Source organism: Centrocercus urophasianus, unplaced genomic scaffold (assembly GCF_019232065.1).
Source record: "Centrocercus urophasianus isolate 14NV4802_14NV808 unplaced genomic scaffold, USGS_Curo_1.0 seq_33, whole genome shotgun sequence".
Lineage (NCBI taxonomy): Eukaryota > Metazoa > Chordata > Aves > Galliformes > Phasianidae > Centrocercus > Centrocercus urophasianus.
In genome coordinates, this window is record NW_024884900.1 from 2,279,716 (window position 1) to 2,502,717 (window position 223,002).

The 223,002-nt window shown below is 42.8% G+C and overlaps 5 protein-coding genes across 16 annotated transcripts; 2 read left to right on the forward strand and 3 right to left on the reverse strand.

Moving 5' to 3' along the window:
* Nucleotides 1-1,096: 1,096 nt before the first annotated feature.
* TBX2 (T-box transcription factor 2) lies at nt 1,097-9,083 on the forward strand. Its single transcript, XM_042830355.1, has 7 exons — nt 1,097-1,551; nt 1,916-2,183; nt 4,051-4,197; nt 5,261-5,337; nt 5,416-5,585; nt 7,086-7,696; nt 8,426-9,083. The coding sequence occupies exons 1-7, from the start codon at nt 1,187-1,189 to the stop codon at nt 8,864-8,866; spliced, it is 2,079 nt and encodes a 692-aa protein (XP_042686289.1). The 5' UTR covers nt 1,097-1,186; the 3' UTR covers nt 8,867-9,083.
* Nucleotides 9,084-29,141: 20,058 nt separating this feature from the next.
* On the forward strand, nt 29,142-51,743 carry TBX4 (T-box transcription factor 4). Its single transcript, XM_042830474.1, has 8 exons — nt 29,142-29,297; nt 30,050-30,144; nt 39,277-39,396; nt 40,875-41,022; nt 47,956-48,108; nt 49,186-49,274; nt 49,692-49,933; nt 51,121-51,743. The coding sequence occupies exons 1-8, from the start codon at nt 29,142-29,144 to the stop codon at nt 51,741-51,743; spliced, it is 1,626 nt and encodes a 541-aa protein (XP_042686408.1).
* Nucleotides 47,557-157,264, reverse strand: BRIP1 (BRCA1 interacting helicase 1). 10 transcript variants are annotated; one of them, XM_042830464.1, is made up of 29 exons: nt 156,993-157,264; nt 155,514-155,637; nt 154,973-155,084; nt 154,246-154,440; nt 153,841-153,968; nt 153,273-153,401; nt 149,296-149,589; nt 148,468-148,689; nt 147,940-148,139; nt 144,835-144,967; nt 144,195-144,346; nt 143,369-143,540; nt 143,136-143,273; nt 142,582-142,743; nt 124,532-124,691; nt 123,716-123,837; nt 112,887-112,999; nt 110,572-110,654; nt 109,585-109,911; nt 107,995-108,816; nt 106,137-106,210; nt 105,314-105,392; nt 103,476-103,697; nt 102,067-102,224; nt 63,759-63,899; nt 56,219-56,424; nt 54,776-55,103; nt 50,942-53,186; nt 47,557-50,136 (listed from the first exon to the last, which is right to left on the reverse strand). In XM_042830464.1, exons 2-25 carry the CDS (start codon nt 155,604-155,606, stop codon nt 63,807-63,809), a joined length of 4,383 nt encoding a protein of 1,460 aa, XP_042686398.1. In that variant the 5' UTR covers nt 155,607-155,637; nt 156,993-157,264; the 3' UTR covers nt 47,557-50,136; nt 50,942-53,186; nt 54,776-55,103; nt 56,219-56,424; nt 63,759-63,806. The 10 variants fall into 10 exon arrangements, with proteins under 10 accessions (XP_042686398.1, XP_042686397.1, XP_042686400.1 ...); XM_042830463.1 differs by having other exon boundaries at nt 47,557-50,141; XM_042830465.1 differs by lacking the exon at nt 47,557-50,136 and having other exon boundaries at nt 50,181-51,039; nt 51,162-53,186.
* Nucleotides 157,265-157,339: 75 nt separating this feature from the next.
* Nucleotides 157,340-172,924, reverse strand: INTS2 (integrator complex subunit 2). Of its 3 annotated transcripts, XM_042830471.1 has the most exons (24): nt 172,591-172,924; nt 172,087-172,225; nt 171,357-171,459; nt 170,998-171,111; nt 170,242-170,372; nt 169,964-170,137; nt 169,237-169,463; nt 168,473-168,598; nt 168,290-168,361; nt 168,086-168,200; nt 167,621-167,689; nt 167,124-167,258; nt 166,769-166,945; nt 165,984-166,092; nt 165,796-165,900; nt 165,205-165,369; nt 164,791-164,992; nt 164,157-164,282; nt 162,486-162,675; nt 161,551-161,796; nt 160,554-160,661; nt 159,320-159,425; nt 158,967-159,143; nt 157,340-158,861 (listed from the first exon to the last, which is right to left on the reverse strand). In XM_042830471.1, exons 1-24 carry the CDS (start codon nt 172,881-172,883, stop codon nt 158,692-158,694), a joined length of 3,579 nt encoding a protein of 1,192 aa, XP_042686405.1. In that variant the 5' UTR covers nt 172,884-172,924; the 3' UTR covers nt 157,340-158,691. The 3 variants fall into 3 exon arrangements, with proteins under 3 accessions (XP_042686405.1, XP_042686406.1, XP_042686407.1); XM_042830473.1 differs by lacking the exons at nt 157,340-158,861; nt 158,967-159,143 and adding an exon at nt 160,284-160,340 and having other exon boundaries at nt 159,349-159,425; XM_042830472.1 differs by lacking the exons at nt 157,340-158,861; nt 158,967-159,143 and having other exon boundaries at nt 159,339-160,340.
* A 2,564-nt stretch (nt 172,925-175,488) lies between these two features.
* MED13 (mediator complex subunit 13) lies at nt 175,489-222,215 on the reverse strand. The gene is made up of 30 exons (XM_042830390.1): nt 222,108-222,215; nt 221,445-221,679; nt 212,704-212,872; nt 200,579-200,724; nt 199,304-199,501; nt 198,217-198,411; nt 197,494-197,656; nt 197,089-197,199; nt 195,394-196,092; nt 191,537-191,753; nt 190,547-190,631; nt 190,171-190,292; nt 188,979-189,069; nt 188,587-188,801; nt 188,035-188,231; nt 185,898-186,814; nt 184,470-184,637; nt 183,184-183,407; nt 182,445-182,634; nt 181,488-181,950; nt 181,007-181,226; nt 180,448-180,639; nt 180,069-180,292; nt 179,476-179,618; nt 179,103-179,261; nt 178,837-179,022; nt 178,490-178,638; nt 178,078-178,251; nt 177,538-177,638; nt 175,489-176,840 (listed from the first exon to the last, which is right to left on the reverse strand). The coding sequence occupies exons 1-30, from the start codon at nt 222,213-222,215 to the stop codon at nt 176,708-176,710; spliced, it is 6,594 nt and encodes a 2,197-aa protein (XP_042686324.1). The 3' UTR covers nt 175,489-176,707.
* Nucleotides 222,216-223,002: the final 787 nt, after the last annotated feature.

Genomic DNA, 223,002 nt, shown 5'->3' on the forward strand with positions numbered 1-223,002 from the left:
CCCCCCCGGACGCCCCCCGGCTCCGAGCGGCCCCGCTCTCCCCGCACCCCCGGTCTGGCCCCGGCTCCGCGCTGTCCCCGCACCGGCGGTGGCCGCTCCCCGGCCGCGGCGCAGCCAGGGCTGACCCGGTATGCGGAAAGGAGCCGGGGGTGGGATTTCGAGCACTTTTCTCTGTCATTGGTTAATATTTTATTCTGTTGACATGTTTTCTTACTGCCGATGCTTCCGACACCTTCTTCTTTTTTTTTTTTTTTTTTCCCCCCCCCTTTTTTTTTTTTTCCCTTCTTCCCGTCCTCCCTCCCTCCCCCCCCTCCCCTCCTCCCCGCGCCCGGAGCTTGGCCGGAGCTGTCAAAACCACGCCTATGCAGATCCACAATTGGTCTGAAACGCGTAAAATCAGCAATCAAGGGGGCTTGGCTCATTAGCGGGCGGATCAGAGCAGGAAGGACATGTGAGATAGTCACAGTTTTACAGAGATCACGACAAGATCCGACCGTTCCCCACTCCGGCTCCTCGAGCCATGAGCGGCGCTCGGCCGAACCGCGGAGCGCGCAGCGGTGCGGAGCCCTCCGGGGCGCAGTCGGAGCCCGCGGGGGTGTGAGCCGTACGGCCCGACCGCCGCTCCGCTCCGGCGCCGCTTCAGTGCCGGGAAGGATTTCTCCGGGAGGGTTTCGCCCCCGCTCGCTTCTCCCTTCGCCGCAACAACAACAACAAAAAAAGAAGGACGTACTCTCTGCCCTCCGCAGAACGGGAGTCCCAGGAGCCGGGAACTGCCTTTATTATTATTATTTTTTAATTCTGGTTTTAATTTTTTTTTTTAATTTTTTTTTTCCGCACATCTTATTCCGCTCTTTTTCACTTTTTTTTTTTTTTTTTTTTTTTTTTTTTTTTTTTTTTCCTCCCCTTGTGTGCGTCGTTGGGTTTGTGGGTGTTTTTTTGTTTTTGTTGTTTTTTTTTAATTAATTAATTTTTGTTGTCGATTTCCCTTCCTCTTCCAGTGCGAATTCGCTGGGCAGGAGAGAGGAGAAAAAATAAAATAAAACAAACGAGCCGAACCGCACACCTATTTTTTATTATTATTGCTGTTATTGTTGCTTTTTGGTTTTTTGCTTGTTTGTTTGTTTTCTTTTCTTTTTTTTTAACAAAAGGGAATCCCTCTTTTTCTCCTGGATTTGTGGATGCACCGATGAGAGATCCAGCCTTCCCAGGGACTGCCATGGCTTACCACCCCTTCCACGCTCCCCGGCCGGCCGACTTCCCCATGTCCGCTTTTCTCGCCGCCGCTCAGCCCTCCTTTTTCCCCGCTCTGGCTCTGCCCCCGGCGGCTCTGGCCAAGCCCATGCCGGACCCGGGGCTGGCCGGGGCGGCCGAGGCTGGGCTGCACGTCTCGGCTCTGGGCCACCACCACCAGGCAGCCCATCTGCGCTCCCTCAAGAGCCTGGAGCCCGAGGAGGAGGTGGAGGACGACCCCAAAGTGACGCTGGAAGCCAAAGAGCTTTGGGACCAATTCCACAAGCTGGGCACCGAGATGGTGATCACCAAATCCGGGAGGTAAGAACCGGGATTTTTTTAAACGTATTTCGCTCCCCCCCCAACCCCGCCTTCGTCCCCTCTCCCCATAATTATGCGCGATCCCAAATTAAATCTATGCGTACTCATTGAGTGCCGTCGTATTTATTTACATCCCTCTCTGCAGCCCCTCACTGCCAAATTTTCCCCGGCCCGGTTCCGGGAGGGGGACCCTAAAGAAGCGCAGTGAAAAAATGATTCGCGTTTTCCTCTCTGCCCCTTCATCCCGCAATGGGACACGGAGCTTTTGACCCAAGCGCTGGGCACCCCTCAGGCCGGGGCTGAGCCGGGGGGGGGCTGCGGCCGTCGAGGGTCGCTCCCTGCAGCGCTGCGCGTCTCTCCGCAGGAGGATGTTCCCCCCGTTCAAGGTGCGGGTGAGCGGCCTGGACAAGAAGGCCAAATACATTTTGCTCATGGATATAGTTGCGGCCGACGACTGCCGGTACAAATTCCACAACTCCCGCTGGATGGTGGCCGGAAAGGCCGACCCGGAGATGCCCAAACGCATGTACATCCACCCCGACAGCCCGGCCACCGGGGAGCAGTGGATGGCCAAACCCGTTGCCTTTCACAAACTCAAGCTCACCAACAACATCTCGGACAAACACGGCTTTGTAAGTGTGACCGCGAGGCAGGGCGGCCCGGGTCCTCCCGGGGGCAGCGGCCGGGATTTAGCGGCCCCCTCCCGGGCTCCGTCCCCGCTCCTCTCCGGAGGATAACGGGGCCGAGCCGGGGGAGGCCGGCCGGGGAGGCGGCGGGGGCAGCTCCGGTGGTGCGGCCGGGCTGTGGCAGTGTAACCGGGCAGGTACGGCCCGGGACTCCCTCGGTCCGGGTCGGGGCTGGAGGCGTCACCTGCGCGGGGTTTGCGCGGTGGGAGCTGAGCCAAAGGGGTTGGCTGCGGCCGCTCCATACCGGCTGTGCCTGGAAGGCTCCCGAACTCTTCTATTTCCTTATTGATCACATCTGCATCACCTTCCGGAGGGGAAAAAAAAAAAATAGAAAGAAACAAAGATTAAAATAACCCACCAAAGCAAAATAATAATAATAATAATAATAATTTTTAAAAGAGAGAGAGGGAGAAAAGGAAAGAAATGCAGCAATCGAAGCTAGTAGTCTTCAGAGGAGTGCAGAAAGAGGGACTACAACGCGATCCTGTGGGGAAAAATGCCAGCGGGCGTCGGGGTGAGCTGGGGGGCAATGGGGCCGAGCCCGGAGCTCAAATGGAGTCGGCGGCACCGAACCCTCGGAAGGGACCGTCGGGGTCAGCGGCCTGGGGAAACTTTTCTCTCTTTCTGATTTTTTCGTATGATTTAGAGAGGAAACGGTGTGTTAGATAAATCAAACACAGCACGGCTATTTAGAGGCAGCGAAGGGAATCGATAGAGAGGCTCGGAAATCTCTTTTTTTGTTATTATTATTTATTTGGTTCGTGGGGAAAAATAGGTTCGGTTCAGCGCTCGGTCCGACTCCCGCTGGAAAGCATTTCAGAGCCGTCCGAGCTGCGGGTGCAGGCAGTGCCCATCTGCTCAGAGTGGGAGGAGGTTTGGGTAAAGGACCGCGGCTCTGAGCGCCCGATCGAGGCGTTTGTGCACCATTTTCACGCTAAATCCCGCCTAGATGATATCGGTGTCCTGGAGACCCGACAGCCCATCAGCAGGTGATTATTGCCGGGGTTAAAAAAGGGGGATTATTATTATTATTATTATTTTATTGCCTTCTAAAACGAAATGAAGTGATAATTATTCGGCGGTTTCGGACAACATTCACAGCAGATTTCGCCCTTCCCCAACCGAAGCGGAGCGGGGAGAGCCGCGCTGCGGCCCGAACTCCGCACGTCGGGATTTATCGGTGCGTTTCTCAGAGGGAAACGCCGAGGGGACAGCGCTGGGAACGGCCCCGGGGACCGAGAACGGCGTTGATTTGTGTTAAATACGGGAAGGTTGCGTGGGGGTGGGAGAGGGGTTTGGATACCTGGACGGGAAAAACGTCCCACCGCTCCCGGCGCCGCTCAGCCGCGCGTTGCGTTGCGCGGAGCTCTGCGCTTCGTTTGGTTTTTGTTTTTTTGGTTTTTTTTTTTTTTTTTTTTGGTAGAGGATTTTTGGTAGAAGGGTTTTTTACTATTATTTTTTTTAAAGGGAAGAAAAAAAAAAAAAAGGACGGAAATATTAAAAGCGGCTGAAAATGCGTGGCAAATTCACCTGGCGTTGTCAGGGCGGTGATAAATCGGGGGGATCCTGGGCGCTGCTTTCTTGCTGTGCCTTCCCCCTGACCTCCTTCTCTGGGGGCAGATAGGGCCATGGCACCAACGAAAAAAGAGATCTCCCTCTCTGGCAGCTGCTGCTGTTCTCTCTTCGCTTTGAATCTGGTTGTTTCTTTTTATTTCATTTTATTGTTTTCTGAGGAGAAATGAAGGGTTTTGCAGGGAGGTGATGGCGGTGGGGCTGAACGCAGGCTCTGCTCTCTCTCCCCCCTCCACCACAGACCATTCTGAACTCCATGCACAAATACCAACCTCGCTTCCACATCGTGAGGGCCAACGACATCCTCAAGCTGCCCTACAGCACCTTCCGCACCTACGTGTTCCCCGAGACCGACTTCATCGCCGTCACCGCCTACCAGAACGACAAGGTAGGGCCGGCAGCACCCGACCCCAGCCCCTGTACCGACCCCCAGCCCCATGCACCAACCCGAGCTCCTGCACCCCCATCCCCTGCCCCTTTTTGGGTCTGTTTTCACGATGCTGCCCAACCCCAGTGGCTGCTGACATGGAACGTTTTGGGCAGAGAGGCAAAAAGGCAGCAACAGGAGAATGGTTGGAGCCCAGACCCTCAAAGCAGGCACTCTCCGTGTTACTGTTATTATTATTGCTGTAACCATTCCTAAAATTAATTTCCCCCTCAGTAGCACCTTCCTCTTGCAGGTGCCACGGAAGAGCCAAAAAATCAGAGCTAGAGAAGCCCATTTCAGTCACTTTCTGTGATTTAGCAATTGTCACCCATTGAGCCGTGGGGGGGCGCGGCCCCTCCGAGGGCTCCATGCCCGCATGTGTGCCTTAACCCAAAAGCTGACCCCCACCCCCCCCCCCCCCTTGGCTGCTGATGCTAATTGACAGCTCTGTCTGAGGGTCCTGGTGGGCTTGTTTCCCTCGTAAAGTTTATGACGAAGAGTCACAATCGATTAACGAGCACTCTGTCTGCCCGCCCGCCGCACGCTGCCTGCCGGTGGGCTCCGTCGGGCGGTCGGGGGCCCCGTCGGGCCGGGCCATGCATTTTTAAAGCGTCCCTCTCGGGGCCGTGTTTCAGAGCCATGCATTATTGAGCGTCCTAATGTCGCCGGCCCCAGCAGTCCGTCGCGGGGAGGGATAAGAATAGCTTTTAACCAGCGCGGCGCGGGCTCAGTCGCCATCTTCCCTCCGGGGGGCCGTGAAAAATAACTTCCTATCATTAAGACGCTATTAATAATTCAGGCGAAACCTCAGCATCATTTTTAATAAAGCATGTGCTGTGTTAAAGCGGGGACGCGGCACGTTTTGCAACGTGCGCCGTGCATCCCCGCCCGGCCGCGACCCCCCGACGGCCCCGAAGGGACGGATGGGCCTGAGGGCACTGCGGGGGCGGGCAGGGGGCGCCGGAGGGGGGGGGTGCGAGGAGAGCGGGCAAGGCGTCAGTCGCTTCTCTCCGCGTCCCCGCAGATCACGCAGCTGAAAATCGATAACAACCCCTTCGCCAAAGGCTTTCGGGACACGGGCAACGGCCGTCGGGAGAAGAGGTAAGGGCGGCCCCGCGCCCCGCTCCGCGCCCGCGGAGATCCTCGCGGAGGGCTGAGCCGCGTCTCCCCCTTGCGCAGGAAGCAGCTCTCGCTGCCGTCGCTGCGGATGTACGAGGAGCCCTGCAAACCCGACCGAGACGGCGGCGAATCGGACGCGTCCTCCTGCGAACCATCGGCTGTGCGCGACGCACTGCACTCCCCCGTGGGCCCCCTCCCCAGCCCCCTGCGCCTGAAGGCCAGCGGCAGAGGTAACGCTGCCCCACTCCCCCCTCATTGCTTCGCCCGCACCGTCGGGGCTGAGCCCAAACCGCGGCCCCACTCCCTGCCCTGACGGCTCCTGCATGGGGTGGGGAGGATCGGCTGGGAGCAGGGGCACAGCTCCCGAATTATCACCGTGTTCGGAGCGTTCTTGATGTCTGCTGTTAGTGGGGAGGGGATCAAAACACCTCCGCTGTTGCGGCGGCAGCCGGCAGCGTTTGCAGCGCTGGCAGGGAAAGGCAGTGGATGGGCACAGAGGGGATGAAGGGCTGCGAGGACGGGAACGGCCCCAGCAGATGCAAATGGCATTCATGGTTTGCAACATTTTCCTGTTTATACATCGATGTAAACAGGGAGCATTGGTGGGCAGGCCCTGTGCTGCGCAGCTGTCTGCCGTCGCTCTGCCTTTCATAGCCAGTGCAAGGCTCCCCTCCCCCCCAAAAAATTAATACATTTAAAAGGGCAAATAACACTGCAACACTCAGAGCCGGGCAATGAAAATAAGCCAGCAGTTCCCACGTTGTGGTTTTTTGATGCAGGACTTTGTTGCACAGCGCTGCCCATCCGTTGCTCTTTCAAGTTCCCACCATCCTGATTCCCTGCAAACCTTCGTCAAAACCGCAGCTCCTGCCCTGGGCTGAGCTGCTGGGAGGGTTTATGACACCCTTTCTTCTTTCAAAGGGTTCTCTGTAGGTTCTCCCTGGCCTCAATCCATCGGCACTGGGGTTTCGGTTGTGCTGGAGGGGCACCACGAGTCTCCCACCACCCCATGCCCATCGCCATCCCCTCACCTCAATTCCCCCTTCCTCTGAGAGCTCAAAGCCCTTCATTTACGTTAAGTTAAATTAAAATTCCCTGTTTCAAAGATGGCGGTGAATCTTTCCCCTAAATCTCCCTCCTTTGCCCGACCCAACCTGTGCATTCGGAGTGCATCCACAGAGCACAGCTGATCAGCCCAGCATAATTAAATCTATACAGAGCTACTCCTCAGCCCGCTGCCCCCATGCTCCCCATCTCTCACCCCACCACCCTCTTTGGGTTCACAGCTGATGGCAGCGATGCCGGCGCGCAGCTCAGGCCTCCTGCAAACGTGTTTTTCCTGTTTGGCAGAGCAATGGGGCTGCTGCTGTTAATCCCTGCGAGCCCCCATGATGACAGCGGCATGAGAACCCATTTGGTCCCTTCCAACTCCAATCATTCCACGATTCCATAATTTCTACTTTCTCATTTAGCAAAGTTCTCCTTTTAATTGCGATGGGGCTTTACCTCTGTCGGATTTCCCTAACTTGGGGACAATCAACTGCAGACTCTCTGATCTCTCCATCCCTTCACAGATGAGATACTACGATTCCATGAGTCTGTGATTTCCGCCTTCCCATTTAACCAAGCTCTCCTGCTAATAGTGACAGCGTTTTACCTCTGCCACATTTCCCCGTGGCGAGGTCTGTTGACCCTCTCGTTGGCTCTCTGACCTCTCCATCCCTTTGCAGAGGAGAAGCCGGGGGCTGACAGCGACGCGGAGGTGGAGAAGGTGCCCGAGGAGCGGCCAGCGGGCGGCAGCCCCGGTGGGGAGGACACATCACCCCGCGGCAGCCCACGGTGCACCGACGAGCGGGGCAAGGAGAGGCGCAGCCCAGAGAAAGCCAAGGATGGAGCATCCCAGGGGGACGGCCCCAGTGAGGGTCTGTTTGGAGCACGGGGCATGGAGAAGGACAAAGTGGAAGGGAGAAGGAAAGAGCCGGAGCAGGGCAAGAAGGACGCAGAGGGAGTCGGGCTGGGCAAGGAGGCCTTCGCCCCGCTGATGGTGCACACGGACAGCCCCCCGCACCTGAGCGCAGGGCACCTGCAGAGCCTCGCGCTCTCTGGGCTCCACGGGCAGCAGTTCTTCAGCCCGCTGGGTGCCGGGCAGCCACTCTTCATCCACCCAGGACAGTTTGCCATGGCCCCCGGGGCTTTCTCTGCTATGGGCATGGGACATTTGCTGGCCTCGGTGACCGGCGGCGGCAGCCTGGAGAACGGGGCCCTCTCGTCTGCCCCGGGCGCAGCGGGGACGGCCACCCCCTTCCCATTCCACCTCTCCCAGCACATGCTGGCTTCTCAGGTAAGTATCCACCCACAGCCCTATCTCCATCCCCACAGTGCTGGAGCCCTCCTGCATTTTTCCACAAAATGCCTGAAATCAGCCAAGCACATTGGGGCACAGACCCAGTGTTACTCCTGGTATGGGGGCAGACATGGAGTGGCCCCAGCGTGGCTCTCGTGGGGCCTTCCCCAGCCCATGGGGACAAACAGCGACACTTCTTGTGTTGTGACATGGGGAGGATGTGGGGGGATGCTTGGAATGGAGGTCCCAGAGCTGATTTGAGGAGGAATTCTGATTTATCTGTAGTTCCACCATGGGCAGGGCAGCGTGAAGAGCCCTGCCTGCTGATCCATCCAGCACCTCTCAAGATCCCCACCAGCCCCACAATACCAACACCTCTGTTGTGTCTCTGTGCCGAAATGCACGAAGATACCTTGAACTCACCTCCTTTCTTGATACGACCCGTCAATGGGTTTTAATGCAATCTGGGCTCAGTGATACCATGCAGCCAGGCATACCGAGCTCTCATAGGGACAAGGCCCCATTGCTGCCCTATAATGCTGTGCCTCCAGCAAGTCCCGGAGAGAGCCCCATGCCTGACAGCTTGTGCTCAGTTGGCCGATGGGGGTCCCCAGCCGTACCCACCCAGCAGCAGTGTCACCCCACGCTGTGTTCGCATTACTTCTCCTTTTCCACGGGGCAGGAACCACGCAGCTCTCACCTCTCCCATCTCTCCTCTCTCTGCAGGGAATCCCGATGCCCACTTTCGGCGGCCTCTTCCCCTACCCCTACACCTACATGGCAGCAGCAGCAGCAGCCGCCTCAGCCATGCCGGCCACCAGCGCAGCCGCTGCCGCCGGGCCGCTGTCCCGCAATCCCTTCCTGGGCAGCAGCCGCCCTCGCCTGCGCTTCAGCCCCTACCAGCTCCCTGTCAGCATCCCGCCCAGCACCAACCTGCTCACCACCGGCCTCCCCTCCAGCCTCAACCCCGGCTCTGAGAGCTCCAAGGCGGGCAGCAGCCGTGAGCCCAGCCCCATCCCCGACGCGCACAAAGCCCAGCGCCCCTCCGTCTCCCCCCCCAAAGGTTCCCTGAAGGAATCCCTCAACGAACTGCAGAACATCCAGAGACTGGTGAGCGGGCTGGAGAGCCAGCGGGAGCTGTCGCCCGGCAGGGAGTCCCCCAAGTGACCGACGGGGGGAGCAGGCAGCGCACCCACCTCCTCCCCCCCGGGGCTGAGAAGCACTGGTCTTTTGTACAGCACAGTATAAATATTTATTAAAGGTGGGGGCGGATGGGGAGGGGGCTCTCCGTATAGCCGCCCCCCACCCCGAGTGCCACCCCCCATCCCTGCTCCCTGCCTCGGGGCACGGGGCTGCCCTATTGTCGGACGGGGAGGGCGGTGGGGCTGAGAGCTCCGTGCAAAGGGCGGCGGTGGGAGGGGAGGGGGGGGGAAGGGAGGGGGGAAAAACTAAACACAAAGGAAAAGAAGAAGCGAAGCATGGAAAGGAGCTGCGCTGCCACCGCCACGCAGGGAGCGAGCGGCAGGGCAGGTATTTATGAAATAAATGGTAATTTGTGTAAATAAGCTATAAGGATCCCAGAATATGCAAATTGGTATTAATTTATTCAGAGTTGTACATTGGTGTGTACATAATATTTAGAGTTTAACTCTTCGCATTTAAGTTTTTCGTTGGTTTTTTTTTTTTTTTTTCATTTTACATGAACATATATATTGTAAATGAAAACTATTTAGCTCTTTGTGATTGAAGGAGATACTGGTTTCTTTAACTGTGTTTAAAATATTGTTTATCCCACCTGCTCTTCAGGACAATCAGTGCCACCGGTACCACAATGTTTGGAGTCGTTGGAACAAAGAGTTCAATTCTTTAATGGACTTTTGCAAGGAAATAATAATTATAATAATAAGAAATTGAATCCAAAATGTAGGAAAATGTCTCTCCAGAGCGGGGTATGCAGAATGCAGGAATAAACCTCAGGTTTTTATTTTTCACTCCAGAACAAAGCGAAACAACAACAATAAAAGAAGTATAATAAATCTAAATATCACAGGACTGTGCTCTATATTTGTTTTAAAATAAAAAGATACAATGATTTGAAACGTGCTGGTTGTTCGGGCGTCTCTCTGTTGGGTTCCCATGACTTCTCTCGCGTCTTTCAGTAAAAAAAAAATACCCGGAGCGCTGCCGGCTCCCGCCTGATTCATTCCTGGCGCTGCGGTTGGAGCACGACCAGAGCCGGACCGCCCCGTCGGGGCCGCCCCGTCCGCAGGTGCGCAGCGCTCGGTTCCTGCAGCTCCCCCGAGCTCCAGCGCGGCACCGCGGTCCCTACCCGCCCCGACGGCCGCCGCTGTTACCGACGGAAATCTCCGACGTGCGCACAAAGCGCTGGATGCGGCTCGGTGTTTCGGACCGTGCCCCCGCCGCAGGTGCGCAGCGCGGAGCTGCCGGTCCGCGGAAGGGCTGCGGGAGGGCATCGGCACCGCCGCGCAGTCGGGGATGGTTCCGCGGGTCTCCCCCCCCTCTCCCGGCCCCGGCGGCCCTTTTCCTCACCAATTACCCTTCTGCGGCGCCCGGGAAGATTTACGGCCCGCGGAGGGACACGGACTGCGCAGCGCCGTGCGCGGGGCTCCCTCTGGCGGTATCGCCGCGCTCCTCCCAGCCCGGCCCCGTCGGGGCGCTCCCCCCGGCGCTGCCCGGCTCATAACGGCGCTGCGGGGTGCCGGGGGGGGGGGGGGTCGGGGTGGAAGGAGGGGTTTGGGCCGGGCTCCCCGACGGCGGGAGAGGAGCGCTGCTCCCGGCTGAGCACCGCGGTTGTTTCTGCCAGGAGAGGGGTGGAGTGAGACAGAATGGGAACTGCTTCAACAAGGGGAGGGAAGGGGAGGCCCTAAAAGCGGGCTGGTGGGATTATTTCCGAATAAACCCAGCTCCCGAGGAGCATCTAACGAGCTCTAGCGGGGATGCACGTTGGGGTCGGGGTCTCGCTGTCCTGGGGGCAGTCTGCCTTGGGAGATACAGGGGTTTAAATGGATCAAATAGCATTTCACTGATTGGGGTGGGGACGGAATGCTCCCTGCAGAGGTGGTGACAGTGACCTGTGGGGATGGTCTGCAGCTCTACATGCAGGTGGGAGCAGAGTGTGCAGGAGTTGAGCTGCTCCAGGTGCCCACCATGGCCAAACCCAGGTGTGAGGAATCCACGTGGCTCACACTGCAATAGGGTTGTGCTGTGACGCAGAGGGTTTTCCTTGGTGCCAGCTGAGGTGCACACCAACACGCTGGCCTGGCACATCTTTGCCATGTCCCTTAGGCCCAGTGGCCAAACCCGGGCAGGAATTTGGGAATGGGATACAAACCCAGTATGGTGCTGCTGCCCTGTGTGTGTTATCCCAGCACCATCACACTCCTCAACGCATCAGATCCACATTGTGTGGCTGGAGGGGACACAGTGGCAGCACCCACAGTGCCGCCAAGTTGGGAGAAAAAGGGGGAACATCACTTTCGGTCACTGTCCTGTGGGGTTTATAGGATTTCACCACTTCCACGGGCCACTCCTGCAGCTCCATGCTTGGCACCGAGGGATTGCTCTGTCCCGATGCGGGGGGTGGGGGTGTATTTTTGTGCCATCCCGGCGCCCGCCAGCCGGGCGCGCAGCCCCTCGGCAGCCACAATGCGCAGTGCCCCCCACCACCCCCCCAGCTCCCAATTAGGCTCCGCTCGCTCCGCTGCGCGCACGGCCCCGCAGCCCCAATTACCCGCGGGGTCGCCGCTCTGTCTGCCGGCCCCGGTGGCGGGGAGAGGCACAAAGGGCAGCGCCGGAGCTTCCGTGAGATTCCACTGCGCGCCCTCAGCCCCAATTACCCGCGCAGGGCTCTGCGCACTCGCGCACCTGTGCTCGGGGCAGGGCGCGCCCCGACGGCAGTCCTCGGCCCCGCACCTGCGGCCGTGTGCGATATATGGGGCAGCACCCGGCATCGGCTCGCTCTGTGCTGCCGCTGTTTTTTTTTCTGGAGAAGGTCAGTACTGGCTGCTCGAGCCCCCTTTTTTCTCCTTCACCACTTCTTCCTCCGCTCTGCTCAGCCGCGACGTGGTGGGGGAGCGGGAAGCCTGGATTTGTACAGGGATGTTTGGCTGTGAGATGGGAGTGTGGGGGCTGTCTTTCGGGCTGTCTGTCCCCCTCTGTTCCCAGCGTTGCTTTGGTCAGTGCTGACATCTTCAGGAGTGGGGGGTTGGGGGGGGTGGGGGTTAGAAACGTTATTTATGAAAGAGCGCTGTTTATTTGGACCAAGAGCTTCCTACGAGCCGCAGGCACGAGTTGCACTGGCTTCACTGTAAGGATAGGGTGGGAAAGGGGAAAGGGGAGGCTGTCGGTTTATTCCCGTCGCCTGTATCAATGCGTGATGCTGGGAGAAAGCCGGGCCCGAAGCCCCGCGGCGCCCACCCGGCCCTTTCCCAGGACGGCCCGGAGCCGCGCATCCGACGGGGCGGGACGGGGCTGCCAGCACAAAGGTCGCACCGCTCCTCTCTGCGCGGCCATGGGCACCGCTAAGAGGCAGCGGGGTGGGAGCAGGAGGAAAAACACTTTTTTTTTTTTTTTTTTTTTTTTTTAAGTGGGGGGGAAAAAAGGGGAGGGACGGGGGAGGGGGAAAGGATAGGGATTTAGGGAAGAAAAGGTGGGTAAAAAGACTTTTTCCCACAGGTCCCGGCCGCCCCACGCCGCCGCCAGGTGGTGCCGTCGCTCCGCGCCGCGGGCAGATCAGAGGGGGAGGGCAGCTGGGTGGGACTTCCCCGACGGGGCGGACGGATGGACCGCGAGCGGCCGCGCTGCCCTCTTGCTGTGGGTTTGGCTGTGCCCATCCCGCCTTGGGGAGCAGGGAATGCTCGCTCCGAGGCAGTTAAGCGTGAGTGAGCAGCCAGAGGTGGGGCTGCTCTGCCTTCTGCACGCTGGATTTTATACCACCTGGAGTATTAAGGGATGAAGTCATGCAGAAGGGCTGTTTTTATTCCCCTTCGAATCGGCGTCGCTGTGAGCGGTGACATAAGCACAGGTACAGCTGTCCTTCAACTCCCATTGATTTCGGTAAATGGCCATTGCCTCCAGCCCTGGGCCTGGCATGCTCTGTAATTCTTAGGAAATGAGATCTAATTAAAATGAGACAGCGCTGTCAGGGGAGCACCTAATTGTCTTTGCAAAATGACCTTGTGGGGATGCTGGCTCCGTTCCCAGCAGAAAGGTGTTGTCGGTGCAAAATCCCATACAGCTGGGGGAATCAGTTAAAGACTTTTGGGAAATAAATCCCTGGGCTGAGAAGTAACGAGCTGCAGCACCACTCAGATCTGCAATCCGCCCGCTGCCCCTGGCCCAGGTGATGTCAGTGCTTGGGGACACCCCCCCCAGAATGGCTTTAAAAGAGAAATGGCACCCAGCAGGGATGGGTCAGGGTAAATACATGCAGGTGTCTCTCACTTCCCAGTCCTGTACCTTCCTGGTGCCTCAGAAGGAAATGAGGGTGGTTTGGCCATTAAAGCCTCCAAGTAACAGGGCTTGGCAATGGGACGAGCCTCCACGAGAGGGAGTGTTTGCAGGGATTTCCATCCTAGATGTGCATTCTTTTTCTAAATATCTCTTTTTGTTTCTTTTCCCCGTTGTTGTTTTCAGGCAGACCCACCCCTGCCCGCAGCTCTCTGAACCCATTTCCTTCTGATGGGGAGGGAAAAAACTGAGCAGAAATCTCAGCTTTCCAAAGCAAATAGCTGTGCTGCTGTCCTGTCATGTTGGTGACACACTGGGACACCCCACTCCTTTGTAGGGTGGTTATGTCCCTGTGTCCCACAATGAGGACATGGTCCTCCTTTTGGCCCTGTTGGTCCAACTGGTTAAGAAGTCTCTGGATTAAGGGCTCCTCTATTTTGGGGCTCCTCCAATGCTCCCAGAAAGGTGAAAGGATGGTGGTGATTGCTCCATCTCCAGCCCAAACTCCACGTTCTGTGGCTGCAGGAGCTCAGAGAGCTTTGTAGGAAAGATGTACAAAGGGGACCTCACCCCTTGCCCCATTCCTGGAGCCTCCACTGCCCTATCTGCAAATTGCAGAGCAGATTATCAGGCAGCAGTGGGGAGATTAGAGCCCTGTGGTCGTCTGTATCCCCCAGAGCTAGGACTGAGGCTGGACCAGACTGTTTGGCACCACGGGGCTGGGGCCAGGGTAACCTTTTCCTTTTCTGGGAGCTCCTTAAGGAGCACTCAGATTTGCAATTAAGGAGGAGGAAAAAAGAAAAGAGGAGGGAATGCACCATCACAGCCAGCTGAGTCCATCAGGGCTGAAAGGGAAGCCAGGCAGTGCACCAGCTGTGCCCCGTGGGCAGGAAAGGAGGCACTGGTGGGTCTGATCTTGGTGCTACAAATCCCCCATCAGAGAGAAGCCCACAAATTGAAGATTTGTGCCTTGTGAAGGAGCTGGATGCAGAAGGGCTGCTTTGTGGGTGCCCAACATAGTGTGTGTGGATGCAATGCTTGGTCTAGTGCCATGCAGGGAGTGATGCTTGTCACACCGGGATGATTTTGCAGAGGGTGCACCCAGGGAGAAATGACAGACACAGCTCTGCTCACTGGGTTCTTCTGGACAAAACGTCTGCCCACTGCTCCAAGCCCAACTTGATCTTGGGAGTGCAGATGAGCAGCAGCTTTGCTGGGCAGTCCAGTGCTGCAGGGCCCTGATGAGCCCCAATGGCTTAACGGGCTTAGGGAGGGGCTGCTCCTATAAACAATCACGTGCATTAGTGCAGATCTCATTAATCCCTGTCTCCTGCATTCCTAATGCCTGGGCATCCCCTGTGCCAGGAGTGCAGGGCCCTGAGGCTGCCATCCATGCAGGGCTGAGGTGTTTGGAGTCTCAGCTCCCAGAGCCACGTCCATTAAACTTAGCTGGAGCAGAACCCAATAGGTAAAAAGCCATCTGAGGTTCTCAGCTATTTTAAACCTGGTTTGCAGCTTTGCTTGCTCTGCTAGCAGGGAAGCAGCTAATGTTGCCCGTGGGCGCTCCTGCTCCTTAGTGCTGAGCTCTGTGGGAAGGGAATGTTTTTTCTTCTGTTAGTTCAGCAGCAGCAACCAGGCTTGGCATCCTGCACGTTGATTTGGGCAGGGAGCACCTCAGCATCTTCAGCCGGAAGCCCTCTGTAGCATCATCTTCAGGGAAAGGGCAGGCAGCAGATCTTGAGCAAGCAGCTCCCAGGGGAGTGAGGCTCTGGCAGAGCAGCCCGAGCTCAGCAGACTCAGAGCAGCAGCCTTGGCCCTGCAGCCACCCGTTGGATGAGCTTCCGGCTGCTTTTCATCTCTCTCTGAGTTTCAAAGCCATCCATCCCTTCCAGCTCCAGTGCTGCTGCCAGCCCCGGCACGGCTTCAAAGCGGGGCTGTGTGGGGTGGCTGGGGGGGACGGCGCCGGCAGGACGGGGGCTTCGGCCCCACAGGCTGGGTGCTGGCAGAAATGGGCCCCTGCACCTCCCTGTGCTGGGATACCATGGGGAGGAGGAAGGCTGTCCTCTGCCCTTGGCCTTGGGGTGGCGGTGGGTGCTGCTGGTGATGCTCCTGGTCCAAATCTCTCTTGTCCCTTGCTGAGGGATCAGCAGCAAACCTCAGGCTGGGACTCGCTGCCCATGCTGCTCCCTTACAGCTGGCTGTTTGCAGAACACTCGCTAGTGATGCTCTGCTTTCTCTGGGAGGTTTTTCTGGAAGCTCTTGCTGCAGCAAATCTGTTTGGAGAGCGCTTGCTGCCCGGTGGCAGAATGCATTCCTGAGATGGAAAACATGACATTTCGATGGAAAAGTAACTTTGTGCACTGTTTCTAATTTTAAAGCTCTGCCTTGGAATGCTACCATGGACTTTGAAATCAGAGCTGGCCCTCGTGCTTTCCAGGTTTTATCCACCTTTCCCATAGAATTTCAAATCGCTCCCCCTGTCTTCCTCGGTTGTTTTTTGTATCAATTACTTCCAAAGCACAGTTTTCCTTATCCCCTCCCTTCTTTTTTCAGCTCCTGCCTATCAGTACAATCGAGGCAGAACCTGGGAACCTGACAGAGAGCTGAACCTGGCTGCTGCCCCCTGGGCTGGCAATGAATGAATGACTGAAGCAATGAATGAATGAAGCCCCCTCCCAGCCTGGCTGCTCACTGAGATCAACTCTTGTGGGTGTATACTTTAAATCCACTTGTCTGCTCGTTTTATCCCCTTTGAATGGGGGAAATTAATGTAAGTGTGTTTATCTGAGCTGTGTTAAGGGAGAAATGCAGTGTTCCCTGTGTTTGGAGTGCTCCCAATTGGGCTCTTTGCAGCTGGGTGCTGCAGCAGGATGGAGCCAGCAGAGGGAATGCGAGAGCACTGATGCAACTCCATCGTGAGCCTCAGGAATGGCCACTGGGTGACTCCTATTATTATGATTATTCCTAAGTGTTGGTGATCCAGGCACATCAATGAGAGCAAGGAACAGCCATCAGTCTGGTAATGTTGGGGATGCTGCTATTGGAGAGGTGTCCCCATTTGGGAGCCCATCCCTGAGCACATCTGTCCCATGCTCGGTGCCATCGTGGTCCCCCCCAGCCACAGTGCCACTACACTGCACCTTGTGCAGAGCATCCCTGCCCTCCCTGTGCCACAGAGCACAGCATCTCTTTGGGGCTGAGAGCCCCCAGTACAGCTCAGCGACCACCAGTGTCACCAGTTTGGGACCCAGTGGGACCCATCACCAGGGGACGGTGGTGGCAGTGCTTCTTTCCTGGCCCAGTTCCTGATATCCCATCTCTGTGGATGTTTGGGACTATTCGCCCTGGCAGATGGTATCTCAGTGCTGTCCTTTTGGGTGACAAACAGGGCTGGTTAAACACAGTCATCCCTCAAACAGGTTTAAGTGGGTTTTGCTGTAAAATAAATTTATTTCAACAAAACCTTTTTTGATAAATTAAACCAGCACCGCTCTGTGTATAATTTCTATAAACAATCTTCCCCAGTGTTTACCTAACCTGGGCACACAGAAACTCTCGCACATTAAATATGAGATGGAAAAGGGCTATGAAAGCTTTACATGCATCTTTTCACATCAGTGTGCCATGAGGAAATGCTTGGCTGGTTTGGGGCTGCTGTTGGAGGAGCAGGATTTAATTCCTGGGGATGCTATGGGTGCGCAATGCCGTGCATCTACATCTCTGTGTTTGGAGGTTGCTGTGGTTTATTCCCTATAGCTCAGGTCTGTGGGTCACTTGTGGCTTTCCCCAGCTTTATTAGTGGGTTAATGGTGGAGGAGCATTGCTGTGCCCTGGGCTGCTGTTATATGATGGAGCAGTTCAGGCTGTGCTGGTTCAGTGCCAAGTAATTCAGGTTCTTCCCTTTGAACACCCAATGCAGAGCACTGCTTCAATGAGGACAGGTGCTTTCCTGGTGTTTTTCAGCATTGTTTCTAACATGCTGTGCTAGCAGAGATCACTTCTGGTGGACAACAGCGCATCTGTGGAGAAGCCAACTGCTCAACCTGGTTATCATTGAAGCCTCTTATAAAATACACACAACGATCGAGATGACAACCATGGTGGTAAACTGGGACTATATTGAAAACATGAAGTTTATTTTTTGTTTTTGTTTTTTCAGTTTATTGGTAATATAAAAAAAATATATTTTGGGATATTTTTCTGTCCCTGCTAAGAACAAAGAGAAGCTGATGTAGGGAGATCTGTAGTAGGACTGCTCCAAATTTTGGTGGCGTGTTTGTGGGATTGCAGAGAGCAAACAGACTGCATGGAGAGCACCAAGTGTGTGGATACAGCACAGGGAATGGGGCTGGGGGTACTGCTGGGTTGGGAGGGGGACAAAGAATGGGGCTTCACCCCCTGGTGCCAACCCAGGGCACAGAGGTTGACCCCAACCACTGCTGGTAAGTGTAAAAATATTAATAATGCCGCAGCGGGTCTCCAAGAATGGGAATTTACGGTGGTAGTCAAAGCCAATGTTTCGGATCAATGCAACATCCCTACTCAGAATGAAAAAATAAATTAAACGGACTGTCATGTGGAGGCTGTGTAACCAAATCAATCATATTTATGGCGTTTAATCAAAACTCGGTTTGGTTAAATGTATTCCATATGATGGCCGCGGGTTGCGGGATGCTCAACTCGAGGAAGCCACCATTGGCTTGCTGTTGAGCAGAGGGCTCAGCCCTGGGCTGTTGCCTTCAGACCAGGTGTTCATTTGCTGATGATGCTTGTGTGTGTGTGTGTGTGTGTGTGTACCCAGGGCAATGCTGATGGACTGCTCCTGTGGAAAAATGATGCTCGTTCTGCATCTTGAGGGTGGGATGCTGCCATGCACGGGTAGGTGTGAGGGGTCCAAACCTACACGAATCTCCCACTGCTAGCTGTGGTGTGGGCTGTGCTGTGCTCCCATCCTGGAAGGAGGATCCCATTGCTCCAACCTTTCCTTTCCTCCTGGAAGCTGGATATTGGAATTCCTCCTAGCTGCATACATAATGCACGACATTAATCTTCCCTTAAAGCGCGCTCCTTCCACAAAGCCCCTCTGTATTGATCCAACAAAGACAATTATATATTATAGGGGGGAGGAGGGAAAGAGCTGAAATATTTGAGATTGGCCCTCCGCTTGGATTTATGATGTGTCTGCCCCACAGTGTCTGCCTATTTTTTACTTTAAGCCTCCACGACAGGGGTCAAGTCTTCCTCCACATCCAGCACCGATGGGGCTGCATGGAACACTGCACCACAACACTGCTGTGCCAACAAGGTGTTGGGGTGGAGGTGTGCAATTGCCACCTGGGTACAGACCCCATGGCCAAACCCAATGGCAGTGTAGGGCATAAAGGTGGGTGCTCATCACTGCTCCCTCCAGAAAGCAGCCAGATAGAAGAGAAATCACTGCCATCCCATGTCCCAAAATCAAGATGTGATGTGGACAAGGTAACAGAGTTTGTGTGGAGAAGGAGAAAATAATGAATTACTGGGTCTGGCCGTTTGTAAACGCGTGTGAGATTAATGAGCAAAGTCTTCTCCATAACACAGAAGGCATGAAATCAATCCCGCACCAGGAGAATAATGAGGGAATCAATAGGATTATGAGGTTAAGGCTGGAGTAAACCTGAATGACAGCTGCAAAATAAATTTTATTTGGAGGACGTGGCTGGGGTTAAATGAAACATAATAAATAATGTAAAGCATTTAAGGGGTGGAGAAACGGCTCTGAGATGTAAGGAAGAACAGAAGGACCCACGGTTGCTAAACCTGTCCCGTTGCTATTTGCTGTGTGTGACAAAGCCCATGGCCCTGTGGGGCTGCCCTCATCCCTGAGCCACAATGGGAGCATAGTCGTGACAGTGGCACTGAATGGGGAAGTGATGGGTGTGTGGGAGGCACGGTGCCCATCTGCTGCTGTGGGTACATCACCTGTGTGTTGCAGGATTGTGACCCTGACCCATCATGTCCTCCTTGCTCTGGGATGCTGCTGGTGTCCAGAGAAGGTGATCCCGTGTAAAATAAATCAACAAATAAATCCCCATCAGTGACCGTGGGAAGGGCTACTGTAGAGGCTGAGCTCCCCATGACTGTGGGTTGGGGATGGGGTTCCAACTGGTGCATGGCCCAGGAGGGCTGTGGAGCTCAGCCCCCACACAGCAGATTGCTTTGGGTCAGGGTCTTCCAGTGAGAACGGAGCTGGACTTGCCTGTTGCATTGGTTTGCAGTGATTTGTCTTACATTGCTGATTTCTGCTTATGCTCCTCTCCAAAAAGCTCTGTTCTGCTGTTCCCCATGCTGAGATGTCAGAGGAACTCCCCAAGCATCCATCCACACTGGACATAAGGCAAATCCAGTAACGGACTGTGCGCAGCCCCGTGTGTCCACAGCCAGCTGTGCCCCAAGCCGCAGCCCCTCGAGGTGAGCAGGCTCCCATCTAGCCCAGCACCATGCAGACATGGGTGGGATGGAGCCCCAGCTCTGCTCTGGGCTGGGTTTTGGGCTGGGAATGGATAGGAATCTCCACTTGAAAATGTCATTTTCTTTTGGGGCCACGTCCCAGGTGGGACCGCGTGGATATAACCAAGTTCTGCCTTTTGCAAGTGGCCCCCCATGCTTCAGGCCACCTCTCCCACCTCCAGCTCACGTGGCTGTGTCAACTTTGTTGCCATCAGTGTGGGCCATGGGCACTCCATCACAATGCTATTTGCCACAGTCCCACCTGCAACTTCCATGAGACCTCTCTACCCCAGGAAGCAGGAAGATGCCTTTATACATCCCCTTTCAACTGCTCCTGCAAACTTCCTTTATGCTAAAGCGAAAAACGTATTAATTATTGGCATAAAGGAGGAGGAACCGCTGCTGCTCTGAGCAGCCTGGGGCTGCCCTTCACCATCTGGCACCTGTGGGGGCACAGCTGGGGCCAGCAATGCTGCTGAGCACCCCAATGCAGCCCGTGGCTCCTGAGTACCAAACAGGACTTGGTGAGTATCTCCTGCAAGTTTCAGTCCAGCATCCTCCTTCCCTCAGGAGAACAGCACTAGGAGGCTGTTTTGCAGGGTGTATTTTTTATTATTGTTATTATCTTCATTAATACTTTTGAAACATTGCACAGACACTCTCTGCCCCAAATCCCAGAGGTTGGTGGGGAGTGGGCCTCGCACCTGCAGCCAGCCTGTGCTGGTGGCTGCTGCCCTACAGTGCTGCTAGTGTTTCTTTCTGTCTTTATTTTGTGGAGCTGTTTTTGAACAGGGCGGCCAAGAGCGGGGATTTCATATAGTAAACAGAAAAGCTGTTCTGAAGTTATTTATTGGTTCTGTTTTCCAGCACGTGGACCTGCGTTGATTTATTTCGCAGCGTCTCTGGAGGCTTCTTCAAGGTTAAGATGTAGACATCGCATGTTAGGCTGGGCTGAATGCTGGCAGGAAAAGACATTTGGCTCTTCTAATTGGAAAAACACGCTGCTTTTATCACCCCGAGGCCAAGCCTCTACCACAGCCACACAGCACAGGGGAACACAGCGGCTCAGCCCTGGGTCCCCAGAAAGGAGCACCGTCCCCTCACTGCCCTCCAGGTGCCTTCCAGCCCACGTTTTGCTGATTGTGCCCATTTTGGGGGGCTCTCCCTAAGGCACGGCATGGCAGGAGGTGCTGGCTGGGCAGGGATGGGCCAGGTCCTCTTCCCTATGTCCCCATCCCCATCAGTTCCAGTGCTGGCAGGCTGGAGGTGGGGAGCCGCGGCAAGAAGGTGCGGGCTGAGGTTTAGAAATCATGATGTGTGAATTGAAATGGGAAGCAATGGATCTCGGGAATCACCGCAACTGCTACAAGGTGTTCCTGAAGCTGTCAGCAAGACATCTGCCCGCTTGCCGCGGCCGCCGGAGGACGGGGAGCGGAGGAGCGCTGGGAGCGTGGGGTCCTGCCGTGGGGCTGGGGTGACCCCAGTGGGGCAGCGGTGTGGTTTTGGGTTGAAAAAGGAGGAGAACGGCTCTTGGGAGGGCCCTGGAGCAAAGCCCTGGCTGCGGAGCTCGCTCCTCGTAACTCATCCCGGGGCGACCATGGGAGAGATGCCGCCAGTCCCAGCCCGCGATTTACTGCTCAGGGGGAAAAAACGCAGCCACTCTGTGAGTGTGCTCCAAACAGCTGCTGCTGCTGTCTTCCTCCATCCGGAGCTCAGCACTCACGCTGCCCATCGCAAGGTGGATGCAGTGGGGCATGGCTGAGGGCTCCAGGGCAGAAAGTCAGCCCTGATCCCATCCCGCTGCACATCCCAGCACCCTTGGGCTGTGAGTCCCGCTCCCAGACCACGTGGATCCATGCTGCACTTTGACTTCAGCCATGTGCACCTCCAAACGCCGAGAGGGCTCTGCATCCATCAGGAGCCAGAAATAACCCTGCCCTGTGATGCTGAAGAGACATGAACTGGGATTGACTGCAGGTCAGCTCTGTCGGTACACCCATCCCTGCCGTGTGCTCAGCACTGGTCACTGGGCTGTCAGCCACGCTGTGCTTCAGTTTCCCCACTGCTGCTGGCTGCCATGGGCCGCACGCTGAGTTTCGGTAAGTTCTGATTAAGAAAAGCAAAAGAAAAAAGTAAATCTTCTTCACAACGGGGTGCTGACATCCACCTGAGCCTGCAGAGGGGTGCACTGTGATTTCAGGGTTGGGGGTGCTGTCAGTGCCAGTCTGCACCCCCAGCCCTCCCTTTCACTCACAGCTCCAAACCAACCCAGGGAGCGCACGTGACCTTCGGTGCACAGCTTAAGGCTTTTAAAGCTCTGCTCTGATTCTTTTCATTCCCCACACATCCATCCCCTGCACCAGCCTCCTCATTTCTCTTTCCCTACCGTAAACTTATCCCCTTTCTAAAGTGCCTGGAGAAGATGCTGTGGATGAAATGTTACTTTAGCTTAATTTCCTATTCCTAACATATGCTTTAATTAATGTCATTTTCTTTGATTCGCTGCCAACATGCCAGCACAGCACTTCCTTCTTTTCCCAACCTTTACCATAACCCTGTGGCTAGGGAAGGGTGCTCACATGCGAAGCACTCACCAGTGTGTCTCAGTGAGGGTTCTTGCAGCTGAAGCTTCAGTGCAGAATAGTAAAGCAAGGGAATGGGGAAGGGATGCCCAGCTGCTGATTTCCCACTGCACTGATCACTGGGGACACGATGGGTGAGAACAGCACCTCCTGCCACCCTTTGTGGGCTGTAGAAACTCCATCCTATCCATTTATTTCAAGCACAGTGTGACTAAGAAGCCCCTTCCCCATCCATCTCGGTGTTCCCACTGCACAAAATGGAGCAGTATTCCCATCTGGCCAAGCTGCCTCAGCCACGTTGGTGTCCAGAGCCACAGATATGAAGGTGAGGCTGCATTTTTGGTGATCCTTTGTCCTCCGTTTTGCAGGAGCCAGCTGGGTCTCCCACTGCAGGCTGGGAATTGCTGTGGGCTCCCTGTGCCCCAGAGCAGCATTGAGGCATTGAGCCATTGCCCCTCCTCACCCCCAAACCTGGCACCCGCACACAGCAGGGCCTGAAATGGCCCTTTTCCAGACATCTCTGTAAGCAATGCCTTCAGTCTCTGCTTAATGACTCCCAGCCATCCTTCCTTCTTGCAGGAGCCAGCAGCACAGCAGGCAGGGCAGACCCCCAGCTCCTGCTCCCCCCATTCCAATCAGCAACTTTGGGGTCTCACAGCAAACCAAATCCCACCAGCAGCAAACCCCCTGCTTCCAGGCCTGGCCCTGGTTTGTTCTAATTTCCTTTCCCTACTGAGCCTCCTCCCAGGAATGGACGATGTCTTTAACAGCTCTCCCTGCTTTCTATGGCAAAAGCACCCCAGGCATTGCCCTGTCCCAGGGCTGAGGAGCAAAGTGCCCAATATGGAGATGAGAATTGATCTAGTGCTGCTGCAGCAGAGGGGCACAGTGCAGGGCCACAGCCATGTGGGGACTGGGATTGAACCTGGTGCAAGAAGCCCGGGAGGAAATCGCATCCCAGTGCCATGGGGCAGAAACCCAAAGCTGCCCCCAAACCCTTTCCCCGCAGCCCCCATCCTGCTGCCTTCCTTCCCAGTCCTCCTCCTCTCATCTTGCTTTCCTCCATTGCATCTCTGGTACCTCTTGCTCCATCTCTGGGCACTGCTTTCCCCTCACCCCTCCTCCATTCCCAATCCCTGAGCTCCAGCAAGTTTAGATTTGCCCCGGGGCGACGTAGGGAGGAATAGGGGCAGCACTGACCACTGTCCGTACTCCCAGTTTGGCTCAGTGTGAGTCGTATTGTTGGGATGTCCCTCCCATACCCAGGGCTGCTGGCAGCACCTGGCCCTGCTCCAGAGAGGAGGAAGAGGCAGAGGAGGAGGTTTCCCCATGGGCAGCACCGCTGTGCAAAAGGCTGAAAAGAGCTCTGGCCAGGAGTGAGGCCTCGCATGGAGGTGGTGGGTGTGAGGATGGCTGAGGATGCTTTTGCCTAAAGAGCAGCGGGGATGTGAAGGTGAACAGTGGGAGAATTGCTCCTGGAGTGTAGTTGTGCTGCCCAGGCACTGCCCTGCTCTGCCTGTGGGCACTGAGACCTGGCCCGTGCTGTGGTGAGTGCATCATTTAAATGTGGCCAACTGACCCCCAGGGTTTCAGGCGGTGCTGCAGAGCAGTGCTGGGGCTCAGCATGCATCCTTGCTCAGTGCCAGGGTGTGCACAGCAGTGGGCATGGCTCACACAATCTCTGCTCACCCTGCAGGGCAGGGATTGCCCATAGCAAAAAATGACCTCCATAGGAAAAATACAACAATCTCTATGGGCAGGACTCATTCTGAGCCCTCCATCCCAGCATGGTGATGCCCACAGTGCTCCCACAGCACTGCAAGGCAGCTCCCTGCTCCTGTGCAGGGCTTTGGGATAAAGGTCCCCTCTCCTCTTGCTTAGTGAGCGGTGCCTTCACGTTGCTGTCCCAAAGCTCCGGGCCCACTCAGCCCCGTGCTGCACTGCACAGAGCAGAACAAAGCCGTGCTGCCTCAAATTCCTCCAGCACCGGGCTGGGGGCTCTGCGCTGCTTTCATTTCCCAAAGCCAGCTTTGTGTTGTGCCCTGTTGGCCCACTCCCACGCTCCAGCACGGAATAGCTCGAAAGATTTTTTGTTTGTTTGTTTGTTTTCTATTTTAAAATAAAAAGAAAAGCGATTGCAAAGCAGAAAGGACCATTTTGGGGGTACATTTTGCAGTGAAATCAGAGCTCGGGCTGGGAACCAGCAGGGCAGCCTCCATGCAACGCTCTCCAGGCACTGATCCCTGCACCACTCCTTCCTACACCATCCCCACACTCATAGCAGAGACTTTTATTTTCGTACCCACACACACCAAGAAAAAAATGCACGACGGATTGGAAGTGATATTTTCTCTAAACGCTGCTTTAAAGAGTAAAAATCTGAAAGCGTAAATCCGAGCATCATGACACAACCCGGGCTCGGTTTAAAAACTACAAGGATTCTGCGATTGTTTTTTTTCGTTTGTGAAATAATTAAACCCTCACAAATATTCCGAGCAGATGAGTGTTCGTTCGCCGTTTAATCTCAGCGGTCGCACAACGAACTGAGATTCCGAAGGGGGCTGAGAGAGCTCGGCGCGATGGAGCTATCAAACATCCCCCAAAGATTTAAAGCAAAGCACACGTGGCTGCTCCTCTCGCTGCCCCACAGCCCGCAGCCATCGGGGCAGGACGGAGGACCGCAGCGCTCCGCCGTGTCCTTTAGCATTCGTTAAAACATCGACTCGATGGTCCGTAACAAAGCGCTGGAGCTGCGGGCGCACACAAAACAACTCCATCGGACGGTTCTGCGGTGCAAAAGCATCGCATTTAGAGCCGCTCAGCTTTCGGGCCCCTCTCATCGCACCTCTTTCAGGCAGATGCTGGAGATGGAAGCGCTGCTGCTTACCCCGCTTTCTGCCGTCGGTTCTGTCCGTTCCGATTTCGGGTTTCCCTTTCGGCCCGGAGCGCGATGCCCGGCCCGTGGCATCGGAGCCTGAGGGATGGAAGGGGGAAAGCAACGTGAGCCAGCAGCTCGCAGCGAGGTCTGTAAGTCCTTGTATGGCAGAAATAAACGTATTACACAGTTATTAGAAATTTGGCGCTGGCCCTGTTGAGAAGCCCGGCTCTGGCGCTCTGTAATTCCTCCCGAGAACAGAACTCAGCTGTTGCTCTCCGTACTCGCCGCGTTTTCACTGGCCAAATCCTGCCACTTTTTCTCAGCCCTCGGCCACTCAAACCCGCAGCAGCGGTGCGAACCGCTGCGTTCCCGCTGCAGCCTACAGCTCCGTGCCAAAGCGCACGGCCGCGGCTCCCCACCCCCCGTCGGGGCGGCCGTCGGGGCTGGCAGCTCCGCAAGGCTCATAGGATTTGGGGGTAAAAAGAAACAATAAAAGAGAGCCGCATCGGCAAGGGCTGCGCGGCGGGGCATCCCCGCAGGTAGCGCGCAGCCGCAGCCCTTTCAGGTTTTGTTTTGTTGGGGTTTTTTTTCTTCTTTTTTTTTCTTTTTTTTCTTTTTTTTTTTTCTTTTTCCCTGGCCGCGATTGTAATTATTAGAGAAAAAGCGACAGTGAGCTTTTATTAATCGCCGGTGTTCAGGGCCAAGGCATGAGCTCGGTGACAGTGATGAGTGGTGTGGAGAGCCGGTCCCTGGAAGCAGGGCTTATCCTCCCCCTTTGCCTGCTCCCTGGACTCGGCGATGATGAGCCACGAATAGAAGCCACCCTGCCGTCGGGGATCCGGCCGTTTATCTGCCGGGTGATGACAGTCGGGGTGTGTTGGAGCCTCGCCGTGGATTGCCGGAGCCTCTTGGAAGCACCGCGGATACGGGGTCGCTGAGGTGGTGGCAGCGGCCGCGGCCTCTCCCAGCCACGACGGCCCCGGCCCCGACGTGCGGTCGGAGAACAGCGGAGCCTGAGCGCTGTGCGCAGGTGGACGGGCACGGACGGCCCCGGCCCGAGAAAGGCCCGAAGCGGCCCCGCTTCTACAGACGGGGAGGGCCGGGGCTGGAGGGGAGGAGGGGGAGACTTCGGCTTTGTTTTAATCAAATAGTCCCCACTCGGGATCTCTCCCCCTTCCTCCCCCCAGCCGTTTTTGCTTGAGAGACAAAAACAGCGCTGAACGTAGGAAAGAGGAGGAAACGCCCGTGATTGCAGCTGCGGGAGGAAGGGGTGGAGGGAGGCAAAACCCAAACAAAGCCGAGCACCAGCACACAGCCGACACCGAAATCACATCACCGCGCAGCCGCTGACCCCGAGCAGAGCCACGAGCAGAGCCACGAGCCCGGCTCCGAGGTCCGGTACCCCTCGCCCGACCCCCCGGGCTCACGTCGGGGCTCGATCTCACCTGCCGTCAGCTCCGCGCCGCTGCCCCGCCTGCACGGCCCTCTCTGCCCGGCCCTGGTCTGTCTTTCTTTCTACTTTTTTTTTTTTTTTTTTTTTTTTTTTTTTTTTTCCTTTTTCTCTCTCTCTCTCTCTTTTTTTTTTTTTTTTTTTTTTCTCCTTTTTTTTTTTTTTTTTTTTTTCCCCTTTTTCCATATGAGTGGAGGAAAGGTTCATTAAGAGGTTGACCCCAGTTTACTTTTTATTCCCCTCCTGTTCCCAATTTTGGCACCACGTGACGGTGGGAGTGAGTTTGGGTTGAAATTCACTTTTAGGCGAAGAAAAAAAAAACATATTTAAAAAACTATAAAAAATAAAACTCCTGCCCTGGAAAGGCCCAGCAGCCCATTGAGCCTGGTTTGTGTAAGCGGCCTCCAGTTCCGGAGGGGCTATCGTGATATAGGAACACTGTGGGTTGTCACGACATGGGGTAGCACATCCCTATGGCTACGCGTTTTGGCTGCGGGTGGGTGTGAGGTGAGGGGTTGCTTTTGGTAACCACAACAGCAGAGAGATGCGATCCATTGAGTCACGACAGCCCTCGGTGGCTCTGTCTCTGCTCTCAGGGTTTCTCCTGGCAGTGGGAACCCCGAGAAGGCTGAGGGCAGAGGCTGTGGGGGCTCCAGCCCTGCGCTGTGTGGGACCTGCAGAGCATCCATGCCACAGCCGCGCTCACCTCGGGGCAGATCCGGAGGAGCGGCCAGGGCCGTGCAGCCCCTCCACAGCAGGGGGTCAGCTGGGGAAACCCGCACCCAAATTCTGTCCCAGTTCCCCCTCTCGGAGCGGCAGGGACGGTTCGTGGTGCAGCAGGGCCAGAGGTCTCACACACGACCCCCGACCCGTAGATTCTGTTCTACAGCCCCCGGCCCTCGTCCCTTCGCAGATAGGGAGCACCGGGCCCGCCGGGGTCTGGAGGGGGCTGCGGGGCTGTGGGTGCACCCTCCTTCCCTGCTGCCTCCTCGCAGCAAGACGCAGCCCGGGCGGCCACGCTCGCCGAAGGCCCCGTGCAGAGCTAAGGAGAGGCCTCTGGCCGAGCACGGTGCGCCGTGAGCCGGTGCCCGGTACCCAGGACCGGTGCCGAGCTCTGTGCCGGGGCCGTCGGACGGGAGCGGGGCCGGGGCGAGCGGAACGGGCCCGGCGGAGCGGGCCGGAGCTGCTCTGTGGGGACGTGATTGACAGCGGCAACGTCAGCAACAGGAGGGGAAGGGAAAAGGGAGGGGGGAGACAAAGAGGGAGGGAGTCGAAAGGCCCCAAACTGGATCTTTATGGAACATTTTTCGCGAAGATCAAGGGAAAGTGAATCCGCGCAGTGGGGGATGCCCCGCACGCCGCTGCCATCGGGGGCCGCCGCGCCTCGCCCGGCCTGAGCGCCCCGCGCAGCCCCGCGCTGCCCCGCGCTCCCTTCATGCCGCAGCCGCCCCGAGGCGAAGCCAGGAGCCCCCCGCTGCGCCCGCTGCCCCCCGGCCGGCAGTGTGAGTCCGGGGCTCGGCGGAGGGAGGGAGGCAGGGAACGGAGGGAGGGAGCGCGGTGCGGGTCAGCCCCGCACGGGTGGCAGTCCCGCAGCACACCGGGCCCGGCCTCTGTCCCCGCGGCCTGCGCCGGCTCTGTCCCCGGCTGCTGCCTCGGCTCCTGCCGCCCCGTCCGAGGGAAGCGGTGCAGAGCTCGGGCAGAGGGTACACACAGAGCAGCCGCTGCATACGGTACAGCTCGTGCAGATCCGAGCGTGCTGCGTGTCCCCTGCACGGCCCTGTGAAGCACCGCTGAGGCTGGAGCTGGAGCTCCGTGGTACTCAGCCCTTCATATGGAGGCGTGGGGCCGGCAGCGGAGCGGTCCGTCGGGGCTACGGCTCCGGGGGACGTCAGCCGGTGTCGGGGCGAGCACGGCAGAGGCTGGGAACCCGCAGCTCCCCGCGTCCGTCCGTCCCTCCGCGCAGTAAAAGTCGGGCTTGATGCGCGGCAGCCCCGGCGGAGCTGTCAGGCCTTATCTTTATTGGCTTTTCCCAGTCTCCTTCCAAGTTTAAGAGGGGCCCTTTTATCTCAAGCCCTGCACTCCGCCTGTTTACGCTGCCCGGCTCCGCCGCAGCGCTTTGCCTGCAGCCCCGAGCGCCGTCGCGGAGCCCCGACGGGACGGGGACAGAGGAGCGGCCGGGCCGAGCCGCTCTCCCCGGCGGGTATCGGCCTCGTACGGTGACAAAAAGCGGAGAGGGGAGGAGAAGTGAGGAAGGGTCGGGGCGGGGAGGCTGCGGTCACATCTAAACGGAGCTGCCCGGGCTTCGGGCTGGAGCACGGCCACGCGTGGGAGGCCCCCTGGGGAAGGCAGGCGGGCCCGGCCCGGCTCGGCCAGGCTCTACCGGGCACAGCGGCTTCCCCCGGGGCCCGGGGTGTCACGTCCCAGTCTGCCGAGCTCAGGCAGAGGGACCGCCGCCTAACGAAGCACCTAGGGGTCCGACCCCGCCGGTGGACGCGGCCGGGACGGGGGGCTCGATCTGGACGAAGCCCCCGGTGCTGCGAGCTAACGGTGCACCTCTCTTCACCCCCTAAGGAAATGCTCCAGGAGAAAAGCCTGTCTGAAACCGAGGAAGGGTTTCCAACAGCCCCCGCACCCGGCCATGCGGACTCCTCCGCGGGCTCCCCCGTCCTCGGCGTAGCCGGGGGCAGCAGCACTCCGCTCAGCAGCCCGCAGCTCCCCGACCCCGAGCAGGTACGCACGGAACGCGCCGTCGAGCAAACGGTTACTGCTGCCCGTCGTGTCCTGCCGGGCCGGGAAAGCCGCTTCTGCTCTCGGTGAGGTGCCGGAGCTTCCCTCGGCAGTGCATCTTTCCGGGCTGTGGGTCGAAGAATCGCGATGAAATCGCTATTTTCAATTATTATAATTTTTTTCCCCTTCGTTTATTTATTTTTTCCCCTGCAAGCATGCCGCTGCGCCCCTCGGTGCGGTCATTCTGCACCGACACCTCCCGAGCAGTGTCCGGCCCGGCGATGCCTTTCGGCGCCGGTTTTGATGTTGCTGCTTTTTTTTTTTGGTCTTTTACTTTGACAAAACTAAACCTGGGCCGTTTGCGGCTGCTCAGCCCCAATTCCGCGGAATCAGCCGAGCAGCGCCGTGCGGCCTCGCGGCGTCCCTACGGCCATTCCAGGCCCCTCGGGCGCCGTCGGGGTCCGCCTGTGCCGCCTGGGCACAGAAAGCCCTAAAGAAAAATAATAATAATAACAAAACAATTAAAAAGTCCGTTTGGCCGCAGTGCCCGGCCTGGATGTGAAGCTCTGCAATTCAAAGCGAGCTCCGTTTGTTGCTTTTATTTGTGGCAAAGGGAGGTGGAATTTTCGGGACCCTCTCCTGCCCTGCAGCTCTTCCCGTTGCTCCGGTGCCGTCGGACGGCCCTTCCCAGGGCGCTCCCTGGCCGCTCGTTGCTATTTCTCATTCTCTTTATTTTATTTCATTTTAATTTGCAGACGATAGAAAATATCAAAGTCTATCTCCACGAGAAGGAGCTATGGAAGAAGTTCCATGAAGCGGGCACCGAAATGATCATAACCAAAGCAGGCAGGTCAGTGGGCATCCCCGGGCTCTTTTGTTTCTGATCCGTACTAAATGTCCCCATCCTTCAGCCGCGAACCGAGCACCGCTGCGATGCTGCAGTCGGTGCCATTAACAGAAATACATGGTCATCGTCAGGGCGGATTTCAGGGCGATCGTTTTTTCTCTGCAAACTGTGCGTGTTGGAGCGGGGCGGCAGCGAGGAGTGGCTGCAGGGAAGCGTTGGGTGCGATTAATGCCCGTTCTCTTTGGTGCTGCTTCTTTTTTTTCTTATTATTTTTTATTTTTCCAAATTATCCTATCAATTAATTTTTTTTGAGGACTTTACCTGAATTGCGGCTCCACTTCTAGATATTTCCCCCCCCTCTCCCCCACTCTGCACAGCGGGATTTTTTGGCACCAAAATGGTGTGCAGGTTTAGGGTGTGCTTTTAGGCTCGAAACTGGAAGATTGAGAGCTAACGCTTCTCAGTCCAAAATCCAAGGGAACAAAATTCTGCGTTTCCTTAGAAGCGAACTGGGTCCGAATTGGGTCCGAATCACAACAGCTTCACTCGAGGCAGGCTCGGGGGAGGGAGGAGGGGGGTGCACAGGGCCCGTCCGTGCTCGGAGCGCTGCGGGGATGGCAGTGGGACACAAAGCACAGACAGCGTCCCCCCCCCCGATCCCCCCCACGAGCAGAACGCAACCGCTGTGAGCATTCGGCACCGAAATACTTTTCTTTCCAACAAAGCTGCGAGGTGCCGGGCAGCGGCAGAGAACCAACATTGCCGAAGTTGGGTGTTAAAATGAGTTTAATTCATTTCAACTCGTTGAAACTTCTATGGGAGCAGAGCTGGGGGTTGGAGTTGAGGGTAGGGGGGATGTTTCTCTTCTCCCGTTGCCCCCCAGCCCACGGCCCGCGTTCGGAGCTTCTCTCTGCCCCCGGGAGGAGGTGCCGGGCCGGAGCTGCTCCCTTGTGTCGCTCTTTCTTTTGTATACGAAACGATCTCTCAGGTAACTCTGCCCTTATCACGTTGTACGAAATCGTAGAGCTCGTTCTGTGGCTTCCGCTGATGGGAAGAGCCGGATCCGTTCTGATAGGGCCGCTACTTGAAGCAGCCAAGGCGGGGGGGATCAAGACCTCAAATATTTTACCCTTAATTTATAGAATCTGAGCGTGTCTGCTCGGGACGTGTAATATCTTTACCAAATTCTAGACCCTAAGCATCTCAAATGTGCATGTTATCTCTTTGTAAGACTTAACGTGGATTGTTTAAACAAATCCATATGGATAGGGCTCGGCCCCACATTCTTTGTCCGGAGAAGCTGGCAGTGCTCACACACCTTCCTCCAGAGATGGGGCGGCGGGGGGGGGGCACGGCAAATGGCAGCTGCGTGATGGGGCACCGTGCTGCTGGGCGACAAGCAGAGCGGCTTCTAAAATTCGGATCAGTGAAATAAATAGATGAATAGATGCAGTATTGGCAAGAAATTAATAATATAGATACATTAAAAAAAAAAAAAAAAGCGAAAAGAAACAACACCAAAAGAATTCTTTCGTGCTAAAATCCCCTGAATTCCCCGAAACGAAACGGGGATTTCAGTTCTTCTCCCTGCATCCAACTGAAAACAGTCTGAAAATGCGGGGCGAGGTTTTGTCGGCTCGGGCCGAGCAGCTCAAATCCCGCAGCCCCTTCCTTTCCCATCCCATCCCATCCCATCCCATCCCATCCCATCCGGCCCCGTCCGGTGCCGCTACCGGGATCAAAGCTGTCCCGAGTTGCGAATGGCGAAACGCAAACCGAGATTTGCAGCAGGTTTCATTCCTCCTTCCACGCAAGCCGTTTAATAACAAAAAGTGCCAATAACAAACCTCCCCTCGACCCAATTAAAAAAAATGAGGGTTGATGGAGAATTGTGTGTACTCGTATTTAGCACTGAGGTGGGAGGGGGGGGAGGGAAAGCGGCGGATTGCAGGCATTGATGGGGCCGCATCCCCTCCCAGCACACGCTGAGATGCTCTGCGGATGGGAGCCCGTATCGTGGGGCTGCTCAGCCCCAAGGGCACAAACGAAAAGGGATCGAATCCCAATTTTTAAAGTTTCAAGCCCTCGGAAAAGGAAAGAAAATGTGACTTTCGTGACAAGTTCGCTCCGTGGGGAGGAAACGCAAAGCTCAGCGGAAGCGCTAATTCCGCGGCCGCGGTGTAAAATGGGCTCTGTGTCTAAACAAGGCAAATCTCGATACCCCCGGGGGGGGGGGGCCGCGGGGCAGTCATCGGTTTCGTTCTTTGCGGCGCTCCGCAGAACGCGGCCACTATAAATTATGGGGAATTTAGGGCTGAGAATTACTTTGGGGGATTATTACTCCCTCTCAGGGCTGATCTGTAGGAGACATTAGGAAAGCGCAGCGAGCTCAGCGCTGCAATAGGAATCGCGTTGTTGCCAAGAAAGCGTGATTTATAAAGTGGAAACATCTTTAAAATGCGCTCGCTATCTTTTTAATGTTCGGCTGCTTCATTGTGGGAGGGAGGGGAAAAAAAAAAAAAAAGGGAGAGAGATTATTTTATATTAAAAGGATCATCAAAAGATAAAAAGTTTATGTTAGCAAAGTTCCCTGAACTCTGCATCCAACCGCGCCTCCTTCGGCCGTAAAACCCCGCACCTCTCGGGCCGCAGCTCCGAGCTCCGTACCTCAGCGTTCCGCCCCCGTTTTCCCCCCGTTTTCGCCCTAATTACGAATTCGATCTCGGGAGAATTTTCTCGTGCGGCTTTTTGGAGGATGAACGCGCTGCTCCGTGGGCAACCGCGGGTTGAGGGGGGGCCGGGAATGGCCGTGTCGGATCCCCAATCCCAGCCCCGACGGGGCGGCCGCTGCCGCTGCCCCGCGCCGTGCCGTGCGGGACCCCGCGCCCTCAGCCTCCCTCAACCCCGACGGGGCGGCCGCTGCCCCGGCTGCTGCGAGCACTCACCGGCCGTTCCCTTTGTTTCTATAGGATACGAATATCCCCAAATCCTCCCGAAAAAGAGTTTTCCAAGCTGTTGTGTTCAGACAAACGAACGAAATCGAGCTGGAAGGGGCTAAAGGGGACACTCGGGGTTGCGGCGTGCAGCGGAGCAGCGGGGTCCTCGCAGCAGCACAGTGCTAGGTGCGGGGCTTTGCAGGGGCTCGGCAGTGAGGGGACTGCTCCGGGTGTTTTGGTAGGGCTGTTCAGGGCAGGGAGCACACGGGGTATTTCGCTCTAACTCCTCTTTCCCAATGTGACTTCATTTAACTGAACAATTGCTGCTGTTGGTGGTGGTGTTGTTTTTTAACCTCGCGGCAAAACCCGCTGTGTCTCCTAATTCTGTGCTCGATCTCGCCTTCCAAGCGTTGTTTTTGCAGGAAGTGAATGTTCCCTTATGCACTCGGGGCTCTGCTTTCTGCCAACCTTCATTTAGCTTTGGCCATTCGCTGGGGTTTCCAGGTGCCAATTTCTGTAGCTCTGCAGTTTCTATCCAAATATTGCCAGGGACAAAGAGTTTGATGCAGCCTATGACAAATCTCTCGTAAACAGCAGCTGACCAAGAAGAAAAATAGGTCGTTCTTCTATAGCAGCACCACCTGCTCAGGGGTGGAAGCAGGAGATCATAGAATCGTTTGAGTGGGAAGGAGCCCTAAAAGGTCACTCAATCCAACTCCCCTACAGCGAATGGGGATGGAGGTGCTGCCCTGAGCTCTGGGGGTGTTACAGGGACAGCCTCAGCCCTACGGTAGCAGGTTCTGAGGGGCACGTGTAGGAAAATACCGTGCAGGAAAAAGAAAAAGAAAGAAAGAAAAAAAAAAGGACTCAATAAAGTGGTTTGCATGTGTGGAAAAGACGCCCCCCCCCCCCCCCCTTCAGATGTTCAGGTTTCATTTTAAAAGTGGCTCGTTTTAGTTTTAAAAAGAAAAAAAAAGATCTGTTCCTAATCAACTTTAGTAAACCAAAATAAAAGTAGTTTTTAGGACATCAAGGTCTGAAGAAGTAGAACTGCTTTGGCTGAGCTGGTGCAGCTTTCCTCTGCGAATAATCCCTTAAAAGTTACATTTTCCATGGCTCCGTAGGGCATGTGGATGCCCAGTTCTCATTACAATAAAGGGAAACTTTTGTCCAGAACCTTCTGAGGCAGCTACAAGAATCTCTCCTGAAGGTTTTTGATCCAAAAGCAGACCTTAATATCCGAGCTGAGCGCTGGAATGTGCGCCATCAACTTAAAACTTGGAAATAAAGCGGATATTTTAGGAATGTTTGAGCTGCTCAGCACAACATTTGGGGTCCTGGAATTACCCTCTTAGGGCAAAGTCCTGCTTGGGGGGGGAATGGAGATCACTGCCGTGCTGTTGGCTGAGCTGCTAACGATGTCGACAGCTTTGGCAAAGGGACGGAGCTCTGGCACGCCGGGCAGGGCAGGGATGGGATTTTATTTTTCATCCTGCAATCCTCGCCGTTGGGATCATGAAGCCTTGGGATGCTCAGAGCTACGCCCGTTCCCAAAGCCTTCCCCGGGTTGGCTGCGGGGTTTGGCCATGGACGGAGCAGGGATGAAGGTCCCAGCACCACCTCGGCACCCACGCAGGGGAGGACATGTTCCTCAGCCACGGCCGCAGCCCTGCAGCTAACCAAGTCCTCAAGTACGTGAGAAACAATGTTTTATTTAAAAATTGGATGCCAGAAAGAGAGAGAGAGGGAGAAAAAAAAAGAATAAAATAAAGCCTCGCCATCCCAAAATATAAAAATCCCTTAACTGTCTGACCTCCTCATCACTAGGTCATGGTCCTGCCACCAGATAAATCTCTCCTATCTGCCCATAGACTGAGAGTTCAATGTTGCTTGTGTTAGTGACAGTGAATTTGGGGCTGAAAAATGAACTACTGATGAGAACTCCTGTTGAACCTGTATTGTTTGTTATTCTGAGGCAAGGATCTGGCATGGGCTAATCCAGCACTTCAAAGTTAACTGCTCTTACTTTGTATACAGAGCGTCATAGCGGAGTGGCGTGGGTGATAAGAGAAATAAGGGACTGAGGTTAGGAGACACTGGGAAAATGGGACCCTGTTGGAAAACTCTTTGATCTCTTGAAAGTATTTTCTGAAAGCAAGAATCTATCAAAAAGGAAATGCCATTTAAAAGCCTAAAAGAAACAGCTGACATCCCCAAATTTGTTTTCATCTGCCCCGGAGAATATTATTTTTAAAGATGCGTGAAGTCAATGGAAGAAATATTTGTCAGAAGAAGGGAAATTAGGAAAAAGAGGAAAGTTCATCAGAATCAGAACGTGGTTCTTGGGGCCTCCACGCACCACTCCTTTCTCTCCTAACCATGAAGACGAGCAGTAACATCCATAGGAGGCAATTCTGATGGGGAATTTTAGGCCAACTTCACGGGGTTTTATGCGTGCAGTCTGCATTGGTGCTTTGGGAGCATGGCTGGAGGCATCTCTGCCCATTTCTGAGGCAGCCTTCAGCACATTGGCCGAGATGTTGAGTGATTTTTTTTGTTTTTCGGGTTGTTTTTCATGCCCCAATGCGCCCTGGGGGTCCCTTCCCAGATAGGGCTGTGCTGAAATGTCTGGGCACCCAATCCCTGCACTTTTCTTGCCCACCCCAAAACAAAGGACTGCAAAATCACCTCCTGTCCTTGAAAACCTTCATCCTGCTGGAAGTGCTGTTGGAAACAAGTCTTCACCTTCTGAACAGCTGAAGGACTTTGGCAGATTTATACCCCAAAGAGAAGGGAGCCTTGGCAGCATCAGTGCCAGCACAGGACACAGGGAGAGCTCCAGTGCCTGTGTTCCCATGTGCTTCAGAGGGCACTGACTCAGCCCTTGATCTGGGCTTCGCAGGGCTGCCATCCCCTGTTCCCTGTCCCCTCATCCCAGTGCTTTACACCGACCTGAAGTGAGACATGGGTCAGATGCCCGTGAGCCTGAAGGGAATTGCTGCCCCAAATAATGAAAGCAAATCTTTCCTCTTATTGCTCTGATCCAAATCCAACCAACCAATTACACATTAATTAAATTTTGTTTGAACATAATAGGAGCCTTGGCTCCGTGTCAGTAACTGTTGCATGGCTGAGGGGATTGGGTAGCAATAGAATAAATAAATAAACAAGAGATGCTTATTCTAACAGTTCATTTTAAAACAATTTGTGAATATCACATAGAGATAAAATGTGCCTAGCATAAACTTAGCTAAGCAGTGACTGCTTCATTATCAGAACAAATAATTCACCAGCACATCATCTTTGAAGCTTGGGAGGGCTCTGGAATCATGCTGCTTGTTTATTTTCCTGGCTTTTGCTGTTTTTGGTACATTTCATCTGCACCAGAGCTGTGCCAGAGCCCTGCCTGTGGGACACAGCAATGTCCCCATCCGTCCTGACGTCCAACAGGGGGGTTCAGGAGCCCCTCGAGGTGTGTTCTGCGTGGTTCCTTCTGCACTGGGAGGGGTAGGGGATGGGGAGAAGAGGCATTTAGACATGTCCAAAATTGGGGTCTTCCAACCCAGCTCTTGCTGGGTGCTTGTGCAAGGTCACGCCTGTGTTGGTCCTTCCAAAACAAGGGCATAAAGGGGAAAAAACTCAGCGTTTTGGGAAAGTGGTGGCATTCGCATATGCTGGGGGCTTTCTGCATGCTGGGCCATTACCTCCCAGGGCTTTGGATCCAAGCCGAAGGTGGACGGGCAATGGCTGAAGCTCTGCTTGATGTTGGATTCGCCCTTTGCTGCATCCCCAGCGCAGAACCCCACCGAGCTCCCCAGAAACCCCAAATTTACCATTTTCATAACCAATCTTGGCAGGATAGAGTGCAGCAAAGCACGCAGTGGAGCTCTTGGCCACTCTCAATGATCAAGTGAGCTATTGTCGGGGAAAGTTGGCCAACATGCCCCATCCTCTGCGAGAACGCCCATCCACAGGGGAGTTCCTGCCCGGAGCCACGAATTGGGCAGGCAGATGCTGGCTGTGTCCCAGCGCGCGCCGGGAGCCGCACGGAGCCACACGGTTCGGTGCTCCACGTCTTTTTATTCCTAAGCAAAGCTCTGTGACGGCTTTGAGTTGGACGCGGCGCTGCGCTTTGCCATGCCTCCCCACCAGCAACGCACAGCCCGTGTTTGTATCCCATTGCAAGGATGTATTTACTAAACCAGCCCCTGCCAAGGGGTTGAGAAATATGTTTTCATTAAGAAAATTAAACTGACAAGTCCCTGGACGGCGCGTTAGTTGCATATATATATATTTTTTAAAGGCCAAAACGCAGCAGCTAATAATAATGATGAAATGGTCACGAGCAGCCAAATTACTAAAACCTACCCCGTGTTTTCCTGGAAAAGAATGTGGGGAGTTGGCAAACGTGGCGGCGGCTGCTGACGGCTGAGCCCAACGCTACCAGCGCGAGATAGCGAGCGGCGCGCAAGTTAAGCAACACCTCCCATCAGATGCGGGTCCCCATTTGTTATCCTGAAAGAATTCCGGCTGTATATATTATAGTAGTACTTTGGCTCTTTGTATTTATTTTAGAGGGCTATACGAAAGAACATTATAAACTCAGGCATGTCCACGCTGTATGAACTCCATATGCTGAAGCTTAATTTTAAACGCCATTAAAAAAGCACTTAACATTTACAATATATCAGTCCGGCTACTTTAGCAGCTTGGATGTACGTCGGTAAATGAAATGATTGGGGAAAAGAAAGAAAATCAGAAGCTCAGTGTTGGAAAATCCGGGTACGACGCAGCCACCGTCGCATCGCATCGTTCCCTTTGCTGGTTTTTAATCCGTTCCTCCTCTTTTTGGTTTCATTTTTAAATGTAATTTTAAGGCTTTAACGCTTGGCATTCGGATCGGATTCCTCACACGATTTTTTTCGATGTGTGAATCGGGCTGTGTATTCACAAATTGAAATGTCCTACTGTATTTATACAGGTGCTTACCTGTATGAGGGCAAGGTTAAGAGGAGAGCAGAGTTTATGAATGAAAATCAAATACGGACATTGGTAAACCACCCCTTTTTAGTCCCGGCTAATTACATGGTAAACATCTGGAATTTATGCAGGGCATGTAAAAGAGTCGATTGAGATGATTTCAAACAGGGCCCATTTTGTTGCCTTCTCCTCACGCTGCTACAAAATGGTGCTGCTGGACCAAGGGAGTGGCAGGAGGGCCTCCAGTGAGCAGTGACATTAGGGCTTAATTGGAACAATCAATGATCCAAGCACGGAAACATTTTCATCTCCCCTCCCCTTGTGCTGATGGCAAGGAGACGTCACAGCCCGTTTGGCAGCTGCCTTGGCCAACTGATGGAAGAGCACAGTGAGCTGGTTCACTCCGTTGACTTGGTTGGTGTGTTTTGCTTTTTGACTGGGTGAGGAGGAGACTGCAGTGATGGAGCCAAGGGAACAGCGGCTCAGGGGATGTGAAGTGCTGTATGGGAACTGCAGAGTCATGGCCTGAACCATGATTGATCACCTGGGGAAAGGATCCGTCAGCCCTGGGAGCACAGGTGAAGGCAATTCAGCTGAGACTGAAAGGGTGGAGCCTGGCTGCACCTCTCTCAGACCCCATTTAAGGCTGATTGCCTCTAGGGAAGGATCTCTGGTTGGAGATCCCTCACTGTGGGGTCTTTTCTGCAAGCTGAGCTCTTCAGGGATGAGTGAGCACATTTGCTTTCCTGTAAAATTCCCTCCTACCTGCACTGCTCCCTTTGTAGTTATGTTTTTATATTGCCCTTCTGCTGTGCTAATCTTTCTGATTGTAGCAAGCACCTAGCTGTGCAAACGCCAGTGCTGGTGATTTCTGAAGGGCCAGAAATATTGGGTCACATATATATTGATCATGTATACTGATAAGATGCAGTATTAAATAGTATGGTTTGGTAAAGGTTTCTTAGATAAGTGAGATATATGCCCCTATCTTTAATAACAAGTGATTGTAGTGAAGCTCTCTGTTCCCATTCACAGCTCACACTTGGAGAAGGGCAATGCTCACTGTGGCAATGTGTAGGCAGCAGTTTGCTTTACAGCTCCTTTGTCCCAGCTTGGGTTCATCATATGCTGGTGATGGAGCTGCCCTCTGTGGCACTGCTCTGTGTTTCCATCTACTTTAGGCTGTTCCTTCATGTGCTAACCCTTTGCTTTTCCTAAGGAGGATGTTTCCCAGCTACAAGGTCAAAGTGACTGGAATGAATCCCAAGACCAAGTACATTCTGTTGATTGACATCGTCCCGGCCGATGACCACCGGTACAAATTCTGCGACAATAAATGGTAAGAGGACGTTCTCCTGTTTGCTTTCCTTTTATTATGAATTGTAGGTGGATGGATGGTTCCACTGCCCATGGGTGATGCTGGTGTCCTAGAGCTCTGGCACAGAGCAGTCATAGACCCAATGATCACCAGTGACTGAAAGTTAAAGCCAGAAAAATTTGAGTATTCTGGACAAGCCAATGGATTGCCTGCTGGTAGATGTGGATCATCCATCTCCAAAGGACAGGAGGTCGTATCAGAGGAGGTGCCACAGGTTGCTTGGCCTCGTGCAGGCGTGTGAGAGTGAGCCTGCAGCCTGTGCGTGCCAGGGGCTGTAAGCGGTGACCCACTGGTGCATTTTGGCCTTAAAATCATGAATCCATGGGAAATGAGAGAAGTTGTACACTTTTTCTTCTCTCCAGCAGCAATATTTTGCACTTGGGGATGAGCTATGTAACGTGGGGGAACAGCTCTCCCACCCACTGCCTCTTTCCTTCTCATTCAGTATTCTTCCACCAGAGTTTCTCCCTCTTCTGTAATTCCCTCCCTTTGCTGTGTCTTTGATAGTAAAGTTGCTTACCCCAGAGGCAGATGGAGTTTTGCTTTCTGACAAAGGGAGCGTGTTTTTTTCCCCTTTTGTTCCTCCCCAGAACAATGCCCAGCAGCCTCCCTCGCTGAGAATGGGCCGTGCTCATCTTTTCACCATGCAGCAGTAAGCAGAAAGTCAGGACAAGCCATGGAAAACTTCATACTCATTTCAATGGGAACAGCAACATCCTGTAAAACTGCAGTAATTCACTTGCACATTAGGGCTGCTCTAGATTTCAAAAATTTCTTTTCTACTCCCTTTTGTCCTGCAGTGCCTTTGGGTAAGAGGAGTAGATGGAGCACGCAGCCCACTTTGTGCTTTAACCATTAAGCCCTGGATGATGGATAGTTGTTAACTTTGTTTAATTTAGCTTTTGCCAGCCCTAGAGCTATTTCCCCTTTTCATTTTATTGCTGCTGGAAAGTCTCTGTTGTTTTTGGTCATAATGCCTTTATTGGTGTTTTATGAGAAGAGAACAATACACAGTAATGGGGGAGCTGCCACGAAGCCATGCATCGCAGTGAGGTTTCACATCCATGAATGCTGGTGGAGGGTTGGATATGTGGGAAAGGGGGGATGTGGGCGCAAAGGGGCAGCGCCCAGCCCCATCCCATGGGAACTGACACTGAGAAGTGTTTTCTGCTGGATGGTCTTGGAAGGCTTCATCCGTGGCCAGCCTTCTCCAAAGACCCAAGCAAGGTGTCCTCCTTGGCTAATGTCAACACAGTGACCCAAGGAGACGGTGGTTCAGCTCTGCCAGCTGTGACATTGGGACAAAGAGATCCCATGGGCAGCGGGAGCCTCTTGGAGACTCAGCACATGGCTGCACTGTGGTTTGCAAGGGGAGGTCAATGGCAATACTTTCTGTGGGACAGACAGACAGTGCTGCAATGTGATCACTGTGCTTGCAGGATGGTGGCTGGGAAGGCAGAGCCGGCCATGCCGGGCCGGCTGTATGTGCATCCTGACTCACCTGCCACTGGAGCGCACTGGATGAGGCAGCTCGTGTCCTTCCAGAAGCTGAAGCTCACCAACAACCACCTGGATCCCTTCGGGCATGTAAGAGCAAAGTTCTTCGAGGGCAATCCTTTGGGTTGGGCCCATAATGAGCGTGCTGGGTGGGATGCAGGGATGCTGAACAGGCTGTTGTATGGTTGTAGGGGTGCTGTGGGGTTTTCAGCCCAGCCATTGTTCCTGCAGCTTGCAGAAACAAGTTGCATGAAAGTGTTTTTCTCCAGGTTGGCTTTAGTGGCCCTGTAAAAGACAGTATTTCATTTGGAACATATTCATGTTTATGGTGAATGCAGAAGTGGGAGATGAACATTTATTGAGCTCAGTGTGTTAAACAACATACCCGATGTTTTCCACTGTCCTAGCTGAAAGTCACATAGAAACAAACCAACCTCAGTGACTGGAGAAAGGGAAACAGGGCCCAGGATTTTCTCCGTGCACACAGTTTTCTGTGAATTTCCCACTCCCAAAGCCATCTACACGTGTCCTGGTGCTGCTGCAGAGTGGCTGTGCCAGCCCTGCCCTGTCTGCTGACCCCAAAGGCTCCATGCTGATGTTATCAATCACAGCCACCCCCATCTTCCACTCATCTTTAAGGGTGAAAGCACCATGGCATGAAATGGGACCAGCCCTATGGAGTTGTGCAGGAGGAAGCAGAGCTGAGAGTTTTGTGCAGCCACCCTGTGCTGCTCACTGTGCAGTTTCCCTCCTGTGCTCCCGTTGCATTTTTCCCCTTGCTTAGCAGTGCAGCTTAATATATATTGCTATTTATGCTGTAAAATGCAAGCCATAAAACAGGATGTTTGGTGTGCCTGTGAAACAAACAGGATGTGTGGTGTTGCTTTTGCAACGCGAAATGGTTGCTTCTCCCAACTGTGTCATTACTTAACTGCAATTTTAACACCGCGTTTGAGTGGGAAAGAGCCTTTTCTCCTCCTTCTGGCAGCACTGTCTTCCTACAGAGCCTCACCATGACATCACCATGATGGAGCTCACTTTGCATGGGGTTCAGACACTTCTCTGGCAGCTCCTCTCGAGGCTGCTCAATGAGCGATTTGCTTTTGAACAACCTGGGCTCAGCACCTGTTCAGTGTGAAGGTTTCAGGGCTGGAAACACAGCGATCTGTGCTGCTGCTGCCCCCATCCCACTCCTGCACAGGGCCCTGCATTATGCTAAATCACAGCTTCTCCTTTCTAGGAATCCATCCCAGCCATCGCAACCCTTCTCTCGAAGCTGCCTAAAGCAAACAAGTGTGGAAAGCCGCATGGTTTGTTTGCTTCTCGCGCTCCAGCTCTGCTGGCTGCCTGTTTCCTTTTGTCACTGATTTCCTCCAACCCTCAAAACCCGCAGCTCCAGGCTGGGCTGGGGCAGCACTGCAGGGCATGGGCAGCAGCCCTTGTTCTATGAGCCGTGCCCTGCGTGGGTGCTGTGCATAATGGCACAGATCTGTGCAGTTTGTCAGGAAGGAATAGAATAGAAATTGTATTTTCGAGAAGAAATGAAGCACAGAGCGCTGTGATCTGCCTGCAAACTCCCACGGGTGAGCTGTAGGAGCAGAGGGAACGTGTGTCCTCATGCAGTGTCTGTGGGGTGGGGGATTTTCCAACCGTGAAGTGTTCCTTTCACATCAGGCTGAGGAATAGAATTGAGAATGGATTTAAGAAATCAACAGTCTGTGGGATGCTTGGCTTTGGAGGTCAGTCTGATGCTAAAGAGAGCACTGAGACACCAATGATCTGAGCAAAATCCTCATGCTCATGATTTGCAGAGCAATGTGTGCATGCTTAGAGCCTTGGGTGACTTTCTGGTGGGCACGGGGACGTGGAGGTATGGTGGCATCTCCTGCTTGCAGTGCTCCTGGGCACAGCATGAGCATTCCTCCTCCCTGGGGAAGCAGGCTGTGCCCTGCCACGTGCTATTGGAGCCCTCAGCTGTTTGAGCCATCCTTACATCACAGAAACAACTGCTTGCTGGAAGGGATGCAGGATGCTGGTGTCTGTCAGGGGTTAGCTCAGGGAAAAACTGAGCGAGTCGCAACAAATATTTCCTCAGTGATAAACACTGATGAATGGAATTCCACTTTCTCCAGAGGTTTCAAGTATGTAAACAACGAAGTGGAGGGTGCCTGTGAGATGGCCCTTATGGCCGGGGGTGCTCGTTGCAGGGACCTGAATTCCTTTGCTGTTGTCTTCCTGGTTGGGTTTTCCTTCACCTCTTGCTATGAGGTGCTGCAGGAGCTGCTCACAGTGGCAGCTCCCTGACAGAGAAATGACTACTTCTGGTTTTGCACACAGTGCTGAGCGGTGCAGCATTGGTGTGAACACAGAGCATTGAGGTTTGGTCTTTGGTGTTGGTGGGAGCCCCTCTGAGATGCAGCCCCTGCCCTGGCCTTTGCCCATCCCCTGGGCCAGCTGGGTTAGGGTGACTGCACTGCATGGCTATTTCTGGCAGGCTCATATTGGTTGGAAATTACGCTCTTTACAGAATGTATAAAAATATTCCTATGGAAAAACAGACAAGGAAACAGAGATTAGAAGTGGAGATCGGCACAGGTGGCAGCTGAGGTTGAGTTTCACCCCCCAGCACATTGCTGCTGCAACTGCCCTGCTCCCTGGGACCTCTGAGTCACTGCAGGGCTCTGTTCCTGCTGCCCATCACAGTGTTGGTTTGGTTTTGGAGATGTAATCTCCCAAGGCTTAAGGCTGCGGAGTGCTAGGGGTGATCTATCACTTCTGCTGACATTTCGAGTGATATTCTTGATTTTTCTTGGCCCCAAACATCTGTTTTCTGGCTTTGCTCTTCAATTTTGATGAGTTTTTGTTACTTCCCTCTCTCTCTCTCTCTCTCTCTCTCTCTCTCTCTCTCTCTCTCTCTCTCTCTCTCTCTTTTTTATTTTTGTATCCTTGGTTTTATTTGATTATCACTCGGTGTTTCCTTCTCATTTTTTTCTTTCAATTTCATCATCTTTCCCTTTGCTTGCCAGGAACACCCAGGCCATTTAGGTTCATGTCCTCTTAATCTTACAAAACCCCAAATTCAACTTAGGATTTGTCACTTTCTTGCTCCATGCTTGGTGACCAGGCCAGGTGTGTGCCTTGGGCCACCACCCACTGGCACAGTTGTGGTGACACTGGTGGCAACCAGTGCCTCCTTTCTCTATTCATTTAAAGCATTCAAAATGCAACCCTTTTGTGTAAGTTTGAAGTCAGTTTTCTGGGGACTGGCATGAAGAAGAGCTCAGTTAGGATACGCAAGAGATGGTATTGCCTTCCTTATAACCCATCGATTTTAGGTGGCATCCTCCAGTTGTGTTACGGTTGAACGGTGACATCCAGCAGAGATCTTTGTGCTGGTGGCTTTGTTCTGTTCCTAAACCAAGGAGCAGTGCTGTGCTGAGGTCATGGTGCACGTCTCCATGGTACAGTATTTGTTCCCCTCCCCAGCATCTCTGCGTCAAGAACTCAGGAAACACCACTGCCCATCTCAGTTGATGTTAGGCAACAAAGGACCAGGAAAGAAAGAAAGCAAAAAATATTGCAGCGTTGGCCCTTGTGTGGGGAACAATTTGTCTGAGCTCACATTGAATTTTTCCCAGGATTTTCCAGCATTCCCCTCTGCTCCCTGTTGTGCAGACTGCCAGGAGGTGCTTGGCATGGGGCGGCTCCTCCAGCACAGCCCTGGGTTCTGCTCCTACAGCAGCGTCCTGGGGCCAGATGGGAACATGGAGGGTTGGGGCAGGTGGTGATGGAGCTGTGGAGGTTGCACATAGCATTCGGTTGGGGCTGTTTGTGTTGTCATGGGTAGGGATGCGACCTGCCGGCGTGGGGCTGGGCGCTTCAGTCTAAAAAGAATAGAGTGAAGGAAGAAAGAAGCAGAAAAATGTACAAAAATGAGAGATTTTCTATTAGTTATGATGTGATCCCATGGGAGCAGCCATAAAATTATGTGGCTTTTTCGTAGACGTTTACTATTCAATATAAAAAAGGCAGTTGCCGTGGCAACCACTGCATCATATGATATTTGATACCTTGGAGAAACAGGGAGTGCTCTTAAATCAACTCCCCAAATTTCATATGGAAGTAAATACGTTTTACTGCTGATTTTTTGGGGATTGTGATGGGGCCGTGCCCAGCTCTGACCCTTCAGGCCATGTCCTGCAAAGTGGCAAACCCGGACCCAGGTTGAGATGCTGAGATGTTCGCAGTGTTTTTCCAAGTTGGCATTAAATGGAAGGAGCAAATGACACCATTTTTTGACATTTGCTCTTGAGTGGGGAGTGCCAAAAAAAGGGGAAAAAATGTTTAAAAAAAAAAAAAAAAAGGAGAGAAGAACTATATTACACTTGAAGTTCCAGTTGCCAACAGTGTGATCACCACAAAGGAGGCAGATGGGGGGGGTGGAAAATCCCATATCTGTGGGCCTGGACTTGGGGCCATCTGTGGCCATCAGTGGGGCACAAAGCAATGTCCATCTCAAATCTGAGTTCTGTGCTGCCGAGCTCTGTCCCATCAATTAAAATGCCTCTCATTTTTCAACACAATTCTTTAAGTTAATCTTTCCACTGATGTTCGTCACTGCAGTGGAATTTACATTTGTTTTGTGTATTTTTAGCCAACGACCGGTTTTCCACAGCAGCCTTTAAAAGTATTTATCCCAAATTATTGGCGTTCCAATCGCGCAGGCGCTGAGGTTTACAGCTGAGGCTGAGGAGGATTTTTTGAACGACTTTTCAGGGGCTTTGAGTGCACAGTGCTTAAACCAAGGGCAAGCAAGCAGGGGGTGTGTGTGTGTGTGTGCACTTCTTGCTTTCCAGAAAGTTGTTGGTGGGAATACAGGCAGTGGGCAGGTCAATTCAATGCTTGCTTCCTGCACCTGGGACAAAGTGCGGCGTATTTCACCCTGGGGCAAGGGGCAAAAGCACATTGCAGTTGATTAGATTAAGCTGTTTCGGTGTTTTCCCCCCATAGATATCAAGCAGCTCAAAGTGAACCCCTGGGAGGATTTGTAGCCATGGATGTAACCATGTGCATCTGTCAACAATCCTTCCAAAGGCTTCATCCAGTTTGTGTTGGTGCTGGAAAAGGCTCAAGCCAAGAAAAGGGTTTTTAAAGGAATCTTTATGCCCTCGAGGGTACTGTTATGAAAAGGAGGTAGGAAACAGGCTGCTCATCCACCCGCTGGAAATTTGAGGTTAAATGCCATTCACTTGTTCTGATTTGGAGCCACACGTTGCCTTGCCAGACCCGGGCAGCTGGGGACAGGAGGTGAGCAAAGCTCAGCACCCTTCAGCTTCTGCTCCAGACAACCCATATTTATCAACCCTTAATTATTGAAAATTGACGTGCCCTTTCTTATGAGCCTCAGCCTTCTGGCGTTGCTCATCTCGGCTGTTTTACGAGAGGCCGCCACATGAAAGCGCAGCAAAAGCTGCAACCCAAAACCTGAGCCGACCCTCTCAGCTCTACAGCCTGCGTATCAGCAGCCACAAAGTGCTTCGGAGACGTGATGCAAAGCTGATAAAATGCCAAAAATTCCTCATTCTCTCTCTTGGGGAGCAAGGAGGGCTGTCTGGAAAATGTCAACAATAAAAATTGTGTTTAAGTGGTATATATAATGCAGCCGGCTACTGTGGGCAGATCCGTGTGGCCGGATGGAGGGGCGTGGGGAGCACGAGCCCTGAGCAGTGCCTCCTGTCCAGCTGCAGTGCAGCACTGTGGCACTGTTCATGTCCAGCTGATTTTGAGGCAAACTTCTCTTTCTTATTATTTTTCATTTAAAATGGGCTAAATCCACACTTTGTGTGAACTAATGCAAACTGTGGTTTTGTCTGTCCGTGCATCCTTCTGTCCTTTCTGTGCATCAGTCCATCTGATTTTCCATCCGTCTGTCCATCCATCCATTTGTCCATTTACCCACCCATCCATTTGTCTGCCCATCCATCCATCCATTCATCCTTCTATTCATCCATCCATCCACATGTCCAATCCACCTGCCTGCACGCCCATCTCACCACCACCTCCTGCAGACTCAACCTGTGCAGCATTCCCTGTTGATTCCATTTCTCCATAGGGCTGAATGTGTCCTGTGGCTGCTCAGGGTGTTGGCCATGCTGGGGACAATCCAGTCCCAGGAACAGCTGGAAGATGGTTTGGGAGTGGGAAGAGGCTGAAGAGTGCTGTGTTGAGGAAACCAGAAGCAAATAATTTTTTCTTTGTCCAGAGAGAGGAATAGAGGCTTTTCTTAAAACCCATCCCACTCCTTAGAAGAAAATCCATTTCTTTAAACTACTTTGTCACATGTGGGCACAGCCATTCTTGTGGCAGAACAATGAGGCACCAGCCCCTGCGTGCCTTGGCAGAGCCCAGCACTGTGCCCTGCGTGCACTGTGGGGGCTGAATGCCCACTGCGTCCCACAGCCCCTCCTCACCATTCTCCAGCCACGTCTCACCTGCAGGGTTACCTGTGGGATCTGCTGCACGATCTGCAGAAAACCTTCTGGTTGAAGCTTTCTCTTAGCGGCCGATGAAAGAAAAACACAGACTTCTTTTTTTTCTTTTTTCCCCCTCTGTGGTTTCTGTGATATATATATATTTTTTTGCTTTTGCTGTTTTTCAGCTCCGTAAAGTATTTTATGGGGAAGCTTTATGGACCAGTCTGCTGGCGAATTATATGTATTTTGCAGCTTCAATGTGAGCTGAGAAAAAAATTTACGGCTTTGTTTCCACCCAGGCTGACTCTGTCCAATAGCAATAAGAAAAGGAGCGTTCAGCAGAAAAGCTCCAAGTTCAGCACAGCATCACTTGCCAGAGCAGCAGAGACCCACTCTGCTATGGGTTATACATGCTAAACAATGTTGTTTTCCCCTACAGTCTGAAAGCAAAGCTGAAGCATAGCGCTAGTGGGACCAAGCTGTCAAGTGGCCAAGACTTGCCATTTTTTACAAAATCGGATTGTTCACTTTAGCACCAATTGTTTTCCAGATTATCCTCAATTCAATGCACAAATACCAGCCACGGCTGCACATTGTGAAGGCAGATGAGAACAACGCTTTTGGCTCGAAGAACACGGCATTCTGCACCCACGTGTTTCCAGAGACGTCCTTTATCTCGGTGACCTCCTACCAGAACCACAAGGTACGGCACTTTGGGGTCCAAAGGGGCTCATTCTGGGCTGTGTGCTCCTATAGCTTTGCTTGGGGAGGGAACAGAACTGCTCAAAAAGCTGAGTTTCCATTGCAGCCCATTAACCTCGAAGCATGGCTGATGGGCCAGAGGATGTAGCTAAGGGGAAGAACGACAAGCGCTGGGCACCAACAGCCTGGCAAGGCCTGATTGTCCAGGAACTAATGAATTGGATAATAATAAACTCTAAGATGTCATTCAAAACAGTGAGCAAATCCAATAACGGCTGGGAAAAGCTTGCTCATAAATCTACAGCAAAAAGTAATTATAGCATGTGTGTTTAGCAAGGCACACAAGGAATGCAACCATAAAACCGAGCTAGGAGCCTGCGCTGTGGTTAGGAGGTGAAGGTAGGAGGGGGGCTCCAGGTGTTTGTGTTTTGTTGGGGGGGGGAACACAAAACACAAGGGCCTGGGGCTGTGCATTGGGTGTGTGGCACAGCGATGCACTGACTGCAGGGTTGGGTTTCTCCACATCTTTTCCATGCATTGGATCAGGGCAGCACTGGGTTGCGGTCCTATTTGAGGTGATCCCTGGGTGCCTCTTCCTCCTGAACAGATGGCTGTGTTTCCTTTGAGGCACACAGTCCTTGCAAGATTTTGCAATTAGCAAGCAGTTAAAAGGCTCAGAGTGGCAGCCTGGATGAGTGTGGTATGGTAAGACAGGGGAAAAAAAGGAACGTATTTAGGCACCAAAGTGAATCCTGTTTGAAAAGTTGTAGACATTGGTGTAAAATGACCAATTGCCCAAACGTGGTTAACCAAAAAGGCTCAAAAGCGCTTATTTAATACCTCCTTAAAATATCGAGGTCAATGGTGCCTTTCATCCCTGAGGTCCCCAAAGTGCTCCATAAACTTAATACTCCCACTGTCACTGCTGTGCATGGGCAGGGGCTGGTGGCTGAGCGCAGTGCAGGTGGTGGCAACATCTTCTTTTGAAGGAACCCACCGGGCACCAGAGGACTCAGCCCCTCCGCCCATCATCCCATCTGTTTTCACATGATTTCTGCTTGCTTTCCTTCTCTTAAAGATAACTCAGTTGAAAATTGAGAACAACCCCTTTGCGAAGGGATTCAGGGGAAGCGACGACAGCGACCTGCGCGTGGCACGGCTCCAAAGGTATGGTTGGAGGCTGGATGGGAGGGCTCTGGGTCAGCAGGCTGAATTTGGCTGCTGCACATAGCCATGTGGTGTCTGGCATGCACTGCTCAGCCCCTTTGCCCTTGTCTCACTGTCAATGTGCTGCACCTCTTTGAAGAAAACTGTTGAATACTGTGGGGCATCCAATTTTCTTGTATTTGAGGGCATTTCATGCCCTCCCTGCCTCCGACAAGCTCTTCCTGTAGCCGAGTGATGCATTTCGTGTGCTGTTGCAATGCTTGCCCACGCCCGGAGCATGGTGAGGGTTAGCTCATCGTGCTTGGCAAAGGCGTGGAGCCGTTGGATGGGGATGTGCTGGGGCAGCCAAACTCATATTTCATCCTCCTGGTCATGCTGATGCTGTCTAACCAGTAATATTTTTCTCGCCTTCTTCAGCAAAGAATACCCAGTGATTTCCAAAAGCATCATGAGGCAGAGGTTGGTGTCCAGCCATGGCCAGCTCTCCACCAAGCCAGATGTTAACCCGCTCCATGGCAGTCACCAGACCCTCCAACACTACCAGTACGAGAACGGTGCTCACATGCAGTTCGCAGCCTCAGATACTCAAGATCTGTCACTCAACACCTTCACAGCACAGAGAGATTCAGGGCTCTTCTATCACTGCCTGAAGAGAAGAGGTAACTCGAGTTTACACTGAAAAATACTGCAGCAAATAGGCCTAAGAGCACTGAAAGTTTACCCATAATCCCAGTTTGTTTTGGATGTGTCTCTTAGACCTTAATCTTCAAAGTGATCAAAGTGTTTTGGAGGGTCAGGGTTCACAAGCTGGATCTTTGGGCAGTTGTTAGTGGTTTTGTCCCATAGAGGGCAAATTGAGGCTCTGTGCTAAAAAAAAAAGCAAAACAAAACCAACAATCAGTACACATAATTTAAATGGAATGAAGCCACACTGAAAAATTATCACTTGATAAGTCATCCGAGTTAATACTTGCAGTGAGGAGGCCTTATCTATCCTGAAATGTCCTGATGTGGCCATTAGCATTAAGGAAATTGCCCTGAATGAGCACTTTGCAGGAGGAGCCATTGTAGTTATCCCAGTGCAAGCAGTGGGGCGGTGGAGGCCACGCATCCTTCTCCTTATCAGCTGGTCCTAACTTGAAGCGAGCTGTAGCTGCGTTGTCTTCCTTTTAGTCCAGATCAGATGAGATCATGGCATGTTTCAAGTTAGAAGGAAAATTATTCACGCAGCCAAATCCTTCTATTTGCATGTCTCATTGGCTGCTAATTTATTTAAGCTGTGAGAATCCTCTGATCATGGGCAAATGAGGAATTCAATACCACCAGAAATAAGGACTGTGAAGCAAATGTGTTCTTCTAGCAGATGTTTAATTTGCAGATGAGTTCATAAATGCAGCATTCTGCTAACGAGCTCCCGCATGTGAGGCTGAAAAGAAGAATGGGCAGCTGGGAAAGGTCTCCTTTATCTTGAGATATTTCTGCAGCTTTTGACATGAATATCTGGGAAATGTACAGTGATTTTGGTACTGACAGGAAGGAGGGCTGTGATAAGACCCTTTCAGAGACTTCTTGAGTTTGTCAGGAGTAGTGCTGCAGGAGTGCCACGGACCTCTGTTATCTGGATGAAGGTGAAGTAATCCCTGATGTGAGAATAGTCACTTACTTACCCTGATAAATGTCATCAGCGTGCTTGGGAGGATGATGGAATTACTCCAATATTTTGCAACACGACACCTTGTTGGTATTGCACGTTGTCTGAAATGGTCTGAAAAAGAGCACTGGTGGTGTAGCGGAACAATCCTGCGTTCTGAAGTCCCATCCCTGAGCTCTTTTTCTTTTCCCGCAGAAAGCGCGCGGCACCTGGACCTGCCCTGCAAGCGTTCCTACCTGGAGGCCTCCTCGTCAGTGGGTGATGATCACTACTTCCGCTCCCCACCACCCTACGAGCAGCAGATGCTGAGCCCGTCCTACTGCAGCGAGGTGGCCCCACGGGAAGCCTGCATGTACTCTGGGTCAGGGGCTGAGATCGCAGGCGTGCCGGCGGTGGATGACTTGCCGCCTCCGCCTCCCCCGCTGAGCTGCAATATGTGGACTTCAGTCGCACCTTACACCAGCTACAGTGTTCAGACAATGGAAACTGTGCCCTACCAGCCCTTTCCAGCCCATTTCACAGCCACCACCATGATGCCGCGGCTCCCGTCCATCGCGGGGCAGGGCTCACAGCCCCCGGGGAACAGCCACTTCAGTGTCTACAACCAGCTGGCCCAGTCTCAGGTTCGGGAGCGCGTCCCCCCATCGTCTTTCCCAAGGGAAAGAGTGCACCCGTCCGTGTGTGAGAGGAAGCCGCCTTCCCCACACCTCAACGCTGCCAATGAGTTCCTCTACTCCCAAAGCTTCTCCTTGTCGCGGGAGTCCTCGCTGCAGTACCATTCAGGAATGGGGACGGTGGAGAACTGGACGGACGGGTGACTCCGCGGGCCCAGCGGTGCCGCAGCTTGCGTTACTGCTCCGGGACGGTGCTAAGGCAGCGTTATACCTGTGGGTAACTTGCACTTGGGTGAGACGAGCATGCATTTCCCAGGGGCGCGTGCGTGCAGGGAGAGCCCATCTCGGGCACACTGAGAATTCCGACTCCTGGATCCATCAGCCTCTGACTCACTTCCGAATGAATTAATTCATTACCGATCTGATAGAAACCATCTTCTGGACTAACGAGTGAAGTCGTCTGTCATTCACTTTTGCCTGTAACAGTAAACGTCCATGAGCAAATTTTGGCTTTTTGGGAAAAACACGAGCTTCGTTTGTATGGTACTCGGTTGGCAACGTCACAGAACCCCCCAAACCAAAGAAGAAGCGATCCGTTGGGCTGTGTAGCTCCAGGACTGCTGTAGCAGCACGTGTTAGGCTCTGTCCACCTGCAGGAATTTCCTTTCCTCTGATGCCAGTGGTGAGGTGCCAGTCCAGACCTTCCCAGCACAGCAGAGAGGAGAAGCACCGGTGCTCAAATGTCCCTTCTTCCCCCATCGATCATGGCTGTGGGAGACTGAGAAGTGAAGAGTTATGCCCCGGGCCAAACAGCAAATTAATTGCAGCATTAGGAACATACCCAGTGTCTTCAGACTCTGTTGATCAAATCACACTTGCTTATTGCAATATATTTATGAAATTTAAGCTTAAAAGTCGCTAATACTTTCCAGAAAGGGTTTCTGTATTTGCTGGTCCTTCATTTCTTTTGCATTCAGCTGAAACGCGCTTTTTGTGCTATGGTTTTTTTTTTTTTTTTTTTTTTTTTTGCAGCTAGCTTGGGAAGAATTGTTTTCAGCATAAAGAAGGCATGGAGAAGCGGTCTTTAATTGTGGGGTGGGAGCAGAAGGAGTTCCCATTGCCTGTCACGCTTTACAGTGTACAACCATTTGTAAAGCAGGTAAAAATCTATGACCAGTGTAGAGGTTGCTACCACTGCTTACCGTGGAAATATCTTGAGCTGACTCTGTCCGTGCTGACTTTGCTTACAGAGTGCCCCCAGGAGGCACTGAGAATCGCTGAGCCGACTCATGTGGGAGGAAGCTGTGCTCCTTACTGAACAAATCTCTCTCTGATTTCACCTGAAAAGCCCTGCAGCAGGGACTGTGCCCTCCTCCGTGCTGCTGAGCGGTGGCGCTGGGAGCTTTTTCCACTAAAGAGCGCAGTACTGAAGCTTCAGTTGTGATCAGAGGGTTGGGTTTGTGCTTCCCACCCCTTGCTTCCCAACTGGGCGAAGGCAAAAGGCTGAAATACACACTTAGAAGTCAGGAGGCACTTCTGCATTTGGATGAATCCATTCCAACGAGGAGAGGCTGATGATGGAGGGCAGCTGCTCGCAGCGGGGCGGCCCTGAGGCCACCGTGGAGGGCACGCTCCCACCTGGACAACCTACACACATGCAGCAGACGGTGTGTGACTGGTGTGCATTTTGTAATCAGATTTTCAAAATCACTACAATTTTTGCATGCTGAATAGCTATTTATATACATATATATATATATTATATATATATAAAAATATATATATATATATCACAAATGCAGGCCACGTGTCCAATTCAGCTTTGCTTTTTACAAATGAAATACTTAATAAAAATGAATGTTGCAAGGTTTGTTTTTTTTTTTTTTGAAAGACATCTATTTAAGATTTTTTTTTTTTAATTACACACCTTCGATGTAAAAACTAAGGATTGGTTAGATAAAAACCATATATACTACAGATAAAATTTTATTAGAAACCACGATAGGTACAGGTGGTGTGGAATTTTCAACTGTTTGTTACATAGCATGGACGTTTTATTTTACATATCAGAACATAAAGTCATTTTACTACTATTAACTGTCTCTGGCTGCATTTCAATAACAAGCATAAAGCTGTTCCGTGGTGAATTACTGGATGCCTGCTCTGTCTTCTCCCTTCTTCTGTCCAATTACACCAATCCCACACTTTATCCAGATGCGCACTTGACTCTTTTTGGGATATTTTACCTGTTTCACAACTATGGCCAATAATAATAATGCCCTTTTCAAGGAGTAGTCACTGCTTCTTTTTTTAACTTTTTTTTTTTTTTTTTTTTTTAACTTTATGTCGCTCAATACAATATTTATGCATCTAAGGCAGTTTTGGAAGCAGCTCCTACAGGAATTGGCCCAGCAGCTTTCTGTCAAGGCAGTACAGATGAGCCCTGAACCTGTAAGCAATCCAGGTTTTAAGACTGAGGCTGAGGACACATGCAGCAATGCTCACAGCCAAGATTCATTGCTCCAGGAGCCACGGGAGCTGTGCTGGCACTGCGTGCAGCCCTGTGGCACACTGTGAGCTATGAAAATAGTACCTGGTATGGCCACTGCAGGGCTGATTGTAAAATGCTGAGTGAGCACATACGTGTCTAAAATTTGGGTATATGCTAATCTGGTCATCCAGGCCCCTTTTATAGTCAATGGAGAGAGACTGGGCAGATTAAAATGGGATGAATCATTCTGCAGTGCTGATATTTTCCACTCGCAGAGGAATCTAGCTCAGGCAGACTAGATTTCTCATTTCTAAATGGCTAAAGTTAAGTTAGGAGGATCCCACTTCTACTTGACCTTTATAAAAACATTTAGATAGCATTAAACAGCATGCTGCTTACAAACCACAGCTGAACTGAGCACAGATCCTCAGCCAGCACACCCCTGGGGCATGCTTTGGCTGCATTAAGGAATGGAAGGGTGGTGGTTTTCGTCTTGCTCTTCTCATTGCAAAATGCCTAACCTGTTTTTTGAATCCGAACCCAGAGAGAGCTCATGGGCAAAGCGCAGGTGCGACCAGATGCGGAACCCAAGCCCCAAGGCAGGTCTGCATTTCCCATCTGGTTGGTTGTTTGTCTATTTGCTTTACAAACCAGAAACAGTAAACTGAAGGCATCATTAAAAAGAAGCAACCTGTACAGCACTAAAATCAATCAAATATGCTCACTGTGCCCAGGCTCTACTTACTACAGATTTCACTTCTCAAGAATGCAGAGAACTTCACGTGCATGAAGGCTTTTCCAGCTCCAGCTCTGACCTGGTGGCTGCATCATAACAGCGAGTAGCAGCCCAAGTCCAGAAAAACGCGGTCCAGTTCAAATCAGATTAAAGCAAAAATTAGCAAGTGAGGAAAACTTGGCTACACACGAGTTCTGTTTTCCATTGATGTATTCTAATCTGTACCTCAAAGGCTGTTTTTCTTTAAGGTAGATGTCCAAATTTAATACTGGCATGAGCAAGATTAGTTCCACCGAGTCCAGCAGCACTGGTGCCAGCAGTGAGTTTGGACTTCACTCTAAATAGAACAAATATTTGTATCAGTTTGCTGAGTATATGAGTAATACGAGTATTTGCCAAAATTTAAACAAGCTAAACTTGAGTCATGCCAGAAACCCCACCGTTCAGTTTGGTATCGTTGGCAGCTCCCAGGCTCAGGAGAGGCCTAAGTCTGGAAGAGCTTGGGTGTTTTTGGCAAACGATAATTTTTTTTTTTCTCTCTCTCCACATTTTGGAAAATTTGTGCCTCTCTGTATTAATTTATGATGTCATTAAATAATTCTTTTTGCAGCTTGTATAGAAGGAATGTTTCTTTTGAAGATGAGAACTCCCCTGAGGACGGTTATAGTGAAAAATTCCAGCAGGAGGAAAAAACCTCCTCCCCCCTTGGCCACTTGCATTTCTGCAGTACTGCTGGAGCAGCAAAAAATTTACAATATTTTAATTTAAGGTTCTGCTCCAAGGAGGTGCCACGCACTTGCCTGTGACAAGAGGCAGCCCAAATTCAATGTGAAGCGAGGGCTTTCATTGCTTTGATAGTTGGTTGTAACAGAAGTCATGAGCCAACAACTTGCTGCTGGGGAGAATAAAGTTTTGACCTATTTCCTTTCTACAAAGTACAGGTTCAATATTAAAAATGAAAGAGCAGAAAATGTTGGGAGCGGTACAACAAAAGCAAAAAAGCCTTTTCCGACACGAATTCAAAACAAAAACAATGTCATGTGTGAAACTGCTGCCCAGGTGGTGCCCATCACAGAGCGCCCCCCCTAAGGAAAAGCCTTCAGGCAGCAGTGTGCCAAGCAGGGCTGGGTAGCAGCCACTCCCTGACCGCTGCCACTGCCAGCTGTTCTTCACAGCACAAAGTTTAGAGAAATGCTCCCAGCAGTCCCAGTATCCCTGAGGTATGCCATTAGCAGCCAGCATGGGGCTTGGACACATTGCTTCTTTCCATCTGCATGACCTGGGCAGCGGCCTGGGGCCTCACAGTCCTTGCAATGCTAATTATTCCCATGCGGGTGGAACAGTCTCCTCCAAACCATTAACTCTCCCAGCCCATGGTACACTGCAGGCTGTGCCCGTCAGGAGTTGAGGAGCTGACCACAGGTCCCTTTAGCCACGGGGTGCTGTACGTACCAGGCACAGGTAGAGAAGGCGCAGCTGCAGCTCCTCAGGTTCTCTTCCAGAAGAGCTGCACTCCAAAAGAGAGATTTCAGTTCAGGCATCTGGTGGTAGTAAGCCCTGAGGCTTTGGGATCCAAGTCCTTTCTGCTCAGCCACCACATCCTTTGCACAGTGTGCACCAAAGCACAGCCCCAAGCCTAAGTCTGACCTAAAAAGAGCTTAAAAGAGGAAATGAAAGGGTATATAAATTAGTGCAAAGTGCTGATAATGCTAACTCAATTAAAATCAGGCTTATTTTATGTTAATTATAAACTTGTTCAAGCAAAAGAAAAGTAAAACACACTGAAAGGAACATGTGAGGAATAGCTAGAACAGATCAAAAGAGTCTAGTTCCACAGACAAATAGTAGAGGGTAAGAGGCCTGAGCAAGTATCCTGCAAGTGCCAACAAACTTTCATCTGGTTTTCTTTCTGTTGCCGTTTTCCTTAGTTTTCAGCAAATACAAATTTTTGGCCTTCAGCCGTGCTTTGTTACAGTTTTGATGAATATTTTCAGTGGGGCTGTACTTACAAGCTGGAGGACATGCCTTTTCTTAAAGAGTATTTCATCGAATGACCATTTTTGTCAGCACTATCTACTTGGATAAGAATGATTTTAACAGTTTTGAAAGACAAAACTTGATAAATTCAGCTTCTAGTTGGGAGGTTTGCACTGACAGCAGGAAATCAGGCCAAATTTGTCCAATGCCTCGGACGCTGCCAGCAGGAATGGACGCATCCTTTGATAAATATTTACTGAAGAACAACATGTGCAGAGAACAGTATGTGCAAAACTACTGTCTTTCCTTAACAGTCTCTGTCTTACATAAGGCTGACAACAATGTATTTTGGAGTTCAACATTCAGTAGAGAGCTGTAAAGGAATATTCTCAGATTTTCCTGCCAGAATCATAAGGCTTAGTCCTGTTTCTGTTGAAGTCAGTAGGAAAACTTTTATAGATTTCAGCATGGCAAGACCAGGCCTCTGATCTTCTTTTCAAGGCTTTCAGCCTTGGCTTTGCTGCGCACAGGTTAGGTCTGAGGCAGAGAGGAGTTGTGTTTGATGGATGACGCAGACACACTCTGCAAATCGTGGTTTAGTCATGCCCAGTGCGTCTGAGAGCTACTGAGGGAATAATAACATTTTAAATTTAACATATTATATTATATTTAATATTAGTTGTGTATCTCATAAATAGATGAATAGTTCATAAGAAGAATAAGTCTTAAACCACTGATTATCCACACTAAATCCAAGCACTCATTTTAGCCTGAAACTTTAGAGCATATTTCCCCAGACATGAGGAATCAATCACAAGACATCCTGGAAAGGTGATGAACTTGCTTTGTGCTGCAGAGGTAATGGGAAACAGTCAGCATGCACGCAATGGATACCTTGACTGAAAGCAAAGGTGACTGCTACCAAGCGACTGTGTGCAGGACAAACTGGAAGTGGGAAAGGTAATCAATTAAATTTAAAGTGAAGAATAAAAGTAACCACATTGTCTTATCCGATGAGACATCTTTGGGTAATGATTTAGCCTTAAGCTTACTTACAAGAATGCAAAAAATGATCAAAATGAGAAAAATATCAAAGATTTCAGCCATATTAAAGTTCTGTTTTAAATGAATCAACATTCTACCTTCCCATCCTTCTACAGACACAATCAGTTGAATGCTTAGATAGTTCCCCCCTCCCTCAGGCTTTCTCATCATTTATCATTACGAAACAAAGTAGACAGGTTAGAGGCAGGAAAAACTTCCACTGGGATTTCTGTCGAGCGTCACAGAAAAAGACTGCGTTTACACTTAGTGCTAGAAGTGAGCACATGGCTGTCACACAGGCTTTTGAATGGATGACCCTTAGTATTTCTACATTTCTTCATTCGGAACATGCAAGGAGAGATGGGGTTTAACTCTCTGTGTAAATGTTGCCTAAGCACTTCAAAGGTGGGAGGTGTTAATGCAAGCAGACTGCATGGGTGTGCATGGAAAAGCAAAAGGGCAAATCTCAGCCTTCAACAAAGACTGCACATATAGAGAAAGGCAAGTGAGCGCCCCTGTGGATCGTCTGACCATTTGCCCCAGTGTGACACAGGTGGGAAGAAGCAGGGTTGGCTACAGGATGGCACTGATGGAGGAACGTGTGGTGCATGCTGTGTTTCCTGTTCCCAAGATGGTGCACAAGGAAGAGCTGGTCCTGCAAGCTGTGCAATTAACTCAAAAGATTTCAAAAACAGCTTTAAATGGTTGTCTAAGAACTCCAGTGAAGTTCAAGATTTCCAGTCCTAATATACTCAGCAATGATTCAGCTTACAGCCATTAGCAAACTATTTAATTTTTGCTTTGTGTCTGTCATGCACAAAATGAAAATAATCTTTACTCACCTCTGCAAAGCACTTAATCAGATCGCCTGAAAATCAATATTCATACTCAAGGCAGAAAAGAATGGAAGCAGGAAGTCAACAGCAAGGAAATAAACACAAGGAAATGGTGAACTTGAAAATGATGAGGAGGAGAGAGAGAGGGAGAAAATGGTAACTAGAAAATAAAAATATTCTTCTTGACAAAGAGCAGAAGCAACTGGCAGCATGCAAACAAGCCTTCTGAGGAACTGAGTTTTGATGTGGAACACATGCACTTTTCTTTAATTTCAAAATGACAGGGTATTCTCCTACCACATACACTGCATGCCCCACTCTGAAAGCCTAATGCAGTAATAATTCTTCACTTGGCTGTAATGCTGTGCTCAGATGTTTCTTTGGAAATATTTTCTTTTTTGTTGTTTCTTAGTGAAGTCTGAGACTCTCTGTTTGGCAGTGGTTTTCCACAGCCCAGCTTCTTTTGTGTCTTTCCCAGTTTTCCTTTCCACAGATACTGCAACGCATCAATTTGATGAATCATGCTTTCTTCTAATAAAATATTATCTTAATCCAGTGCCAAAGGCCAGATTTCTATGATAGAGATTCAGAATGAGTAATAATTACAGCAAAAAAGAACTTCTGCTGCACATTTTCTTTTCCTCTGTTTTTGAGGGTGAGAGGCTTCCCAAGTCCCATTATTTTCATATAGGAGGTACCTTTTCAGCTGGAGCCCATTAGCTCAGCAGGGCAATGGATTGATTGCCTTCGGCCATTGCTCCTGGGCTCCATTGCTGCTGGCCAGTGTTCTCTAAGCTTCTTTACAGAGCTGCATGGTTGAGCCCAGCTTTCTGACAACCCCCTTGAAGAGCTTGGGTTTAAGTCTGTGATTAGTGGCTGTGAGTATCCATTACCCAAATATCTTCAGTAAAGGGATACAAGTCAGTAGGCAGTTGAGTAGGGCTTTGGCGTATAAAAGTTGTTATAACTTACCAACAGGGATACAAGAGAAGATTTGCTTCCTGCAACCCACCATGTCAAGGAGCCAAACAAAACTCATTTGTTCTGGTTTTGTACAGATGACCTGGTTGTCTGTGCAATAAGCTTTGCATATCTCACTGCCTAAATAGGCAAGATCTGAAGATCTTCAGGGTATCAGCAGTGGATTTCATGTGCTGGTGCAACGCCTCACACAGAGGAACCGCTGGGAACTACCAATATAAAGTGATAATAATGGCTGTCTGCACATTTCATTTCATAGGATGCATTCCTTTTTGCAGCATTACTGAAAATCACTAAAATATAAATGAAATAAGAACCATTCTTTTACTTACTGCTAATGGCAGCCAGTCAATACTACCCTTGCTAGCTACATATAATGACATGCAAGAAATATTTTAAAATACACTGTGGCAAAATACTACACTATAAATGAGACTTCTGGAGATGTTACCTAAATTAGTCTTGCCTTTGTGATATTTAATCATAATAATAAAAGTTAGAGCGCTTTTGCCCTTCCATCAGAAACTGCTCTTACTTGTTTTGCTAGCCCCACTTTCTACTGGCAGTGTGGTGTCGTGGTGTATAATTTCATAGACACAAAGACACTTCACTACCATAGCTCTCATTATTAAACAATATATTTTAATTGTCACCACCTTTCTCATATAGACATGGGCCAAATCTAACCTTATTGGCTTCAACTCAGCTCCACAAGGGATGGATTTGGCTCAATATATATAAAAATACAGCAAGTCAAGTCATAAAAAGAAATGTTTGGGTTTCTTTTTTTATAGCAGCCAATGCTTTTTGCTATAAGAACACACATGCCTGGCCAGTAAAATCCCATGATAAAGGACTAAAGCGTTTAAGACTTCATATGCAGAATAGTCCGTGGTGTTTAATTACAATAGCAAAAGATGCCGTGTTATAAAAGCATTTCTTACCTGGAAAAGGGATCCATGCTCTCCAATGAAGCTTAATTACCCAAAGCATGCTGAGTTTTTCCCTCCTGGCAATAACCTCTAACACCAATAACTCTGCTGTTTCTTTTGACATCTGAATAGCTGAATATTGTTAATTTTTGTTCTAATTTCCTTATTTGGATTATAGCCTTCCACACTTTTACTTCCGAGGAAAGATTTGAACATTATAAGAGCTTCATTCCTGGGACACTCCTCTTTCTTTCTCCCACTTTTCCCTGCAGAATTTCATGCTCTCAGCCCTGTTCTGGCACTCCTGCTTCCCCATCTCTTTACGCCTTCCCAGCATACTTGGCTCCAGATGTAGATTTATGCATTTCCCCTCTTGCAACTCTTTCCAACTACACTAGGAAGGTTTCAGCTTCATCATGGACCCAGAATATCCAAATTTCTGCAGCAAGAATTTGCTTAGAAGCATTAAAGAAAACTCCTTGCCTGCCTGTAAGTCTGAAGCACTCTGAAGTCCTTTGTTTTACAGCTCTCACAAACAAACGTGCACAGGGCAATAACGCTCTGTACTGAGCAGTGGAGCTTATAAGGAGTCATGTTTTTCTTTTGCAAAAAAACCCCACATCCAACTGATATTGTTTTGGGGAAACTGAGTCTTCATTATTTATTAAGTCATATTAGATTTATAGCTCAGATTTGTGCCCAACTTTTATTAATTCATAAGGAGGAGACTATTTTTATATAGAAAACCTGCTTTCTTCAGGGCGGGACAGAACCTCTCCCTTGGAAAACGCTGTGATATTGAGCCATGATTTAGAATCATCACCTGTATTATCCTCCTCATCCTCACGCCTGCATCCTCAGCTTTTGATGAAGTCAATTTCCTGAGTGCATGTGAAAGCCTGTGGCTGCAGCCTGGAACAATCCTGCCTCAGTGCTTCCCTTGTGTTGTTGATCCTTTAATTTCCTCCAGCCGACTCCTGCAGGGGACTCGCTCGGAGTTTTATGCTACTCTTTTGGACTAATCATTTACGACTGACTTAAAAAAAAATAAAAAACCACTCACATACAGCTACTGCTAGATAGAGGGGTCACTAATTGGGATGTACTGCTAGCCAATTGGCAACAGAGGTTTAACAGCAGTTCCCAGGAACCTAAAAATTGTGCCCAAAGCTTTATAACCAGACCAGTTATTTAGAATTTTATTCAGAAATTATGGTTGCAATCTATAAAATACCTCTGCAGTGCAAGTTTTCACACCTTTAAAAGCAAGGCTAGCAGAAAGTCATATAAAACCGATTAATAGAAGAAATCATAATATCAAGAGAAAGATCTCCTATTCTGCCTAGCTATGGGAGTTACACACAGGGTTCTCATCTGTGTGAAATCCTGTGTTAAAAACAGAAAATCTAAGAGTACTTGGAATTACAGATCTGAAAGAAAAATTAGAGGTTTAAAAGTCTGTGCCTTAGGCTAAGGACATAACAGGAAACGAGACAAAATGCAGAAGGACCATGCGTTCATTTATCCAAGGTTATCGATGTTAATGCACAGCAAAATGGAGATCAAAACAGTAAATTTACTGTATGTGAAAAGCAATATTCATTAAACATTTCTTTTGTGAAATGTTATTAAATTCCAGCTTAAAGTTGAGAATTTGATGCTCATCTCTCGGACATCGCTTTTACTTTTTTTTTTTTAATAATGTTAACTACACTGTCATGGATGCTGTTGTTTTAAACATGCTCTGTGTAACGAGAGCATCTTCTGTGAGGTACCCAGGCAAGGACAACCATGACAGCAGTGATCCAGGAGTAAATACACAGACATGAATGGTCAACTTTACTTCTTGTTTTTGTGTCTGCGTGCATTACAGGTGAGTTGAAGGACAGATTTATATCATTTTGATGCATTATAAACACCAAGTTCCTTACTTCAAGTGAAAGCAAAGTCACACTATGTTTTGGAGAACAGAACTGGGTTCTGTTGCTATTTCTGGCTGCATTTGGCTCAGATTCACTTATGCAGTGTGGCAGGAGCTGGTAATTCAACCCTTTCACGTACTCTTGATAAAAATTCAAGATTCAATTAAAAAATTATCCTGGCGTACTAAGTCAAATGCGTTTCAAACTACTCTAGGAAACAGAAAGAAGGAGATAGAAAGTCTGAAGTGGCCATTTAAATGAATGGTTATGTATGGCAGAAACAGAAAAATCTCGAGCAGCAGCCGATTTATACGCTGCTAATTCCTTCCTTAGACGATCAGACTTAGGCTGGTCTGATTTCAGCAGGAAAATCTCTGCATAGAGATCAACACTGGTCTCAAGCATAAGATCCTAATTATTTGAAAGGCATTTGTTTTCATAGCTTTTTTTTTTTATGTGTCCAAGTCGATGGCATTTTAATGCCTTATTAAATGGTTGTTTTACAGCAGCCCGTCTGTTCAGTCTCTGTGCCCATGTCTGTACTCTGTGCTGCAAGATTTCACCTTTCATGCTGGCCAAAAAATATTTTCCAAATTCCCTATAAAAGTTTTCGATATTTCCTAAGACAAATAGAGTGGGCTTTTTTTACGTACTCCAAAATGTCATTGATATGGTAGATATGATATGTGCAGCTCTGCAGTTACGGCATGCTTGCAAAAAGGTAAAGGTTTGTGTTCATTACAGAGATATCCTCTGCTAGCTCGGGCCCAGCTTTATGTGATTTTTTTCTAATTACATAAACAAATGCTAATGTTTTCATTTCTGTTTTTCTTTAATTCAGCTTAAATCCCAGCAATACAAAATATGTGAACATTCCCCTACTGTGCTTTTAGCCCAGACATTGCCACGTGGGGTCTCTAAAAGCACAAGAAGTAAAAAAATGAACCAATTCAAAACCTACCTGAAATAAAATGAAATTGAGGGGAATTTTTTGTATCAAATTACATCAAGCATAGGCGAGGTGAACAAACATTCAAATGTGAAAAAGAAGGCAAATTTTAAAATGGTCTATTTACTGGCATGCTGACAACAGTTCCTGCAAAATATTCCTGTTAAACACATGGTGAAACCCTTTGCTTTGTTGAAGGCAAATGGCAGAACCCCTGCTGACTTCAGTGGGGCCAGAATTTGTAACCAGGTAGCTCTTTCCCACCACTCACAAGAAAGATTGTACCACCTCTCCGCTTACCCCGGAGTATCTTTATGGAGTTAGCATGTAATAACAAAATCCTTTACTTATCTGTCTCATTAGTCCTGATGAATCTGTGGTAGAGATCAGCAAAATCTTTCAAGATAAAGAATAATCTGAATTGCCTGCTTTCCGTTTTTGAGGGTTCTGTAGCAGTAAGCAATAACGAACAGACGATGGGAGCAGCCAGACCTACAAAAGAAATAGTATTTTAAGAGTACTGTACCTAAGGGGAAAAAAAGGTTTGCTTTTTTGTACATAAAGAGCTCCATTCATTAAAAGAAGTTTTTACAAATGTGGTTATTTCAAATAGTCAAAAAGTGTGAAATACACTTAAAATGAGTAACATTTGTGGGCTTTCCTATGGTTTAAATATGTGCCATACTAATAAAGCTCTCCTCACACCTCTTCCTCAATCATGGTCTTCGGCCTCATTCTGCAGGGTGGTTTGCTGCGAGGGAGCTCAGCACTTTGCTGGAGTGGAGCACTGGCTGTTTAAGTCCCTGCTCTGCAAAGATGAGAGGAGCTCACCGGGATCCAGAAGAAATCACCCATCCCTGACATCCAGCATGGCACATACCACAGTGCCCAGCACTGGGCCCATCAAGAGCGCCATGACACTGAAGAGCTAAGCAGGCACAATAAGGCTGAAATGAGAATGGAGGTGGAGGCACACAAATCTGAAACCCTGCAGCCCCCACCAGGTCAATTGTTAAAGCACCGATTGCCTTCTGGAAGCAGAATCCAAGCACATCCAAGCACAGCCAGACCAGACACCCCAACACCCGCACAAATAACAGCCGAGCCTACTGCATAACAGCAGAGCCTTGCTTTTGCAGGAAGCCTTCCCATGTCCCATCAGTTTCCTTGTCCTTCCCACTCTTGGTTTTAAAGTGGACCTGGCACTTACACTGTATACAAAGCGTCTATCAACCGCTGGCACGTGGAACAAAACTGCTTCACGTGTCATTAAATGTTTCCTCTGCTGATACTGGTCAGTGTTGTTGGACAACCCATAGTAACTTTGCAGTGCTACTGATTTAGATTCAAGCTCATTCAGCTGAGGTTTAACAAAGTGATGAAAATCTTTACAGAACAGATTTTCCAGTATGCGATTCCTCCTGCTGTGTGAAGAAAGCTTTAAATAGTTTTGCAATGAAACAACCACATTAAAATAAGATTATTCAGAAGTACTCTTTTTTTTGCTTTTGTCCTCTCGGTTCTCAGCTCCCTATGATGTCCAACACTTCAGATAGCTGTTCTTAAAAGAAATGCTCTCAAAACCATGACCTTATTTGCCTCTCCTTCCAGATCCCTGCTATCACGCTCTGTTGCTGCACATCAAGGAACTGAGTGAAACACAACGTGACAGCTCTATGATGGTCCAAGTACGAAAAACATGACATGCTTTGGAAAGTACTGCTTTAGATACAATAACTTTAAAACTGAACGCGTTTGCAATAGCACAAAAAAACTTCCAAATTTTGATGTGTGTAGCAAGGAAATAATCAGACTGTTACTTAGTTCACACACAGAGACCCAAGAAACTATCACAATATTGTACAGATAGTTAGACATAAAAAGACATGTGTCAGGCAGTATCTATGTTTTACTAAGGCACAGATCTTCTTTGCTTCTCTACAACCAGAGAGGAGAATTTAATGTCAAAATTCCTTATTGAACACTAACAAATTAAGCCCAAAGCACCCAAAACGTTCAGCAGGAGGAAGTCATGAACAATAAAGCCATGCTTATCTACTAAAATGCCCACAGCTCAGCCCCAAAGGAGGGGAGGACACCTTTGCCCCCAGCCCAACGTCTGTCCCAGAGAAGGCAGACGTCCATCAGGGCAGTGTCTGCTGGATCCCTGTTGCCTGCTGAGGCTCTGTCCAAGCAGTATAACCTTTTTCAAAGAGACGGCAGTGAAAATGTTCTATAGGTTTAACCACTATCAGATGTTCTTTGAGTGGAATATTAATTTCTCTCCTGAGAACATAAACGTTTTGTTGTAATAAGCCACCATCCTCTCAAGCCCTTTGATTTGCTCTGTCAATACTGCCCCCATCACAGCATCTGTGTCCAGCCTGGAAGGTGTGTGAAATGTGGGAGGCAGGAGCGGAAGCAAGAACATGGCTTTTTTCAAAGACTGAAGATGTTAAATCACACCATACTGGCCAGTGAAATGGTTTCCTTCTCACCAAATGCATGCAGTGGTTTTACGGCATTAATAAAGCCACAAATAAGCTGTCTGAAATAGCAGTAGCAGTAATCTGTAAGAAAACCCCAAGCCTTTACCTGGCTGCCACTGTCTGGGGAGCTGGTTGGGGCTGTCCTGCCTCCATTTGCTTTTTGTCTGTGCAAGCCATTCCCTGGCTGAGTGCGGACTCATAATGAGTTACTTCTGCCTGCAATGATTCACTTGCCTTGAGGTTTGATTCCAGGTTGATGACTTTCAGCACATTACAGACCATTTGCCACCACATCAGGTCCTGTCTGAGTGTTTTCTTTCATACTGAGATATCATCTAGAGATAATGCAGAACAGGCATGCTGCACAATACCTGCTCCCCATCTTCTATGGCTCACAGGTGTGGAGCCAAAACACGTCTTTTCAAACCACAGTAGGTCCAAGTCCTGCTCTGGAGGCTGCTCCCTCATCTGTTGCTGTTATTGGCTTTGCAAGCTCTGGTCAGGCCACCATTTGACTTTAATCAGAACTCAAGTGAGGTCCAAAAATTGTTGAAAGCTCACTTATCCCATCCCCATTCATTTCCTTGATGCCCAGTAGCACTTCTTTCTGCTTTGCTTTCGCTGAACAGCAAGGTGCGGGGTAATGGGCTGCTTTCCCTCAGCATCAATCTGTGGTAGACCACTGTGTGCAGGCTGTGTATTTATTGGATCCAGAGAACTGATTTTTAGCTGGAAAAAACTTTCAGGGAATCTAAAAAGTATGCCAAAGCCTTGACCGTGGCACAGTAATGCCTTTATCCCTGCTAACAGCAGCACTAATGGCAGCAGTGACTCCAGCCTCAGCGGTCCCAGCAGAGCAGGGGGGTCCGGCATGGACCAATGTAACTTGCAGTCAGTTCAGCATTTCAGTGTATTAGCATGGGAGATGATTAAGCTCTTCCTCAGACTTGCAAGGGCATGAGCAGCTAACACTTCTGCAAAGGCCTCTAAAATGAGATTTCCTCTGCCCTGCCACAAGGAACTGCTGTACCAGGAAAATCTGTGCAATGTGCAGACACTGCGCTTCACCTGGGCCACATAATTAAAGAAAATTTCTGGAGATTTAATTTACAAGGCAGCATTTCCAGCAGATTTAAAACTCTGTTACTAAGCATAATGAAATCCAAGTTCCTCCTTAGCTTATCCATCATTTTAGCCACATTTCTTCCTCTGAAGTAGAGCTCTAATTTTCAAAATCAATTTTACCAATGTTGGGATGTGTCATGTCTCCCAGCAGTCACTGTCTCTGCTTGCAACCAGTTTATCCTTTTTCAGTCTGCCTAGTCCAATAACTTCAGTTTGAGAAAGGGTGCTTTATTCCATTCATTTCACAGATCCTCATATACATTCAAAAAGTAAACTGACCAAATCTAGAGAAAAGCTATGAGCTTTATCCTCATTCCTTTGGAGCTCAGCACTTTCAGCTTCATGTCTTCACATTTCCTGAACTGATTGAAGAACCTTCCCTAGACATTTCTGAGGCTCTGTCCTGGCCAGCCTCAGAAAGCTTTTATGGCCAATTTTTTCATAAGTCTAATATTTAACTGAACGACTTCCTTTAATTTTTCTACAGCTGCCAATTTTCCTTGTTTTACAAACCAAGATTATCACTTTTCCTAATTGTACAGTAAGGCCAGGGATCAGATTAGGATCGCCCCTTTTCATCGTTCATTTTATAAAGAGTACTTGAGTTACAGGATTTGGCTGCAAGGAATCCCAGTTTCTGTCCATCTTTCCAGTCGTTCAGTGGGGCTGGGATTTAAATAGACCATATGTGCTTCTTATGAAGCCCATAGCTCGAAAGTAGGTGGTGTTCTATTTTTTGAGCTGATTTATTGGTAAATTTCAAGTTACAAGTATATTTTCCTCCTAATTTCCTATCTCACCGAAATCATCAGCTCACAATCTTTTTTGTTAAGCTAGATTTCAAAGGTGACCTAAAATTCTTTGATTTCATTCCAAAATTGATATTTTAGCTTATATCTTCCTAAGTACTGGGCAGCTAGCTCCAGGCTAGCCAAAATTGTTCCACTAAAATTTCCAAGTGATGGCAAGCAGTTTGTTGGACAAGACAGAGATCTTGTCAATTCATTTTTGGAGGTTTCCATGCAGCCTTACCATCTGCCCAGGGAATTTTGTAGACGGCCCTCACTTCTGAAGAGGACTTCCAGACATTTCAGATTCTTGTTGTAAATGTATTCACCCATCTTTGATTTCTGCAAGTCCTGCATAAAACAAGGTACTTGGGAAGGGGAAAAAAGAAAAGAGAAGCACCAGTGTTTCAGATACTGGTGTTTAAAAACGTTGTCTGGATGTTCTGAATTAATATGGTGTTAGAAGCTGCCAAATGGCTGCATGCCAAGACTCAACCTAAGGTGTATTTTTATGGCAAAGCTATAAACCCACAAAATAAGTGCTTTATAATGGAAATTCTGACACACTTTTAGTATTAAGAGCAGAAATATACTGGTTGTGGCAAGTAAGTATTTGACAGCTTTGGTACTCCCTTGTCAGCTGTTCTGCCTTAGCAAGTCCAGTTTGATGGTGGGATTCCTCCTTTATCTCGTTGTGTTCCAGCCACATGATTCTGGGGCCAATGGGCTGAGCTACGTTCATTCTGGACCTCTCAGTACCTTCTTCCAGGTGATTACAGTGAAAAGCAACAGCTGGGAATCAAGAAGTACCGACATCTGCTGCATTCTGGAGCTCATGGCACTGACCTGACTCCATGCAGAGAGCGGCTTTCATCAGCCAAGGGATGGGAGGTTTCCTCTGACATCGTTCCTTTGGAGTGGCACTTGTTACCTGGTGACAAATTCCTGTGGCTGGGAAGAAGGCCGAGCACAAGGGCATTGCTTTCTACTTGACACTGACAGGTAGAAACCACCTTGGGATGCTCGTTGATATTAGAGCTATGAACTAACCCATGCACAGTGGGAGAACAGAGCCACCTCAAGTGATTCGAGGATAATCCACCACTTGAAACATCACACAAATACATACAATCTAACAAGAGACTGTTTAAAATTGTTACCCAAACAATACACAGCAGCTCTGCATCTGATCTGTCTGTACTGCGTACGCTAAACCTGAGATTTCCAAATACAGGTAGGGGGATTATGGATACCTTTTCCATTCCACACTTCTTGATTTGCAGAAATAGTCTTTGGGAAAACCACGAAAAAAATGAGTCAACCTCTGAGTGTCAGAACAGAGTTTGAGACACCCACCCACAAACTCATGTACATATTGAACTTATTTCATACTTCATACACAAGTTGGAGAGAAAAAATTGCAACTTAAAGTGAAAGAAATCTAAACAGCTGACAAAGAAACAATGATGGATTAAACTTTTCAAGTAGTATGCAAGCTCTGTGTCAGAAAAGTTTTCCTACTCTTAACGCATAGATTAACTGCAGCAGCAAATAATAATGCAGAAAACTGTTTCTTTTAAATAAAGATTGAGAGGAAATGAAAACCAAATTACACATTACTTTTAAAAGAATCTTTCTGAAGATGAAATAAAACATTTGTGCCTATGAACCAAGATTCATACCCTTACTTCCAACATCTTCCATTAACGCCCCTAGGAAATTTAACACAATTAATTTAATGTTCTAAGGGGTATGCTGAATGGAGGCAAGCAGAGCCTGGGGCATACTAACTGGCTGCAGTCTTTGAAGAAAGCTAACAGCTTAAAGACATAAGTAAATTTTACTTGTATCTTGAGGATATTATTCATAAATTTACATTAGCTTAGTTTGGTAGATTCTAAGGGCGTTTATGGAAGGCCTAGAAATCAAAGCCTTAAACAAGAGCATTGTTTTGTTTCAAATCACAAGCCGCTTGCTCGTCAAATTTGGAAACTTCTGTGGTACTCCACAGAACTTCCTGTAAAAACAAAATTCTGCATAATGGTTTCAGACGGGACTGAACACTATGGATCAAAACACAAAACTGCATACAAGTCAAGAATCAGAGCTGCTAGCAAGACAGAAGATGAACAAATCTTATGGGTACATCTGGACACATCAATAATTATGCAATTAGAGTTTTTAAAGGGCTGCAAATTCAGAAGAAAGTAAGGCATCACTTACAAAACTTGTGTTTTTCATGCTGGATGAATTGATAGTTAGCTGAATGCCTGCAATCTGTGACAAGGAAGAAATACCTTGGTGGTTTTGTGCTCTAGCATTTATCTCTGGAATTACATCTGATACAAGAAACACTGGCTTCAATCTGAATTAAAAGATCATTCAAAAAGTATGTTGCACGTGTACTTGCAGTATGTTTTAAGATACTGCTTTAAAATGTGGTACAGAGCTCTACTGCAGCTGATCTATTAAGTCTACCTAGTCTACCTTTCAAGTCTGCATATTTACACAACTACTCTACATGCCTTTCAGGTTTATTATTTTAGTGGCTTGTTTTTTGTTGGTAGATAGATGGATAGATAAAGCACTGCTGTATTTTCAATGATCTGGTAATGAAGGTTACCTTCAGGCAAACTTCTGTCATCCAGCAGCATGACAAGGTCCCGACTCCTGCCTTCAGATCTCTTCTGAACTAGCGGTACCTGTCATATTTTGGGCTTTTTTTTTCAGTAACCTTTTTGGATGCTCCAAGTATATACACACACATGGTTAAATGTTAATATTCATTTCTGCAATAAAAAGTCAGCTCTGATGCAACTTCACAAGCTGAAGGAAAATATCAATGTGTGGGGAAAAAGCCTTTGGCACGACAGTTTATTTTTCTTGCTGTGAAGATCAGAATTTTCTTTATGATTAGTCTCATATGTTTCATACTGGTTACTCAGGATATTTTTCTATTTGATGCAAATCAATGTTTATGCTGGTTTAACACCTTTATTTAGAGGCCATGGGAAGCGAGCCTCAGTGTGGGTACATGCCCAACTGTGCCTTGGGATTGAGGACACAGAAGATACGGTCAGCAGCCCTTGTTGCTTCCTGGACCTGCTCTGCAAATCCACATCACACACAGTGCTTCCTTTGGACAAGCCTTCCTCCTTTTATTAGCTCTTCTCTGCTTTTCTGAGTTAGAAAATCAATGGAAATTTGATTAAAATATTTGGTTTTGGTATAAAACAAAGATAACCTGGGAAAAATACTTCAGGCAGAACTCTCACAACTGAAAGAATTTAAAGGTTTTCTCAGTTTTACTTTCTTTGGAAGAAATAGAAACTAAGAGGCCCTTTTATTGGTACAATGATGCAGAGGAACCTTGAGGGTCTAAGTGTCTCCTTCTGACATGACTTAAGTCAACAAGCTTTTCTTAAAGAGTATTAACTATTAGATTTGAAGAAAGGCATACAGCTTCCAGCAATGAGACAAACACCTTAACAGTTCAGTAGACCTCTACCAGCCAGGGCAGAAGAAGAGCTAGAATATTTCCACAACGGTATGGGAGCAGGATGTGGAAAGTTGGAAGGTCATTGGAAAAAAATATTTGCCACAGGAACTCTGCTTTGGAGTCAGCAGGGAAAAACTGAGGGATGCAAGCCACGAGCATGAATGCAACCCCAAGCAGGGAGTTACTGCTCTTGCAAAACTGCTGCCTCTCCCCATCTGCAGTGAGAATTTTGGGGGTTCTCCAGAATGGCCACCCTACACCACTGCACAAGACCCATGTGCCTGGGCATTGTACTGATGCAGAGAACTGTTCCAGCGTAAATCTGTCCTGTGTAGTCAGTCTGGAGGGAATAGCAGAGATCCTAAAATCACTCAAAGGCAAATCTGCTTCTTTAGCCCTGTCTAGACTGTGAGAAGATGGGTTCTGCCCTGCCCTGCCAGGGCTGGAGGGGATGTGGTCAGCTGGTACGTCTGGTCATGTGTGTGGTTGGAATGCGCTAAACTGAGATCGTTTTGCAGAACCAGTGTTTGCTGAAAATATTACTCTAACCCTTGCTGGGCAGACAACATCATCCTGCCAAATACAAAAAATGAGGTTTTGTTAAGCTACTTGTTATGAGCTGCCCAAACCTTGACTGCAGCTGAATGAAGAAAGCCCAGCATTCCCACGACGAACACATGGCTTAACCAGAATATGGGAGGTCCTTTCCTCTGAGAAGATGACAAGCCTAGGAATAATTGTTAAAATAAATACTTGAAAACTTGGCTCTCTCTCTTCACCTACACAGAAAGGAACAGCTAAATCCATAAGCCAAAGTTTTTGAGTAACTTTTAAGAAGTATTTCTCCTTTGAAACAGTTAGAAGCATACTTTGATCTTTGCGTATGAAATAGTCCAACTTTCAGAATAATCACAGTCAACATCCAGTCTCATTTCGACGTATAATTTGTGGCTTTAACATTTACAATGTTATTTTGAGGAAATGTAAAAAATATAATTCATTCGGTATGGTTTGAAGTCACAGATGTTACAAACTGAAGATAAGATATTCAAATTTTCTATATCTTACAGAATTTTAGGTTGTACCTATGGGACAAAATTTCTTTCTTCACAAGGTTCCAGTGTTCCCACACTGAACTCCAGTTGATTTCATGGTGATTTGATTTCTACCTCCCATTAGAAGACAGAAATTGTCTAAAAGTAAATTCTGGCTCTTATTAAGAACAATTACGCTTTCCAAGTAATACTATCCTTTAAGTATATATAATATAAACCACTGTAGTAAAGGAATATTTATATGAGTTATTTCCATACAAAAAAAAAAGGATCAAGAGCACACAACTTCTTATACCGCTACTGAACTACATGTACAGGCCTGTCTGAAATGCCAAAGCTTGAGATAAAGACTGGGACACACCACAGTTGAGACTATTGGAGCATAGATAAATGGAAAACTAAGATAATGGAAGACATTCATTGTGTCCAGTGCAAAGCACAGCATAAATATAGAACAAAACATAAAAGGTTATATCAACAGAAAATTTACCTAATGTAACACACAGTTTTATATTTAATAATACTTAAAATGCATAGACTCAAACTTCTTAATGGGAGTACCTATCATCTCTTTTTTGTGATTGTTTACATGAAGCTGGACAAACTGTATTATCTTTAGTTGCCTTAGAAATAACACCTGTAATGTTTTGACAGTATAAGCCATGCAATACTGCTCATGCAAAGGAGGACTAAACTAGAGGTTGGCAGGAGCTTTGTTCAGAATAGCTTTAATGCACGTTCCCCAAAAGGAAACGGGTGTGTGCTCCCTAGATGGTAAAATACAACACGCCCTCATATACCAACCAGTACAAAACTCAACCAAGACAGTTTTGAAATAAACAAATGCAGAGGACTCCATCTTCAGGGCCCAGAAAGAAAAATGGCTGACGTTCCCTAGAATTTCCACTTCCAGAGAGTGAGTTTTCACGAGAGGCACCAACAAGATTAAAAATAGGTGGCAAAGACAGAACTGATTAAATGCTTACAAAAAGTAACATCCACTATCTCCACCCCTTTGCAACAGACATCCCCATCTGGAATTTATTTTTAGGATGCTCATTCCTTCTCACAGGTTCAATGCTACCCGTTTCACACCATTTAACTATTGAAAGCTCTTGAAATTCCGGACCGGAGCAGCCAGAGCCCAGTGTATTTCAGAGTGATGTAGCTAATGTGTCAGACTTGTAAAATAGCTCTTAGTGGTAGACCTCCATTTAGAGAAAGACGGAAACTAGCTTTAAATACTTAAGGCTTTAATATCTAGTCCATTACGCTGCAGCAAGGTCTTGTAAAGAGTCAATTATGGGATACTTCTGATTTGATCCACATGCAAGGGAAATCCGCTTCTTTGCCTTTAAAGCTCTGTAGTAAGTGTCCTGTTTAAATAATTAGTGACACTTTTTCTTTGATCAAATTGATTCACATTGTTATTCTTTTATGTTAATTTAAAGCTTAATCCACGTAAAATCCAAGACAGATCTTAATCCATCACTCAGAGAGCTTTTACCAAAGGGCACTATCGTGAGATTGTCCAGAAAACACCACACGTTAAAGACAGTGGTGAGCTAACTTGTAATGTGGGGGCTTTTCCCCCCTTCTGGAAATCTGTGAATCACCAACTAAGTTGATACTAGTAGCTCAGGTAAACAGTAGTCAATTCAGAAACAATTCTGTCTGGAGACACAAAGCTAGCAGCTACTATGGGACAAATTCTATTCTCCTGCATATTTAATGACTAAGCCAAAATCTCAGCATTTCCTTCCATTAGAAGTGTGTTTAATCGTGGAAAATTTTCTAAAGTAAACTGCAGTTACTTTAACTTATATTCTTCCTACTAAGTTTTCTACTCAGAGCTTAGTTGCCCAGGTTACAGGGAGTTAACAGCAACAAAGTTGAAAGGGATTGCAGGCCAGACAGAGCTGGTTGAGGTGCTCAGCCAGTAGAGTAGGTAGAAGAAAATGCTCCCTCAATATTTATAATTTCTTGTCCATGCTCTTCTCTTTGGTATGAGTAAGACTCTGGTAATAAAGTTACCTATACAAGTAGATAAATATTTAAATGTTGTCCAAGCTCATAAATTCAACAGGCCATGCAGACTCGACTTGCTGTACGCGTGCACAAAAAATTGCATTAGTAACTCTACAGTGAAGTATAAATAAGCTGCAACGTTAACTGAACATGAACTGATCATTTCTGGATAGAAGAGTTAGACATTAGGATAACATTTGGGATATTTGCATGGTTCCTAATGATAATTTTTTAAAATAAAATGCTGTTAGAGAGCAGTAGCGCCCTTTAATGACAAAGCAGGCACAGGAACTACTCTGTTAAAATACTGCTGTATGTTTCTTCTAAAGGCTTAATGAAGCAGTCAAATGCTTTCCCAAAATGTTACTGCATCACTACAAAAGACATAAGTTAATATTTCACAAAGATTTAAAAATATTTAAGGAAAACAAGATGACCATTTTGTTTAATTTTGTGACAAAATCCTCAAGTAAATTTTTTTGCTATATAATAAGGAATGTAATTACTGTAAAATTTCCACTTGAGCATGAAGAGCTGGGTCTTGAGGACCTCTGCTGTTCAGACTGTGCACTGTACAACTATGTTCAGATCACCATCTGTACTCTGTAGTAAAAGGATTTCGCCTCTTCAGCATTACTGTAGCTGTGCATGTCACCATCACACTGAAATCTGAGCAATCTCTTCCACGCAGTGCGATAACCTCAGCACTTGTGGGAGGATCTCTCACTTATCCACCATTTATAAAGTCAGACAAACAATTTCCAATCCATATGCCTAAAAACGTACACAGGCGATGAAAATGAAATACTTTCCTTTCACCTTTTCAGATAGAGTAGAAAAAGAGGAATCTCACAAATAACACTGGAGAAGATACAATCTGATCTGGCCTACACTGAGAAAGCAAACTGAAGGTGAAATCTTTACAGAGTTCCTTCCATAGAGGAATATTCTCCATCTTCAAGGAATAGCAAATCAAAACATGTAACACTCAAAAGCTTGAACAAGAGCAACATTGCCTGCAGTGCGGACGGGTGACAGAACGGCACGAGCACTGACTGTGACCCGGCCACTTCAATCCATAGATGCAACCAGCCACAAACTCCTCTTATGTACAAGGGAGGAATACTGAAGTTAGGGTTACAAATGCAAGTGAGAAAAAGAATGCACTGTCACTATAGAGGCGCTTTTGGGGGAGCACGAGAAAGGCAAGCATTTCATTCTGCCCCTTGGGTTTTGCACATCATTTGCACATCAATTACACAGCATTGCGTGTGCAGAGCTCTAGCAGAATCCACTGACTTCCACGTGCTATGTGCATATAAAAGCTGCTGAAATATATTGCAATATCAAGCGGCTAATTAGCATATATTAAGGAATAGGTTTCTTGATTTTTCTGTAAAAGCCAGGCAGTGACGGTGCTCCAGAAGCACTGTCTGCCTTCCAACCATCAGATGGAGGAAGCCCAGCCCAGAGCGCAGGCACTGCGCTGGCTCCGGCTGCCGTGTCCTGCCCTCAACAAGTATTCTCCTTTTAGAGGTACTAAATCTTGGCAACATCCATCGCAGTTCCCACTTAAGCTGAAGTAAGTACATGTACAGAAGGGCTCTGTCAACATATCTGAGTGGAAAGATGTTTGGATTAGCTAAGAAAACCTATTCCAAATCTCAGATAATAAAATGTCCACCTAAATCCTAATTGCAACTTTCATCTTGTGTCTTAGACTTCGCCACCAGCTGATGTGCCGATACAGATCAAGTGTTTAGTTTGATAAATGCGGCTTACCGGGGGCTTGGTATTGCTGTCTGACAGAGTAGCTGAATAGGATCCAGGCTTCTAAAGGTGATTATCTGCCTAAAGAAGGAAGAAGATGAGCACAGGACAACCTTGTTTGTCATTTTGCGCACTTAATCAGACAAAGCTCATAATACCAAGAGCTTCTCTATACTATCAAAAATAAAACAAAAGAAGCTTTAAATAAATTACACTACCATTTTACAGAAGGGAAATCCATATGCATGCACTGAGAATTATCTTTGGGTCGCTATTTTCCAGCACTTGTAACAGGAACACAACATCTTGTTGAACAGTGTTTCTTTACTTAGAGCACTGAGTTTGGAGCACTGCGCAGTACACATAAAGCAGCATTCTTATTTTAAATTGTGTCCAGGCAGAAATTTACTAGATAGCAAGACCTGTCTTGTTAGCTTAGTTTGTTACCTAACACATAGAAATATAACATCCTTCCAAAGCAGGTATCAGACTGTCAGGGCTAAAGCACAAATGCCACTTGGCATGCAGAGATAACACCAGAGCTATTGAGGCACTGCTTTGTCTTTGTGTCACTACATGAAATGGGTAAAGCAAATGTTATGGGACACAGCGGAATATTTCTCACTTATGGGTTTAACTTCACAAAGCATTATTTTTAAAGAAGGCCAGTGAACACTGTCCCTTTACACCTTAATTTCAGGCCTATTGTTTTACATGAGAAAGAAAAGAACAAATCGTTTTCATGAGTCATTTTGATTTCTCTTCCCTCCCAAAGGGAAAATCTGAGAAGAATTATCCCTGGTTCTGCCTTAGGGTTAATGTAGCATCTACCTCTGTGTCACAAACTTTTGTTATGTTAAACACTGTTCTATTTAATCTGCATTTTTTTTACTAACAGCTTGAATTAAATTGATTTAGTGCTGCTACAAATACGAATCAATTACTAAGAGCAGACAATCAGAATATGTCCAAATAAAAAGCTACTCTGCCATTTAAATGAGAAATAAAAATAAAAACAAAACCTCAAGCCTAAAGAAGCAATAATGATGCCTAAGTAACATTGCATTCAGCTTCAAAAACAATGGAGGAAAAGATCTCAGCAGAAATACAGAAAAAAAATCAGAAGAACACATTCAGAATTGCCAATATCTTGTTATCATCATTAGTATTTCATCTTAGCAGCAACTGAATCCCTGTTTTGTCGTGAGAGGTCTCAGTCTTCACCCATATCTCCCATATAGCAATTATCAAAGCTGGCTGTGGTCATAAAACAAATTTCCTAAGTAAAGGCCATTTTGCTCAGCCTTCACCAGTGATGTGAGTGCAGCCTTGCAAGGGCCAGCACTGACACTCAAAATGGTGCTTTTTTGGTTGTTCAATGGTATCAGAATTAAAAGTATGTTAATTCAATTTTTGAAATTTATTTATTATTGGCAGCATTATTCGTTACTATTAATTTCACAGCTAAAGCTTTGATTATCAGTCCTGTCGATTCGAGCAATTTCCAAGTGTCTTGTAATCACACCTAATTCTACATGTAGATCATTACAAGGATAAAGCTGTTATACTTGTAATGGTATTTGTCCTGCTTTGAACATTACCAAACTGTTTTATCTAATCCTTTAGGAAATACCATAATGAGGCTCATCTAATGGCTCCTATTAGTTAGGAAGGCAAACTAAAAGATTTAGCTCCTCAGTCTGTCTCTAAATCTTCTAAGTGAAAGATGATTTACAGTTAAGCTATGAAAAATGTGACCGCTCTCAAGTCTGGAAAGTCTCAATCTGATTTCAACAAACTTAAATCACGAGAGAAGATTGCGTCTCGCTAACTATGGATTTGCTTACCTAAGGAACCAGCATCTGGTGAAACATTCATTAAGTTATAAAAGGTTTATAGGCTTGCCCAAGCTTCTATTGGGAAGAAAAATTGTTAGATTTTTACTGAAAACTCTTGTCTGAAAGGTTATGTTTATAGTTTGTATACGATACCCGAAAAGCTTTTTGGAAGAGGTACAGAAAATATCATATTATAAAAGCAAATAAAATATAAGTAATTATTGTGAGGAAAAAAAAAAGTAGCATGATCTCAGTAATTTAATACAAATATTAATGGAAACTAGTAGAAAATTGAGGTTATTTTTGCTGTGGTGAAGATAAACACCCATCCTTTTTGAATTACTTGATCTCCAAAGCAACAAAAGAGAACAGCAGTGACATTACAGAAGCCATAAGACGTTTACGAAGGCAACACAGTATTTTGCTTAGAACTAAAAAGTAAATATTTAACAGGTAATAACTTCAGAGCTTGCAAATGATGAGGTGAGAAGGGGAACGGAGCCTGTGTAATCAAATTAAAATACGGGTTTATTTGCACCAGGCTTTTGAAGGATGCTGCTTGCCTTCTCCATAGGTGGAGCATATCACACCCCAATACCAGCTCCACTCCTCTCCCTCAGGGCTGGAGAAGGCTGACACCAAAACATTGCAGCAAATCCAAAACAACCGGCACCTGACTGTGACCAAAGGCACAGGTCACAGCTTGTGACAGCACAGACCTGGGCTTCATTTCAAGCCTCGTGGGCCAAAATTCCTATGATACTGCTGTACAATAGTAGATCAGCAGCACAGTATTAGAGAACTGTACAGATTATAACAGTATCCCCATAACAAAACTGTCTTTTCAGAGCCATGTCCTCTCATTCCTTTCTCTCCCCTAGGCCCTATTGACTTCGCCACCCCAAGCAGATGAAGCAGAACATAGAGGAATGGTGGAAGGTCCCTCTTCACACTTCTATCCACAAAACAAAGAAATTGATTGTCGAGACCTAACAAATACTTAATGTCAATATCTGACAAATGGCTTAAGCAAAATATGCAGTTGCAAATAAAACTACTTCTACTTTCATTACATTTCTTGTGAGTCCTCCAGAAATGTAGTAAAAAGTACATACTAGACCTCACAGTTAAGGATGAGCTGACAAAGAATTTGGGTTTTGATCAGGAGCTGTGATGACAAATACATGAGCGAGGTAACAGCTGCTGTCTAAAGATGCCATTATTCCAAGTATCAGCATACTAGTGTTGGCAATTCAGCTCTTGTTCCCAAAAAATAGGCTTCAACTATAAACATTTAAATAAAAGAGCTGTGGGATTACACAAACTACATCTCTGTTAATTTGGTTTTGATCCTAAGAACCATTCCTAATTAGAGTGTCAAAGAGAACTATTTCCTTGCAAAAATATTCTTCTCTCTTAAAAAGAGAGTTCTGTAGATTAAATGGGCATTTTATTACAGGTTTGATGGGCAGACGATAATCACCTCGCTATGTAAGCAAGTCAGCTGTAGCTGAAATAAAGGAGAAGGAAAGGGCTAGGAGGAAAATCAGAATCTCAGAAGAAAAATTTGAAAAGGTTTTGGAACACAGGTGACTGTGCAACCAATACATTTCTCTGTCAAAACAGTGTTTGTAATTGCCACGAGCTCATCGTTCATCACATTCAAATGAAAATTAAAGATTAACATATGTAAGTTTAGTGCCATGAGTTTAATACACCTATTTTACATTCCTCCCCAAAAACATATTCCAACAGAAATCTGGGAAAGAAAATGCTTTCATGAACGGGTTCCAAGGGCTGAGCTTTGTGCCGTGCTGAGTGCTTTTCAGCGAGCAGCAATATAAGCACACCTGCTGGAATGTTATGCTGCAGTTAATGTTTACCTGGGGAATAAGAGTTTGGTTTTCAGAGTTTCTTGGTATGACACCATTGAAGATGTGATTTGAAAAGTTTATTTCATGAGTGCCTTTTCAATGATCTGCACCTGACAGTTGATTTGTTCTGTGCTTTTCTCTGTTGTTCCAGCGTGCTATGCAAAGCTTTTGCTATTAGGCTTGTTATTCATAAAACCTGTGAAAAGTTTGGTGTAACGGCAAGCAAATAAAAGCATCTCAGAGAATATGATCACTTTTGTGGCTGAGGGTGTGACCTACCTTTGGAAGACTGTTGTGCTGTGCGTTGTTACTTCTGCACGTAGATATTGTAACTAAATTCTATATGAAACCTTGATCGAGCATGAAAAAGCCCTTTATGACCTAAAGCTTTATAAAATCCAGCTATTTATGTTCAACACAGCGAGGACAATAACAGTACAATGTGGTGCATGACTAAGGCAGATCAAAATGAACATCTGAAATGCTCCATGAGGGGAGTGAACTGCTTGCTGATTCTAAAGAATACATTGGTTTGCTTTGAACTTCCCTTTGCTGAGAATGAAGAACAGGAAGAAATACAGGGAGAGAGTAAACAATTCATTCCCTAACCATCAGCTCCAGTACTCGAATGCCTGCTTTTCTGACTTGGCATTAGGAAGAACACAAATATTGCAGATAACCTTCCCTTCAGATGGCCATGAAAAGGTTTGATTTGCAGCTACACTCACGTCACAGCTCTGTCCATCTATCCACGAGACACGTGAAAAAAAAGTTGCAGTTATTATATAAACATTTCTACAGTTAAAAGGAAAAAATGAATGCTTTGCAAAATAGGAAGAAGTAACTCACGTGGCCTGTAGCCAACCGAACCAAACCTTCCAACAGCATCATCCACAGGGCTGTACGAACCCCCCAGCAGCCTTGGACTGGGGGGAGCAAAACTGGTGCACTGCTGCCACCTGCAGCCCAGCGAGCTGCTGCCCGAACTCCCAGCTCACGCTCAGCTATTGGAATGATTTCTCCCTGCCGGACTCCTTGAGAAGCTTTGTTATCACTCTGCTAAAGGAAAGGCGCAGTATTACAAGCGGTGCATTTTCAGGGTCTGGTTTGCTGACAGCAGACTGCAGGCACATGAGATGCGCGCTGCTCTGCGCCGACGGGGGGATCACAAATTCTTCAGTCTCAATACTCTGCATCCATTAACAATGCCCTGGACATCTTGGGGAAGCTCAAATATTGCAAGATCCAAAAGGAAAAATTATGATTGATGGACATCCTGCTGTACTGACACTCAGTGGTCACTGAAAACTATTACAAGTCTTCATGCAGGACTCCAGCATAAAATCAACAAGCTGACGGCCAAGAACAGCTCTGAAAACTGTAGACTGAAAACTTTGTGTAACAGATGTAGAGCTTTGAATGGTCAGTTCTGAATGGCCTCAGTTCTGATATGATGGAAGTTATATATATGTATATATATATATATATATATATATATACACACATATATATATGTGTGTGTGTGTGTGTATGATCATGTTTGGGTACACGTGCACATGTTTATATATTTTAAAAAGGCATACAGATACACCCTAATAGAATGCAGACCCAAGGTAGGAGCACCAAAACATTAAGTGGGAAGCATTCTGCATAACCTTTCAAGTGACATTTTAAGAAGCTATAAAAGAATAACAACATTAAATCAGAGGAGTGTTGAAGAACCTAGAAATAATGCACCAACATGACAGAAAAAACATGTTGCAATAGTATCAGGTTTGAAAGTTAGTATATAAAATGTGCCCAGACATCAAATAGTGCAACAGGTGGTATCAGTGCATGGAAAATGAGCATCTCGCGAGGGACCCAGAGAATGAGCACGGAGTGCTTCACATCTTTGTCCAAGCAACCCATCCTGCTGGGCACACCAGAAACACGGCTGCCACCACAGCCCCCCTGCCTTCCTTCTCCCCAGTGTCACAGCCCTGAGCTCAGCATTGCTCCTCAGCTCTCTTGTCAATCACTATCTACCACATAAAACACGGTGAGCTCCTAATGGCATTATAATTCAATCACTGCAAAAAGAAGAGTGACTGTCATGCTGACAGGCAGTGACTGACATGGCCTGGATTTCTGCTGTCAAAGATTTGCATGTCAATCAGTACGAACCCATATGGCATCTGTTTACACTGATCATAAGTCATCTCAGAGAAGTATTGTAGCAAAGCTCTGACAGAAATGAAATGAGACCCCCATACCATGTTCCCAAGCATGCGGACCACAATAGATTCATTTAGAGTTCTCAGCAGCTGAATTAATGCACATTAATGCTGAAAACGGTCTGAGAACACAAAGGTTTAACAAGAAAAACATCAGGCAATGTTTGCTTATTAAATTCAACGAGGATGCCATGCCCACTCCTGGCACTGTCACATGTTCCTATCGATTTTGCAGCTCTCTATTTTATGAAATAATACATCTCCTCTAAACGTGTGCGTGTGTGAAACTCATCACCTCTGGTAATGTCATCAGCCGTGAGTTACTGCAGGGCTGCATTGAGACTTCTTTCAGGGTTTCTTTTGGCACTTCAGGCGCTCACTTCCACTTTCTGTCTGAAGCATTGCAAGATCGTTAGTTAAATTTGGAATGCAATTGGAGAACAATCAGGCTGACAGAAGGATCTGAGTGCTGGATTCCAGAGAGAAAAATAACTTATCAGGCAGATATCCTTAAATACCTGGCATGGTGCTCGCCGGGAAACCGTGTTGGACGAGTGCCACAAAAACTCACTTGAACTCACGCTGTTTTTATTGCAAATTCTTGATCGCATAAAAATGCATGTCTGGTAGTAATCACAGCTGGGCATAATACCATCCTGTAATGCAATTCTGTGCACCCAAAAACTGATAAAAAGCACCTTGCCCCTTTTTTCTTGTGGCTGAGGAGGCTGCAAATTTACCCAAGCGCGCTGCCAGAGCAATAAGGCTTTACTCTCCATAAGTGAGATTCATGTTCTTTACCCTGCCTGCACATGGATGGGTCATATCTGAGCATTCTTTCACACTGATATTCTGATTCAAAACAAATATACAAGAAACCCCATCAAGACTGCTGAATGTCTGTAAAACTCTTCTTTTTTTGTGCAAGCGCTTCCTGTTTCTTCTCACAGAATCTCTTCTAATGACTGAGCTCCTCCAGCTAGCTGCTAGTGCCAGTTCTTCCAGATAAGCCGAATGTGCGACACCCAGTCTCAGTCTAGATGTGTGAAGTGCACTCACATTGTATGCAGCCCTGTTTGGACCATTCACAACAAGGCGGATAACTGTCAGATTTTCCACGTCTCCCAGGGGACACATCCAACCACGCAACCAGATGAGTTATCCAGCAGTACAACAAGGATTTGGAACCTTTTTGATGAGAGAAAAAAAACCGAACAACCCAAAAACTGGGAGAAAAAATGCTAGGAAAAAGGCCACATCCATGTAGCCTTGCTCTGTCCCATCCACACTGCCTTGCCTGTATCAGCTGTACGCATTTCCTGGATGGTCACTTAATGAAGTAATTACCTCATCATTTTTAAGACTAAGTGCTATGTGCCTGGACAAGTTTTGCTTCTGAACATATAATTCCTTTATTCTTTTACTGGCTTTAGCACAATTCAGCGGTGACTCAGTTTATGAAAGAGGGATGCATAGCTTTGGCTTGCATAAGAATTAACTGACTATCCATTAATAGCAAGTTTTTCTTCTCTGCATAAAATGTTTTTTCACTCTAGCACATCATTCTTCCATTGTGACCCTCATCAAATAAAGTGATGAGTGTAAGCACCTGTAGTTCAGGAGGCATTTGATCACAGCTTTCCTCTGCTTTGAACCCAAGGATTCTTTTTACAATTTAACTGCACTCTCCCAGGGTGGCACAGATGATTTCCCAATCCCCGTTGTCACAACAGACATGCTTAAACCACCCATTGTGTGCACCATCCACAATGATACCTGTGGTTTTGTACAGCACTCTTTCCTGGTCTGTGAGCTCCTGCCTCTCCTAATCCTCCCTCGATGCATGACGCACAGCTCCAAGGGCCAGAGACTTCGTTACCAACAGTTACCAGTTTCTGCCTTTTTACAACACCGAAGGAATCGAACGCACAAAGAGAATATTAGGATCTTTCAAATAAGGGAATCAATATCTCACGTTGTATACACAGATTAAAAGAATCTATTGGCAGCCCTTTAATAAATCTGGAAGCATTAAAACTATGAAATATTACAGTGACCCCAGGTTAAGTACAGGGGAAAATAGATGATTAAATATGTCTAATGATTGCATTGAATGTGTGCAGAAGAGATGCTAGAGGCTGAAATTGCAGAGCCAGGCTGTTCCCCCTGCCCTTAACCTCATCCCATACGATTATTTTCATTGCTGTGATATACCATGAATGCTCAGCCTGTGAAACTAATTAGAGCAAGGAGCCTACCCTAAGTAATAGAAAGACTCTACATACTTGCATCCCCACAGTCTGGTTCTACAGCAGTTTCTCCATTTTGTCTTATTTCTCTTACTAAAGCCACCAACTAAGACTCCATTGATTTAAAGAAATCCTTAAAAACAATATATGCTGAATACGTATTTGTTGTATTTCAACAAGCATCAAGGCAGTGTCCCTACAATAATAACCATTCCAGAGATTAATATTTTATAGACAAGCTTTAGAGTACAGTTAGTATATTAACTGCATTCTTTTTCCAAGCACAAGAGACAAATTTATACACACATTATGCTGACTACCACGCAAAAAAGAAGTAGTTAATTTAATTGGAATATCTGGTAGAATGAAAGTATTAAAAAAATTGCAGACAGCACAGGAATGCTAACAAAACTTTACAATCTGCAGTATATTTATTTCCTTATTGCCCAACTCTGATGGTTTTGTTTTCTTTCTCCCATATAGAGCTTTTACATTTAAGTTGGATCGGAGAGATTAGAAACCGGCTGGAGAAATTCACTGCAAGCAGCCAAGTTCTGAAAACCCATACATATTAAATGCATTTTAGAAAGTGTAGGTGGACCTTTATGAGTGTATGTATACATGTCAGCCCACGGGAAGTGCCTTAAGATGACAAGCAATATCAAAGTTCAGGTACGCACAAAATCCCAGCTCCGGACCAAGCTAGGCACCCATCTGAATCCACTGCACCACTCTTCTGAGAGTTGCCAGAAGCAAATGAGAAAAGGAACACTGGGACAACTACAGTGACTCCAACACATATTCTAGATCATGGATTTCAAGAGGTGCTGCAGCGTTCTCCCTTACTGACATCTTGCCTTCAGTTCTTGAAACAATTAAATCAGCTCTTGTTGAGCTTTCTTCCATGAGCATTCCTAATGGAATCCATTTACACAAACGACACGTGTAACAACCTGTCTAAAGAAGTCTCACAATTTAATTCAGCAATGCATGAAAAGCATCACAGTCTCACGTATTTCAAACACTCCTCGTGCATTGTTGAACTCCTCTTTTTCCTCAATAGAAGCCTTCTTGTGTACAAACAAAGCCATCAGAATTCACCAACCTCACTGTGAGTGCTTTGGAGGGCAGTCCCTGCTGCCTGGCTCAGGCAGGCACACACATGGGCAGGATCAGGGCACAGAAGCTCCTGCAGGAGCACACAGTTGTTCAGGATTTAGTACTGTATGCAATTCCTTATTTTGAATCCATTTGTTCTTGTTACAACAAAGAGAGGCTAACAACAATAAAGGGCTGCCCTTGTCTTTCAACAGCTCTCAGATATTCCTCTTCTGAACATTCTTACTAAATTTAACCTCATATTGTTACCAAATTAGACTCCTCCCAAATCTTTCAACATGTTTTTGATTCCCTGTCATTGGAGAACTCTTCTTTTTCTCTGCTGCTAAACACACAAGAAGAAACTAGCCTAATCTGCAAAGATTAATGCTGCCTGTAGGAAACCTCTCAAGTTCTGAAGGGAGTGCAACACTCGAACAGGCTGCCCAAGGAGCTTACAGAATCTCTTTCACCATAGAATTTTAAGATGACAAGTACCTGGCAAAGATGGTCTAATGACATTTGATCTTGTCTCTGCATAAGGGGCCAAGGTAGAATTTCTTTCTAGTCACATCGTTCACTGATTTTTATGATGGATGGGTTCCTTTCAAGTTCCAGCCTCTGCGCATTGTGCAAACAACATTATTTATGATTATTTATTTCAAACAACTCCAGTCACTTGCTCATTCAGTCTGTAAGCTTACAGACATCACAACGCGTAAGCAACAGACACTGCATGCCATTCAAACTCTGAACACAACTGAAGTTTATGCACTAGTAAATCTCAGGGCATTTTCTTCTTTTTAAAGAGAAATAAAGTAAGCCAGTAGAACTTTGTTCTGTACCCCTCTAAATGCGGTCTACACATGCTCCTCAGAGACCTACCATTCATGCAGAGACCAATACAGTCCAGGAAGCTGGAAAGACATGGGTTGTTAAAATATAGTTACAGAAACAATGGCATTTATTGAGCTCGCTGATTTTACTAAATGAAGTTTGATTAAATGACTGTGGCCTGTAACTTGGCATTAACCACTGCAATGCAAATCACTTGAAAATGTTTCACTAACAGCAGATAATTTATTATTTATAAATGAAAGTCTGCTCTAAAGCACAATACCTTGATATGGAAAAATGAAATTTCATGTTCAGTTTAATCCAAACTGACCAGCTTAAAGCTGGGATTTTTAAGTTTACTAAAAAATACAAACCTAATCATAATCAAAACGCATATATTTACATATATTTTCAGACAATTAATTATTACATCATGTAAGAAAATAGGGTAATTTAAGATAAACTGAAACATGGATTTTGTTGATGGCTTCTGCACTGCAGTTGACGTTGGTTTAACAAACTCTTAATAGAATTTCAACCAAACAAAAAAACTGCATAGCATATCTAAACCTCCACTGGGAGAACTACTCAATTATTTTCTACGTGTATAATGACACTGCATAATAATACTAAACTCACATACAAAAGGAGTTTAAGATTTTAACTGGGGATTTAGTCTCACTTCATCAGTATTATATTTACATGAGCTCAGCCAAACACAAGTGAAAGTTTTACTGTCAACTTACTTTGCATGTACTGTTATTAATCCACACAAAGTCCATTGAGGTAGTCCCCAGGGCACAATCAGTTTCCAAATACTGTGAAGAGTGTTTAAAATCGAGGCTAAATGGATTTGCCAAGGCATGAATTCTGTCCTAAGTTTAAAATGCTGAACGCAATTGAGAACAATCCGCAGTATCAGCTTTAAAGAAGGAGAGTTATGTGGGACATTGAGCACGAGAACATCGTGCATCTGTTTGATCTGTACGTGCATATTACATTTGTATACTTATGCATTATATAAATGATATAATGCATCATTATGAATACCATCGTATACAAAGCAGCATAATCCCAAAAGATCCCAAAGGGTGCAGTCTCATCACACTACATGTTGTCTAAGCTTATAGCATGTAATGGGCTTCGAAGGATTTGCCATCCAGACAGAGGAGTCCCACCTGTACTGATGGATATATAGATCCTACCATGCCCCAACTAAGGGGCAGTACCATCAGTGGGTGTAATAATGCAAAATATTTGATGCAGATTTCTGCATTGCTACAGTACTTTGTAGCTCTTTATTATCAATTACCAGAGGAGATGCATAGGTGGGAATCTAAGGTTTAAAATGTAGGTGAATATGAGCTACTCTTAAAGCAAGTCACATAAAACTGAGCATTTTAGCACCATAAACTTCCCAGTCTATTAGAAATAAAGCATGCTTGTATTTTAAGAGGTTTTCCAAGCGCAAGTGTGATTTACATTGTTCAGACACTTGCAGTTATTATTCATTTCCGTGAAGCAATGCCCAGGAGAATGGCTTTGCATGATTCATCTGAAACTTGTGCCATTTCTGCCTTTTCTGTTTATACCTGTGTAGATGGCAGTTTCGCAGTGCTTCTGAGTTTTTTTTTTTCTCTCCAAAAGCCATATTGTCCCTCTGAAATACCCAAACAAACACCTTGTCCTTTATGTTACAAGTATCCGCAATTCATACACAATTCTTCATACGTTCTATCTGTTGGCTCTAAAAAAAATCAAAAAGTAGTCAGGAACTATCAAGGTCATTTCCTCTAGAAGAATTATGTTTTGACTGGATTTTCCAATTTTTACTATGGTAACACATGGCCAATCAGAATAAGAAAGCCCATCTGGTTGCAATTGGTTTCAGCTACTATATTTTAGACTGCTGGTAATATTTTGCATATTAAACAAGGACTTAAGATTCATTCTAAATAGTCCTCTAAAAGGAGGAGATTCCTAAGCAGCTTTAACTCAGTAGTGGTATTTTCAAAAACAATTTTAAAGTTTTTTTCTCTACTACGATTAGAATCAGTACAATTGCATTTGCACAGTATCTTAAGTTATAAATGCACAGAGGAAAACAAAAAACCATCCACAAATATTTCTAACATAAATACTATACACCTGCAAATGTACATTGCGCTGAGATCAATACTTTCCCCAAGCTTTGATTTAAAGTATTTAGAGGAAATACATTACAATAAAGCATGACTGCTTCTGACATTGAAACTGTGTGACACTGGACCTGCTCAACCAGCTGGGAGTGAAATTTCTCTCTCATCACATCTCCAGAAGACCTCCTGCTAAACAAACACCTGGGTGGGGAACGGAGCTGGTTGAACCAGGACTGCAAGCCTGGGCCTACATCCATTTTTTACTGGCTTGCTGCAATCCACGCCATTGCTTCTTTCTACAAGTCTTCCATTTTACATACTCTTAGAAACTTTTAATACAACTTACCCCTACCTACTTTTAAAACCAAAGCTGCTTTAACAAACAACAAGGAAACAACAATGGCAGCGGCCACAGTATGATCAAATGTTAATTCTTGTTCCTATTTTTTAATGAAGGTAATATTTATCACATTAAAGCTTATGTTCACTTCATGGTGTATTATGGACCTCTATACCTTCTGAAGCAATTAACCAAGCAGTACATGAGATGCTAGGAAAAGAGATTTATGAGGTTGTTGTACTTACTAAGCATCAGCTACAACAAGTTGCATACTCACAGAACATGGAAGTCTTTTTAAGATTAGTGTCTGATAGGGGAGTAAATAAACTATACACCAAACAAGAATAATAATCTAAGCACTGAAGTTATTAAACCTACTGTGCTTCAAATCATCTCACCACTGTATATGATGAAAACTTGTGAAAATAAACACCTGATAAATCATTCATACAGAGACACCATTAAATATCAACTTATACAATGTACACAATCAAATGAAAATTTCAGGACAGATTTATTAGCTTGTGGATGTTCCTAATTATTTGAAAAACTGTAGTCTTGCTCCCAATAGTAATGGCAATCTGTAATAAGACTCTAAATCTCAGGGATAAAAAAAGAAAAGAGCCACTTAGTAAAGAAACAAGGAATAAAAAGAGAGAAAATTAAAGAAGTCTTTTAATATAAACCAAACACATGGTGGGCAAGGGCAGCGTCCCTTGCATCAGCACTGTTACCTCGTCACTACCAACAAGGCTTACTATAAGCATAAACTCTAAGATACAATGCAGAAGGCATAGCAGAAGGAAGGCAGGGGAAGATTTATTGCATTCAATTATTTTTGTTTAAAAGTTTCCTCTGGGGCACAAGCACATAATATATTGTACTTTCCATTACCTGGCGCAAATGTAAAACATACCTGAAAAACACATTTCATGCTTATAACATATTAAAATAACAAGTAAGATGTCATGGCATGAGTTTGATAGATTAACTGCCAGTTACTGATGTTGTACTATATTAGTTAACAGCAAATTAATATCATCAGGCATATTTCCTCTCTTATACCCAAAAAATATTAGTATGGAAACAGTGTTTCCCATAAATTCTTTCCACTAGATTTCAGAATAGGGCTTTTAATCTAATCTGGGACAAGATAAGCAGCAATTTATTCCTTTATTATCAGAAGTACTACCCAATTGAAACTCCTGCCTCTGTTATCTTTTGCAATTTAAGAACTGTTAGGAGACTAAAAACCTACACGGATGTCCCCATGATTTTTTCACTGTGATATTGATTATACTTGACACACACACACTTGTACTTTATGAAGCAGCCCTTAAAAACCATTTCAACAAATTGTACTGAGCCGACAACAACTGTACTTGCAATAAAATGAGACCAGATGCTTTCATCAACGCCTTTCATTTACATTTATGTAGCACTGTAGATTCACCATTACTAAAAATAAAATGAAAATGTATTTACACAGGCTTTATACCACCAGACTTATTTATGACGCAAGCCTAATCATTCGGAATGCACTGTCACATTATTCCCCCTTTTTTTTTTGCTGTCCACGTTCTTTTTCCTATGCAAGGAGAGCAAATAAATAAACATGAAACAACTTAAAACTTAGATGTAAACTAAGGTCTAAAGAAGAATCATGTTGAACATCTGCTGAAGCTTAGTCTTTTATGCTTAGCATCCCACGTGCTCCAGTAGATGTGCATTTCGATATAACATCAGTGAAATAAGAAATACATTGCTACTTGATTTTCTGTTACCACCGTCAGAAAAAGTCTGCATGTTAGATATTGCTAATAAACTTCAACTTCCATTCAGACGAGAGTTTGTTAAGCTTCAATCAAGTTCTTCAAAAGTTATCCAGAACTCACCAAGTCACCCTACTGTATTTATTCTGAATTACAAAGCTTTGTCTTCCTCTCTAAAACAATTCCATTTCTCAATTAGCAGAACACTATCTTCCACTGACAAAATTAATAGGTGCAAATGTAAGTTCTCTAACAATTGGCATTAACAGCACTAGATAAGCCAGCCCTTCTAGGTGGGTAACTGTAACTACAAGCAGAGTCGCCTTACGTGACTGGATCAGGAGCAGTAATTCTATTTAAGGCAGCCTTGGGACAACAAAGCAAGCCTGCGGCTGTGGCTCCAAGCAGCACTCCTGACCTGTGACTTACACATTAGTTCCTAGCTTAGGCTGCCATACCCAGGCTGCTATTTTGGTTCCTGTCTGGCTCCAGAGCCACTGCCTACAACCCCACTGCTCCCGCCACTTACTCCTGCTTCCTGGGGGCTCCAGGGAAGACCTGTTTGTCCCACACATTCACAGCTTTTCATCCAGTTACTAATTTTCAGTTGGGAATCATCGAAGTTTCCTCCATCGTCCCAGGTTCTGAAGGTTCATAGCATAGGGTTGATAAGATATGGCTGACTTACATTTCGGTAAAACACAAGCAGGACAGAAATTTCGTAGCCCAAATTCATTAGTTATGCATACATCATCTCATTAGCAACAGTCCAAAAATCATGACTCAGGTCTCTGAAAGCCTGAGAATGAGACAAAGTCTACAGGATTGAATTATACATCTCTGTTCTGCTGCCTCAATCTCTACTGTAAAATCTTGAGGATTAAAAACATCATTTCATCAAAGAAAGCTGATGTTCATCCATGCTCACTCAATTCTAGGAACTGAAGCTTCATCAAAGCAACCATCTGCCCAACTGCTCCTTGCACTTTGTCTCCTTAACATCATCTACAGAAATGAAAGTAAAACAAGTACCGTGGCTGTTTAAAAGGAAACAGACAAAAAGACAAACTGGAAGGATGTCATTTAAGTGCTAATGTTAATTAATACCATTTTCATGTAGCATGTCATGCAGCAGCTAGATGACAAATATTCATGCTCTTTCATGGGAGCAGCTAATAAGATATCTTACCCCTCCTTTACAAAACAAGTATTTTCCAGGGTTCTAACATAGATTAAGTTATGACAACATAAACCCAGCAGACTTCAGAGTCATGCTATTGAAAAACACAGCAAAGAAGGAAGATTCAATCTCCATCCAGGTCATTGAGGACAAATGAGCTATATAAGTTGACATACCTACCTTTTGCCAAAGGAAAAAGAAAATCAATAGCATCTTACGTGACTAGCAATCATCTTTAATCAAACCAAACAAGTGGTTGAGAACTCTCCTGTGATAATATCAGACCTGTTAATGCAGTAAAATATGATGCGCTACGAAACAGATAAATGGTTTCCTTTGAAGGCTCAAGATGGCATTCATTACAAAAATACTGGTAATAAGATGATATGCAGAGAAAATACTTTGGGTATATTCACTTGTTCTGTAAGCCCAAAGCCATAAATAAGTAAACATGAATCTCTATTCAATCCATATTTTCATATTTTACAGATCCAGACCACAAGCAAGGATATATTGAAAGAAACAGATCTGATAATTAAAAAAGAAGCAACAGAAGACTGCAGCTGTTTCTGCTTAAGCACATGGTTTCGGAAAACTTTGTTTGGTTTTGCAACCTGGACTTGAGGCATCTGCCCTGGTTTCCTTCAGCAGAAAAAGAACTTCAATAATGCTGTTCAAGAAAGCTTACCTTTCATTCGTAACATCTCTCTTTCTTTCTTTTAATGAAAGAAATGCATTTGTATAGAATTTAGGGGGAAATAATCTGATACGTATAAAACCTAGGTACTGAACTAAAAAGAATTGTTATGAGATTTTGATTTCTTTTTTTAGTGCTAAGCAAAAACTGTCAAAAAATGTCAAATTGCATTTAGAATATTTTAAATAAAAACGGACTGTGTCTACTTTATTAAGAATCTCTTAAGTGTTCTTAATGTAAAGGGGGGAAGAAAGAAGTTCTGTGCAAGAATCCTAAAGGACCAAGTATCAGAAAACTAGTGGAATGTGCAGCCCAGTGAAAGGTTCAGAATCTAATGATAACAGCACAGCAGTGATTCAAAAGCAAATAAATCCTGCTAGAATGAAAAATCAATGAGCTTTGAGAAATTCTGACAACGACAAGGTCTCTCTCCGTGTGAGATCAAGTGGAGAAGCCCCATTAACAGAGCAGCCATCTGCTTTTTCCTGCTTCTTATGTACTGTGCAACCATTTACGCTACTTTCTCCTACATCAATACAAAGGCATTTACAATTGAGCAAATAGGTCCAAACCTTGCAAAAAAAACCATCTCGGGTGACACAGATGGGAGCCAGAGAACAGCCCTTAAAAACAAAAAGCAGAGCATTTGCAAATCACAGGAACAACTTCAGCTGGCTGCACACACGATCTCCGGTGACAGGGAACCAACAAATCCACAAGGCTCCGAGCTCGATGCAGATCCCGTTGAAGAAACCGATTGTTCACACACCCAGAAACCAAACATTTGTGGAAGTTCTTTTGAAAGAGCACCATCTGACACGACAGTGGGGATGGAGTTTAAAGAAGTCAACAGCTTCCTTGTTGAGCAGATAATAGAATTTCTGTGAATGCTGCTAAACAAAACCTCTTTGGAGGTTTTTACTGCTTTACGTCCCTCTTGACTTGCCTCCTGTGACTGCCCACCAGCTCACTGTCTTCCAAGGCACGATGAACCTTTTCACACAGACTGAAGTGCACAACATGGAGTAAGAAATTTTACAAGAGGTTCAGTGTAACAAGAGGGGACTAGATAACAGAAGCTTAAAAGTTTTTAAAAAAAATTAAAAATCCCACACTGTTGTATACTAAATTGGCTTTGGTTCATTCCTTAAAGGTGACACTGGCAATAAACACCAGCACAACAAGTGGTTTGGATTTGGTGTCTGTTTTATCTGATGGTTGAAGTCTTGCTACAAGAACGTAAACATCCAGGTTTCATTCCTGGTAATTCCTGCTTTTCATGCCTTTCAAAGCAACAAAGTATTTGGGAAACCAATTAATAAAAATCTAAAGAAATGCATAATATATGCAATATAATTAAACATCTGCATTTACTCAAACACCCCAATAAAGCCAGGTTCTTAATCCCAGTCAGTCATGTGAATGGTACACTGCAGAGGAAAGTAATGAATGTTTTGGCTACAGCACTAATTCTTTTAAGTGAATAAATATATTTGCTTTAAAAGTAATACAAAACATGCATGTTCCTGTCCACATTCTCGAGAGCTGTCTCTTCTTCCCCATCCTGTATTTAATGTACAAACGTTTCTTCAATTTAGTACTGTTACACAGCTAATTAAGAGGGTACACCAGTTCTTTACCACTAGCATTCAGATCTGTTTCTCTTCAACAAACAATATTCTTCAGAACTGAAAGTATAATGTGAGCAGACTGATTTTATAAGGTTCTCAAGTTTATGACATGAGAAAAACATTTTCTCATACTATAAATTCCAATGATTTATTTTAAACTAATTTTTCTAGCCCCACTGATGAACTTACATGTACAATACTGGTTTACCTTTTAAACAGCAAAAGTAGTAATGCATCAGAAAGAAACAAACCCAACCACCCACCACTGGCTTTGTGACTTACAATAAAAATCCAAACTATAATTCACATAATTGCTGTTTGTATGTTTATTTTTTTTCTTCTGAAACGTCCTAAAATGATGAAATTTGCCATGGTATATAGATATACATCAAGCAAAACAGTGTTTTATGGTGATAAGAGGGATGACAACAGTTTAAGAGATAAAAGTGATAAAAGTGCCTGTTTGTGTCCAGAAGAATGAACTGTAACCTCTCAGTAGGGAGGTTCAAAGTAAAGCTTACTCAAAAAAAACCCCAAATTTCTCTGTAAGCTACATATTTCTTACAGCTAAAAAGAATGTACAGTACTATCATGGCTTACTACCATTTCTCAGATGACTTCCAAATGTTTCATTACTCCATAGCATGGGATACAGTTTCTGATCCAGATGCTTAAAAGAACAAATCTAACAAAGAAACTTAATCTGAGCTAGACTTGGCAAATTTTCCAGAAAAGGAGTAGAATGATGTTTTGGAAGCTGCTCAAACAAAAGCCAAAATGGAAATATGCCTCTTTCAACCATACCCTAGGCTGCAGTTAAAAATAAAAGGACACTTATAGTTTCCACAAGTGTGAACTGCAGCTGAGGTTTATGAAATATAAAATGTAGATGTCAGAACTGGCCAAGGAAAGTTGTTTGCTTTTGTGGTTTTTGTTGTTTTTTTTGTTTTACTTTTATCTGAAGTTACAACAACCACTTTTTCCACTGCATTAAGAAAAAGTAATACATAAATGAAAGGTACAAGAAAAATTCTGTGCAATTAGAAGGAATATACTCATTAGCTTTATATTATTACATCTTTAAAAATAGATCACACAGAAGGATATAAATGGGAGAAAACAGACATAAGTCCACTAAATAATCCGCGTGCTGCTATATGAACTTCAACCTGACCGTTTCAAAGCACTTAATGAGCACAAGCTAAACGAATGCAGAAGTTTTTCCATTTACATATCAGGAAACCATAGGACAGAGAACTCAGAGAAGTTGGGAGTCACGTACGATTTACGTGAATTCAAATGTGCTGAGGTATTGTTTTATCTGATAGTGTTCTTTCCTTCCCTGAAGACAGGCACGGCTAAAAATCTTTGTATAGCCACGCATCTATCTATAAACACCATAAAAATCTTTAAAATCGTGGCCAATTTTTTTTATTATTATTATTTCAAGCCCTTCAGAGAGGAGAAAACCAAATTTATCCTTGGCTCCAATGACTTCAGGCAAAGAATTTGGCCAAGTGTTTGTATTCCATCAAGAGGAAGAAACTATGAACTTAATAAAAATAACCAATACCATATACAAATTACATATGGAAGAATGGTGGTAATTGTCTGTCTTTCTACCCCCTACCTTATATTATTGCTGTATGGTAACAATTTAAGGACTAGAAAAGTTCCCAAGCTAAAATTCCTGCACTGAACGACCCAGACATAGACACTGCAGAAAATACTCCTGCACGCCACAGCCTGCATGGGCTGAGGTATTCTATAGAGTTTAATTATGTAAATCTATGTCACACAACTTAATTTTCTTCTAATTTCCCAGAAATGAGGAATGCCTTACAGAACCCAGAGGTATCCAACTCAGAAAACATCTGCATCAAATCTAATTCACCCTTTCATTCTACTACAGCCACTTGGCTCTTAAAGTGTGAAAAATGGCTTTCACTTAGTAAAATTAGTGTCAAAGTACAATTAGTGTCAAACTACTTGAAAGTACCTTAAGAATGAAAGTCAAATTGCAAAATTCTTACCTTGACTGCAGATTTGCGTTTTATGAGAGAACAGAAATTTACAAAAAGGTGGAGTTCAGCACACAGAACTGATGAGAAATTTCAGTGCCTCTAGCGAACGAAAGTTCTGTGGCACTCAGAGCTTTAGCAATTTATAATTTAATTATGTAGAAATGTACAGTAAAACTTCAAAAAGGGCCTCACGTATAACAATGTGTATGAGATGTTTAGACTCATGTCAACGAATCATGGAGCTTTTAAATTTTTCCTGTGCATGATTGCTATTCCGTTTTGAATTCACACCCATAATGGCCAAGATATTTCCCATACTGATAACAAAGAAGGTTTTTGTTACTGGTGATCGAGGGGTCAGTGGCAGCTGCACTATGTGACTGACATAATCAGTATAAAATACCAGCTTGTCACAATGGATGTTCATTCGAATATAAAACAACCAGAATGTTGAATCTGTAATTTCAGCAGCTGCTACTGTACACTTCCCACAACTCTGTAAGCATCAGCTATCGGTGCAATAGCTTCCTGCTTTCCCAGATCTAGTTTTGTTGATAAAACTGTTTGTGGTCTTATACCATAAATCAGATTCCTGAAATGATCCAGCATAAAAACACCCCCACAAAACAATGGTAATATTTTTAATCCGAACCATTCCAGAAATACATTTTTCAGTGCAGCTTCATAAAGAGCTGCCCTAATGCAACAGAGGACTACACTGCTCTCAAAGTCCAGCCTTGGATTTTAAGAAAAGAAATAAAATATGGCAATTGGCAAAATTAGCAAGAAATATGGCAAAATATGAACTCCAAACTATTCCTTCTCTGCCCATGCTTTTTTTCTCATACCACTTTCACAGCAGCCCCACAGACTGGTGTGCATCCAAGCAGGCCCATTGCCAGTTACTTGGGTCCATTTGGACAATGCAGTCCTAAGGTGAGAAGGGCACAAGATTATGGGTGCAAGAGTACATCCAAAGAGCAATTGTCAGCACCAATGATTGAAGATTATCCTCAGGTAAAGCATGTTGTATGGGATGCTGTGAAATCATCCTGCAGTCCTTAAAGAGGCATACACAACTTCATGCCTCTAACCCAGACAACAAAGAAAAATGGGAAAGAAAACATATCACTGCATTTACTGATATCTCCTTATTTACCCTCATAAAGACTCCTTACACACATGAAGACATTTACAGAAGCTGAAGAAACGGTACTTCTGGAGTGTAAATCAACTTGGCTGACCACCATAAATTGTACCATGATAAAACCTGGAAGAAGAAATGGACTTGGTGACCTAAGAAGTTGGTTCTGTCCCTGTGCTTTGTAAGGCCCCTTCTGCAGCCATCCTTATCTGATTAGAAGTTACTCAAGAGTTCTCTCTTCTTGCCAGCATGGCAAGATGGTAATATTCATCTGCCAGCTGTTAAGTATCTGGTACTGTAATTCATGGGGCGGAGGAAAATTTAAGTCTTTGAAGACAACAAAAGCACAAACAACTGTAAGGTGGCACTCAGCGCCTGACATGTTTCTCACTAATGAGGATTTAGTTTCACTTAAATATAGCCCTCAAATAACTCAGTAAACAATAATATAATCAGTCCTTGATACATAGAGCTTTCAGGCTTATCAAAGAATAATGGAAGCATGGATACGATAGTAAATACAAGGAAGACTTTGCAATGACAACATGGCACACACATGTATCTATAAAGACATTTGATAAGACATCATTTACCCTTATTTCCAGAGCCATAAACCCATTTCTTCTTCTTTAATAAGGTACGTCCAACAGCTTTAACAATATTCACAAAAAGGCTGCAAGCATTCTTTAAATGAGAAGGTAGGAGCATCCTGCAAGTACTTTTTTCAATGCGTTCCATAAAATTCAAGCTTTAGTGCCATATGAAAACAGCAAAGACAACAGAGAGAAGACAGAAGCAGCAGAAATGAATGCATTTTTGGTAAAATGAAAATAAAAAAATACGGCGGATCCAAGGTTTCTTTCAGCCATATGCCCAAGAGCGAACAACAGTGCAGTAAAAAAGAAATTGGTGTCTGCATTAAAAACTTCCATTTTTATTTTTTGGAAGATATCTGTCCCTCATAAATATTCAGTAATGATCCATTAAACATGAGATGTTTAAAAAATAACTTCTGACTAACCTGCCCCATTTATTTTAGCTCTGTTTGCAGCAACCATCACACTGAAATAGTGCCAGCTGACATCAGCGACTGTTCAAGACTAGCCAAATACAGTTAAGACTCCAAAATATTTAATGTAAGTAATGTTGGATGAGTGGTATCCTCCTGACTCTCAGAGATACCTTTTTCGTTGCTCAAATGTAATAAATAATTGCCAGCTAGGAATGCTTTTCTTCAGAAATACTCACTGCATTTAGGTTAGATTGTCAACAACAGGCTAAGAAAGCATAAGCTGTTGTAATTGTTTTCATGATGCTTTTTTGACAACAAGTCTTGCAGCTGCAATCTGACTACTCACAATTTCTAAACCAGATTATAAAGCTAAACCCACACAAACCCTTAATAGATCAGGGTTTTATTTCCAGCGCTGCAAAAACTTCAGTTGTGGCCAAGTCTTATCAGCTATGGTGGCAGACAGATTACAGAAGATGTGCCACGGATAAGTACGAAGCACCACCAGCTTAAACCAATTACACACTTAGCACAAAGTTGTCAAACTACAGACAAATGCCAAATCCTAACATTTAATTTCTATAATGCTTATGAATCTTAAGGAGAATTATACTGAAAAGAGAGCCTGTAATAAACGCAACGACTGGGAGAACATAAGGTAGAAGAAGCAGTATTGGGAAATGGGAGCTTTTAATGGTGTATAAGGGAACCATGCTCACTGAAGAATTACCATTAAAGAATTGACACCGTTTTTATTTTACTGTAACTCAACTGTTCAAGCCTATCTGCATATATTCACTGGCTGACATACCTACTAACATACCTTATACCTTAGGCCAGCTGACAGTACTTTCTTATGCAGTATGAAATAGCATAAGCAAAACCTATCCATAGCTGTCCTAATTGCTCCTTACAGGCAGGAAAACGTGTGATAAAACGCATGTTTTGTGATTCACTTCCTCTGGTTTACTTGCTTCAGTGCTGCTAACCTGTAGCTTCTGATGGTCTTCCACAGAACTCTGGATAAAAAAATCTAGACAATCACTGTACCATTTAAGGCGCATAATTAGCAATTATTTCATGCACACTTCACAATAATAATCTGTTACATACTAAGGGGAAAGAAACATTAATGAGCTACTTCTGGTGCCGCTCTGTGTACTGTGTTTGCATAATAATGAGGTCCAATCTGCTGGAAAACACATAAAGGACAAATTAATAAGGTCGTCATTTTTGTCTAATGATGCTTAATACAGTTTTAGCAATCTGCTCAAGACAAAAGACGGTCACTCAGACATAGCCGATTATGCATTCGCGTGGCAGATGAAATCTTTATTAAACAGAATGATGAATCTGATTAACATGCGATAACAAATATACAGTCTGCGAAAATGACCGCGCCACCTCCTGCAAGCATCCCTCACGTCGACTATTAAGGCTTTACTCAGATTGAGGTCAGACTGGTATTCCCGATAGGCGCATTAAGATAAAAGTTTGCCAAATGTGGTAACATGATGAGCAAAACAATATCCTGTTATATAAAAGCTACTGCCTCAACAGCTGACTGTCTAATCAGTGATAGCAACAACTCCTTAATAAGTTTAAAAACTTAATCGTCAAAGTTTCCTTCACCTTTTCACATAGAGAAGAATTATATCAGCTCGGCTCCCTCTTAAAGCATCCTGCTTCTAAGTGCTGTCATCTACCAAGTTGTTCTAGTTGCACAAAGACCACAAACATGAATACACAATTATTTAGAGCCATCTAAGGAACATAAATAACAGTATGAACTTATATGCCATTGATGTCACATAAAGCCTGAATAACCTAATGGAGGTTTCTAGGTCAGCAGCTAGCATGTGATGTAATTGAATTTGTAGAAACATAACAGCAAATCTAAAAATCTTATTTTCAGCATAAATGTGTAATTTATATATAAGAAAGTAGGTTCTCAAAAAAAGATTTACCAAAATTTAATTTGATAATCACACCTGCAATTTAACTCCTGAAAATACAGCATTACATCTAGTGGGTTACCAACCCTAGAAGTAAATCACAGATATCAAACCCAGTGATTCTACATTAAGCTTGTTTTGCTACATGATTTCTACTAAACGAATAATTCCCCATCTTCCAGACCTAACTGTACTTGATTTACAGAGAGCACATGACAGAAAGTACTTTAAGATGACTTACGATACCTCGTGACAACAAACATGATTTAACATAGGGTAGGCAGCACTACAGACTACAACGTTAATTTCACTACCAATATATTGCTCAATAACAGCAGGATCTGGTATTCAACGATACACAACTGGGAGCTAAAACTGACTCGATCACACTTCTTCATTTAATGCATGTGTGTTTGTTCTGGCATATGGCAGCATATAACAAATCATAATTTTATACTCCCTTTACTCGTTCTACATGTCTTCATTTACATTCACATACTCCCAATTAAGGAAAAACAGCCACTTGATTTAAAGCAAGGAGATGATAGAATTAAAGCTGTATTTACCTCTAACATCATTCATTGCCAGCCCATTCCACCTTTCTAAATAAGGAACATTACTTTTACCAGAGAAAAAAAGAAGAGTGGCTTCTCCACAACTCTCACATTCAAGTCATCTGCCATATAAATCTAGTCATGGCACATACAGTTTGCAACAGATCCAAAAGAGAGATGTCAGTTCTGACAATTGTTTTACGGGTCTATTGAAGATAATGGGATCTTTTTTTCCCTCGAGTCTCTTTGAAACAAAGACGTGCATTAAGAGATTAGATATGTTTCTACTGAAAGCCACCAGCTTGCAGAATGACTCCCTAAAGCCAGATGTGGTCTTTTTTAGCCTGTGTTGCTCTTCCCTAGCCTAAGAGCTTACCAAGATTTCTTTCCACTGGACAGAAACAGAACATAAGAAAAGAGAAAGAGACATATTCAGGAAACATAACAATTAACCACATCTTTCTAGGTAAAGAAACAGAAGAAGTCAGGAGCTGCAGGTAGGCAAAGAGCACAACACTTGTTTATGTTAGACCAGCAAAAGCAAAAGTACTTGTAAACCCAATACCAGCTGATTACACATTTGTACCTGCTGCATCTGGTAGGAAGGGAGCCCCGTCCCCCTTCAATTGCCTACACAGAGAGCTGCATGAATGAAACTGCTGACATGGTTCAGTTTGCACAGCTAGTATTGAAAAACATCAAAGTGGAATTAAATTTGATTCTCTATCACAAATTAAATTCAATTATCTTTCTACCCGCAGTAGAAATGGAGGAAAATTCAGGAGATAGGTATCCTGAGGTTATTTGCAAAGTTCATTCACGATGAATCCCGTTCTTTACCTTAAAGCAAAGCTTTATTAAATGTACAATAAAGCATACATACCTTTCTCATCTAGATTTCAAAGAGTTCTATTGACTTTGCTAACAGTGTTTGCTAACCTTACTGGAAACACAATACGTATAATTTTTGTCCTGTTGACTCCTTTAGACCTTACCCATGTTAATTATTCAGGGTCTGATTAATATTTTTGTGTCTGATGCTTTGTTCTGATTTTCCCTTCATGAAAGACATGGATAGCTGCTGCCTCTTTTCCTATCCCTCTTCATAAAGCATAATACCACAGACATTGCATCAAATTAGATGTAAATAATGAAAAATGTATTAAGGTATCTGAATACAGTTTTTAATATAGAAAATAATTTCAAATCTCTGTAGTAGAAATCAGATGAATAATACATAATCAATCTAGGTAAAATTTTCATTCTATCTTTAAAAGAAATTGTATTTTAATATTTACAGTCACTCAGTAACCATTCTAGTGTACAAAATAAACCAGTTTACTTACCCATGACTGTGCTTTATTGCTGAAATGAATAACCTCAGCTCCTATCAAAGGGCACGGAGACATTGACTGGACGAGGCAGTTCCTGCACTGTAAGTAACTTGTCAGAGAATATTCCTTCTCATTCCAAACCGCATTTAAGGATAAACTGGCATTCGTGCCTTTCAGAAAGAAAGAAAGAAATGCTTCACATCAGCACCAGGAGATATTCTAAAGAAGTTAAGAGATCCTAGGATGCACTTCACAATTCAAAACTTAATTTTCATATTTTAGCAGAAAGTCACATGATAAGGAACTCTTACTCATCTCTGCGAATTCAGTATCATTTAAAATAGAGCCTGTGTGAAAAAACCCACACACAATTGTGCTGTCCCAATAGTAGAACTGCCCATGCACTTGCAAATCCCAATACTTTCCTTCTGGCTTCTGTCACCTGAATGTTGCCAAAGGATCACACACTGCAGTCTGATACCTGTCTTCATTTCCTACCAAACACACTGCAGCTATAGAGACCTACTTTATATATCCACCGTGGCCGGGTATGCACCTCTAATTCATAAGTTTTATTTGTTATAAGGAATGTGAGCAATTCTCTTTTTGCTATTCTTATGCTTTCTTTTTGATCAGAATATTACGTAAGGACATGAGGAATTTGGGAATGGAGAGGAGCCTGGTGCCCATCGTCAGTGTTTGATTAAACATAAAGAGTTCCACAGATCTCAGCAGAGTTCTGCTGCTGGCTGTCTGGAGCTGTGAGCAAGCTGGTCTAGAGGAAGAACCAGTGTAAACTCAAACTACCACACTGGCAATAAAACATAATATTGTAAAAAGAATTATTTCTTAGCAGAAGCATCATGAGGCAAGATGATAAAGAGGTGAAGATCAGAAAAATGAAATCAGGGTTACACAGCAACAGGTAACTGAAAAATCAATACCCAGATCTGACACAAAGAAAGCAATGATTGCAGCAACCACACTGAGCCAATGGGTAACGAAAGAAAACAAGTAGAGGGTACATTTTATAACTTGGTATCGTGTCACTCAAAAGGAGGAAATTTCCTAATAAGCAAAATATACAGAAAAAGATTTAGTATAGCTTTGAACGTTTTATGGAACAATTTAATGAAAGACAGGTTACAGTCTTTTTTGAACACTCAGGCGTTTCTCTTGGCTTATAAACATCTTCCAGTAAAAATATCTGCAAAACTTCTAAGTATATTGGAGACTAAGTATTAATGGGGCAAAAGACTTGTACTGGTCCTCTCTATAGAAGGAAATTTCATACGTAGATCAAGAGATAAAAGCATGTTACCAAAATCAGGAGTAGCTGGAGGAAATAAAAAGCATTTCTTTTAAAGCTGCAGGGTTTGACAAATGCTAAGTGGTATTTATCAGTAATCAGTAAAATTTACCTTTGCTTTTCACTGGCATCTGATAAATCTTCAAAGTTTCTTTAAGATGACTGAGACTTGCAACATCTGTGATGACCAACATCATGTTATCATCATCTGAAGTGACATCTAGTTCACATGTACAGTTATTACTGGATTCCTTACTTCTTACATGTGTACTTCTGAAGAGTTTCAAGATTACTTTCATCTCAATATCACCATAACAAGTTTTTCTCAAAATGCCTACAATTTAGAAAGTAGGGTATAAGACTTACATATACACATGGTTTTGAATGCAGCACTGTTCAAACATACTGCAAACTTTCCACATTCACAAGATGGTAACTTAGGCCCTGATCCAATACTGCCTTAAGTCAGTGAAAAGACTTCTATTAATGTAAATGGACCTTGGAAGAAGGCCTTATTTAATTTTATTTTTTTAATCCATCCAAAATTTGCTTTTCAGCAGATAGTTTTCCTTTTGCTATAACTCCCAAATTGACTAAGGAGTTTGAATTCATTTTGGATAAAGTCACATATTTAAAATTTTCTTCAAGCTATGTCAGATTATTATGTTTTAAAATTCTCATCAACCGACACTTGAAATTCAATTTAAACAGCATTAAACTTCTTAGCGACAATGGACACCATGGTAACTGTTAGCATTAAAGTACCTCAGCAGCTCTAAGTGATTTTATTTAACACATAGGATTGCATCAAGAGCTTTTCTTCTTGCTACTATCTCTTCTTTGATGCCAGTTCTGTAACTGTTTCATTACTTAATGAGCTTCTGGGGCCATTAAGAAGGGATGCTGTGGGACTATCCCACATCATAGTGGTTGCTGTAAGCATAACTCTGGGTAAGAAATAGGTCTCTGCTCATGTCTCCATCTCAATCTTCTTATCATTTCTAGCACCATCCAAAAATCCAGTATTCTGGCTTTCTTTCAAGCTCCAGAGATGTACTTCAGTGCATACAAAGTCTTCTTACCTTTTGGTTTGTAAAACTGGGACCAGTTAAACCCACAACTATCAACTATCATAAAAAGATTCCTACATTCTCCTGGCATACAATGATTTCATATATCAAATGCGTTACGCACCTATTTCTAATTGTTTCTGCATGTAACTGATGACAACACACTCTAATTAGACCATTACCACATATGGCCTAATAGACTGAAAATACAGGGCGTTCTTAAGAAGTAGAAGAGTTATTACTAACATCAGCTTTTAGACTTTCCCAGAGTGAAGGACATCACAAAAATAGTAGAGGCAACTTTAGAACACATCTAGTTAATGTTTCTTAAAATGTACCAGTGGAAGGCGTAAAATCAAGCTGAACTAATATGATGTAGGTTACATAGTGAAGAACAGCAATGTAATCCTACAGTTCCAGTTTGTCAGTAGAACACTCAATGGCCTCATTACAACTTGTATTAGCTCCCTAGAGTTACTGTGCCAAGACACTACCAACTGGTAGCAAATTAACACTTAATCCTGAGAAGCAACACACCCCAGTGAATGGGCGACTGTGTTACAAATAATCTCTTTCAGCCTTCCATAATGCCAGGACAAGTTGCCTTCAGTTAACTCTTCAATGCCACTCAGATTACCATTGTATTTCAAGATAAATCAATATATCTGGAACAATCATGACTTACCAAGCAAGACAAATCTGTCTGGAAAACTACAATAAGAGTAATTTATTTTCACTGAAATACCACCTAGAATTTCCAGTCGAGAAATTAACCAATTATTCTAAAATACCCCCTCAGTATCCAACATTGTGAAAGTAAAAGGGTGAAGAATCCTACAGTTCCCAACCTGAAACAAATGATCAGTTTCATAGGTCTTACCTTCTGCTTTTGGTAGTATTTCTGCTCCGCAGATAATACAATAAAGTCCTCTCTTGCAAGGCTGTTGTTGGTTTTCCTTCTAATAAGCCAATATACGAGTTAATGTGAATAGTCCTTTGCATATACTAGCTGTGCATCTATGTACATTCAAGGACTTTAAATATAAACATTAATAAATGTATCAAATCTACTTGAGATACGAAACGCTCCAATTTATTCAACTCCACGTTTATCATTTATATTAACTCATAATGTAGTAAATGCTAAAATCATTTAACCTAACCTAAATAGAAATGGCTTTGTATAAAATATTTTACAGCCAATAATGCTGCAGACTGTCAGAGATTTAGACTAGAATTCTGCAGAGGAATCTTGAAAAATGGCCGACAACTCTGTTTCAGTATGGTTATGTTCTTATACTGCAAATCATAGAATCACTAAGGTTGGAAAAGACCTCTAACATCAGTAAGTCCAACCATCAATCCTGCCCTAAAAATTACTTTTGAGAAATTGGAATCATGGCTTATACTGAGGCAGGAATCCCATCTACAACGGGTTATGAGATGAGTCTACATGCTGGCAATAGCTGTGGCTTTCATCTATGCTAACAGGACTTGGTAACACTTGGCCTTTTTGTTTCACATGGAAAACAAGGGTTTCTATTGATTGTAAAGACCTAGAGCAAACCATACAGACTACACACACACTGTTGCTGTGTGTTTATCCATGGATCATTTAAAAGATCATATAACAGACTGTATTTCCCCTGCAGCTTAACATTCAACAATAATCACTTCAACAGTGATAGTTATCTACAGGGTACCTTTTTTTCACAGGTGTTGCCTCTTGCCCTAACAGTAGATTTTCGTCTTCTGTACTGTCTCTGAACTTTCAATCCTTTAATAAAGTCAAGATATTATGATTAGACATAAGAGATCACGTCAAACTAATACATATATGAAGAATTTTCAGTAATTTTGCTTTTCTACATTTGGGAAATCAAGCAACTCTAGGAAAGCTGGTTCATTGATTTTGCTTCCCTTCCACTTGCAGACTGGCAGTATTTAACATAATATTCTAAATTGCCATACATTTTTTAACAAAAAAAACCAAATATTCTTACCCACTGAGATACTGAATGTTAGAACTAGTTAGAAGGATCAAAGATAGAATTTACACGGCTTTTACACCAAAAGAAACTCCCCCTTTCCTCTTCTTCCTCCTCTCCACCATTTCCTATGGGACAGTTCTTTCCAGAAGCCAGTCCCACAGAGAACTGCAACCTTCGATCAATTACTTAAATTTTAATCTGAAGTAGCTACGCTTCTCTTTAAATAAGTTCTATGTTTAAATGGCTCCCAACATTAGAGCTTGCTTCTACCCTATCAAGTGGGAGCATGAACATAGTTACCATCATTACCTGATGACTATGGGAATTCCATAAACCTAAACGTGATGCTTACACAGCACCAGTAAAAGAAAATGCTTAACCAAATGGTAAACACTGCATAGTAATACTGGTTACAGAAACTGAACAATATTCTTTCCATCCTTGGACCTAATTTTATAAAGTTGTATTTATTACATAAAGAGAATTTAAATCACTTTTGACATGAACACATTCACAGTTATGTAGAGGTGGACATCAGAATGCTATTTAGATAAAATTCTGTAGAAAATGATCAGTAAAATTTTACTCAGCTGTCACTCAGAACATACAAATGGCCATAAAGCAGCTGTAAAAACCTTGCATCTGCATATTAATACACGATAGAAACAAACAATCTTTTCTTGAAAATCATGCCTGACATTTTATTACAGCAAAATCTTGGTTGGTGTTTTGACTGCAGTAAATCAAAGAAGTTTTTAAATGATTAAAAAAAAAAAAAAAAAGCAGACTGAGGCAGATTTAAAGTTAGTTATGTACAAATTTACATTGTTACATATGGCATAGAAACTGTGCATGAAGGGCAAATGAGTCCTCATTTTGATGAGTACATACAAAATCTGACCCCCAAAGGTTATTACCCCCCAAAAGGAAATTTTAAAGAAACCTCAACTTTCATATAAAACAAAAAAAGATTAACTCAGAAGTCTATCATCATCAAATATCCAAGTGTGCAAATACTACTATTGCACAGCCTCTGTTTTAACACACTCATTTTAACAAAAGAAATGTGAGGGAAGAGAGTTCTGAAGAACATACATCTATTTCAGTATCCATTCTCAAGCTACAGTATTACTTGATCTGCAAAGCTGCTGTTACACATTTTGAATTAAAAAAACCCTAACAAATGCAGAAAACCCTAATTTTATATGGATTTTTTGCTTTCTGATGTAAACTCAACTGCTTGTGTTTAATAGCAGACTAATAAAACCTGTAAGACTCAGACCTCCTCGCCGTACAAGCAAGAGAATTTTCACACATGATACCTGTCCTCTGGTCATACAATTAGGGTGAAGAATTTTATATCTGCAGATAACTGAAGGGTGCATAATTTGCACAGTGAAAAACAAAAACAACATGATATATTGAACCTGATAACAGCATGTGAAATAGAATGTGAATTGGAAAGCAATCGTTGCTCTCCAGTAAGGCTATGTTGTAAAGACTGCTCATCACATTTCCTATGGAAGCTGTCACTATGTGCTAGTATTGTCCAGTAAAAAAAGTGACACACCTTTATTTCTTGATCTGGAAAGACTGATTTTCCGTTTTTTGGTGTCCACCTCTTGAGATTCTACCTGTTCTGCTTCTTTTCCATTAGTCATCTTTTCAATATTAACTGCACTATTCTTACTGATATCATTCAGCATTGTTCCAAGTAAACCTGTGTTTCTGACATCATCATTAGTAATTGCTTTTGGCTCACTTAGTGTTTTTGAGGTATTGATTACAAAAAGATCATCAGCTACTGTGGGTTTTCCACATTCAATCTGATTCTCATCTGGATCTAGTGGTCTCATTTCTTGTTCCTCAGATTCTGCATCATCATAGAGCTCTGGAGTGAAGTAAAGGCTCTCATCCTCAGCTTCTGCAGACATGTCTAACACTGAAAGCTCAGGCTTCCCTCCTACTGAAGGAAGCTCACTACTGGGCTCAATGTGAAGCTTTTGCTCATCAAGATGCTCCTCAGCAACTGGAGCCTCTGTATTTTTGACTGAAAAATCAGTTGTTTCCAAATGTGACTCTGGTATACTTCGTTTATGTTCTAAAGTGAAGGATGACTGGCACTGATTTACACCACCAATAAGTTCACTAGCACTGTTCACATTCTTTCTTTGTTTGCTGCTTGCTGTGGACACGCAGTTCGTGGCTACAGGCAAAGGTGTTGAAGTCAGTGGTTTAAAGCAGCAGAGCTCTTTCATAAAATCAGAATTAGTCCGATCACTCTTTTTTTCTCTCTCTGTTTTAGTTGCAGGCCTTCTGGGTTTGGAGTCCATATGTTTTCTTCTTTGTGTTGCATTGTGAGAATGACTCTCCACATCAACTTTCTGGCCACCTGTGAAAAATCACAACACATTAATTAATTGTATATGCCTTCCCCCTGCTGATTTACAGCATGTTTAGCACATCAAAATTACCACTGTTTTATTAGGTTTGCAGATATTTTATAATGCTCATTAAGATCCAATACAAACAAAAGCCCAGATGTTACAACTATCTTTGCACATGAATTGTCTTAATGAAATCAATAGATTAACTGGCCCATGTAAAGTGAGAGCATATGTACAACTGGATTTCAAAACCTGTCTTTTTTACTCTTTATTCTCTTACATGATTTACATCTATCTTACTAGAAGTGAAATGACAAGCTTTTCTAAAATTGAGGAAGGGATAGTTGCTTGTAAAGCTTTCATAGGAATTGATTGTACACAGGGAGTCTCACTGTATCTAAACAGCAGATACAGTTTGAATCAAAGCAATAATTAAACCTTGCAATAATGTTCAAAATCATGTTTCAAGCCTATTTTAAATTATCTTCATATTTTTCCAATGACAAAATCAATTTAAGTGAAAATAATTTTGATTGCACTGCAAACCTTTCAAACATTATCAGTTGTTTTAAGAGCAACTGCAGTATGCTGAGCACAGCTCATATACATACGTGAATAATTATTTATTATATTATTTATTATATTATATTATTATATAATCATAGCATTTCAATACTTAAAAAAAATATATTTGTTTCTTCCAAGAGAGATATGAGTGAACACTTGAAATTGTTAATGAAGCCCTTTCCCCCCCCCACAGGAAATGAACATACTTTGCTGCATTATTGCTGTGATATTACTTGGCTGATTTGATGGTTCGGGATTAATTGAGTCGATGGCTGTAGTGAAATGAGTTCCTGGGACCAAACTTTGCTCCTCAGTTTTAACAGGAACATCTGGTGACAGGTGAATAGTTGCCTCCTGTTGAGAAGCTGATGACAGCTCTTTTGAATTTAAAGGTACATGGGAAAATTCATTGCTACCCTGTGACGAAAAATCAATGCCTTTCTGGTTTCTTTCAGCAAATGCATGTAAGGATTCAAGTGCACTACCAAAATTTTCATGATGCTGGACTTGTTGACGAATCCATTTAGATAATCCTAATGGGGGAGGAAAAAAAGAAGCATTACAACAAAACTACATTATGTATACCCAGTTTTATTATTATTATATATGCACTGCTTTCATGCCTGGGTATTCATTTTTCTTGTTATTGAGAATTATTAAAAAGAAACTTAGAGTATAGATAATTATGACTGTACTAAAAAGTTATGACAAAAACTAGAATTTAAGTAAATCAAAGCTTTATTTCAGATTAAGCAAGATATTCAGAAATAACCACAACTGTCAATTGCAAAAAAATAAAATGCAATATGCTTTCACACAGCAATCATTTTTACAGCTCTCAAACAGCAGAACAGATACAAATGTATCTCAGGAAGCAGAAGGGATATAATTTGAATGCATTTGTTGTGCAAAAGACATGTCAGAAAATGGTTTGACTTGTACCATGGCAGCTGAGCTCCACCTGCTGACTAGACAGCAACATTATCTGTTGACTCCTTCACAGATCTTTTCCAAACCGATCAGGAATAAAGACACACAGTGCATTGTCTCCTAAGCAATTTCTTTTCAACTGCAGATTTTTAGTTTCATGGATATGCTTTGTTACCTACTACAATCATATTTCTGTAATCTTCATTTATTAATAGGAACTTTCCCAAAAAGATTTATTTATTTTATCATTTTAAACAGCTTACCAGTTATGTACTTGTTAGGGTTATTCCGGAAGCGGTCATCAACTAAGATAAGGGCACCCCAATCACTCCTATGCCTTATACACCTACAGCAATGAAAAAAAGAATGTCTGTATAACTAGAGGCCATATAGTAAAAAACTGTGGGGATCAGACAGGAGAAATAGTAAAGAGGCAGCCTGCTGGGATATGCAAAAATATACAGAGCATCTCCCTCCTCCCTTGCAGCAAATAATGTTCATTCTGGATGCATGAATGGTACTATCAGAGTGTATCACAGAAGCTTAATTTTCCTTCATTTCCATTACTACGTGGAAACAAATTAAAACCAAACAAATATTCAGCATCTAATCAAACCATATATTTGTTTTCTACTCTTAACTGGACAAATTAAATACTGAAAGGAGAAAACATAAGAAAAAAGGAGAAAAAATTAACTCCAATGCAATGGCAAGCATGTGGGGTTTTTTAAAATGACCTAGGCATTTTCATAAAGCAATGTATAGAGGTGCAGATCAAAGCTGTGGGTGATACTGTTTAGTTTGTAGCTGAGGTTTTATAGACCTCCAAAAATGTTCCAGTATTCACTTCTCACGCATTGACATTTTTAACATTATTTGGATTTCCATACTGCCTCCCAGTAATAACATGAGTGAAATATGGAAAACAATCTGTCAGTGATAGTTCAGGATTATTACCCCCATTGCTTAAGAAGTGGACAATTTTTGAAGACATTTGCAAACGTACACGAAAACACAAGTGTATCAGTCAGGGCTTAAAGTGGCGACACCGAAGAAACGATAATTGTTCACATTTGAGATGTCTCCACAATGAGAAGAGCTTTATTCAGAAACAGGCTTCTTCCCACTTCTCATTTTTAAGGGTTGACTCATAGTTTAGATGAATGACACACGCTGGAGAGACATCCTGCACTTGTAGGAGAAGCAGCACTGCAAGGAATTCATTGCATGGTGTCACCTGGCCATACACACCATCTGTTCAATTCCCAAAGGCTGCTGTTTCATTTCAAAGACTCGTGTTACTTCATATACTGTAAGAGCACTGAATTAAGAGAGAAGTGCCAGACTGAGGACTAGCACACTTCTGCTCACTTCCATCCCTGCAGGCATCTACAGCAACTACTGTTTGTGTACCTACAGCAACTACTTCCTGTGTCTGCCCCAAGAAGCTATACTTTATAATAACTTAGTAGGCTGTTCTGTTCTTATAAGAACTGTCATCATTTGCCATCATTCTTTACCAAACCTCAGCCAGTAAGGACTTAGTCCAACAATAATGCACACCATTTACATGTTTGTTTCAGAATGGAAGCCTATTTCCCCCTGTCAAATTTCGACTAGCACAAGTTCATTCACATGACAAATGATACAACAAGCAATTTCACTAAAGCTAGAATCAAGTTAAAATTTATTTTACAGTGACAAAGCTTCAAATCAATTTCTTACTGCTAGCACTGCACCACTTCTATTAGCTTTTTTCTTAGCTAATTATAACTAAGAGGAACTCAAGAATGTACGATCTAAAGCAACAAGAATTTACAATGAGATTTTATTTACTTAGACTATATTGTCTCAAGTTTGTTCCTAAACCTCCATTCATATCACTGTATGTTGTCTGTGCCTCTATCATACAGACCTATAATATACATACACGTACAGCATCTACATTAAATGCAGCTGATAGATAGCTATACAGTAGCTATCTGCATACAGTAAACTCTGTTGGGGAAGGATGAACTAATTCTGTTCTGTTAATAAAATTTGAGTGAATTATTTCATTTCAGAAAGTAAGCTATACCACTTCTAAATCTGGAAAGAGATCAGCAAGCATGATAACTGAATTGACCTTTAGCAAAGGCCTGCAAAAAACAGAACAAAACAAATATTTATCCCTTTCAAAAATACTGTAGGATAAACATAAAAAAAAAATTTCTAAGCTCACCAAGAGTATAATTGGCACATTAGAAAAGACCTAAGATTTTTTCATTTGATTTGTAAGCTCAGTAATTATTCCTCCTCTACAGATGCTTTCCTTTCTGTATCTGGAGTAACAACAAATGAACCTGCAGCCTAACTTTGCAGGATGAAAAATGAAAATTCTGAACTCTTAACAGTGCTCAAATGCACAACAACCAGCAGACAGCTGCCAGTACAGAGCAGCTGAATACCTGATTTATGCAGTATCAGTTTTCTGGTCTGATTTACCCCGTGTTAATAACGAGGAATCAGTCATTGAAGATGTCACATACAAAAAGTTCTACAAATATGCATGTTCTTAATCACACTAGGTTTACCTCACCTTCCCAGGGCCTGATTCAGAGCCCTGTAAGCCTGGATTTCATACCACTGGCTCCCTGATAAAAGGCCTCTTGTAGTTTTATGCTGATCATTATACTTCCTCTTTAATTCAACCTAAAAAAGAAATCACAAAATATTGTTTGCGATTATGCTCTTAAAAAGAAAATATTTTAAAATGGAAAAAGAATCAGAGCCTGATTTAATCAGTGGATATTATAAGGTAAAAAAGAGTTTCTTAGATAAAACAGAACAGAAACAACATTGATAGAAAGTCTTCCAAGTTTTGTCTACAGTTATCATTTATCCACAATAGTGATGCAGCAAAGGCTTCAATGTTCCAAGCTGCCAAAGTCAAAATATGCAACTGATTCATACCTGCAATTTAAATGGACCAAGTACAATAAACTGGAAACATATCATCAGATCTGCTATGCAGCAATCGGAATTTGAAAACATTCAGTACAAATTTCACAACACAGAAGACTGCACCTGCATTACATAAACACTTCAGGAGCGTTTTAACAACAATGACTTAATACACAGAACATTTCTAACCATAAAACATTTGAAAGGTCTCATATCTTTGGCCAAGAGAGTCCCTTAACTACAAGGCTCAAGTTTGCAATCAGCGGGTTATGAAGTTGGGAATTCCTCTGGTGTGCCAAAAGGAAATGCTGGAAGCTCCAGAAGACAGCAGCTCTATAACCTATTTTGGTGCAGAACCCCCTGAATGTTGGTTGCCAGTAGCTGTACTTCAATTATTAACCAGAGTGCGTGCCAGGACACTGCCTTATTACCCAGCATCAGTACCCAGCAGGCAGCAAGCTGCTCTAGCCACAAAAGAATGAATTCCACCACGCTCATCGGGACGACCATCAATACCCCTTTTACTCACAGATCATACCAGGCAGACGTAGAGGGTTCTAATATTTACTCAATCTTTGAAGGCATGTTTGAAGTGCAGAAAAATACACTGTAACAGCACAATTTGAAGCAAAAACAGAGGGGCCACGTAATTGGCTCAAGCTGCAACAGTACCCTCAGAGCGAGCTCCTGCTGCCCACTGCCTTTTGCTGTATGATGCAGTATTAAGCTGCCCAGTATTTCAGGCTGGGAAATAGCAGAAGAAGCGGCCTCTCCCACTGCTCCAAAGGCAGCTCTGACAACAACTGCAAAATAAATTCCTCGATTCCCTTTTCTGACCATCTGGGCAACTGCGCGTGAACTGCCTGACCTGAACCGGAGCAAGAATTGGTTGAACTAACATTATGCACAGTTATAATAACATACAGCAAAAGAATTTCTCCTGACTGTGGGGGAGCTGATGGTTGCGTTTGTTGAGGTTTTTATTTTTAAACAAACAAAACTACACCAACAAGGGTCCTTCCTTTGCTCTTTTGTACAGTATTAACCTTTCTAAACTGACAAGTGAAAGGACACGCTTCAGGAGAGAAAACAGCAGACTTCTAACCTCTTCTGACAGGTAACTTTCAAGTTGGATTTGGGTAAGAAATTTTATTTTATGTACTTATGCCCTTTAAATTGCCTGTCAAATTTACAAATTCAATCTTTACAGCCAGAAAATAAATTCAGTTTGATTTCACAGATTTAATATTTGTTCCAGTCACCCTGAATTTATTGACTGGCATCTGAGGTCTCCTTTGTAATTTTCAAAACAGAAGATGATTTCTTCCGAGCAGCATAGGAGCATTAATACCATTCTTTAAGAAGGAACCAAAGCATAACTGAGCATTTCCACATATGTAGGTGCTACCTGGAGGAACAACAGGGTACTCCTCAACATTGGAAGTGAGGTTGGAGAATTTCACTCAAGTTTTTAAAAGCCTAACCAATGGCAAATGGTAACAGGAGAAGGCAGTACAGCCAGATCATCTCCATCACAACGTATTATCCTGTAAATAAAATACACTGATACTACAAGCCAATGCATGTCAGCATTATGGAAATGTATACAACTTGTAATGCCCATCAATAATGGCATTTTGTTTTTCAAATTATAAAAAAATAAGTCACTATTTGCGTTGGTCTTTTCTATCTTATTGAATAAAGGGTTAACAGAAAATAAACACTGGGTTTTCTCACTTTGACGATCATGTCTCAGCATGAGATGACAACTTACGTTGCTGAGAGTTCAGTTTTCATTATAAGTCTACGAAAGGTAAAAGGCCAGGGCATGTCATTTTAATGCAATCAGAATCTATTTCATTGTATAACTCTTACATTACCAAACATCAAATCAACGCCCGATTCAAAATGACATGTTGCATATGTGAAAAAGCCAGTCTCTCCTGCTAGCAAATATCCTAAATGCGTAGTAAACCACAGGCTAGAAGGGATTAGTTAAAATGTCAGAAGACAGCCTTTTACTTTTACCTGTTCATCCTTAAAAATATACTCTTAGCTATCAGGCATGCTTTACAGACAAATAGCTTCAGCAGGCAGCAGCAGAAGGCCCGTGGCAAGCTCTGCCATCTTGTAGCTGTCAGACAGATTAGGCTTTGATCTATCTGGGAGGTCACGGTCACATTCACATTTACTGAAGTCTAACAGCATTATACCTGCTAACCGCTCGTTCTTTTAATGCTTAATTAGTTCGACATCTTTCACTACAGAATATCAACTGAGAAATAGCAGCAAAAAGTAAATGCCATGAACAAACTTTCCTATTTAAGACTTGGAAAAATCTTTGGAGGCCGTTTCTACTACCACTCTAAAGAATTTTTGAATGTTTTTTTTTTAATCCAACTCAGTAAAACAAGTTTGCTTTTTTTCCCCAACAACTGCATTAAATATTCTACAATTCTCATTATACCGCATTTTGAAGTGTTGACAACTCAGGAAAAGAGGATAAACAACAAGTACACACCTGAAGAAACCCAGGTTAATTCAAATGATATGTAAATAAGTAACAAAGTAGGTTTATACTGTAGTTAATATGGACTGTATTTGTCAGCCTATGACACGAACCTCAGAAGAGTAGAGATTGTTTCTGACCCCCAAAATAACATGCACGTGTACCTGCAGAAGCCTGCAGCCTTTCAGCAGTATGCCTGCCTGACCCAGATGTATTCAAAATTAACACAACGTGGCTGTACCTAACAGCAAGATATAAAAATAGTTATCTATTATGAGCTGGTTGCTTAAACAAGACAAAAAAAAAAAATCAGTGGAAAAAACACAAAACCAGAAGAGGCATTTTTTCTTTCCTTAGAATTGAGTTCTTTCATTTCTGCAAACAGAATTCTGCTCCTTACCAACGTCTGCCCTTAGGTCAGCACCCAGCAGTGCTGTACTAGGCTAAGGAGTATAATGCAGTATAACTGCCGGAAGGACAAAGGCAAATAACCTGAGAGCTGTATGAATACAAACACACACACATAGGCAGGGATACAAAGACACACTTGGAAACTCATGCCCAAATCTCCTCAGCGTTCTCCTGCATGGAAATGAAAAACAGAAAAGGAGTATGAATATTTTCTGGCATTTCAGTAGCTTCTTTATCACAGGACAAACAGCAACGGAAATGAAGACTACTGTCTGTGTCATGCAGTGAACTTCACAACACGCATTTAAGGTTAACATCTAATTCCCTGCCTCCTGAAAACCAACAAAAATTCAGGTGATCACCTCATTCCCCACTTTCACCCCTTGTCCCCTAAAAAGACATAAAAATGGTTTTTAAGCAAATCTACCCTCTTAAAAACCTCATGCATCTCTCCCCCACCTGAAATAGCAATAATCAGGATTCTCCAAGAATATGCTTGCCACCTACTTTCCTCCTGATGAATGCCAAGGAATCATAAAAATCATGCAAGTGCAGGAAAGTAAAAGACATGAAAACTTTTTTTTTTCTTTTACATGTGAAAACTCTTAAATGGAAGAAGCATTAAATGGCACAGCTTTTAACTTCCTTCCTTGCTTCGAAAGTAGTAACAACATCTGAGAGATTTAAGACTAAATAATGCACGTACACAGACACAGGCGAGGCACAAGACTCACCTATCTAAACACAGCACCTCAACTTATTAGCCCATTATTTTAGATGAAAAGTATTGCAGTAGGATATTATCTTCAAATGCTCCAGGCATTCCAAGTACAAACAGATTTAACATAACAGTACGAAATAAGCAAATGCTCATCATCTACAGTTTATTAGAGTCTGTGTATTACAATTACTTCTGAAGGCCATTCCAACCAATTCATGTATCTAAATATTGCAATCAGATACATAAATAACACTACTCTGCTTTCACACACAATGCATTTAATAAAAGAAAACAAACAAAACTGTGAGCAAAGTAACACTGTATACTACGAAAAGGTTGATAGGGGCTGGAGAGGCTCAGTGCTGCAGCTCCATCCTGCACAGGTCTCTTTACCAGGTGAATCACCTCTCCCCTTGCAGGGGCTTCCAATTCAAACCAACAGTTCTGAGCAGCAAAGCCACACCATGGCATATCAGACTACTAACTGGCCAACCCTACCTTCAGGGAAGAAAAGCAGCAGTACCACTTTATGCAAAGCCGTATTTCCTCCCTTATGTGCTCACAAGTTATTTTATGACTAAACGCTTCCCAAGTATTCTCGCTCTTAATCCCAGTGTTAAAGAGATGGGAAGCTTATGTAATGCTGCAACCTCTGAACACTTTGAGTATTGTCAACTACACCATGTGGCATCTCCGATCCTGGAGTTTCACAGTTTGACAAACCTTGTAGCACATTCACCCCAGGCCCATCTACTCATCTCAGTCTTGTAGGCTTGGAGGGACTGTGAACAAGTGACTTGATTAAAATCTAATGCAACCAAAACTGTGCTCTGAAGAGAAAATTCAATCCATTTCCACTGAAGCAGAAGTGAAAAAAATCAAGCAGCTTCCCCTGAGGTACAAGGTTGCTGTGTACGCTCGGTGCTGCTGCGGCAGAGGTGAAGTGGTAAGTGTCAGTCATCCTTACAAATCCCCAAGGTGATAGCTTCACTTTTAAAGCTTTCAACATACTTTGACAGTGAAGTAAAAACTTAAAGGTCAACGCTACTTGCTAAGGATAAGATAAACACAAGAAAATCACTTCAGAATTTTTTATGGATCATAAAAGTAAACTATTAAAGGTAAAGGAAAAGTTTTGATTTGTGGTATTATTTATCCAAAGGCTTAACTTCCAGATATATTCAGAGATGATTTCTGTAATCTGTGGCAACACATTGACATTAGCCTTGCACCAGTGGAAGAAAAATGCCATCCAGCAGCCTTACAAGCAAAGCTGAACTGAAACGTTACCTTGCTTAGCCACAGGAATGCTCTATTCCACAGGATTTTGCAGCTACTCCCACAAATGGAGCCTCCACTTAAGAAAAGTGCAGATGGCTTTGACTTTCTACAACCATTCTTGTTTCAGGAAAGGTGGGAAATGAAAGGCTTCTGTGATATTCTCCTGCTGATATAAGCAGCTGTTACACCATCACCTATTTACTGCATTGCCTGTGAAATGTTACAGCAAAGCAGAACGAGACCTCACCTCTACCAAAACTTTGTTTGAAAAGAGACATAAAAATAATCTCAAGGAAAAAGCTTATTTTAATATACACTTCCACATACATACTTGGCAATGGAAGTATCTCTATATCCTGACCTTCGGAGAGAAGAAAAGTGATGGAGGTGTACAATATCCAGAGCCAGCCACCTTGTGAACGTGCGACCCAGCACGCTGCCTTAGTCCTTCATGAACATCAGAGCAGATTGAAATATTTACAGTGTAGTGCTGCAAGATACTACCAAAGTTGGCTGATTTTTTAAATAATAATAATTTTTTTTCTTTTTTTTTTTTTTTTTTTTTTTTTACAAAATTTAGAAGTAGGTTGCCCCAGTAAGTGTATAAATTTAACACTCAAAGATTTACTACATAATACTGTACATTCCAATGCTGCATTTATTGCTTACATACTTCTTGTTTTAAGAAGCTACTTTACAATTAAAGCATAAAATAAAATTGAATATGAAGTGTGGCATGGAAGAAAGAAATGTAAGTGTGCACACACAAGAATGAACATACATTGCACTTTTACCCTACTCTATTTGTTCCTCTTAAAGGACATTCAATAAATAAGAGGACATTCAATAAATAAAATACTACAACGCATGGCTTTCCTATGAAAGTTCCATTCATTTATCTCTGCTCCTTACTTTATTTTTTTTTTTTCCCCCTTCAGTAATAGAGTGAAGGAGAAGTAAATACAGATCAGGTTTAGAAAACCATTAAGATAGATGATCACACACAAAATAAGACCACTTTCTACAATCATTTAAATCACACTGATGCCAGGTCATCTGCAAATGATATCTCACATATTTTAGGCTTCTATGACATCAAATTAGACAGGAAAGATGATGCAAAGTTTCTCAGAAACATCTGAAATGATACAAACATGTCAATTTTTTTGATCCCTCCAGAAGAAACTTCAGCCTTTCAGCTGCTTGAGGTTGCACGTAACCAAGAAAATTGTAACTGAAATTGTGTTACTTCACATTCTACAAAATACGATCGCTGGAAACAGTAAAGAAAAAATGTGCTATCGTAGTTCATAATCACAGTATGGCAGTGGTGGGAAATACTTCTCATTAACAGCAAACTCAGCTACAGTTCTTGAGTCGTGTCATTGCACAGGAAGTCCAGCCTTATCTAGTTTCTTTCTTTTGCACATCTATTGCTGCTAAAGGGTTTGACTCTGTTTTCCTCTCTATTTTGCTAAGTTCTCTTCGCTGTTATATGATTATTTACACTCTACTGTACTACGATCAAAAGCATCTGGAAAGGTGGAAGTGAAGAAATGCTCTCTGGGAAAGTTAGCTTAATGCTTGCACTTCAGAGCCGCCCATTATCAACATTTCATAGCGAGTTCCTTTATTTTCAGGTCCCCAGGGTAAAAGTAGTAAATTATGACTTGAACTACACAAGTCACACTTGGCTCCAAAATCAGATTTTCCTACCTCTAGTTTCAGGTCCCAGAGGTGGGCAGAGGAAATCCTGGTCACAGCCAAAGAAGTCATTTTTGGCTCTGAAATGCATTTTCCTGCTTCACAAGAGCCAAACTCTACCATTGAGAGCACCGTAGCTTTAAGCAATACTTCAACATTTCTTTTATATATTTTGCTTTAGCAACCTGATTCCTCAGCAATATGAAACCATTTTCAATCATACAGAATTACAGGTTTGGTCTCCCTTTCTTAACACAGTATTGTTATTATGAAGCACACTTATGAAACCTAATCATTGCTTTCTTCCTAACACTGACAAAGAGTTTTAGACTCCTCTCTTTGTGACAGTGATTGAATGTAAGTTACCATGGGCTTAAAATTCTTAGGTGAAGCAACTGGAAAAGAAACAAAAATACATTCCTTAAAGGTTCTACACAAAATAATGCACATACAAAAGCATACAGTTACTGAAAGAGACCAAACGCTCTCCTTTTAACACCTGAAGTTGTAGCATATGTTTACAACACACATATGGAGAACATAATATCGCATATTTTACAACGTATTTGGTGATGAGTTTCTTGTCCAAGAACGATACCTGGATCCAAAATGTTAAACAGTGGGCCTAAACAGTATGTTAGCATCAGATAACATGTATGCAGCACTACGCATCTTTTTCTGCCACATTATTTATGTTCTCTAATATTACGGTTCACTGGAATTAGCATCAAGTTACAAACCATAAAATTTATTTAGAAAGCAGGTTGGTCACAGACAAGTAATATTAGTGGAGATGAGCCAATATCAAGCTGCCAACATAAAATACCGGTCTCCAAAGGCACAGTTCAATAAACCCTTATGACTGTGCATAGTCCTAGTAGTATTACAGGGATTACTCACACAAGGAAGAGCTATGTGCAGGAGTAAGGGGTTATAGAGCTGAGTCTTAAGAGGACTTTTACTAGACTTCTACTAGCCCAAAAAGCAGACAAGCAAGTGTGGTTTTACGTAGAGAAAGCACTTTTTTGTTATTTACCCCAATTCCAGAAGTATCCCATGAATTTTCCTGGGGAATTATTAGCCACTTGCATTTTCTATTTATAAAGGGATATCATTACTAATAATCTTATCAGTTTCTTCAGTACATCTACCAAGCATCAGTTGCTTTGTAAAACAAGAGATGCAACTCTTGTTTCCATAGGTGTTAGACCTACTTAGCTCTAACTTGAGTTCAGAATTATCTCCTCAGAATTTAAACACCATACAAATCTTCAAAGCTGGAAGTTTTAAGGTTTTCAGTATTCAGCCTATCTTCTGATGTAGCTAGCCATGTATACCACAAGAGCAATCGTCTTAACTATCCCATGAACTCTGAACCATTTCAGTTAGGAACTCACACTTCCTAAAATCCTACAAAAAGAAAAGAAACAAAGCAGTGTCTTCTAATATTTTAAAATCTGGATTCTTCTAATCCCAGGAGAAAAAAGGATTTCAAGTGAAGAAATTGTACATTCAATGAAGATCGAACACCCTAAAAGAAAGTCACTCACTTGTACCTGCAAGAGAGAATTCCTCTATTCTTACTATGACAAACACAACTACTATGTCTTCAAAACAATACTGAATAGGAAAATGTATTTTAATGAAATACTGCAATTATCTTTCATGATAACTGTTCTAAATTATTTCCACTGTTTAAAGCAAGTATTTGAACATCAACTTTCACTTTAAAACCCCATTCCCATCTCAGTTTCAAAGGATTAAGATCTAATTTTAATAAGTATGGATAACAAAGCTGCACCACAAACAGAATGGAGCAAATATCATTTAGCCCCAGCAATCAGATATTACATTAGTTTTACATGAAATTTACTTTTTTTTTTTTTTTTAAATGATGTAGCACATACTTTTTCATACCATTTTTATTACATTTCTTCCACTCCTTTGTGGGAAACAGCACTATAGCTTTAGTATGCTTTCTGTGTAGCCTCCCTTATCCAGCTGACTACATGAGCTTAAGTGGTAAAAGAAGCATGCAGTAATCCAGACCTTGGACCAAACAGAGCATTATTCAACTTGCAGGGAAGTACTGCTAGTTGGAGATCATTTTGAATCCAAGCTGTTGAGCAGAAGACACACTGACAGTAAGAACAATTTCCCCTAGCACCATTCTAGCAGCACTACCACACAACAGCCAGCTTCTCAGACCTGATGCTAAGAGACCAGTGCATGCCCTTCTCTCATTTAGAATTGATCAGTGCAGTGCTTTGTGCATTACTGCATCTAAATATACGCACACAAACCTTTAGCTGTGCGCAATTTGGCAGCTACTGCTTCCATCCTTACTTAACAATTTAGAGGTTTTCTTCAGTCTGATTTAAAAAAAAAAAATAAAAATAAAAATAGATAAACCTAACATTCGTATTTTGGAACTGTTATCAGTAACGAGGTGCACTGCCCAAATTTCTACTATACTACATATTTGGTCATATCCGAAAGAAAATCAAAAGCAGTATTTTTAACCTTAAAGAAGATAATCCATTGTGAGCATAATTCACCATAGACCCATACTTTTCAATTCAATTTTGTACAGTTTAGAATACAAAAATATTGACATTCTGGAAATCATTTAAAGCAAAATGTAACAGTTCCAGCTCTACTACAGACCAAGTGTTTCCAAAATATCATTTCAGAGAACACTTCTAAAACAAAGCATTTCTAACTCTAGAAACTGTGATGAATTTTCTTTGAATGTACATGTTTTTATACTAAAGGACAGGGTATTATGTTCTAGTAGAAGAAAAATGTTATGGCTGAATAAACGCCTCAAGAAAGTTATGCAAACATTGAGAGAACACCACACCAGGCAGCCACTGCTAACACAAGCCTACTAGTCCTCATAGGATGTGGGTTTTTCCTACCAAGGCTTTAACTAGGCACATGCTGCAGACAACAAAGAAGTCTTTGGCTGTTCACTTAAGCTCAGAACACATCTCTAAAACCAAAGCTGAGGCAGCTTGAGCTTTCAAGTGCAGACCCATGGTTTTCTTGTTTGATTTGGCATTATTAATAACAAGAATCCAGCTGTTTCTGATATTTATTCTGTAATACTTTTTTCTTATTTTCACAAAGAAGTCTAAAAATGCTCTAAAATGCACACAAAAAGAAGGACAGACACAGTGGCCATCATACTGAGAAGAAAAGTGCCAGCCGTGAAGCATCATGCACTTAGCTTATTTTTAGTGATCTTCCAGATGAGTTAATAATACATATTCCTTTCATTAAGCAGAAAGAAAGTCTAGAAAAATACTTTTCCATATTCATTGGCTTTCTTTTCCTTAATAAATGCTTGGTCTCAGCTAGAAACTGACTGCTCTCATGGAACATTATCTAACTACACCACAAGCTCTGCTGAAGTCAAAAGAAAGGAAGTGTTGATGTGGGCAATTACACAGCAATGGAAAAGCAACAGGATGTTACTTTGGCCACCTGCTGAATAACACAAATAGTCTCCAATTTCTTTAATTGGAGATGCATCAGAATACCACTTTTAGGCAAAAAAGAGCACTTTAACAATATAAAAGCCTTCACTAGCAGTGTCAAAGGAATCTACGGTATTTTTCCCTAGTGTGATATACTTGTATTTAGAATTATAGAAATGGGTCAACAAAACATGCTGAGCTGTTCCTCCTTTTAACTGTGTAGAAAGCAATAAAAGGTTCAAATAAGACTGGAGTCCAAGGGTAAACATTTCCAACAAATGTTGTGCATATGTCATATTTCAAACAGGATACAAAAAACAACATACAACTCTTTCAATTAGACATCCATGTCCTACCTGAAGGTCTTTCACATTTGGGAACGGAATACCTATGGTTATAACAGCTCGAGCATTCTCATCACAGAAATCCAAGCCTTCACTAACTTTTCCTCTGCACACAGCTATTAGGAGTGCTCCATCTTGAAGAAGCCAAAGAGGGACATGCATCATTCCCGGGGTAAAGTAAACATCAAAAGAAAGTTTCAGCAATATCTTTTAAAAGCTCAACATAATATAGCATAATACATTGTGCATCTGTCTGGAAAAGGTGAGGGGATTCAAATTTAGAAGCGTTTTTTGTTAGAAAGTTGAGATCAACTGTATTTTCATTGATAAAATTGTGATCTTTAATACAAGTAGTAAAATAATTTCCATTATATAAGACAGTGGTACTTAATTATGCATGAACTATATGCACAGTGTTTCAAATTGAAAACTTTCAGCTCTGTATTCCAAAAACTATGTTACTGTTGACATGCTATCATGCTTTATTCTTTACACTAACATTCAGGTATTTTGAAAAGAAATCCTACAGGAGCTGCAATGTATGGTAAAAGTGATTGAGAAGCCAGTCTGCACCCTGCTGGACACACAAACCCACATTCCTACACAGTTCACTGCCTCTTGGACACCACTATCAGGATTGTGCATCATTCTGTGCGTCCCTTTCTCCGCATGCAACAATGAAAACAGCTCTTAATCTTCCTCATTTATAACAATAATTTCTTAAGATAAAGTTAACTTCAGTATTTAACCATATCTTATAATCGTTAAGAATAATTTATTTCTTTTTTAACTTGAAAGGACAGTGTAACTATTGTCTGCAGAAAGTACCTTTTTCTCCTTTAAATTTTATTGCATCGTAGTATATTTTCAGCAGTTCATCGAAGTCACTTTTTGCTCCTCCTTGAGGCTCTGCAATGACTGTCTTAACAAGTTCCAGGTTTCTCCACAAGCCAGTGTGCATCCAGCGATCTTTCAATTTGTCCAACAGCTGAAAAGAGAAAAATCCAGAAGAGCTGAAATAAATTGTCACTTCCTTAAACTGTTCCAATAAAGTACAGACACTTACTGTAGTGCAACTGCATTATTCAGTTTTTGCATTTATGAAAACAAGTTCCACAGTTATGCAAAACTGGTATTGAAGTCGGTATTTATCAACAGCCTCCTCTGCTTCAAGGCCCATCAGTTCTGTTATAGCTACCAGATTCTGAGCTGCACTGTTTTACTCCAAATCAGCACGCAGTCAAATCTTGTAAGCTTGTTCTATATATACTGTGAGCATAATAAAAATATGTATTGCATTACATAAAGCTAAGTCTAGAAGTATCACAGAAACTGAATTCAGGTGGGCAGGGGTCAATTTTGCAATTACCTGCTGTCATGTCTCTTTCCCATCAGTTTCTAGATGGAATACTATGAAGTTAGGGAGCAAAAGTCATTCCTTCACCTAATGTATTTGTTTGACAGTGCACAGCACTTCCCTCAGACCAAAGAAATGCAACCAACACATTTGAGCACGAGCTGAGCTGATCCGGTTCAGTGGACAGAAGGTAAATACTTGATCTCACTCATCATAGCATTCTGTGTGCCGTCACTAACTGCTGGGCAGTAGAGCTGCTACACTCTGCAGGTACAGAAGATTTTAGACTGACGAATTCCATAATATGGGTTACACTCCTAAATCGTACTTCCCTCAGCTCCACTCACTGAAGACTTGCTCACTATTTCGCTCCAGGCTGTATAAAGTGCTCCAACTGGAACCAGCACCAGTCCCAGCCCAGTGCTCAAGAGCCGCAGCATCCCTCGGTCCCTACCCCACTCGCCTCTTTGATGCACACCAGAAAAAAAAACAACAAAGGATCCTGTATGCTTGCAAAATTCATTTCTTAATACAAGAAGAATATGTTAAGAACATATTTCACGTTCTTAACACTAGATCTGAATTTATTCTCTGCTGTTAAGTACTTGAGTTGATCCCTTTTGAGGTACATCCAGATCAGGGGGGACAAATAGTACATTGCCTTCGGTACGATGGCTAGCTCTGTTCAAGCTCCTATTCAGGAATACTGATTACACCCTGCTGTTGGGACACTGTTCTCAAACGAGCACAGAAAGACCAAATGATGAACAGTACTAACACTTCCTATGTGTACCAATGTCACTGCAAAAGAAAGCATCTCTTCTAAAAGTGCCTGGCCCTGTGTTCATCCACTTCTCTGCCAGCTCGGTCATTTCCTGGCAGCATCCTATCTGTAATCTCTTTTTGTAGAAAGGGTTATATTATGAGCAAGCAATGAAGTGCATCTGGCCATCCACAGCCTGCCACTAAGTCCTCAGTTCTTGGACATGATGTGAAGATAATTCTGGTAAAGAAGAGAACCGAACAAATGATGCACCTAAGGACATCCACTTAAGGTGTATTAGAGCTGCCACTGACTGTAATATTATCAGCATTTCAGATTTCATTCTTCCTTCTGCAAAGCTAATATCTGCCCAGGCACCTACTCGATGGGCTGTGCTAAATCCACTTCTGCCTTCTCTCTGCCATGTCTGACAAAAGGAAGCTGGGGAGATACCACAGACAGGATGCACTGGGGTATAACTGAACTTGAACTTTACATCCTTAAAGCTATTCATGTTCTGGGGATCATTTGCCCCAGCCTTCCCCTGCTCCTATCATCTCAGCTACTGAAATCACTGGGTATTTTTCGCAAACACAGCCGTATAAAGCATCCTTAGTAGAAAAATCATTTCCTAATTTAAATGAATCAAAGCCTCAGAAAGGACAAGATTCCTTATCAGAAGTACTTAACACCCCTCAGCTCCACCGGATTTCTCCCATACTTGAAAGCAGCATAACTTCCATGCATCACCAAAAAGATGGCACTAGAAAACCTCCCTCCAAATTCTTAAGAAAATCTCTTTTCTCCTTTGTGTTGGCCCCTCTAGGCACACATCTATTAGACCATATGAGGTTCAAGTTTTAATCAACAGCATCATCATCTACAGTTTTTGATGGAAGTTATTACCTCTTCTATTTAATGGCACTTCCAGGATATGAAAACTTTCCTGTGCACAGAATACTATGCACAAGCATATACAATACCCAGGCTATTGCCACAGGCACTAAAACAACCAGAATTACGGACATGACTGCGTACAAATAAATAAAATATGAAACACATACATGGCTCGTAAGAGCTATGAATCAAAGGCAAGGTTCTCATAAAAAATTATTTCACTTCAGATTGGAAAAGTGTAAATGGGTGCAAGATATAATGCCAGGAATCACAAGGAGCAACCATTAATGCCCACAGTCAGTCACTTTTTCAACCCAAGGGAATAATAGCTTCTGCAGTGGAAGGCAATCTGCGTATATTTTATTAAATCCCCTAAAAATGGATTCTCAAATGGTTTATTAACAAACGCTCTTCCTCCAGAAGAGCAGAAAATCTTGTTAGAAAGAATCTGTCATCTTCCCATGCACTGAAGAATGTTTACTTTGATAGCTTTTTCCTTGTTTTCCTTCCTGCAACTTGAAGACACCTGTAAGCTATGACCCACAGAACTTCTGAGCTCAGTATTCAGATTTACCATTCATCTTTGTCAGCGTTCTCTTTTCGAGGCAGCTTTTGAAGCACTCTTGAAGTTTAGGAATGGAGGAAAAGGTTTTCTTAACATCTCTTGCCATTATGTTGTGCTCCTATGCTAAATCCTCTCATCCTGTGTCCATGAAGGAAAAGCTTTGCCCCTTTCCATTTACTGTTTTGTTTTATTCGATGCCAAAAATTGCATTAGGGGTTTCCCATGTCATGAAGCGAGACCAAAGATTTGTTTAATGTGTTTTACCCTGAGGCAAGTTCACTGTAATTTCCAGCATCTTAAAGAAGCCAAGAAGCTAACTTGCAGCACTCACACTGCTGCACTGTAATTTAGGAATGCACTTTGTTTTTGCAGCATTCAGTAGCACTTGATGGTGATTGTTAAAGCAATCCTGTGATGAGGAAGGGTCTCCTGGCACACACAACAACACAAGGAGTTACATACCCTGATCTACAGCTCCGTAACTCATCCTGCTACAAGCACCTGTTACTACATTTCTTTATATAGATTATTCCTGCAATAATTTGGCTTTGGTTCAGATCGTGGATGGATTGTACCTCGGTAATGGCTTAAAAAGGGAACACAGAAATAATCTGGCCATTAAAAGTGCTTGGGAAAGCTTTGGAACACTTAAAAATAAAAGAGGATGATCAAAGACAATACAGAAAAGGATATGGAAGCCATCATGACCCAAGTAGCAGCTGATATAATAAACTTAGGTTTTATCAGCTAGTTTAACAACTATTAACTAATTTAATAACTGCTGGTTACAGCTGCAGTGCATATTCTTGTGCATCTTTAAACGTGCTATCTTGTTACCCATACATTTGTGTAACAACTGAACAAAAGGTATTCCAAGGGACATAATTTCCACAAATCTCTTGTAACCCTCCTCAGTCTGGCATTAAATACCAAAAAAGCACTTCTCCCAAACTTCAGCATTTTTCATCTCATTTGCATGAGATTCACTTTCATGATAAAATGTTTGTTTTCAACTGTTAAGATACTGAACGTTTTCTTCGTTATCTGGATACAGAGGGTAGCTGAGGAGAAAAAGGAAGCAGACATTAGGTTTTTCTTAATAAAAATCACAGTATTGGCACCACTGTTAGTGCAAAAAGTCAGAGATTCTCAAGAGACTAACATTGATCTAAAAGCCTTTTCCCATGCAGAACTCTTCATGTGTTTGCTACTAGAATTTTCTTTTTGAATAAGCACTGCTTCAAATCAAAGTGTGCCTCCAGTGGGCTGGAAACGTGTTTGAAGGGTCAAATAGAAGTTCTACACACAGTCAGCACAAAACTTCAGAAAGGGAAAGCAGGCATCTCCAGCTAGCCCTGAAGCTGAGCAACAGAAGTCCATCACTTGCTTCCCTCTGGTCGAACCAAGAGGGCTCAGGACTGGGAGAATGGGAGACTGCTTGCAGAAAACAGGGTTAGCATTCAATCCACAAACATGTGCAAGTGACACACAAAGATGTGGAGCTGCTATAATGAGGAAAATTTGCATCATCTTTTGAGCATTACTTCAGTAAGGCACTTGTTACTCTGCAGTACCAAAAATTAAGAAATTGCATGAAAATGAAACACAGTTTTCTCATCTTACTACAAAATGCTTCCCACTATTTGGGCTGTCTGCAGGCAAACAACACAGGCTGCTTTATACATCACCAGATAACTCACACTGCATCTGCATCAGCTGCATCCTCTTCCTGCCAGTGGCAAAAAATTTATATATATATACAATAAAATACATATAAAATCCATAGACTGACAGATCCTTCTGCAAATTTAAGCTATTACGAGAAAGATCATCATATTTTCCACAAAAGTAATCCTCTGAAGATCCCAAGGCACAGATGTTTTTATAATGTATCTAATTCCATAGGCACTGCATTACCTTTAATAAGCTCTCAGGACGAGGCACAGCTTGCTGAATCAACTGCTTAACTACAGCTCTAACTTTTTCTTCAAACCACTCTCCTCCTGCTCTGAAAGCTCTCTATTCAGCATGATGGCTAATTACCTGGTCAAATGTTCTTCTACTATTTTGAAAGAATAAAGCCATTTCCATATTAGTGATAATCCCAAAATAAGGGCAGTAAATGAATGCATTTAATACGTTGCTTAAACACGAGTGGCCTCAAATTCATGTCATTTCAAAGGAGACTTGGAGACCATCCTTCGCCAGACTCCCCCCTTTTCCAACATCACTTGCATTCTGGTATTACAGGCTTCTACTAAAAATACTTCTTTACGAACTCAAGACGTTCTGGAAATGTATAGAGTTGGCAGAATGTATTCAAAAGTTCTCTGAATGTCAAAGAACCTCCAGGACCTATTAGAAGCCTTCAGTTTGGGGAAAATTATTGTTTACCAAGTCACTGTGGTGGCATGTAGTTTCAACAGTAGTTTCATTCTATTTTCTATGTTTAAAAGAAAAAAAGCCATTTGAGGTTAAAAGTGAATACAAAGGAAACAGAGTAATGAAATGGGAATAGAGGACTGAAGGGACAAGAGACAGCCAACTGCCTGGAAGGGTTTGGGTGAAACGAATGAGCTGAGATTCCTTCCAGAAACAAGGAAGAAAACATTTGGATGAACTGATCGAGAAACTCCGATCAGCATTATTCCAAACAAATCCAGAAATAGTACTCCAAAACTACTAATAGAGAGTGCTCTGAAAAGCAGAACATCCTTTAAATAAAAAAGAGGAAAAAAAAGTCATGTATGAAGAGAATACAATCAAACCCGATGTTTAGGAGTATCATCAAAAAATTAAAAGTTTACAAAAGGGTGTGAAGAGCGTGCACCTCTCAGCCACAAGTCATCTCCTACGTTGTCAGAGCTAATCCGTACTTCATCCTTTTACCTTTTTCTTTTCAGACTCTGTGATTCTTCAACTGTGATTTTACTCTTAATCACATCCATCACCACAACAGAGAAAACTCAACTCCGCATGACACCCAGTCACTTGCACTGCACGAGGCTGAGGCTACACCAGCCAAGAATAACGCGGCCCATTGAATTATTCAAGCAGTTGTTCGCACTCAATTACATTTTCATGAAAGGTTAAGCAAGAGACTGATTCATGGAAATCTCTTCATGTTTATGGAACGTAGCTAACACAATACAAAGAGGTCTTTAAAATTCATTCTTTTGAATGACTAAGCTGATACTAAATAATAACTTATCTATTCACACGCAAAAAAAAACCCCCAACCTAGAAGTATTTTAAGCTTCAAATTGAAGGAAAGCAATAAAATACCCGTGCCCCAAATATTTCACTTGTCAAGAAAATTTGGTTTCAGAATAGAACATCAATTCGCCACTGTTAACAGGTAACTGAAGAGAAATACCAAACGCACACATAAATGCATATGAAGAGGTACTGCTTTCTTTACGTGCCAAAAGTAAACTTATTTAATATAGAATTTTAATGGAAACAGGCCACACAAAGATGCTATTCTTACTCAAGAGAGGTTGTGCCTCCCTTCTAAAGCACATTTCCCCAGCTATTTATTATCATTGTGGGGCTACAAGCAGCAATGAAGAGAAGTATTGCTTTTTAATCAGCCTTCCTTTACAGAATACTAATTCCAGATCAATTTCTATCTCAAAGTGTCATAGAATCTCTGTAATGAAACACTCCATAACTGTAAAACTGAAAATACGAACAAATATTATCAAGCATTTTTCTCCTGCCAGGAAAAAGCATTGTACTTTAAACCCAAAAATTAAACCAGGAAACACAATATGTTTAGAAACTTGAACTTCTTGGTTCTAAGGAACACGAAGCCTAGGCAATACAGAGAGGAACTCTAATGTGGAAAGAGCTTAGAAAAGTCCTGAAATCAAAAGGATTGCAAAGGAACAAGATCTGAATGTATACTCAGATGAGTACAACTTCTGAAGGAAAACGTGTTACGCACTTTAAGTGCTTCTCCTTTTCAGCTGATAAGGATTTTCTAATGTGAATTTTACCACCAACCCTTCCCTCTCATTACAGCAAAACGTAAATCAAGTGCATAAAACAGGAGCGCATCTATTTAAATAAAGCAAAAGGAGTTAGAAGGAAAGTCACTTCACAAATTCAAGCCTTGCACCGACAGCCTTGATTCCAAAACTCAAACTGCTGAAGTTGATCAATACTAAGTAGGTTAATCTCTTCTCCATGAAAAGTCCATTTCAGCAGAAAGACCCCAGCAGGATGGAGGCAGAACACAGGAAGCTGAAGAGAGACTTCGACCCAAATCTCACACTTAACTCTGACATTTTGCATTCCTTCCCTGAGTTATGATGAAAGATCACGCAGGCTGTTTTCTAATCAGCTGCTCTGCCATACACATCTCCCGGGAGAAAACTGTCCGCAACAGCAAATCTATATTGCTACCGTGTGATCCATTGTAAGAAATTTTTCAGCTAAGTGTGATACGCTATCTTTACAACAGAAAATCAGCTTGAGGAGTAAAACCTCATAGGTGTCTATGATTTCCAAGAACTGGTGCAGAAAATGTGTCGTCTTAAGTTTAGAAGTACCATGCTTACTGCCCCGAGCACAATTTTATACAATCATCAGAGGAAAAAGCAAACATTCAGGACCAAGTCTCATGTGCTGAGAGAGGAAACATGGGGTAAAAGCTGTGCTGGGCCAGGCAGGCTGGCAGGCATGGGGAGGGAGAGGGAAGAAAAAAAACAAAACAGATAAAAGCTGCTGTGCAACTCAACTACATAATTAAACTAAACCCTGAACATGGTGAAAAACTCTGTATTAAGAACAAGATTCTGATCACCATGTGCTCACTCCAGCACAATAAAAGGTGAATAATTCATAGTCATATTTGAAGGAAAAGTATGCATCACTCAACCTGGGGGAAACACAGGGGATTTCACTGGTATGATTTTTCTTTAGGGACAGTGACAAAGTGCCGCTCACCAGCAGGAAACTGAAGCACTGAACTGTGTTCCATGTGCCATAAATCAACACTGCAGCCTACAGGATGTCTCTCTGGTACCAACATACCATCAATTTTTCAATAACCTCCTTAAATAATGGAATATGTGAACGGCGACAACAGTAATGAAAAATGAAATGTTTTGCACGCCAAAGATTCTAGAATAACATGGTTAATATGTTACTTCTACAGTTAAAGGAGGTGTTGTTTTTTTTTTTCCTAAATAGATAAAATCTTTTTCAAAACACAACAACTTGTTTTACCACAAAACAATTTGGAGGCTTTGAGCTCTGTCACAGCTGTTTCTAACCAACCTGGTTCAAAACGGTTTTGTTTCCTGCGGTTTTAAAATTAACCAAGACAACAGCTTTCTGTGTTACAAGAACTGCTCGTACATCCACCCTAGGCTATCGCTACACTTCCCAACAAAAAACCAATCCTTCATGCATAGAAAACTCTCCAGGAAAATCTGCATATAAAGGAAGCGTTTAGGATCCTGGTTCTGAATCAAAATATGAACGGCTCATTAATGAGGTCAGCATCTTGTATTGCTCTTCTCTCCTTCTGCAGCCCCAAATCATGCTCAGTCATCCCTGACCTCTTTTCCCCATCCCGAGGAGGAGGAAGGGATGAGTGTGGCTCGGCAGCAGTGAGGCGTGGGGCCACGAGGGAGAACCAACCTGAAAAAAGAGTTAGGTCATTTTTCCCTCATTAGGCAGCAAATCATGGCATGCAAAAGGACTCGGATAATTTCTCAGCAACAACCATGCAACGTATGCACAGAGCTCAGCTCTGAATCGGTGATTATGGAAAAAAAATTAAGGAATGATTTTAAACAGGGAACCACATCAGCTCTGATTCTCAGAGACATCTGAAACCTCTCCTTTGGGAGTGGACCACATCCTGACAGATCTGTGCAATCCCAGCTCTAAGTGAAGGAACGGAGCAAATGTTAGAACACAAAGATGCAGAGTGACAGAACTTTCTGTAGTCATGGCAATAAAGAATTACTTTCAGAAGCTATGCAATGACTTTAACAAAAGTTTTAATCAATATACCACAGCTAACTAAGTAGATAATATTTTGATAACAAATGAGAGATAAGATAGGGTTCCTTAGACAGAAGAACAGAGGTTTCTCACTAATGTTTTTCCCCAGTTGGAAACTAGATCTTGGTTTTCTAAGATACAATTTCGTAAGCGGTTGCAGGTCGCAATGGTACAGAACAACATTAATGGCAATGTAACCTGTGCAAGGTGCAGCCTCTTAAAAAAATGTTTTTCATGTATTTTGCTCCTTATTAATAAATACTTCTCTCCAGCCCACTTTCTCAAGGAAAAAATAATTCTGAGTGTGATTGTTGTTTAGCGTTTGGACTTCATCATCCACAAACTGGGTGCAGTCACTCCTTGACTGCCTAAAATCATTTCCAATTACTGCTTAACAAGTAGGAAAAAACCTTATTAAAGTAGAAATGAAAGTACATGTTAACTAGATACAACAGTTCAGCTTGCAGCACTTTGACAAGTCAGAGCTCAAAAGTGAGAAACAGTAATAGATTTTTAGTTTATTTTCCTGATGCTGTATGCTAAGGGTATTTAAACTAACAGTGCAATAAAATATTAAACTGCACTGCTCTCGGGGTGTGAAATTCACAAGGAAAGCACTCATCTACCAACAACAGCATATAATTTTTTAATGCATTATTCCCAATAACCTGCCGCAGGCTGTCACTGCAGATCCTATTCTCTATCAGATGCAATCAGTAAGTCTATCTGCACTGCGTAAAAAGCAACTGCCAGAGGGCACTTCTTAATTTCAAGTCTCTTGCAGTACTGATTTCCACAGCCCAGAAATTACCTCCCAAGCTTGCATTCGTATTCTGCCTACATCTATTTGATATTTATCGTGGTACTACTCTGGGGAGGAGATACTACAGTAATGCTCAGTGAAGAACTGAGGGCATCTCATCCTCGCTTCGCACAGAAAGCAGCAGTTGTTTGGACAGCTTTGTAACCAAAATGGCTCCTGTTGCCATTTTCCAACAGGATTACGTGAAAACTTTGTTAGCCAGTTCAATCTCCCTGCTCCTCAGGCAAAATTATTTGGCTTACAGATTGAAAATGCTATGGAGTTTCAGAGTCAGAAAATAATGAGTCACTCAGATTCTGGAAACCAAGAGGAACTGGAGACCCATTTATCCTACAGCTCAAACTTCACTGCTCCTTTAATCTAGTCCTGGAATTCTCACTTCTTCATGTAAGTGAAGTCAAAACATCTCATTTCTTTCATATCACTTCACCCAAATTCCCACTCACCCAGAATATCCACCTGAGTAACTCTCACTTAAGACACAGTCTGAGATTACAGCGCTACAGTTTCTAACAACTTGATTACAGACCATACTTCATAAAATTATCACACCTTCCAAAGCAGCACCTTTACAGATACTCATATTAAGGTCAACCTTTGAAAAAGGCATGTTAAAAAAAAGCACAGGACATTGTTCCATCTCCAAGGCTGAGCTCTAGCTGTAAAAGGGGTGACCACACTCACAGCCATGGGTACACTACATGAGCTCTTCCCTTGAGTCATCTCTGACACTTTTCTGACCTCTTGATCAGCCAACTCAGTTCACAAGGCCAGAAGAAAACTAACCAGAAAAGAAGAAAAAAAATAAAAAGAAAGAAATCCCTTTCCATTGCTTACACGAAATTTAGAGCAGCAGGAAAACAATCACAAGGAGAAAGAAGGTCCTTGGTCAGCGGTAAGCTGTTGGATCATCTCATGCATGGATTACTTCTAATTCCCCAGAAATCAGGAAAATTACTGCCATAACCACAGCATTCTTAGGAGCCGATCATACTACTTAGGAAAGAAATCTTTTGCAGCTATTCAGATTGTCAGCTGTAAGCCTGAGAAAGTATAAAAATTATCTTTGACACATCTTTTCTTAGCCTGCTTTGCAAGTACTGCAAGTGGATGGTCAAAAGCAATCAGTAACCAAGCAGTGGATTCAAAAACTCAAAAAGTTAAAAAATTCTAACTGAAAACACTGTAATAAATCTTTACAATAAAACAAGCATCAGCTTTGAAAGCTTAGGAGTTATTTCACAGTGCTTCAATTATTCATTTTGAGTGTAATTCAGCACGACTCTGGTTTTCTTATTTTAGGGCAATATTTCTGCTGTAGCCTCCAGGATTATCTAAGAAATGATCCTGCCAAGGTGTGATCCACCTGTGCTCTGTCCTCAGGTTTAGTTTGGCAAAGCAACTTGACTGCACTGACGACATGAAGCAGGGAGGCCTGCACCAGAACTTGAGGGCAAAGATTATACACCTGTTTACAGAAGAATCTTTACTTATCTTCTCGTATAAACTTCAATATTCCTTCTGCTGCAGTTCTTTCCTATGTGAGGCAACACCACCTCAGCAGTCTTCAGTGAAAAGTTCTGAGATGCAATGGCTGAACACTTCCATCACATGCAGGGCCTTTCACATACCTCTGTGCTCGAGTCAGTGCGATAAACTGAAACTGTAGACTTCAGAAATTGCATTAAGATTTAAGGAGCCATTGTAGCTCTCAGAAGACACCTCAGATAATGCACACCAAGCCTGAAAATTGGCCTTTTGGATGAATGCAAGGGCTCCAATATCAAGACAGTTTATATTACAGACATTTAAAGTTCTAAGTGACGAAAAACTGGAGAATAAAAATGAAAGAAAAGATATTGTATATGATTAATGGGAGCAAGAAAACCATAAAACATGAGGAAGTTGAGATAAAGATCAGAAAGAAAACTACTAGTACAGAATGAGAGTAAAAAGCAATGAAAAAAACAGTGGTCAACAAGAAAAGAAAACTTCATCTGCATTTATTAAGTACAAATGTTGAAATGCACTGTTCAAGTCATTAAAATTCAGCTTTTTTAGACCACTTATTTTCTGCCCCATCACATGAAAATCGGTCTGCTAAGATTTTCATCAGAGGAAGGCAACAGACACAGCTTTAGAATCTGGCATAAGTCTTTCTTCTCAAATTAAACCCACACCAAAAGGGTCACTTCGGTGTCACAAGACCAACCTCAGCAGTCTGCAGTCCCTGAAACAAACCTTAGTGACTTCCAAGGGGCACCGCACAGAGCCACGGCAGCCAGGACACAGACTGGTTCTCACTTGTTTAGTTTCTCTTCCATCATTTTACTCTACCTCAGCTGTTAGGTATGGGCACATAATTTGAATCAGCAAGGATGACAGAACTCTATTCCCTAAAGCCTTTTCTTGGTTTTAGGGTTTGTTACATACTGTAATAGCAGCATTGCAGCTGTTGGACTCAAACAAATACGGCTTCTGAAGTAAGAGAATGCCTTTCCCTTGAGAGCAGCAAGCAAATGCTTTGCAGAAAGTGAGTATCATTATTAATTTACAATTATTTCATAACTTGTCTCTGATATGCCAGCCTGCTTAAAGGCCTCCTTTCTTTCCATCCCAATGAATGTGATGCTAGATATTAAGTATGGTTATGACATATGAAACTATAGACACATGGAAATCAGCGGGCTTGATAATCTCCAAGATCCCTTCCAACACCTACAATTCTGTGATACGAGAAACAACATTTTACAGACTCATTTTAAAGCTGTAGAACTCTAAATTACATTTTATAATATTAGAATGATGCAGAAAGTTACTGTTTATGCAATTTAAAACTACATATTTGTGTCATAAAACATGCTGGGTGCAAACAGATTTCCATTTCCTGCAAAGATCTACACATGGGAGCACATCTCTTCCTCAGAGCACTCCTACAGCTACCAAACAAGGACACCAAGGAGAATGTTAGTCCTGGTAGATTATTCATCCCTGCAAACTATACCTAAATGCAGCCAACAGAAAAATGTGAGCAACTTTGGGCAATGTGGAGCCCAGCCGGTGGCATCAGGTAATTCCTTTGCAATCAGTGCAACTGCACCTCAGAGCCCCATCTGGGTGCAAATCACGATTTTCCTCTTTAATTCCAGATTCACCTTTTAACTGCACAAACTTAGCGGTCTCCAATTTTTCCTCCACATACACTGCAAGCAAAAAGGCATCGTGGAATGTTTATCTCTTATCTGGATATTGTCATTTTACTGTCTCAAACTTCTTAAAACAAGCTTTTCGCTGGGGAGGAAATCAGTCAGCATCAGACCTAGTGGGGAAACCCTGCACTTGCTCAATGTCTATGGCTCTTACACAGTTCCAGATGTTCAGAACATTAATAATGCACTAACTCAAAACCTCTTTTTGAAACTTTAGAACGTGCAAATTGCATTAAAACCTCTTTGCCCTCATTAATGGTATTGTTACAACCCCAGTACTCTGGAAAATGTTTTTTGGCATTTGTTTAACTTTGTGATATTGCCATTTACTCACTTTAACAGCCAGTGCTCAAATCTTAATGTTTTTAATAGGCCTGGCCAAACAGACTACCATCTTTTGTGAATGTATTGAAGTAATTCATTAAATAAATAGAAGTTGTCAGAAAGCAGCATTTTTTCTTATTGATGATAGCAAAAATGGGTTTCACATAATTTGTTTACAAAACTGCATTTCAGGAAAGTTTTAGAAATGAGCAGATTCTGCTCTTTTTTCACCGTTAGGCCCAATTCATTTTCTGCCACTATGACAAAACTCTGAAGATTATTTTTTTCCTACCAACCTCAAACAAATCTCAGTAAAGAAAAAAAAAAAAAAAACCAACAGAAAACCAAGTCTTGAACTAAGAAGAGACAGACATTCAGAATTAATGCTGAAACTGGATCCTCCTCCAGCCTGTCATATATGGAGGTGGCACATTTATGTCCAGGCCAGGAGACAGAATATTCCAGGATTTGGGCTCATATCCAATGCAGACACACTGCTGTGCAATGGCAGGAAAGTCAACAGTCAGAGGTTAAACTGAGGTCCAAACTACCTACCTAAAGGGAATCCAAAGAGCCTGCCTGCTGAAAACAGCCCGAGTTGGACCAATTGCTGTGCTCTGCTCAGAGTTAAGTGATGTTGATGAGGTGTGCTTACCTAAAGTCAAGTAGCACTGCCAAGACCAGTACACCAAAAGAATGGGAAAAAACACTTGTCTGTAACGGCACCTCTACTTTGGCTGATACCTAATTGTGAAGAGTCTAAGTGACAAACACAGGTGCTCCAGTTCAAGCAGGTTAGCTGGCTGCCTGCTCTGTCTGTCCTTACTGAAGACAAGGTGACCAGTCAAGACACTCAAGAAAATGGAGTAAGATCGATAGAACTTCCATCAGGATCCATGGAAACTCCAAAATGAAATTCAGCATTTATTTCTGCCAGTGAAAAAGTGACTCTCATAGTTTAAAACTCAACAAGGGTGGAATTCTTCCACATAGCAGCATAGCTGCAAACCCCAATCCACTGCCACCTGCATTTTAAAACACACTGCAATGCAAATGGTATAAGAAAAATCTCTGCTACAGACATTTGAATGTAAATAAATCATAGAGAGTACAGCAAGTAGTATTTAAACTGTAGATTTAGGCCATTTGGCCACTTCTTAGAGGTTCTCAAAAGAAAGAATAAAGTTAATATTTCTATATTCTTAGGCTTGTATTCCTGGAATTCCCTTATTTTCCCAGCTATCCCCCCCACAAATCTATTTGAGGCAGCGTAACAGAAATACACAGCAACCCTACGCAACTATCAATTAAAATTGGTATTTGACTTCAAAAGTTAAAGTTTTGTAAAGGAAAGGAGATACAAAAGAAATATGATCAATCTGAATCAGTGGTGGGCACTACCTACCTCTTAAAGGTGCAGAGAGAAAGTAGAAAAAAAAAATCTGATTCCCAAGCAAATATCTTAAGAACCAAATCATCCAAAGCCTTTTGGCCACCTATTTTAAAGATTTTACTTCTAAGTTATGAGTCAATAATTAGCAGATACAAATTAACAAACATCTTAAGAAAAAAAAAAAAAAACCAACAGAAAAAAAACATTAACATTATTGTCCAGAGCTTATTTTGTAAAAGAGCTACTAAAGAAAGGTCAGTTAATTCATCATGATGGATTATCACTAAAATTTATAAGCATTAGCATTTTTCTCCTCGCTGGATACCTTGACTTTGATATGACACATATTGAATGAATCATCTAAGATGCAGGCACCAGGCAAGATATATCTTAATGCAGACAGGTCGGCGACATGAACCTTAATGGTCCTTATCTTAATCTTGTTTAAAAGCATCTTAGATTTCTGAGTAATCTTTTCACCTTCTGATATTCTCTTTTATAGAGTGTTTTTCCTAGAGTTGCTACTGATTTTCACATAAATGCATTTTTGTTGCACGGTATCAACGGTGTGTTTTTTAGCAGCCCTGAAAAGCATCTTGGTTTGCAGTTTAATAAGTTCAGCTTATATTAAAAAGAAAAAGTCAACATGCTGGAACGTTGTTAATTACTGAAAAATAATGTTACTGGAGACTACTCTGTATATTAAATACATCATCACAGCTCTTTATAAGAGAAGATTACAAAACGTGCACTGTTTTCTGCTTGTGCATGCATTTTTGTCCGTTGTATTATTGATCTCAGGTATTTGCTGTACATATACAATCAAATGCTTAATTAAAGTGAAGGCAAGTTTCTCTGCTACCGTTTTTGGAGTTTTTTACTTAAATGCTAGGTCCTATAGCACCATGCCCTGGTGACATTCCTACTGTTCCATAAGAAGCATCTTGTTCTCTCATGATTAGGTTAAAGTTGCGACATTAAGACATGTGTTTGCCTTCCATTTATTTGCACACTGAAGCTTTCAAGTACCTGGCATCTGCACTTGTTGAGTAGGCTTCTATTCAGCACTCGAATAGTCTGAAACAAATCACTACATCTCTGCTCAAGTTTCACAGGCTCTGACATGAATACATGGCTCATCACTTTCACCTGGAATTGGTGCATTACTATTTACAATGCTACCTGAAATCCCCAGGCAATATACAGAGAAATAAACTTATAAAAGCCCCTTAAACTTCAAGAGCTGAAAGAAGATTAAATGGTTCGATTTGTTCTACTTTTGCCATAAATTTATTCTATTTCTGATGTTGAATAATGACATTGCCCTGTCTCAGAGGACAAGCAATGACAGAACAGCACCTGGCTCCTGGCTCCATGCTCCCAGCACAGTCCATCACAACACACCGTGCCACACAGACCGGCTTCTCTACCTCTGCTTCCTGTGGGCAGTGGTACACCTCCATTCCCTCTGTTCCCAATGATAAAGGCTGAAAGCACACCATTCTCACAACAGAACAGAAAACGCACTCATATTTTATTAAAGCCTAAGATGCAATTTCTGCCTCTTTTTTTCTTGTCCTTTTATTTTTAAAGGAGTAGAAACTGAAATTTTGGAAGTAACCTAATTTTTGAAGATATCAGACCAACTCATAATCATTAATTTAGTGAGGAACATGACCAGGTACATTAATCCTATCTCTACAGCCTTGAAAAATTTCTTGAAAAGGTGCAATCTCCCCATGAAAATCTCTGATAAGCAGTTTTGAAATGCAAATCTGCAGGTAAACCATATTCTGTATGACGATGAAAGAAAAATATCTTCTTTTCCCTGTACTAATATACTTATGCTTACATTATTCTGTATTTTCAACAAATTAATCTCTTAGTTTTAAAGGCAACCCAATCCAAAATAAAAGCAGCAGCAGAATGAAAAAGGGCATCCATAGAAAAATATTGGCAATGTGATTTTAAAATATCATCCTTCAATTGTCTGCAATTTATATTTATCAATACTTTTGCTGGGTTCATGGAAGTATTCCCACAAAGAAAAAACACTCAACGTGTTTAGCTGGGTGACCTTTAGCAAAGCATAAGGGCAGTGAGAGGGGGAAGGGTACCAGAGCTGTCCAGCAATCTCTTTCTCTATTTACTAAATGTCATTACAAAGTCTTTCCATACCTTCAATTCAGATTACTATTCTCATAAAAACTTCCCAAAGCATTTGCCAGGTCTGTATGCAACAAGATCAACTATCACATGCTGCTTAACATTAAACGCTAATTAGAACAGCGATGACGGTGGAAACTGAAATATGCCCACAAACTCCTTAAGAAAATGAACCGAGTACAAAATTTGTTCTCAGATTGTTGCCTTTGTGTATCAGCAGAGTTTTGTGAGCTAAGCTGAACAAATTTATAGTCAGCAATCCACTTTTTTCGCTGACTGCACATTACCTGGTCTAATGTGGTCACCTAATGGCTGCAGCCAGTAACTGCACTGATGAGTGGAATCCTTTAAAGACGCTCAGAAATAAAAACGAAGAAAAATCCTTGCTTTGCTAACCCTTGTGGGTTTTATCATTTGTCATTCAGTTAAATGATCAAGCTAACATGAAAGCTTGGAAAAAAAAAAAAATAATAATAGACAAGTCTTCTTTCACTTTAAAAAATATTCTCTTGCAAGGAACCCTGGAGATGAGCAAAAGGGTCTGAAACCTTTGTTTTTCCATGAGACTGCAGAGCTTTTTTTTTTGTTGTATAGCAGGGGCTTTCATGGTTTTATTGTGGTTGGTTGTTGAGTTTGGATTTGTTTATTTAAACATTGCTAAGATTTTTTAGAATTTAAAATGGAAAAAAAAAAAAAAAAAGTCAAATTCTTGCAAATATTACCTGAAAAGTGGGCAAGAATAACAGCTTAATATTGCAGGTTAATACTCCTGTTCCCTAGAGCTGACCATAAATGACCAGAACTAATGGAGAAGAAAGCAGAACTTCTGTGAGGTACAAATTAACCATAATTAGATATCTGTTGTTAGTGAAATCTGATATCACATAGTCCGAAATTGAGAGATCTGATTCTTTTCAGCTGATGCCAGAGAGCAATTCCCATCAGACTCAGGAAAAAATATACCACAATCTTCAGCACAATGAAAGCAAACAAGAAAGAAGGAAAGCAATGAACTGGATGAACACTGCATTCAAATAGCATACAAAGAATATGCAGAGTTGTTCTTTTTACTTCATAGGTTCGAAGCACTCAAAAAACAAAGAAAAAAATCGTACTCCTTTCATCATTACTGAGATGCAGACATTGTTGAAAACAAACACAAGCCTGCTGTTTCAAAAAACAAATCAGCATAGCAGCCAACACGAGCCTAAAGAAGTTGCAGTGCTATAATCATGTTACTGCAATATATTTATTCTATGTGCATCCACATGTTGATGTGTAGAACAAAAAAATTCACAGTATGTTTTTCAAGTACAGCAGCTGTTTTTAAAAGGAAAAATATGAAGAGAGATTTCCTTACCTTGTAGGATGGCAAAAAACACAGAATTCCTTGGCCAACTCTTTGACACACTGAAAGTAGAAGTGCTCCCACCTCATCTTGGAACTCAAAGGTCTCTGTATGCTGGAACGTGGCACACAGCTTCCGACCATTCGGCCCTGCTCCAATGGTGCCAACCCAAACCTTGTGTATTTCACAATTAAAAAATTAATACTAAAGTAAGTGACACAAAATGTGCTAAATTCCATTATGCTAAACAATGAAACTTTAAAGACGAATTAAAATATTGAGATCCCTCTCTAGGCAAATGACTCCTGGCACTTAAATACTTCAGAAGAGCACAGTAACTGAGATGAAACTGAATTACCAAGTGGCACAGCATTACATCTTCAAATGGAGGGGGCACAATCAGAAGTTTACTTTACAATTGCATAATTCCACGTACCAGCCTGGTCTGCACATTATTTTTCACACTCACAGAACGCATCTGTCAGTATTTTTATTTGCAAGCTACCTTTATTTCACAACGGCCAGCATTATACCTGAAAGGAAGGAACAACTCTGCAGGAGATTACCTGTGAGTTCCGGACAACATGATTGGCCTCCAGCTGAATGGAAAACTTCACGCCAAGTTCAGAAGAAAATGAATCCATTGGAGAGAGCGTACCAGAGGTCAGAACAATTGTTCTGACATCATTTAGGTCTGAAAAAGCCTAAGGAGAGAGAAATGAAGGAATTCAGAAAACAGATGCAATCAGCTGCATCTATTTGCTATCGTTCAAAATTAGTTCCTTCACACCCAGCTTACCACAGCAGGATTCAAGCACCAAAAATTAAGCATGTGGACTGCAGTTTTATGTCGCAAATTCTTTTTATGTTTGGTCTTTGCAAGGAAAGCACTTGTATCTGAAACATCAGGTTGGTTTTCATTTGTCCAAGCGTAAGTTTGTTGCAAAGCAACTCTGTAATCATCTGCAAACCTACCAAGAGGCACAGAAATATTAAAACTACAGTTAAGCAAATTGTAACAGTAAGTCCATAAAAGGTAAAGACAATATGTTGCCACAAGCCTTTACAATTTAAGTATAAATAATTTTATATGCTGCAGTATCTGAAAACAGAAAAGCTGTTTGTGCAGGCTGTGAAGGCTTCTTCACTACAAGAAGGTAACTCTGCAAGAGATGTGAAGTTTCAATAGTTGTCAGTTCTCCTTTTGGATAAATAATGAAGCCTTGCAGTAATTAATATTTTTAAACATAAGGTTTAAAGCAGAAAGCATTACTAGCTGCTGGAATTTAGTAGGCAGAAGGCATAAAATAATAAATGCTACATAGAAAAACAAAACCCATGCACGTTTAACTTGGCAACGCATCAAGAAAATTCATTTCTAACCTTCAAATAAATTTCTTCAACACTTGAATTCATTCCTGAGTGAAACCAATATAATTTGGTAGTATTTAAATTAGTTCTCAAAGAACTCTTCCCACATAAGTAAATTTCCCAAAGCTTTTTGAAATGTTGGTTTCTCCTCAGAGTCCAGACACTATAACAAAAGTGTCACACAAATGAAACAGACTGGCAACGCAGCTGAATTGACCACCACCACTCAGCTCAGGCTGTGTGTTTACACTGACCTGCTGTTATCTTTAAAAAGATACAGAAGAACCATGAATAACCCTTTCAGCACAATCTGAGTGGCAGAGCTCACGATAGGTATCTCAACAAGCTCCTCTTTACCAAACATTGATATTTTTTCTTCTTTTTCCAAGACAGCAGAAAGGTGTTTCTATGAGAGGCAAACAAATTCCACGTTAACATTCTGATTTATCTTCCCAAAAGCAAAATTAGTACAGATGCAAGACAACCTGCTTTAAAAGTTCACCTACGACACCTATAAAGTCTGACTGAAGATAGAACTGGAAAGGAAAACTAACAGAGCTTTTGGCTTACACAAAAAAGAAAGGATAGGGTTGAAAATACTCTAAGTACATTTCAACAGTCAATAAAAAATGCAGACAGATAGAACAGACAAAGCTATCGGTGACTAACTGGCTCAATTTAAGATAATTGTACATGATCAATTTTAACCTTTAAAACATGGATTTTCTGCAAGTTGCAGCAGCTCAGATGGATTACTCCTGGTTTTCATCACGTATAATTTTTAGACAGCTTTTCAAAATTGTAGTAAAGTAACAGATGTGTTAACATTTAGTTTACGGGTATTTTAAGATGTTTAACAACTCTGGTACTCATTTATACAGCTTACAACATTACCTGTAAAATGGGAAAACTAATATTGGTTATTCCCATTTCGTGAAAATGGTTGAGCATTTCTTTTCCACTCCAAACCTTACAGGAGGTTTCATACCCTGTTTCTACCAGCTGACTAGAGCTTGCCCGTAGCCAGCTGTAAAAGAAAGAAATCAGAATCAATTTTAACATAAACTTTGAAATACATTCCAAGTACCAGAAAAAATGAACCTTGAATTGCACCACTCTTCCATAACCGTGATAAATACTTGACCACATTTTCCTTTCTGCCAGCTGATTTCTCTTGAAATGAGTTGCTCTTGATGCAGCTCAATGACAAGAGAGGAAAACTTCTCCCTATGCATTCATATTTTATTGTTATGTATTATTTTTACAGTAAGGAAAAGAGATTAAAATAAAATCTGTTCTTATGATATAAGATGTCAGGCTCATTTAGGAAAGATTTCTACCGTACTTTTAAAGCCACTCGTGACTCTAACTGATAAAAGTTGGATTGTCATCCTCTCAATTGCAAACCTCTCTAAAAGAAACAAATCTTCAGACATGAAATGACTCCTTTTAGTACCTACACAGATACCTGTAACTCTGCTACAACTTGAAAATTAAGCAGAATTATAACCACAGTGACAATGCAATACATGATAGGGCTTTCTAAAACCAGGACCTAAGCAGGCACATCATCTCATTTGTGGCAGTGCTAAGATTTCCACTACCTAAATATGTCTTTCATCATCTCTGCACTGTTACAAAGGCTCTCCCCCTCTGTCTAGAAAAGCAGGCAGGCTCCTTCTTTCTCAGGAAATGCCGAAGCTGTCTGTCTCATCAACCAGCAGGAGGCATCAGAAAGACAGCTGTCATTTCTACAACAGTTCAAAATATGTATCTGTAAAATCAGTTAATCATTATCAAATAAAGCAACAAGGCTTAGTAACTGTTTCAGCTCCAGATTTCCTGTCCTGTCACTGCAAATCATCTGCTCAACAGAACAATTACAAAACCTTCCTTTTTGCCAGGTTACACACAAAAAAATAATCTCCATAAATACTACCAGAACAATCATTCCTTTGGCCATAATTTGCTTTATCTTGTTGAGGAATGATGATCACTAATACAGGCATAAGTTCAACAGTGTACTACTCAGCCCTAATTCCTCAAATGTAACATCAAAAAGACCTGGAACTAAAATTAGGAAGATGCAGACAGAAATGAATGCGTGACAGCATGCATGAAACGAATGGTTAAAACATTTCAGGAAATGTAAAACCTCTGTTTCCCTGTTCTAAGCCTTAAATACCATCACATACTTTAAAGATGGTTTTGCTATAAATGCAAATACAAACACTTTGCTAATCTAATACAAAAGGGCAAATTCTAGAAAAGAACAGCCATCCTATTAAATCTAACGGTAAAGCATTTACCTGAAACACCTGTTCATTATTTTAAATAAGTATTTATTTCCAGAGAAAAATCATAAGCATAAATAAAATCAGCTTCATTCTCACATATCTATAGTACTGAAGCGGAAACATCAGCATATGCAATATTTTGAGGAAAGGATTCAGCACGTGTCACAGGCTGCCTTCAGCTCAAGCATGTTTACCCCTTCCCTTCCTACCAGAAAATCCTATTGTTGACACCAAACGACCAATTGAACGAGTGATTGATTGGTCCTCCACTGACCAAGCAATTTGCCCTTTTAAACCTGCATCTCATCAGAAGAGCTTGCTAGCAAACCTCCATTGCTGTATCTTCAAATTCCTCAGAAAGGTCATTTTGGCACCTCAGTGGCACAAAGCCCATTGCTTAAGTGCTGCCTGGAATGAGGGCCCAGGACCTTTCCAAGTGAAATCAGATTTTTCTAATTACCCATGCATTTGGCAAAGCTACTTCACTTTATGCAACAGCACATTACCAATTACTGGCCATTTACACCCAGTCCTCTGCTTTCCAACCGCTTTCCTTATTGTTGGCAGTTGCCAAGACAATCAACCTTCATTTTTCTGATAAGGTTAAAAGGCTTGGGGCAATCAAATCTCCAACCATGCTATTCCCATCTTGTACTAAAATACAGCATTTGAAATAGCTAAAGTAGGAGAACTAGCTTCTGCAGAAGAGAAAACCAGAAGCCGTTTCTCTGACACAAGCATCAACTCTCAGGACAGAGCATAGGAAAACGATGAACTACTTGCTGTAGTGCTGCACAGTGTATTCCACCAGCCACTGACACAACAAAACAATGATTTGACATGCACTGCTTCAGAGCTCAGATCACTTCAAGGCCATGGCGTTTAGCTTTCTCACGTTCCCACTCCACACAAAACACCCTTGTGCCCTCGTTTTCTCCCCTTCTTCCCAAGCTTCTGCCCCTGCTGTACTGTTTTATATTCCACTTCCTCTGAAGATTTCCAGCTTCTGTTGAGGCCCCCCTCTTCCAATCCTCTCTGTGCTTTCTGGATTTTACATGCTTTTTTCCTCTTACTACCTTTTCCTTTACATGAACAGCAATAAAAACAAAGCAGGGGAGAGGAGAACATTTTCTACTTTCTCAGCTTCATTCTGCCTTACTTATCAACTCTAGCTCCCAAAACTACACTCTCAGTTACTCATATTTCTCTGTTCACTGAACTCCATGACACTTGTGTTTCAACAAGGCAGGTGCGCAGAGATTCAGCACATCCTTGGTTTCAAATTCAGTACAAAAGCAAATCATTAAAATCATATTCTGCTGACATAACATAGGGAGAAAATGATCAGGAACAGTGCATGGACAACTTGTGCCTGAGAATGATCAGAAAAAGGACAGGGTGAGCTTGTGCAAAGTGTTTGCTGACGGAATCCTCTGAAGACTTAACAGGTCTCTACTGCAAATCTGTACATGCTGCAGGTTTTCAGAGCTCTCCACTCAAATCTGAGCCAAGTTTTGTAGGGAAAACAAAGGGCATGAGTGATAAATTCACTTTCAAATATGAAGAATCTGCAACCAAATCAAGAAGGGACTGAGATTCCTACTATTGCAGATTATGAACATTTTAAGTAAAGACAAAAGGAGTCTGAATGCTCTTATCTAAATACTAATTGACATAAAGCAATTAAAAAGGATTGTCTTACTTTGTCAAAGAGTAGCACACAGCTCGTAGGTGCTCATGATCCTTCTGTCTGATGTTGTTATTGACCATGAAATCTAGCTCTTCTCGAGCAGCATTCAGCTGACTTTCTGTAACACTGTAGCTCACTGCCTCCCGAGCACTGTCCTCAATATTATGGGCTTCATCCAAAATGACTACCTGGCCTTTCAGGTTAATTTCCATCTTAAAAAAAAAAAAAAAAAAGAAAAAAAAATAAGGTATCTGGTAAAACAGAGTAAAACGTAATAATGAGAAATAGCAACTAATAGGATTCTGTTCAAAAATGGTCTCCATGAGCCCAACAAGTGACTGATTAGCTAAGCTATATGAACAAAGGAAACATCGCTTGAAATGCAGAAACATCCATTCAAAAATAAATCAATAAAAAATTTAACCCAGGAGTTACTTGTAGATTGTATCTGGATACAAATAGGATTTCAGTGACCACTGAACATTACAGTTTTGTTTTTTTAACTTCACTTATTGCAGTGACTCTTACAAATATACTTACACTCTCCCTTATCTGTGGATCTAGGAGGTAGTTATAAGGACAAAATACAATATCTGCCCCCACCATGAGTTCTCTGGCTGCAAAGTATGGACAGGCACGAAGTTTCTTTCCCAGGCTCACTAGATCCTCAATGTCCCAAGCCTGGTATGTGTTATGTGCAGAGTGCAGGGCATAGTGTTCAGTGAGTTTATGAACACCATGATAGTAAAGACAGGACTTGCCCTAAAAGCAAATGAGCACAGAATATTTCAGGTTACAAAAACAACAAAAACAAGCAAGCTTAAAAGCCTCACAGTTGTTACATACATATGACTTTATTTCCTAAAAACATTTCTACCAGTTACTATTCTTTAGTAGGGGCAATAATGAAAAGCACATCTTGAAGAGATTAACGTGGCCAGATCTGTAGTTCGTTCAATAAACAAAGGGCACTTTGCATTTATGTATACAAGAAACTAAATGCTTGCAAAAATAAAGATAGCTACTTCATTCCACACGTTGTAGGCAACATTATCAAAGCCACATACAGGCCACAAAAATACAGTGCAGAGGTACCAGTCCTCGATGTGTAACTTCATAATTTAAAGGAAAATACTTTTAATAGGACTGTAGAAATTATAACTATGCTCACAAATAGGATGAGTAATAGAGGTTATTTCTAGTGTACATTTTTCAACATAGAAAAAATTGATAGATGGTGTCTGTGAACTAAAATGTAATTTTATCTTAGTTACCAGAAGAATTTAACCAACACAGCATGAAGAAATAAAAACAAAACTCAACTACCTTTCACTCTACGTTTATAATCATATGCTCAAAATTACTCACATGCTTTCCTTCCAGTAATTCTACACACAGTTCATTCCTGTTGCTACTACTACTGGACACCACCGGGTGAATACAGCTGTAGTCCCGGCTGGAGAGAATCGTCATAGAGACACCGGAATACGCTGTCCTCTGCAACTCCCTGCTAATCTGGGCAATTTGTTTGTGCGTGCGCGTTCCAAAAAATATTTTGGGAATGAACGTCTGATCTCCATTTGCTTTCTTCTTTGTGTTACCAGCATCTTTACGAGTTTCTTTTCCAGAGGAACAGGAACACTCTGTGCAAGGGATGGAAAGCTGTAACCCAAACCGAAAAAAGATTAGCAAAATCCCACTGCAAGATGAACAAGCCAAATATTTTTACGGTCTATTTAGAAACTGCCCTGTGGGATAGTTCAAGATATCCTGTTGAATCATCACACCGGCCTATCAGCGTAAAGAAATGTTAAAGAACATCACATCCTCTCATGCCTCAAAATCTTAGAATACTTTCTCCTATCACCATATTCAACTTCATCAGAACCCAATCTCAGAGAAAACTGCTGCCCCCGTGGAGTGCGCACACAGGTGAGACACACAAAGAACGTAAAGGAACTTCTGACATTTAAACTTGGGCAGAAGGATACTACTGTTTCAAAACAAGAAGCATCCCGAAACTTAAAGGGAGAAAACTTTGGGATGTGACACCTAAATGGAACTACTGAGAGCACTTTTCCTTAAAGCACGCAAAAGGAATCCAGACAGTTTAATGAAATCTGCAGAAAAAATACCAGACTACCTCACAATTAGGAACAAATTTGATGTGCTACTACATGAAAGGCCTTCTAGTAACTACAAAAAAAGACAAAATGAATAATTCTAAGCAGAACCCATAAAATATTTGTTAAAAGCATTTTCTTTCCTCTTGAGAAGCACCGCCTTTCTAACGTCCGTCACAACACGAGACAGTGGAACAACTGTCTCCAAACTGTAACAATTAGAACGAAAAGAAGCACGGAAAACAAGAAACTCATGAGTAACAGTGCCTATGTACATCTCTCATAAAAATAATGAATTCCTCCAGTGTACCAGGATTTGTATTTGGTTTTCAGCTTGATAGTGCAAGCACCAACATGTAGCTGCCAATATTCCTCCCTCCCTTTTTAATTGTAATCAGTAAGATTATCCATTATAAACAAATGCTAGCCATGCTGTGTGTTACACCGCAACTGCGGATCAAGCTGCCTTTTAGCCTCCACTCCGAGGCAAAGCAAGTTCACATTACCCTCAGCCCCACTCAGCCTTGTCCACCATTAAATATTACAATACATGATAGGATGCATGTAAATGTAACCCTTCTGGGGCTGTCACTCACTGGGATAAAAGGTGCACTGACGTGCCAAATAAACAGGCCCTCAAAGCAGATACAGTTACACCCGTGCTGGAATTGTTACATTCCCCTCTCAGGTTGCCAGTAACAGCAGATTTCGTTACCCTGTGCTGCCACATTAAATAGCCAGTTCCAAATATCCTGCCTTCAATATTGAATAATTACTTATTCACCGAAAGGATAAAAAGAAGAGTCATGAATGGGGCTCTTGTCAACAGCGAGGCAGGAAACAGCTGACATGTGGTGTATGTTACATACGTGGCAACGCTCAACTCTGTTTGTACTCAACACAGCTGCAAATTGCACCTTGATATTTCTACTTTGCTCTTTGAAACAGTGAACAGCACGTCAACATGCTGACAATTAATGCATAAGAAGCAGTCTGCCTACTCCATGAATGCATTTGGCTTTTCAACTCAATTCAAATTGATTTGCAGAATTCAAAGATAATAGTTATCACTGATACTTGGTGGAGCTTAGCATTAGCATATTTCACTTATGAAATAAAAGTAATAGAAAAATATTATGACCAATCGAGCAGCCATTTTGTAAAAATTGTTGTAACAACGGGAAAATGCAGCTCAGAAATATATAGAAATATATATACACACAAAGAGAAATAGACATGGGAGTGTATAAATAATTAAGAAAGTAGAAAACTATTTCACCATGGCCACTGGCTGTAAGACCAAACCTGTCTTCAGCTGTATGAATCCAGGATAAATTTTTAGAGAGGAAAAACATATAGCCTTCTGCACTACTTCATCAGTGACATCCACTGGCAGATGTTAGAGATCAGATACCAGCTATATGGACCTGGGGCAATCCAGCTTGTTCTCCTTCTGTCAGCAGGCAGATAAAGCTGCCTATCGCATCAGTATTTATACAGCAAAAACACCCAAGTCAGATTAATAAAAGAACAATCAAGTCTGCCGACCTGTCCTACGAGTAAAAAGGAGCAAAACAAACACGGAGGCTGTGATCTGTGAAACGCAAAGAGATAAGAGGAGTTCTTCATATCTGCATCTACATTTCCCAGTTACAAAGCCATCTAGATGATAAAACAGTGAACACTGCTTGTGTGAAGTATCACACAAGCACAATCTAGGAAGATATCAGCAGCGACATTACAGAGCTTTTCAACTCCTCCTTTATGGGCCTCAGAAAGCACAGCACCCTGCGGCTGCTGCGGCCCCTTGATTAAGGCACACAAAGCAGCTGTTTATCCTCTGCACTAACCAGCAGGTGAACCCAGTTCAATATTTATCACAGGCTTTCACAGATCACTGCTAACCAAGCAAACGTTTTAATTAAGCTGGAACCTGCTTCAAAGAGCTCATTCAAAACGTCAATCAGCAGGTAAAGGATCAGATACGGTGTCAGGTGAGAGCGTGTAACACAAATCCACAACTTTCTTCATCCCACTGCGGTAAATTAGCCTATTCTGGAGTCCAGACCCTGATTGTAACAGGCTGCCAGTCTCCTGGAATGTGTAACAGAAGTCACTCAAACTCCATTGTGAAGGTTGTAAGCAATATGTTCGACTGCAATAGGCTAGCACATTAAGACAGATTCTTTTCACAGCTGTTTCTTGATACCCCAAGTGTTTGTTACACTACTCTCCATTTACTGTTTACTTTTCTTTTTTTTTTTTCAAACAAGTATAAATGGGGATTCCTCAACCCAGCTGCCCCAGTTTCTCAGACCATGTGCTTTCATGGGAGAAATAAAGAGAGCAGCTTAAGAGTACGATTTCTCAGCCGAAGCTCCTGGAGGGCTGCCCCCCCTCAGCTGGGCACGCAGCAGTGGGCACCTGGCCGTGGGTCCTGCAGGTGCACAGCAGCCCCCCCTGCCTCTGCTCGGAGCAGAAGCAGAAACCTGACAAGGAGACAAGGAGCTGGTTTTGCCAAGTTCCTTTGCCATTCAGCAAGTACCAGGCAACAGCGTTCAGGCGATGCGCACGCCTGGAATTAACAGGAACGACCTGCATAAAAACAAGGGACTTCACTGTCTGTGAACTGATGTACTGTTATGAAAAATGGCCTTATCTTGAAAATAATAAAATACTGATTCACAGCCAATTTTTTAGTAGAGATCAAGTGACTGTTTTCAATTTTCTTCGCTACCTAAAATTCCTTGAACTTGAAAAAAAAAAAAAAAAGAAAAAAAAAAATAGAAGGAAGTTTTGCGCTCAAGTACCAAAAGCAAATCTGACAATCAAATAAGAGAAGCCTTTTTATTTGAAAATCAACAGCACACTCTGCTGGCCTTTGTATTTCAGAGTGCCAATTGAAGTTCAGGGGCACAAAGCACTTCATATCCTACTCAAAAATCTATGGAGCTTTCCAAAGCTCATGAAAATCACATCAAAAGACCCAGAGAACTGCTTCCACTCATGATTAGACTCAGCTCCCACTCTCTCAAAGTGATACCAAAGCTTGTGGCTCCTTTTGCCAAAGCAGAGCACACTGGAAAGCAGCTGTTGAAGTGAAAACAAACAGCAATCAAAATAAAGGCTACTCTGAGTCATACAAAGGCCCAAGTCAAAATCATTTCAGAAAACTGCCCGACCTAATAATCATGGCATCAGAGCTGTTTCTACGTTACTCACCGTTTTGGGAGAAGTGTTTTTTACACTTTTTTCAGAGTGAACAACCAGCTCCCCATTTTTTCTCTGATTATAAACTTCTAAAGCATCAACCAGCTGCACCTCTTTTGAAAAGCAATGACGTTTTCTAACCTGTCGGGGTGAAAAAAGGTATTGTGATGCAATCTATTGCAGAAATACTGCACTCCATGCTGCAGGCCAGCGAAAACTACATTTGCAAGGATACAGTACATAGTTCTAATAATGTATTATTTGTACTTTTTATATATATTTGTGAGAGCATCCAACTCTAAAATCTCATACTTCTTCAACTTCATATTATGTATCTCCTAATGATAAATATACTTTGTGGATATTGTGCATTTAAATAGGCAAGAAATCATTTAGAACACGGTACTCTTCATAACTTAATGCAACAATGGGCTCTTGTTACAACAAGAATGAACAAAATCCGTCCACCTAAATCACAGCCACGCCAAGGATTCACCTTTCTTTGAAACACCTTTTTCTCTGAAAAGCTGTTTTAGAGGGCTGCACCTGGATAGCCTCACTGCCAAAGAACTGTGCTCACCTGCTGCTCTGTTTCTAAAGGACGAATCCTCTTCCTGTCTACTTGAAAGTCATCGCTCTCGTTTCCACATACAGATGCCCTTTTTTTGGCAGACAATTTTGAAGCTAGGGTATTGTTTTCCTTGCATTCTGTAAAAATTAAAGGGAAATAGTGACAAAAATCATGTTCATTTGTAGAAATGCATAAAGCAAGGGCAACATTTTAAATATATCGTTTATTACAAACATGGTTAAGACACAACATAGGGGGATTTCTACATAACAACATCCACGCAGGGCAGAATCACACAGCACTCTGCTATTACGATGATAAAAAAGTCCCTGACTTGAAAGCATGAGACGTGACACCAATGGCAATGCTTTTTAGTGCTAAAACTGATTTCCATCTTCTTCTCTTCAAAATTACCTGCGTCTGTTTGTTGGCCTCCAGTTTTTACAGAGCCTCCTGTTTCATGATTACTGGAACACGCAGCACCATGACTCGCTCCTGCAGCCTCCTCGCTGCTCTTGGATAGGGAATGACAAACACAGCAACACGGTGGGGAGGCTGCTGGCTCCTTTCTGTCCTCCTTTTCACATGATGATTTCAGCAGTGATTTCTCTAAGGAAGATAAAGGACACAGCTGTTTGTCTTCCAGAAAACTTTTTCAGGCTCGTAGACGAGAACTAGACTTTCAGAGCAGGTAAGGTGAAAGGCTTCATGTAGGTACCAGTTATAAAACTCCCTACATGCTACACAGCCTGAACAAGCTGTCATCACTCATTCAAGATCTGCTGAGCAAAGAAACTGCAACAACTCACACAACTAAAAAAACCAAACCCCTCTTCCGCAATTCAATCCACGTCACTGCAAACCACAAGTATTTTCCTTTTAAGTCCAGAAGCCGTATCACTCCCATACGATAACAGACAGCTAAATCCACTTGAACGTGAAAGTTATTTTGCTCAGTGCTACTGGCAATTAGGCCATTACTCCTGTGTTTGCCTAATGCCACACTGCCAAGGAGGCAACGCATGTAACCACGGATGGAGCGCTACCAATATCAAGTATTTAAGGACTGAAAAGCAACAAGAGCAATTCATTCCAACACATTTTGGTAATTAAAAGCTATGCAGACAGACGTTACACTTACCATACAGAGCCTGCTGCCATGATAATGCAGAACAAAGTAATGCCAAGCTTTTGCCACTTCCTGTGGGGCTCTCCAACAAGCAGTGCTGCCTGTTATTTAAGCCCTTAACGATCTTGAAGGAGAACAAGAACAAAACTAGAATTACTAAGGAAAAGAAAATTCTCAGGAAGGTGAACACTTCCTGAAACACTAACATTTTGTTTCAAAGGTGTGTTGTATTAAATCATTCTCTCCTTATATATTTGCAGAATTATATAAAATCTAGATTAGAATGCACATGTATTACAAGCATTTACAGCATTACAGAACTTTCTTCTTAGCATGAATGTTGACAAATCCAAAAATGCATTTTAACATTCCCCACCTGGGGCCATTATTATTGCACAGCACAAAAAACAGTAAGGTCCATCATGAGTGAAACTCTCAAGATGCTGGAGAATTAAATATGTTATTGGTGAATGAAATTATTTTTCTACAGGCTGATGGGTACTGAAAGCTGGAAGCTGTTTGCTCAGTGGATGGTTGTACAAATGCTACTTACAGCATTCATCATAGCAAGCTGTGAAGGGTAAGCCTTGCAAGGGAACAAAATCTTCACTCCCCCAATAGTATATTGTGACACGTCAGAAGACATTGCTGCTTTCTCCTGTTTATTTCAGGTTTAACTGCAGTAAAAAACAGAATCAAGTCAATGTTACCAACAAGGAAAGCTCAAAACAACAAATGGCACCAAATCAAGCAGGAAGAGAGCTGAAAGCTCTGGACATTGGCACACAGGAATTTATATTTTGTGTCTTCTGTTCTGGCTTACTTGTTACAATGAACAAGTTACTGCCATCTGATGAGTAACTCCAGCAATACAAATAAAACAAAAGATATGGGCACAAAAAGAAAGAAAAACACTATGAATGAAATGCACGCATCATTTGAGTCCATTTCTCAAACTGAGTATTTTTGAGATAACAACTCAGATCCCATGGGAAGGAAGGCAGAGGTATTTTAGGAGACTGAAAAACTACTAAAAAGAAAATGAAATAATTCTTTAAAAAAATAAAAATAAAAATCAGCTTTCCAGTCCTTCAGGCTGTTAGCTTGAACTTCAAGATGCTGTAATCTACAGTGACACAACTGGCCAAGCTTGCAGTGCTTGTTTCATAGCTACAAAAAGGTGAAACTGGGCACTGATGTTAAAAAGGAGATGCTTTAAACCAATACCATCTTTATATTAACAGTTAATCGAGGGTAAATGGGCTGCCACTAACTTTGCTGTTCCACTCGTGTTACCTTGCATTTCCCTCACTCTGAATGATAAAGGAAAGCCTGCTTCATATCATGCTAAAATGCTGAGAGTTTAAGATACTGGAAAATACACATATGGGAGGAAGAAACAAACAAAAAAAACCTTAGTCTTAAAAGACATAAATCTATCTTTTTTAGCATGTACAAACCAATACAGCAGCCTGATATATGAAATGCATCCCCAACTGAATTTTTAGGAGGAAACAGACATCAGAAAACCAGCAGCACAGGGCACGCCTCCTCACCGTCAGCTCCCAACAGCACAGAGAAGCCCCGCCAGCAGAGGATCGCTGACGGGTTTCTGCGGTCACAGCCCCTCCTCCCAAAACGCAACCGCGACAGTCGAGGGGCTTTTCTCTAAGACACTCGGGGGTCTCCCCAACGATCAGCTCGGAACCGAGTTTATGCGATCTCTGCAAACGAACAGGGGTGGGAAGGACTCCCTGAAGGACCGAACGGGGCAGAAGGCGGCAGCAGCCGGGAGCTGCGGGTGGGACCGGGCGATTCTACTGCTGAGGGGGGGGGAAGAGAGCGCCGAGGGAGCGGCTGCAGTCATCCTCCCGAGCGCGTCATCCCCGCTCACGCTGCGCACCTGGGCGTTCCTTTCATTTTCTCTAAGAGGCCCCCAGAAAGCCACCCCGCGGCCTCCTCCGAGCCCGCTCCCCTCAGGGCCGCGCTCCGCCCCGCGGAAAGCGACGAGCGGCTCCGCGCGGCCGCTCACCTGAGGCGACAGCTCTGTCAGCGTCCGACCTTCCCGCCTCCCGCGCGGCCTCGGCACCACCCGCCAATCAGCTGACAGGAAAAGGCTCGGAGCCACCAATCAGCAAACCGCATACTAAGCTGCGCCCGCTCCACCGTTAGAACCAATCGTGGAGGACCTTGCTGGTTTCCGCGTTGTGCTCGTTGCTACGCAACCGGGCAACGCTCTCCCTAGGCCGTGCCCCTGCTGATGCCAAAAATTCACTCCAAATTAAAAGTTTGTGCAGCTCTGAACCGTTGCACATCCACTTTTTTTTTTTTCCTAAAAATTATTTATTTAAATATCAATACTGCATAGAAAATCGAACATAAGAAAAAAATATATATTTACATACATTACACCGAGATGACAAAAAATATAGCCGGGTGTCACCACATGGTTACACTCAAACAATCCTGGAATGGTGGTGGGAACTCAGCATTAGCCTCCCACTTAACATCCAGCAGAGGTCAAAGACAGCTATGCAGGACTTCCTCCAGCCACACTAAAAATCAGACCGTTATTTCTGAAATATAAGCTGATTTTAATGGAAGAAAATATTGTACTTAATGAGGGATGCTGAATGCTGTCACTTCAAATCCAGTAAAGATAGGCTGCCAAGCTTAGCAAGTCAAGTACAACATCCAGTTCTGGCACAACAGCCCAACAATTTTATCTCTCTGTTGCCTCACACCAGAGCTTGCGCAACCTTCAAGAAAATTGCACCATAAGCCTCTTCTGCAATGCTACAATACATCCATCAAGGCCAAATCCTGCAGCTGTAAATGAAAGATCATGTACACACATGGATTTAGCCTTCTTGTTCTCTGAGCTGGAACTGCTGTGGTCTGGCTGAAATTCGTCACCCTTCTCACTCCTGTGACTTCTGTCACAGTCATCTCCAATACTAATTTCTTATTTAATCTTATCCTGATGACAAGTTATCTCTACGCTTAATCTAACAACATTCTCATCTCTTTCAAACTGAGGTTTAAAAATACTGAACAATCTGTGCTACAGTTCAGTTTGTTCCTACACCAGGAGGTTTTTGCTTGGGTTTTCATTTTTTTAGTTTGTCTCTTTAGTTTAGTTTGAAATCGGATTCAAACTTTTCATGAAGGCTGGCTGATATTTAAATCTGTTTTGAACTTACAGATCTCGAATTGTCAACAGTTTACAGGCCAGTTCAGCTCAGTTCTGTGACTAATTCACACTGTGACCAATGATTCAAAAGGCAAATAAAAAAGTTAAAGCTTTTTCTTAGTAATCAATGTGATGGTGCAAGTTATTTACATAACTCTTCAAGTGTTCCTTGGAATATTTTATTCCATCTTGCTCTGCAAGGCTCTGAAACAGTCATTCATTTGAGTTCTAGTAAAGCTCTCCAATCTCAGATTTTTCTTACCCATCATTTTGCATTTTGCTCAACAAATGAAGTCCTCACTTCACAGTGTTACAAAACCCATTATGGGTGTGCTGCTGTATCAAATCAGATATAAAGCACATCCAAAAATTCATGCCTACATTCAAACGATCTACCAAGCAAAATAAATCCTTTTGAAGTATTCTTTTCCTTCAACAAGGTTCAGCCTCAACTGAATCCAATGAATTTAAAACACAGATTTGTGCTTCAATCCACTTTGGCAGCTCTCTCCAAATCCAGGTACCATTTGCATTCTCCCTAAACTCCACTTACACTCATGTTAATAATTTCAATTATAGTACTCTCAACACACTGGCACAACTGAACATCAGGGTCCACACTTGTAATGTCCCTTGAACAACTTTTGTAAGGCGAATCTTTACAAAGTCCCAGTACTTCATTTGGTCTCTCCTTTAGCTGCTGGAGACCTAAAAAAAAATTAAGTTAGAAAAACAAAGTGCAAATAAATAAATAGTTACATTATATCTGTAATACCATTAAATTACCTGTGAAATACAAGCTGCCTTACTTACGTGTAATTATTGGGTCAAAGTCTCTTGTCTGTGTAGCAACATCAGAGGCACAAACTTGCCCTATCTGTATCAGCAGAGACATAATATCCTCATATAAAGGAGGGAAGGCTTGACAGAATGACACCAAACAAGGCAGGGTTGGCATAAAAAAGGCATAGCGCTTCGACTGGGTTAAAACTATGGGGGAAAAGGAAATAGTTAAGTAGAAAGGAACTATTACCAGAATCTAGTCAGGAATTGTTTTGTTACCTTTACAGTTACCATTAACTTGTTGGCATTTTGGTACCACTGCACATGACCTAGACAAATCTAACTTGCACAGCAATGCATTCCGGTGTTGCTGGACTGCTCACCTGTGAGTAGGGTTCCCATCACATTGATAGCCAAACGAGCCACACTGAGAGATTTCGGTAGAGCATATTGAATGCACAAAAACGAAAGTAACTGGATGGCAAATATCTGGGAAGTAGGTAAAAGGCAAGAAAGAAATAAACAGTGAGTTATACAGTGCTTTGCAGTTACGATCCTCTTCACATAACTTAGGAGTTAGTAAATATTCTCCATTTCACAACAAGGAAGAGAAGCCTTAAAAATAGTTATTGCAAAATTTTTCTGCTGACTTTAAAAAAACACAACACAGATGTTTAACATTAGTCAAGCATCAGTTAGACTTCCAGAATTTCCCTCACAGACATAATTTGTTCCAACACTTCAATGAGCAACAAAGGAACAAACAATTTACAATGTAATCCTTGTAAAAGCTGTTAAATATCCCATGTGTTCTAGCTTAAATTTCAGCTGAATGCCATCTCACGAGCAGTATTTAAAAGGGATTAAATAAACGCAAACAAGAAATTTGTTTAACACAGAAAACAGAAGAATCTTTAGCTCCCAACTATCCAGCTACCTAGGACTAGAGAAATTTGTCATCTCCTATGTGACAGTATACCAAATCAACATTTATCATTGCTTTAAGAACTACTAATTAACAATTTTTTGCCCTTGTTTTTCACAACCATCACAAGAAGGCCTTTCAAAAATCAAATTTCTGACTCTTGCTTTGCTAAGCTTCAATTATGTAATAATATTCCTTGGGGAAAAAAAAAAGACTTGGTGGTCAAACCTTTCACAAGGAAAGATAAATTTTGATCCTCAGGCTGCTCCATCTGTTCTGCAGAGTACCTCTGCAAAAAAAAGCTTTTCAAAATCTGAACACTCATGCAAGTTCCTCTAGCGATCAAGTATCAGCTAAAAAGCTAAGTAGGCAAAACTTCTGCCAACTGATAGATACACAATATAAAAAATGAAAGCTGTTACTTAAAGAGCTTTTATTCCAGTTCTTAGAGGCGAAGTAACACTGAAATTCAGGAGCATCTGCAAAACAAATGTACAGAGCTACGTTGGAGGAGTCCTGGATTTGGTGGCAGAGCCTTTAACTCAAGCTAAAAATGCTACAGATACTACCTTAATATACTGGGCAGGTTAGAGCAAGACTTTTTTTTAAGGGTTCTTTTTCTTTTCTCCCCCTAAGACCGTATCATGGTTAATTACTTACAGTGATTCTCTGACTAGATGATTGCACAGTACCTGTTTTTCAAGTTCAGGCTGGGCAATGAGCTCAGGTATGAAATCCAAACAGATGTGCATCGATGGAATCCCTGCCACTGTCAGGGCCAGCAGTTCACACGGATAACCCTGCCACATTAAGAAAACAGATACACCAAAGGTGTTTTAAAAATTGCTTCACTAATGTTTTTTTCTAAACATACACTTTCAACTTTCCTTCCCTCAGAAAGACAAGCAACAGGCCTGCACCTCTAAGGCAACTTGAGGGAGGCTTGGTGAATCTGATCCACAGGACTCCAACATTTAGTGTTTGCCCTAACTTGCTTATTTCACAACAGAACCATAAGGACTTTTCCAGCCACTTAATCAATTCCAGGTCGAGGCAAATTAGCTGCTTTTAACAAGACTGCCATCTGGCAATGTACAATTTAACACACACCAAAAACCAGATTTATATTAAAAAATTGCTAAGCTTCCCAGGCTTCTTTTTTTGAAGGCCTACAGTTGCCCTGACAGGGGCATTCTTTAGCCTTCGACTCTGAGGAGATTAAGTGTGCCCTAACAAAAATGAAAGGTAAGAGGTTTACATCTGAAACCACATGACGGCTTTTGAATAACGGATATTTGAATTTCAGATCACTGCCAGAAAAAAGGAAACCCCCCGCAATATGTGGAATAAGTCATTAAAAGATGTGCATGCCAGTTTTCTTTGGCCTAGAACGGACACGCTATTTCAGTATATAATAGGGCAAAGGCACAATCAAAGCTTGTGTTTAATGATGAGGAACAGACATGGCTTTGCTGCTCCCTCTCAGCTACAACAGTGAGCAAAAGCTCTGAAATTTGGAGGGAATGTGGTTACTACAAATGTGGGAGGACGGAAAGAAGAGTGTTTTTGTAATTTGTAAGGAACACAACAATAGCACCCAAAATCCTCTGAACACTTTGTTTGGCTCTTTCCTAGCCAGAAAAAAAAAACCCCACCAACATAAAAGAACTAAAATAATGCAAACCAGACCTGGAAATGAACTAGCTTTACTATGTTGGGGTCAGCTATATACATCTGATGCAGCAGACAGCAGATCAGACACTGGACCTCTCGAAGGTTACACAGCAAGCTATCTTCCTCTTCCTCTAGATCTGAACTCTTAGGACCTGTGGTATTCTGAACACTCTTTAGCAAACTGTAGGTACTGCTGCTCTGGGTTTTCTCCTCTTCTGTCGGTAAGCAGATCTCTAGAAGAATCTGCACGGCAGCGCTGTCCTGTGAAGAAAAGCAGCGGGAGAACATAAATAACAGAGAAACAAACAAGGCACAAAACAAAATACAAAGTAACGGCAATTGGAGAAACTCAAGGCAATTAGATTGCTGCAATTTCTGGCCAGTGAACTCTTTTTTTTATAGAAAAACAAAAACAAAAAGCAAGAAACAACAGATCAGGAAATATAAATCCCAGAAAACATTAAAATGTTACCTGAACAAATGCTCAAATCCAGTACATTAACATAACTATAGATTAGAGCAGCCATTTCATGGGAGTCAAGTATTATTTCAAAATGTATCTTCAACAGACCATTAAAGCACCAGATCAAACAGAATATGCATATGCCATGCAATTCACAGTATTCAGAGGAGACTACTTGTTTAAATATAAAGACTTTTATAAACTGAAAAATCATTCTCTAAGGGACAACTTTGTATGTGACAGGCTTCCAGACAAAGGTAAGGAAAGAATGCCAGTGAAACACAGTTTATCAAGAACTCCCCAGAAAGTATTTAACAATCTGAACACAGAGACTGCTTTTTCTTTTTCACCGAAAAAGAAAGTCAACTAAAACAAAGGAAATAATCTATTAGGTCCCCTGTCTTTCCTTCTTTTATTTTCTATTTCTGTATTTCTGTTACATCATTTTCTTTCTTCATGACATTAACTAACCATTTTCCCTCTTTACCTGAGCAGCAAGCAACGCATTTTTCAATTCTTCCCTTGTAACTTCTGGGGTTTCTGGACCCATGGCATTGTTCTGGGATGGCCTAATGTCCTGCTCTGCTGTTTCTTTCAGGTGAGCATTGAGGTAAGCTTTCGAAGCAAGAAGATATCCATTCAACATGTGCAAAGTTATATCCATCAGAGGAGGGCTCCTGGTACAGGAACAGATCAAATGGAGCCTTTTCAGTAGGCAGAACAGTAAGACAGTAAAAACAAACCGAAAGAACTCAAAGATGCACTTGGCTGTACTCTGAATCATACTAAAGCTGCTTTCCCTATAAGCACAGAATACTGAAGGTTATAAGCCCTTCTGCTGCCCTGCTGTTTATTCCTGCTTCTGCCATGCATATGCTCTGCAAAAACAAGGAACTACTGAAGACAATAATGCTTGATAAACAGACTAAACTAGAACAGAATCTGCAGTAGTGATTTAAGTAATCAATGCTCTGAATGATGGAGAAAAAACAAGCTCCACAGAACTGCTCCCACAATACAAAGACGATAGCTTTCAAATCACACTGTCTTACAGATCTCTCTCAGTATTGGAAATGTGAGATTTTCATCCTAGGCTGAAGGGACGTACGTGTAAATATTTCACCTATGGGTTGATCTTAAAGATGTCTCCAACAGAAAAGTCCAGCAGAGTTGTAGCTGAATGAAAATTGGATTAACAGTTCAATTGCTGAAAGGCTAGGAGGCACAGATACAAACAAGAACACATCAAGATGACTGCCACTCATTTATTACTAACAGCAGGGTAGTAAAAAAAAAAAAGAGTAAAAAGGGAAAAATTAAACCACAATTGACAGAAGACATAAAAAAGCTTACAAAAAGGAAAAAAGCTGGAGGCTGAAGTACTCCTAAAAAGATTAACCATATCCTTTTTAGAACAACAAATGCAATTTTCATCAGTACTGTGAAAAACCAAAGTTATAATGTACAAATTCTGACTTAAATTTTTTTGCGTTATTTATTTCAGGTTCTCCTTACAAGCTGCTTTGTTGCTATCAGTTATGATAATTTCCACTACTAACATTCTCAACTAGTTCTTCTGCATCAGAGCCATAACTCAGCTTTACACATCCTCCTCTGTCACCATGACAGCTCCTGGAAAACATTTCTGAGTGCTGCTAAATGAGTTACTTGAGAAATGAGGCAAATCTACCTTTGTTACATGCACCAAACACCCTCTGGCAGAAACCATCACCCAAAAAGATGCAGTATCGACAGGCCCGTGAAGGGTGGTAGAAGACAGCTGTGAAGAGGCAGGATGCTGCAGTGACAACCCTCCCCACCATGTGGCAGCAGCCATTTTAAGCATATTGCAAGATCTAGAACAAATTCACACAGACGTATCTAAAATGGATGACCTATGTTTTAACCCAGAGTTTCCAAAACAGAGCTATGTGTAAGACTATTTAACAAGGCATTCAGCAGGACAGTCAGACATGCCCAAGCAGCACACACGGTTCACTCCTCAGACCAACAAGTTCAGCACAAACAAAAAGGTGCCCTCAAAGCTGGAACTTACCAGCTCACATGACAAGTTTGAAAATATGTTGTGAAGTACTGAAAGTTGTTGGGTTTTTTTTATCAGACACCTCGGGGCATAAGAAATAACGGGGATGCTTACCTATGAACTCTCTGATCACACCTCAGCACGATCAAAGGATCAATCATCAGATCATTCTGAGTGTACTTTTGCTGTCGGACCATCTTCACCGAAGGCTGCAGAGCATTAACAGTCATCACCCACAACCTAAAATGAGATTATTTTTAAGATATATATTTTTTTAATACAGAGATAGCAAAAGGCTCACATAAGCATCTGAGTACTCACTGCAGTCAGCTGTATTTTTCTGCTCCCTGACAGGCCTACAAAAACCCACACTGCATTTGCAGATGTTGAAGCTAACCATGATACAGTTAACTTACATTCACACCAGAAACACAGCACTCTGTTTTCACTGCAGTCGTGTATCCACTTCCTCAAAAAAGGCCCATTCTTACTAGAGTCAGGTCCTACTTCAGAAAACAATCTTCCTATACTATAAGCAAACGAGAGACTTCCTTCTCCTGAAAACAGGAACTATCTTCCTCTTCTATATAAACAGTTAAACATTTTAACAAAGCAAAAAGGAATGCAACTCCAACACATCATATTCAGTCGTGATCTATACTTCCTCAGACAAAGGAATTAAGTTATTACTTACAGAACAAAAAGTGGCATTCCACCTCTATCTGCACTAACAGCACCTCAATCCTACCTTCTTGGCATCACAGTGTTAAGAACCATCCACAGTTTGTTGACAGTCTGAAGAATCCTCCGTGGGACTCCAGCATTTAGCAAGCAATTCATATTTGATGTCAATACTTCTGCATATGGGATCAATTCACCAGCCGAGAGAAGTGTTAAGTGTTCTAAAATCTGCATCAGCTGGGTATGATTTCCAGGCAGCATGGAAAATGCTATAAAAGAAAGACAATGGGAGCTTGGTGAAACTGCACTTCTAACATCCTCTCTGATTTTGCGACCTGAAGACCCACACATGAACAAGGCTGCGGCAGAACGTTCTCATTACACAAATGCAGTATTACGTTCACATGAACCGAATGACTGCAATTTCAAACCCCCCGCATTCTACCAATTTGAAAAGAGCACTGCACAGGATAGCTGTTACCTTCCTGGAGCTGTTTGGGAGAATGATTCTTCGCAATGGTTGTGAGGAGCATCCTCCTCAGCAGGGCGTCAGTGCCCGTGATCTGCTCCTCGCAGATCCAGTCTTCCACAATGCACAGGTGTGGATAGTTAGTTGCAAGAAGGCGTAGCAGTGCAGAATGCAAACCTGTAAGAGTATTAGGGAAGTACACACCTGTGATTTAAACAGCTACATCACTCACCTGAACATAATCCTGCCTACTATTTTAACAATAGACCTTAACAGACACCGCTGAACATTTCTATGAGCTTTGCACATTTACTGCCTGAAGTTCTACCTCCAACAGAAAGGGAAAGTTCTGTTTTGGAGACGTGAGAGGACCCTACAGTAACACTTAAGCTCAGCCTGAATGAAAACTTAATCCTGAGGTCATTTCTACTTTAAAAACTAGTTCATTTCTCTTTAAATTTCCCTCTCATCTCACTAGTTACTACTGACGTTTCAAAAGAAGCAGAAAGGCAAGCACACTATGAAACAGACAACAGCAGCAGAGCTGGAAACAAGCTTAGCTTTCCATTCTGATGCACATTAGGCTTTCACAGACAGCTGTACCTCCCAGTTCCTGCTGTAGCCCCTGTGCCTGCCGGATGAGGTACTTGATGGGAATCTGATCCATTAATGCTGAAGAGTAAGACTTGGGTTTTCTTTGCATGGCAGCTATAAAAGAAGAGGAAAAACAGCCACATGTAGCAGTTGCAAGACAGCATTTAATACAAAAATCTAAACCTATTCACAAATACCCAGTATCTTTGTGTTTGCCAGAAGTGCTTCTTCATATGACAGGACATAGTAGAGGACAAGCAGTTGTGTTGTGATGCTGTACCTCTGAGTAGGACGAGCGTTTTCTCCCTGTACAGAAAACCACATATAAAGGTCATATCACAACCCCAATAACAGGAAACAAAAATTTGAATTTACCTACAAATAGGAAGGAGGATAAGGCAGCAAACCTTGCATAAGACTGTGAAGCCATATGAGGTCTAAGCTGAAAGCTGTAGGGAATTTTGTTTTTTAAATTATCTTCAAACATAAAATGTACTTTTGATTTCTTGGAGCCCCAGGATCCCAGCACAAATCAATGCTTGCCACTCATTGTACACGTATCCACGTGACCAATACTTCTATCAAAAAGGTGTTTCTTACAAGAACAGCTAGAATGTTTCAGTTAATTTATATTTTTGACCTAAGAAGGCCAATAATAGAAACCTTAGATAAACACTACTCCTTTTCAATCCATTTTACTGCTAGAAAGAGTTCATGACTTTTCAGTGTTTTAGTTTCTATTCTGAACAGCACAAACTGATAGCTTCCAAAGGAACAGCATGAAAGAGTGACAAACAGCAGTCCTCCTAGAGCATGGGCAGCATGAACAAGATACACTTCTGTACACATAACCATCACTGCAAGGCAAAACAATTGACCACGTAGGGATTAAAGACAAAAATACAACTTTCACCATGTAAAACAAGCATACATACAATGTACTGAACCACACCTATACTGACTAAAAAAATAAAGAGTTTACCCCAGTGAGCCCTTGAAAAACATTCAGTATCTCCTGTTCTGTGACAGGCTGGTTTGTGGCTTCTGGGTTGGATTTTGATGCAGGAGTCAGAATGGAGTTAATGTAGACATCAATAAGAGGAAGCAGCTGAGGGTGGAGCGGAGTGGTGGTTTCACAGAGCTGCCGGTAAATCCAGTCCTGGAAAAAAAAAAACCAACCATGCCACTATGCTTCATTCCAGAGCTGAAAAGAACCACGTTTTTTGTTGGTAATGGGCTGTAATAATCACAAATAACACTGGTCATATTTTCATTTTTTTAGGTAATTCTTATTGGAAAAGCCAAACTTGAGAACAGAAATGAAATGAAGGTCATACCTTAATGGATACTTTGTGCTTGGTGAATGATCGGCTCCTTAACAGCTGGTAAATGCAGTGAATGGGCAGAAACCCAGTAATGTTGGCACTGAGGCTGCCTGTAACGGGCACACGGACTGCATGGGCTGTGACAACCTAAGAGGAAGTTACAAATGTCATGAACAATAACACAGCTATTCACCGTGTCACAAAGCAGCTCAACGCGACGAAGCTGCAGAGCTGCACCCTGTTGGACATTGACTCATTTGTGATTGTTTGGAAACTAATGGATGTTTTTGTGTGGTTTAACACAATACATACGGGATGTAAAACTGCAGCACAAATACACTGAAGAACAATTTCCCACTACTACATTATTTATGTAATTGCATCAACGTGCAAAAGAAAAGGCCAAAGTTTTTCAGTCCCGGGAGGGCATGAATTCTTGTAGGTCAAATTTAAGTGACTGAAGAAAAACAAACAAAAAAAAACCATAAAAAGGCTACAACTTAAAATACCTGTTCGGTGAAAATCTCCTGTGTGAAGATTGTCTTCATTCTGCTCAGAGAGCTGGGCTTTATAACAATCTGAAACACAGAACGAAGCACCTATGATGCTAAGTTCTAGCTTTAGCACTCCACAGATATTTCTTAGAAGTATTTAAAATAAAACCTTAGCAGCTCAGTTTGGAAATGAATTCAACCAGTCTTCTTAAAAATATCTTTTCTTGCAAATGATTTCTACAAGTCCACTCAATAACTTGATGGTATCTTTTATCATAATGTTTCTCTTCCAATTTTACACACAGGGCAACGTTTTCTAGATGAGCTTAGATACTCTCTTCTTCAGTATACATCTACTGAGGTACATCAGCAAAACTGAAGCTTTTGTACAAAAGCAAAGTAAACATAAGAGTTTAAAAACACAGGAAAAAAAGCTCATTTTAACAGAGAGGTACGTGCCAGAAACAGCTTGGGGTTTACCTTCATTCCCAGCGTGGAGCAGACCAAATCAATGATAGCACTGAGCTGATTGCTGTGGAAATACATGGCTACCAAGAGAAGCATCTCTCCGAAGGAAGCAGACACACCAGAAATGCTACAGCAGCAAAGAGGAAGAGTTAATTCCCAATGGAAATAAAACTGAGATTACTGGAATCATTAAAAACAAAAGCAGCCTCCTCTCACCTTTCAAAGTAAGCCTCTTCCTTTATCATCCAGCTAAGCCACATCACCATGAGCTGCTCCTGTTCTGGTGTACTGCACAAAGAAATCACATAACAGATTATTTGCTACAGATTACAGTTGGTTTTACTACCCATTATAGCAGAAAGAAAAAATAATTTAAAAATGCATTAACTGGGGAAGTACCTGACAAGAGTGGAGAAGGCCAGGAGCATACAAAAGGACAGAGACACAAAGCGAACACCAGCGGGGGTCGCGGGCGGCCGGCTGGTCATCAGCTGCAGCAGCTGCTCAGCTTCTTCATCTGTTGGTCTGAACAGGGAGAAAAAACAGAGAACCACTGAGCATTTCACAGTGACTTCCATCTCATCACAAGGTTAAACGTGAAGTTTTCACTATTATTCAATCTGTTTATCAGGTCGCTATCAATATATGAGTATTAAAATTCAACGGCACTTCTCTTGAACTTAAGAGTCATGACACAAATTCAAAGTTCATCTGGTGTGTGTTGCTACAGCTTTCTGTTCTACTCTGCTCCAAATGCTTAGGCTTCTTTTAATGAGTCTGTAGAACTGATGTTGCAGCTTTAAACAGAGCAGCGCATTTCCCACATTAATATTTTAGATTAAATAAAACATCAGTGAAGTTCATACATGGATCTTCATCATTAGAAGGAAAAACTTTTCTGGTAAGAAAAGTACCAGAAAGTAAAAAGCATACAACATCTCTGAAGACCTTCAGCATTAAATAATAGTCACTCTCAGCACTCATTCACATTTCCATCAGCTCAGGCAATCCTGAGCACATGAGAAGTGCCTCCTTCAGTACTCAAACAGTCTGATTCTACCAAGAAGGGCTTAAGGATATTACGGTACAGAGACATTAGCAGTGCCCAAAGCTCTCCTCCTCTTTTCAATGAGCAGACAGTGAGTAAAAGCACAGCTCATTACTTCAGCCCAGCAATTCCCATCAAAGCGCAGTAGAGCCGTAGCAGCGCGCTGGCTTTCACAACGTGCTCCTCCTTCAGTCCAGAATACACAGACACATTTGGCTCCGTATCAACATCTGCTTCCTCAACAATGTGTGTGCTGCGAACCGTGGGAAGGATTCCCATGAGCTCCAGGAGCAGCTGTCTCCTCATTTGCCAAAGCACAGAACTGATATTATCTCTTTTTCTCTGTGAGGGAAGTTAAAAAATGAGAACAATATAAAACTCATCAGATGTTGTATAAGAGAAGAGCTTCTGCAATGATGAACTCGAGAAAAAAATAAAATGAAATGAATGAGAGCAGGGAAAGGAGGGTTTTTTTAAATAAAAGCTCAGTACTGGGGGAACAGGCAAGACATGACCGTCTCACAATGCTTTATTTCAAAATAAACACAAACAGCTGCCAGTTGGGATTCAACTTCTTATTGTGAACACAGCGTGAACAGTAATCACTGACACCTCACCATTCACTCGTTTCATGTTTGCTTACGTACCTAAAAATCTCTTAGAAGCACAACTGAAGAGCTGCCTTCAGCAACTCTAATTACAGACCTGAAGATCCCTTACCAGCAAACTGCCTCGTGAAGAGAGAGGACAGATGTGCATTCAGAAAAACACGGATGCCCACAAGTGGAGGATTTACAGCAATAACTACTTTCTAAAAGCAGTTCATTCAACGACTGCCTTACCTGCTGGCCATTTCGGATGAAAGTTCCAAACCAAGTTCGAACTTTTGCATTCGTTCCAAGCAGCAAACCACTCACAAAACACACCAGGTCGCTCACTCCATCATCCGAAGATTCATTTTTGGTGTGATCCAATGTCAAAGCCACACCAAGACCTGGTAGGTGGCACTCTTCCACCTAGACGAAAGGTCCACACTAATCACCTTCTTCTTGTCAACGTTCCAGCAAGGACCACAAGAAGTCTCACATCTCGTCTCACAAGAGATGTGTGTCAGACTCACCACCATGCCTCGGACCCTCAGAGCTTGGGAAGGGTTCATCTTACAGAGGTGACGCAGCGCTTCTGTTCTGCGACGGCCTCCAACGCTTTCCTCATCTTGCCGTTCCCCGTTCTTAATCAAACCCCTACAGACTGAACAACCAACAGGAGGTGAAATTTAATCTCATCTTTCCAATAGAAAGCCACAAACACACAGAGCCAAAACATTCTGCTGAGCTCACTATGATCTATTAGCTGGATTACACCAAGAAGCAGCGATCAACACTGAGAAGGAAGAACAAGGAAACGGTCTTTCCTTTCTTCTCTAAGAAATCACAGGATGTTCACAGATTTATGCATCACCCAATTACTGTTTACACTCTGCCTAATGCAAGCTGTGCATCTGACAGCACTGGAGAATGAAATTTTATTGTGTGGTAATAGATTCCGTGCAGGCATCATCCTGCAAATGTTTTACCTCATAGTATGGCTCAATCTGAGGGGCAGGTACCGATAGCAAGGCCACACCAGGTTCATAATCCTAGTAGCAGCTGGGATTGGACTGTTAGAAGCAGCCTTAAGAAAGGTGGCCTACAAATAAGAATGCTCACACAGTGATAACTACAATTACGCTGATAAAAGGGGGGTGGATGTACTGAGAAGGAAAGATCTGCCAGCATCCCAGTTCTAATATCTACAATAAATAATTTAGCCCAGAATCAACTTTATTACAAATCTCCAGAACAAGTAAACTAGACAAGAAAGAACCTTAGCTCACCCTCATTAAAGCTATCAGGAACATTTGCCACCAGCAGGCAGAGGAACCAGGCTCCATTTTTAACGTGCAGCAGCGCTTCAGCTACATCAACTATAGGCAACAGCGATGGCAGCTCTGGACAAAAAGAGTTTTCACAGTTAGAGCGTTTCACTATAAAACAAATAAAAATATGCTGAGATGCATGAATGAAAAAAATGCATCAATCCGTGGTTTGTTCCTCTTTCAAAGAGGTGGAGAGCCCAGATGAACGTTCAATCAGCCACAGCAGCTCAAGAAGTTATTTTTTTATTTATTTGTAAAAAGTTATGAATTCAAAAGCAAAGCAATACTAATGAACACAGCATGACAGAGCACCATACCTGCTTGCAGAATGCAGAGAACGTCTGCTGCCTCCTCCAGATAGACAGGGCTCTCAAAGAGCTCGGAAGATTTGAGAAAAAACTCCCCGTTCGATTCCGACACCTACGAGGCATTTCCCATCAGCACACAGGATGAAGAAGTTTGTCTAATCAGACTTTCATGGCATTGAATTCAACAGATACAACATACTAAAATTACCAAAAATGTACAGTTCTAATCACAGAATAGTCAAGATGAATGTTTAGAATAATTAATATTTACTAGCAGAAGTACTCCAATAAAACCAGTATTATTGTTTCTTTCCAGAAGAAAAACAGCTCAGTGAGAGCTCCAGAAATACAGTAAGTTTGCACAGGGAAAATAAAACGCAGGCAGAAAGAACAAGAGAAACGTGTTGGCCAATACCACGCTGCAGCAAGACTGAAGAATAAGATAGAAACAAAAGGCATGATTTCATTTTCAGATATGGTTTCTACACTGAAGCCTCACAAAATCACATTATATTTGAATGAAGCACATTATGAGCCATACTGAGTCTCTATCGTATTAGAGAAGATTATCCTCATTCATTCTGAGGAGGAAAAGTTTCCTCCAGGGCGCTGGGTTCACACAGAGTTGAACCACAGGCCAGTGCTCAGTAAGACTGAATCTTTAAACCTTGGTGAAGCAGACCAGAACCGGACACACGCTGACATGACAGCAGCAGAAGCAGGCAGTAAGTCAGCCCACCTTGTTCATGATGGCCAGCAGCTCGCTGAGCACCAGGCGGAGCCGGCGGGGCGAATCGCTGTGCTCAAACTCCAGCGTCAGCCCGTGCTGCAGCTGTGACACCAGGATGCTCTCCCCGCTGCCTCCTCCCAGCTTGTGCCTGCCACACAACGAAAACACAGCGATGCCATTTCATGCAAATTCCAGCCATTTCAGCAGGGATTTTTTCTATCACGCTTAAAGTTGGAAAAGAGCATCGGAACTGTGCAGTGTTATGAAGTCAATTCCGTATTAAATCTATTCAGGCATTAAAAGAACACACTCGGAGAACAGAGGAACCATTTCAAAGGCCTCCACTCCCCAGCTGCACAATGGAAGCGCTGCCCCTCGGTTTGTCCTCAGCACCGCGCACTGCCAGGTCACATAAAATCATTTTCGACGAATTGAATCAATAAAACGATCAAATTAACATAAAACCGCGGGGAAAGCGGCCTCGATCAGACCGCCACAGAACCCGGGCGTTACCGGAGCTGCTGCTCTTTGCTGGCGTCCTGCTCCAGCGCGTGGAAGTCGACGGACAGCAGAGCAACGATGGAGTTGACGGCCTCCACGCCCGAGAGGAGCCGCAGGATGAGCTTCTTGTCCTGGGCCCAGCTCTGGCTCTGGTCCGCGGGAGCGCAGAGAGCCATGCGCACCAGGCAGGGCAGCAGCAGACGCAGCTCGGGGTCGCTGAGCGCGGCCAGGCGCACCACGTCCACTTTCTGCATCGCCTCGAAGGCGTACGGACTGACGAACTGCAGCCCCGAACATTCCGCCATAGCGGCCGCAGGGCCGCGGCCCCGTCCCACAGCCGCACCGCGCTCACTTCCGGCGCGCGGTGATGACATCACGGCCGGAAGCGGGGCGGGCTGGGCGCGGGAGGTAGGCCTCGGCGGGGCCCTGCCACCACCCGCCAAGGAGGAGATACCGCGATCCAGCCCCCGTGAATTATTTATTCCTTTGAAATTCTTTCCTGTTTTTAAAAAGTATCAACCTTCTTCCCGCCCCCCCCCTCCCCCCCCTCAGTTTCCACGATCCCAATCCGTACAACTTAGTGTTTACAGCATCGGGCAACGACAGCAGCCGTTCCTCCACCGCTTGTCGCGATAAATAGGAAGAGTTGGGCCGTTAAACAGCACAGCTGTGAGCGTTGTAAACAAAAGGAAAAAAAGAGACAAACCTCCCCGAGAAGCGACCCAGCGCCGCACCCCCAGCCCACAACGGCTCCACAGGAGCCCACAGCCCCTCCTGCTGTAAATTCAAAGCACACCCCATAACCAGCAATGATTAAAAACCAACAGCCCCTGAAGGATGAAGCACAGTGCCGGGTCCTCCAGTCAGGAAGAAGCCCTCAGCTGGGGCTGGCACTGAGCTGACAGCAATCCCACCCAGCCCAGCTCCCAGCAGTGCTGTGCAGCAAAGCAGAGGGGGAAACAGCCTTAAAAAAAAACCAAACATTTCACTCTCGCTGATAGCTTTAAAATAACACTGCATCATCCTGTGGTGGGACAGTGTTAACAAAGACAGGGGCTGTCTTCATAGCAACACATGAAGTTAGAATTACCACTGGAGGTAAATATAGAAATACAGTGACTTGTGCCATACTGACAGCTAAGGAGGAAGATAGCTGAGGATTTAAATATAAATTCATTTTTAATTATTTTAGGAAACGTCAGGAAGATCTACATGTGAGAGCTACTTTAAAACAGAAGCATTACTGACAAGTAGGAGTGGGGGCCTGCTGGTCTGCATTGTGTGCTCAGAACGGACCCAAATAGCAACAAGGCAGAGGTTACTATGTGACTTGATTCCTGCAGAGCTCGACTGAAATACGTATTTTTAATTGGAATGGAAGGATCTCAGATTCCTCTTCGTTGGACACACAGGAGGAGTAGATGTAGAAATTCCCCTCCACAGAGCTCTGCCAGAACAACATGTTTTCACAAGACCACTTTGAGAAGCCAGGGCTGAGGTTTTCAAATATTTAAGATTGCACTTGCTAAAGAACCCGAGTTATTGGCTCGTGACAGTTGTATTTATAAATCTGCAATTATGTGCACTTAAAATAGTGGAAAGAGAGTAGCTAATGAAAAGGTTTGCTCAGTGTAGCAGTTAGCTGCACGGTGTTGGCAATTCTGATATGCACACCTCCAGCTGTGACTATCACTTCAGAAATGGCCCTCATTTTTTTTAGTAGTCGCAGTATTAATTTAATTATCATTTACTTTAACTGCACTGGAGATGGGAGGGGAGCACACGGGAAACTGGCAGCTTTCATGACTGGAGAGCTTCGCAGGGAGGGTTACGGTCCGGGTAACAGAACTGAGTTATACCACTGTTTAGGCAGCTGATTCACTTACCTGTATGAACAACACAAAAAGCCACACCAATCCCAGCCCTTGGAACTTGGCTAGCTGAGCGAGGGTTAAAAAAGACCACTTAAGCAACAAAACTTAAATAAAAAAAAAAAAAAAAATTAGGACATGTACTTTGAAGATTCAGTTTTAGGAGCAGTTCTCCACTTCAAAAATCTCAACCAAATGAGGGGAAAAACCCTCTGTAAGACAAAAACAGGTGCTGCTTCATCAAGAGGAATGAATGGACAGACCCAGTTAGTAACTACGTATCAAAAGATGCTAACTGCTGATTGCACTCAAATTACTTGGAAGAAATGACTGAAAGTTTTCATCAATTGTACAACTTCTTTATACAAAACAAAAGAGGCGCTAATAATGTATATACATAATTCAAGGAGACATTATAAGAAAAAAATTCTCAGGCAGGTATTTTGCATTTACAAAACCATAATTTTCATTAACATAGTACGTTTTGTAAATACAAGTGATTCTTCCTTGTAGAGGATTAACAGTGGGTGCAAAAGTGGATCTTAACTTGCTCCTGTACAGGTTTAACCAGCTCGACGGACGGCGTTAAGACCCAGGACATGATTACAGCAGACTCACGTGAGTGCTGCAGGAGTTGAGCTTTCAATCTGGCAGTCAGAAGATGAGGAACCAAAGAAAAGCAGATGCAGTTGCTCTTCAGCACCCGTAGGGGCTATTTTAGAGCACCATCAGACATTTGGTGTCTGCTAGGAGGAAGAAATGGTGAAGGAGGAGAGGTTTACCAAAGCCTTGTCATTTGTCAGGCCCTTCCTCAGGGAGGGCTGAGCCTCATTAGCACACACATCCCGGTCTGAAAAGGGGACGTGGGGAAGGCCATACACTGAGACTTGGAACCTTCACCACAGTGACAAAAATACATGAAAAAGGAAAGCATTTGGGGCATTTTGTTGTTGTTTCAGGTTTTCGGGGATTGGGATTTATTTTTTCTTTTAGTTTCCCCCTTCCCTCCCCCCCCCCAACTAAGGGAATAAAATCTGAATACCAGAATTCACCGAGAATCTATTTACATCACGTTTTAGTTAAACACACACCAATCTTAAAGTCAAGATTGACTGTTTTTGCATTTGTAAAATGGCTAGAGCTGGGCTAAATTTCAGCCTCACCGGAGACTTTGGGTAGGATTTGTGTTCCATGTCTTCTGCTTTAGGTTTGTGTTTCATCACAAACAGGAGGAAATAATGCTCACCACAGTGCCAAGAATATCTAGCAACAACAATGCACAGCAGATATTCTTGCAGTAATTCAACTAGGATACTGGAAATAGATCTGAGAATCTAGCCACAGCCCTGAACCATAACACAAACTTCAGGTGAAGAGTTTATTCGTTTTATTCTCACTACAAGTTAAACCACCTACAATATCACTGATATATTGCCATTGTTACTCTGTAAAGGTGTGATATAAAATGCTGTAAGACCCGGTACCTTTTCAATTTATATAAACACAGTGAACTTCATTACTGTACATGTACTCTGCAACTACAGCTTAGCTGTAAATCCCCCACACACAATGGTATGGACATTAACCCCTCTATACCCATTAAACTGTACATCAAGACAATACAAATTTACTGTCCCCGCCCACCCCTTACAAAAAAATAATACTCTAAAAGCAACCTACTGCAACTTTTAATTAAGACGATTACATATATTTTAGACCAATTGCTTTAAAGCAAGAAGGCAGTATAAACCTTCTAGGAAAATTTTTATAAAAGAGGTTAAGAAATATAAGACAATTTATACATTTAAAAACTTACAATAAATAAGAGATGCAGGCATTTTTGAATACTAGGTACTATAATCCAATACAAGAACATCTTGATGTTCTGAAGCCATAGGGTGAAACTCATTGTTCCTCACGTTTCTTCTCATCTCCATGCTTTTAATATTCATTAACCGTGACTGGGTACTATGGCTCATTACTCTTCACAAATACTGTGACTGGGGAAAAATGGTTAATTTTGCTACTAAAAAATGTTATAATACACTTTCTGATCATCATTCTAAAGCGTCCCCCATAGTCAATGACTCAAAGACAGCAGGTGATAAGTACCCCTCTCACAAGTCAAACCAATATTTGCTGGAAGTAACAAGATTCATACCCCATCACAAACAACTTGCACTGAGAAGAATTATAACTTAGTCCTGCAGTGAAATATCCCTTTTCCTCATTTTTGTCTTGCAAAATTCAGGTGAAGATCACAGCATATTCATGATAAAGTTATACAACTGATTCAGCACCACAAAATGAATCGGGAGACATGACCGTCTGTCCTGGGTTGCAGGATCACAGGTTAGCCAGGAGAGTGCATTGTACTGTTCCAGAACAAACCTGAAAAGCAAATAAGCTTCCATCAAGCCAACAGATTTTTCTCACCAGCATTTTACAGCACTTGTTTAATGTGATGCAGTTGCTTTGGTATTAAACATATCAAATGGGTTTGCCAACACTTTGAAATAACAACTGTTGAATTACTGAGAGCAGATAAAAGCTAAACTTCATTTCAGCAGAAAATACTCTGTTATTTTAATCAATAATCGAACCAAATCTAATCAATAATTAACCTAATCATAGTTGTTGATGATAATTAATGCTGAGAGATTCACATACTAAAAAACAAATAAATGTGATGTTTTCTCATTAACAAGTGTCTTATGTGCACACAACTATCTGCAAACTCTTCTACTTCAGTGTTCCCACGACTCGCATAAGATTCTGGCTCAAGTATTATCATCCTCCTCTCATTTATGCACTATTTTTTTAGTGAATTTAATGTTTTTCAAACAGTTTCAGTTGTAATCAACATTAATTAGTTAAATAAGAGTTTAGAGATATTTGCATTTCACCGCTGCCTTGCGGTGAAGACGTTTTTCATTGTTCAGTGCACAGCAGTTTGTTCTGTTTGTGATGTACTAAGGGCAGTGACAATGAAAAAACCAATGGCAAGAAAAACAAATATCCAGATCCATTGCAGCACTATTAAAAATGAAACGCACAACTGTTTTTGCAAGCAATCAATCATGAATACCTGAGCACATCAGAAGTTTGATTAGAATCAAGTGGATGGGAGTGTTTACTGTGGAGTAGCTCGTCTGATTGCACTGAAGGCACGTGGAGGTGCAAAGAGGCCTAAGGAGGAAGGAAGATGTTAGCAGTCAGTGTCTGATTCAACTATAACTTCCTTCCCTTTGTTCTGCTGACCCAAATATTGCAGCCACTTACTATTCTCCGGCACACAAATTAAATAAAGCCTATCCTCGTGCAGCTCATAAGTGCAGGAATTCTTTCTCCTAGAAGCACAGTGCTAACAGTGTAATGAACCTTAGGAAATTGTTTTTAAAATATTTGTGCCTACAATAAATGATGACTAAAAAGGCAAACTCCAGTGGCACAAGATGTCTAATAATACGCAGACTTTAAAGTTCACTTGCTGTCCCCTAAGGTCAGACTATTACATGCAAAAGGTACTCAGGGAAAATAAATCCTCTGTTAAAAAAAAAATAATAATAATAATAATAATTAAGAAATAGAATAAAAAAGCCAGTGCAGCCTGCTGAAGGAACAGTACCTTAAGAAACAAGGGACACTGATTTTGTGCTTGAGGACACGCTGACCAAAACCAGTCAGGCAAGGGACCTGCTTTGGCAGTTGACACAAAATAACCAAGGGCCAGTGGCTGCTGCAGTATGTTTGTTACTTCGTCGTGAGATTCTGTTGAAAGCAATCGATCTGTACCTTGACCCTATAAAAACAACAGGCGACGGTTTTACTCTTAGGAGAACGCAAAGTTAGGAGAAATTATCTGCAGCTTTCAAACCACAAAGTATTTTGAAAGATCCAGGATTTTGACAGTGACAATCCAACCTCCAATTAATGCAAAATATTTCATAGAAACCTTCCATTCCAGAAAGGAAATAAGCAGCTGTCAGAAAGCAAACAACCACACACACACACCCCTCTATTTTTACTCTAACAGTTACCTTGCCCATATCACCTCCATGGGGGTAGTGGGACCCTGGAGAATGTACAGGGGATCCAGTAGGGGATGCAGGAAGAATATTTATAATATCAGGATCAAGATCATCTCCAGTGTCTAACAAGTCAAAGATGCCCATTCCATCTGCTCCATCTCGAAAAAGAAAAGGAACAGTTAATTTCCACAGCTTCTCAGCGTACCTATGGCACATGACAGCACACTGAAATCAAGTGATTTTCCACATAAATGTTGTGGTTCAGTAGAATAAAGTCTTATTCCTCCTACGGTGGGAGTGATGATGGGTTTTTGGTTGGTTTGTTGTTAAAACAAGAATAAATCCACTCTACTTACCATTGTTTGTGTTGAAGGCCAGATCCAAATTTTCAGTGGTATAAGTTGACGATGCTACTTGCACAGAAGCAGATGTGGGAAACACAAGTATGTGAGTGCACGACGTGTCCTGTGGGGTATTCAGCTGAGATGTCTGCATATTTAAAGTGGTGCTGCGTCCAAACACAGAGCCTGTCGACACAGAATCTTCGGAAGAAAAATATTTCCTTAGTTTTGCAAAAGCAAACTATAAGTTTCCCCCCACCAAAATATGCTTTCTCACATACCTGGCATAATAATGAAGGACCCCTGTGGTTCCATTGCTACCAAACAAGCACTGAGAATGCTGGGAGAGTCTGCAGCAGAGATACCACACATTCTGCACATGTCTTTCAGCCTCTTACTGAGGGACTGAAGATTTCGGCGACTCAACAAACAACTCCAATCTGAGGAAACAAAGGACACACATTTGATTAGAAGAACAGTGCTTGCTGAAGAATGCTTATTCTACATATGACGTAGCATTCCTGTGTGTTAACTTAGAGCTCCTTTGTGGGCTTTACCAAAGTTTTCTTGTAGAAAGAGACTGGCGCTATACTATTATACTATTTAAAATGAAAGCTTCAAATTGAGTTTTAGCCTCTAAAAGTCAAACATTACCTTTTAATTCCCCGTGCCCTATTCTTCCTAAGCGGCCTATTACGACTCTCCAAGGCAAAGAACTCATCTGCACGAGTCCCAGGCACCATTCCCAGAGTTTCTGAAGACCAAGCCTGCGGGCAGAGCCCTTTTTCCTGCGAGCTCTAGAATTGAAACAGAAGAGAAAACAAAACTTGAACCCATCTGCAACAAACTTCTACTGCCACCTTTGGAACTTATTTGCACTAACCTGAACGTTCACAGGACACAAAAATGTGAATATTGTGGCTCATTAACAGCAACTTCAAATCAAAAAAGGTTTGATTGGTTTGCCTTTCGTTCATCACATCTTAACACTGACATCAAAAGTCAGAAGAAGGAGTGGAAGGGGAAATCACACAAACAAAAGCACTCACAAAGCACAGGAAACCATATGGCATTCCTTCTAGAAATTTAATTCAATATACACGTAAGACTGAAATTATCCACTTGGTTTAAATTTGCAACATAGTGGGTCTACAAAAGCAAGAGATATTCTTACATCATCTTGATGAAAATAATTCTTAAAAAGAGAGAACATACACCTGCTAAAAATAAAGGAGTTTGGCACTTACCTGTTTGGTACATCAATATTTATTATGCACGTCTCTAACTGTTCTCCATAGAGATCTGTACAGGATGCAAGAAGCCATCTTTGATCATGAGACAAACAGTAGCCTACAAAAAGCACATTATACTTCTGGCCAGCTTCTCCAAAAGTTTCTCCAAGCTCTGTTTGCTTGTCCTTTACAGGAGCCAATATAAAAGGAGGGGTGTACAGTCGAATACACTCAGGTCTCTATAAGGATGACAGAACAGAAAACCACGTTTCAAGTAGTGATTACTCTTAAGAACTCCGTTCAGTCCACATGAAAGACACCAACAATTGAATAAAAAGGGACGTTTCTCTCATGTGCATATTAACAGAACCACATTAATCATAAGAATACTCACATCAGGGCTCTTAAGAGCCGTTTCCATGGCTAAGCCTGGGCCAAAGCCAGTTAACGTTTTCACGTTGGTGGAAGATGGAAGAGGTCTCCGACACTGAGTAAATGCTGAAAATGCTAAAGACTTCAAATGCTGAGTGTAAATCTGCCGGTCTTCGTGTTTCACAGGCTGCAGAAGGTACTGACATGGAACGATCTAGAACAGGTCACACAGGGAAATAAAATGGTTTCTTTACTACATTTCTTGAGATAGTATTTGTGTATGCTGCTTTCAGGATTTAACTCTACAATCATTTCTCTACTTATTTGATGTCTGCCACTTCTACTAAAGCTACGTGGTGCAGGAACACGATTTAGTGGAGGGTTGCTAGAGTTAGGGTAGTATGGATAGGTCGTGGTTGGACTCGATGGCCTTAAGGTCTTTTCCAACCTGAGTGATTCTATGATTTTATGATTCTCATTGAAAATTTCCTCAGACAACAGAAGAAGGGCATTATCACCTCCAAAACACAGCTAAAGCCAAAGATATTTTGTTAGACACATTTCTGCGGATGTTGGCTCACCTGCACAGAAATTATATTCTTGATGTTAGGAGGAAGAACCTGAACCATCTCTAAAAAGCAGCGCAGAAGTCCAAGTGTCCACAGACTAGATGAGCTACTGTTCTCATCCTTTTTTTCATATGTGAAAGGATCGATTATGTAAACTACAATGGCAGGTGGGTAGGTGATAGCATGTGAATCTCCATCTGTAGGAACTCCGACTTTATCACGATCCATAGTGCTGAAAGTGAGATTTTGAAAGCAGTTACAAAACACTGAGTTTTAGAGTGACTTAATTTTACTTACGTTACAACTGAGACAAAACCATCAAAGATTAAAGACCTTTAACTGTGGCATAAGAAATCATGTTCATAATTCAGTTTGGTATGTGAGCTTGCCAGCAGCTCAACATTACTTGTTTTTTTTCCTTTTGCCTTCTTTCTTACAGAAGCTCATCAGCACACAGTTCTGTTGGCAGAGTGAGTTTTAACAGCTCCATTACCTTTCAGAAACCTCTGGGTGGGGCTGTGCAGGTGCTGCAGTAGCATCTCCAGACATCCCTGCCGTTTGCAGCACCGGCTGTTGCTGCTGCCCTCCTGTTTGCCCATTTTGGACCGTTGCAGCCTGAGAGGGCAGGGAAGCAGAAGTGGTATTGTTCATACTGCTAAAAGGTGGAAATGAAGAAGGCTTGTTTGTTGGGATCCCACTGCCTATGTTAGCAGACGAGGACGACGTGGCAGTGGTAGTCAAAGTTGAGTTAGCTGTGGTAGCTGCAGAAGACATGGCACTGTTTGACGTTGCTGTCATGGTACTACTGGTAGAAGCTGCAGGAGCAGATGGAGTGTTGGGATTTCCAGTGCTGGCTGTCACTGGGGGCAGGGCAGAGGCTGGCTGGCTAGAGGGAGGGACCAGATTTGTTTGGGCAAGTAACGAATTGTCCAAAGGCTGAGAAGCAAGATAAGGACCTAAAAACAGGAAAAAAATGCATACATTTCGTATTGCAACTAGTTTTGTGTATACTTAAACTAAGCCTACAGCAGTTTTAAAAGTTAAGCATATTTTATCTTTCAAAAAAAATGCAAGCATTAATATTTCAACTTCTAAGAGTCTCATAACACTTCCAGAAACACTCAGAAATCTATTTCTAAAGTAATTTTTGTTTTCAAGTCATTAGAACTTGAAGAAATCACTGCCTCAGAACCTAAGACAGCAATGGAAAAAGACAGTAGCAGTCTCTATCAAGCAAGAGCACTGCCATTCCCTAACAAATACTGATAGATAAGCAGCCATTTTAGAACGTATCTAAAGGTATGGATTTTCTGCCTTCTTTTTTTTCCCCTAGCTTAAAATCAGAAAATTGCAACAAAGAGTAGATTCAATAAGTAAATGCAATGACTTCTTCTGCAGTGGATTAGGTGTTAACTCCATGAAATAAGAACAAAACAAAAAATATTCATACCCAGCTCATATCTGCAAACTTGGGCGTACAGTTTGAGTTTGGAAAACGCTTCACTGTTGGCATTAGCTGTCTGTGAGAACCATTCTGTGACCAGCTTCTCAGAAAGTTTCTTTGAAGCAGTAGGTCCAACTCTCATGATTCCATCAGGCAATAATTTACAGATAGGTCTATGCTGGCCAAGTCTGCATGACTGCAAAGGCAAAATAAGATGTAAGGATTAAAAAATAATAATAATAAAATATCAAACAAATGAGCAGAGAGAGAGAGATTCATAGCTTAGTTATGACATTCCTAAGTAATATTTTAATTCTAGAAAACTGCATCAGTATGAAATGCTGTATAATGATTTTATAGCACTGTATAATGATTTTATGGTTTATTTTCATGTTTTACTGAATACAAGAAAAAAAAGCTTGATCTGCTCTAATCTTAACCACAAACTAAGTAACAGAGGCGTTTCATGAATTCACTGAAGTTGAAGTGGCAATGCACAGTTTTACCACTGAGCGGCGTTCATCGGATCCACGTTACATCTATCGCTAAAAGGAAAGATGAGCAGCGTGAACAGCCCTTATCTTTCAAGTGCCCGTTCCTAAAATCCTTTCTAGCAGCTTTCTGAGATAGGATTCTGTGCAAGCATTTATATCACGGGAGACAAGCCTGATAAGTAATTATGAGCGTGTATTAGAAACAGTTTTTCAAAAACCCATTTCACTGCTAACTGCCATAAATAATGTACCTCGTATATTGCAGTCAGATCCCTAAAGAAGCTTTTTGCTCCATTTAGCAGAGCCTCGTTCTCAGGGCACACCACAACATAAGCAACATCTCTTTGAGATCCATAAGGTTCCAGCATCAGCCTCTCCCAGTACGGCAGCGCAAATGGAGACAGCACCAGGAAATCGTAATCGTAGCCCAACAAAAATGTTGGGATTGGCAGTGGTTCTGGGGACTCATCAGTTCCTGGAAAAGCAAGATAGATTTTTCCAATATATTAAGCAGCAAGCTTAAAAATTAACAACCTGCTTCTAGGAAAACACGAAAAGAAGGAACACCAGCATTCCCAGCATCTAAAAGGAAGTAGCACTGATTACAAATGGAATAGCTCTCCTTTTAACAAACAAACAAAAAGCATGGATTGCACGATCCAACCCCCGGAAAATAAGCACACAAAAAAGAAAAAACAGCTAATTATTCTCATCTCAAATCTCTCAGGGCCTAAAGAAATTACACAGTTGTTTATTATGTTCACCACCATACAATCAGGAACAGATCTTCACTGTCTAGGAAGCCTTCCTCATAGAATCTAAAGAATCAGCGATCAAAAAAGAGAGTGGTACATGAGTGGATACATGAAGGACCACAGAAGGAAAACAGTTAACAACACACATTTACACATGTCCTAAATGTGTAATTAGGGTGTTCTAAATACTTGAATAGCTCCAAAAGATCCACTGGTGAAAGGCTGATCTTTTCCATGTTGGCAAATGAAAATCTCACACACGCAAATGAAATCAGAGTTTAAAGCTTCAGGTGAGTGCACAAAATTGACTGTCTTATCTGTAAACACGCATCACATGCTGGCTACTCCAATTGCTTGTAATAGTCTTGGCACACTGGATGATCTCAGGTCTCCACTATAACCCAAACCACCGATCAATAAAGCACACTTTACCAAGTATTTCAAAGCTAATATTTAGTAACTGCTCCATTTTCAACACTAAACCCATCTTGATAATTTCAGTCCCTCACTTGGATGAGCGCCAAACACACACAAGCAGCGCAATTGGCAATTTTAAGTACACAGACACTTTAAATTCATTTACTGTTTAAAAAAAAAAAAAAAAAAAATATTTTCTGCTCCTGCAAAGAGAAGAACTCCCCCCAGTCTAATGGCTCTCATTAGTATAAAGAGCCGTCCAGATGCTGTTCAGAATTCCAACAGGCTGGGCAGCATCCAGACAGTGAGGTTTGGTGGCCGGATCAAGCAAAGGCCAGCAGACAGGAGTCTACACAGCAGCTTACCATAAGAGCCTCTGCCAGCCATTTTGTGGAACTGCTGCCACGTGAGGGGGCCTTGCACACCCCACGACCGGACCGTGCGCTTCTTCTGAATGGCGTCTTGAAGAACGGGCTGCAGTGAGAGCAGCATACGAAGGATGTCCTGGGAACACTGCATGCTCACGTCCACAACTGAAAGGACAAAAAAGCTGTCAAGGCCTGCCTCTACAGTAGGGTAAAATACAACTTCCACAGATGCTAAGACACCTTGACTTTAGACAACTGCTTTTTCCCAAAAAGCACGTGCTGTTCATGCAGGTCAGCCAAAGGCCAAGACAGAAGTTTGTACACAGATTTAGAGTTTTCTTCTTCCTCACTCAGTCATTTAAGAGTAACAAACAGTTTCTTGTCTGTACAGTTTCTTCTCCTGAAAGCCTTAATATCTTCACATTTTTTTACTTCTTAGTCTAAAAATCACAAAACAAAACAAACTAACCACCCCATCAAGCTGTGCAAGTTAAAAACTATAGAATCTTCCCCTCCCAACAAGGAAGTTTAGGCAGTCTGCCACCCAGTGCTCACTCCAGAGGAGCCAACAGAAGCTTCTGACGTGGTCCATTTCATCCTACTCCCACCACTATGCCATCTAACACACAAACTTTAAGAATAAAGAATTGAAGTAAAATTTGTTAGTGCTACAGTTTCACAGCCTTCCTTTAAAAAGCATCTTGACATCTTTACATCCCTAACCACCAAGGTCACATAATACCAAGTGTTTTTTCTCCTGGGTGCCTGAAAGCATTGATTTATCTAGAACCAGAGACTTTAATGCCCCATACAGATACACAGAAACCCATTCATGCTTTGCTGTTCACCCTCTTTGCCCTCACCAATACTATTAACTGCAGCTAACTTCTTCAAGTTCCATGTTTTACTGTTTACCCAGCTATAGTTGCTACTTGAAGGACTGCTTCTGAGAGGAGAGGTAGATATGCAAAGATCATAGGCTGTACCATGAGACAGTACATTAGCAGACAAGGCACGGAAAGGAAAGTCCAAGCACATTTGGTAGATCCAACGTACAGCAAAGGCCACAAAGAAGCACTGTTTACCACACACACCATTAAACTACCACCCCCTCTTACAGGGGGCAGAAGCCAACTGAATCACACATCTTTTCACTCTACTACAGTAGCCTTTCAAGGCACAGTCCCCATTTGAACCACCTACACTTCCCAACACTCACTCATTCCACAGAACGTCTGTGGATGCAGTCACCACGAGTTGCCTAAAGAATCATTGTTATGAACACAGTTCAAACATGTTCGGAACAACACTGCATCTATGCACACAGGTGGAAAAGCTGTTTTTTAAGTATCCAGTAACCAACAAGGAAAACACACAAAAATTCATAGGTGGACAAGTAGTAAATAAGTTGTTTTCAGTATTTACCGTTTCTTTTTGACCAGTGGTGCAAGCAAGTAGTTTTCACAAGTGCTTCATCAACTTTCCCTCCTGACATATTGTCCATGAACTGGCGTCCATGTTCCAAGGCTAAGTAGCAGTCATTGCAACAATCCCTTTCTTCTACGCGTACCAGGTTGCTAACTGCACCGACTTTGGGAATAGGATCTTGATCTGCTGCTCCAAATGGTGAGAACAAGTTGGTGCATTGATCTTGCAGCAACAGTATTAACTCATCAGGCAGTTTCTCCGGTTCTTTCAGTCCTGCACTGCCATGTTCAACAGAAGTAGCTCTGAGAGCTTCAAAGCGTTTTTCTGCTTCTTTGCCACACTCTGTGTTACGACCTAAAATATCTAATTCATCTTCAAGAAACAGTCCAGAACTGTTGCCAAACTTCCTATTCATAACAGCACTGAAACCACAGGTACACCGATACTGGGCCTCTTGTGTTGGATCAGGAATGTAAACTCCAACATCAGCACCTTTGATGTTCATATTGCAAACGCATATGCAGCAGCTGTCGAAGTTACAGTCTTTGAAGAGGTTCATTACAGACTCTGAGAGGATGAGATTCACGTACAGACTGTGTGCCTCTGGGATGGAAGGCACAGTTGCAGGTTCAACAGAGTTAAGTGGTCTACACGTCGATGGCGTGGAAGCTGGTGAGTACAAATCAGAGTTCTCGTATTTGACTGACCCCTGCGCGCTCGCCGGCCCACCAGCTCCACGAGGAGTCCGAGGAGTCCTTGGTGTCCTGGGAGTTGGGAAACGAGGGGTGGAAGGAGAAGGGAGAATCCCAGCTCCACCATTGCTGGGTGGTGCGCTGCCCGGGGGCATTCCAAACGGAGTATGAGTCTGCGGCGTGTATGCAGGGCCATACTCCTGATCCATAGTGCTTCCGTCACTGATAGGAGCCACGAGAAGAAAGAAATACTTGAAATCAATTTCAAAACCAAGGAGTCAGTCTCAAATTGCTAAACAAGGACCTCCCTAATTAATATTTGCCTTTTTTGAAGTAGTCTTTCACAATCTACAAAAAGATTTTCATTCCCTAAGGAACTTCAAGTGTGTTTGTTCTAAATGACTTTGCAGAATTCCCATTGTCAGTGCTGTTAAAGAATCCTCCCCCCTCTTCCTTTCTTGTCTTTTTCTTTCCACAAAGCTTCCAGGAAACAAGTGTAGACAGTAAAAACTACAAGTTCTGTGGATATATGGAGCCTAAAGGGCACCTCTTCCTTTTCATGCTTTATTTATATGTTGTGTTGACACACAACATTAAGAAAATATACTGGGTATACCAACAGCAGACTCAGTCAGATCCACGAGGAAAGTATCACCTGGAAATGTTTAAATTCTTTTTTTGTTTTTTTTCCCCCTAAGCAGCTGAATAACTCCAAAGACCTGCAAGACTGATGAGACTTGAGAACACACTGATTATGAATAGCCTTAATAGAAGCAGCAACAGCATTTACACATAAATCAAAATTCACACACTTTTTTCAATAAATACACAGCCTCCTTGTTGCCTAATCTGTCTATAGAAGTTACTACTGCAAAAGAGAAGGAAGAACAAATATTTTCTTCAAGTGCTGCCAACAAAACCATCACTACCAAATGCAGATTACAGAAATGCCTACTGCAATACTGGTGTTACCAGGCAGTGTCACACTGGACATAGCTTTCAACCAAAGGACATGTTTTTTCTGGTCCCAGTATAGCTGACATGATGGCTATTTAAGAAAACAGTTTAAGAAACTAAAGAATCACCTATGAAGCCTTTACAGTACCTACAACACCACTGCAAAAAATAGCCCCAAGTTTACATGCATCTTCATTGTTACCATCTCCATTACTTATTTAAACACTGGACTTCCACCATTAAGCTTCCCCAGCAAGCCTTTAAATGAGACAACTAAGATGTATGCACAGTTAAGAAGCCATTGAGAAGGCAGCCTCTTGCAGTAAGGTTTAAGTGTGAAGTTCTATTAAATCTCCTGTCAGTTGTCTGAACACAGGGCCTTTATAAATTTTTCTAGTTACGTGCATAAAAAAAAAAAAAAAAATGGAGTACTTGCTATGTTGTCAATAACTTCAAGTCTTACAAAGATTAAAGATAATTCATACCCATCTTTGATAAATGGCATGGCAGGTCCTGGAGGAAGCAAATCCAGCTTTCCCACAGTCCAGCTCTGGCGATATATGCACTCTTCTGGCAGTTTGATGGGAGGGAGACACTGGCTGGGAAGTGTTTTCAGTGGTGCAAACATGGAACATCCCACTAAGGCTTGGCAGTTCTCAGGTTTATAAACATAAGAATAATCCTGGAAGTTATACACAGTAAAGCACCAGCATGTGAATTAGGTTATATCAGCAATTAAAACACTTCTTATAAAGAATGGCTGAATAAAAGTTGAGATTTACACATTTGTCGTTTGCACTCAGAAATGATACCACTATGCATTACTTCAATTTACTGATGGCTAATTTGAGATCATGCTTTCTTGAAGTTTAAAATATTAAATAGTACGTGGTTTTCTAGATGCCTCTTACCTACCTCAGTGTAATACAAGGCACAAATTACAAACTGCACACAATTCCCCACAGTTCTTATTCAGGATTAATTCATAGATTGAACAGTACCACAAGAAACACATCAGGGCTATCAACACTACCTACCTTTATTTCAGCAGGTTTGGGGCTGCAAAAACCCTCATCTACTTCAATCCTGAATTGAGCTCCCATACTGGAACTATTCCCTTCAAGTACTGTTCCTCCAAGTGTAGTGTCCATACTGCCATATTCCTTGTTATTCATGTTCATTGGAGAAAATCCCATGATGTGTTGTTCCAAAGAAGGTGGAGTTGGATACATTTTATGGAGATCTGCAGTGCCTAATTTCAGATTAGAAGTTCAGATTAGGCTTTAGAATACGACAACATTTAGAGTTATTTCCTTTGTCTTAATATTTCAGTAGGGCAAAGGAAGCATATGCTTCCAAATTCCCACAGCATATTAGCAATTAAATGTTTAAAGCTAGTATTCTAATTAGAGAAGAAAATAAAGCGTACTTATGCATGACAGTGGATCTAAATTTCCTGCTTTTGCCTCTTTGCAGTTGGATTTGTCATCAGCACCATTCACTGTTCTTTTAGATCCAGGCTAGGAAAGAAGAGAAGCATTGTAATAAATCATTTCAGACACAAAGGCATTCATTTTTCCTGCTAACAGCAACTTTCATGTGTAGTGGATGTGCAAAACTGGGATTAAAAACAAAATAAAATAAGTTGAAGCCTAACATTAGTATTTGGGGCTGTGCTTGTAACTCAGAATGCTCTCCCATAAAATCACAATGCTATTAAAATGAACACCCAATTACAAAGTAACTCTCAGCCTGTTAGCAGACACTAAAAAAGCAACTAAATAGGGCTACCTACAATCTCTCAGATAAAACATACATACTCCCAAAGCCATGCTAGCATTACTGATGTTACCACACGAATAGAATAGAGAAACAAGTGCTGGAACAAGAGGTACAGGGAAGAAAACGCATTCAAATTGAAACAAAAGATTTTTTATAATGTTTAGACAGTACTGTAATCTACAGAAAAGTCTCCATGCTGAAAATCAAATACACTTGCTTTATGCTTTATATAGTAATGACCTTTGATGGCTATTAAGATCCTTCACACAGCTCCCATTCAAGCTGATGGGTATTTTGTTTGAGTAAGGGAATATAGATTTGTTAACTGAACAAAGTCCAACTCAAAAAAGACAACTGATTGCTAACAGTACTGAAACAGAACTGTAGAGATGATGAATTCAGAACCATTGGAGACTGCAAAAGAAACTGCACTAAGAAAATAACTACTGCAATGAAGCATCTTATTCTGCAGAATGTCCACATTTAAATTCCTGTTTTCCTTAATGTTTTTGTTATGTTTCAGTATTACCTGTGTTGACAAGTTAAACAGTACCTAGGCCACAGGAAAAGAGCACCAGGATCAGTGCCAGATCTGTGAAACTATAACTAGAGATATGAATGTCAGAAGCATATGCTGACTGTGTAGTAAAGATATAAACAAGTTTTTGATCTTGCGTATCAGAAACGATTGCATGCATCAATCAGAACAGTGCATCTGCTATATCTGCTATAGAGAAGTCATGGCACTTGCTTATTCACATGTGTTGTAAAAGCCAACACATACACATTCCTTGCAGTTTTTTGTCTAGCAGCTGCCATTACTTCTGCACATCACTTACTGTTAGCTCATCCTCATCAGAATTGAAGAGATTGTCAAGGTCAGTGTAAGAGACCACCAGGTCTGTTTCATGGATCAGGCTGGTTGATGCAGTGCGAGCATGAGCAGCAATACGTTGGGCATCTATAAGGAATGATTACAGAAACACTGGTGATAAACAAAACTAAACCACATTTCAATTACTACTCTGACAGCCAAAAAGAAAAACGTGTAAGATACTTGAGTGATACTGAGAACAGAAGTGAGATCCCTACAACTTCATTACGTTTGGATTTTATAGCCATCTTTTATCTGCAAGGTTCAACAAGTAAAGTATGTTACTGAACAGATTCTGAACCAATTACAAGAAGAAAAAAAAAAAAAAAAAGCCTCTTTACCTTGTTTGACAGAAGGACTAAACAAAGACATAGCATCCTCTCCTTCATGGGACAGAACTGTAACACCAGACGTACCGTCCTCAGCCTATTAAAGAAAAATGTAGGAAAGTCTGCTTAAAATCAGTTTGGGTGAAGGACACTTCATCTCCCTATGGGAATTCTTGCATGTATCAGAAGGATCAGGTTCTCATTAGCCTTCTAGCCCAGTAAGGTGTAGCCTGGGGCTCTGGTTAGCAGTACCTGCTCAGGGAAAAGGAAGTCTGCAACACACAATGCTATCAACACACAGAGGGAGAGCAAAGATAAGAAATAAATTGTAGCTTTTGTCTTGGGGATAAACACTTTAAATTTAAAAAGCAAGCTGAGGATTCTTGGTACAACACCTCACTGAAAAAAGCACATTATATCAAACACTATAAATTAATTATACTGGTAATTATTAATGAAACTCGATACCAGGAGAGCATACGATAAAGAAATTGTCCTAATAAGTGAACTTATTTCATATGCAACCTCCCAGCACAGCTGTATTTTCTCCCTTTCTGGAGGTGTAGGGATGTAGGTGGTCCTTCTGCTTTAAATACAGCCTCACCAAGTCAGCATTAGCTAAAATACAAAAAAAAAACAAGTGTAATCCACTTCCCAGGCAACTGTTCAGAGCTCACCCCAGCTACCCTCAACCTTTCCACACACAGACAAAGCATTTGCCTTGGTTTTAACCTCTTGCACAAGCACCTGCTATCACCCATTTCTAGATAAGCACATCTCTGTTGGGATTCAGTTGTGTTCTCCTAGCACAAGCCATCAGCCCCAGTGCAACAGCACCAGCAGTGTGCAGTCATTGAGGGAACGCTGCTTGTTTTCATTGGTTACTTCTGCTTGAATGCATGTATTTAAATGTACTTCTTAACACACAGGAGAAGGATTAAAACTGTATTTAGTGACTAAAGCAATTTTTTCAGTCTCTGATTCGCACTCTCATTCCCTTACCTTGTGTTTCTTCCCAGTTTCCCTCTCGATGTTCTGTCGGTCTTTTTTGCTGTCAGGAAATAAGAACTCCACGTCACCTTCAACGAAGGCATAAGGATCAATTTCAGGTTCCTGGTCAGCTTCTGACACTACTGCTGCTAGGTACTGGTTTTTACTCTGATACTGCTGCACCAGTTCATCCGAAACCTTTAAAGGCTTCCTACATTGCACCATTAATCTGTGCAGACGAAAAAGGACAAGATATTATTTATCACTAATGTGCAAATAATGTTGCTATCATGCAGCCCCTTACAAAAACAACTTCATCTTTCCTTCCCCCTTTCTTCCCTTCCACTCCAGCTTCAAAAAACTTTTTGGGAAAAAGACAAAATCATTAGTCATGTAATTCATCCTCCATACACGTGTCAGCTCCAGCACTGTGACTCATTCTGACCAGCTCTCCTCAAGCATTGTCAACCCAGATAAAGATTAGTAATTCATCCCAGGCTATAGCTGTCACTTATTATGAAGTACAAATGGATTAAACAGTCCATTGCCACTGAAGGAAACTCACCAGGTTAGAAAATTACTTATTGCCATTCCCCATCCACATCTAAACAAATGGTCAGAAAGAAGTGGCTCAAGTTCTCCGTATTTTAAGAATTTAATTCCCAAGCATTTAATTCCACATAGAAAGACAGTATGTCAGCCTTTCCAGTAACACCTGGCTGTGCCTAACCAACAAACAATGCACGTCAGTTGGTTTGTTGGAAACTAAGGCAGGCTATCCAAAAATCCCAAGAAATAACAAATGCTGCTACGTTTAGTGGTCACTTATGTCACTCCTATAAATACCACATGAAGGTCACAGCACACCAATATCTAATTTACTAAGAAACAGATTTCTCACTGTCAGCATTTTTCTTTTTGTCATTCTTGGAGCCAAAAAAGGAGTTGATAAGCACACAAATTAAGTTTTTGCAACATTTATTGGTTTCACCAACGTAATATTGCACAAGCAAAAAGAATTTGGGAAATATAAAGCCACGTTATGAATATTAGCTACAGATATGCCTCTCTCTCTTCTACTTTATATATCACAGTGCACAGGAGGTATCATGGGAGGAAGATATTTTCTCAACTAGACAATCATTCCAGCAGTGTCACACCATCACAGCTGTACAATTTCTTCTTGCTCAGAGACCCTCTTTATCACAAACTGACACAGAACAGCCAGTAAGAAGTATTCACAGGGATTTCACACGTGAACTCAAAAGGCATTTTCCAAGAATGAAGATTACAGGTACTTTGAGTCCAAACACGGGTTCCAGCCCACCTATTCTTCACTTGCTTTAGCCACTAGTTAGAAGGAAATGCTACCCCATAGGAAACTAATGCCCCTCACAGTTAGCAGGGCTTGGTTTTGACTGCCTAGATACTATCTGGAGATCAGAATAAGGCTTACACTTCTCCTTGAGGAGACCAGAAAGCAAGAAAAGTGTTACAGAACAATTCAAACCCGTAGACCTTGAGATTTTGTATAGAAAGATACACAGTTATTCCTGAAGAATTTCCTCACTGCCTTGTATATCCCTGTCAACTTAAGTAGTCTGCAAAAGGACACAGTGGCAGTTTTACTCCGTCAAGCCTTCCTAGAAATAAGCTTTCCAAAGAAACATCTCACAGCCAACAACATCAAATCCATCTATGCTGGTCGTGGCAACAGCCCCAGTAAAATCTTTAACATCACCATTACCCCCAGCCAACAGTGCTGTGAGCGTGGCTTCATGTCAAGAACCATTGGCATTTATGTATGGAGTAGCACTCAGAGCTGAGAATTTCATCTTCCACAGAAGGAAGAGATGGAAGACAGCTTTCTAGGAACAAGGAATTCAACACCAAGAAAAGTACACAGCAAAAGTGAGCAGCAGCTTCCAGTATTTTCTGACGAGCAGAGGAAAAGAAATTAATGGTAAAATACTCCAGGAGAAAATACACACACACACACACACACACACACACACACACACACACACACTTAATAAATTGTTAAGCTACAGACCATGCAAGGAAAGATCATTTCTTGAACAGAAGAAGGAAAATACTTAAGTTAAGCATGTCTTTGGCTGGCTGGAATTAATTCAGGGGTGAAAAATGCTAAAATCCTATAAATTCACATCTTGAAAAAGCTGGAAAGAAAAATAAACCTAGCTAATGTAAATTCTTAACAGTTAGAAGATACGGCTTAGAACACGTGTATGACAACAGACCAACAGCTACAGCAAACATATCTCTTCTCACAGCTTTCCTATGCAGCAAATGCAGCACGACTGCTCTCTGTAGCTTTCCACTGCCAGCAGTGAAACAGAACAACCACATCAATTTTCAGCCTCGCAAGGAGCTGCTTCAGCTCTATCACAAATTAAGCACACTGTGTCCTGGGGGTGGAAGGGAACTCAATTTGGTATCGGTCATGCTGAGATTCTCCTTTCACCTGAACAAAAACACAATTCTGGATCAAAATAATCAACGGCAATTGAGTTGGCAGAGGCAATTCTTGGTGCACTCGCAATGAATTTTTTTGGCCACAGATCAGACCCCTAAACCAAAGTTTGTCACCTCCGCGCCTACGACTGCATCAGTACAGTTTACACAACTATTCACAGCCCTATCAGCACCTGTTGCTTCCCACTGCCACCCCCATCCTGCAGCATTCCCACTTCAAACTACACCTTCACCAGGAACTGAGGTAAGAGGGATGGCGAGAGAATTTCTTAAGCAGTTTGACAGCAAAGGAGGCAACACAGAGGCAAGAGGCTTGGGGGGGGGTTCTGCAAAGCTGTTTTTTGTTGTTGCTGTTGGCTTTTGTTTGTTTTTGAATTGTTGTCAGTGGTTGTTTTAGGGTTTTTTTTTTGGTTTGTTTTTTTTTTTTTGCTTTAACTGGGAGAGAAAAACCACGTTGATTCATTCTGCAGCAAAACAAAACTCACACAGCTACACCCCTGCTTTGATGGAATCAATACAAGCTTTAACACTAAAAACTCTATTGTTGCTTTTCCTCAACTGCCTCTAAACTTCACAGTTTATCAACACTTAGACAATAAACCACCACAATATCAGCTTAAGCAAAAATAAAAAGAATTCAAAGATCCCAGACACATTTCCTGTAGCTTCAGGCCTGTGGTTATAAGACGGAACCAGCATGACTCTCAATTTAAACACGCTTCATTTCATGAATGGGGGTTTTCCATCTGATCTGAGGCCCAAAACAGTAAGAGCAGACAACATTGGTCACTTTTTCCATTTGAATGATAACCTGAAGCCCTTAAACCTGCTAAACAACAAACCCAAGTCACAGCAAGAACATGTTATATAGAATCATAGAATGTTATATATGTTACATACTCTTGAGAAATTTTTGGTATTAGAAAGTAGTTGTCATCCATATTAGAGTTAATGTCTTCCAGGAAAGCAGATTAGCTTCTCCACTGTTCTCAGTCATTTAAATAACCAGCTTTCAAAATTAAAGAATAAAGACAAGAGCAGAACTGTTTGGGACCGTGAGTCTCAATTTGGCTACAGATTAATCTTTGAGCAGAAACATAATATTCATTATCATCTGCTAATTCAGAGTTCTAACGAGGAGAAGCTGGAAAGTCTTACTACATATTTGACTGTGCTTTGTGCCCACATCTCACAAGTGTTACATCCTTATGGACAGACAGCACTGAGAACAAGGCTCATTCAGCAATGCTGCTCAAGCTGATGAGAGCAACATGATGCTTTAGTGTCAAGTTTGTTTACTGGGAGAAACCACTGCCTTTGGCCTTTCACTTTCTCTCTTTCTCACATCAGTACAGTAACTAAGTATTACTTACTCTGTAACTGATGTTATGTTCTCCTGTCCAGCAGGTATTACTGGATCATCTCTCAACTTATCATTTGGAAGCTGAGGTGGTAAGAATTCCATATCCTTTTTCTTTGGAACTTTGTAATACTTCCAAGTAGTATCAGCTTCATCTTCCTCCAAATTCACTGCAGTACCAACATACATTGTAGGCTCTATAACTTCAGGGAATTGAGCTGGAAAAGGCTGAGACAAGCCATCGAGTCTGTCTTCCATTGCTTTTGCGGGAACCAAGGGATCTGGCGTTGGCATCTGGTAGAAATGTTGACTCTGAGGAGTAGAAGGAGCTTTAGTTACCCCTTCATCAACTACATCACATGGGTGAGGACTAAGTGGTGGTGGCTGAGGTGAATTTGCCATTTCAGCATTATGCATCTCAGCATTATGCATCTGAGGAGTCTTTGCTACATCATTAGTTCGGATATTTGAAAATCTCACTTGACTGTCTGGTGCAGTCATCACAAGCCTCTGACTTGCTGAATCTGCCTCCATGGCAACATCATCACTGATAGATACACGATGATGAAAAGGAGTCAAAGGGCGTTTTTGTGGTTTATCCCCTTTGTCTTGCTTCTCATTTGTCTTGTGCTTTGGAGCTGCTTGCTGTTGCTGGCCCACAGGTGGTGCCTGCCCCTGTTGACCTGAATTCCTTGGTTTGAGATTTTTGTGCCTGCAGAATTAACACAGGGGAAAAGACTTCACGTTAATCTTTCAAATGTGCCTATCATGGCTTTTTCACGAGGTGAGAATTGGCTTCTAAGTCATTAAAAATGTGATTATAGAAATCTAAAACCGATACCATTTTGAAATGAAGCTGCCTCTGACCATAGCTTAATTTGAATGACTCAAGTATCACTGCAATATCTCAGAATACCAACTTAAAAAATGGGAAAAGCTGTCCTATGAGCCCAATGTGCACACAATCCTCAAAGGCAGTTCTAAAATATCATCTTCCACTAACAGAAATAGATAGTTATATGAACAAAACGTTGCTTTTAACTTCCACCAACACTGCTAAATCAATAGAAAAAAGCTAAGAATTAGCAAGTGACTTCTTGGATTCAACCAACAGTGTTATGCAAGCCCCTGTGTTAAGGAGTTAGAAGTCAAGCTGTCAGTCCCACAAAAGCTACAAAATATTTTGCACCTTTTGTAGTTATTTACCCCTGAGAAAGGTTTCATGCCTCCACTGCATTAATGCAGATAAACTGTTTTTTTTCCCCCCCAGCCCCCCTCCCCCAGTATAAATGCACTTGAGATTAAGCATTTCAACTTCCAGTTCAAGAGACCAACTTCCAGGATGATCTAACAGAATGAGTGACACAAAACAACAAAGCCTAGAATTAAGCATGTAGGATTATGCTACTGAACTGCAGGGCCCGGGTACTCTCTGCCACTCTTCCATTAGTAAAGTCACAAAATACACAGCTCACATTGAAACCAGAAAGCTAAAACATATTTCAGTAAAGGAGAAAAATGCATTTCTTTCAACACGCTACACCCTCCAGACATGAATTCTGAGTATTCTAATACTCAATTTGCAAGATAATAACAGTAACAATTTAAATCAGAACAGTTTTGAGCCTATGCAACACTTCAGTCACCTGAACATTCTACAAGAGTGAAACTTTGGTGAAATAAGCTGTGAGTCTGCCAAGTACCGTACCTTGAACAATTGCAATTTGTCCTCTGTGTGGCTTCAACAAAATCCCAGGATGCTACCTTGTCAGCTGTCTCCTCATCACACAAGCTGTTTGATGTAGCAGAATATTTCCGCCTATGATTCAGTATGGGAGAGATATTTGAGATCAGCACATATTACCCTCTGTCAAGCCTCAAGAACAGTTTTGCGACACAGGATTCAAAAGAAATTATAAATAACCATTTATGGACACATTAAACTTGAGAGATAAGCAATCCACTAGCTAGGAACAAATTAACTCCTTTAAAGTGTGTTATAACAAAAAGAAAAACATTCTACTAGCACTCACAGCATATTTACCACAGCTGCCTTCTACAACACACACAAAATAACACATTTCCCTCTGTATCACAAAGGGAGAGTACATACTTGTTCTGAGTTCTATTCATATTGCATTCTTGCCAAACTCTGTCCACCACCTGATTGGCCAGTTTTCTAGGTATTTTGCCACCATGATGGCTAGTACTGTCAGAGATAAATCCATCAGAAACTGAAGAAAACTTCACCCATTTCTGGGCAGACTGAGCATCAACTGAAAAGCAGTCACAAAGGAAAGAGTTTTAGGCAATGAAGTTATATGCTCACAACCACTATTCAATTCAACCAGCTCTGGAACATCAGGTAAAATAAGCATCTTCCTCAATTATAGGCAATCAAAACAGACAGAAAGTTTAAGTATAGCAAGAAAAGCAAGAAAAATAAAATAAAAAAAAAGACAAAAACCCAAACCCACAACCCCCCACCACAAACTGCTCACACAGCCCTCTTCTGAAAAGAAACAAACAAAAAAAAAAAAACCACACTATTTATAAAGCTGTCTGAAACTACTGCTAAGTCTTACCTGCTTTGACTTAACATTTACTGTTCACATGCAGCCTATTGGAATCTCAACTACAAAGAAAAGGCCGAGGACTGTGAAAAGGCTGAATGCCATCTTGCCAATTTCTGAGCTGCACAACGATGCTTATAAAACTGCTCCAAAATGCTTGGATACACACCACACACACAGAGGAGGAAAGTAACAGACTACACAGCATCAGGTACAAGAGCTTGATCTAAAGAAACGTCCACACGAAGCGAGTTGCACTGTACCTGTTTGAACTTCCTCGGGGGATGTTGGAGGAGTCAGAGTGACTGAGGACATGGCAGGATCTCGTGTGGAAGCAGGCACTTGGTGGACACCCAAGCAAGTAGTTGAACAGTGAGACGTCCCAGCAGTGCTGGGAGCAGGGATGTCTGTTTGGGGAACCAGGACGAAGCACGCTGGATACACCATTCGCACACCAGCTAAGAAGGAGAAGAAAGCAGGCCTATTTTACAGCTGTTCACCAACAACTTACATTTAAAATAGCCAACAAAGGATCACCTTACCAGTTGCTCTTAAATTTACCAACCTTGCACAGCCTATCATCATTGCTTTATGCTTTGCTTTATTATATGGAAGATTTAGGTGAGTGAATAAAAAAGGTTTATTTTGTATAGCCAGAGACAGCCCTGTCACATGCATCCAACTACTTGTGTTCATCTTTTTTTTCATTTATAAAGAAAACTGAAGACAACATTTTTAAAGTATAATATAAAACAGACAAGATTCCTATCCCCATCAACATAACAGTCTCCAGCTACCACTGCAATACAAGCTTTTAGCACATATTACAGAGAAATGATTACATTTGTTGGCAAATCAAAGGTCAATAGCCCACCGCAGACAAACAAACTACTGTGTCCCAGGAGCTTATACTTTAGGAACAGCAGCAGATAAATGCAGTGCTTGAGTACATTAAGTTCTTTAGGATTGTGGTTTTGAAGAAATCCCTGAAAGGCATGTCTGTTCTGTTTGAATTTGCACAGATTCTGAAACAGCACAACCTGCTTTTGATGCATCTCAGATGCCAACAGTGATAGTCCAGTGGTTTGTTTATTTTGGGTTTTTTTTGTTTTGTTTATAATATAAAATCAACTGTTTCGCTTCGAAGGGCACAAACTGAAACTCCTCACCCACCAGGTCTGCAGAACCCAGTTTAAGTAACCATTCATTTTAGACAGGCCTGAGAATAAACTAGAAGAGCAAAATGGTCACAAAAAGTTGCAAAAGAACAAAAGCTCTGAATGCAAACGTGACCCCACTTCAAACCTAACCTGTTAATTTCAGTAATCAAAAGGTAGTGAGAGGACATACCAACAAGGACTTCAACAGCAGCTAAAGAATCATCCTCCCAATCCATATCTTCTTGTTTTTCCTCAGAGCCCTCCTTCAAGTTCGAAGTGACAGGATAGAATTGTTTCCATTCACCAATAAGCTTTTTGGTAGATGAATCAGAAAGCTTGAATGACTGCCCTGTGAGCGTGCCATTTAATCCAAAGGGACTTAGAATAACTAAAAAGATAAACAGAAATAAATTAGATTGTATCTAACCAAAATTTGCACTTGCCCATTAAAACAGCATTAGTGTTATTTCAGCCACACCAAATTAACAACTTACCACTGGCAAGTCAGAATGCAACCTGATCACATTTTACTACATGGCACAAGTTGTAGGCAATGTGTATGCAGTTAAATGTACATGTACTGTAAGAATCAAGTTACCACAATTACAAATTAATCTGTTTAAACAAGCAGCAATCAAGTTTTGATCTTGACCAGCAAAGACTCTGCAATACACAGGTGGGATAAAGAGGACCATCTCAAATTCTGGCAGAGTTAAGGTGTTTCCCCATCCTTTTGTTCTGCTGGGTACTGTAACAACAATGCCACATGTATAGAAGGAAGTAATCTGTTTCATGTTTAGTCTTGTCCATATTAGGAAAGCACAGCTGCTGTTAAATTGCATTCAAAGAAAGCAAGTTTGGACAATGAGCATTAATAAACAAGGGCAGCACGTGGTCATGCAGGAGAAGTGATTTCTGTAGCCAACATAAGTGTGTCTAACACAGGGAATGATCAAACAGCCCACTAACCAGACTCAGGCCCCATCACTCCTTTGTCTTCGAGAGCATAGCCTGCATCTGCTGGTGGAACCAAAGGAATTTACAGGCAAGGGAGAGCCAAATAAAAAGGGGGAAGGGGAGTGAATAGATTACTGAAGTCAGGGCAGAAATAGACTCCTAAAATAAGAGTCGAGGAAGGCAGGTGGGGGTTATAAAGCATGTTGAAAACACTGTTGAAAAAGCTAAATATTCGAGTCACCAATAGGACAGCGCTTGGAAATGAAATTTACTGTGCCATAAATCACTTTATTGGGCAACATGCCAGAAGAGGAATATGGAAATCAACCACCTGCAGAAGATCTGAGATAGACCAAATACTTAACCAGCCATGTCAATACAGCGGACGTTTGAGTAGAACACAACATGTAACATCCCTGCTCCCACTCCCAGCCTCTATCAGAAATCCTCACTCTGAACTCAAAGGACTGATTTATTTCAGCAGACATTAGCAATAAGGAAAACCTACCTTGAAAAGGGCTGTTAGACTGCTGGGCGAGGGTGAGGTGTTCTTCACTAAGCAGATACACAGGTTGATGCTGACTGATCTCCACACTGGTGCAAACATTACTATCCCCGTGTAAGAAGAAGGTGAATGAGCAGGACAAGTGCTCGCTGGGGAGAGGAAAAAAACAAATCCTAAGTATATGCATCTTAAAACAATAGGTTGATAAGTTTTTTCGCTAATTTGAAAGAATGTCATTCCAGAAGTCTTACTTAATTAGCACTAAAAAAAAAAAAAAAAAAAATCCATTCTATCTGAATAACAAGGAAATGCTAAATACACATTCCTTGAAGTACTTACAAAGTATTTCAGTTTAAAGATAAAACCAGAGATCAATCAGGAGGATTGATCAAACAGGAGATGCTAAGTCTTCAGTCTCTTTAGATTGAGATTTCATATTTTGATTTCTGGAAGAAATTTAAACTCTGCTTTTTGCAAATCAATTAAAAGTAAACTCTGACAATATTTGTATAGTGTATTTATTTAAAAGCTGCAAACGTATTTCTGAACATTTATTAATTTTAATGAGGTCGTATCTAGTCCTCTTGCCACAGATTCAGTCAGCAGAATTTATATTTTAACATTTATATATATTTTAATTAAACTTCAGGCAAAGATTTGGAAGGAAAGAAAAGCAGAACCCAGTGAGCAAACTGCAGAAATAGTGCATCTAAGTATACAGTTACATCTGACAAAAAAAAAAATCACATATATATATGTGTGTGTGTGTGTGTGTGTGACAATTTGAGTTCTATAGCTATAAGTTATCTCAAGTGTGTGACAGACCAATAGATGCTCATAGGAAGACAGGTGTTAGAAGCAAGATGCTGTTCACCTAGGACATCAGATTACGGCCAACATTTCAGCAATAGAAGGATGAAAGTCAAGGAGAAGCTTAGAAAATCCTTCATAAACTACTGATCAGAAAATAAATCTTTCTCTTTAAGGAGGGCAGCACCAAGCACCTGCTCAGTCTCAGGAAAAGAAAAGATACAGGTCAAGGGAAACAGACTAAATGAAGCGAGTCAAAATAGCAGATGGCAGTGCGTTTTTGCAAGGTCAAACAGAAAGACACTTCACAAACATACCCTAAAAAGACTGTATGAATGCAACATCACCTTTTGCCCCAAAAATAAAATTAGATTCTGTCGATTGAACAAAAAAAGTCCCCGGGTCATAGAAGAACTGAAGTATCCCTATTAAAATAAAACCTGCACAGGCGTGGTTACCAGATACACGAGTGTCACTGCCAAGGCATTTCCTCCAGCAGGAGGTAGATGGTAAGAGACTGAACTGTGTGGGGACAAATATTTCTGAAACTGGCACAGCCTGTTCTATGTCACCAGAGATAAATTGGTTTACTGATCCACACCCCAAAGAGCAGCCACCAGGATGGGCACTGCAACAAGACCACTGCTGTAGTGTAAAATACATGACTCTGACTATCAGCAACTTAAATTTAGGGACCTAAAGCTCTTCAAGGATGAGAAAACCCACAAACTGGTTGAGGAGGAAGAGCAAGTGAAGCACAGGGTTGTTTTTTTTTTTTTTATTACAGTAACTGAAAGCTGCAGGCCATGAAGTGAACCAACAGAAACCTCTATGGGAGTTTGCCTTGACTGCACCACGACCATTTTCAAGGTGCATCAAACCTGTGACAGTATGCTGAGCTGCCCTTCAATTTTATTTCTTTTATTTTTAAAGAACAAAAAGAGCCAGGATCCAGACATACAAGTGAGTTATCACTATTCATTGACAACTACTTAGCATAATTGCTTCAGTAATCCAGCTCAGGACAACCTACTCCCTGCACATGAAAAGCTGCCCAGGAATCCCAATAAAGATAGTTGACAAAATCCTGTGGTGTTGGAGCTCAGCATCATCTTGATGACTTCAAGTTCAAGCCAATCCACACGGTTATCAAACACCACTGAATTCCTATATAGAAATCTCATTAAATTTTAATCCTTATGCAAATAGTTGAAGACTGATCTTGTCCAATTGGATTCTACTTTCAAAATATTGGGTGGTTTAAACTGAAATAGTGGATAGTGTTGTTGGTCCCAAGTGACAGATACCACTTCAGAAGCTTAGCATACATGAGGAATAGTTAAAAATAAAAACACATATTCTTTAAATACACTTTAAATGGGATTAAGCTATGTCTCTAGTTAGCTCTACATTACTACACAAATAAAGGGCAGACATCTGTACTATTATCTGAGAGAATTCAGACAAACCAAGACAAAGAGAAGCATCAGCACGATAACAGAAGCACATCAATTCATTATGCTGCAAAACCATACCTAAATAGAAGCAAAAAGTCGAGGTCATCATGCAAAAGCCACATAAAACAAACCAAGAATTTTTTACATAGTAAAAGAAAAAAAAAAAGGCATTCCTCCCCACATTCAGCAGGTGGGAAGTTTCCATCAAAATTTCATTAGTAAGACAGTAGCCATTGTTGTTACCAACATCATTCAAACTGCTTCGGCATGAAAGCTGCAAGCAAGCTGTTTCTCTGGGAGGAAAGCAGACCCACTGTGCTACAACTGATTCTTGCAAACCTGAACATCAATCTATAACCCTGAATTAGTGAATAGTCTGAACATGAAATAAAAGCTATGCACATCACCTTCGATATTTGCCTCTGTATCTGCAGCGATGTTGTTTCATGCGCAACAGAATAAAACTGCTACATAGTAGAAATACAGCAAAACGCTGCTCCTTAAACACGAGCTGAGGGAAAGATTTCCACATGGTATCTCTGAAAACACGGATCTTCTTATCTAAAGCTTAAAGTGAAGGGTAGAACCAACACTTCACGTACTCAAACATCGCGTTAATTTTTGTCCTAACTAGTCACGCTCCGAAACCCTTTCTTCACATGTAACATCGTTGGCACTGTGATATTACACAGCTGCAGGAAATACTGGTGCTTGTAAGAAAAAGTCACAAGAAATACAATAATAAAACCAGAAACACACTGAAGCTCTTTGTAAGGGGGTGGAGAAGTGGTGGTAGGAAACACAGAACCAGAGTTCTAAGTGACCAGCAGTCCCCACGTACTCCATTTTACAGACTAGCAAGATACTGCAAGCATGCTTGCTTTTTGTTCAGGTTTTTAACACCTTTGCACATTCTCCAGTTCTCTGCATTTCCAGAGATTCATTGCTGCCTCAACCTCAGCTCCAGAGCGCTCTCCTCAAACCCTTCCAAAAGCTATTAAAAAATCCCACTATTTCTCTAAATTCCTCTCCTGTTCTCAATGATCCACACTGCAGCCAAAAATCCTAATCAAACAAAAAAAGCACAGTCATTAGCAAGTCCACTTAATTGGTCAAAAAGCATTTCACTTAAGGGTAAATAGGCAAATTGCCTTTACAATTTAGTCAAGCACACAAGAACAGTGAGAAAATTGGTGGTTTCCTGCCCATCAATAGAGTTCACCCTACGCTTCTATTTGCAGACTTGTTCGTTTCTTTAAGTAGCTCAAAAGATCATTAGATAACCTGTGCAGAGCATCTCACGACTGCAATACAAACACCTGTAGCACAGTGCTCAGAACTGACTGTACGTGCAGAGGGCAGTCCTTGAGGAGCAGACAGACATCCCCTCCCAGCACCAGAAGCTTGTCTTAAAGCTCCTGTTCACAGTCCACTCACTTTCTGTTAGTTTTTCACTATGATCGTGCCTTGCCACATGTGCACACGTAAGAGTAGTGCACAGAATTTTAAACAAAGTTCTGAAAACAAACCCCTAATTCTGCCCAAATATCTCATCACCTTGCCCCACCCTGAACACCGAGTTAATTTCAGGGAAGTCCTAACCATAAATTGTTAATACTTATCATCCAGTATTGGTAACTGGTCACTGAATTATAAAACATCATCAGAATGAGCATTCCTGATGAATGGAAAAAAATAAAATCCTTCAGAGATGGAAGATTGTGTGAAAAGCAGCTGAAACTCATATGGACAATTTCAATAAATTTCCACTTCCACCTTTGTAAGAAAAGTGGAAGGAAAAGAGGGAAAAGCACACAAAGGAAGCGCATATACATGCTTCTGCATCTCCACTAGCAAATATGAATGTACCTCCTTGATAAAAAGATAATTGGGTCTGAATTTTCCCCCCTCCCCTCCTGTAGTTGCATATCTTCAAAATGCCTCACACACATCAGCTGCACCAGAACTTCCCTAATCCTAATCACTGATGTAATTCAGTGGATTACATCAAGTCAGCACTGTGCTGGAAGGTAAGGAGACTGCAACAACATCAACAGCAATGAGAAAGTCTCCAATTAAAAAAAAAAAAAAAAGAAAGAAAGAAAGAAAACCTACAGCAAATTTGACATTAAATTCAAGAAAGCATCCAAACATTTCCATTGAAAGTGTGACTGCTTTTGTTTTTATAACTACCACCACTTTTCTTCCTAGATTGCCTTTCTAAATTACTTCAGAGCTGAACCAAGTAGCTGACCATGCCAGAGTGCTTCCAGCCTACCAAAATACCTACCATATTCTCACTATGTATTTTTCTACTCCCATTTTGTAGGTCAGGAAAATGGACACTGCAAAGCTAAAATTACCCTCCCAGAACTAATGACTTACACAATTACTTTTCAGTTGGGAAGAACAGTTCATTCAGGAGCACAAACACACCAGATAGAGTTAATATCCTATTAATATGCTTCACTGTTTCTGTTATGTTTGCTAAAAATCAGTATGTAGTGGCCAACAATCCAAAACTTCAGGCTGTTTTGACCACAAATCATTGCACTGTGACTGGCTGACAACAGCCCACAGCAGCCACTGCCCAGGGAACTCCCAGCCAACGCATTCTATCTGCCTAAATGAAAGCATCTCCCAACAGTTATTCCTCATCACAGCCAACCAGGGGTGGTATGTTAATTAAATAAACTTCAGCATCAAGAAGTTTCTATTTAAAAGATAACAGTTGCTTTCTGTAGTGAATTAAGTAACCAAATACTTCTGAAAGAAAATCCTTGCATGCTCAGTTATTCGGTTCTTGGTTAGCCTGTTGTCTGTTTTTGTTGGGGCTTTTGGGTTAGTTTGCTGTTGTTTGTGTTTTTCCCTCTTTAACTTCATTGGAAAACAACACTGCAGCAACCAAGGTAGAGCAGAAAACAAAACAAATGCCAAAGAGCAAGTCTGGGGGAACGGCGTACCTGAGCACATGCTCAACCTGCACTACCACTGCACTCTGATCTCTGCTCTGCCTTCTGTTATCCATCAGGCAGCACTTCAGGCTTTTCATGGTGCAGAAGGAGCAAAGCTGCTGAGCCACCTGAGGATGTCTGGGCTCACTGAACACAACAGGAGCTACTCCCTCACCACAACCCACCTACCACCCTGCCTTTGTAAGTGCTTGCTCAGAATAGTTCTTGGGGACTATATCCATCTCCCACAAATAACCCGTAATGCACTGATGCAGAGCAGCCTCCCGTGCTGCCACATTCACACCTTCACTGCTATTTTAAGTGTGGAGTCTTCAATTCCTGCTCACCACGCCATAATCCTGAATTAGGAGACTCCAAAACCTTCATTCAGACTAGAAAGGAACAGGAAATTAAACATGCATTTGCTGTAATAAGCAAAATACGAATGTAATTAAAATACTAAAATTAGGTTGTTCTATTAAATCAGCATTAAAAAAAACAAAAAACATGAAAAATATGTGGTGGTTGTGGGTTTTTGCTTTGTTTTATAATTTAAGAAATGGAAAAAAACCCCATAAGTCTGCCTACCTGTCCATCTCAATTACAGAACACTCTAGGAGCTTTCTTTGTTGTCTTTCTGTTGTTGTTTTATTTTGGGGGGTTATTTTTGCTTGTTTTTTTTAAATGCTGGGGGGTGAGGGACACAGAGGATAAGTTCTCCAGGAAGAACATGCTAACATACATACTCATTATCACAGAAAGTCGTGCTGCTATGTCAGAGCTGGAATCATCATTAATCAAGTTCACAAACATGCCTCTCTTGCCCTTGGCTACAAGTTTCCCCACAACATCAGGGTTTGCATCAGCCCCTATCACAGGGTCTGCACTTCAAGCAGACACAATGGCACTAATATCCCCAATGTGAAAGCTCAAGGAACTCTAAACAAATGCACATCTACATTTTTCTAGCAAGTTACATATTCTGTTTCTTAACATGAAGTAATAGCATCTCAAAACACAGATGCTTCTCCAACTACTGACACAAAGATGGCACAGCACACATCTTGCTAAGCATCTCCCAGTAACTCCCTATGGTCATGAAGGTAAACATAGCAGAAAGCTGATTTTGATGATAACACAAAGCAAAAAACGTAGCTAATAGCTAAGCAGAAAAACTTCCAGCTCAAAGCACATCATTAATGACTACTGTCAAAGGCTCTCCAAAATATTTTTCACATAACTAAGGACATTCTGATGTTAGCTAGAAGTTAAGATAGATCAATTTGTTTATTCCATAAACCAGCCATGTAATCTACAACAAATACTAACGTAGGAAGTAACTCATCACAGAATAAGTCATAGCCACCCTAAAGACTTCTACATTTAGTTATTAATTATGTTATTAATGAGCTGAGCTTCACCCCTGTAAAAAGGGTTGAAACAAAAAACCTATTTTTTTTATACACAAATAAAATCATAGAAGCAAAGCTGATCTTTTAGAATGCAAGAGGAACTTTAGATATGTATATGCACATAAAACATACACATATTTCTCCATGTAGAACAATTGTAAGTAATATTTAGAAAGAAAATACCTGGTTTGTGCTTCAGAACTTAGATGAGACTAACAAAGCTGTTACCTTACATTTTAGCATCCCTGCATTTTTCAGGATGCAAATCTCAATTATCTCAACTCGTGCTTCACAAGGAAATATATATGTGCTATAAAGAATATAGAATTTATTTGCAAAACAGAACAACCAGATTTTACACTATTTCAGAGCAACAGCTTTCAGTGAATTGCTCAGCCCCATTCCGAAACCTTTAGAGACCATCTTGTTAAGCCAGATTTTTCCAAGCTGAAAACTGAAATGCGTTATAAAATTTTCATTTGACAAAATCTGATATATCTGTATGGCTTTTGTATTACTTTACTGCTCAGTGAACAAATACATAGGAATTTACTGTTGAAAGCTAAAAACCGAAAGCCATATTGCTACCAGTTTTTCCTGATGAGCCAAACTAGCATTGTAACTTAAGCCAAATAAGAGAAAACTGCTTTCTGATGTAAAGTGCTAAATTTGTCTGCTTGTAGTCTCTGTAGCAACCCAATATTCCAAAGAGACAATCATGTGATCAATGCTCTCAGCTCCTGCTGTTTATCCTGCACTGTCCTACTTACAGCAGCTCTCAATTCCAGCTGTCTACAGTAAAAGGAAAAACATCACCTGCTCTCCTGCCGGTACACGATGCCAGAACAGCCTCATTAGAGCTGTTGTAAAAAAAAATGTTGACTTTGTTTGACTTGAAGATTAACATAGGGAGGAAATTTGCACAGCAAAAAGATTGAGCAGACTTAAAAGATGGCAGAAAATACTCCAGTAGTAGCAAAGAAGAGCCACTTCATTTCAGGTATTAAGGTTTCAAGTTAAACATACAGAAATGAAGGTAACCCATGACTACAGGTTATTGTATTTTATAGTTATAACTGTTACTACGTACATTTAATTCTCAAGTATGAACAAGATCTGAGTTTTAGCACTCAGAAATGCTGCTCCTGAGAAGAATTATTATTAATAGTAATTTGGAGCATCCTCCTTGAGGAAGCAAGAAGAGCTATTTCATTGCTACTGAAAGAAGTCCCCACAGAAAACAGGGAAGACACCAAAGAGGGGAACGTGGCAGGAACCTGGGCTGCAGCACTTCGTTCCCTTTGTCCTAAGGGCAGCCAAGGCCAGACAATAGCCAGTCGCTTTGAGTAACTGCTGTTACGTTACCAGCACTCCCGAAGAAGGCAGCAATTGCTACGTCCCAGTTAAAAAACTGCTCCCCTGCACAAGCCATGGGCATTTGGGACTGCACAGCTGCCAACACACTCATGAAAGATGCCCACTGTGGCTGGTTTTACCTTTTCCTCTTGGTAAGACAAGGCAGAGGAAAAAAGCACGTGCTTGTGTGTACATACACATATACATACACAAGACATAGACACACACACAAACACACACGAGGAATATTTCTCAGCAGTCATTTCCCTTGAAGCTCTGTACTTGCATTATATAATCCCTCACCCAGGCTAAGGTCGAACAGCACAACTTGTGAAACTTGTGCAGCAAGTTTTATTTTGTAAGCTATGATAAGCTTATCACTTGTGTTTTTCCAAGTGGTGGGAGTGTTGTGTTTGTGGGTTTTTCTTTCCCCCCCCCGCCCCTCCACATGAACAGATCAACTCGTTTACTATTTAAAAGGAATCCCACCAAATCAGTATTGCTCAATTATTTGCTTACTGGTGTTCCAATTATGTTAAAATTTAGCAAGTTTTACTTATTACCTAAAAAACTGCAGCAGATGAGCTCCACATGGGCCCTTCATACTTTTCAGTAGGAGTGTCAGATTTAATCTTCATTAAGGAATTTTGCCTGGAATAGCATTTACTCTGACAAGTTTCCTAATAATATTTATGCTAGGTATATGCCACTATTTTATCATCCAGCTGGCAGGAGGAAAAGCCTCATCCAAAGGCTGGTATTTCAGCAGTCCAACCAGAAAAGGCAGAGCTGGATGCAGCAGATCCCAGACCCTGTCTCATATTCTTAAAGTTGGGAGTTTTGAATAAAACATACACAGCTATTTCTGAATGTGACAGTAACAGCACAACAGGTCGGAAAGGAGAAAAGAAAAAGATGTGTTTATTTGTCAAACTTGGTAGTTTAATATGTGGTCACCTTAAAGGTAGATTACAAGAGCTCAGTAAGTTATTGAGAAAGGATATGACAAACACTGCAGCAATTTTTTCCCCATTTGGTTACAACTAGGGCTATTAACAAAACCTTCACTTCAGTCTTTTATCCTACTGTTATCCCTGTAACTCCCATCACCCATTCTTGAACGTTTTGGAAATTGCTTCCTTACATATTAAGAGCAACAAAGAAAAAAGAAAGAAAAACCAAAAAAGCAATCGCCATACACAGCCACTTTACGGAGTGGGCCGCTCCATTCCCCTGTCTCTATAAACAGCAGTGGAACCAACACGCTCAAAAACCTCCAACAGTTTCCTCAGGCATGGCAATCGTGACTTGCACTGGCAGATCCAATTTCACCAAATACACGACTGTCTCACTTTTCCCAGCGCTGGTTTTAGACTGGGGGGAAGCAGGGGGAGGAGGGAAGAGCAGCTCGTGGCGATTGCCTTGCAGCCCCGTCAACCTGCAGCCTGGGACCCGTAATGCAAACATTTGACTTTTTTTTTTTTTGCTTTACCAGAATTTTATTTATTTATTTTTTTCCTCCATCCCACCACAACCTGCAAGTCACAGCCTGGGACACTGGGAAACAAAACCTCAAAATTCAGGTGGGAACGATCATATGAGGGGAAAAAATAAAGCTCTATCTGTACCTGGTTCAAAGAGAAATAAAGCGAGGAAGTGGGACGAGGGTTCTACACAGCCAGCCCTACCTCCAGCATACTGAAATCAGCCAGTCACCTTTGCAGCCAAGAGCATCAACTATTCAGTCTCTAATCAAAGTCTTTTGAGATTGTCTACAAGAACAGCAAATCTTATCTAAATCTGCAGTTATAATACACAGAAAGCCAATCTACATAGTAACTAGCCACGTCCCAAAGTACAGGGTAGCATAAACTCTGATCTGAAGCAGACTGGTAGCAGATTTCATACCCAGGATAATAGGCATCTCTAAATTATATAGGCACACTGATTCTATACTCAGGCTTTCTGAAAGTCAATGCAAAGCACAGTCCCACAGAACACAAAGCACAGAGGATGAAAGCAGCCACTAAAGATAACAGCAACAAGGGCTGAAATGAAGCGAAGCAATGTTCATTCACTGACTCTACAGAGCAGGGAAAATCCTCCCTCACCTCACCCTTTCTCCTGTATTTCCCCCATTATTCCCTATTTTCTAGGACCAAAGGGAGGAATAAAAATATACCAACATCATCACCAGGTAACTTTGTTCATTCTTAGTAACAAGATAGGCATTTAGTGCACACAAGCAATAGAGAGAAGCAATCACAACCCTCCTGAACAAGAACAACAGAAGCTTTACTCTCCATGACATGTGCAGTACCTGCCACATTCATCCATGACCACCTCCACACAGGAGGAATACTGCTGTGTCAGAGGGAAATATCTGCATATAGGAAGAAGCAGTCTTCTGAAAATGGACTACGAGGAGTACGACAGGCTTTTGAAATCAGTGTGATGAATTTATGAATTGCTATTCCTATTACTAGGAAAATGGAGAAAACCCAAAAAAGAAAAATACAGCTTCAGAAAGAGTGTTGTGTTTTTTTAAGATAAGTGCATCTGTTGGATCAACAGAGACCTCAGCAGATACCTCTGAACAACCTAACAAAATTAAGGCATTCCTAGAAGGGATGAGCAAAATAAGCACATCTGTTAATTGCTCCCCTCACTTTAGTGGTTTATTTCATCCAAGCCACTACTCAGAAAATCAAGTGGTTGAGGTATCTGGTAGAAAACACAGATTTCTCTGCAATAAAACTTGCCCTCTATTTTTCCAGCAGTTCTGAACTACTTATGGTGAAGTGGTGTTGTGGGTAAGCTCACAATTCCTTCAGTTATTCTCATCAAGCATGCTGACCTTCTGAGCTTCTTAAAAAAAGAATCAGTTTCCAAATTAAACAAATGCTGCTATTTTATTTTAAAAGCTTTCATCAGCTTTTCCAGCTGCTGCAGAGAGCTTTATAGAATTACTCCAAGAGATGCCATGACATAATGAATGCTGGTTTCAAACAGCAATTTGGAAAACTAGTTCCTCAACTGAGGAAAGCCCAGAGTGTGCCAAGACAGTGTCAGTCCAAATAGGTAAAAGTAAACTCTTTATTATTGATTTACAGCACCAAGAGAGAGAAGAAACGGGTGGACAAGGACATTCCAGAAAGGAAATATCTTTCCCTTACTAGAGGGGGGGACAAAGAGATGCCTGGAACTAAAAGGATAAGTTTACCCATAAATTAAAAGCAGCAGTCCACAACTGCTAAAAGCACACAAACATGTGCTTCTGCTGCAAAACAATTCTAATTTCTTTGAGGTTTAAATTTACTGCAGAAGATGCCAACAAAGGCCGAGCCCACATCCAAAAAGTAAAGCCACCAATCTCCAAATATTCTAAATGCAAGGTTTAACAGATTCATTTAAAAACAAAAACAAACCAAAACACAGAAAAACAAATAAGAAAACCCACCACCATTCTCTAAGCTTTAAATTACTTTGGATTTTAAAAGCTGATTTGGAAACAGAGATTACACTTGTTCCAGATAACCTAGTTTTTATTCATTTCATTACTTATTGCCAGGCAACACAGACCGTGCCAAACCACGTTAGAACCACGAGGAGAAGTTCTTCCAATCTAGATCAGAAATTTGCTCCTTACCCTCCTCCCCCCACTGTGGAGGCCATATGTATTCCTCTACCAGTAATGTCCCCAGATGCAACTTTCTTTCTGGACAGGAGCTAACAAACTCTTTTCCCAAAGCCCTCCGCATGCAATGCCTGTAAATGGTCCCTAGATTCCACTTCCCCAAAGAACAAGTGCTATTTAGTTAGAATTAGTCCTGGCCACTACAGTCGTAGCTTCACAGCAGCTGTCCTCTTCTTCATTCCTAAAAGACTCTAGCTTCTTTTACAACCCTTCTTATCCGTGGTGTCCAATACAGAAGAGACAGGTTATTATCTTCAGTATTGCTGCATTTCTTCATAAGAAAGTTTTGAAGAACTCCCAAAAGGCAGAGCAACAAGAAAGATCAGAGATTCAGGATCCCAAGCAACCCATAAATAGAGTGCTCTTAATTAAACGTTCCTTCCAGCGTAAAGCTTAAACAAACTCTACAGCTTCTTTAATAAAGCAAAATAAAGCATCCTACCTTTTGTTTATAGGTTTTTCATCTTTCTCATAAGGCTTCACAAACCATTTCCCAATGCGCACAAAGTTCCTGTTCATTAAACACCTCTCCAACAGGTTGTGAACAGCTTTGAAAAGCAGAGTGCGACATTCATAAGAAAGTCCATTCTCCCAAACACCATCTTCTTCTTCTACAAGGCAAAGAAAAAAAGATTAATTAACATTGAACTACATCCTATTACTTCACATAGTAGACATTTCATGAAATTGCTTCCTCTCCCACGAGCTCTTAAGACAGTCACAGCATAACATACAACCAAAGAAAGCCTATAACATGAGCAAGTTATTTGAATGTTACAAGAGTACATCTGCTAAAAGTAATCAGCTATAAAGTCTCTCCCCCACACTCCGTCCTTATAAAAGGAAAAAGAGATTCAAAGCTATTTGTAAACAGAAGGAAACAACCAGCACCAGTATGTTACATATTTCAGTCTGCAAAACCACTGATCTGTTTGCAGGGTGGCTCATATTTGGAGTATTTTGATCTAGTTGTCCTGAAATGCTAAATGACAGTTGTGCTTAATAACAAAATAAATTAAATTGCTCACAGCCACATTTTTAAAATATCCTTGTGTGTTTAGCTATTGTTCATTGAGGAGCTGGGCAAAAGTATTAATGATTAACTGACCCTTAATAGTCACCCATTTGCTAATGAGGAAGGGAGGTATGGGGGTAAAACACCACCTAGATACAGAGAGCAGTGGTAGGAACCACCTGAACCTTCTCCTCACAAGATTCACACAACTGGAATTTTCTTTAAAATTTTAAAATAAATTAACAAGAAAGATAGAAAAATCAGGCTAGTGCCACTTTCAGATCTCTATACAGATCTATAAACAGAAAAACAAAGCTCAGGTCATACTGATAGGATTCTCAAGTGAAACACTGAGATCTGATCTGTGGGGCACGTACCTAAAACACAGGCATGGAATCCAACTTAGTGAGCCGAGCTGATTTTCCAAGTCAGAAAGCAAGATTCTTTACAAGAAGCTGTAAACTCTTCAACCACTCTGGCTGGCATTTAGTGCTTTAACATACACTACAGGCCCTAGGAGTGGTAGCCCCAAAGAACTACAGTGGCAGCTACACCACACAAGTGAGAACATTTCATGGTTCCTGTAGCATCTCTCAATGGTTCACCCTCACCAGAGCAGTGGTACAGAGGGTAATACAGGAAAACTCAGGATCTTCTTCCATTACAGCAGTCAGGTCCTACCTTCACACCTACAACCCTTGGACATCACGTTTGACAGATATTGATATCCCTAAAGATCTGCTACTGGTCACCTTGGACTGGCTTAGCAGTTATTCTTACAGCTCCACTGCTTTGGCACTCCAGGTAACACTGCAGACTTAAATGAACAACCTGATGTGGATAAAGAGGCATTTTTACTTCAGTCTCTGGGTAACGGTGGAACAATGTAGGTTGAATGGGACCTGTGGAAGTTCCTTGCTCCCACCTACACCCAGAGTTCAAAGCTAGACCAGGCTGCCCATATCCCTTATCCATCATCCCTCGCACCTCCAAGATGTGAGTTTGGGCTCAGACCTCCATTCCACACATGAGGTTTTACAGAAGCAACCTGTCTGCTCACCTCTCGTCCAGAGAGAATTTGGGCTCAAATAGATTTCCTCTGGACTGCTTCATGGTTAGAAAACCTCAGCAACGCAGCCACGTCCTTACATTGTAAATCTCCCTTTGAAATAAGCCCCTTCACCTTTATCTGGAAGCCACTTAGAAGCTTAAAAGGTTGCAATGGTATTAAGTCTCAATAACCTTAAATTAGAGAGCATATAGAAAACCAAACACCTAATGGTTTCAACTAGAAGGAAACCCTTCAGCTTATTACAACAAGCAATGTCTAAGACAAGGGTGAAGAAAATAGAATTTCAAAGCACTACTGCAACTAAAAAATGGGGGGACACATCTGTGTCCTGTTTAATTCCACACAAGTAAGTGCACACTTCCACTCCACATCACTGCTGTGAGTTACAGAAGATTACTCACTGCCCCAGAATCCTTTCTGAGAGATAAAAGAAGAGTAAACAGACCTGCCCCATAATTTGTGAGGGAAAAGATGCACATCACTACAGGTGAATCATTACATGAAATACTTTCCTGGTGAAGACAAGAAAAAGCAAGGAACTGCATTTCCTCAAAAAGAAACCCCACTGTGAGTTTCTCCCCTTCCATCACCATAACTCCAGTGTTGAAATTCAGCATGAACTTGTTTTGCAAACCATAAAGCTACAAGATAATACAGTAACTCACTGAGGAAACATCATACAAGACGCTTGCAACAAGAAGCAACAAAGGTCCAAAGTCAAAGGGCATAAAACAGCGGTGCCAAGAGGACGCATTTTTCCCTGGCTCAGAGATTTGGAGACGCACACAAACAAGCAACCCTATCCTACAGGCAGCTTTGCTGCTCAGCACACACTGCTCAACTGGTGGCAAACAAGCAGCTCAATAGAGCAAACATTAACTACAAAGCTTAATGATATTGGACTTTAACTGCACAATAAACTCCGCACCATTTCAAAGGTTAAATACTTGCTTCCTATATGGCCTTTGTAATTTTTAAAAAATCATTCCAAGAACACCCCCTGCATCAATTACCCATTACAGGAGGGCAACAAAGACAAAGAATTACCCCCCAGCCCTTATGCCCAGTTTTGTTTTGACATATCAGTACCAACGGACATATTAGTGCGTGTCAATGAGCAGAAAGATGCCGAAGTTGCACATACACTGAGTGTAACTCAGCTTTTATTTTGATGGCCATACTACAGGCACAAAGGAGAAGTTTCACTTTTCAGAGGATACTACAAAGCCCTGAGTATTCCATTTAACATTAATAGTTGTGCTGACAACCAAGTTATTAACAAAAGTTTGCATGCAAGAACTTGCCAGAAGATTGTTTCAGCAGCAAACTAAGCTAGGAGAGCTCTTAGGAAATACAAAAGAGGAGCATATTATGTGGGTAAGTGTAAAGCTTGGGTGGAAATCACAATTAGAGCTCTAGAACTTGAAAAAACAGCCTGCTATAAACATACCTGCTGATCAGAAAGAGCACCTGGGATCAACAACATCACACTTGCTATGGAAAGGGAGCATGAAATAAGATGGTAGTTAAACATACTCTCACTTCAGAGCTTTATTCAAACTCGTGCAGAGAAACAGCAGTAAGTGTCCTGCAGAGTTGTGAAGCACTGTTTATCCATCACCCCCACCCCTCTTATTTTGGTAGTGGATGGAAGGAGAGAAATACACAGGAGGTCAGAGCCCACGTCGTATTTTTCTTCTTTATTCAAACGGTTGTTTCTCAACATCTGAAAAATCCTCTTACTTAACAGGAATCATAAAAAGTAAACCATAAAAAGACCCTTTTGTGAGGGGGATAGGAAAAGACAGTTTCACCTTCTGATCCTTCTTGAACTGAATAACTGTAAGCGTTCAACCTGATAGCAGCAATAAACCAAAATAAGTCGCTGATTCATTTTAAGAGGCGTTGAGCCACAGCTCTGCTTCAGACAAGCGATATCCACACAAGTGCCCTGGTAATCCAGAGGTTACAAACCTTTTGTTGTTATTACAAATACTTCTGGTTATTCCTCTCGCTCTCCGATTCAGTCAACTGCTCTGCAGCATCTATGCCAACTCCTTAGACAAGTATTTACATAAACTGTCCTCTTGTCATTAATTTTCTTCCTCTCTCTTTATATCACATACTAAGCAGAAAGTTTGCTTTATCTGAACCGAAAGTCAAGCCAGCACTTTGGGCTACAGCTTCCCCCTCCCCATTACTTTAACTACAGAGGGAAAAAAAAGTCCATTCCTTCCTATCGTGATTCAGAAGCATTTCTAAAGCACCGCTTACTTTCATGGGCTTCTTTTCTGTCACCATTTGACAGCGAGCCAATTATAGAAATAGACAGATGCAAAACTGATTTACACCATCAAATCCCACTTCCTATGTAAGTGTCAGACTGCAATTGTTGCTGTATATTGTAATTACATGATAGTAACACAGGCGATATTTCCTTTTAAAAGGATGAAAGAATTTAAAAATCCAAATACTTTAAGATGAAATAAATTTGTTCAGAGTAAGAATTGCCCTGCTAACCTACTGAAAAACAGTTTTAAGGGCCTATATCCCTTACAAAACTAAGTGAGAAGCACCAATTTGTGTTTAGATGTGCTGACTAGAACTCAAAATACCAGCTTCAACATACATTTTCTTACTTGGATTCTGTAGGGTTGTATCTGATCTACATTCACTGAAAACACTCCAGTTATCCAAACTTGTTGCAAAATTTCATCCCCTGAGAGACAAGCCAAAACACGAGCTGCTGTCCCAAATACCATCCTCAAAATACTCAGCACCACTACAGGTCAGCATGAGCCCTTCACCCGCACCACATGAACGTATTTCATGCTTTTTCTACTAAGCAGAAGTGGTTGTTCTCTAAGCATTAAAAGCCTGAAGGTACGACCTTTCTGTAAGTACATAACGACGCTTGCCTACAAATTGCCTTCAGAATCTGCTAGCTCTGAATTCCCTTGCACAGAGACCTATGGCCTGGCCATAACTAAAGCTGAACACCTTTTTCACTGCGTGCTTCATTAATATCCTCCTCCGCACCATCTTTGAGTAATTCCATAAGCAGATGAATTGTTAAATCTCATCCTCAGCGATCGTAGGCTCCCTGCTCCTGTCTACGCAGGTATATTATGCTTGTGATGCTGTACCTGCTGCCAGTTGCAGAATTCTTAAAGAAGGCATCCTTTTCATAGTAGCTGTAGTAGTAAAATGGGTTTAGGAAGCAAGTGGTATCAAAAAAACAAAACCAAACCAGCAAACCACCAGCTGAGCTGTTTTCCAAGTTCACTTTGCTGAATACTTGCAAGCAGCAGGCTTTTCTGCAGAGCTCACAGTATGGGAACTGGCTCAGACTCCTGTTTCCATTGTATTAGAAGTAATGAGACACCCGATGCTGACATCAGCACAAACCAAGCTGCTCTCAGATCTGTTTGGAGACAAGGATATGACCTATAACGCACATACACCGAGAACCAGACAACACACAGAAAGAAGCATTCGCTGCTATCGCCGTTGCTGTTTTTCCCACTCAGGATCAGCATCAAGCCATTGTCACACAGACCTCACTCCTCCTTCCTTAAAGCTCTCCCAGAGGCTCAGCACGGAGCTAAGACCAGCATTATGCTCATACATTTATCCTTCACAGAAGTGGGAGGAAGACTGCTCGGCAAACAAAAAACGGATTAACTCGATATATGACAGATAGGAGCAAAACACTCTAAAGTAAATTAATGAGATTTAACAGACACCAGAAGGAAAAAGCTGCATCTTATAGCTCACCATTTCAAAGATGCAACTTGAAGGTCAATGGCACATTGAAGCTTTCCCCTACCCAAGCATTAATCAAAACGTAACCATTTCCTTGGGACTATGTCTTGTGCATAATTCATGCCCAACTGTTCTCAGGTTTGAAATTGCTACCAATTCCACCAATTTAAAAAAACATACAGGCAAGCACTTCAACAGAATTTAAAGAGAAAAGAACCTACCTAATAATAAAAAAAAACTGTTGACTAGACACCAGTGAGGGCTCACTGCCTTCTGAAGTTCTCCAATACGTCCCACGTTAAGGTTTGAGCTGCAGAAGTTCCTATAATCAAGCCTCATCGTCACAACAGAAACACAACCTTTGAGGTTGTTGGAGGATAAAAGAACACTTGGCTAACTTCTGTCTGCCTCTGGCTATGTTGAGGGAGAAACAGACCGACGGGTTTTTTGGAAATACATACAATAAGTAGCTTCTTAGGGAAGGAAAAGAGAAATGACTGAGTGAAGTCAATATTACTGATCAATTACTAACTCTGAACAAGTCTCCTTTTGACATGCCCCCAGGCAACAACAATCCCTGACCATCAACAAGACTGTTACCTAAGGCTCGATACGAGAATTCAGATACAGCCAGTAGCAGTCATTCAAACATACCTCTAGGGCAAAGGCAGAACTTCTAGAACATACTGGCTGAAGAGAGAAAGAAACATCTTTTTTTTAATCTGATACGCACAGATGTACACCCACAAATCTGTATGTTCCCTTTTGAAGTGATCTTGGGAAGATGCTTCTGCAGGGGATAAAGAGATTCTCGAAGGCTGCCATATTTCAGGTACTGAGAGTTGATGACTGAGATGTGTTCCAGACACTGAACATCCATTATTCATTGGAACAACAAATCACAAAGAAATCATCAAAAAACTGCCAAAGTACTGTCCACTCCCTAGCGAAACCAAAGGAAACCAGAACCAAAGCTGCTTCCCTTCCCTGTCTGTGGGCAGCAAAGGACATGCCAGCAGCAGCAAGCTGCTCCTACCCCACTCCTGCACTTGGTTCTTTAGGACAATTCTTCTCCTACTGAGTAGAAAAATTCTAAATGAGGCAGCACCTCAACCATCAGCAGCAAACAATTTCCAATCAATTTTGAAGGTAACAAGCCTCTGCCAGGAAGTAATTTATCTTTTCCATTGAAAATGGGACAAGCAATCATTGGGAGAACAGAGCAATGTGAATTACTAGGAGAAATTGTCCACCAATGAAAAAATCCATTAGGTCTATGACAAAGGTCAGATAACATTGTTTGGGTTCAGCCGTAATTCTTTCCTATATGAGGCTCACATTAAGATTTTGTGTAACGGGGAAGAGAAAAAGCACAGGTGTGGGCACTCCTCAGACAACACAGCTACTGAATATCTTTATCAGCTTCTGGTCATGTAAGAATCAAGCAGGCTAATATGTTCCAAGAGATTATAGCATCCATTTTAATTAAGAGGAGACAAAAAAACAGCCTGTTAAACTACAATGTCAGTACCTCTACACATGGGCATAGGTAACAAGTATTTAACAGCAAAACACATAGGATAACCTGTCTGGAAGGACAGACATCCACAGGTGACCTGAGCAACGGCAGACAGCCCTGGGAAACACTCACCTGCTACTACATCTCCCTTAGAGCACAGCAGGGGTTTGGAGTTGATAACCACGCATCGGGGTTTATCTACATCCCTAAATACAAACACAAGCTGACCTAAAAGCTCAGCTACAAAACGGTGCTGTTTCAAAAGGTACCTCGACATTAGTGGGTAGATTGCAAGGGAATGCAGAGAGGAAGTCGTTCAAACGAGTTTCGGAAGGCCACCTAGAGCAGAAACAAAGTCTCCAAATGGCTTCACTTGTAACACACAGACACAAATGTAACACGCTTTAATCTGGAGGCCAACTGCACGCAAGTTCTACACGGATACTCTCCCACAACAGTTGGTCTTTGCTCAGGGCAGGCCCAGGCCAAAAATAGCCTTTAGTCTAAGTTACATCTCAGCCATACAAAGGATGTTTCCTGCAGGTCAAGACCGAGGTTACTCATAGGGCAAAAATAAGGAAGCCATCAATGCACTGAAATACCAAGCAACCTACAAAGTCAATAACATTTAAAGACACACAGTTTTTATTTCCAGGACAGACAGGAATCCCAGCAGCATCTCAACTCCGAAGTCCACTATTCCAACAAATAAACACTATTTCAGTATGCCGATTCTTTTCCAGATCACATCATGGGTACAAAAACCCACACGTTAAGTTGTTTCAAGTCTGCCACAGCAGCACTTCAAATCTGTGTTTGTTCTTCAGCTTATCCACAAACACAGCATTAACAATGTCTGGTTAGCAGGTCACCAAACCTTGGTCTCGTTTCACACGTCAGTAACTCAAATACTGTACATTGTTTCAAAGGAAATTGCAGTGATGCAGCTTTCCCCCCCGCCCTGAATCACTGTAGTCTCACCAACAGATCTACAGATGGTCTAAATGCCGAATTTCATCACATAGCTTTCCAGTTGCTTATCGTACTTTGGGAACTGACATCAACAAGTAAACGTTTTCAAAACGAAGTGCCAAGTCTCCAATAGAACAGTGTTGAGAAATATAGATATTGTTAGTCTTTCAGAAGCAGCAGGTCTAAGTTTGAAAGCATGTACAGGTTCAGAGCACTGGTAAAGGGTGAGAAAAACACAAGGTTTAAGGATTCTCACACAAATTGTCTTGAAGCAAATTGTCTTCTTTTGAGGACTCTCCATCCACAATTTGACTTCCAACCCAAACAATTCCGTACAGTTCAGAACTGCCCAAATCTCTACAATTTTTATTACATAATAAAATGGGATTTCAGTTGGAATTTTGAAGTTCCAATTACCCAACAAAAGGGACCTGATCAAAACACATTTAAGGCATCACTTCTGCTTCTGAATCGCAGGCACAGCCTTGGGCACAAGAAGTCCCAAGAAGTTGCCAAAATTCATAGGTTTGCTTGCTTTGACGGTTTTGTGCATTCCAGTTCCCCCCACCCCCAAAAAAGAATAAAGTACAGAGGAAAAAAACTTGTTTCTTTATTATCCAGCAGACCAAGACCACCCTGATCAGTGCACTGCCATCGTAATTTGGCTTCTGACAGTTCTTCCCATTATCATAAAATCAAAGTTGTAGATTATGGGAATACATTTATCTTATCTCCAGACAACAGTTTATCTCACACAGACTTCTGTAAGGGCTGGCAGGAGAACACCACGAGTAACAGCACCCTTGCACTGACCAAAAGAAGGGATTCATTTCTTCCTACCTGAGAGATCATGATGGATAAGGTCAGCAAAGTTGGGGTCATCACCCCACCAAAATATCCACAGCTCCCTGCGTCCAGGCCTCTGGTCTCGGCGCCAAACACTGAGCACATCCGCCTTCAGACAGCGACTGAAGCTGCTCAAAATAGGGTCCTCTTCCGTGACCGGAAAGAGAATGGGGGCAGATGTTGGACCCTGCCATACGTATCGCTTCCATTTAATCCCAGTTAGATCAGCCTAAGGGAAAGAAAAAAGAAACCAACCGTCAGACATCGGGGTACGTCACCAACAGAAACAGCCAGCTGTAACAGAAACCACGCTTCTATGTTCTGTGCACCTGAGGAGATAAATTGGAAATAACCAGGCACCCTGTTTCTAAAGCTCTTAATAGCTGCTGCAAAGCAAGAGCTGTGCATTTTCACTGCAGCTTTAAAGCAACAGGGAAAAAAAAAAAAAAACAAACCCTCCCGATCTGATTTAAAATCAAAAAAGAAAAACGAGTGACAATTATCTAATTATTTGCAGGTTCCAAATGTCCCATCTTTTAAGAGCTCACCTTAGCAAATAACTACTCACTTCATGCTCACTTATGCTTACGCTGCTTTTTGAAATCCAAGATTACTCTGAGGATACAGGAAATAGGGAAAAATCGAACTCAGCCATACGTTCTGCCACTCCTCTGCTATTTCAGAAAAATTCACAGCTCCCCCATTGTAAAATTCCCTATCGCGTGCAGGAAGCTTCTCAAGCACACTTCTTTTACTCTGAGCCATCACACTTTTCATTTCCCACACCACATTTTAAGAATTTAAATCCTGTTTCTCTCATTAAATTACACATCATTGGTTATGATCCACTAAATCCCCTTCTGGGCAAAGCTTCATCCGACTTTATAGAGCGAAGAGCTACCACTGCACCTACTGGGAAAGCGACAATTCCTGGATTATCCCCAAACCCGGCACCTCACTAAGTTCCAACACTGAGCTTCTCCCCCTCGAGCACTGCAGCCTCAAGGCCCTTTGGGGCCGCATCGCCCCTCGGTTCCCAACAAGAATGCAGCACAGAGGCGAGGTGCTGCTTGCCAACAAGTCACTGATTTCCCTCCTAGCACACAACACACCTAAGATCACCGCAACATTTAAACCTAACATGGCAGCCTTCTACCTTGAGGAGGAGAAACGATTTAGATGGAAGCTATGGGGGCTGCAACAGTTGACATCCAGACAGCCAGGATTTACAAAGGCAGCAGCAGGATGGGGTGCAGGCCCCAAGGGGGTCCCCCCTCCAACAACCCCCACACAACAGCCTGGCACGGGTTGTTTTGTTTTTTGTTTTTTTTTAAACTTATAATGATCTCCAGAATTAATTATATATATATATATATATATCAGGCAGCCATCTGATATAGGCTGATTTGCATTAAGCTGATGAAGGAGGTGAATGCAGCACCCAAATTGCATCACAGCCCAATGAAATTCAATCTGTGCCGGGCGCTACCAAAATGAAAAAATCCCAACAATTTCGTCCTGAGGTTGGGGGGAGGAGGGGGGGGAGGAAAAA

What these genes read in the sequence shown, in the direction of transcription:
- BRIP1 (XM_042830464.1), bottom strand. Translation starts at nt 155,606, where the DNA reads ATGTCTTCTGACGTGTCACAATATACTATTGGGGGAGTGAAGATTTTG. An exon ending in GGTGCTTGAATCCTGCTGTG is followed by an intron (nt 143,274 to 143,368) that starts GTAAGCTGGGTG and finishes CTCTCTCCTTAG; the next exon opens with GCTTTTTCAGACCTAAATGA. An exon ending in CTGAATCAGGCCCTGGGAAG is followed by an intron (nt 110,655 to 112,886) that starts GTGAGGTAAACC and finishes TCATTGCTGTAG; the next exon opens with GTGTATAAGGCATAGGAGTG.
- MED13 (XM_042830390.1), bottom strand. Translation starts at nt 222,215, where the DNA reads ATGGCTCAGAGTAAAAGAAGTGTGCTTGAGAAGCTTCCTGCACGCGAT. An exon ending in GTCTAACAGCCCTTTTCAAG is followed by an intron (nt 199,502 to 200,578) that starts GTAGGTTTTCCT and finishes TTATCTTTTTAG; the next exon opens with TTATTCTAAGTCCCTTTGGA. An exon ending in AAACTGGGAAGAAACACAAG is followed by an intron (nt 190,632 to 191,536) that starts GTAAGGGAATGA and finishes TTTCTTTAATAG; the next exon opens with GCTGAGGACGGTACGTCTGG.
- TBX4 (XM_042830474.1), top strand. Translation starts at nt 29,142, where the DNA reads ATGCTCCAGGAGAAAAGCCTGTCTGAAACCGAGGAAGGGTTTCCAACA. An exon ending in AGCTCCCCGACCCCGAGCAG is followed by an intron (nt 29,298 to 30,049) that starts GTACGCACGGAA and finishes TTTAATTTGCAG; the next exon opens with ACGATAGAAAATATCAAAGT. An exon ending in CGCGTGGCACGGCTCCAAAG is followed by an intron (nt 49,275 to 49,691) that starts GTATGGTTGGAG and finishes CGCCTTCTTCAG; the next exon opens with CAAAGAATACCCAGTGATTT.
- INTS2 (XM_042830471.1), bottom strand. Translation starts at nt 172,883, where the DNA reads ATGGCGGAATGTTCGGGGCTGCAGTTCGTCAGTCCGTACGCCTTCGAG. An exon ending in GCTCCACGCTGGGAATGAAG is followed by an intron (nt 167,690 to 168,085) that starts GTAAACCCCAAG and finishes TCTGTGTTTCAG; the next exon opens with ATTGTTATAAAGCCCAGCTC. An exon ending in AGCCTGAACTTGAAAAACAG is followed by an intron (nt 159,426 to 160,553) that starts GTACTGTGCAAT and finishes CCTACTTCCCAG; the next exon opens with ATATTTGCCATCCAGTTACT.
- TBX2 (XM_042830355.1), top strand. Translation starts at nt 1,187, where the DNA reads ATGAGAGATCCAGCCTTCCCAGGGACTGCCATGGCTTACCACCCCTTC. An exon ending in CCGCCTACCAGAACGACAAG is followed by an intron (nt 4,198 to 5,260) that starts GTAGGGCCGGCA and finishes GCGTCCCCGCAG; the next exon opens with ATCACGCAGCTGAAAATCGA. An exon ending in AGCACATGCTGGCTTCTCAG is followed by an intron (nt 7,697 to 8,425) that starts GTAAGTATCCAC and finishes CTCTCTCTGCAG; the next exon opens with GGAATCCCGATGCCCACTTT.